The sequence below is a fragment of the Xenopus tropicalis genome, chromosome 2 (genome assembly GCF_000004195.4).
Source record: "Xenopus tropicalis strain Nigerian chromosome 2, UCB_Xtro_10.0, whole genome shotgun sequence".
NCBI classification, from domain to species: domain Eukaryota; kingdom Metazoa; phylum Chordata; class Amphibia; order Anura; family Pipidae; genus Xenopus; species Xenopus tropicalis.
In genome coordinates this window covers 47,434,680-47,723,037 of record NC_030678.2, presented here as the reverse complement: position 1 = coordinate 47,723,037, position 288,358 = coordinate 47,434,680, and the positions used below count along the sequence as shown (strand labels likewise).

Below are 288,358 nucleotides of genomic sequence, written 5' to 3'. Positions count from 1 at the left end.
GCCAAACCATTTAGTGATGGGCTGTGTGCTCCCTCAGAGATCACCTGACAGGAAGTGATGCAGCTGTAACTGATGTGGCCTAGCATGTATGTGTGCCTTGGCTTGTTTGTGTGCACTGTGAATCCTATGATCCCAAGGGGCGGCCCTTAATTCTCAAAAAGGAGTACCCAATGACACATACTAGTAAAAACGTATATTTTATTTAAATGGTTTATTTAGATGAAGCAGGGTTTTACATATGAGCTGGTTTATGTTTATAGAGACCGACATTCGTTCCCCTTTAACTTTTAGTATGTTGTAAAGAGAGCTATTTTTAAACAACCTGCAATTGGTCTTCATTTTTTATTTAGCAGCTATATGAATAAAAAGAATGAATAGGAAAGGGGTAATAAAAAATAATAAAATTGCAGCCTCAAAGAGCAATCATTTTTGGCTGCCGGGGTCAGTAACTACCATTTCATTTGAAAACTGGTAACAGTCAGAAGAGGAAGGCAAATAATTGAAAAGTTGCTAATTGGTCATTCTTGAACATACTAAAAGTTAATTAAAGGTGAACCACCCCTTTAAAGGACATGTAAACCCCACACTCAAAAATGTAATCAGTGAACAGCCTCTTTGAAATCTTTGAATACCTGCCACTCTGGTTGTGCAGAGGTTAATAATAAGGCTGCAGCATCCCCTTAATCACTTAGATTTCCATCTCCTCCTGTAACCCACTCGGGCCCCTCCCTCAGGAATTTGCTTTGATTTCTGGCTTGTGGGCATGCTCAGTTGTTTTAAGCTCAGATTACTAGACACACCCCCCAGTCTAGCAGCCAGTAAAGAGATGGCATTGCTGGTTCCCATAGAAACTCAGCTCTAGCTGTCTGCTTCAGCTTTTCCTCCTAACCTCCTCTCCTGAGCTCAGCTCAAACAAAGCAGCACTCAAATCAGAGACAGTTGTGCCTGTGTGAGCCTGTATTCTTTATGAAATGTATGCTAAATAAGCAGAGGCAGATTTCCAAATAGCCGCCCCAAGGTCGCCCCATCCAACCCCCTTCTCCCAGGGAGTGTGTATGTGCGAACAGCCGCACTTGCATATGGAGCAGTGGGGAGAAGTCCCAATTGCTCCGTATGGGAACAAAATTTTAGGATTTTTGTGCCGTCCTAGGCCCAGGCCTTTGTGGCCTCTCCACAAATCCGGGCCTGTGAATAAGAGTCTGTGTGTGTATGCTGTTTGCAGATTTAAATGTATCTGATTATGTATCAGAGGGAAAATGGCCACCGGGTGAAAGCTGCTATTTGCTTAAGGAAAATGTGATGGTGCTGGCAAACGGAGGGGATATATGCAGTATAAATAATGCCATTTGGGTGGGGGAGACGTGCCCAACTGATATACATTGTAGGCAAATGTAGGCTTTACATGTCCTTTAATAAAAGAACATTGGATCCAAGTAGAGATACTGTGGGTGACTAGGCTCCTTTAAAAGGCCAAAGTCTCTCCAGCAGTGGCGCTGCTCAAAGCCCAGGGAACAGACAACTGGAAGGGTTTCACTTTCAGTTTACTGGAAACAAGGGAACTCCCTCAAGGAAATGCTTGTGTTTGTGTAGCTACGTGACTACCCAGCACCCAAAAGATGTATAAGGCCCCGACAACACAGTTAAAGGGGTTGTACACCTTCAATGTCCAAATCTTATTAAACCACCAATAATGCTCTCAGCGTGTTAGAAATTCTATTTTCCATAAAAAAAAAACCAGAAAGGGCACTGTAAAAGCTACTTTTTATACCTGTTATCCCAGTCCTTCTCCTGTCTCTCTAATCAGTTTTCTGAAGGGATGGGAGTGGCCTGTTTTCAACCCGACACACTGAGAACATCTTTTATGCTTACATCATCGGGCCCAGGCTTTGGCCTTACTGTCAGTACTATCCGTGACATCATATAAGGAAGTAAAAAACAACTGTAGTGTTGAAAGGGTCACTGACCCCAACCCCCCCCCCCCCCAGCACAGAAGTGAAGGATCAGCAGAAGGTTGATTCTTAGGTGAATATCTCTTTAGCTGCACATTTTTTGTTAACTGTCTGTATGGCAAAGATTGTTCTAATAATGTGAACTGTTAGATGTGAATTTTGTACAAAGGTGAACAACCGCTTTAATATAGACACTGCTCTTCAAGACCTATTTTATTATCTTGGGTGTGTAACATGACTTAACTGACTTGCCTGTTCCACTTTACAAAATACATTAGCTGTGCATGACCTCCCCTCTCCTATAAAACCTAACCTAAAAAATCTATTTGCTCACCTCCCCAAAATATCTACGTTTTACTTTACTGTTTTTGCTTAAGCCTGCCTATCTGCTAATCCACAGGTACCCTCCTTGTAACTCTTTCCAAAAATTCAGAAAGTATTTAGTCTGAAGGAGTCTAAGAGCCATGGGATGGGGAGGTGAGAACCCAGCAAAATGAGATGTGGAACCGAACACTGATTAGCAGGTGGTAAAGGCATACAGTGTGCTGAGAAGGAATGTTAGCCTAGATAAGGGAAGGTAAGCTTCAATAAAGAAATGTGTTCTTAAGGGCTCTGGCACACGGGAAGATTAGTCGCCTGCGGCAAATCTCCCTGTTCGCGGACGACTAATCTCCCCAAAATGCCATCCCATCGGCGAAAATGTAAATCGCCGCCGCGTATGCCATCCCACTGGCGATTTACATTTTCGCCGGTGGGATGGCATTTCGGAGAGATAAGTCGCCCGCGAACAGGGAGATTTGTTGTGGGCGACTAATCTCCCCATGTGCCAGAGCCCTAAGAGTTTCGGATGGAAGCAGAGAATGGCGCAGCTCTAGTGAAATCCTCAATGCGTGAATGTGAAGATATTATGGGGTCCCTTGGACCAATTCGGCAGCTTATCGGCCCGTGTAGGGGCAGAAATGAGGGGCCTGCCCAACCGATATCTGGCCTGAAATTGGCCAGATATCAATCGGGCAGGTTAAAAGATTCAGTCGGATCGGGGACCGCATCGGCTCGTTGATGCGGTCCCCGAACCAACTGCGCCATTGCCACCTATATAATTACATCGTTTGGCCCCAGGGCCAAATGATCAAATTTAGCCTACACGTTCCCCGATATCGCCACCCGTAGGCACAACCCTATAGGGATGAATCATTACATTTGAGGGAGGACACCTTAAACATTTAAAGATTCTTTATAAAAAGCTGCTTTTTAGTGTGTGTGCTTTTTCAGCACACATTGTATTCCTGTTTGTGTGTCTGTCTTCTGGTGGGTTGTCTGTGTACAACCAACTTTGAAATAAAGCCCACCTAACCAGTTTAATGTATTTGTACATAGATGCTACACAAGCATAGATTTTGCTATTGGTTAGTTCAGTGTTCTCTGGAAACCTTTTGGAACTTCAGGAGTTAAATCTCTAACACTAGCCCAGGCTTGCAAACCAAGGATATTTAATATTAGGTTGGTCCTCCCTTTCCTTCTGTTCTAGCCTCTACTCTTTGAGGAAGTTTCCACTAGATGCTGGAATATTGTTGGTGAGATTTGTTTTCATTCAGCCACAACAGTATTAGTGAGGTTGTGCATGGTTGGGGGTTCAGGCCTGGCACTAGGCCAGGCAGGGATCAGGCAGTGACATCATAGGGGCAGGAAAAGGTGGGCCCATGGCATCACAAGACAGGGAAGAGGCGGGACAGTGATGTCACTGGGCAGGGCTATGACTCGGTGATTAGATGATCCCCACATCAATCTCAGTAAGTCCTGCCCGGTTTTCCAAATTAGCAAAACCGGGCAGAACTGTACTGAGAAAACCTTACTGAGAAGCCCGAAAACTGGGCTGTCCAGGTCAAAACCGGACAGGTGGTATTACAGTTTATCTCACTGTTGTTTAGCTGGGTTGGGGTCAGGACTCTGTGCAGGCAAGGCAGATTTTTCCATAATCATCTTCACAGAGCAGTTTTGTACAGCTCAGCCCTTTATTCCACTAATATTGTGAATCTAAGCAGATACTGTTCCCCTGGCAAACCCTCCAGAATGTAAGAATAGAAGTCCTTTATCAGTTATCAGCAGGACACTTCAGTCTCAGACTCTATGATTAAGGTCATTGTTGGTTTTTCTGAAATGTAGGTAATATTCATTTCAGTTAGGTTAAGTTGAGCCAACCTCAAACTTGGAAAAGAGTTTCTTAACCCTAGAGTTAGCTTTTCTTTCCACTCTGCAATCCTGTAATTAAAATAACAGAGCTTGATCTTTAAAAGACTATATTTTTATAGTTGCTACATCAGCACACAAGATTAAAACCTTGCACAATATTATCCATAATAATTGATTCAATGGGTAGCCTATGCAGAAAGTCTTTGCTAGTGAATTTTTGGCAAGGTTATTTGTGTAGAGGTGCCAGCGAGCTGAATATATCTACTTTGGGCAGTTTCCAGTGATGCAGCAATACATGGATGGCTAAAGGTTGACCAGGAATGCCTGTATAGATCAGAAAGCAGCACTCTGCAATGGGCATGTAACACACACCAGCATGGATACCACAATACATAACAAGCCCACTGTCAATCAACTAGATGTTTGCTTTCATTGTTCAGCCTGCAACTGTCTGCAAAAAGCCACTGGTTGCTACAGGTTACTGCACATGTCAAATTTTCCCAGCTTAGAGCTTTGATCACTAGAATAACAGTGAGTAGCAGGATGCAAGTGTTTTCAGTGACGTATCTTCTAAAGGTGGAACGATAATTTTTCACTTGCACACCCGGACCTCTAAGGTACTAATAAAGCCTAGTGCACAGACCCTGGGGAGATGGCAACCCCCCACTAAGGAGAACTAAATAGGTACCGGCACTCAAGGCAATGCAAATGGGGGACTAGCCCCTCATGCTTAATGAGTCAAAGTAAGACAATGTTTCAGAGGTGTGCCCCTTCTCCCCCGAAATATTGACAGGATTTTTAAACCTGCCCAATTGACATCTGGCCAATTTTCAGCTAGATATCTGTCAGGCAGGCTTCTCACAGGCCAATAAGCTGCTGACTGTTGGAAAAGTCTTGCATTTGTTGATGGATATTGGCTAAGTGTGCCTGCACCCGGGTGGATTCAATGCTTTCAGGTGCTGGCACAACTAAAAGTTTTTTAAGGGTAGGGATGGATTGTCAGCCTGTGTTTATCCACCGGCTGACAATACACCCCATGTGCCCTTGCCCTTAGAGAACAATGATTCCTTTGTTATGTATTGTGGTATCCATGCTGGTGTGTGTTAAATGCCAGTTGCAGAGTGATGCTTTTTGGTCTATACAGGCATTCCTGTCCAGTATTTAGCCATCCACGTGTTTCTGCATCACTGCAAAACTGCCCAAAGTAGATATATCCAGCTCACTTGCACCTCTACAAAAATGTCCTGCTAGCAATTCAGTAGCAAAAGACTTTCTGCATAGGCTTGCCCATTGGCTGAATCATTATGGATAGTATTGTACATGGTTTTCATCCTGTGTGCTGATGTAGCACCTATCAAAACATAGTCATTTAAATTACCAGATGAGCTGCTGCTGCATTTTAGATTGTCAGCTCTTTTGGACTAGGCCCTCTTTACCTTTTGTATCAGTTATTAGTTGCTTTGTATATATATCTGTAAGTTTAGTTTAATGTATACACCCATTTATCATACAGCGCTGCAGAATATGTTGGCACTTTATAAATGTATTAATAATAATAATTTGAACCATTTGGTGCTTAGTGCTTCCCTTATATCACTTTATTGCTGGCGGTAAGGCATTTCAGGGAGTTTAGTAACCCGCAGTAGCTGAGATTAACCACGGGCTCCTAAATCTGTGCTGTTGAAATAAAATATTCCTTGGCTGAGTGCACAAATGTGTAGACAAGACATAATAAAGGAAGGGATTTTGGCTGAACAATATAGACAGTGCACTGTTCCTGCCTTTTAGGTTTGCATCAGCCTCACCCAATTGCCATAAATAAAAAAAATCATAATATTTAGAGATAACCAGATAACTGCAGATAGTAACCACTACCCACAAGCAGCACTGGATAGGACTGAATAAAAGCAGCAGTACCCAAACTTAATCAACTCTGGGTCTATTTTCATTTGAGAATGACACTGCTGTGTAAAATATTACTTCTTTGCCATATAGTGAAATAAAGCACATATTTAAGTGCAATGGCCCACGGGGAGATTAAAAGGCAGTGGTTAATCTTAGCTACTGGGGGGGGTTAATCTTGCTTTTCCACCATCAGCCAGTGGTTCACTTTGTTGCTAGTGGAAAGGCTTTTGCTATATATGGTGTGAGATATTGAGAAAATACAAACTCCATGCAGATAGTTCCCTGGCTGGGATTGAACTCAGGGCAAGGCAGAAGTGCTACATTGAACCACACATTGAACCACCATGACATGGGCATCCCTTTTGACACCCCATAGTGTCTGAGCTTCCTTTAGATCAGGGATCCCAACCTTTTTAACTTGTGAGCCACATTTAGATGTAAAAAGTGTTGGTGAGCTACACAAGCATGGAAAAAAGTTCTTTCCGAATGCCAAATAATGACTGTGATTGGCTATTTGGTAGCCCCATATGGACTGCTTCCCGGCAGAAGGCTCTGCTTGGAGTCTCTGAGCTTCCAAAATTTGCCTCCAAGCAAACATGTTGCCCCCGAGCCACTGGTTGGGTATCACTACTTTAGATTGTAAACTCTTTTGAGTAGGTTCTTCTGATTCTATTCTTAAAATAATGTAAAGCACTGCATAATCTGCTGGCTCTATATTAATAAATTATGAAGATGATCATCATTCGCAAGGTCATTAACCCTTTAAGTAATTCCTGGAATTTCATCTGGCATGAACCTCAGGAACAAGTGACGTTTTTCTGTGATTTGCTCAATGATAAGCAGTCAGGATTCTCACAGCCATTAGTGACAAGCATTTGGAGGCAGTTCCATAGAAATGATCATTCTAGCACACATTGTAAGTGAAAAGTAGGAAACTACTACGCCAGGGATCAGTGTGTTAAACAATATATTTGCAAAATGTTAATGCGAGTTACATTATACTTCACCAACTTTAAAGGGTGAAGGGTCTTATTCAAACCACTGCCTGGTTGCTAGGGTTAATGAGAGACCGGAATATGAATAGGTGGGGTACTGAATAGAAAGTTACGTAACAAAAAGTAAGAATAACAATCAAATTTCAGAATTACAGAGCAATAGCTTTTTGGCTGTTGGGGTCAGTGACCCCTATTTGAAAGCTAAAAAAGGGTCAGCAGAAGACAATTCAAAAACTACAAAAAAAAAAGAAATAATTAAGACTAATTGCAAAGTTGATAGGAATAGGAGTTGTCTAGGAAAAGGAGTTGTCACCTGTTGGTTACAGGAGAGATGAAAAACATGTCTCCCATCCCAAACTTTGGGCTGTCACTGAAAACTATGGGCTCCTCTAAAGGTGGACATACATGTTCAGATTTTAGTCATCTTCCAACGAACGCTCGGATATCGATTGTACATTTAGATGCAATCATCTAAAATTAACATTCAGATTAAAACTGTTGGATAAAGTCCTAAAAATAACCAATCAGAGGATGTTCTGAACATGAAATAATTGTTAGACAACAATCGTATGAAAGTGACATCCCGGAAATGCATAGTAGGTCCCCCAAGGACATTGTCAGATACACACACAGAACTGCTCTTATGCTGGCCAGATCCCTTAAATGACTGCAGGACCTGACCTTGTGCTGGGGGAAGCCTTACTTGCAACAGTGGAAAATGCAGTGGAGAGGGAATTAATCCATCCAAGGAATCCCCAAGGATACGCCCATGTGTTTTTTTTTTTAATAAAAACCTATTTTGTATATTCAGATCCAGTGATATGCCCCTATTTTGTCTTGACATTTGTGTTGGAGACTCCTGGAATCACTTACATAACAATGTTTTCAAGTGTCATTTATTTTTCAGATACAAAATTATCTGCAGTGACTGTGTCTCCTTGGTTACCCTGTGGCATTTATACAAATGTAGTAGGTTTGTTATTAAATGCATGATATTCATACAGCAACAAACCACGCCTCTATGACACCATGGAACAGCAAAAGAGGTGTTTGTAAGGCCAGTGTTATACAATAGTGTGTTGTATTTTGTGTGAGGCTTTCTATACTGTGTAGTTAAGGAAAAGTTTACTATGCCAAATGTTTTGCTAATTGTGTAATGCTACTGACTTGCCCACTCAAGGACACTTTTTTTGAATTTTTGTAAATAATTAGAACAAATAAATGTTTGCATGTTTTACTGTTAAATTTGTTTATTTTATGTATTTATATTCAGGACTTTAGCAGTGAGATATAGATGCTAGATGGTCTCTCTCTTTATTATTTATTGTTGTGGCTTAAGGATCAGTAACAGCAAACTGGACTGAACTCTGGACTGAGTTTTCCTTTCAAAAAAACTTGGAAAGTCCAGTTTGTATTGTCATGACCTGGATAAATGAGAATGTTCATAGACATATTTCTTGGCAACAAATATCCTATTTTATATAAGAAAGGTTTTCATTCTACAGCCCTGTGGAGAGCCATGCATGGTGTTTAAACTCTGTTTATTGGGTGGGCAATATCAGCAAATTAAAACGGCGGGCATAGGCGATGTCGGTTTTGGAACTGCATAAACCAGCCAATGTGGTCGCCGATCCGACGGAAAAATCAACCCTGCCCGATTGAGATATGGATGATTTCAGGCTAGATGTTGGTCGGGGAGGCCTGTCATTGGTGCCCATACATGGATAGATAAGCTGCCGAATCGATCTAAAGAATAGATATCGGCAGCAGAAATCGGCCCCGTTTGGCCACCTTTAGTTGTCCAGCAGCATGTACAATTGAGGCCAAGACTAGATTTGCCTCAACTGTGACTACTCCTGTTTGGCAGCAGCTTGGACTTAGACTTAAGGTGGGCATACACGAGCAGATCCGCTCGCTTGGCGATGTCGCCAAGCGAGCGGATCTGCCCCCGATATCCCCACCTACGGGTGGGCGATATCGGGGAGCATTTAGGTAAAAAAAAAAATAATCCGATCGTTTGGCCCCAGGGCGGCAATGGGGCAGTCGGATCGGGGAACCGCATCAACGAGCCGATGCGGTCCCCAATCCGACCAGATTTTCTAACCTGGCCGATCGAGATCTGGCCAATTTCAGGCCAGATATCGGTCGGCCAGGCCGCTCTGCTCTCCCCATACACGGGCCGATTAGCTGCCGAATCGGTCCAAGGGACCGATATTGGCAGCTATAGTCGGCCCGTGTATGGGGACCTTTAGACTGCTTGGGAGATGAAGTCAAGCAAGCTAAGATGGTGCCCAACACTCTTTACCATAGGTAACAGATTGCGAAACCACTGTGCTATTCTGCTGGTAGTTTAAAAGGTTTTTTGTCAGAGATTGTCCACCTTACCAGAACATACCAATATCATAGTTTTTGTATCATTGTAATGTTCAGCAAAAGGGGAAAGGTTGTGTCCTGTCTCTAATTTTACATTACCAGATCCCTTAAAAATGGTCCTTACTTCAACTGCCCATGCTGATCAGCAATCCCTTGGAAAAGAACATGAAGCCGCACCAGTTGGAGCCCACCAAATCCCACTTTTCTGAAGCATCACTACGCACGCACACAAGCGCTTCTAAAGCCACTGAATGTTCCTGCGCACATTGAATACAGACACAGAAATTGGAAAATCCAGGGGAATTAAATTTACAGTAACTGGGAGAGGGAGACCAATTCTGGGTAATTCCAGTGAAATTGGAGTGACAAGTAGCTATGTATGTATCAAGCAAATATACATGAGTTAAAGAAAGCCTTGCTCTTTAGAAATGATCATATGAGTTTGGGGGCCTTGCTAGGCTGCATATGTTGCTTTTGCACAGCAAAACTCCTTTTTGAAATGTATAGTTTCTTTAATTGATCGGTATAGTGCCCCATTAATGTAGTGCAGTCCTGAAAACATTGCCCGAACTGTAAAATCCAAGCAACCCCCGATGGCAGAGAAAGAGTTAAACGGGTCAGGGCGGCTGACGTGTTGCTCCTTTAAGGAGGCGGAGGCGGCGGCAGTCATTAGGCGGGATCTCCCTCCGCACATCACGCGTTTGTGTAATCCCCTCGCTCCTCCCCCCTCCACGTTGTTTTTTTCAGCCCTCCCCGCGGATTATTGTGAAACGTGGCCTCACCCACACACACCCCTAGCCAACAGCGTGTGGGGAAACACTCCGAGCCAGCAGCCAGGGGCGCACCCTGCGCCTGGAACCCTCTCCCTGCTGGAATGTGGCGTTGCTAAGGGCCATACGGCCCAAGGAAAGCGGGATTTTTCTTCCTGTAGATCTGTTACTCGAATCTTTAGCTACACTAGCGCTGTCTGCTGCCAGCGTCTCAGCTACAGGCTCTACATGTGCCGCATACAGTTCCTATGCAGAGTTGAGAACCCCTTACATTCGTTCCCTTATGCTTCACAATCTTAAACGTTTTAGTGTAGCCTGCCTTCTGTATATAGTCTTTCTAAAGGGCTTCCTCCTTTTGCTTACGTCATTATGTGTGTGACGTAGCATGGGGACGTGCAGCCCTGCTCTATGTATCTTATGTGAGTGAGTTGAGGATTTACTTGAAAAAAACAGGGTTTTCCTTATCTGGAATGTGGGCCTTTTTAGCCTGCTCCTTTGGTGAGGGAACACTATTTCTATGAAAGGGTCTTTTAATAATGTCAGATTTAGAAATATACAATTTTGCCAATTTAAATATAAAAAAAACCCACATTGGTATAGGGCTCTGCTTTTGTGTCGGAAAGGGTCGCCGCTTGTCCGGTTTTCAAATTGTTTAAAAGGACTGTCCTGGTCAAAACCTTGTGCCTGGTTTTCAGAGAACTGGGCAGAAACCCTGTGAATTCTGTCCAGCGGATGTAGTAACGCAGCCCCCTAAAGACAGCGCACCCACAGAAACATTATTAGGTGATGAAGTAGCATAATGACATCAGCGCCACCCACATTAACAAATGTGCTCCCTTTGTTTGGGTTTATGACCTGACAAATGTGACAACCCTCATGTTAAAGTGGGGCCTGGGGGGCCATATCACTAGTGCAAAGTGCACTATTGCGCTCTCTGCATTAGAAGAGCTGACTTTCCATTTAAAAAAATGAAAATTCAGCTCTTAAATCTACCAGAGGTGGCTTTTTGCCGCCCCTGGTAACTGGCTGCCTAATGCCGCCTGAGGTAAGGGTTCACCTTGCCTGTGGCAGGAGTGGCCCTGATAAACAAATGCCATACTTCAATTTATCCACATATTCAGCTGCACTTTTTTATGTTAGATTACACATCATTCACATGCATTTCCTGCCTCTGGGGTGGGTGGAACCCCTCACAGACGCAAAGAATGGAACCTAGGACCCCAGCTCTGTAGGGGCTCATACTCATGAGCATTCCTTCCTGTGTTCCACCTGCGTTGGGAGCTTACATGCACCTGTGTCAGTTCAGGCAATAATGAAGAATGGAATGCGCTCCTTCCTTTGCTCCCCTGTGGTGGAACATGGGAGAACGCACCACAGGGGAAAGCAGGAAGGAACACTCATGAGTATGAGCCCTAAGGCAGCAGTGCTAATAGCCCTTTAATACAGGCCACATACTGAATCCACATCCTCCATCGCTAGTTAGCAAATAATTCAGATGCATGCTGCAGCCTAAACTGATTTATGTTAAGCCATGCATCTAAATGAATTGCTAAATAGCCATGCAGGATGTGGATTCAATATGTGGCTGGTATTATAGCCATGGTGTTGCAAACCTAATTGCACCATAAATTGTCTTAGAGCCAATTTTCTGAATTCCCTCCAAAGTGGAAAAAAGACATATACAATTGATTACAGTTGTTACTCTTTGTTAATAAGTACTGTGGCACAGTATTGTTCAACATAGTAGTATAATTTGGTGATTGTAATTATCTACAACTGGATGCTGCATACCCTGTAACATGCCTCTTTAAAAGGTGATCTAAAAAAGAAACAAACTGTTTTACAGTTTGTGCTGTACTTTGTAAATATGCAGTATATACTGGACATGTTTTTTTTATCTGAGATGCATGGGCGCACAAAGTCAGAGCGGCCTGCAACATTATTCATGTAATTTTAGTTAGCCATGGAAGAGGTGGGCTTTTAATGCATTCATTTATAAAGATTCCCAGGACAATATTTTCTACATAGTAGCCTGGGGGGGGGGGGGGGAGGAGGAGGGGGAGATACTTAATATATTGTATTGGCATTCCCCAGTGAAATAACCTTTGGGCATTCTACATGGAAATGTATTAATTAACTGATCTGCTCTATTGGAACTATACTGATGGAAAACATTGAATAGAAAATACCTGCTAAAACTTGGCTTCTGGTCATTTGAATTAAGCGATACGCGAAGGAAGTAGCAGCATCCACTATGCGATGATCGATTGATCGACTCCTTACAGAAGGAAGGGTAGGCTCAATCAATTGATCATCGCATAATGGATTGTGCCCTGCATCGCCTTATTTCAAATGACCGGAAGCCAAGTTTTAGCAGGTATTTTCTAATAAAGCGGTTTGCAGGATAGGGCAATTATTGGAGCAGGGTAGAATAGATTTTTTACTTCTGCCCATTTATAGAATGATATGTGATTAAATTCATTTATACTGATTTATGGGTTGTGCATATCAACTTTTTCAAATTTATTTTCTGATCAACGTGATGAGTGTATGTATGTACTGTATATGTATGTATTCATTTTTCTGAATGAGCTAACTATTTCTTTACCTTCTAATTAAATTATTATTATTATGGATTTAATAGGAATGGAAAAAAATCTTCATATGAACTAATTCAGGCAGATGTAAAAATGGTGAGATTTAATGTACTAGAGACAGTTGGGGCATCAGATTTTGAATATTTTAATGATACTTTGCTGTCTAAGATAAAGAAACTAGAGAAAGAAATCATGGATAGAAAATGGCAACATTTACACGTGATAAAATGTATTATGAGACTAATAAAGTATATAGTACTTCTAGATTTTTGAGGCCACGTCATTCTTGTGGTGGTTTCCAAAAGTCTACTAGTACACCTAATCAATCAATCTTGAAAAAAGGTATACAGAAACATGTTAGCTTTTAAAGTGGCGACTTTGACTCTACTGAGGACTTGTGTGGACTGAATTATTGTCCAGATCATTTCTGTACCATGGAAATTGGTTGTTTAGTCAGTCGGGCAGGTAAGAAAATTTTGATAACGATAAAATCTGTGCATGTATTGTCTATCTAACTATAGACAATGCATTTCCAGGAAGTCACTTTCTTACAACTGGTGTCTGCCAACTATTTTTATGTTCAGAACATCCTCCCATTTGTTATTTTTTGGATGTTTGTTGGAAGAAGACTAATTTCTGAATGTGTATGGCTACCTTAAAGGAGAAGGAAAGGCTAATAAAGAGTTAATCTCAAGCTGCAGGCATACCTTCAGTTCTCTTAATAATGCCCTTAAGTCTCAGAAGCCAAACAGGAAGAAAAAACGCTGAGCTGTGTAAAGAAAGTTCTCATAATTCCTCACTCCTGCACAGACACCAAGACCAAGTGTACATGCTCAGTTAGTAAGACTGTGAGTCAGCTTCCTGCTGATTGGCTCAGATGCCCATTCCTAAGGGGCGGGAGCAGGAGAGGGGTACTGCGTGTCTCTGGTACAGGAATTACAGACACAACAAATCTTTTTTCAGATAAGTCAGTGCAGCATTTCTGTAAGTGCTTATGGCTGTATTTACATAGACCTTTCTGATAAAGCTTACTTTTACCTTTCCTTCTCCTTTAAGGCAGAATAAAGATTTTATCTAGAGAACGCTGGGGTCAGTTAACTACTGTGTTCCTTTGCAATGTAACACGCAAAAAGCAACTTCATGGGAACATGCTCTGCAGGCATTTCTACACTGAGGAAGGATACAAACTGGACTGGCATTTTCTTCCCCTATGCAGATCAGGGTGAGCAGATCACTTGAAAATTCAGGGACTTCAGGGGCTAAAAATTCCACTAGGAGGGCTACACTTATTGCAATTAAATGTAAATGCAGTGCAGCCCTGGAACATGCATTTGTCCCTGAATTGTAAAGTGATCTGGTCACCCTAAATAGATATGCTGGCAGAGAAAACGCTGTGTGTGACTTAGCCCTAACAGTGCCTGTTGCAACAGGAGAGATGTGTTTAATGTATGTTTAGCACTTTGCAACATGCAGCATCTCATGCATTCCTTTTTGCACATGCACCTCCTGCCTAATCACGCTTCACTTCCTTTGCCCCAGACATTAGGCGGGAAGTGTTTTTATTTTTTCCGGCCACCAGCTGGAGCCTTACGAAGACAATCAATGGCATTGCACCCGCGCACCATGATTTGTGCACCATGGATGGGTGTCATAGTCCTCTGGGCTTGACCCCAGGTAAAGACCTGGTGGGTCTCACTCTAGCTTCGGCGAAGGTGGATCTACCCGCACATGCTGTTCATTGCCAAAGCCTTGGACCCATGAACATCAGAGCTTATGCCTTTGGGTAGGACTCGCACACAATAATTCAGTATCATCTGCATTCAGCACTTCATTGTGCCTTCAGGAAAACATGGGCTCTGTTATCTCGTCCTTTTCACCACAATAAATAGATAAAATGTGTGCTCTCTCTCCTTAATACAATCAGTTTGTGAATACATTCAAGTGCACCCACATGTTAGGCTGTAGTGCGAGGTTTTTTCATCCTTCACTTATCAAGTGCACCCACATGTTAGGCTGTAGTGCGAGGTTTTTTCATCCTTCACTTATCAAGTGCACCCACATGTTAGGCTGTAGTGCGAGGTTTTTTCATCCTTCACTTATCAAATCATGTCACTTTCACCTAAGAAATATTTCCAAAATACGATCATTTATCACCCAAGATGCTGCCAAAATTCTTATTCACTCTCTTATAATATCTCGCCTGGACTACTGTAACTCCCTGTTAATTGGCCTTTCCCCTCCAAAGACTGTCCCCACTCCAGTCCATAATGAATACTGCTGCCAGGCTCATACACCTCTCCAACCGCTCCTCCTCTGCCATGCCACTCTGCCAATCCCTGCACTGGCTTCCCCTACCATCCAGGATAAAATTCAAACTAATGACTCTCACATTCAAAGCAGTTCATAACTCTGCCCCACCCTACATCTCTGAACTCATCTCTAGGTACCATCCAACCCGCTTGTTACGCTCCTCTACTGACCTGCTCCTCAACTCCTCTCTCATTTCCTCCTCACACACTCGCATTCAAGACTTTGCAAGGGCTGCCCCCCTTCTCTGGAATTCGCTCCCACAATTTATCAGACTTTCTCCCAATCTTTCTGCCTTCAAGAGATCTCTAAAAACACATTTATTTAGAGAAGCTTACCCTAATCTAGTTTAGCAATACCCTGTGCCACACCTCTCACAACTCTGGTCATGCCCATTCCCACACCTTGTGTCTCAACCCTTTCTCCTTGTAGATTGTAAGCTCTTTTGGGCAGGGCCCTCTTCACCTCTTGTATTGGTTATTGATTGCTTTATATGTTACTCTGTATGTCCAATGTATAAAACCCACTTATTGTACAGCGCTGCGGAATATGTTGGCGCTTTATAAATAAATGTTAATAATAATAATAATATATCCAGTACAGCCTAGCAACTTACATTTATTAGACATGCCCCTGATTTTTTCATCTTTGCTAGATTTGCATATGCACACATGCAAACATTTGTCTTCAAATGTGAAAAAACAATGGCCATACATGTTAAAGGGATTCTGTCATGATTTTTATGGTGTACTTCTTATTTCTAAATTACACTCTTAACATAGCAAATAATTCACTCTACCATTTAAAATGTTATTCTATATTCTGTTACTATATGATAAAATGGGGTCCAGGCCCAGACTGGCAATCTGTGGATTGTGACAAATGCCAAAGAGGCTGCCATCAATATTTATTGGGCCAGTGGGAGGCTGTTTGGGCCTCAGTGTACATGAAATGACAGGGCCTATTTGAATCCCATTTCAGACCTCATAGGATCTGCTGACTCAAGTGTATCTGTGTCGTGATACCACACACATGGTATTACATGAACATAAGCCCGTAAGAACACATAGGGTCCAATTCACTAAGGTACGAATCCGAATTACGAAATCCGATCATTTCTGATACTCAAAAATGTCAGGAAAATTCTTTTCGCTTGAATGTGAAAATTTCGTACTCACGATCTGAAAGTTCAGAAATGTTCATATTGAAACGATTGTCTGCGTATGGCGATTCGATAGAAATTTTCATATCCCAATGATCGTAAATGGCGCAAAACCCTTTCTGGCTTTGACACTTCAATGCATGATGTGGGAAGCTTTCAAAAGGACTCAATGGCACTCGGCAACTCCAACCTGCCCAAAAGAAAGTCACGATACTGAAACTTGAATGAATTTTAAAACTTTCGTACTCGTTGCGACAAATATGATTTTGTTGCACAAATTGCCGCAAAGTATGAAAACGTCATGGAAATTAACAAAAAAGTTGCGGAAAATACGCACAGTTCTAAAAGTTACAAAAATACGATTTTTTTCTATTCGTAACCAATCGTACATTGATAAATGGGCCCCTTAGAGTGTATAATTGTATAAAAAAAATTTAGGTACCAGATCTGGCCTGGGAGTCAAAATAGGCCCTGGCATTCAAACTACCTATCCAATCCCCATGTTCCTTCTATGAGGGAGCTGCCATATTTGTGCATATTTGAGTCTGTTAGCATTAGAAACTATAACAGAAAGGCTGAGAAGGGACAGTAAGGTTGGTGAAACAGTCAGGTAACATTTAATCTACATTTATATTTTGAAGAGTAGTTTTTTTTTTTTTTACAGAAACCTTTTATCCCAGGTAGTAAAATGATTAATCTGTTTGAGCCCATAGAATACTGTGACAGTTCCGCTGGCGCTGCTGACCGTTAGCTGAAATTAGATGTGACTTGAGAAAGTAAGATCTCACATTCTGCAGGTCCTCCCGAGAAACAGGTATCCATTACCGTGCTGCTCGTGTGCATAGCAACGTCATGCAGCAGTGATTGATGATCCTGTCCCCAAGCCCTTGTGTATTGGCTGTGCATTTAATTGCTGCCGTCATGCTATGCTAATAGGTAGTTTAGCCCCAAATCCACAATATTCAATCAGGAAATGTGAATAACAGTGAGGCTGTGTTTAGAAATCCATGGAAAGGGCATTTCTCCACTTAAAATATTAGTGTCACACAGGAACACTGTCTTCACCGTGAACATGGTTGTGTGTGTAAGCATTTCATTCAGGTTCTACTTCAACATGTGTCTGCAAAGCAAAATATAGGTACATTGTTTCTAAATGCATCAGATACAAGCTTGGTGAAAAATTTGGGAAATCTGTAGAAATTTCAGCTAGAAAGGCTGAAAAGTAAAATCACTGGACACCCCTCAGTAATTATAATTGCTTACTGATAAACTGGGCCGGTGTTCCGGGTCACTGAAAATTGCACCAGTCACACCCTTGCTTTTCATTATAACAATGTTTGTATCATAGTAGCTATGCTTGAAAAAGACAAATCTATCGAGGTCAGGGTTTTTTTCATTCAAAACCTACCTACCAGTTGATCGTTTGTGTAGCGTAAATAAGGGGCCTGGCCAAATATTGTGGTACTATGCCCTTGTGTTCCTTGGGCCCCAAAGTTTCTGATGGTGGCCCTGGAATACATAAAAAAGTAAACTGCCCCTTACTAAATGGAAATTTGATTTAAGGTGGCCATACACGTTACAATAATGATCTTTCCTGCTACCATTGGAATTCTACCCCTATCTGATGATTGAGTGCTAATCACTTGCCATTGCTTGAGTGCCTTCAATGGTGCCTGATCAATATCATATGAAACCTTATTTCTAAGCAAATCGTGAATACCATTAAATGCGGGTAGTTGTTCTACTGTGTGCATAGATACGCACTCACAATGCATCAAACTGTGCTTATAGTTAATAATATAGGCCCCCTTGTCTGTGGTTTGTGGTACAAAGAATATATTTAGAGCATAAATTCAGTCTGTATCATAGCGTTACATTGCTATATATAGAAAACAGCTATGGGATTTATTATCCAGAAAGCTTGGAGTCTGTGGGTTTCTGGACAAAGGATCACCATTTATTAAATAGGATTGTTTTGACCCCTATAAAGGTTTGTGCAGCTTAGGTACATGGAATACAAGCTGCTGTTTTATATTTTATTCTGTTTCCCATTTTTCTTAGTAATAATAAGTGGCATTTAGGTGTTACTATCATGCCAGGCCACAATCTGCTTTATCTTAATAAGGTAAGCATGTACCTGTTGGCACAATTACATACAGAAACACCCAGTAACTAATGCAGCCATTACAGAAGCTCACTGGGCCCTGTACCCCTGCTTCTGCCACAGATAGCCGGATTGGTGACCATCCCTGACAAGTAACTCAGTGTTACCCTGCTTCAGCCAAGCAAGCATTATGCAACGTGAGGCTTGGCTTAATTACCGCTTGCTAACACGTGTCCTCCGTAATCAGCCATCTACTATAAAGGCAAAGAGCAGAGAGAGTGACTAAAATCAGTGTGTGCTCATTCACTGCTCGTATCTCTTTAAATGGCCGGCTGTCGGTGTCAGGTAGCGCAGGGTGCACATGTGGAGCAGCTCCATGCCTTGTTGTGCCAGCCTCTCATTGGATGAACTAGGAATGACATATTTTAATGAGATGCAAACGCACTGCAGGAGGGGCGGAGCAACTGCAACACACGGACTGGATTTGTGGGACTAGTCACGTATGCCGAGAAAAGCAGCATGTTGCGTAGGGCTGGGTAGGGAGACGTACAAGCCTCTGCCTGTCTCTCCTCTCGCCGCCCCCAAATCCTTGTAGTGTTTGTTCTTTTTCAGCGGCACGCCAGTAGTGCGACAAGCTGTAGACAGGGCTTGCACAGGCATTAGCGCCATGCTTAATGTAGTCTTCTGCCTGGTGTGGAGTAAACGGGACAGTGAGGTGCCGGCTTCTTTGGGAATTAAAGTGTTAATGCGGTGGAATCGGCAGTGTCACGAAAGCATAGATTCTGTATCAGATTTGTGTCCCGCCCCTGTTCCCTCCCCTATATGTCTGCCCTATCTGGCTCAGGATCTCCTACCTGCCGCCCCAAAGCGTCTATTAAAGCGCAAATCCCTGAATTCTGAACTGCTGCAGTGCTATTTGAACATTTCTTGTGCTGCATTCAGCGTTTTTAAATTGCGGCTATGTAGGAAGGGACGTGGTCCAGATGCCTAAAACAGCAGCTACATGCAGTCTAGGCCATGAAACCAATTGACCCAGGGGACAAACTCATGGGTAGCGTGCTGTGATCCTAACAAGGTATGGCCTCAATTCTAGTTTAAATATATGGGCAGACAGGAGATCGAATGACTGGAACAGCAGGAAGTTACAGAGGAACTGCAGCTCCACTTCCTCATCTGCCAATGGAACATACACTGACAGATATATATTTCTCCTGTATGTTCCATCCACAAACCAACCACAGTTCACGGATCAGAGGGCTGCCATACGTATAATAATAAACCAAAGGAAATCTTGTTTTGTACAATTCTACTGTTCACCTTTAAGCTGGCCATACACGTGGCGATCTGACAATGTTTCGTGCGACCGTCGGTCGCACGAAACATCGTCAGATCCGCCACACACCGTCTGCCGATTCAGCCCTGACGGCAGATTTTGGTCAGGCGCCTTCTATGGCGCCCGATCAAAATTTTCTAACCTGGCCGATCGGCGAGTCGTCCGATATCAGCAGCTTCCTGCGATATTGGTCAACTCGCCGACATGCCATACACGCACCGAATATCATACGAAACGAGGTTTCGTACGATAGTATTGGTGCGTATATGGCCAGCTTTAGACTGCTTCCCGAACTGAAGTCCAGGGGTGTAAAGGTGGCCACACACGTGGCGATCTGCGATCTTTTGTGTGACCATCAGTCGCATGAAAGATCGTCAGACCCGCCACTAACCTTCAGGGCTGAAACGGCAGATAAGGAGGTAGAAACAATAGGATTTCTACCTCCTTCTGCCAATTCAGCCCTGACAGCAGATTTTGCTCAGGCGCCTTCTATGGCGCCCGAGCAAAATCTTTTAACCTGCCCGATCGGCGAGTTGACCGATATCAGCAGCCTCCTGCGATACCGGTCGATTCGCCGACTTGCCATACACGCACTGAATATCGTACGAAACAAGGTTTCGTACAATATTATCGGTGCATGTATGGCCAGCTTAACTATAGAGGTTGCAGGCCCTTTAGAGCTCAAGTGGGCCTAAGGGTTTGCCAATAGGCCAGGTGGTCTGCACCTCAGCCTTACCTGCCCCATCCTAACTGTTGCTGACAGTCAAAAGTCTTAGCTAGCTGTTATTTATAACCTGCCCTGCCCTATTCCATGATGTCAGCTAAGTGCAAGCCAGGTGAGGATATATAAATAATGGGGATGCAGCAGACAGGGTTGGGTGACTGCTGGAGGGTCCAGGCGGCAGAGTAGGCTCAGTAGGGCACTGACTAATAAGCAATTTTAAATTATGTTTTATGAAAACACAGGACACCAGAAGAAAATGGTGGCATTGTGGAATGCCAGCTCAGGTTAGGAAGTGACTAGAATTAGTAGGCGAAGGCAGATTTACAATTGGTGCCCAAAGGTCACACACATCCCCCTGCCCAGGATCGCATGCATGCACATCCATTTAGCCCACACACGGGCACTGGGGACAGGACGCCCTTAAGTTTTCTGCATGTCCTGTTCCCAGTGCTCTGTATGTGAGCTAAGTTTAGGTGCGGCTGGGCAGCATGCAGCCCCTAAAATTGTGCTGCCCTAGGCCCGGGCCTTTGTGGCCTAGCCAGAAATCCAGGCCTGTTAGTAGGGGGATCTAACAACTTGGCAAACGGAAGAGTATTGGTCAGTGTAAAGCCAATATGTCTAGGAAGTGGCTATATAAATGCTATGGCTACCTCCATTTTGTTCAGCATTAAGCTGTGTTTCTTCTTCATCTACTGATGTACCACACACTTGCCAACATGGTGCATCAACACTCTTTTAATAAATACACATTTCTGAGCTGCACCAATTGCACTTGACCTGGTGACCTCACTCTAGCAGGGATCTGAAAAATCTAAAACCCACCATTTCTATGTCCAAATTATCAGGGCAGGATTTATAGTTAAGGCTCCCCCTAGGCAACTTGTACACACCTTCCCGCTCCTGCTACTGCAGGTTTACCAATCACCAGACAGGACAGATGGGAGAATCAAACAATTGTTAAAATCTCCCACCCAGTCCCCAGTTCAGATGTGGCCTGCAGGTGGCCCCAAGATCTTTCCCGCCCTAGGGCCTTTGTTGCCTGCCCACAAATCCAGGTCTGCAAATCATACCCCCTAACCCTACTGAAAAAAAAATAGATTTGGCCTCTCATGTAAAGGGCAGAGAATGAAGGAGTAGAACTCAGAAGGGTAAATGCTGGGGTGCTGCACACAAATTTGGTCAGGCCCCCTTGAGAGATCCACAGTGTCCAATGTGTGTGCTGAAATGGGGACGTTGTTGCCCAATTTTCTGTTTCACTTGATCAGCTTTAGTGGTGTTGCATAGGTAGACTTTGCATTCGCATGCGTTTTTATGCGTATATCGGCTACATGTGCCTGCACCCGAGCGTATTCCATTCATTCGGGTGCAGGCACAAGTAGCAGGCGTAGGGCTGAATTTTAGCCAAGCATTTTTCCGCTTGCCGAAAATATCAGCCCTACGCCTCGTGTGGCATCAGCCTAAGAGATCACACACAGACAGCTGTTAAAACTCTGTAGTCTGAAGCCTAATTGTATGAAACATCTAAGTGTGAGGGCAGCATGATTTCTTGCCTTAATAAAAATGCTTAGTTACCAGGGAAAAGCAATGTATAGCCCACTAGTTTCCATGGGATGCTTTTAATACCTGGAGAGTCATGTTGTTCTCCCCAAGAGCGTAATATTTTTATGATTATTATCCTTTATATGGTGCTGCCATATTTTGTAGTGCTTCACAGAGATTATACATCATCAGTTTCGGACTGGCCACAGGATACCAGGAAAACTCCCAGTGGGCCCAGGTGTCAGTCGGCCCTCCTACTCCTGACCATTCGGCTTGCTGCATGGTCATTCCCTATTTCTGAATGGGAACAAAGAGGAGAAATAGATGGAAGAATAGATGTTAGCATGTAAATAAAAGAGACTAGGAGAATAAAGAGGTTGGGTGAGGAAAGGAGGAAAAATAGTTTGGAGAGTGGGCCCCTGGGGGTCCGACACTGTACATCATTCCCTTCTGGGGTTGCCACCTGGCAGGGAAAAATGATGCTTGATCCCAATGTTATTCATAGGGCAGAAAGAAAAAACTATAGAAAGGCCAGTATTTTTTATTTTTTACAAAAGGATGCAGCCTTATTGCCATCAGTCCCTGTTCAAGTGGAGCTTACATTCTAGGTCCCTATAACAGGCTTACTATGGTTGAGTTTATCTGAAGCCAATTAACTTGCCTGCATTTGGAGACTGGAATACCCACAAATTCCTTGCAGACAGTCTCCTACCTGGAATTGAATCCAACTGTTTTTTTTCTGCCATAAATATGTAGGATTTAGTGGGAAATCTAGATTGAGGTGACTGTTCCCTATTTAATAAGGTGGCCATACATGTTAAGATCTTATCCCGATATGCCCACCCAAGGTGGGTGATATTGGGCGGATTACAATGACGCACATAGGCACCATCAGAGCGAAAACCACAATAGTGAGCAGATGCGGTACCCAATCCAACAGGAAAATCAAACCTGCCTGATCGGCACCTGGCCACTTTTCAGCCAGATATTGGGGGGGGGGACCCCATACATGGGTAGATAAGCTGTCAAATTAGTCTAAAGGACTTAAATCTGCAGCTTAAATCTGCCAGTGTATGGCCACCTTTAAGGTGTCTCCATGTCACAACGCAAAATCACAAGTTCCACAGAAATCAATAGCTGTTCTTATGGCACTGGCAGCCTTTTGGCTGCTTAGTCAGTCCGTCCCCTTCAGGTTCCTGCGCAGCAGAGCAGGGTGTGATTCCTGCTAGTGAGCAGAAAGCAAAAGCCCCACATCCTCCTCCTCCTCCTCCTCCCTGTGAGTCACACGCCAGGGCCAGTGCGTCCGCACTCCGGCTTTTCCCTCTGCCCGAGAGTAGCTGAGGGCTCTGTGAGTCCCTTTTTTCTTGTTGTGTTTCTGTTACTCATCGCCATCTTGTTGCAACCCTTTTCTTGTCTGGAGGATCCGTGGGGGGGAACCTGGGTTGGATTTTTTTTCCATTGCATTTCATTTATTCAGTCATATTTCCCCCGACACAGGGAGGGTGAGGAGATCCGCGCAGCCATCCTCCGCTTCTGGATCTTTTTATTTTGACGGACTGGGGGGAGATACAATTAAAGCGGAAGATTTTAGGGGATCACTGTGGAAGCTGCTGAGAAATGAGCCTGGAGACACTGTTGCAAGCAGCCCTGTTCCTGGAATGGCAATCCCAGCAGCAACAGCAGAGAACACGTGGTAAGGAAGCTTTTTGGGGGCCCTGGGGCAAAATGATGGGCTGTAGCCGGGCTGGCAGGGGAGATCGGTACAAGGTGGGAGCATTTTATGATCATGGAAGTGTTCTTTAAGAAGCATCATTATGGTTTATCCGTCACACTCCAGCTGCTGCTAAACTACACCTCCCATCATCCTCCAGTAGACTCCTACTGCTAGAAGATGCTTAGGGGTTGTATTCGGCAGTATCTGGGGTGTCACTGTGCATTTTGAGATACTATTGGTGCTGAGTGTGTAAGCTGTTCAGTTTGAGGGACTAAAACATGACTGCGCGTTATTGCCCAGGATTATGCAGCGTTAACGCTCGGTATGTGAGCTGTTTCACAAAATCTCTGTGGCTGACCGGCTTGGGGAATAAATTTCCCCCTTTGGGTCTGAGTCTTAGCTTGTCCAGTATCAGGGCGGTGGCAATCCTCCAGCAGCAGCCTTTGCTAATACCCTGACATGGCCTGTCATATGACTTCCCGCAGCGCCGCCCCTTAACCTCTTCAGCGCCAGCAGCGCTCACACTTCAGGAGCTTCTCGCGTATTCTTGCGTCCAGATTACATGTTACCGCTATTATTCTTTTTGTGTGGGCTATACTAATACGAATTGGTGATTTCCCTGCTGGTTCTATTGCCTGGGAGTGGGGCTTCGGTTTTAGAAGGCTGGCAGCCCTCGGGTTACTGTGTGAAGGTGACGTGTCAGGCGCCGCCCCTCCCCCCACGTGCAGTGAGGACACTCCCGCATAGAGAGAGGGGGGGGGCTGAGCGGGACAGAGAGGCAGACAGGGCGGCGGGGGGAGTGGCGAGGAGGGACTGCACGCACATAGCATGACCCATGGCGTTCACACCCTGCTGGGAAGAGGAAAAAACAATCTCATAGGCGGGGGAGCCGCAGGTTACAGATGTACGTACCTCTCGGCGCACCTCCTGCCCCCGCCATAGCGCTGCAAATACTCCCACCCCGGGGAGGCTGCGCTTCTAAGCACTAACCCTTCACTTTGCCTTTAATGTCACGTTAATAATGGCCTGGTTATTCTCTGTGGCCTTTAGTAATATGCAGTTATTCTCTGAGTAAGGAGGTGGGCATTTTGGCAGAGCCGCCCATTTTAGGACAGAGTCTAGTGGTTTGTGTGTGAGGTGCCTATGGCATCTGTAGTTTGCCCATGCCCAAATAACACCATTACATTGCAGGCTAGAGCATTGGCTAATGGCTAGGCACTAGGGAGGAAAGGCTTGATATAATGTGTAACATATCCTTTCCATGGGGTTTCTGATTCCCAGCATAGAGTCTGTACTGACACCTGGAGAGAGCAGCTGCACCTGTAGAGGGAGGCCATGGGGCGGCTAGCGCAGCTACACACCAAGCTTTGTATTTCCCACATGGGGGCTGGTTTGTTTTCTACCTACATTCTTTATAGTGCATTCATTTGCCTGTGATGTGCAGCGTTACGTTCATTTACACCCTGCAGTGCTGACTGGAGCACAAGCTGCTAATTCTCTGTCTGGCCTTTGTGCCTTTTCAGCTATGCCTGGGAGAATATGGCTATTTGTTATTCCAGGGGCAGCAGCAATGAGTATTTTACTTTAATGACACCATCCTCCTTTATTCAGTGCTACACAGAATATTGTAGGTTACATATATTTGAAAGATAAACAAATACACAACACTAAAACTGTGGCATACTGCATACATGTGATTATTGTCTCACATTGTACTACTGGTTATCACACTAAAGCTGGCTGGGGAAAATACCAGGAAGTTTCAACTTGCTAATGTCACTTTTGGCTCCGCCCCTTTGTCATCTGTAATATATTAATATACATGGCATGATCCCTATGCCCCTGTAAAAGTGTCTATTGATTACCATTGATCGAAAAGGCAGTAATGGACAAATTAAAAATGAAAGTGCAAGGAGTTGTAGCAGTGCAAGCAATCAGGATACCCATGATAATAATTAGAATCACCAGGAGGTGCCAAACATATTGACTCTCCCACTGTCATTTTACCTTAACATTTTACTCCTTGTTGGGGTCAGTATGTACCAGATTTTCCCCATTGTTCTGCTCTGATTTTGGCTCATATATGTTCACTCTGGGTTGGGCAGGTTACTTGTATAATGCCTCAATTTTGAAATAGTGCCTTTCTATAAAATAGGTTTTCTGTTTATAATTAATCTAATTGGTCTAATAATGTATTTTAGCAAGGGTTTACTTAAGGTAACTTCAAGGGCAACAATTCCTAAAATGGTTTCCTTTATTGCAGCTGAGGGCTGCACTCCAGATGGGGAAAACTGTACTATAAGTTCAAAGGTGCACCTCCCCACCAAGTATTTTGGTGGCCCACATGGGGTGCCTACTCAAAGGGCAGATGGCCAACCTGGGGCACACAGGACAAGTGTACCAGGGCACTTGGTTAATTTACACATACGCATGAGATGGAATCCGAATGATGCTTAATATGCAACTCTGTGTCACCTATATTTCATGTAATGCCCATATTGAGCTATGTATGGCTGCCCACACTGGGGGTAGGTACCCACTTGGTGGTGAGATTTAAACATATATTATAGTACAATCACTGTTGGTGTTGTTGAGAAGGGAAAATAATCTTTTAGCAATAGGTGCCCCCTAATACAATAGATAAGGTGAGGTGTGATTTTGCAGTGATATAAGTGCAGTACACATTTATTAGCGCAGCCTGTCTATGCTTTAGTAACAGTCACATATTTGCTGGGCACATGCCAGGGGATCTTTCATGTGTTCCACTTAGGCACACAGAAACCTGCCTGATCATTATCTCACGCTCATCCTCTGTGTGTCATCAGGACAGGCAGCGTGAACTTGTGTTGACAGCGTAACACAACACATTCTGAGCATGTGCTTGCTAATCCCGTGTGCGAGGTCCCCCGCAGGAGAGCGCTGCCTGTATTACATTTTATTCTATGCCGGCATAATACTTTTATCATGCAGACGCATTGCTGCATGCAGGGGAGGGGGTTTTGTTCTGGTGTATATTTTCACCTTCCAGACAATGCTTAATCATGCTGTCCGTGCTGCCCCCCCCCCTTTTTTTTTCTTGCACAGATGTGCTGGGGGGTGGAGTGTAAAAGTGGGAGGAGATTTTTATTTCCCCTTCTGTCCTTTATGGATGCTGTGTCTGGGTCTTGGGAGAGCCCTCCTGAGTACATAGGGATGGGGGAAGGGCAGACAGTATAGGGCAATCCTACCAGCTTCCTGCTCATATTGAGTGAAGAAATCTGAGTGATCACCTCTTTCTGCTGCTTAGTGCTGCACACCCTGTAATCTCTTAGTATGAATTGCTGCATTGATTGGAAAGAATAGGATTCAAGTACAGATTTTCCTTATTATATGCTTATTTTTTGCTGTGATCATGGCAGCTTCTGATGGCAGTTTGTCTGATGGTACAGTAACTGATAAAATACTCTTTAGTTTTCGTGACTCCGGTCATGTCATTCTACTGCTACACTAAGCAGATAAGATTCTTAGCAGTTCTTTGTCACATAGGACAATTTCATGGACTCATTGCTCAAATTCAGCTTTTTGTTTCAGTGATTGGAAGATGAGTGCTGCACCTCATAAAAGTAATATTTGCTTCAGATCTACTCATCTATAGTAACAAACAAGTGTTTCATATAGCTTTCTAGACCTTGAGCAAATTACATTACCCTTCTTGTCGTGTCGAGACACACAGTCCCAGGTAACTGAACGTTGTACAGGTATCGGACCCCTTATCCGGAAACACATTATCCAGAAAGTTTTGAATTATGAAAAGATCATCTCCCATAGACTCCATTTTAATCAAATAATTCACATTTTTAAAAATTGTTTTCCTTTTTTTCTGTAATAATAAAACACTACCATGTACTTGATCCCAACTATGATTTAATTGATCTTTATTGGAGACAAAACAATCCTATTGGGTTTAATTACTGTTTAAATACTTTTTAGCAGACTTAAGGTAGGAGATCTGAATTACAGAAAAAACCCTTGTCCGGAAAATCCCAGGTCCCGAGGATTCTGGATAAAGGGTCCCATACCTGTACATGCAGTATGTCCGATTCAGCCTCCTGCCACTTAATATGTGTGCACTTGCAGGACTGTAATCTACCTGTCTGTGTACAAGGGGCAGATTTTTGGTCAGAAAACTTGGATATGCATTTACTGGCTGAACTCTATTCCATGTGCACACAGATTACAGTCTTGTCATTGCACACAAGAAGTGAGGCTAAAAAGGAGATTTCTCCATCAGCGAGAAAATATATAAAGGCTGTATTTTCATTGGGATTATAATATCACTAAAGCTACATGGGACGTTTCTTTTTGGAGATCTATATTTTCATAGTAAATCTTAAATGTTTATTTTACAGGTAGACAAATGAGCATATTTATATTCAATATGTGACATTTCCTTTTTTGCGGAATTGGGTGAGAAAAAGAGGTGGCATTCATTACCTCCACTGAAATTATTTTGGGATCCATTTTCTGCTCATAGGGTTGAGGAAAGGAGGCAGTTATTGCAAAGGTGCTAATGCTGGTATATGCCTAGGGCTAAGGTCAGCTGGGAGACTTGACACCACAATGTGACCTCTAACATAGTAAACGCTCTGGCTGAAACTGACAGATGTCAAAGTAGGTTAGGCTGGTATCCCAGCTGATTGCTTTCTATGGGTTTACTACCAAACTGCCTTCAAAGATGAAGGCTCATAAGAAACAGTGACATTTAACTTATTTTGGGTAACAGACAAATGATCACCTTGGGAAAAGGGGGAAGTGCTTGAAAAAGGAGACAGTTCATTAAACACTTTGCTGACAATGAGGAAAAGGGAATGTATTCTTGACCCTCATTCAGGTAAGTGCTAATAAATGTGATAAAATGTAAATAGAGGAAATGCCAGAGATCGCCAATTTAATCATGTAAAAAGACACCTTTATGATTAGCAGCTAAGAGGAGGGCTCTTAAATTGTCCCTGTGTTTATCTAGCCCAAACCTCTCTTTAGACCTGTATACAGCAAAGAGGACTCCTTACAATATATAGAAGAGGCCAGAGAATAATGGAAAATTATTTTGCTTAGGTGGTCTGCCTTTGACTACCGTGTCTGCCTTAATAAGTCTATTTCCTATATATCTCTATAGAAATTAGCGAGAAGCAAATAGTGACTGCCACTGTTTTTTACAGCAGCAATTAAAACAACCCATGTCTCAGGCCTTATCAAGGCATAATTCACATTTTGACACATGCAGGTTATAAAAAATATACAGTGAAACATCAGTTTAACATCCCCTGGTTTTAAGTTTTCCTGCATGTTGCTCTATTTTTTTATGGTCCCCTGAAAAACTTTAAATTGGAGTTCTAGTGTATTCACCTATATCTAGTAACCCATACCAACAAATTAGATGTTTGTTTTCAAACAGCTGACCAGTTGATGCTGCCTGCGGATTCTGGGTTACTAGACAAGTAACAAACAAATGCCATTTAATACATTTCCCCCGTGTGTATTTGCCATTGGAGTGGGTCATTATAAAATTGTGAAATTGAAACTAATCTCTCCATCTTTACCAGTGTGGGAATTGAGTGCAAAAAAAACCTGGCATACAAGCCCAGGTGGTCAGGAAGTATAGTTAAAAAAACAAACTGTATTGATTGTCAAAGAAATCTGGGCATGTATGGCCTCTTGTATCTTCCAGTCTCCCTTCTCTGAGATTTGTGAATGCTGCTGTTGTAATAGTGTACTGAATCATTCCTGATAGATGGGTGCAAGGTAAATTTTATGTTTAGTTACAGCAAAGACCTTGTCAAGCGAGTTTTTCAGGACAAATGCGTCTTCTTCCCCTGGAGGTAAAGCCTTGGCACTTGTGCTAGGAAGGTCAAACAGGGCAAGTCCTATGGCATCAGCAGCAACACATTGATTTCTGGTGGCATCATATGTGTTTGTAATGTCTGTTAATCATCAGTTTACCCTTGTGTTGGGCTTTGGTTACTGGTTAATTTTTTTTTTTTTTTTAAATCCTGTGTTGCTTCGTTATGTCACACCCATTCTTTTGAGTAATGTGGCGTGAATATCAGCACTCTTTAGGTTATATGTGATTAGGCTAGAATTGGCTTTATATGTCCTGAACTGGTACAGCCAATGGCAGGCAGGACAGATGGTGACAGATCTTTTCCTACCAGTGGCAGTTCCCCATAATTTGGATCTTACATTGTAAGGTCACCAAGCAACCAGATATTCTCCCTATATGCCAACCTACGGGTGGGCCATATCAAATTAAAATGGCAGGCATAGTCACTATCGGTTAGGGAACCACATCAACGAGCCGATGCGGTTCCTGATCCGATGTAAAAATCAAACCTGCCTGATCAAAATCTGCCAGATGTTGGTCGGGAAAGCCCATCATTGGTGCCCATAACCGGGCAGATAAGCTGGCAAACTGGTCTAAAGGACCCATATCGGCAGCTGAAATCAGCCTGTGTATTGCCACTCAGAGCGGTCCTTTTCAGTGCTTTTGCAATTTACATGAATTTTCTTTAAAATGTAGTTTACGAGATTAGCAGTTTCAGATTGCAATAGCAGGCTTGGCTTAACGGCTCTTTTTGTGTGATTATCTGTATGTGTATTATGGTTTGCTGATGCTGACCAAAGTTTACGTACTATGGATATCAGTCAGTTGAGGATCAGCAGAAATGAACATTTCAGCTGCCATTTATATTAGCCAGTTCATAGTGTGTCGGCAGATGAGGAAGTGAAAAGAAGCCCCAGCTGCAGTTCCAATCCTCCTGCTTAAGCTGACCATACACGCACCGATACTATCGTACAAAACCTCGTTTCGTACGATATTCGGTGCGTGTATGGCATGTTGGCGAGTCGGCCGATATCGCAGGAAGCTGCTGATATTGGTCGACTCGCCAATCGGACCGGTTAAAAAATTTTGATCATAGAAGGCGCCTGACCAAAATCTGCCGTCAGGGCTGAATCGGCAGAAGGAGGTAGAAATCCTATTGTTTTTACCTCCTTATCTGCTGTTTCAGCCCTGACGGTGTGTGGCGGATCTGACGATGTTTCGTGGAAACATTGTCAGATCGCCACGTGTGTGGCCACCTTAATTAAACAATCCAGACAATACAAAGGTGGCCATAACTTGGCTTGCCACCTTTTCTAAAGAAAAATACCAGTCTTCCTATATTTATATTTCTTCCCTGTTAATTACATTGGCATGAAACATCATCTTTACCAGCCAGGAGGCAACCCTAGCCATAACTTCTGTGGCTCCTCGTATGTGCTCAGCCCATTTGGCCCTGTAGGGCTGCCTTAACTGTCTATGCACCTACTGTATTCAGCTAACCCTTGGGTTTCTTACTCTTTGTTGAGCCAAAAGAATGCTATTAGCAGTCTAAAAATGCAAATATTAAAAAAAGCTAAAAAAAGTAAATGAATGTAAATTGCTAAAGTGTCCAGAGAAGCATGATGAGTAAGTTTTCATGACATAATTTTTGGGGTTTATATGCCCTTTTACACAAGGACACAGATATATACTGCAAGACATGGCAATGTGTAGATAAAAAACTGCATTGTGCACAGAATGTGACTTTCCACACTGGCGCAGAGTGTTTGCTTAGCTTAATAGGCAGAATTATATAGTTCTTTAAATGTTTCAGTTCTAAGTGTTTGGGTATCCACGTGCCTGTTTGAGAACAGCTAATCCCCCCTCCCCCAGGCCTCTCTTCATTTCCCTGTGCCCTAGTTAAGCGTGAAAAGGGGAGGCGTGGCCTGATAAAAACGGGACAGAGGGGAGGGCTCCTGGGAGATGCTCAGCAGGTACTCTTGCATCCTTAACCAATTCGGATTTATCCATCTGGGTCAGAGCAATTATGAGTGACGTATCCCCATACAACCTGTACTTCTGCTGCACTGAGTTGGGTTTCATGCCACACGCCGGCTTTTACCTTTCTAGGTCACCACGTGCCCTTAACTCTTGCACTGCCTCAAATTGTGACATCCAGATTATACATCCTAGCCCATGTGTTTTATCTAGTGTGGTAGGAACTATTGATGCAATGTTAGAGGTGTGTTTTAATATCCTAGACGTCCGCTGCCAAGTGACTAGCAATCCATCTGCATGTCCTTAGGGTAAAAAAAAATAACAAATCCACTGCAGATAGTTTGTTCTGAGTCATATATTTATTTCAAAGTGCAGAATAATTATTTTTAAGTTAAAATAAGAATTCTGAAATAAACTGTTTGCATAAATATTCACTGTAACTGGTGGTGCTACCAGGGCTGCTTTCTATCAGCTAGTGCTGGGCAGCTTGTTACAATATTAGGAAGAATGAAAGACACAAATACAATCCTGCTATGGATGCTTGGGACTTTCAGCAGGATACTGATTGCAGAAACAAGACAAACATTTTGCATTTTTAGAAGAAAAACTCAGTTGCCCTGGGCTCAGCTTTTGAGTCCTGGCACTGTTTGGAAATTAAGGAGCATAAGCATTATCTGAATTAACTAAACAACCTGGAGAAAATCGGGCTGCAAGAATAGACCAAAATTGGTCCTGAACACTGTGCAAAGCTGGAACAGGTAAGGGATCCCTTATCCGGAAACCCGATATCCAAAAAACTCCGAATTACGGAAAGCCTGTCTCCGATAGACTCCAATTGAATCAAATAAATTAGATTTTTAAAATTGATTTCCTTTTTCTCTGTAAAAAAAAAACAGTGCTTTGTATTGGATCCCAACTAAGATATAATTAATCCTTACTGGATGCAAAATAATCCTATTGGGTTTAATGTTTTATTGATTTTTTTTTTAGTAGATTTAAGGTATGAAGATCCAAATTACGGAAGGATCCCTTATCCGGAATACCCTTGGTCCCGAGCATTCTGGATAACGGGTCCTATACCTGTATATACTCGCCCCACACGTACAAAGCTGTTACTGCTGCAATACAAGGCTATACAAAATAGTCCTGTTTAACCAATTTTACACAGAGCCATTTTTTTTTTCACAGAGATATTTCCTTAGATGGAGAAACCCCCCAAAGGGTTCATGACACCTCCCATTGACATTAACAATGGTTACAATCATTTCTCAACCCTAAAATGCTTAAATGTATGTTTTCAGGTAAAATAAATAACAATAAAAACTACCTGTACCAGTGGTGAGAGCCAGTTTTCAGTAGCATCAAAAGGAGGTGTCACAGGTGGCTTTAGCAAGCTAGCCTTGTGTGACAAGCTAAAAGGGACAGTATACTCCCTTGTTAAACATGAGTGCAAGGCTTGTGCTTATTGTTTTATTAATGAAAAATCTAGGGTTTTGTTTTTGTTTTTTTTTTAGCAAAACAGCAAACAGGGATATTAAAGTTACTCCTTGTTTTACCTCGCTAGGTAGATTATTAGATTAACATTCCCATCCCTTCATCCTTTGTTGTTTGTTTTATTAGCAGGAGTGCATTATGTAGGGGGATTATCTGTGCGCTGTCAATCTGACGATCCAGTTTACAAGAACCAAACATGGAGTAGCTGCTATCCTCCTATTTGCCTCAAGAAATAACAAAAACCATAGATTTTGTTTGCAATTAAAACAATAGCCAAAAACCATGGTCACCACAAGCCCTGTTTGTTGCACTCATGTTGAACAAGGGTGTATATTGCCTCTTTAAAGCGACGGGGTTGGAAGCACATTACAGTTTTTTTCCCCCTTAGATTGTAAAATTAAATATGTTACAGAATAGAACTGCCACGCAGAATTTGTTATTGAGTAAAAGAAGAGCTGTGGTCAAAGATCTGAATACATTTGTAAGGCACTGTTTCAGTGCATCATTGATCATCAATAGCTACTGCTGGATTGTCCCAAGCAAATTGACCACTAATAATGTAATTAACATTGTATGCTGCAACTACTCCATCCCCACTTACAAAATGTTTGCCACAAGTTGTGCGCTCTTTACAAAATGCACACACTTGTTAGTGCATGTGTCTCTGCTGCAATGCGTATAAGAGGCAACTGATGCAGCTTAGCAAACGCCTGCTTTTACACTGGTATTCTGGGTGAAAATGTTTAATTGTGGGTAAAAAAAAACGTAATTTGCTGCCAGTAATTACGTTTTGCACTGTGTTGCTGCCCTTGATAAATACAAATGTATTCACTACATATTTTAACTTAGCTCAGTCATTCTTCATAGTCTTCCCTAACTGGCCTGCCCAGCTATTGCTCTAACTCCCTGTAGGACCAACCTACAGTTTGAGAAACACCGCTTTAATAGAGTCACTTCCCCTTAAAAACTCAGAAAGAATGTGTGTCTTGTTCTTCACTGAAACTGTTAATGTGACTGTGAATCACTAGACTGGCACATGAGAGTTATCCGGTTTTGTGTGACTGGCAGGGAGCTGCATGCCAGGGCTGCAGGAGAGTAGAGGCACAGTTTCTGTTTACTATAACAGAACCATAACAGCGCAATAAGGAAGAAGGAGCTGTATAAAAATAATATAGTTTACTTTGATTAAAACAAAAACAGTGCATTGTCATTACCCTTTTAGCAACTCTGATCTGTAATGAAACAGTTGGATTATGAAGGTGTGACAACCAGTGTTGTAAGTGTGCACTAACCTATAGTGAGCGTGAGCTTCACATGTGTACTTCCCTCCTAACTAGCCTTTCCCATTGGTCATTTTTCTAGGATCAAAACTGTACCTTGGGGCATTATCTCTTGTTGAACTATAATTAGCCAGTTTTTCTTCTCTGTAAGTCATATTCACACCTATTTATCCCAGCCAAGGGTGTTCCAAGTGTTTGCAGAGCAGAGACATGAATATGGTGGGTGGACAGCAGTATTGTGCTGGTGCAGACCCATAAATTAAAACTGGTTATTGTTCTTGCCTTTGTAACCCTGTATACCTGTATCATAAGCAACAGGAAAGGCTGATTGTATATCAGTTACAGGTATCGGACCTATTATCCAGAATGCTTTGGACCCGGGGTCTTTCTATAATTTGGATTACCATACCCTAGGGGTACGCAGAAGAGGCACCTTCCTAGGGCGCAACAGTGCTAGGCAGGTACCTCTGTTGCCAACACCTTGCGCTTTATGCGCTGTGCTCACCCCCCACCAAGTGCGTGTTGGGGGAAAAGTGCCAGCCGGGTTGCTCAGGGGCGCCTGGCCGGCTTGGCCCACCTCTAGGTTCTGTTTTATTATTACAAAGAAAAAGTAAATCATTTTAAAAACTAAAATTATTTGCTTAAAATGGACTCCATGGAAGATGAATTTACCTTAATTCAGAGCTTTCTGGATGAGGGGTTTTCAAAAAAGGGCTGCCACACTTGTAAATTGTGTTTACTCAATGTAGTTTTGTCTGTAAATATATACATCTGTGCTATTAATTGCAATATACACATTTAGCCATCAAAAAGCTGGGCTTGCTATAGCATACAATGGAATGTCATGATTTTTTTTTTGAGCAACTGTTATACATGTTAAGATTGATTAGACTATTAGAGTAGTAAAGCGTGCAAAAACGAAAGCCATGTAAAAGTTTCCATATTTCTCGATCATCGCATATTGAAAGCAGCAACGTGTTTTAGAGGTAGATCCCTGTGCAAAGTTTTATTTTCATACATATTTGTACTTGCTTTTGTGTTTTGGAGATCTCAATTTTCAATGCATGAAAATGCTGATGAACTGGCTTTTGAACTCGAGCAGTTTCATTTTTAGTGACAGGCTATTTATATAGTGCAGCAGGGCTGGCGTATCTGAAGCCCCTGGTCTGTGTGTGCTCACAGAATGGAAAACCTTGCATTGAATCTTGCTTGCTTGGAGGTTGATTCTTGGCCTGTGGAATCAGCCCCTACACTGCCATCAGCCTTTCCTTGGCCTGCGCCTGGAGCTTTCCATTGGTGGGGTGCAAACAGAGAAAAATAATTCGCTCTGGCTTGCCTCGCCCCCTTTCTATCGCTCTTCTGTTAGACAAGGTAGGAAACCAAATGAGTCTGGTGCATGCCAATCCAGCACTGCGATGTAAGGAAAAAGGCCACACTCCTCCAGTACTGAAAGCAGCCTTTTATTTATTTGTTAAAGGAGAAGGAAAGTCTAAATCACTGTGGGGTGCCACATGTTACCCGATACCTTGGCCAGTGCTTCTGTTGGAGAAAACTGCACCAGCCTGGGGTATATGCAAGCGTATTGCCTATTGTACCAAGTTACATAAAGAGCTTGGCATTTAACATTTGTTCTACAGATTTGAGACCCTTAGGGCCACCGCCCATGAGGAGATAGTTGCCTGCGGTTAATCTCGGCTACTGCGGGCGACTAAGCCTTCCCACTGGCAATAAAGTGAATCACTGGTGGGAAGGCATACGCGTCACTTTTTATTCCAAAGTCGTGTAAGGAAAAAGGAGGAAGTAAATCTTCAGATAACTTGGTGATATTTGTCTTGTGCTTTAATAGCAAAAACAAGCAAAAAATATTTATGGTTTAAAGCTCTGAAACGCCACCAGGTAATATTTCCTAAATTTGAAAGATGTTATAAGTGCAAGCCTATATTAAATATAAACAATAAATAGAAAAGAATAAATATAAATGTAATATTATCTGTAGTCAGCATAAGCAATATATAGGCCTTGTGTGGAATTACTGAATTCAAGGTTTTCCCTGCAGGTTTGCACTGCCTGCACAATACAAAAGGAGCTTATTACTGAGTGGAATAGTCGGTGTGTTAATACGTTAAAAGAATAGCAAATGGTATGCAGAACACTGCCTATTATTTCATGCTATTTTTTGGTTTATTGCAGAGGAAAATGATAAGATTTTGGTGGAACAAGAGGAAGAAGAGGAGGAGGAAGAAGATGAAGAGGAAGACAATAAAAGTGTATCAAGAAATGAAGAGCATATAAACCAGCTCCCGCCTGATCCTGTATCCCCCCCAGCACCTGCACCACCACCTCCACCACCACTTCCCCCATCTGCCCCTGTAACTGTCATCCCCCTACCTGTAGTAACCAGCACTCCTCAGCCAGTAGTCCAAACATCAGTGTCACCTCCTGTTGTACAGCGTCATGCGCCTGTTGTTAGCCCTCCTGTCCTCAACAAGGAAGTGTCCCTACCACCTGTAATTCAGCGGCCACCGGGCACAGTGCTCCCTGAAATCAAAACCACCCCTCTGAGCATGGGAAGCCCCAAGCCATTACACCATTACCAAGCTCCTGTACTGGCCATTGCACATCATCCCCTTATGCAACAGCAACAACAGCAGCCTATACAGCCTCAGCCTACAGCTCTACAGACTCCACAACCGCCTCATCCTCAACCCCTGGGTGCCCTCAGACTTCCAATAACAGATGATGGAAGGCCCAATGAGCAGCGGCGGAGGCCTGGAGGGTAAGGACTTCTTTGTGAGATACCGCAACACAATATCTGATCTCTTCAACCTACATAATATTTGACCTGATTATAGGAGCTCAGGGAGAAAAGAAAGCAGAGAGGGTATTTCTAGGGCCCCCAAACCTCATACTTCACGTTAGAGTTACCTAGCAGCAAGGGGACTTTATTTCCAGCACTGGTAGCAAGATATCGATAGTACATTGTGTAAGGTCGTTTGACAGGGACAAATTAACACTTGTGGCAGTGGGTAAGTGCAGCTATATTGCATTATATGTCATCAGAGAAATAGCATTTGTTAGCGCTGAATACATTTTTTCAGGGAACCAAATCTAAGTTCTGTGTAACTATAAAAAATATTAAGTAAATTCCAGAGAGTCCAGAGGTGTTCTGACTGTTCTGTCATAGAAATAAAACCATAAGTTGCTCATAAGTATATTTATATGTATCTCATGTTTTAACCAAAGAATATATACTTGACTCCATGTCCATCCATGTCGGTGAGCATTGTTTCCTCCAGTTTTTAAAGGGAGAAAATGCGAAATGTCTAGAACTTTCCTGGCTGCTAAATCCTATAATAATAAAGCCAAGCACTTCACTTCTAACTAGTGCCACACAGGGCGGATTCTCGGCCTGTCGATAAATGCAGGCCAAGAATCCACCCCTATGCTTAAAAAATCTGATAGTTGTGGCTGCATCTGGAGCCATTGTATTGGCCTGGGCGCAGCGACACTAAGCAAAGTTTGTTTCGAAACTTCACGAGCAAGCAGTTAAGTGCCAAATTCTGTTTAGCCAATACAATACAATGCCTCCAGGTGCAGCCACAACTATCAAGCATAGGGGTGGATTCTTGGCCTGCATTTAATCACAGGCCGAGAATCAACCCTGTGCGGCACTAGCCTTAGAAGTGAATCTCTGAGACTAAGATGCCCCAGTAACTCCCAGTCGTCTTTTCTGCTAAATCACTGCACATGCTCTTTGCTTCTTTCAGTTATCTTAGCTAGGGACCTTCTCACAATATATTTACTTTCTAAAATTCACATTCATCAGAATTGATTACTAATGAGCCCTTTAGCAACATTTCAACCTCATTTTGTACTAATGATATGATGATTTCCAGTGAAATTTTGCATTAGACAACTCTAAACAGGCCATTACTGTTATGGGGCTGCTGAACTTCTGAGCTACTGCAATAAGTTCAGTGCATAAAATATAGCATTTCTAACTATATTGTCAGTGTTTTTCGGCAGCAAATTTTTCCACCCAGATTAGGTGAAAGAGTAGCTGGTTGGGGGGAAAAAATATACCATACACTTTGAAGCCTTGCCCCAGCCTTGTCCTTGGTAATAGACATTTCCCAGAAGTGCACAATCCTATCTGCACCTGTGAAAGATTTCTGTTCCTTTGGGCAAGACTGGGTCTTGAGGGTGCATCAGAGCTCCCAGTTAAATTAGACTCGTAAGAACAAGGTTTTTAAGGCTTTAGCTCTACTTTAAGTTATCCAATAACAAAATATTACTTGTGTCCTATTTGTGTAGCCCTCAGGTTAAATGCCTTGGCAGGGTTGTTATCATTTATTTTCTTGTACTGACAACGCAAACTACCTTGGGGCAGTAAAAAGTGGAACTGAACATGATGTTATTTTAAATCAGTCTTTTCGGAAAACTCAGTGATGTAAACCTGGTTGATGTTGCAGTAGTTGTTCCTTGTATTTAGCCTATGACAGAAAAAAAGCCAAGTTTTGGTATTTTCGCTACAGCTTAATTGCAAACATGCCTTCAGTGTCGGACTGGGTCAGCAGGGCACCGGGAAAAAACCCGGTGGCCCCTTTGCTTCCAAATTAGCACTGCCTACAAAGGGAAAGGGTCTGGATGTATTGAGAATGGATAGGAAACCACCAGATTTGCTGAGGGTGCAACCCATTGCATGCACTGAAGACTTTTTGGGTGGGGGCCCTGTTAGCTTTTTTACAGAAAGGTAAACAAAATAGACAGTTTGCCAACTATACCGTGTTGATACAGGTATGGGATCTGTTATCTGGAAACCTATTATCCAGAAAGTCCAGAATTATGGGAAAACTGTCTCCTATAGACTCCGTTTTAAGCAAATAATTATGATTTTTAAAAATGATTTCCTTTTCCTTTGTGATAATTAAACCATGCCTTGTACTTGATGGTAGCTAAGCTGCATGAATCCATACCATCCTCTACTGTGAGAGACCAGCCAGCTGGACAGATCATAGATTTCTAATATTTTTCTTTGAAATTTTAATATTTATGAATGTCACATAAAACAAAGTAATATAGTTGCAACATATTTTATCTATATTTTCTTTTAACTCATATTTGTTGGTAAGGAAAAGGTTCCTTTTTTTATCAGGTGAAGTAGTTTAGATTATATAGAGAAGACTGCTTCTGGTCCTTATGGACATATATACAGCTCTGTTAGCATTATATAAATCATCAAATTCAGATTTCATAAAGTCCTAAATTTTTTTTGTTTTTTTTTTTGTTTTTTGTTTTTTTTCTTTTTGCGTGCAGGGCAGGCACCCGGGAAGTCCATAATAAACTGGAGAAGAACAGGTGTGTATTTAAGCCAGGCCCTGTTTTATTCAGCCTCTGGTTTAAGCTTCCTATTCGATTTCAGCATATCTTTCTGCCTACTTTTAAGTGACCTCTATCCACCAATTGCATGCAGAAATGCATGTAACATTGACCTAAGCTCTTCTTTTGCTGGAGTTTAAATCCATTAAATGCTGCAGGGCGCTTATAATTAATTGCTGTGCAGTGTTGCTGAACTCCATGTCTACTAATGGACTGGCCTCTTGTTTATTACAAAAACCCTGCTCTGCCAGTAGAACCTGGGATGCGTTTTCTACATTGAATAGGCTTGCCTATGACTCTCTTATGGCCACTCTGTAGCCATATAGCATTTATACAACATCTCCCAGAATGCCATGGGTGGCCGAAGGCTTCAATATGGTGCTGGGAGTTGTTCCTGCTGGTGGGTTGCAGGTTTGACTTTAGTAATATCCCAGTGGAATATCAATGTTTTTCTTCATTAGTGAGAAAAGCATTGGTATCTCACCACATCAGAGGTAGGTTACAAATGCTGTTGGGCTTTACTAGTAACATGGTATGAATTTGCGCAGTCAACTCATTCACTTCATAGCAACCAAAACATTATTTGTAGTAAATATTCTAAGGAGGTGGACCAGCTAAAAAATAAAGGATTAGTGCAAGGCTACAGCAAAGTGAAAGTCTATCCTCCCACACTGTTAGACATGTTGCTTGTGACCAGTGCCGTACATTAAATAGATATCAGCAGTGGGCATCTCCTTGGAACATCACATGGTCCCTGCTAGAAATGCATTTGGATTAAAAGGGTTGTTCACAACGTGAAGGTAAACAACCCCTTTAAAACTAATTGCTGCTTGGTTGCTGGACTGTAGCAAATTTGTACTATGTTGTTTTATAGGCCCATTAATGTTACACCATGTAACCAAAGCACTTGGTCCTTAAAGGGGTAGTTCACCTTTAAACTAAACTTAATATATGTATTCTGAGACAGTTTGCAATTGGTCTTCATTTTTCATTTTTTTATGGGTTTTCAGTTATTTAGCTTTTTGTTTAGCAGCTCTCCATTTGGTATTTTAGCAGCTATCTGGTTGCTAGGGTCATATTTACCCTAGCAACCAAGCAGTGGTTTAAACAAGAGAGAGGGATAGGATTAGCAGAGGGCCTGCATAGAAAGATATAGAAAAAGTAACCATAATAATAAAATTGTAGCCTTACAGAGCAATATTTTTTTTTTAGTTGGAAGAAAGAAGAAAAGAGAGGCAAAAACTATAAAAAAAATCAATAATGAACACCAATTGCAAAGTTGCTAGGAATAGGGCATTCTGTAGCATACTAAAAGTTGAACCACCCCTTTAAAGTGCATTTTGTTCTCCTCATCTAAGTGTGGATGCTTCAAGCAGTGTTTCCTTTTTTTTTTTTTTTTTTCTTTATTTAAATTGCATTGCTTTGCACAGTGTAGCTAATACCTACACTTGGCTCTGTCAACCTGTCTGTGATTAGTATACGTATGCCTGTTATGCATGTCACAATCACTAACAATTGTCTGTATGTGTAACTTCTGCAAATTATGTTTCTGGGGAAACTAGCTAAGCAATTTATAACAGAAACTAAATAATGAAGCACCGGTCTACAATTTTCTCACTGTGAGAAGGTAAATGTACCCTTTCCCTGTTTCCACAGACGAGCACACCTAAAAGAATGCTTTGAGACACTAAAGAGAAACATCCCTAATGTAGATGACAAAAAGACCTCCAACCTCAGTGTATTAAGGAGTGCCCTGCGATATATTCAGGTATGATCACAAATGGACAAGTATATTGTAATGTTACCTAGATCATAATGGGCAATTTATGTACTGTATGTTTCTAAAAGTGTTATGTTAATGCTTATCATGGTTTTGGACTTACAAATATGTGCCTTTCTCACAAACAGCATGCCCTTCTCCAGTGCCATAGCTCCTAAAACACCATGGCCAAAGTGGTATTCTCAGGAAACTTGTGTACCTTCCATTGGCAGCTCAGTCTTTGTGAAATAGGTTAGAAAGAACTGCATAATTCCTGAAGGCTTAGGAGGCAAGGCTGGGGAAGTGTTTAGTAAAATAAACTATAAATATAAATTATTATAATCTTGTTTCCTTCAGCCTTGGAATTCACAGTCACAGCAAGCAGGCAGGTACCATTTTGTGGACACTGTTAAGACAAGCTTTGCATCCTGCCCAAAATCTTGTTTATGTGCCAATAAGGGGAGGGGGGCTGATACCCATGCACTGGCTACAAAATTAGGTGGGTGAAGAGTGCAGTGACAACTAAAGTTCCGAGTGGAAAGTTAAAGTAACAGTCTGCCCCAACTCTATGCCTATAGCATAGAGGCGAAACAGGGTATAGATGTGCACCTCTTACCAGCCAGGGTGCTATTACTGATGCTCACTGCTGGTCCAGAGATCCTCTTTGGGTGTCCTAGACACACACATGCACTGTAAAGATCAGGATTGTAACTTTTAAAGTTGCAAATTTTACTTTTTTTTTTACTGGGGGATGCCTAGCACATTTGCACCTCCCAGTGAATTTCCCTTTGTCTTGCTGGCAGGTTTCCTCTTTCCAACAACCTCACCAAACAAGTGGACCTTTACATGTATGGCCACCTTTACATTGGTCAGGTTCAGATTTCTGCTTTAAAATGGGCAACTTATACATTATTCCTGCTGACTGGTTGCTTTAGGTAATTAGACTAGTTGCAAACTTTGTACCTTTTATTAAATACACAACTGCAAGTTGCTTATTAAAATGTACCATTGTAGGCTATACCCTGTGTTTTGCTTGAGAGTGTGTTAGCAATGTTCAGATTAGCATGGCGTTCTGGCCTATCCAGGCATCGAAAATAGAAAAATAACCTTGCCTATAAAAAGAACATTTTATCCTTTATTCAGCTGAAAACATTTAAGAAGCCACATGAGTTAAAGGAAAATTACAATCACAAGGGGGTTCCAAAATGTTAGGCACCCCCCCCCAGTGATTTGTAATCACCCCAGGCTGGCAGAAATCTGCCCCAGCTCAAGGTACCTGCAAATGTATGATTCTCTTCCTGCTTCTATCTTTGCACCGCTTGCACATGTGCAGTATAGTGAAAAGCCAAATAACAAAAAAATGGCCCTTTCACTCTACTGTGCATGTGTCGGCCCTGGGATTGCAAAAAAGGAAGACTGGAGGAAGAGGATCACTCGCTCGCAGGTACCCAGGGCTGGTGCAGTTTTCTGCTAACTGGAGCACTGGACCGGGGTATCGGGTAAATAATTACATTAATTAATCTGGAATCACTAGGGGGCTGGCTAACATTGGCTCTTCTCAGTGATTGTACCTTTCCCTCCCCATTTAAACAGAATCAATTTCTTATAGCTACATCCACTAGGGGTTTTCTAAACTGCAGCCACCAGCATGGGGGTTTAGCAGCCCTAAAGCAGCTCCCCATCTTCATAGTTACATACATAGTTCTATAGTTAAGTTGGGTTGAAAAAATACTAAAGTCCATCAAGTTCAACCTCTTCAAACAAACCCCAGTGCACATACTGTATATACAAACACTCATACCGACCCATCTGGACACTCACATGTATAAACTATGTGAACTATCTGATCTCGTTAAGCCATCTTTTGAGTGTTAGCGACACTGCCCATACTCAGTGTGCTGCTGCAGAGAAACTTAGGGGTTGCCAAAAATATTAAAGCCAGGTTAGATTTTTTTTAGAGGAGCTGATAATTATTAATCTATTCTGATTCACACTGCACTGGCTTCTAGGCACAGATGTAATGCCCCTGGACCATAAAACACTCTGAAACACTTATTGATATTTGGTATTTCAAGTTAGACAGCTTTGACTTAATTAAAGTAAACTTAAGTTTGTTTAGCTTGTTTAAAATGTTGTTGTGAAGGAGTTAACTGCTCATCAACTCTATCCACTCAATAGCAAGTTGGCTTTATGTTCATGGTTCCTAAGATGTGCGCTGCAAGTTATAAAAGTAGGTTTTACGCTGACTCCCTTGTATCTTTCTTTATTACTTTAATTTGAAATGTTTAGCAGACAGTGGAAAACAATTACAAAACTCAGCAGGCCACTTAGACATTGATTTCTCTCCTGTGGCCATCAGTAGGGAAAGAAAGTGAAATCTGCCTCCCCAGTTTTATTTTTATATATTTGTGTTATTACATAAATACAGCAACATAGCACTTGCCAAGGCAGACTTGAAATAATCACCAATTATATTCATTTTAGACAAATGACACTGAATGATGAACAGGACTTGAAAACTGATATTCATATATATTTATATTTACATAGTCCTTGTCAAAGTTTACTTCCTCTTTGTTCTGGCCTATGTTTCTGCTAAATAAAATATAAAGTGTACTTGACTAAGCACTGCTTAAAGGTAACATATTAAAAACTCTGTTCCTTTCTGCTAGAGCAAAACATTATAAAATATTATCTAAATATCAGTTGCAGTTTGGCTAAGATTGGCTATTAGGTAGCCTCTATGCACACTATCATCTTACAGGAGGCTTTATTTGGTAGTAAATCTTGTTTTTATTCAACCAAAACTTGCCACCAAGTCAGGAACTCAAAAAGTTGGTCTCAGGCAGTTGGTTTGCTGTTAAAAGTAGTGTCAATCAACACTCCATGGATTTCTCTAGGTCATTTCCCAGTTACATACAAAATGCATCCTATGGTTCCGCTCATGAAGTGATTATGAAGCATCGCTAATGGAAGCTCTAATGTCTGTGGATCACTTCCTGTAGCAGCAACCAGACATTCATGATGGCTGGAAAGCTGAGAAATAGCTATGGAGTTCTGAACACTGATACTACTAGTGTGCCATGGCCCTTATAGCTACCACTTGCAATCATGCCTGATTCGTCACCGTAAAATTAACTTCCACTATGTTACAGATGTACCCGTTCTAAGCAGCTTTTCATTTGGTCTTCATTATTTCTTTTTTAATAATTTGCATTCCTATTTCTAGCCTGCTGCATCAATCAGTTTTCAGGGGTCACTGACCCTGGAGGATGGTGTAAGTTGTAGTTTTGCGTTAGAACTCTACTGTTCTTCCTCCTGAAATGCTTTACAGTATTTGTTGGAAGTGAATAGACATGTATATGGTTACATAATAAATAAATCTGGCTGTGTTGGACTGCCCATCCTACTGAGGGTGATATTTTATGCCTTGATTGGATTATGCACATGGCATATCCATCTGCATGACTTCTAGGTGGCGCTGTTGTAGTGTATGAAGAGCATTCTGGCCCTATTGAGTGAGTAGGTTTTTTATAAATAATCAAACTGAAAGGATGGGTTGCATATGAACTACATATTTAATATTTAATATTATTTAACATTTACCTACACAAAGAAAGGGTGGAATTGGAATTTGTTCTGTGAGTGATGTACAGCTAATTGTTACCCAGTTTCTTGAGCACCGCAATGAGAAGCCAGCCAATGAGACTGCTGCTAGTCAGGGTTCAAAGTTACTGTAGGCATACAATGGTTCTCGAACATTTGTGAAATCTTTAAAATGTTCTATATTTTTATATGAGGGTGATCTAAAAATAGTCTGATTTTCACACAAGTACTAAAAGAAGATGAAGAAAACCTAGTTATACAAATGAAACCAAATATATTAAATATAATAAATCATATTTGGTCATGTATTTATTGCAAAAAAAAAAATACCCAATAAATTTTAAGTACGATGTTTTCAGTCAGTGGGATGACAATCAGGTGTGAATGAGAGACCCTGTTTTATTTAAAGAACGGAGATCAAAGGTATCTCCAGCTGCAAGGTGTCTAAATGTCAGAGAGGTTACAAAGGAACCCAGGGTAACTTCTAAGCAACTGAAGGCCTGTCTCACATTGGCGAATGTTGATGTTCATGAGTCCACCATCAGGACAACACTGAACACCAATGGCATGTATGGCAGGGCAGCAAGAAAAAAGCCACTGCTCTTCCCCAAAAATATTGCTGACTGTCTACAGTTTTCTAAAGATCATGTTGACAAACCAGAAGGATACTGGAAGAATGTTTTGTGAATGGATGAAACTTTTTGTCTTAAATGAGGAGCATTACATTTGCATTCTAGCAAGAATCTTATCCCATTTGTAAAACATGGTGAAGGGAGTTCTTGTTTGGGCCTGTTTTGCTGGGCCTGGATGGCTTGCCATCATTGATATAACAAGCTGAAGCTGTTCTGTATGCAGGAATGGGCTAAAATTCCTCAATGTCGATGTGCAGGATTAATCAACAGTTACCACAAACCTTTAGTTGCAGTTATTGCAGCACAAGGGGGTCACACCGAATACTGAGAGCACTTACTTTTGCCATGCACAGATATGTTATGTTATTGTATTCTTTTTTTAAAATAAATGTCCAAAAATAATAATTTGGTTTATTTGTTTAGTCTACTTTTAGGGCATTTGAACATCAAATGATGTTTTAGGTCACATTCATATAAAAATGTAGACATTTTTAAAGGGTTCACAAACTTTCAAGCACCACTGTATAATGAACTGTGGCTGTGTGCGTGTGGTCCTGTTATCTGGCCTGTGTCTGTCTTTTAGGCAACCAAATTCCAGGGTATTAATGCATCTGTGTTGTGATTGTATAAAAGGCAGAAATGCTTATTCTAAATGTGGGTGGCTGTCTCTTTGCAGTAATATCCAAGATATTTGTGGGATGAGATTCTAATCCTAATTTGTTTATTAAAAGAGAAAAACACATGGTGAAAGTTGCAAGGTGAACATTTATTTAATAATATATATATATATATATATATATATATATATATATATATATAATGTATGTATATATAATAACTGCTATATGTAATATAAATTAATGCAGTATGTAGTAAATTTGTTTTGCCTAGGCCCTCTTCTGAGGCTTGGGGCCTCAAGCAAATGCCCTTTAGCTGACTTTACCATAGAATGATCCTATGTACAGGACAAACCAAGTTAATGATCAGTTTCCATTCTGGCTGGTAAGCTTTGATATAAGTACAGGGGTGTTCCGGTTTGGTCAGAAATTGCCTGAAATGTGTAAAAAAAATCTGTGTGGATTAGCTTTACTCTAATGGCATGCATATTTAGTGAGCAAAGTGTGATTTCAAGTGCAGTTGACATGTTTTTCCCCCCACAATGTGTAACACTGTGCTTGAAAGTCTGTTTGGTATCTTTTCTGTCTTTGGCGTAATGCGTGTGCCTGGTTCTTTTGCTGCATAAGCTACCCTATTGGCTAATGGTAGCTCTAGGGTTCCCCTGTGTCAATAGGCACAGTAGCGCTTAATTTGAAACAGAAGAAGGCAGTGGTGTTGAGCTGAACCATAAGGAATTGCACCAAATGCATGTTGGCACAAGGGAGTTTTGTGGCCCCACAATTGTGCTTGTAAATGACCCTGCTGGTGTTTTCTTTTGTTGGTTATGTTGATTTTGTCACATAAAAATGTTTTAAGTTATGCTAATGTGCCAGACACGTGGCTATTGCCATTGCATATAAAATTTGGGCAGTGGCATGGAAAAGTCCAATCTGCTCCTGTCTGCCCCATCTTGTGTGTGCATGGACAGTCACGGTATCAGCCTGTCAAACCACATAGGGCATATTTTGGCACAGAAATACGAAATGCTGAAATCACACTGACAGGCCGATGCCATGCATCTCTAGCAGGCCCAAATGGGACTAAAAGTTGTAGTATATTCAGTTATTTATCTGATTCTTACTGTGTAATTTTCTCGTCTTGTGGTTTTAACAAAGAATAATTGTGCTCTTGGAATCATTGGGTAGGAGAAATATTTCTTTCTTTGTGCTGTGCTTTTCCTCTCAAGTCACCTTCCTCAAAATGGGCACCGACTTCCTGTTAACCTTTCAGTGACCCATGGGGGTCATGTGGGATGTGAGTGGAAACAAACATTAACCCACGTGGCAGGAGATTTTATGAATGACAAAGTGTTTAATTATCTCTCACAATATGCTATAGCCATGTGCAAACACAAGAGCAATTTCTGTGGTTTGTGTTCCTCTCTTCATTCCATAATTCAGCGCAAGTCTTACTGAGGCAGAAGCCAAATATTTCACTTTCCCTTAACAGTTCATGGTTTAGGAAAAGGCTTACACCAGTAGGAGCATCTACATGGGCTAAACATTGTAGTGAGTATTTCGTCAACAAGATTACACTGCAAAAAAGGGTGTAGGAGGTTAACTATATCTTCCAACCTCCCAGCTTTTCATAGCGCAACCCACTGACCTTGTTTGTAGTTTAAATGTCCCGCGTTGCCCCCGCAAATCTGCTTTTTCTCCTCAAAAAAAAAAGTGTTATGGTAAAATGGTGTGGTATTTAGCGGCTCAGCCACAAAGTGAGCATGATTTTTACCATGTTGCAAGTAGCATGTCTTTTTGTCCCTCTTTCTATTTTTGCAAATGTTTGGAGATAATATAAACTAGCACATAATTCTGCCGGTGCAAGGATCACCTGTGGGTGCCAAGTGGTGATATGTGGGACAGGACAACTTAACTTGCAAATCTTTAACCTGCATCAGACCCTAACTCACAAAATGTTGCCATTCTAGGTCCATCACCCAAGCCATACCCACATATTAATTCCCTGTATGCTACTTCTGTGCACGTTTCTAATTCCAAGACAGAATTTTCGAGAGCAGAGAGAGTGTACTTATACATTATTTGTATGAACTAAGCTGGGGTGGACTCTTCCATTACATTAATTATGGTAAACAATTGATTAAGCTTATTAACGGAGCCTTACCCTCTATCAAACTGTCATACCTAGCTAGAGGATGTCCAACAAAGTTTGACAAAATATGGCAACCATGGCTAGACATTGAGGGGGACCCCCTGCCTAGAATAGGAGACACTCCTGACCCACCATGCTAATTCCAATGCGAGCATAATATGTAAACCCTTCTACCACTTCTTTCACCCTTTCTCCCTCTCTCTCTCTCCTTTCCCTCCCTCTTCTTTTATACCTTGTTTTGTTTTGAAAAAAGGAAAATAAAAGCAATTGCTAATAAATAAATAATTATGGTACATATATGGGATCCCTTATTCAGGAATGCTTTATCCAGACAGCTCCAAATTATGGGTAGGTCAGAACGTGGTATGGTGGTCCAAATTACGGATAAATCCCTTAAAAGATAAACCTAGGTCCCAAGCATTCTGGATAATAGATCACACACCTGGGGTGATGTGGAAGAAGGGTTACATATGACTTACTGAGAAAGATCAAAGGAAGCCCAAATCGGGGCATTTTTATTTATTTTCTGTCTTTTTTTTCTTTCACCATCTGTAAGGAGCAACTCAGCCGAAGCAGTTACCACGGTGACATCTAGTTCAGTCTCCGTGGAAACAAGCTGGGATTTCTCTGATGGAATATGAAACGCAAAGCATGTCCTGAGTGCATGCATTTTAATGATTTGCATTTCTACACTTATGGTATTTAGATCTCATAGCTGTTGTAAATGAATGGCATTACAGTTTGACTTTATGCTGTTAAAATGCCAAAATATAGCACTAATCTGCACACCAAAACATTTTTTGGATGATTGGTCATTTTAGGTTTTTAGCAGTGTTTCAGTGCCACTTGGAAACAGATCTTCCAGATTAATAAATAACTGTTTAATGTATATTTCCCAGCACTGTATACAGTGTTAGAGAAGAGCTATGGTTCCATGGACCCTAAAATTTGTCAGGTTCCATTACTCTTTACTCGGACAGATGTATATCAGCCGGCCCATCGTAGGACCCCATACATGTGCAGATAAGCTGCCGACTGAAGTGGCCGAAATAGCTGCCAGTGTGGCTGCCTTAATGTAGATGCTGGAAGGCCCAGTTGCTGCTGACATTTTGGTAAAGACAGATGCTTCCCTTAAAACAAAAACCAGGCTGTTTTTTGGCAGGCACACATCAGTTGTATATTGGTTTTAATTAACTAAACTAAATAATGATAATAAACCACAAAAAATGTAAAATGAAGACCATTTGCAAATAGTCTGGCAATAGCACTGTCTACATCCTGCAGAGCATTTATTTCAAATGTACAGGTGCTGCTTTCCAGTGAACAAAGACTGATCTAGTTTATATGAAATATCACAGAAATCTAAACTTTTAAATTTACTGAAGTATTCCCAAAATGCATATTTTTCTCTTGCTGCTTTCCAGTAATATTGAAACCTCAGACCTTTGTCACCACAAGTTCTAATGTGGTTAATAGCTGATTTGTTGAAACTGCAACCTTTGCTTTGTGTGATATGGGCTGGTTCTGTGGACGTATGTGCTAGGCTTTGGATTCAAAACATTCCAATAAACATATAGTTAGATGGAAAAAAAAACAGTCCTAATATCTAGCAGAGGAGCTATAGGATCCTCACTTTACTGTACTAACACAAATACTAAGTGATTTATTTATCCATTTTGCATAGACATTACCTGTTAAGCCTGCTGTCAACTGTTGTACTTTAGCTCCTAGTTCTTGATGACTATGTCAGTGAATGATTCCTGACAAAGAATGCACGATCCTTATTGCCTTGTGATGTCGTGTGCCATAGGTTTTGGTCTGCTCTCAGTAGCCATTCCTCTATGACAGGTCTGTGAACCTTTGTGACCCTTCAAAAGACTTTAATGGTCCCAGACTGCTGTATTACTCCATTAACCTCACTGGATGACATCATAATTTTGTTGTAATCTTACCCCTAAATATGTATGGATAGTAAATATATGGCCAACTATATGAAAACAACTGGACAGCACTGCTGTGACACCGTGAGCTTTGCAGTGCTAAATTTGATTTATAACTATTTTTATGTTCACTGTATTTCACAGTAAAGGATCATGTTGACCCACCCTGAACAGCATGAGGAGCCATCTTTGCATCCATAGGTTAAGATTCCTTGTTTTTTGACGGGTCCTCTTTGAACCTGTGAAATACACTCCTTAGTGGAAATCATAAATCAGTTATATGTGAAAATACATCTCATGCTGCCAATCAGGCTGGCACCATCATCCTAAATGTGTCATTGGGTTACAGGTATAGGAAGTGGTAGGATGTACCAGGATTTAGTAGCATTGTGATTAAAAAACTATTTTTTACTGAGTGTACCCTTCAGTTCATGATAAGCATTAGCAGCAAGACTGTTTTAAAGGACAAGGAAACCTAAAACATCCTTCCTTCAATATCCCCATCATAATAAAGTATGTAACTCTGCAGTCAAACTGCTATACTTTCTTGTGTTCATTTGTTTAAGGAAAATTTAGTGTAACAACTGTACTAGGAAATAGTTTGTAGTGTCCTATGAAATAGAGCCCTATCCGGAATTGACTTTTTTAGCCTGTTAATTCAGATACATTTTAAATGATTCATTCTCTTTCCAGGCATTTTAATTAATTTGTTTATGGACTTGGAATTTTCTGTATAAATTGTGGAAACTTGGCAAAATTTTATTCAGTGCTTGAGCTCTTTGAAATGAAAAAAGTAACATTCTTTCTTTCCTGTTTCGCTTCAAACCTCCAGGAATCCGATTTCTAGGAAACTTTTTTTTACTATTTTTTTTCTATCCCTCGGGTACAAATCACCATGACAAATATTGATGTTCTATGTGACATTTAAGTTCATCAACTCTAAGTGCAAATAATTTCTCTGCCAACAAACTTATATGTGAAGCCTCTGGGATTCCTGCATGTTCTGTGAATTTCAGGAGCAAGCTCTTAAAGCCAGGGGGATTCTAGAAATGCTCATTAGTTTCCAGGCCAGTTAGATACAGAAATAAATCCACCTCAAAAACATAAATGGTATAGAAAAGATTAGCAGGGGAACCCAAGTTTAGAAGACAAAACACTTGCTATGCAGGCCCAGGCCCAGGCCCTCGAGTGCCTATACATAAATACGGCCCTGTTACCAGGAGACACAGCTTTCTTGGCCATGATGTGTAAAGTGCAACCCTCCAGGTGCTGTTGGACTACAGTAACCAGCTACTTCTGACAGCATTTGATATATATATAATGGACATCTGGTTTGTATTCTTAGATTACAAACTTTACCCTATTTATGTTCTGAAATTATGTGTGGTAGAGACTTTGGGCAGTGGTTACCTAAATGCTTAACTAATACTGCCCTGCACAGACCTGCCAGTGGTGCCACAGCCTAACAATATATGCAGCTGTTGACTGTACCTTCCCCTTTTTGCTGGTATTATTTTCCACAGTAACAAAAGAGAAACAAAATTAAAACTGAACTGAAGGTATACACTAGGGTTCCTATTTATTATGCTGTGTAAAAATATGGCGACAAAACTTGGCACACATTGTCAGGCTTTGACACATAAAAACCGGCATAATTTTTCTGTGTGTTTTTCTTCTTCTAAAATAAATGTCCAATCTGGTGTTCGGATGGTGAAATTTACCATTTATTTTACACAGCTTTTTTCACTGTTTTTTTTCAACAAATTTCATTTTGTGCAGCATAATAAATAGGCCCCCTAAGCCAGAAATCAATCCAAGTTCTGTTGCATCTATGTTTATTGGGCAGGGTCGAAAATACACTTGGGGCGAGGACCACATCAGCTCGTTGATGCAGTCCTCATCCCGATAACCTGTGTTTCCATCGTTGTAATAATATCAGGGGAGGATCTGATCATTTGGGGACCTCACCAAGGGAATGAATCTTTCAGTGTATGGCCACCTTTAGAAGCAGGCCAATGACTGAGAAACACAATTAAGGTACCCATACACGGGCCGATTCTAGCTGCCGATATTGGTCCCTTTGACCGATTCGGCAGCTAATTGAGCCATGTAGGGGCACTAACAACGGGCCTGTCCGACCTACATCTGGCCTGTCGCTTGGCGACATCGAGCGGATCTGAAGGTGTATGGGCACCTTTAGAATATACCAAAGGTTCTGTAGCATTAAAGGAGAAGGAAAGGTATTATTTCAATCTTACCTGAGACCCTGGACCAGTGTTTCAGTTCACTGAAAATTGCACTGGCCAGGGGTTTCCATTGCAGTCATTTTAGGCAAGCATGATTATGTCACTCCTAACAGAAATCTATTTGGCCTTGTGTGGAAATGCTTGTTGTGACCATGTTGATAGATACAGTGCTTTTTGGGCAAGGATCAGTTCCATGAGAAGAGCTTTTGGGTCTTATCTTGTAAAAGCTTAACCGAAGTGTGTGGGGAAATCTTTTGAAAAATCCTGGTAAATTGAATGTGTGCAACTGGATTTTATAAGAATGTGCCTTCGAGGTTGAACAAGTTTGCTAGTTCCAAGACATAGGGGCTTAGTTACATACTATACTGCATGTGTGCAGTTGTCGGTGATAACAATTGGCTTTTATAGGTTACTTTTTTAGTTAGAATATGAAAGCAAAATTTTGATTGGTTGCTATTGGTAACTGAACTGGTGCATTTTAGCACATAAGTTCATAAATCAGCCCCCATAGTGTGATAATTTGGCATATACATATACTAGATAAAGAAGAATGCCAGCAATAATAATCTCACTGTATACGCTGCTTTTATATTCCACAAATAAATTGCCTGTGTTTAGATTTAATTTAAATCATATAATAACTTTGTTGCAAAGTTGTTAAATATGATATTTATATCTCTCACAAAATGTTACATTTCTTGTTTCACTGGGGAGACACTGAGGTTTGGTTGATAACGCACTGATTGCCGTATGCTGCACGCACAACAAGTTTGGCAAATCCCCTTAATACAGACCAGATTATCCTATTTATGCCAAAAGAATGCAGGTTAGAGAGCACTGCAACGAGTTCCCCCCACACGTGTCTAAAAGCCCTTACAGTGCACTGTCCTTATCTGACCCAGACCAATGGCCTGCCCACAGCCCTAGCTTATTAGTTTGGCTGTTACGGCTTCAGTCCAGGTGAAAAGGAGACATTATATCCAATCTTATCTTGCTGTAATTAGTTTGACAGTTCAACAGTCTTTCACAGCCAAATGTTATTTACATTACAATGGAATATTTGGAGTATTGATTCCAGGAAATTTCTGTCCCTGCTAAACTGACAAATTGTGTAAATTCATGCATGGTTTTACACTGTTTAGTGTGAAATGTGTGATTATTCTAATACTATAGAACTATTGTTTAATAAGTAATTAATTACATTAATCAAAATGTAAATATATAGGTTTCTTGGTTACAGCACACCTGGTATTGTAGAAAATATCAAAACAGAACAATTTGTGTAATGAAGATATGAAAGCAAAGAATTAATTTTAAAAGGCATCCTATTAAAAGAGTGATATTAAAGGGCAAGAAAACTATGCCAACCATTTGTATTTCACTCAGAAACCTATAGACCTCTGTTTTTATTCCACCCCTTTATGGAACACATGTAGGGTTGCAGACACAAAGACTGGGCAAGTGAAGACTATGCACATGACGTAAGGTGGCCTTGTTTGGTGAAGTCACCCAATATTCCCACCTTGAGTTGGGCAATATTGTGTTGATTTGATCAAGTGGCCCTCAGGCCAAACGAATTACCGCTTTGCAGGCCATCGGATTGAGGAACTCATCAATGCACAGATCCAAAAAAATCAAACCTATCTGATCGTCATCTGGCAGATTTCAAGCCAGATATTGGTCGGAATTAAAAAGTTGCTTTCTGGTCCAGACTGGCAATCTGTGGATTCTGGCAAATGCCAGAGGGGCTGCTGTAAATGCCATAGATAGCAAGTCTGGACTGGGATTAAAAATAGACCCTGGCATTTCAGGTACAGACTCTGCCAGCTCAAAAAACAGTGAATGACTGTGGCATCTTATAGCAGCCCCTCTGGCATTTGCCAGCATCCACAGATTGCCAGTCCAGGCCTGATAGTCACTATTTATTGGGTTTGTTGGGGACTGTTTGGGCCACAGTGTACTTGAAATGTCAAGACCTATTTTGAATCTTAGTTCAGGCCTGTTTGCTGGGCACCCACATGTACAAGTATTGGTTGGGGAATTTAGTTATCTTTACTTTTTTTTAAAAATAAATTGTATGTATTCAGTAGATGTAGCTTTTTGATTTTTTTTTTAGTTGTAATTATTATATTTCAGATTCCAAAGTAGTTATTTTTTGCATTATTAGTAACACTTTGTGAAGCATTTTCAAGGAAGTTCTCTTTGGCATTACAGGGTGTTTGTGAACCAACATTCTTGGAATAGCCTCTGTTTGTGGAAGGGAGGGATAATGTAATAAGAAAGTACACCAAGGATTTCATCAAGCATTATTCAGAGAATGAGGAAACTGAGGAATAATGGATTTTGACAAGCAACGAAGGCTAAAAAAAAACCAAAAAGAATTGAAAACCCAAACCCATAGCATGAATAAATCTGGGCTAGGGAGAAGGTGGACTGTTTCATATGTACTTGCTGACAGATTCAATGTAACTTTTTTTTTTAATATATTGCACTGGCATTGGTTGCATGCTTAAAGCTGAAGGCCTGCGTCCAGAAGTAGGGGAGAGTGACACACGAAAGCAGGCAATGGAAAGGAAGAAGTTGAGGGCATGGTTCCCAGAATTCAGAAGTAGCTGTTGTTTGCTACTCTATTGCAGGTAGAATTGGGAAAGAAAACATTCTTGTGGGCTACTAGTCCTGAAGCAAATGTTACTATTGTTATTACGCTACCCCTGCTATGTATTTATACAACTGGTTTGACTGGGTGGATCATAAACCACTCACGCTCATCCATGCATCCTATTTTATTATTAGTTTCAACACATACAGACACATTTAGGCTTATTGGAAGGCTGCGTACACCGTGTAATAAACTGTATTCATGACAGGTGGGCAGGGAGGAAACGTAAGTTTTCCCCCTCCAGCCAGCTAACTTGCGAGTTAGATATATATATATATATATATATTTTATGGTAATCAACCATGTGACCCACCCCATTGTTTCTTCAATGCCATATGCAAAAAAATGGATATTCACTGGCATGCAGAATGTTAATGTTGAATAATAATGGAATAATGGCACAGGCTTTCTAGTGGAGCAGGGAAGGGGAGTAATGAAGAAAAGGAGCAGGACATGCTATTGAATACTGAGTTTGAATGTACAAAATAAACAAAAGCTTCTTGCCATTGTTACTACTCTTTTGTGCAGTAGCTGAGTAGTGGGACTGTGACCTAGTTCCTCTAATGCAGCCAATAGGCCTGAGAGCTTCCATGTTACTTGTATTTGCCCTCTAGTCTCACCCTCAACTGCCTCTGCCCAGAACAACTGCCTCAGCACTGCCGCTTCATTCCCAGCCGCCCGAATAGCATTGGGCTTCACAGGTACAGAATGTACCTTCACCTTTAAACTTCACTTGCCCTTTCATGGAAAAGTGTTGTAAGAGCAGAAAAGGCACCAAGCATATTCTTCTAGAGAAAGCAGTGGTTGCTGGGGGAGGGCAAAGCAGGGTTTGTAGGTGCATTTATATATGTGTCTGTATGCGGTGTATCCTTAGCAGTAGGCACGGTGAGACGCTATGGAGAAGATACTACAGGTACATAGTGTGTCAGGGCTGCAGCCCGTAGTAGTGTGCGGAATGCTTACAGCAGGGTTCAGTCTCCAGCTCTAAACTGCACCTCCCACCCTGCTGCCGCAGCATATGACTATTAGGTAAACGAAAGCTTGGGATCTCCTTCCCTTACGTGCCAAACACGCACATGTGAGTCTGTGAGGATTATAGGGGGAGGCGTTATTTTGTACGGACTGTTAGCCCCGCAGCACAAACCCAGCGATTCCCTCTTCCTGCGATCAACTCGGTCCCTTCCCAGTAACAGAAGGGTTAACTCATCTTGTGACCTTCTTTATTCTATTGATTCCAGGCAGAGAGCGTTTGTAGAGGGAAGCCTGCCAGTGTTTCCCTTTCCCTCGGCGCTTCCCCAGGCACTTTTAGTAAGCCGCGGCCCCCCTCCCTCTCCCGGCGCAGGCCTGCGTTACGAGCACATGGGTGACGGGTTGTGGCAGGCTGTGTGTGCGAGCCATAAATGGAATGCACGCTGGCAGCAGTAGGGGCGGCTGTAGAGCTGGCCGCCTTCCAGTTCATTTCCCGGCAAAAAGAGAGTAAGGGGCGGGGGGCTGGGAGAGCCTGACGTGTCTGCTGACACGTGTGTGACTTCTGTGGAAAGCAAAGTGGGCGGGTCAGTGGGAGGGGGCGGCTCTTAAAGCGGCATTCCGCCGGAATAGGCGCTGTTTGTGAGTTGGAGAGGTTTCTCATGGACAGTTGCGTAACAATTGAATGACAACAAATATTTGTGAGTAATACATTTTGTTTGACGAAAATAAACTATATATCAAGATATAAAAAACAATAAACAACTGGAATGTAAGATTTAACCCCAGTAAGGCAGTATATCAAGATATAAAAAACAATAAACAACTGGAATGTAAGATTTAACCCCAGTAAGGCAGTATATCACGATCTAAAAAGCAATAAATAACTGGAATGTATAATTTAACCCCAGTAAGGCAGTATATCACGATATAAAAAGCAATAAATAACTGGAATGTATGATTTAACCCCAGTAAGGCAGTATATCACGATCTAAAAAGCAATAAATAACTGGAATGTAAGATTTAACCCCAGTAAGGCAGTATATCACGATCTAAAAAGCAATAAACAACTGGAATGTAAGATTTAACCCCAGTAAGGCAGTATATCACGATCTAAAAAGCAATAAACAACTGGAATGTATGATTTAACCCCAGTAAGGCAGTATATCACGATATAAAAAGCAATAAATAACTGGAATGTATGATTTAACCCCAGTAAGGCAGTATATCACGATCTAAAAAGCAATAAATAACTGGAATGTAAGATTTAACCCCAGTAAGGCAGTATATCACGATCTAAAAAGCAATAAATAACTGGAATGTAAGATTTAACCCCAGTAAGGCAGTATATCACGATCTAAAAAGCAATAAACAACTGCAATGTAAGATTTAACCCCAGTAAAGGTGGCCATACACGCACCGATAATATCGTACGAAACCTCGTTTCATACGATATTCGGTGCATGTATGGTATGTCGGCGAGTCGACCGATATCGCAGGAAGCTGCTGATATCGGCCGACTCACCGATCGGACCAGTTTGAAAATTTTTATCGGGCACCATAGAAGGCGCCTGACCAAAATCTCCCTTCAGCGCTGAATCGGCAGAAGGAGGTAGAAATCCTATTGTTTCTACCTCCTTACCTGCCGATTCAGCCCTGAATGGTGTGTGGCGGATCTGATGTGTCGCACGAAACATTGTCAGATCGCCACGTGTATGGCCAGCTTAAGGCAGTATATCACGATATAAAAAGCAATAAACAACTGGAATGTAAGATTTAACCCCAGTAAGTTAGTATGTTCTCACCAAGCTTGTGTGGGTTTCCTCGCAGTATGCTAATTTCATCCCTTCCACACTCCAAAAACAGACAAGATGATTGGATCCTAGTAAAGGGGACTTGTGTGTATACACATCAGAACCAGAGGGGTAAAGGCGGCTGTGCCCCCCCCCCCCACCCCCCAGAATCCAACACCTGTTCCAGGAGTCGGGGAAGCGAGAAAAGTGCAGCCTGTGTGATAGGGACCTTAGATTGTAATCTCCACTAGGGCAGGGACTGATGTGAATAATGTATTATCTCTGTTGCAGAATATATGCCAGCTATTTTATAATAATTTGAACTACTTCACGCATACATTGATCAACATTAGTCACTAATGTAGAGCAAAGTTTCACCCAGGGCTGCTCCTGCTATAAGCAAGCTTGCCCCAGGCAGCAACTAGCGGCCAGTTACCAGGGGTGGCAAAAAGCCTCCTCCAGTAATGTTACAAGCCAATTGTCTGTTTTTCGGAATCGAATTCAGCTCACTCCCTGCTTTAGCACTGCAGCCCCCCCCCCATGACCCATTCCAACACCAAAGAGGGTAAGTTTGGAGTGGGTGAGGGTGGCAGCCCCAGGAACACTGCTGGTTTCAACTATTAGTAAGTGAGCCCTACTTTTTTTCAGGTATGTCTTAATATGTCCTCATGCAAATGCACACACCCAAAAACTAAATGTGCCAATTGCGTTTTTTACTTCATTACCTTCTGCCGTCTTGGGATAAAAGGGCTACATAGGACTATACATATGTAATGCTTCAGCAAATTGGGGCAAAGGGATTTCCTGATCTGGACATAGTTGATGTTTATTGTGCAAATGGTATGCCAGCAAAGGGAAGTTTGCTTTTCTAATTTCTTAAGCAAAACTTAAAATGAAACCAGGGGGCTTTTTGGGGGACAGAAATTTCCAGGGGTGGAAAGTTGAAACCATGGATCTATGGGAATTAGGGGCAGAAGGTCCATGTCCGCTTGCAAGGTGTCCAGATCATGCCACTGTCGCTTATGAAGTCCTAGCCGAATTATATTTGAAATTGTGGAGTCGCTGGAGTCAAAGTGCCTGTTGTACTTTATTTTGGGCTAGGGAAGTCTGTGTTTAGCTGAATCTTGTTGGAATATGTGACCATGTTGTAAAATTTACTTCTACATGACAGGAAGTTCTGTCAATAAACTCTGTTTTCTATTTTGATCTCATTCTTTTTAGAGTTTGAAGAGGAAAGAGAAAGAATATGAGCATGAAATGGAGCGCTTAGCAAGGGAGAAGATTGCTACACAACAACGGCTGGCAGATCTGAAGAATGAGCTCAGCCAGTGGATGGACATCATGGAGATTGATCGAATTGTTCGTCAGACAGTTCAGCCAGAGGACGATCAGGCCTCTACTTCGACAGCCTCAGGTATATCATATATAACACAGGCAGTTCCTGTCTTGTCTTCTCATATTTCCTTGGTTAGCATATGTGATAGTAGTGCTAAAATATTAATTGAATATCACAGGACAGAGCGGCTTTTTTATTTTAGTGTATGGTGCTTATACACAACTCCTTCCACTTTGCTAGCATATAAATATACCATTCACATTTTGTATGTACAAAATTATCATAGTTTTTTTTTACAATATTATTTTAAAGGAACAGTAACACTAAAAAATGAAAGAGCTTTAAAGTAATAAATATATAATGCACTGTTGCCCTGCACTGGTAAAACTGGGGTGTTTGCTACAGTAACACTACTATAATTTATATAATAAGCTGCTGTGTAGCCACGGGGGCAGCCATTAAAGCTGGAAAAAAGGAGAAAAGGCACAGGTTACATAGCAGATAACAGAAGTTTTGTAGAATACAATAGTGTTTTATCTGTTATCTGCTATGTGCCTGTGCCTTTTCTCTTTTGAATGGCTGCCCCCATGGCTACATAGCAGTTTATTTATATAAATTATAGTAGACTTTCTGAAGTAAACACACAACTTTTACCAGTGCAGGGCAGCAGCACATTATATTTTAGTTACTTTTATACACTTTCATTTTTTGGTGTTACTGTTCCTTTAAAAGCATTTATATTCTGATAGGCATTTCTTTGTGTCAGAGCATGTTCCCATGTCTAGTAGGCTGAAGAAATCCGTTTAATTTCCTCATATCATTCTCTCCTGTTTCTTTTTTTGCTCAGCTTTCATTCTAAAGGTAGCCATACACGTAGCAATAATGATCTTTCCTGCAACTATTGGTCACAGGAACAATCGTCAGATATGGAGGTAGAAACAATAAATATTCTACGTTCACCTGCTGATTCAGCCGTAAACGTAGATTTTTAAAAAAATCTTTTAACCTGTGCGATCAATGAGATGACCGATATGCTCAGCCTATCGGTTGTCTCGTCGAGCTGCCATGCACGCAACAGATATCGTAATAATATCGATGAGGTTAAGAAAACAAAATCCTTTTCAGGCCTGATTAGCATAGATATGAGTTTTTGGATATATATTAGCCACAATATATAACGGCTTACTGATCATTGAAATCATGGCCAGCAATTGGCATGTTCAGACTGTGCAGTCACACAGGTTGCCGTAGGTAGGGTGAGGGGCAAACTGGCCATTACACTGGATATAGTTTTATTGTTCCCCTCAAATTATTCACTGAAAGGTAAGGTATAAGGTATTATTTTTTTATCTTTACATACTATAATCTATTCATCTTTATAATTAATCGATTTGTTCACATAGAGAAATAGAAATGACCATAAATTAGGCCAAATGGTTAGAAGCAGGCCGACTGACACCTGGGCCCAGCGGGAGTTTTCCTGGTATCCCTGTGGGTCAGTCTGACCAAATGGTGGCATTTACTGGTCACCAGTCTGAAAACATACATCTGGTTGCTATGAGTTACTGCACTTGTGCAAAGTTTGTACCTTTTATTACATAGATTGTAAGCTTTTTTGAGCAGGACCCTCTTTGCCTCTTGCATTAGTTATCCTTTGTTTTTTGTATTTAAACTGTAAGCTCAGTTTAAAGACCCATTTATCTTATAGTGCTGCAGGATAAATTGGTGCTTTGTCAATATGTATTTGTGATAATCCATTTTACTTTGCAGAAGGTGAAGATAACATTGATGAAGATATGGATGACGACAGACCAGTAAATGCACTGTCAAAACGTCAGCAACCTAGTCTTCTGAAGATGGTACCGTCAAGTGCAGCAGCCCACAGTCATCATTCCACTGTTCTGCCTCAACATGTGTCCATTCAGCAGAAACAAGCCCCTTCACCCCACCCACAGCCTCAGATCTCCAACCAAGCACTGGTTCCAACACAGGCCATGGTTCCAGCACAGACTCATATTGTGGCTGCTTCTACGGTGCAGTCAACAGTGATAGCTCACACGGCCACTACTCATGCGTCCGTCATTCAGACTCTCAATCATGTCATACCAGGGCCACAGACCAAGCACATTGCTCATATTGCACCTTCCACGTCAAGCCCTGTACAGCTAACCACTGCTGCTCAGCCAATCGGCCACATCACTGTGCACCCAGCAACCATTAATCACATGACCCATCTGGGCCAGCAATTACCCATTTATCCCCAACCAGTTGCAGTAAGTCAACCCATGATGAGCCACATTGCTCACACCATCTCTCACCCACAAGTTAATGGAACCACAAACCTGGGTCAGCCTGCTGTCATGACAAAGCCAACAGTGGGGGCCCAAGTGGTCCACCACCCCCAGTTAGTTGGGCAAACAGTTCTAAACCCTGTGACTATGGTAACCATGCCATCATTCCCTGTCAGCACTTTGAAGCTAGCCTAGATACTCAAATAAATAAAGTAAGAATTAAGTAAATTATCTGGCGGGCAACTTCTCCTGAAACTCCATACATTCCTACCAAGTCATGTTCCAAGGAAGAGAAGCGCAGACATTCTGTAAACAGGGTTTTATCCCACACTTACTGGCTTTTGGAAAAAGGCTTATTCCCAAAGCCCTGCCCTTTAACAAACATTAAAGGGCCAAGTACGCTGGAATTTTTATGGTTCTTCATTGTCTCAGTGGCAGCCATTCATGGTGACTTCATATTTTTCTCCTTTTTACTCATAATCAGTAAATATGAAATGGGACAGTTATTTCTTTTACCCAACTTAAACTTTTAATTTTTTGTTATTTTTTTTTTTAACATGTTGCTTTGTAGAATACAAATTGATGACCTCTTAAAAGAAATAAGGCATGAAGTGGGTAATGTATGCATAGTGTTGTTGAACATCTTCATAACCGTAACAGCTGCAGGGAACATTTACCAATAAAAAGAAACATTACCACCATCCTTGTTGTGGTAGCATAAGCAAACAGTGGATGTAAGCATGATAACACAGAAACATTATTTATTTGCTGCCACAAAAGCTGCAAAGAATGTACAGGCTTTTGTGGTAGTAAGTGAAATGTTGCAGAAAAAAAGTGGTCTGTGATATGGTTTGGTGGACCAGTGCATTATTCGTTTTAAGAGAATGTTTTATGGAAAGGATGAACATATTGGCTCTTATAAAAATAAAACTTCTTTCAATTGGGGATAGTCAAACTGTGGCCTTCCAGCTGTTGTTTAAATAAAACTCCGACATTCTTTTGTGGGGGTGCTGGGAGTTCCAGCTCAGTAAGAGCTGGAGGGCTGAAGGTTGACCATCTTTATTTTACTCTGTGAGTATTAATTGCTGGAGCATTTTTAAGAGGGTTTACATGAAATCCTTTTGCTCTAGTGGGTTTGGGCACAACTACTACATGCATGTTTTTGCCTAGTCTACATTATATATACAACCATGAATCCCCTCCTACAGTTCTGAAAGATATTAGAAGTTTCCTTCAAGCCTGGTTTCCTTACTTTGTCATGGAACATTATTGTTATATTAAAATCTTCATATGACTTCTTTAGAAAGAACAGTCCCAAACATGTTTTGACTTTATAATACATAAGTTGGCAGTATTGCTTACTATCCTTAATTAATTTAGGCCATCCTAAAATATCATGATTCTTCCCCACCAGTGCCAGGGGTATTTATAGGCTTGGTTTAGGTGCAAAGTCTCATGTACTGTGCTGCATGTTTCCTTTATCCCTCTTTCACCATTAAAATAAAAAAATGATATATATTTTTTTAAATAATGCCTAGTCCTATTCACACTGAATATGTTGTCAGTATGGAGAATCTAGAAAGATCAGTTGTCAGCTATAACAGGGTACCAGGGCAGGTCTGGGTTTTACATAGGTCTGAGTGATGGGTCTTGTACAGTGACATTCATGGAAACCCATCAATGCTTCTGGCTAGTGCTCCTCGCTTGCAACTGCCCTACTGTCGTAATGTCATTTAAAAGCAAGTGCCTGCTATCAATCCACTTATTCCTTGAGCTGTAAGACACAGTTTAATATGTTAGGGTGCTGTGTATTAAATGGCACAACAGCTGTGAAAGGTTGTGTCATGGGATGGCATCAGCTAGTGTCTATATGTTGGGAGGCCTGTGGTTACAAAGAGGATTTGGAGCCCTTTATACAAGGTCTTCACATTAGGATGAGTATTACAATAGAATTTACAAAGATATGGGTATGTTGTGGCTTAAGTGTTATGTCTATTTATAGTAAAGCGAGGAGTGTTTAATGTTAATAATTTGTGGGGAAATGTATAAAAAGGTGCAAAGTTTGCTACAGGTCTAGTCACTTATAGCAACCAGCCAGCAAGTTGCATTTACTAGGCACCTGTTGAAAAGCAAGGATCTTATTGGTTGCTATGGGTTACTCCACCTGGGCAAACATATGCCTTTTATTTCATATTGGGGTTATCACTTATCTCATGTTCATTAAAAACCATCTTAATGGGAATTTGGATCTAGCACCCATGCCCATAGAAAAAGGGATTTTTATACATTTTGTGACACTAACTACAAGATTCCATCTTGCTTCATCATATGTTACCATTTGCCCATGTGGGAACATATTTTTGTTATAGTGGTAGAGTACACTGTTGTGATTGGTTCAGCATGGCTGAAAGGCACTGTACTGAGATAAACAGACATCTATTCTCTTTGGAATCACCAGACTAAAGTCTGTGAAGCCAGCATAAAATATTGACTACAAGCACTGAAAATTCCTCTTTTAAAGTGGAAGAATTGTATCCTATTTTGACATTTTTTGAAAATCATTATTTATTGTTTATTTTATCTGATAACAAAAAAAGTTGATCTTTTTTTCCTTTCAATGCCTGATTATTTTTATTCTTTAGATTTTTTTAAAAATGCATTTTTTTTATTATTTCCAGCTCCTTATATAATGGTCCCCTGTCCAAAACATATACATTTTTCCACATCTCCCCCAGGTAAGGAGTTAACTAAAACAAATACCAATTTAAGCCAAAAGCATACCAGTACCTTCATTATGAGATGCTATTTTCTCTAATCAAGAAGAGTCATGGTATCATTTAGTTTTAGTTTATTTCTGGTTTCTCACAACATATAGTAACTCAAGTTTGAAAATTTTGTGTGCTCTAGAGCCAGCTGAAATAGATAGTCATGTCCCTCTATGAAGTAAAAATGCCACCAGTGGTTTTCATTTACATGTCATATTGATATGGTTAGGAATACACCATAATTGGGTGGAATACTACAAAAGATATCACCATTTATGCACCAAATTTGCTAACTAAAATCTGAGCACAACCAATTATACTGCATGATCTGTGAATGCAAAACTTTCCCTTTTAAGTTGTCCAGGAGTAATTGTATTTTAATATGAAAAATTGATGGGGCTTGACATCTCTTCATTTCATATTGTCAGGTCAGGAACCACTTGACAAAAATATCCGTCAGTGTCACATAGTGGTCGGGCAGTGTGCTCAGATTGTTGAAGATAAAACTTAGTAAAGGGGATTAGTGAATAAGACAGAGCCATCTGTTCATTCATCTACTAAAAAAATACTAAGGGCAGTTTTCTAATTTATGAATATTAGGCTCCTGCTTAATAGCCTTATTGTATGTTGTTTTGTATTTGGTTAGTTTTGTTCCTAATTACGATCAGGTTGAGTTGTAGATGCATTATATCTACCAAAAAAGAAGTAGGAAAATGACAAAAGAGCATAACTATCACTGCGTGACCCAACTATTCCCTGATATCTAACAAATAATATAGTTAAGTCAGTAAGGGAAAACAAACAGTTCCATAATTATGAAAAATTATGAAAGTCATCTCAATTTGCAACCTAGGACTCTCCATTATAATCCCCTGTGTTAGCGCTGGGCCATAGTAATTCAGTACACAAGCTGCTGTGTATGCATGTTAAAGTGGGGGGATGGCATTGGGCATGGCAGCCAGGTTAGTACCCAAATAATGTTGCATTATCCCCCCCCAGGTGCGTCTTAGCTGGAAATGTCATTGCTTAGAATATCTAATTTTTTTCTTTGCTTTTGGAGTGTCCACCATTCATATAGCTAATAATCAGAGCTTTGCATCCATCTGGAATGAATCTGTGGGTTAATGTGTACATCCTTTCTGTGTCATTTAACATCCACTTGACCGGTGTTCAAACTAGTATGCAATAATGCAATTCACATTTCAGTTCCACTTGTGTGTTAATCATCAAGTCACTTCTTAGCTTCAGATTAGAAATTTTACATTTAACGCCAAAAAAAAAAAAAATTAGTTTATTTTTTCATTGAAAAAACATAACTAGATATTATCCATTTACATATATGTGTATATACATATGTATGTAAAATATAGGCTATTTATTTATAGGTATAAATATATTTTGTTAAACATTCCTGTGCATCATTGTTACAGAATACAATCACTGTGATTTTGTTCTAATGATATTCAAGAAACATTACTGTCAATAAAATTGGTGGGCGCCAGGGTAATCACTGCTATGAATTTTACCAACGATTCAGTTTCCACTGTCTGTACAAAAAGATTATTGTGCTTACTTTAAAAAGAAAAAAAAAGAAAAAATAATGAACACTTTATTTATTTAACAAGCTTTCCATTTATTTTGACTTTTTTTTATTTTTGTTTGCTTTCCGCCATTTCTTATTGTCACATTTTATCATCTGTTTCTGTCTAAAGTCCATTATTAACAGCTGGTTAGAAATGAATTATTAAAGTGAGATTCTAAGTGGGCCTGTCACTGACACTTTGAATTCAGTTTGCGCATTTCATGCAAAGCCTCTTGTGTCAATGGCTATCAGGTGTTTGATTTTATCAGATGTGATCTCGCCCTCCTTGAATTGAAATGTGACTTCCTATGCCAGCTTATTACTCTATGTAGATGAAACCTTTAGAAGGCAACAGGAACATTGTCTAGATGAGAAAAGCCCACTCCGATTGGGAGTCTGGTAAACACTGTTTATCATTTGGCAGTAATTTCAGGCACGCTTACCAGACTCACAATAGTGCAGGCACACAATGTTGCTAATTCTCAGCAGAAAATGACTTGTTTTATGCCAAATTCACAGTCAGAAAGGGACACTCTTTCACACGCTTTTGGTGCTTCTTGAAACATGAGAAATCATTCAGCAATAGTTTTTCCACCTGCTATGACTTCTCTCAACCTGGCATGCTGCATACTTTTTTTATAAAAGTGACAAAGTGGGGACATGGTGGATGAACCCTGGAGGTTTTGACTTACAAGTTTGGAAATGTAAAGATTAAACACACGGAAATAGAAATAAATGTACAGTTTTATGCACACAAATTCCTTTTATCTTCCCATTTTGCTTATAGAGTTCACATGTTCAGTGGCAGCAGCTCACAATACAAAGCCAACCTTTTTTTGAGCTATCCAATCAAAAACCTGTTAAAGGGGTTGATCACCTTTAAATTGACTTTTAGCATGACATAGACATTGATATTCTAAAACATTTTGCAATAGCTTTTAATTTTTTATTGTTTGGGTTTTTTTCAGTCGTTTAGTTTTTTGTTCAGCAGTTCTCCAGTTTAGAATTTCAGTTGCTGTATGGTTGCTAGGACCTTGTTTAGCTTAGCAACCAGGCAGTGATTTGAATGAGAAACTGGAGTATGAATAGGAGAGGGGCTGAATAGAATGATGCGGAATACAAAGTAACAATAACAAATAAATTGTAACCTCACAGAGCAATAGTTTTTGGCTGAAAGGGTCAGTGACCCACATTTGAAAGCTGGAAAGATGTAAAAAAAAAGAAAGGCAATTAAACTATTTAAAAAAATAAATGAAGACCAATTGCAAAACTGCTAGGAAAAGAACATTCTATAACATACTGAAGGTTAACTTAAAGGTGAACCACCCCTTTAACAGATGTAAGGTCACATATGTCTTTGCATAATATATCACCACCTAAATATAGTATACCTGGCAAATTAATGTGGCAAAATCATTGTGCAGGTATGGGACCTGTTATCCAGAATGCTTGGGACCTGGGGTTTTCTGGATAAGGGATCTTTCCAGAAAACTCATTTAAATATTGAAAAAAATTGAAATAGAATTGTTCTGCCCCCAATAAGGATTAATTATATCTTAGTTGGGATCAAGTACAAGGTTCTGTGTTGTTATTACAGAGAAAAAGGAAATCATTTGAAAAAAATTAGAATTATTTGCTTATAATGGAGTCTATGGGAAATGGCCTTTCTATAATTCAGAACTTTCTGGATAACGGGTTTCCAGATAAGGGATCCTATACCTGTACGACTAAATGCTTAAGCCAGTTGCAAAATCATTAAATGACCAGTAACAGCAAAAAGTGAAAGTGTTCTATAAATGCAGATAAATGTACTGTTGTCCTGCATTGGTAATAACTGAATGTTTGAATCAGAAGCTCTAATATAGTGTATATAAGCTGTTGTGTAGCCATTTAACTGAGTTTAGAGAGTGGATAACAATTACGCCCTGTAGAATACAATGGTTTTAGTTCTTACACAGGAAGAAAAATGGGTCAAATGCCATTCATGGCTCTCTACAGATCTATAGACATAAAATTGTTCCTGTTAAAAGTAGTTTATTTAGAGGGGCTGCATACACAGATATTACATTAAAGAAAAAAAATAATTTTAAATGTACTGACCCTTTAAAGGTTGGGATAAACTGTGTTCATTATTATTTATAAGGTAAAGTTCAATTTCTTTTGTATGTACCGTATATACTCGAGTATAAGCCGATCCGAATATAAGCCGAGGTACCTAATTTTACCTAAGAAAGCTGGAAAAACTTATTGACTCGAGTATAAGCCTAGGGTGGGAAAAAATAAATACCAATAGAATTACATTAAATGAGGCATCAGTGGGGTATATGTTTTTAAATATTTCAAATAAAAACTGTAAACTAGCTCTGTAAGTGGAGGGTCAACAAAAACAAATGTTTTATCAACAATGATACCTTAAGAGTCTAAAACACAAAGAGTTAAAATCCTTTAAAACTATATATAGTTTATATAGAATATAAAGTGCAATGTCTAGTGCAGAATGGGACAGGTGAGGATGGTAGATGAAGATGAATTTGGGGGCGGGCCAGGGCACTGGAGGGTCTGGTTGCGGGGGGGCCTAATTTGCACACAAAGGACAGAGGGTGCTAGTCTGGAGGGACCCATGGCACCCGACTCGAGTATAAGCCAAGGGTGACTTTTTCAGCACATTTTGGAGGCTGAAAAACTAGGCTTATACTCGAATATATACAGTAAGTGCATTCGTCTGGTGCATGTTTCAAGGAAAAATAATTGTGTTGACACAAGTTTAGGGTAGACGAAGCAAGCCTTAATTAGCCTAAAAATTCTGCAGTTTTTGTCTGCAATTTTATGGCTCAAAATGAAGATGTGATTTAGCATTTTAATATGCATCGGATCCAGAGGGAGCGCTGTGTTAATGAATATTACCTAAGTTATGTAATAAATCATAGACACTGATTTAATCGAGGGAGAATTTACATACAATGAGGAGGATTAACATTTCCTTACTGACGCCTTTTCTCTTATTTTAAAGTGAATCATTGAGATATTTTTAAGTGTGGCCGCTACTAGTACAGAGCAACCATACAAAATAGCCTGCAAGGGAACTGCAGGTTGGTACAGCTGGTAGTACAGCAAGTGTAATAGCCAATACAAATATTCACACACATACACACACTGAAGACAATTCTATTACCTGACATGGGATATTGTAACATACTTCCTTCCTTTGTACTTGAATATATACACACAGATTTGTTTTTCCTAATATATCAGTCACATTTATATAGAAGGGCATATTTATCAAGCATTGAAGTTGAACATCCTGATCGTAATATAAATTGACAGCTACCCCAATGTTCCAACAAATCTTATTACACTCTAAATTCACATATTTTAAAAACTTGAAGTCAGCACAGGGAAATAAATTTGTCAGCTTAGCTCCCATCAGAGTTTATGGGAGTCAGAATCTGCGCTCTTGATATAAACATCACAAGTGATGGCTCTAGAGCAGGAATAGGCATCCTGTGGCATTTTTGTTGCTGCGTAACCGACAGCGTTGCACCGGCAGCTCAAGTGTTTGACTTAAAACCATTCACTTACCATGATTAATTCTGTAAATAATTAAGCATATATAATGCTATGGCTAAGAATGCAGGTATGAAGGTTTATAACTCTGTCATAGGTATACTCATACCTAGAACAGAGTTATTAACGGAAACACCACCTAGGTTTGTGGTACCTCTTTGCAAAATGCTTCAGCCATGTATAATTCTATTTTCTCTGATTAACTGCACCAGTGATATCACACCAGACTCATTACACACATTTCTGTCTCCATGGAAGGGAGAGTTTCTTAGGCTATGCATTAGGACCAAAAATTGGTCTCCTTTACACCACTTAATGGTTATATTTCCTCCTAGAATAGAGAATAGCAATTACAGTTTGAGACATAGTTCTAATCCAAATCTTGGGCCATATAGCTAACTTCCATACTTTGTCCCACCTGAAAGGTTATGAAACACAGAGGAAAAAAAAAAGATTGGGGTTATGCACTTTGTTTCATTTTAGAATTTGTTCAAATTTTGATGATGAGCTATTCCTATAGCCAGAGGGTTGCCATGCAGCCATTAAAATCTTGACCAGCTGGAGTTTAGTTCTAACCCCATGCACTTTAAAGTTGGTTGCCAGCAGAACAAGAACATTTCATTAGTTGCCCATATCTAACTACAACTGTAAAGACTGCCACTGTCTGTGAAGTACTGACTTCCGCTATGGTCATCAGAAATACTGACAGAAGGAAAGGTAAGCCTTATGACCACATATTAGGTATCTATCATCACTAATTTGTGGTAAAAGTGAAACTCTGTAAATGGTATGTCATGGCCATTCATATATAATATAAGCAGTTTGTGTGTGTCTTGTCTTCTCTAAGGACTTTTATACATGAGCATTTGGTCATACATATATAACATTTTCAAGAGAGGACAGCACTATGAAGGTATGTGGGTTATAACAAATGATGTACCTTAAAGAAGAAATTAGGGGCCTGGACAGATTTGCCTTAAAAGAATAAGCCTTTTAAACAGAAGAAAGTCAAGGAAATGCTTTTCTGTTATTTTAAATCCCCTGTTTTGGCTCCAGGACGGGCCCTTCTGTTACATTTCCAGTTTAAGGTTTAGCTGGAATTAGCAGAGCCCCAGAGTGTGAGAGGGATCAGTAAGGGCTCAGTGTCTGGCTTAGGTCTATCTGGAATTACTGGAAAGTGTATGAGGAGTTTGTGGTGGACTAGGACCTAAGATCCTAGAGGATCTTAGAGCTGTCTAGATGATGTAGAACTAAAACTCCAACATAGATGCATGTAGAGTTTCTATCCTGAACCTATACAAAACCCTACCCAGTTTAGCTATAGCATTCAGTATAGCTATACAGAAAGCCCTGCACCGTTACAATAAATATGTTACGCTTTCACACAGTACTGTACATATAGCAGCAGCCTGAGCTAAGCTCGATACTGTGAATTAGCGCAGAAAAAAAGATGTGAAGCTGCTAAGGGCATCTAGGCACAATTGTTCTTTGCTAAAGGGCTGTGGTTGCCTTGGGCTGGTTCAGAAGCCCAAAATAATAATGTGTAGCATTTCTACTTTTTTAGCTTTACTTCTCTGATCCATAAAATGGACAAGTAGATTTGGACTTTTAAAATGTCTCTTTATTATGCAACCTACTATATAAAAGCACCAGTAACATGACTACACTAGGCACATTGGAATCCTAGGCAGAATACATAATAAACTAGCAGGGCTTGTTTTGCCGGTAATATTTTCTATATCAGAACTGAGGGAGGGTACCGACTCTCCATGCTGAGCCCTGAGCGTATTTTACAGAAGGTTGGCAGAGAAAACACGGTTTGTGCCATTCCCCTTACTGTTGTGTGGTGGGGATTAAGAATGATCACTTATATAGTCATCCATGCCTTGGCGATGGACATGATCTGTAGACAGCAGTTAGCAAAATAAGGCCCAAAACAAAAAAAGAATCCCATAGCATAGCACTTCTATGAGAATGGTTTGCATTGGTAATAATGCTACCATTTAAAATTTTATTCTTGAACCAATAAATGTGTTTTTTAACTAATATTTTGCATTGCAGCAGTTAACACGTTTATCATTATAAGTCACGTGGCTGAGGGTACCTGGGAAACTAGGAAAATGGCTAGCCCCATGTTAAATTTTTAAATTAAATATAAAAAAAAGTTTGCTCTTTTGTACCAATGGAACCTATAACCCAGGGTGTTGGTATACTCTGTAGTTTTCTCTCCAGCTATATATCCAAGAGCAGTTTTTACATGACCCTGCCTACCTACGAGAATATTATCTGACATTCACATAGAACGAAAAATTTCAACTTTATTCACATTCTATAACAAACTAAAACTTTACTTAAAGGTGAACAGAAGTGATCCTCTTACACAACGTGGAATGAAGTTAGAACTTGCTCAGAGTAATCTCACCACAATATGATTGTGTGCCCATTTTTACAGAACAGATTGCTGCACGGATTAAACTAGTTACTGAGTGTATATAGGATTTCTGCATCATTTCTGTTAAAAGCTTAATTAATAATCAGTTTAATTGGACAAACTACTCTGGTTGCTAGTGGGCATGAAAAATGCATCTAATGCTGCAAATTATAAATTATTATACACTACAGCTTCTAGCAAATGGCATCACTAAAACACTAATACATGACACCCTTTCTTCAAGAATGGTTTCCAATTTTTGTAATTTTAATTGGAAATATTATAATACAATAAGCCTTTACATTAAACTAAGATGAAGACAAGGGCATGCTTATTAATCCATATATGCCACGTTTCTTCTTGGTTTCAGCAATATCAGGAAATGAGCATCTTTCTGTAATAACATATTGGAGTTATGTAACCAAACCTGGGATGGGGTTGGGGAGGCAGATGAGGGGGCATGGAAGACTAATGGGTGTTTGAAGCTTCAGTGCCTGTGTTTGGATGTATTATGACACTGAGGTTAAATTCCTGGGTGTCCGATAGTGATAGACAGCTTTTCAATAAGACTGGGTGAGGCTAAGCCTACCCAAACCTGCTTGGGCACCTTAAAAAATATATATATATATATTTAAAACGCACTGCTCTGGAACCTTTAACATAGGGAAATCTTCTTGCATTCCTGAAAGCTCCATTTCTATTGTAATGAGCTGTGTTATGATTGGATCTTTCTTCTTGTGGCTTCTCCAATCAGAGCACAGTCTATTGATAGACCATAAAATTGACCAATCAATGCACAGGTGTGGGCAGGGCTTGGGAGATACTACAAACTGAAGGCACTGCAGAAATGAAGACTGATACAAGGGATCTACTGGCTGTAAACTTTAACGCAGGATTTTTTTCCCCCTGAAAAAAAGCTAATTGTGTTTTTATAAATTTTTTGTTGTTGTTTTTTGCACTTATTTTTTCTCTTACTTTTGTCAGTGTTTTGTTTATTTCTAGTTAGTTACAGTGGAGCCCTCATGAGACTGCACAGCTGGGAAACAAACCAATGTTGTGTATCAATGCCAGTGTTATAGTGCCAGGGCCTGAATATCTGCCATCAGTACCCACTGCTTCTCACTGCATGGAATGTGCGGGTTTTGTAAATACAGACTGCATTACACTGTATATAATGTGCCTGGGATGTCAGTACCCACTGCCTTTCTCGCTATAAAACAACCTAAAACACATTTAAGCTAACTGATCACAAAAACAATGGATGGAGAACCCCTCACGGAAGTGCATGTATGAATACTATTACATCCTAAACATTTTAGGGTGAAAAAACACTCCCATCCGCACTTTAGCACAGTATCCCTGGAAGTCAGTGGGAACCGCAAGTTGGGAGGTTCATTTTTACGATAGCAGCGAATCCACTAAGTCACCCTAGTTTAAGGTCAGTATATGTATTTCCCATCTTTAGCCTCCCCAAACAAAAAAGTCACCCTCCGCCAATGCTGATAGTCCTCTCTGTGTGGATACATAGTGGTCCCATCTGGATCTTTCTACCTGACCTGAGATATAGCTTAGTATCCTAGCTCTCATTTGTTCCATAATTGACATCTCTTTCATTCAAGTTATGAATATTGTGGGAATTTTTAGTTTTCTCCAGTTAAAAGTGAAGGCTGTAGAGATGGTTTAGGTATTTAAGAGTTTTTCCCACTCTGGAGGTTGCAAAGAGTTTCTGCTGAGAAGATGTGGTGAACTCTACTACTTGACTCACCAGAACTTTCTGGAAACAATCATGTTTTCTGTATTTGCTACATTGCCACATTATGGGATTTTACACTTAACCAGAAATCAACAGAATTCAGCTGCAGAAAAAAACTAAATGAACTGACTTATTGGAAATTTGTTCATTTACAATTAAGAAGTAATCATTATTTTGATAATATGATCCATCGTTACACAGTTATACATCACAGGCTATAATGTTACAGCCTCTTATTGTAAAAACCAGTAGTTCTTATTTTAAAAGTAAATATTAGTAAAATCCCATATGACCTCAAACACCCTTCACTTTCTAAATTATGGACTGCTAGATATGATTTGATTTTACCCATAAAAAGACTGAAATACCAATTCCACCCAACTTCCCTTTCACAGTATTCTACATACTAATAACACTGTAACTACAGAAGCTATTTACAAACACTCTCTACCTTCATTAATGACTACTTATCATCAAACATAAAATGCCAAATCTTTTAAACAAATAAACAGCCACTGACACAAGAACACTCCAACATACTTTCAAATCCTTACAAATACAGAAACACAAATAACCCTACAGCCAGTGCAATAAAAATACAAACAGTAATGCAAAATACACTGTGACTAATCAAACAAACACATAACAAATGACTTAGACTGCCAAACACTATGGGCCAAAGCACACTGTGTGGTTTCAATCTAAACATGACATTGAAGAAAAAAGCTTTCACAACACTTCTTCATGCAGCTGGATTAACCCTGTGTGTTTAATTGAAAAATGTGACAAAACCATGATTCTGGAAATGTTGCTATTATTGTAGACAAACAGATTTGTCACCAACAACAAGACAAATTTCATATACCAAGGCCACAATTGTTAAAATCTTCAGTTTTTTCAACATTTACATGTAATAATGGCAAAAATGCTACAAAACAGGATTATTGTTACATTTCTAAGCAACTAAACATGGGCATACACTCTAAGATCTGCTTGTTTGATTAGACCTATTTGGCCCCTGGGACAAAAAATCATATCATAATGGAGGGCCTGGGAAGTCCATCAAGAAAGAATGAGGTCCTTGCCCAGTAGGATATGCAGGCTTGCCTAATATCTAGCCAATTTCTAGCCAGACATTAGTTGTGCAGTCCAACAGAGGGGCAGCACCATACAGGGACCTATAAACTACCATCACTGGCACTGTCTGGCCACCTAAAATAGGCAGTGAAAATAATAAAAAAGGAAAGTTATGCTCACCACTAAACAATTTAAAACCATCAAGCAATTAGGTAGTGTCTACAAAATTCATACAGACAAATACAAGAGGTCCTCTGCACTCACCTATATTAAGGACATTAAGGGGTATATTTATCATGCAGTCTAAAAACTGGAGTAAAACATTACTGGTGATGCTGCTGATATCAATCAGATGCCAATCAGATGCTTTGCTTTGGTTTTCTAACTGTTGAAGTCTAATTGCTGATTGGTTGCCCTGGGCAACATCACTGGTAATACTTCTCTCCACTTTTTACATAGCATGATAAATTTACCCCTTAGTCATTCTGTGCATTAAGTCACTATAAAATGCTCTCTCCTGTAAACAAACCAGGAATTGTTTATCCATATATTCAAATATATTCAAACTGGCCAACTAAAGTCAAAGTCATCACCGATGTGGCCAGTCTTGTACTAACTTTAATCTGATTCATTAAGAATTCTACTGCTATATTATACAGTTCTCACAGGAACTAAGCTTTACCTGCAACTTGCTTGCTTTCAAGGTTAGAACTCCTAAATGGTTGTTCTTTTATGTTCTTTATATTGACCACCACTGGGATCACCTGACTGAAGTTGGGTGTGATGGGAGCTGGCCGCTGCTCCTGTGTAAACTATATCAACAAACTATAAGCTGTGTAAAAATTGATAATTTTTCATGTATTTTACTAAAAAGTATGAGGCCATACCATATTTAGTGTGAAGTATGTGGCCTGTAGGACCCTAAAATGAAAATAGTGCAAATGAATTTTTTCTACTGGCTATTTGACTTGGATATTGCTGACATTTATCTAATATTTAGGAAAAGTTTTTTCCAGAAGGGGCCATAACTATGCTTGAAATCCCAAAGCCACTGTATGCACTCAAATTGAACTATTTGGGTTTTTTTCTGCACAAAAGAAATACGTTTGTGTTATGTTTTCCCTGCAGTCTGAAAATACCAATGGTTACATTTTACACCTGTATATCATTCCTACGCATATGTGTTAAATGGTACACAGAGAACAGAAATGTTCCCACGTACCTGATACTGGTATTGAACCACGAGCCCCATAAATAACTGGACTGGGGCATAAGGATGGAGCCTGTCTTCCCAGGCACAAATGTAAATATACAGCAAAGGCACTGCAAAATCAGTACAAATGCAAGATTCCCAACTACAGACCGGTTTCACCCTTCTTGGGGCTCATCAGTGTAGTGCAGGGTTTTCTGATCAGCTTAGGTAGAGCCAGGAGTGGGGATTCACAAACTAGCCAAAAGGGTTGAGGAGACCGCCTCATACATATGCAAATAGACCAAAGGGAGTCTGGGAACAAATTCTTTAAGGCTCCTAAAAAAAATCCCATTTACATGGATTTATCCTATAGGCTAAAGCTCACCCACTGGGTTTTTGAAGCAAAAGCCAGAATAATAGCTGATCAGATTCCCAACTACAGACCGGTTTCTTCTTCTTGGGGCTCATCAGTGTTTTAGGAGAGGTGTAACAGCTTCTCTCCCATCAGTCCGTTCACCAGCCTTAATATTTCTGCCTCCTCCCCCTCCCATCACTTTATCTAACTTTGTCTATCTTCCTCTAAGCTGTTGGTTGAGAGATTCTTTTCCTTTTCATCTTTGTTATAGGATTCAGTTTTTTGTTCAGGTTCCACATTTGCTGCCTTTTTGGTGCTTTCCTCTTTTAAGCAGAGGGTGGAGAACTCACTTACCTGTTCCCCATTTGTGCAGGCACTGAAGTCTTTGCTTCTTTCTGGCTCTGCTTTGTAGGGAACAGAGACCTCATTTCTCTTTTCCTCTGGTATTGAGGTACTTAAAGCCTTGTTTAGCTCTTCTTTAATAATGCAGGTTTGTGTTTTTTCCTCTGGTTCTAATTGGTTTGTATTTCTGTTTAGTTTCTTGAAAAATTGAAGATTTGAAAAAAATCTACTTGTTTTGTTGTCATTAGATGAATTTTGACTTCTATGTCGGGTAAGATGTTTAAAAAGCCGTCTAAAACAGAAACAGTTCGTAGCAGAGGCCATGGTGTAACCAAAGTCTAAAGGGGAAAAGATAAATTATAAAAAAATGATTGCATCAAAAAAGTTCTTACAAAATCTACTAATTTTCATGATTGCTAGTATAATGCAATAATAACTTATATGCACTCTAACAATACACAGCCGATGCACAACCAATCACATATAAAAATCCCAATATCTTCGGTTCCCAAACCTCTGCTCCTGTTTGACAATTATCAAATCCAAATACAGGTATAGGACCCGTTATCCAGAATGCTCGGGACCAAGGGTATTCTGGATAAGGGGTCTTTCCATACCTTAAGTCTATTAAAAAAAATCAATAAAATATTAATTAAACCCAATAGGAATATTTTGCATCCAATAAGGATTAATTATATCTTAGTTGGGATCAAGTACAAGGTACTGTTTTATTATTACAGAGAAAAAGGAAATCAGTTTTAAAATTCTGAATTGTTTGATTCAAATGGAGTCTATGGGAGATGGGCTTTCCGTAATTCCCAATAAATACATTGCCATATCAAACTAAACTTCATGATGTCATCACATGGACTTATACCGCTTATACATTTGTATACAGAGCTCCAATGCAAAGAATTATATGTGTATGAGAAACAAATATATAAAAGTTCTGAAGCATAACTTTTCTAAAACATTTCTATTGGTTCACTGTTTATATAAAACAAACTTTTTAATGAATTAAAAATAGAAATGGACCCCAATTTTACTTACCTCTGCCAGTCACTGTCTGAATGTAGACTGATCAGAATGTGGCTATGAACTGTTACTCCCCTCATGAGTATTATGACATCATCATGTCATGATGATGTCATATTACAAAGCATTTAGGCAATGGAGTTAAGGATCATAAAAGTAATAAAATCTTATTTAAAATCTTAGTTTAGCTTTTCAAGCTGATTTTAGTCATTGTAATATTTATAAGTCTCTTTATGATCTTTAATGCCATTATGTACAAATACATTTAGAATTTTTTGCATCTGTTTAAGTATAGATACTCACAGATTTATAAAAATCTCTAGTGTAATTGTGACTGAAGAATTAAGTGAAATGTGCTAAACAACTGCTATGAATACAGATATAAACTGTAAAAGACCGTAACACTACTTATTTGTGTTGAATTCTATATTTAAGCATATTAAAACTAGACTCCTTAACAAAAATGTGGCCTTTGGGGATCACTGTGTATTTGCTGTAGTGTCTAATTCTGATATGCTTTAATACAGCTTTTAATGCAAATTGTAACCCATTGTGTCATACATTTATTCACATATTTTTTTTTAGAAAATATAATATTGGATAGTACACTCAGTTTTGCATCATTTATGTATGAATAACATACTTGCTAATGAGCAATAAACAGAGCAATCAGTTCTGAAACAAAAAATGTTATTCATCTCTGCTAGTGGATACAGGTCTGCTAAATGTTCCTATAAAACCTTCTAATCAATTACAAAATAAACACCTTTGGCCACAACTTGTACTCACCTCTGCCAGTCACTGAATCCATTTCATTATTAGGGACACATAAAATTAAGTTTTATCTTGTAGGAACTTATCAAGTTCTAAAATATTGTGTATATATATATAGGAGGTGGAAATGATGAAATTCTCCTTAATAGGAGCATGGATAGATATTCACCTTCAATGTGCTTACCCCACTTTAATTGAGAGCATTTCTTTGAGCTAATTTTTTTAATGTCTCATACAGTATAATATATCTTCATTTGCTTTTCTCTTATTTCTCTTTTATTATTTTTGTGTATTTACATTTGATTTTTGCCCCTTTTTCGCTCAGTCAGGATATGTCTCATTCATTTACACAGTGCACTGGCCCCTTTGTTTGATAATCAGACTATCAGTAGGTTTTTTTAGTAACAATTGTGCAGGCCCAGATTTGGATTTAAAATAGACCCTGACATTTCAAGTACACAGAGGGCGAAACATTCTCCAAATAGCCCCCTTAATATTGACTGCCTATGGCCTCTTCAGTGTTCAGATACAGATAGGATTGGAGGGTGGGGTGAAATATTCTCCTACACAGTTTCAAGTTAGTTGGCCGGTATCTGTGCTTCTCTGTCATTAGAGGAGAGTGTTGTACTGCTCTTTGCTCAGATGTTTGATGGTGGAGCCATGTGACTACTGGGCATGTTGTTGAATGCCTTATGTCTGTTGCCACAGTATTTCTTATATTGTTCTGAATACTGCACAACCTAAGTTGTATTTGTCATTAATTTTGCCTAAACTGCTATTGTCTCTCTGTTACCAGATTCCTATTGTGAAATGTATAAAAAGTGATTTTTTTGCTTGGGGCGAGGTTACAGGCTGGGTTTCCTAAGGCGCCTGGCTGTTTTGGCCTGCCCCTAGTTCTATAATCCCCTTGCAACAGCCCTAGCAACCCAGGATGTATGAATTCCTGTAGCTGGAGACATAACCATATTGGGATGATGGGTACGGAAAGTGGGAAAATAGGTCATGGATCAAAAGCCGCAGAGGTAAAAGAAAGGGGAAAGGATATAGAAATGAAACCTTTAACATCTAAAATGAAAACACCCACTGAGCAGTATAAATACACCTTTGTAGTCTTTTATCTCCTTGATTTCTTAGCGCTGACCCATTTTCTGCTTTCTGTCCCTGCTCCTCCAGGCAGAACAAGTTGATATGGCAGGAGATGGTGTGGTCCCTTTATGCTTCATATTTTAATTATTCCATAGCAGAGACAATTCCCTGAGTTTTCATATAGCCTGTTCCAATAGATCCCATAAAACAATGGCAGAACATATAATACATAGTACTTTGCACAATTCTGCAGCAATGTGCACTTTATAGTGTGCCCCTTAAAGGGAATCTGTTGCTATTATTAGAAATCCATTAGTGGATGTTTAATTCATCTGTCTCACAAATAATCTTTGTTATTTTGTTTTCTTACTGTTGTTTATATATTTAATGATTTATCTGTGAATTCATCAGTCTAAAGGTGGCCATATACTGTATGTGCTCGCAAAATGAGCAGATCTTCTCCTGACCATTTAGGCTAATTGGATCATTTGGCAGATAAGCTGGCGAATCAGTCTGAAAGACCCAAAAAGACAGCTGAAATCTGTATATGTCTGTATATGGCCACCTTAACACTTTGGGCAGATTTACTAAAAATCTAACATTTCTCATTTCAAAATTAGAATAAACTCATTTCCAGTAATATATAGCATTTACTAAAAAATCTGAAATAAAAAACGTATGTGTGGTAGAAGACACAGAAATGTCGCAAAAAATTCCAAATTTGTCAACTTACTGCCTGAAAAATGTGACACTTTCATTTTTTGCAAATTTTTTGAAGCAAAAGAATTCTCCAGGGAAGGGACAACTGTCTTTGACTTCTACATGATCTTGGCAAGTTTTAGCTGGCTAATATTAGATTTGGATTTTTAGACGTTTTGACGCTTAGCAAATCTCAAAGTTTTTCTGGGACTTTTAGTGCTAAAATATCCAAATCAGGAAAAAAATAATCTGACGCTTAGTAAATGGCCCCCCTTTTTGTGTAGCTGCAACCAACATATTCATGCTGCGAGTTGCTAACAGATTTCAAGATAATCATATAAAGCAGCATGAGTGGGTCAGGGGTGGTTAGTATGTTATTGATCAGCCAATTCTAAGCAGCTTTCAGTTGGTCTGCATTATTTATTTTTTATAGTTTTTGAGTTATTTGCCTTCTTCTTCTGGAATACTGGAAGTGTTTTTTTGCTGTTATTTTTAAAGTTAAACGTTTAGATACTACCTATTTTTGTTTTGTCTTCTTTCCTGATAAGTTTTATTTTTCTAAGTCTAATCCTTATCTCTCCTTTGGCTGTCTCTTGTGTCATGTGCTTTGCACATTCAAGGAACTGGCTATTAAAGAATTCTTGGAAAAATAATTCAGTAATTTAGAAGAAATACAGGAGCTTTAGCTATTGCAAGTTTTCACTTCCCTATAGTGAACTAACAAAAGATCTTCTGTAATATTAGTGCTTAATAATTCTCTAGTCTGTATTGTACTGAATGCCCCATTTGTATTAAATGGGTCAGTAGTTAAAGTGAAATCATGAAAAATAATACCTTCTCCAAACCATGGATATATTTTCACTCCTAGATAGGACCAGTCTTAGTTAAATATTGGCAGATTATTGTGTTTTGTGCTCTTATGGTTTTATATTACCATCTTGTAACACTCAATCCCTTTTATATTGTAATTATCAGTCATTATATCTGTAGAAATACAGAGAACCGAGGGCTCTGTTCTTTGTTTTTTCACCTAGACCTGAGAGTGCAGAATCCTCTGTTCTCTCTCTCTCTCTCTCTCAATATATATATATGTATGTATATAAAGCTGATGTGCACCAGGCGTATAGACTCCTGGTGCGCAAAACTCAAGACTCAAGATATTTTTATTGAATCAAAGTTTCAGCCCTCTCCTGGGAAAGGTTGGTTCAATAAAAATTTGTTTAAAGTCCTGGTGTGCACCAGCCTTTTTTATATATTTGTATATACCATCTGCTTGCACACAGTCATATTGCTGAATACGTGTGTGCTTAAGCCAATAATTGAATATATATATATATATTGTGCTGCAATAGTTATTTTTTGTATCACAGTTTATTGTTGCAGTAAAATGACACTTTTTATAACACTGCATTATACTCTGGACCAGGCTCACATAATTTTTGTGTCATATAATGCACTGGATTTATATTATAATTTCAAGGTTTTTCAATTCAGTACTTTTTCAGGGACATTACTTCCTGTAGCCATACTTTAAGTCTACAAAAAATCATTTAAACTTTCAATCAACCCAATAGGTTTATTTAATAAGAAAACCAATAAAGATTTATTATATGTTACAAGGTACTGTTTTATCATTACAAAAAAGGAACACATGTTTCAAAATGTTTAATTATTTGCTTAAAATGGAGTCTATGGGAGATGGACTTCACTTAAAGAAGGAAAGGCTAATAAAGAGTTAATCTCAAGCTGCAGGCATACCTTCAGTTCTCTCAATAGTGCCCTTAAGTCTCCCCATATTTCTCCTGTTCAGATGATCAAAAGGCTCATAGAAGAAAAAAAACACTGAGCTCTGTAAAGAAAGTTCCCATAATGCCTTGGGTTTTTGGATAACAGATCCCATACTTGTATTAGGCTGGTTTAGGGCTCATGTAGGTCCCTGCACTTTCCCTGCAGTGTGTTGCACATAAAACCACTTTCATTAAAGGTATTTGCATCACAACCCACTCCTTGCACTTCTATATAGTTGTGCTTGGCACCACTCAGTCCTCCCTGCTTTCCAGTCTGAATTGAGTGCTGCCATGCCTATTAACAAAGAAGAACCATGAAGCTAGTGCCACCTCCAGACCAAGCTCTAACTCCAGGGTTCCCTCAGTGCCTGGCGTCAAATACCACAGTTCAGGTGTGCCGAAAGGATAAGGTGCGCAAGCCAAACACCAGTAATAACCCCAGGGAGAGTTTGAAAACATTTGCTGCAACTGTGCACAATTTGTGGCCAGGCACAGCTGGCAAATCAGACTAAGTTACAATAGGTGCAGCACAATTGAATCAAGAGCCCCCATGCTAAAAACATGGATTATTACAGTGATCCCCAACCAGTGGCTCAGGGGCAACATGTTGCTCCCCAACCCCTTGGATGTTGCTCTCAGTGTCCCCAAACCAGGTAGTTATTTTTGAATTCCTGACTTGGTGGCAAGTTTTGGTTGAATAAAAACAAGATTTACTACCAAATAAAGCCCCTTGTAAGCTGATAGTGTGCATAGAGGCTACCTAATAGCCAATCTTAGCCCTAATTTGGCACCTCCGTGAACTTTTATGGTGCTTGTGTTGCTCTCCATGTCTTTTTACATTTGAATGTGGCTCATGAGTAAGAAAGGTTGGGGATCCCTGGATTATTATATAAATATTTAGAAATGACATATACAAAAGGGCAGTTACAACAGTGGAATATGGTATTGAATAGCTTTTTAGGAGTCACACGGTGAATGCAGACTGAAGTTTTATTTGCGTGAGTATTCAGTGTGACTTAACTGAGTAAGCAATTTCCTGAATGTGGTTCTTTAATTCTTTTATCTGTTGGTACTGCTTGTCTGGGCACAAGAAATGCTTCCAACTGCAACAAGTGCATGGGATGTGTGTACTACCAGGGGAAGAGAGTCACAATGCTATCAATATATTACTGCTTGTTTAGTTATATTGTAAACATCTATACAGGGCATTATAGCAGCCCTACATACATTTAGGGGCAGATTTACTAAAACTCTTTTAAAAAATTAGAATAAACCCATTGCCTTGAATGTCTGAAATTGTCACACAAAAAAAAACAGCATCAAAAAGCTAAAACCTCAAAAGTCCCAACTCTGAAAGCAGAGAAAGATCTTCCAGGGAAGGGGCCTCTGCCATTGACTTCGATATGAGCTTCAAGTTTTAGCTGGTAAATTGTTGTATTTGGATTTTTAGCAGTTTTGTCGCATAATAAATCTCAAAAAAGCTTCAACTTTGTTTTGGTGAATTTTAGCGCTAAAAAAATTGGAATCAGAAAAGAAAAATGCAACTGTTAGTAAATGGCCCCCTTAATGTTTATAAATACACATATTTTTAAAAAAGGTGCATATTGAATGTTTGGCTGTTTCAGTCTGTCTCCCCATTCTCAGTATGTTGCCTGTTTCTTCTTATTCTGATTACTGTAATGGGAACAACCATCCTTCCCAGTGCTGCCCGTTGCAATTATTGGAACCTATTTAGTGGTGTAACTATGTATACAGCAGACCACACAGTTGCCGGGTGAGGGCCCAGGCAACAGGGGGGCCGGAACCACGGGGTCTGCTGTACAATAATCCCCCCTCCCCGACCCCTCTTCTGCCTTTAAATATATGGTCACAGTCAGGGCTTGGAGGTGTGGCACAAGGGCTCCAGGGGGTAGGTGGGGACTAGGAGGGACAGGTTGTGCCAGGCCCCCTCAAAAGATTTTTCTGTGCATTGCTACACCTTATCTTGCAAAAAGCTAAAATTATTTAGATCCATCAGGGCAAGAGGCAACAAAGGTCAGTGCCCTCCAAGCTCAGATACTGTCAAATTATTGGTCTCTGCCTATTCCCCAACCTATTCCCTAGGGTTACTTATATTTCAAAGCAAGTGATGACAAATTTGCTTAAAGCTGGCCCTGATTTTTCCATTCTTAATATAATTCACTTATGTCATGCCACCCATTGCCATGCCCCTGCAGCCAACATACTGTAAAACTAAAGCATATGTGTCTGTCCTTTTTCTGTTCAAGCAGGGAGGATATCACTCCAACTTGCAGCTCAGCAGTAAAGTATTCCTTTAAGGCTACAATGTTAATCTATTTCTGCACATTGCTGTTCAAGGTTTTTTCTACATTTGGAATCCTTTCTGTAGTAGCATCTACTTTAGGGACATTTATTCAGCTTCTTTGGCTACTAGTGCAGCTCAAGGGCTTGCCTCATAGCAGAAATCAATGGCTAAACCAATTTCTAAACATATTGAGAATACTCCTGAGAGTGCTTGAGAGTTTTCCTGATAGATGAAAACTCCTTTCTATATCTATCTCTCTGTCAGAGCTTAAAGGGAAAACTAGACTAATGTTACTATACGTTAATCTGCTAGGCAAGCCCAACCTGAAGCTGTAAATTTTCAGGTTGCAAAGCCTTTAGGAAACCCCAAGTACCTTCTACTCATCATCCATCTTGGATATGTGCATTGTGGTTTCTGACCTTGCCCTTACATTTTTTCCTTTATAATTCTTACTGTGCATACACTGGTAAAGGCTTGTTCTGCATACAAAGGAATACAAAGTGATGCTGGCCTTCAACACAGGAGCATTTGCAGAGGTAATGTAGGCAGTGACTGAATACAGGGGCAAGAGTTGTGCAATCTTTATTCTGCTGCACTGGAGAATAGGATATGGGGGCTTTAGAAATCTGTCTCCTTTCTAATATGCTAAGAACTTGTCAGAGCCCAACTGAATTGGGGCCCACTGGGTTTTTTCCTGATTAATGCCTTTATTTAGCTCATGGCATAAGGCATGATTTTACCAAACACAAAAAACATTCAGGAACTATGAGCAAAAGTTGGCAGTGATACATTGCTTGGAGGTGGCATTTACACAACCTAGAACTCTGCTTCTCATGTGCATGGATATAATGTAGTTTCTGTGAGAAAAATGCAGACATTAGAAGTCTTTAAATGGACAGCACGATCAATATGACTAATGAGTGCCTTGTGATCAAAGCATCTTGCAGTCTGAAAGGAAAATGGCTAAACTGGAAAGCTTTAAGGCACAAAGTAGACTGGGACTGCAGTTACACAATTTATGAACACATCTGAGCCTACACATAGAATGCACTCACATGTTTTTGTTGTGTTCATTAGGGCTCGTACCCACAAGCATTTTTTCCTGTGCCACCTTAAGGTGGAACTCTGGAGAACGCCACTGCAGGGGAGCACAGGCTCTTAGAACACCACAGGACTTTGGCTTGGAAGTTGACAAAATGAACACTCCATTACTGCAGATAGAACCTGGTACCACTAAATGTACATGGTATTAAATGAGAAGTTCATAGAAAAATATTTGTAAACTGTAGAGTAGAAAAATCTAAGACAATTTGAAACTTATCTCAATGTTTTTTGTAGGGGCTGTTTAAATGAATGGTCTCTTATTTTGCCTCTTTTCTTTGTGGAATTCAAACAGGGTCGGACTGGGGGGTGCAGGGCCCACCAGGACTCCTGCCCCAGGGGCCCTGCAGGTGCCCCCGCCAGCTGCGTCCCCCCCCCCCGCAGGGTTCACCCGACGTCCTCCCCTGAGCATGCATAAATTTAACGCGTCAGGGGAGGAATGGTCAGGCAGGGGGAGCGCCGGCAAGGGTCCAGTCTGGGCCGCTGGGGATTTTTCCTGGTGTCCGACCCTGAATTCAAATCACCTTCTGGTTGCTTCCTTCAATGATCTGAATGTTACATTAGATCCCTAATGTTTTAAATCTGAGTGTTACATTAGATCCCTAATGTTATACATACAGTAGATTTCTAATTAGTTTCTTTGTTTAAACCACTTCCTGTTTGCCAGGGTCAGTGACTAACAGCTTACATAACTGGTGAAGTGAATATCTGAGCACTTAACACTAAAAATCAAGACAAGTGGCACATGATCTGACTGCAAAATAGTCTGTTGAAACCAACCCCCGAAGCTGTACATTTGTAGGGGATGTGAAAGAGTATATCCTTACTGCTTAAAGTGTAACATATACCCTTTGGGAGGGATGTATTTAAACTGGCCCAAGTATATTATGCCTAATCATTGCTATAAAAAAAGGATCAGCCATGTTCTTTCCCTTTGGACAACACTCTATGGCAGGGCTGGAACTAGAGGTAGGCAGAAGAGGCACGTGCCTAGGGCGCAATGCTGGGGGTGGCACTAGGCATGTACCTCTTCTACTGCCCTACTCAGTGCCCTCATCCCCCTACTGGTGGCCCATTCCTTTTCCTGTTGCGTAGGTGCATCACGCTCCCCCCCTCACAGTCAGTGGGCAAGGTGGCCGGCTAGGTGGCCTAGGGTGCCTATTATTGTTTTTAGTTTTATGAAAATGTGAGCGAGTAACAACAGTTTTTATGTACTTCACTGAGGAGATTGTAGTTTGGGGTAGTTCCTTGGGCTGTAGGGAAACAAGTATTTAGGACCCAGAGTCGTGTGAAAACCCTCACTAGCACTGAGAACTTATTGTACGCTGGGGTGACATACTGGTGGTTTGTGTATTACCTCGGTGAAACTACCATGATGTGATTTTAAGATCTGCCATAAACATTCAGTGCATCAAGTGAAGTACCCTTTCCCTTTATTTTCTTAATAAAATCCACTTCTTATGAGAGTTATACTGTATGTGAGACCTCTTTCCTTCACCATCCTGCAAAGGCCCAGCTGAAAGACACAGTCACATGTAATATTTTTCTGCTACATATGAGCTGAAATACAGTCTTTTTCATATCTATATCTGTAAACACGGCCAACTAACCTAAATCATAAGGGCAATAATATGTTACTGGCATGAGTTATTCATAGAAAGCAAGATTTTTCTTATAGTGACATATAAATAAGTATGTCTCTGGTTCATCAAGACTTTCATACCCATGTATAAGGTCTAGTTACTATTAGCACAGCAACCATCGTTTCCAAACTGCACAAAACCCAGCAAGAATTTCAGAAAGACAATAAAAATAATTTTTTATTCTCTGTAACAATCCCTCCAAAAAGTCTTTCTGCATATACAAAAAACTAGGCAAGGCTAAGTGAGTTACACAGGAGCAGCATTGGTTGCCCCTGACAACGGTCATTTCAGGTAACTGCAGTGCAGTCCCAGTGCTCAGCAGTCTGGCTGTTAAATGAAATCCAGCCTTTCTGGTACAAGCGTCTGGCAGAGTCGCAGCCTTCGCAAGTTTTTAATGGAAATGGATACACTTTGCATCCCAAGAGGCTCATTTTTGAAAATGTGTGAAGAGGGCTTAAGCCTGATACAAGATCTCACAAGAGTCTAATAGGTTTTCTGTAAGGTGAATGCAGAACAAATGAGCACTTGTCCTACATGAGCAAAATGCAGAAATATTCTCTTATGGTCAGATTTGATGACATCTTAAAAATAAACAGTTATTCAGTTAGTATCATAACTATGTGACTGGCAACCCCTCCCATGCTAGCTATGTAACTATGTGTGAATTCATAGACAAGGTGCTTATCAGTTCAGCCAGGAGACTATTCAGATTCTAGCTGGCTAATCTATTTTACCAACATAAGTAGGCTAATTTACAGATTTACATAGATATATAGATTATATTATGTATATTTTAATAATACATTAGAAGTAAAAGATAATAAATAAATTCATATTTGTGAGGAGTAATTAAAATTAACTTTTCACAGGACTGTTCCCAAGTATTCTACCAATGGCCAAAGCAATGCTTTTCAGTGGAGATTTGGGGACACCCAGGTTTTCCACCTTTTCTGTACCTTTCATTTCCAGGTCTGTGAATCTCCTTTATTCATTCATAAGTTGTTCCTCGTCCCCTTTACTTGTGTGCAAAGTGCTCCCCCTTGTGTTTGTCTCATGTATCTTTGGTATTTCCACTTCTCTATTTATACCATCTCTGGGCTCTGCATGGAACAGATCCATGTATTCCACAGGAGTGTTAAAACGGCAACAGAAGAATCATGATCATTTGTTTATTGTTTTTAACAGACGCTGGTTACAGAATACAAAGGCAGTTTTGTAACTAGATGTTTTTGGGCCCAAAGCAAATTCGGTTTAGGGCCCCAAAACAATGGCAAATTTACCTATATACAAAAATTGCCCTTTAAATAGGGCCATAGTGGGCCCACTATTTTCCTGGGCCCCACTGCAACTGCAGGGTCTGCTTTCTCTGTAGTTACACCCCTGTAAATAGGTAAAATACCAGCCAGGGCTAGTTCTTTTGCCCCTAATCCGGCCTGCCCCCACCCCCCTCCATCCTACCCAATACCTCTTTCACATTGCCTTCTAGCTACTTCACCCTCATTGGCCTGCCCCTTTTGGTCCCACCCCCCACTAGTCCCTCATGGACCAGTAAGACTAACTCTTTGGGGCTTTTACCATGCATGAAGTAGCATGAAGCATGCAGGCAGTATGGTGATTTTTTATTATTATTATTAACATTTATTTATAAAGTGCCAACAATAAGTTTTCAGCAGACATTCAGATTTTTAAAGGGTTTTTCATTGTTTATTGTGCCCTTGCACGCCTCACAATTTGTGTTCCATGGGAATGATATATGTGTAACCTTGAGAACTTCTCTCATCTCACTCTGGGGGAACCTTACATCTCAGTGCTTGGCGTGTGCTGTTCATGTTTTTTTCTTTGTTCTCTCGCTTTCTGTTGCTGTTTGGGCAATTCCTCTATTTAACATCTTTAGCTTTTTTTCTATGTCTCATTCTGTGAATATCTCGTTTGTTTCATTCTGTGAGCATTCCTTGGTTGTCCAGCTGTTTCTCTCTGCAGGTGGCTCTGACAGGCCTGATTATGCAGAATTTCTTTTGCATGCCCTTATGTATGTATATCTCTCATTTGCTATTAACTGAAATCATGGTAAGATTATATTTAATGTGTCTATCGATTCTCCATTGCATTTAGCAAAGTCCTTTATAAATAAGTCAGAGGCCCCAAGCTCTCTGTTTTATTACCATGCTATCCTAATCTGTAGACACCTCAATATTCCAGTCAAAAAGAGGATGATATGATTCTGCTCACTTACAGCATGTTTTTTCAGTTTGCTTTGAGTTGCGCGTATCGCTCTTGTGCCCATTAGCCTGGAGCTCTAATTACACTTCTTGGTGGTTCCATCATAATTGGAGCTGACTGAGCTTCAACATACGAAATTGAGGGTATTGATCAATTCACATTCCCTGGTCCCATCTCACTAGTAATTTAATATCTAAGCAAGTGCATATATACAAAAACAGGAGTTTTTAGTAAGGTGATAGACCGAACTATCTTTTCCTGGGATTTCCAATCACTTTAATTGCAGACTGAGTGCAAAGTTTATTCTTGCAGGACCAAAATAGAACTATGAGTTAAACTGCTGGCCACAAGAGAACAGATAACGTATATTCAACATCAGCAGGAACCTTCATGTAACACCAGTGTCAAGGCAAATTCCTCATGGCACTAAGGGGGACGGGGGGCGTGAGTTGGGATGATTAGGAATTCTGCAAGAAAAGGGAATTAGGAGAAGAAAGTGTTGCAGTTTGGATTGATTCTTTCCTTTAGCTCTAGATGACTTCTTGTCTATTTGGAGTGTGTAATTGTAAGTATGGTGCAAGTTTTGCTTTATTATAAAGCACCATGAGATATAACTGCTCCTTGTACATTGAAATCACAATTTTATTGTGAATGGTTTTTTTTGCCAATATCGCCCTCTACTGGTAAAAAATGTAAATGCTGTAGCCAATGTTATATATAGGCACACGTTTTTAGCTTTAAGGCACAATAATTACAAGTGACAATTTAATGTGTTTATCAGATTGGTGCAGTGATCACTGTGATCATGCAGCACACGGGGAGGCCGACTTATCATTTCTCAAGTTAGAGGAAAAAATCTGCAACATTTCTCCGCAATTGTTTACCTCTTATTGATTGTGTCGTCATGAAAAATCACATTGTTCCATTTTTGAAAAAATAAGGCTCTAAAATGTCATCTTTTTAACTTCCAAGATTTTTCTTTAATAAATAGTGACTTTAATAAATCATGAGTTTTAAAAATGATTTGTGATTGTGCTTTTTTTCCTGTGCTCTTAAATCTTGAATTGCAGAAAGGCGCAATTATGAATGAAAATACATTTACACCATATTGTTTCCTCCTGAGGGGGTTTTATATTAATTTATTTGAATATGTTTTTAATCTTATGTCGGCACATTGAATCTGCATTACCAACTTTAACACCAGCTCATTGAAAGGGCACTAGACACTATAACAATTTGTGGCACGTAAATGGTAAATACCACCATTTCTCCCAATTTAACTCTATTATAGGAAAGGTCTTGTGTCACCTGAAGCCAAGGGCTTTAGAGTAAGGTCTAAACTTCATGGATCTTGTGAGTGAGATTTAATCTGATCTTCTCATGCAACAGCACACAACTACACAAGATTTTGTAAGATCCTACAAAATCTGGTCTCCATAAGCTATAATGCTAAATATACAAGATACAACACTGGGCCAGATTCAATTCAGTGAGAAAAAGTTCTCATGGTTTATCACAAACTCACGGACGAGTTTTAATTCGAGGAGAAAAAGCTTTGCTCCTAATTCAGTTCCAGTTTTTTCCCCATAGACTTCAATGAGATTTATCAGAGGATTTTCTGAACTGAATTTCTCGCTGAATTGATTCTGACAGTTATTGGGTAGAGTTTATGTGCAAATGATAATGATGCCTTACTAAAAAAGTCAGAGGATCCCTTGAGCTGGGAGGAGCCATAACAATGACTTGGTACATCTCATCCAACCTGTGTCCTCAGTTGGGCAGCACGAACCTAGATAAATGTCAGTGTGGGGGAATCAGTCCTTGGTAAGGTGACATTTTGCTTTTCTAGTTCCCCCTTAACTCTGACCCTGTGTGCTGCTTGCTGCCCTGAAGACCACTCACCCTCTTGTTGACCAACTGGTATGTAGCACCCCATAGCCCTTTTAGGTCCAAGAGTAGTACCCTGTGACCGTTTGTGTTGTTTTGTTTGTTCTCTCGTGTTTTTCTCGTAATTTTTTCTCGTGATTCATTCCCATGATGCAAGGTGTCAGAAGTTGCAGGGAAAAAACTAGTAAAGCTATAAAACCAGTAAGCTTAAAGGAAAACTATAACCCCCAACAATGTAGCTTTCTATAAATACATATTACATAATCCAACTCATCTATAAATAAACCTTTTTCATAAATATATACTTTTTTAGTAGTATGTGCCAATGGGTAATCCTAAATAGAAAACTGCCATTTTAAATACTAAGGGCCGCCCCCTGGGATCATACGATTCACAGAGCACACAAACAAACCAAGGGTCACATCAGCCTATTTACTCCCACACTACTTCCTGTTACAGTTAGCGCTGCATTATTTCTGGTCATGTGATCTCTGGGGGAGCACACAGCCCATCACTAAATGGTGGATCAAGGGAAAGGATGTAAAAGGGCAATATTTACTGATAAATATAGTTCAGTTTGGCGAGATTCTTTAATAGGTCACTTAACATAATATAAACTGTTGGTTAAGTATTCATTCTGGAGACAAGCTTTCCTTTAAAAACCATGCATTATTCACAAAAACATATGAACAAAAATGAATTATTCACAAAAAAACATATTTTATTTATAATTTGTAGACTGAAAGATAAATATACTGTATCTGGTTGGTACATGGCAATGGCTGAGAATGAATAACGTCTCCAAACAGAAAAAAGAAAAGACATCGGCAAACACAATCTTGGGACAATTCCGTAGGGCAATGTGCCCAGATTTATGCAGAGTCCATCTGTAAGTGAGCACCCCCCATCCCATTGGTTCACTCCAAGGCAACAACTGTCCGTTGTCCAAAAGAAACTCTCTTTTCTACATATCTGGGTTGGAAGATAATACTAATTCTTTGTGTGCGCTTTTGAGTTAGTGATAACAGAGACAGTTTAACATCGGCTTCATTGTGTTTCTTGTACAAAGGGGTGAAATACTGCAAATAGTCCAGTCTTCTAATCAATCTTGATGCCTAAAATACCAAGATCTGTACGGCACTTTCATAAAAATCTTATTTTAATAAATATATTTGTAATTTAAAAAATTAAAAAGGGTGTATTTTTAAGAAGCTATTAATTTCGCTGCCTGAGGGTGCACCCCCACCCTTTCACAAAGCAGCACAGACAGGCGGTGGTGACTGAAATCAATACTGAGACAACATTATCAAAAACAGACACTGTTGTGTGATCAACCCCAATGTCTCCCTTGTTACATACTTACACTGTTAATAGGATATTGGCATGAGGAATGTAAAATTACAACAAAGTCAGCCAATATAAGTTACAGATTGTGGCCAGGTTGCAAGCTGCCCAGTGTCAAATTTGTAGAGCTAAAAATCAATATATGAGGAGAGTCAGGGCTGTGTTTATATAGGCAGCCAGGAGCCTGTGCCAGGGGCAGCAGCTTTGGGGGCACCATTGATTGCCTGTATAATCCATTAAATTACTTAAAATAAAGAAATGAAACACCCTTCAGCTGCCAGATAATACCTAGGCAAATCTGGTGGCAGAGTTGGGGGGAGTGGGGTGAGGGTGCAGAGTACCATCTCTAGTGGAAGTGACATCATGGGATGTCCAATCTGTAATGGGGGGGGGGGGGGCACATCAGACCTAAATGTATCCCTGACAAGAGTCAATGGTATTTTAAGACACTCACCAATCATTTATTAAATATTTAACAAAAACAAACCAAAATGCATGTTGGTGATTGGAGGAATGAGTAGTTTAGTGGTGGGTACATGCCAAAATGATCTAACAAGGAACCAATAAGGGGTGCCGTATACAGAGCAGGAAGTAAAGCCATGAATAGCTGTGTGTGTGTGTGTGGGGAGGTGATAAGCCTGACTCTACATCTGAGCCACTTATACACAAGATGGCAGTTTGATTGCTTTAGAAACTACAATTGCTATTAAGATGAACTCTGTGATAGAGAGGTGCTAATCAGGGCAAGTATGACTATGGAGTCAAGTAGATAAACAGTAGGGGGTTTAAAGTGAAAAAAATAGGCACAACTGGATAACTGGCACGCTGCTTTCCACTCTATTTGACTTGCCGCAGTTGACTCGCAGCTGCCCCCATGAATACAGCACCACCTGCACTTGGCGGCTCTGAATTCATGAGGGGTAGGTGGCGGTGGCACATACCCTCCCAACAAAACATGCCACCTCCCATCCTTTAAGCAGAACAAGGCTAGCCTGTGGATTTTTTATCCGGCACAAGGTATACACTGAATCTGGTCGAATTATTGATGGACTGATATTGCCTAATGCCTGGGATTCTAGAGGTAGGTATAAACAATGGAGAAAATATTGGCCAGTTGGTTTCAGTGGCCTTGACTCCTCTCATTTGTTGATTTTTAAATATTGTACTAAGTTGTGTAACTTGGTCACGCCGGGCCCCCCACAAAAAATTCTTCTGAGAGGCACCGGTTGCCACCTGGTTGGTATTTTACTGGCCTGGCCAGTAAAAATGATGCTTTATACCAATGTTATTAATAGGAAAGAAAGATAAAAATATAAAAAGGCCTGTATTTTTTACCAGAAAAGATGGCAACCCTACTTGCCACTGACCTTTATTTGGAATATTTTCCAAGAGAATGGGTACATTGAATATCTCCCATCTGGCACTTCCACTGTTATGTGTTTGCTGGTGACACTGAAACGGAATCAGACTGGGTTTATTGTATTACTGATTGATTCTGTCCTCCCTGGCTCATCCTCATTCCTTACAAACAAGGCACTATCTTGTTTTTTCACTTATGCAAAATCAATAGTAAAACACAAGGTATAAAAATAACGACCAATTGCAATATGATTCAGATTGATACTTTTCTAGGCTACTAAAACTACATTTCCCTTTACTGGACCAGTAATGTCACAAAAGAAAATGTTTTATTTACAGGTTATTAATGAGACAGAAAGTTGAATGTGTTTGATCCTTTATCACCGCTTAACTAAAAAAATGAAAGAGCATTAAAGTAATAAAAATATCATGTACTGCTGCCCTGCACTGGTAAATGTTGTGTCTTTGCTACAGAAACACTTCTATAGTTTATATGAATACCCTGCTGTGTAGCCATGGGGGCAGCCATTCAAGCTGGAAAAAGGAGAAAAGGCACAGGTTACATAGCAGATAACAGATAAACTCTGTAAAATATCATGGGAATTTATGTAATGTATCCGTTATCTGCTATGTAACCTTTGGCTTTTCTCCTTTGAATGGCTGCCCCCAGGGCTACACAGCAGCTTTATTAATATGAACTATAGAAGTGTTTCTGAGGCAAACACACCAGTTGTACCAGTGCAGGGCAACAGTACATTATATTGTAATTACTTTTTTTGTTTTTTTTTGTTACTGTTCATTTAAGCTTTTGTTATTCTAAACTATGTATCTGTTATAAAATGTTGACTTTTTTTAGGTGTTACTGGATCTTTAAAGGCAGGATGTGACCAACCAAAATAACACAAGTAAAAAAAATAAGATGATTTCAGTAAAAATCATAATCCTTGGGTTCTGGGAATTAGTGCAACTCTGGCTATAAAATGAAGAACAAAGAGGCACTATCAGATTTCTGTTTCACTTTAGACCAAGACTAAAACAGCCCCTGGAAGAAGCTGGGAGGTACAGCCTGAAGAGCCTGGGCAGAGCACTAAGATCCATGCTCCATTCAAAAAACTGGGGGAATCTAATACTTTTGCACAAGACCAAGCAGATCAATGCAAAATATAGCCTTCCCCAGGCTACTGGAGGGAGAGCCATTAGGCTAATGGAGTAAGGGACATTCTGGCAGGGTCCCTTTAGTGCTGGAGTCCCCAACCTTTTTTGCCCATGACCAACATTTAAATATAAAAAAAAAAGTTGGGTGTAACACAAGCATGAAAAAAGTTCCTAGGGGGTGACCATTAAGGGCTGTGATTAGTTATCTGGTAGCCCAGTGAGGACAGGCAGACAACAGGAGGCTTGGTTTGGCAGTACACATGGTCTTTATGCATCTAAAACTTTCAAAAAAATAATTAAAAATAAGCAGGTGCTTTGAGGCCACTGGGAGCAATGTCCAAGGGTTTGGGGAGCAACATGTTGCTCACGAGCCACTGGTTGGGGATCACTGCTGTAGAGGGTAAAATGTCGATAAAAGGATTTATTAGTGAATATTTTTATTATGTACTTTAGCGATATCCAACTGCAGCTCTCCAGCTGTTGCAATGATACTTCAATGTTAGATGTGGTTTTATTCCTCAGTGTATGACCCCTGCCTTCCAGCAATTCCTGATGACCCCATATTACTAGCTCCGGCCATGACTTGTGCCTAGATTAGGAAGCTCTTATATTTATGTGAATATCACAGGATTTTATTTTAGACATGAGACTGAGTTTTAATCTCATGACGGCTCATTTACCAATGCTGCGTGCTATGTGCACAACTGCCTAAATAAGCACACAATACACACAGTGCTTGCACATGTTGCTGGGGCAATGCAGCTGCCCTCTGCCCTCTCAGGCTGGTCGTCTATAATGGGCACCCAGTTGATGGCGCAGAGAGCATGCCCACAAGTGAAAGGGTGCCCTAAACTGCCTGCTGTGAGCAAGTGCAACTCCCAGGTAAAGTGCACTGCTTTAGACCTGATTTTAGCACTTTATACCTTGTAATAAATGAGCCCTATGGTTCTGTTATGGCCTTCTACTTTTCATTTATTACACTTCCAGCACATTTCAGAGAGGACTTCATAGACCAATGACACATTAACTGGCAAATAATGATAGCAAATTGAAGAAACACACTACTTAAAGATATTTACAATAATAATACTCGAAGAAGGTACATGCATTCCCCTGTCAGAATGATATGTTGGTGATTTTTTTGGCACCAAAATAACATGGCAGTTTTTTCCAACAGGGTGTGTAAACTCTCGGATAGCAGCATGATATGTGAGCTGAGCAGCAACACAGACCTCACTGGTATGAGAATGTCTAATCAATGCAGATTCCTGAGACCCTGACCTCCTCATATTGACACCATAGCACCCAGTCTGGCCCCTGCAAACTATATCCAGCATCATCTATAGCCAGCTGACAAACCATGGAGACACTGCAGTTCAGTAGCACCCAGGGGCACCCCAGCAATGAGACACATTGAAAAAAAGTCGTTTCTGCTAAGCTCAAATTCTGTTCTTTAAATATATATATATTCATTCCAACATACTACCTTTCCCTTGACACCTCAAGAGCAAGTTTATGAATACAGAATTCCATTTTTAATATATGAGTCAGGTTTTGGCCAAATTTAATCTTAAAACATTATTTTATGGTTTATTATGTGAAAACTTATGGTCGGGATTCAATTTAAAGCAAAAAAACATTTCTCCTAATGTTTTTTTGTCTTCCTTCTGTTTGCTTTCCTGGAAGGGGCCTTGGGTTTGGGATTTATACCCAAGGAAATGCATACTATCATCTTTCGGGATCCACTGGGTGATACCTCTGCTCACAGACACCTATATTCCTTTAATATTGGTAGGAGGGAATACAGAATATCAGGACTTTGAGACTGGTTTCAGCCTGTTGCCCATAGGCCAAAGATCTGGCCTTTTTGTGTTGTGTTCAGGGATCAGGTGGAATATGAGAAGAGATTTATTAACAGACAAGTCCACACATGGGCCTTCCCTTCGAGGTGGAAAACCCTATCTACACACCAGTAAGTTTGTGTTCTGCCACTCAGCCCTTCATTTATCATCACAGTGGAGTTTCCAGACACATATCTGCATGCTGAACAAAAACACAGTCATTCAATTGTAATATGGTCTGCAAAGGGCAACACATAACATGGATCCTCAGCCAAACTCAACAGACACGAGGATATTTCAAAATTCCTTGGCCAACAGTGGAAGGTATCTACAGAATTCCTCTTACGCCTTCCTACAGGAGTTTCCATATATTCCATGGCCTCTCCATTAGTGAAGGGTTCATCAGAATCCATCTATTTACATTAACTTCATTGCAAATGAGAGGAGTGTCTCCTAAACACACTTTAGTGGACCCTGATTTGTGCTGTTTGTTTTGGGGGGATTTATTTAACTTATTTTACAAATTTAAAATATTTAGCCCATTGGGTGTAAAATATCCTAAAAGTCTTTATGGATTTACAGCGCAAGAGATCATGTGTCCCGGTGCTGCCTGACTCATCTTGCAGTTCTCCATAATTAATGAGGATGACCTTCATTTATTTTCAATTAGTGTTTGAACCTTGTGTACCAGGTCCCGGGCTATCCTCAGAATTAGTTGTGCATCGTGATGTTCCGCCATTTCTAGAACAGGAAAAAATAAGAGTGACAAGATTATTACAAATATTTTATACTGTGTAATTTCACATGTTGTGCCCCTTGGTATAGCGGATCGGTGTGTTCAGTCACCACTGAATGTAGTAAGAAATGCACTTATTGAGTACAGAGGCACTTTTTGCCTGTGGTACATTAAGATACCGCTGTGCAGTTGTGCTCAATAGGCTTTGTCAGATCTGGGTGTTCACAGGAACTAAGGATGTGTGGCCTAGCAATGGTGCACATAAGGGCAAGGTACAGAGACTTGGTGTGCAGGGATGCGCACATCCACCACTGCCTGATATAATTCCTGTGTCACTCTATGCAAAAATTTTTGGACACTCCCGGTAACTTAGGATACATTGCCTTGCAACGATGCACATAATGGCAAGGTACAGAGACTTGGCGTGCAGAGACGCACACATCCACCACTGCCTGATATAAGTCTGATGGCACCACTTGGGAACAAAATTGCTTTCTTAAAGGGTATGGCACATAAGGGTATCTCTGCCTTTGCATTCTGTTTGATGCAGCTTTCTGATTTGCGGCACTGATCTGTATATTGATCTGTCTTGAAACTGGGGACTGCACCGATTTACTCGAATCCACGTTCCTGCCTGATCTGAATCCTTAAAACCATGTGACTTGTGACCATGTGTCACATAAACACAGAAGTTGAAAATTTTTCACCGCAGGTGCAGCACATGGTTCCCTTTAACCCTTTCTTATCCTAATTTTCATATGCTAATTTGGATTCGGTTCGGTATTCAGCTGAATCTTTCACAAAGGATTTGGGGTTCGGCAGAATCCTAAAATAATGCATTCGGTGCATCCCTACTTGAAACCTGGTCCAGTCCAACCAAGGAAACAGCATTGGTTCCTGCTGGTAATTCTACCAAAATCATGGTTTAAGCAGAAAAGGAAGCATCTTTTTTCTAGATGAATGTTTGCTTATACTTATACACTTATTTAACAGATGCTTTCCTAGACCTGCGCATATATTCCATTTACTATATGCTTTTAGTCAAAACAGAAACGTCTTGCTGATCGAGGAGATCTGAATCTCACAAGCAGCTGCCAGCTGTCATTTGTGATGAGCAAACATATTTACAGCATGAAACACTCAAAATCTTACCATTAAAAAACTTGATGATATCTGTGAAGTCCATATTATTGTCACGTACAATCTCCCGATAGACCTCCACCAGAGCCAGAGCAATGAAGAGCACAAAATGCTCTGAGGATATGAGTCTAGCAGCCCAAATGACCTCCCATACTGCAAATACATCTTCATAGAGCAATTCTAGAGGGATACAATAGGAAAGAGCTGGCATCACTTAAAATGTAGATGTCACAGGCAGAGTCAGCAGCAAATGGAAGCAATTTGTCTTTCTCTAAGGTTCCTTTCAACTACACAGTGAAAGCAGTCCCAGATGGGCCATGAGTCACAAAGCTACTCACATACCTAGTTATGGAGTGTCTAAGGCTTTACCTCGTTTAAAATCGAGCAAGAACCAGCGGTAACAGAAATAGAAATGTGTATAGTCTCCATTCTGGTGCATGAGTTCAAACAGCTCAGAGTCCAAAATCTGCAAAAGAGAAAATGATAATTCCAACTATCCTTCCTGCGACCAATGGTCATTCGTAGACTACACTACACTGAATAGTCAGACATGATAGAAACAAAATAATTCTACCCCTATCTAATGATTTACTACTAAACATTTGCCGGTGCTCGGGTGCCTTAAAAGGCAGCCAACCAGAATTTTCCAAACGACCCGATCAAAAAGAAGACTGATTATCATTTCGTACGTTAATATTGGTGCGTGTATGGCCATCTTAAGCACCCAGTGCACTCATAGGGGCCAATTCATTAAAACACGAATTCGAATGCCGAATGGGACAAATTCAGATTGGATACGATAATTTCTGAAGATCGCAAATATCACGAAAATACTTACGAAAAAATCATATTAGTCACGATAATATCATATTGGCGATCCGAAAGTCACTGAATTTTTGTATCCGAACGATCGTAAAATGCAGGAAAACCTTTCCGACTTTGATCCGTCTGTGCATGATTTTGGAAGCCTCCCTTAGGGCTCAATGGCACTCTGCAGCTCCAACCTGGCCCAAGGAAAGTCTCCCATAGGGCTCAATGGCACTCTGCAGCTCCAACCTGGCCCAAGGAAAGTCTCCCATAGGGCTCAATGGCACTCTGCAGCTCCAACCTGGCCCAAGGAAAGTCTCCCATAGGACTCAATGGCACCCTGCAGCTCCAACCTGGCCCAAGGAAAGTCTCCCATAGGACTCAATGGCACTCTGCAGCTCCAACCTGGCCCAAGGAAAGTCACGATAACGAAGCTTGAAGGAATCCAAAACTTTTGTACTCGGCGCGACAATACGATTTTGTTGTGAAAATTTTGTTGCAAAGTATGAAAAAGTTGTGAAAGCTACGAAAAAGTCGCACTAGGTACGAAATTGTCGCAAAAAACGCATTCGGGCGCATTTGGAGCGTTCCTGCGTTAATAAATCTCCCCCATAGTGTCACTTGCCTTATATGGTTTAGATGAATTCTTGTGGTATGTAAAGAAACTAATGCTCCTCTTAAAAACATTTAAATATGTTTATAAAATACACATTAAAAACAAGGACATGGTGGCAAAAGTAGCCCTTGGCTTACAAACTTGGCAAAATGGCAAAAAGCCGCACCTAGTAACTTTAAGAGCCCAATTTCCATTTTTTAAAACGGAAGGGAACTGCTGGCGTGCAATATTTGTAGGGTTGGAGTTAGAGACTGCAGCACAGACATGTGTCACCCCCAAAGCTGTGCTCTAGCTGCCTACCCCTATTTCTAGCCCTGGAAGGAGGGGCAATAAGGCTGGTAACACTGGTTTACAATAATCCATCTTGGAACTCCAATGAGAGTCAGAGCACTAGTTTGCTATTATTAGATTTTGATAATGAAATAACAAATGCTATGAGAGAAAAACTGAAAAACAATGATGTACACTATGTGGCCAATGAGGGTTTCACGTCTCATTTGTGCTACTGACGTACAGAAGAGGGAATTGTACGTGCCACGTGGGAAAACATACCTGGATTAAGGATCTCATATTTGCAAAGTGTGTATCCATTGCGCCCCCATTTGGAAAGTTCTGGCTCATTCGTTTCATCAGTTGAGTGAAGCAGCTGTACGCCAGCAAATCTATGGAATACATAAATGATAGGGTACTTGCATCTGTCCCACCTACATCTATTAATCAAATGGGCCGGCATGTGTCAAGTGAAAATTGGAGTTATTCTGGGTCCATGAGCTTGTTCCTTATTTATTAATGAAGAATGTTCTGTTAATTATTTATTAACCTGGCAAAAACATGGCAGTTTTACTTTACACTTTGCACCTTGCACTTTGCTGTAGAGAGCTCTCATCTCACACTTTGCTAAATCTGCTCCTAAATGTAACTTCCCTTACCATTATCCAAGACAACCATCAGGGGAGCCAACAGGTCGCACATTCCTTGGACATAGCCTATATCCAGGTGTTCCCACACATAACTGTAAGGAATAGAAAATGTGAATTAGATAATAAAGAATACACTTTACTCGTGATGTATTTCCGAAAAAAAAAATTCATCATTCATAATTAGATCCACCCATTTGGGCCCAATGACCCCTTAGTCAAAATGCACTCATTGGCTAAAGACATAAATGATACTGTATTTCATTTCCAGAGACACATTTATATGGAGGACTTTAAAAGCATCACACTATTTAAGGCATAATAATTCCTGCCCTTAACTCCACATAAACTAAGAGGATGAGTTGAGTGTTTTCCATGGAAGCCTCTAACAAATGGATTGTTCCTACTACATTATGCTCATTTCAGGAACATTTGTACAAATCTGTCTCTTTTTTCCCCTTCATAGTCAGTGTGAGACATGCTTGTTTCCTAGGGAAACAAACCAAGTTACCATCTATTGGAAAGCTTTCTTTTCACTATACATTAACCATTGAATGGATGAGTTAACCCAAAGCCTTGGAATTCAGTAATTCACCTGCACATGATATTCCGGAGCTTTTCTAAGTTTTCATCTGTGAAATACCAGTAATTGCGATCACACCGCTGAACATCTTTATCAATTCGATGCAAATTTAAGGCGATAGTATCCAGTAGTTCTATCTGGTAAATATATGAGAATATGTCAAGCAGAAAAAATAGTAGTTAGCAATCCAATAGGATATTGCAATGTTTGTATAACAGAAAGTTCATGAGGTAACCAGAGAGTGCAGGTACTATAGGAGGGTCACACAGGTGGCATCTGTCAGCGAGGGCAATGGTACACTGGTGATCCTCAGCATTCTGTAGCTCCATGAGTGGGGGACAAAAAGTCTGGGGATTTGAGGTTTTAGTCCTCAACCCATAGAGGTGCAAAATGCTGGGATCACTTTGTGTGCCATGTCCTCTAGACCAGAACTATCCCTGATGGCATTACCAACCTTTCCTCCACCACCGTATTCAGCTGGTGAAAAAGTGCCTGGATCTACCTTAGATCTTGCTTTGCCAGTACTGATACTTTTCGACACAAAAACATTTACAAAGAGCGAAATATAAGTAGTGCCAGTACTGTTCTGCTGGCAATTCCTGTTTAAATGAATGGGGGGGGATGGGCCAAAGCCTTTAAAGGGGAAGGAGAGTCCCTTTTTGTTATTAAGATGGATGAAGGTAATGTATACTCACATATCAATGAGTAACAGGTGGATATGATAATATTTATGCAAAATCTACACAGTATTAATTCCCCAATAAGGAACCTTTGAATGTTATTGGAGAGACATTAATTTGCGTTATCAATAACTTATTTGTGCCTAACAGTTACTGCACTAGTCACATTACATATACTGACTTACATTAGGCTGGAACTTTGACATTGAAATTGAAATGGTTACATGTGAGAATGATCCATGTAGTAAATATTTATGGAGGGGCCCCTCCCCTTTATAGGTGTCACCTTTAATTTTCCTTTTCTTCTTTTTTTTTTTTTGACATATTGGTAAATAAACATTTTTTTAATGATTTATTTGTATAATAGATTTGGGTTTGATCTGGGGAAAGTCCTCTTGAGGGTTAGTGTTTATGCAGCATATAAAGTAGAGGACACCCCCGACCCAAATAATACAAGAGGTTTGTTGTGCACCCAGTAGTACATACGATGTGTGATATTAGCTATTGGAGGGTGCCAAATATTATTAAGTGATTATAATCACTTACCTGATGCCCTGGGCCAGTGCTCCTGTTAGCAGAACACTGAACTGGACTGGGGTGTTTCTGTACATAGTCACTCCAGGCCCGGGGCAATGAAAGAAAGAAGCTAAAGAAGAAGATCACTCTGTGGTGCAAAGTACCTCAGGTCGGTGCATTCTAATAGGAGCTTGGGCCCAGACTATCATGTAAGCGATTAAAACAACAGAGGCTATTATAATCACTAACGTTTGGCATCCCCCAGTGATTACAGCTTTCCTTTTCCTTTAAGCTGGACCAGGTTTATATTGTAAAAAAACACTTTTTTTGTTGGATAAAAGAATATATTTCATTCTATTTCTTCCAGAAGAAGGGCAGGACCAGTGGCCACCAAATTACTAATAACTGATTTGCAGCCCTGCCGAAAACAGTAAAGGGGTGGATGCAGTTATCATATGCAACCGTATTATTTCCCTATTCCATTGGCTCCTATGTTGGATTCCAGGCAGGGGAGTTTGTATGTTCTACATGATTAAGGGGCTGATTTACTAAAAATTTTTTTTTTCTGGCCTTGAAAGTCGTATAAACTTGTTTAAATTTGAATTAAACTTGATCATTGCTGAATTTATTAAATGTCACAATAATTCTTTAATCGTTCGTAAGAAAACGATTATTCTTATGAATGAAATTTCAAGTTTTTTCGAGCTTAAAGTATTAAAAACCTCGAAAAAATTTGGTAATTCAGGAAACTTAAATGGATGTTCGTTTCCATGAATACTCTTTATTTTTCCAAACAGGAATTGCTCCAGCAGCCATTTTAGGAGAATGGTCACTCATTCTTGGAAAACAATCATGTGTTTAAGTTTCACTTGAAACTGGGTGAAATAGAAAACAATAATAGGATTAACTTCCCCTTGAAAGTGTGTGAAATAGAAAACAATGACGGTTTTAACTTCCCCTTGAAACTGGATGAAATAGAAAATTATGGTATTAATTTTCCCTTAAAAGTCTGTAGCAAAAGAACCGACTGACAATGAATATTCACATTTTTACCCATTTTTGAGTTAAACTCGAGTTACTTCTAGTATATGAAGCCTGCTATAAGACTCAATGGTACTTGACAGATCAAACCTGCTAACTTTTTTTCCCAGGAAAAAGTAACCTAACATTTCCAAATAACTCAAATTTTTCGAGAAACAATATCTAGAAAAATATCTAGTAAAAAAAAAAAAATTGCCATTTTCTCAAAATTGCTTAGTAAATGTGCCCCTAACTGGTTTAACTGGTTTCTGGTTGACCCTACTGTGTGTAAATGTGACTTTAGAATAAGCTCTCCTTGGGCAGGAACTGATGTAAGTGGCGTATACGCTCTATAAAGTGATGCGGAATATGGCAGTTCTATAGAAAACGTAGGATAATATTTTGCTATGTGTGTTTTGTAGCCTAGTGATGCAGTGTGTGATGCCCAAGTGTGACTCTGGGCTGGTTGTCCCAAAGTGATTTCCGTGTTTCCCGGGGGGACACGGACTTACTGTATAAGATGTGGGACACATGGAAGAGATGTCTTCTGCGGTGTTTAAATAATCTAGCTGTGAGCTCAGTTGTTCTTCACTTATTGATTCCTGCATTTTGAGGATCCCTTTGGATTTGCGTGTAGGGCACACAGTCATTTCTGTCCTATCAGATTCTGTGTTTGACTCCTCTTCCTCAAAGCAGATACTCTGTCCATCATCAATGCTGGAAAGGATGCCTGAGGTTACAGAATAATTCCGAGAAGAAGGAAGACCAGAATCTGGAGAGTCAAATTCCACCGACTGCTGGGGATCCACTGCCAATGCAACGGGAGTACTCGCAAGATTTGATGCTTTACCATTGTGTCCTTTCAGGTCTCTGTCTGTAATATCTATTTCTTCTGTAGACATAAACACCTGCAACACAAATACACATCATATAAGTGTACATGACTGGTGAAAATAACATGGGACTATCATATTCCATCAATAGGCAAAGAGTACAGTGTGACCATACCTACAGCATGCTTTTCTACTTGTATTACATTAGTCTGCAGTTGTTAAACAGACTCCTTAAAGGAGAATGGAAGGCTTGATCTCAAGGGGGGGGGGGGGGGTGCTACCCTCAGACCCTCCTCTTCAGTAAAAAATGCAACAGCCCACGGTACTATTGTAAGAAGTGCCATGCCACCATCTTGTTTCTGGTCTGCTCCTGTGGGTTGTTGTGCAGATGCTAAATAAAGCCTAGGGCAGCAAAGAGGATCACAAGGATCATCAGCAAGATGATGGCAAAAGAGTAGCAAAGGTCCAGGGTCTAAAGTCAGTAATAACGTTTACTGGGGGGATGCAAGGCCAGAATTAGGGGAAGGCAGAAGAGGCACGTACCTTGGGTGCAATGGTGGGAAGTGCTAGGGTGTGCCACTTCTGCTGCCTACCCCATGTCCAGGCCATTCTCCCTTCACTGCCCGCTCATAGTTCCCTCGTACCTCCCAGTAGTAGTCAAGAAAACACATCTGCAAGCACACCTTGTTTGTGCATACACAAGTGCGGGCAGTTTGGTGTTGTTGGATGGGTTGCCTAGGGTGACCTGCTGGTTTGGCCAGGTTGGCATCCCACCGATGATTACGGCTTTCATTGTCCTTCACTGGCAGCTGGTCAGTATCTGAGGTGGACTCTTTTGCAGGAGAACTTCCCCTTTAACAGGGCCACTCCTACCATGAGGCGAAGTGAGAACCACCTCTGGTAACTTTAAGAGCTGAATGTTCGTTTTTAAAATGAAAATACAGCTTTCTGCATTAGGAATGTGGTCCCCTCTGGACTCTCTCCGACACTAAACTTGTAAGTGATGGCATCAGGGCTGTTGCTGTGGATCACTGCTGCCCTTTAAGATATTTTTAAGGCTATTTTATTCTAGCAGCAGCAGCAGCAGCAGAGAAATGCCACCATGGGCTCTAAATCAGCCAGCTGGGAATACTCTGCCTTTAACAGTGAATCAAAGTGACTATCAAACATTGCAAGTGAAAAAGCGGATGCAGAAAATAAATGATTCTGCAGATGGAATGGCCTTTTGCTAAACTCTGCACTAATTAAGATATAAATGCCAAGCAACAGCACATATTTGATATAATCACGCTCTATGTTATAAAACAGATGGTAAGAAAAAGAAATAAGGAAAAACAAGCCATCGCCATGCAAATTCTGCAGTTTGCAAAGGAGTTATCAGACTGTTCCATAGAAAGAGAGGGAAGGAGCAAAGCAGACAAAAATATTGATTAAATAAAGTTCCCTGCCCTTTTGATACTAGTTGTATTTCTGCGATATAGTAACTGTGGTGGGGATATAAGAGAAGGGTGGTGTGCCAGCTCTACACACTGCACCCCATAGGGCCAGCTCTACACACTGCACCCCATAGGGCCAGCTCTACACACTGCACCCCATAGGGCCAGCTCTACACACTGCACCCCATAGGGCCAGCTCTACACACTGCACCCCATAGGGCCAGCTCTACACACTGCACCCCATAGGGCCAGCTCTACACACTGCACCCCATAGGGCCAGCTCTACACACTGCACCCCATAGGGCCAGCTCTACACACTGCACCCCATAGGGCCAGCTCTAGACACTGCACCCCATAGGGCCAGCTCTAGACACTGCACCCCATAGGGCCAGCTCTAGACACTGCACCCCATAGGGCCAGCTCTAGACACTGCACCCCATAGGGCCAGCTCTAGACACTGCACCCCATAGGGCCAGCTCTACACACTGCACCCCATAGGGCCAGCTCTACACACTGCACCCCATAGGGCCAGCTCTAGACACTGCACCCCATAGGGCCAGCTCTACACACTGCACCCCATAGGGCCAGCTCTACACACTGCACCCCATAGGGCCAGCTCTACACACTGCACCCCATAGGGCCAGCTCTACACACTGCACCCCATAGGGCCAGCTCTACACACTGCACCCCATAGGGCCAGCTCTACACACTGCACCCCATAGGGCCAGCTCTACACACTGCACCCCATAGGGCCAGCTCTACACACTGCACCCCATAGGGCCAGCTCTACTCACTGCACCCCATAGAGCCAGCTCTACAAACTGCACCCCATAGGGTCAGCTCTACACACTGCACCCCATAGGGCCAGCTTTACACACTGCACCCCATAGTCCTAGATACCAACCCATGGATAAAACTGAAGTTTCTTTGTACCAGTTATAGCTATTAACTCGAAATTTACCCCATTTTTATACAGAAGCAAATCACCCACCTCTTCATAAATTATTGATCCCATCTAATAAACATATCAGTCATCGCTCACCAGTCGAATCTGGATCTGAAGGAGCTAAAATGTGTATTTTTTTAGTAGTGGAATTTCTAACTCAGCAAACAGTTTGGCGTTCTCATTCTGTTGGACAAATGGTGTGATCATTATTGTGCTGAGCTGAAACTAAAAGTCACTCACGTCGTTACTGATGGTAGAGTCCCGATGAATCAGGCGCTGCACGTGGCTGTCAATGCTGCTGCCTGAAGAAAGCTTGGCATAAATGGCCGAATGGGACTCTTTCTCTCTCTGCTTCACAATCACCTCACAGGCTTTCCATTCTGCCATGACTTTCTGGTAACGGGCTGCAATGGCTTCATCAACCTTGAAAGAAAAACATTTTATTAACATACAACTGAAAATCCAATACAGGTATGGGATCCCTTATCCAGAAACCCGTTATCCAAAAAGTTCCGAATTACAGAAAGGCCATCTCCCATAGACTCCATTATAAGCAAATAATTGTAATTATTTAAAATAATTTGCTTTTTCTCTGTAATAATAAAACAGTACCTTGTACTTGATCCCAACTAAGATATAATTAATCCTTATTGGGGGCAAAACAAGCCTATTGGGTATATTCAATATTTAAATGATTTTTAGCAGACTTAAGTTATGGAGATCCAAATTACAGAAAGATCCCTTATACAGAAAACCCCAGGTCCCGAGCATTCTGGATAACAGGTCCCATACCTATATATAAAAGTGAACTGTAGTACCACCCTGCTGCATGTCATACTATCAGTCTTACTGGGATGCACACTCTCCTCCTATTGCATCTGCAGCAACTTCCATTCTTTACCCTTCAAGCCATCTTAAACTCATTAGCGCTTGTTTATTATTGCCCTTCATTTAATCGCTAAAGCACTATGGGGCACAACACTGCGCCAGCCACCCTGTGCCCCTCTCTTTCCAAATGTGCTGGATTCAGAGGAAGGCACAGCTTGTTGTGCTTCATTCTACAACTGCAAAATGCTGGCCCATAGGGCACAACCCACACGTCAGTGGAAGTAAATATTAAATGGTCTATTATCTCACTCTCTTGTTATCCATCGTCTTACAATCAACTCATTTTACATTGCTGCACCCACTTACATCTCAGCCATTGCTTCTCTATATATCCCTTAAAGGAAAGTAACACCAATAAACACAAGTGTATACAATTAATTACAATATAATGTACTGTTGTGCAACACTGATAAAAGTCCTGTGTCTGCCTCAGAAAGACTACTATAGTTAATATAAATACCCTGCTGAGTAGCCATGGGGGCAGCCATTCAAAGGATAAAAGGCATAAGTTACATAGCAGATAACAGATAAGTTGCATATATTCCCATTGTATTCTACGGAGCTTATCTGTTATCTGCTATGTTACCTGTGACTTTTCTCCAGGGGCATGGCTGCCCCTGTGTACTGATCCTTTAACTCCACTCAAAATTATTTCCTTTTGAATCCACCCCTTTTCACATCTTAAAGGGGCAACTCTGTTATATGCACTGATTATTTTGTTTTACTTGATTTGCACCATAAACCACCATTTATCTCTTGCACTGCTAGTACTGATGTTTGAAACAATGCAGCAGAAGCCAACTCTCCTCCAGCTAAAGGTGGCCATACACGGGCCGACTATAGCTGCCGATATCGGTCCCTTGGACCGATTCGGCAGCTAATCGGCCCGTGTATGGGGAGAGCAGAGCGGCCTGGCCGAAGATCTGGTCGGATCGGGGACCGCATCGGCTCGTTGATGCGGTCCCCGATCCGACTGCCCCATTGCCGCCCACATAATTGGCCCCAGGGCCAAACGATCGGATTATTATTTTTTTTACCTAAATGGTCGGGGGAAGATCCGCTCGCTTGGCGACATCGCCAAGCGAGCGGATCTGCTCGTGTATGGACACCTTAAGACTTTTTCCAATGCTTTGCATGCTTCGCCACTTGTTTGTTGTCTGGCTGGGTTCTGTTGCATTTAAGAATAAGAACCAGCAATTCAGATAACTCGAACAGTGTCACACGCGGTGTTTCTGTGCCGACATAAAACACCAATCAGCTGCCAAATGTTATATTTTTGTCACAGCCTGCTGGGGGCAGAAGGGGATGATGTGCCCCACCTCCTGCTCCTTATGAATACAGCACTGACAAACTACAATAGCGGAAGGCAAAATAAAAAAATATATTGCATTAAGGCCCTCCTAAAATCTGTCTCCGTGTTCCTTCAAATCCCTCCTTCCCATGTTCTCTCGTTGCTAAGTACGTAGTTTGTAAGCTCTTTTATACCCTCTTTTTTCATTATCATCGGTGCCTGTCAATATAATTGACTGTTTAATGGCAAACGCTTTGGTAAACAGATGGTACAACTGATATTAGTTTCTAAACCACAGGCTTTTTTTAGGACTACAACACGCCAGGCATATTGATTGCTGCTCTCAGGGAACTTTAATAATGGCCAAAGGGCAGGAAAACAGCTAAGAAGCACTGCTACAGAAAACATCATCATTAAATTCTTGTTCCTTATTAATTTGTACCAGTTACAGGGCTGACCTTAAGAGCTGAGCTTCAGTTTTTTAAAACAAAAATTTGGCTCTGAATTGCAGCCCCCTCTGGACCCACTCCAATTCTGAAGAGGTAAGCATGGAGCGAGCGAGAGGGGGAGGCATCGGGGCAGCTGCCTCTGGCGCCAGTAGCCCTAGAAACACTGTTGATGGGCCCCCCAAGATCCCTGGGTCTGCTGCCTCCAGTTAGACCATTATCAAAACATAATGGTGCTTTCACTTACTCGATCCATTTCTTTTTTTGTCATTCCAAACTTGTAATGTCCCAGGAGGAACGGCCACACCTCTTTGCGGATTTCATGCTCCACTCCTCCATAGTACACTAGCCTGAGCAGCTCCAGCTCCTTGTAGTTCTGTCAGAAAGGAATTGAGAGCCCAGAATTCTTAGAATATATAAATACAAATATAAAACAGTATATGCAAATTACATGTTACAGTGTAAATAACTGATGTATTATTAATGGGACAATGTGCTCTACGGTTTGCACTCCATGCTGGAATTCCAATATCCATTTCATCTGTTCACTGTAGGTGTGCCCATTACAGGGATACTATTGACAAATGATCACATCTTTTAATAATACTGTTTTACTTTTTACACAAGCTGTATAGTGCTGTGTTGCTTGTTTTCTTCATTCTGCCAGAGCTATGTTCTCTGCCACATACCTAAATTAGACAAAGATCTTCCCTGGCACCAATGTACTACATGTAATGGAGCTTTTCATGGACACTGGGGTTATTGATATTATTGTGTAACATGAATCCTGGAAATATAGTTATATTACCAGAAAGGAAACTGAGAGTATAAGCAGTACATCCCTATGCATGCAGGCAGTACTACAACTCTCTTGGCAGTAGTTCCAGAACCACAGTACCTTACAGGATATTATTGATGCCAGTTTTTCCATGACATATATATATTTACAGTACTGTATTCTTAAAAAAAGGTGAATACTGTAGATCAAGGTCATTCAATCACAGCCCACTAGCTAGTACTATGGCGCAACCCTCACATTACTTTCCTTGTTCAGCAGCTCTCTAGTTTTAAATTTCAGCAGTTATCTGGTTGCTAGGGTCCAAATTACCTTAGCAACCAGGCAGTGGTTTCAATGAGAGACTGGTATATGAATAGGAGAGGACCTGATTAGAACAATAAGTTTTAAAAAGCCTAACAGAGCAATAGTTTTTTGAAAGCTGCAAAGAAGAAGGCAAACAATTAAACAACTATAAAAGAATAAATGAAGACCAATTGAAAATATGCTTAGAATTATATAACATACTAAAAGTTAACTTGAAAGTGAACCATGCCTTTAAGATACTGCACATGTAATCCTGATACTCCTGAAGTTAGCAATACTGTGACATATGTTATATTTCCATATATAAAAATTCTGCATCTCAGTACCTGCAACACAAGCCTGTATTCTCACCTTCATGTCCTTTTCATACTTGCTCCACACCTCCTTGGTTAGCCCGCCCGAGGCATCTGTAGGTTTGTCAGGTGGAATAATGGAGTGATTGACCAAGGCAGAAAGATGGGTCCGAACAGTGGACAAATGGCGGCAGTAGGCAAGCCCTGTGTAGATAATGACAAAGACCCCAACATTACATTCATTCTGTAACTGCTATTTGCTTCCCAGTATGGATGCAATGGCTGGAGATGACACATGGCTCCTTGATCAATCATAGGCTAAAGAGAAGTGAGAGATTCATTTTTCCACAATTAGGGAATTAAATAAAATTGGATCAGGAAATACATCTTTCAGCATTAAATCAAAATTATTTCTATAAATCGATTTCTCAATTAAAGGAAAACCCTCAGAATGAATACTTTACCAACAGATGATTTATATTATGTTAAGTGACCCATTAAAGAATCTCACCAAACTGGAATATATATATCAGTAAATATTGTCCTTTAACATCCCTTCCCTTGAGCCACCATTTAGTGATGGGCTGTGTGCTCCCTCAGAGATCAGCTGACAGGAAATAATGCAGCTTTAACTGTAACAGGAAGTAGTGTGGGAGCAAAAGGCAGAACTCTGTCCATTCATTGGCTGATGTGGCCTAGCATGTATGTGTGCCTTGGCTTGTTTGTGTGCACTGTGAATCCTATGATCCCAGGAGGCGGCCCTTAATTCTTAAAATGGCAATTTTCTATTTAGCAGTACCCAATGGCACATACTACTGAAAAAGTATATTTTTAAGAAAATGGTTTATTTAGATGGAGCAGGGTTTTACATATGAGCTTGTTTATGCAATATATTTTTATAGAGACCTACATTGTTTGGGGTATAGTTTCTCTTTAATATTTGGTCCATTTCCCATTATCTTTTTACATTAACATAATCTAATTTAGATCCTTTCCTAGAAGCAGGAGAGACATGGACATCCTTTTTGGGAACAGACATTACCCCTAAAATACTTTAATCTGCCATTCATTATGTATAGTACTCTCCAAAATAAGGTGCAAAATTAAAGAATCATAAGGAGACATATAGGATAAACTAAAAAACCCTAAACTTGCTGGCAGGTGGGCGTGTCCTAACGGTGTTGGGGGCTCCTGCGCAGGGGATGGGTGTGAAGGCGGTGGGGCCATTGGGGTTGCAGGGGCCCCTGAGGCAGAACCCCTGGTGGGCTCTGCACCCCCTAGTCTGACCCTGTGCCTACCACTACTTCTGGCTCTGTTTGGTATACAAAATTGATACTATTCACATTTCATTTTATTTCAAATATCTTTTGCATATTTTTATTAATACTTCTAGAATAGAGAGGTTTGGATTTACTCTGTTTATGTGAAACTGTAACATTTCCATGCCCATGTGGCTATTTCTTGTATAGAATCATCTTCATATCTGCGGTAATTTCCTGCTATATTCATTGCTTCTTTGTCTGAAAACATAACTTTTTATGCAATCTAAGATTGAAGGCAACACGGGTGCTTTTAAGGCAGCTGAAATAAGTCCAAAAATAACCTTGTTCCACCTGCCATGACAAATGAATAAGACAGGCCTCACAGCACCAGTACTGCGCTGATCATCTCTACACTATTGGCATTTTCAAATCCCAGGCATTTCCCCTCAGAATTAGTGGAAGACGTCAGGGTGCGACTTCAGTCTAACAAGTATAACAAATACACTTCACAACATTTAAATGATCCTGTTTAACTTTCACTAATTCTCAGCTAATTCTACAGTAATGCAATGTACAGAGTATAAATAGCTAATACTAAGGTGATAACTATATCTGTTTTTTAAGACACATCGGCACAAGCCTGTTCTGCATTAATTATACTTACTAGCAAGAACGTTACAGATGTCTGAAACCAACTAAGAAATAATTAATTATCTGTATAATTAGAAATGTGGAAAGGATAAGGAAGAGCTGTCTGTGTGGCTTTTTGGCTGTGTGGCAGCACAACCTGCAGGTTTGTGGCATGGGGAAGAGAACCCAATATAGTGAATGGGTTAGTAGAGCAATGGGTTCAGCAAATGCAGGGTAACCTGAAAATAAATATTATATTATTATACAATGATTCAGATTGACTTACATCCGTAGAAGGCTCGGGAGACAATCTGTTTCTTCATATTCTCACAAAGCAATTTGAGCGGAGCCCTGCAGGTTGGTAAAGGCTGGTTGTTAAACAGACACCAAGTCTTCATTTGTTAACCATAGCTCTGCTAAACAGGCTTATCATAAACATAGTCCTACTGCACCAAGGGAACTGATCTATGGTGCCTCCCACTGCACCAGTCAATGCCCCATTCACTCCCCATCAACAGAGTATATTATCATATTAGAGATGAAAGGATGATCAATCGAAACTGACCAATGAAGGTGCCATACATGTTCTGGTTGGTCAGAAGGTCAAAACCCTCAATATGCCCCAATAAATTTGGCCAAAATAGATAACTTAAAGGGGTAGTAAACTCCGTTGTTTATCATGAGTAAATATATTTTTATGCTTCCTGTTTAGCTAAACAGGGCAAACAGGGAAACTGAAGGTACGCCATGTTTTTTATTGCAGGCAGATAATTAGATTAGCAGTGCACAGATACTTCCCTTGTGTAATGGACTCCTGCTAACCAAACAATTACAAACAAAAGGAAGGGGATTTTTTTTGTAATAGGGTTTTTATTCAGTTTTGCCAACATAAAAAACAATGTCTATGGACAGAGCAGGGAAGGGGATTTTATACACACAAACCTTTTATAGCCTAAATTATGTCACGTAACTGTTCCCTGGATATATGTGATTGTCAGGCAATTCCTTAGAGCATACATCATGGGGCACATTTACTTAAATTTGTTTTTTTCTGGCCTTGAAAGTCATATAAAGCCAACATGGTATAAATTCAAATTAAACTCGATCATTGCTGTATTTATAAAATACAGGTATAGGACCCATTATCCAGAATGCTCGGGACCAAGGGTATTCCAGATAAGGGGTCTTTCTGTAATTTGGATCTCCATACCTTAAGTCTACTAAAAAATCAATAAAACATGAATTAAACCCAATAGGATTGTTTTGCATAAAATAAGGATCATGTATAACTTAGTTTGGATCAATTAGAAGGTACTGTTTTATTATTACAGAGAAAAAGGAAATCGGTTTTAAAATTTAAAATTGTTTGATTAAAATGGAGTCTATGGGAGACGGGCTTTCTGTAATTCGGAGCTTTCTGGATAACGGGTTTCCGGATAAGGGATCCCATACCTGTATTTGAGTTTAAACGGCCGTTCTTTACCACACATCCTCTTTATTTTTTCCAAACAGGAATTGCTCCAGCAGCCATTTTAGGACCATTGAAAAACAATAATGTGTTTAAGTTTTACTTGAAACTGGGTGAAATAGAAAACAATGATGGGATTAATTTGCCCTTAAAAACATGTGAAATAGAAAAATAATAAGTGGATAAACTTCCCCTTGAACCTGGGTAAAACTGAAAACAATGAGGTATTAAAATTCTCATTGAAAGTTCAAGACTGTTACTGTTTATTGTTCAAGAACAGACTTAACTTCATGTTTTTTTTTTAGCAAAGTACAGAGACCCACTTTACTGAAAAATATCCTTATTGGGAAAATCCCAGGTCCCACACATTCCTGTTAAAAAATCCCATACCTGAACAACATTAATCCACTGTCTAGGGTCCTGAATTCTGACCTGCGTAAGCTACATGGGCCAGGGCACTAAACTGACTCTGGATACTTTCATTTTCTCCAACAGGCAAAGTGCACGTAATTCGAGATTTGTGAATTGGTTTTTCGAAAGTAACTCCCATAATTTGTGATTTATTAATGTTTAGTTAACTTTTTTTGTTGAAATCCCCTCATTGTTTTCAGTTTTACCCAGCTTCAAGGGGAAGTTAATTCCCTCATTGTTTTCAGTTTCACCCAGCTTCAAGGGGAAGTTAATCCCCTCATTGTTTTCAGTTTCACCCAGCTTCAAGGGGAAGTTAATCCCCTCCTTGTTTTCAGTTTCACCCAGCTTCAAGGGGAAGTTAATCCCCTCATTGTTTTCAGTTTCACCCAGCTTCAAGGGAAAGTTAACCACTCCATTGGTTGCTATTTCACACGTTTTCACGGGGAAGTTAATGGAAAGTTAATACCAACAGTGTTTTCTATTTCGCCCAGTTTCAAGTGAAACTTAAACATATTATTATTTTCCAAGAATGTATGTATGTATGTATGTATGTATTTCTTTATTTATAAAGAATAACTGGAAATGCTCCTAAAATGGCTGCTGGAGAAATTCCTGTTTGGGAAAAATAAAGAGGATTCATGGATATGAATGTCTGTTTAAACTCGAATTTTTCGAGTTTTAACAATACTTTCAACTCAAAAAATTTGGGAAATTTTCATACAAGAAAAAAATCGAAATTTTCATACAAGCAATTCAAGCATTAGCGTGACATTTTATAAATACAGCAATGATTGAGTTTAATTTAAATTTATACCATATCGATTTTATACGACTTTCAAGGCCAGAAAAAAACGAGTCTCAGTAAATGTGCCCCTAAGTTTGCCCAGGAGCAGTAACCCATAGCAACCAATAGGATATTTGCTTTTAAACAGGTGACCAGTAAATTATACTGCTGATTGGTTGCTATGGGTTACTGCTCTATCCCGGGCAAACTTACTGCCTTTTATTATATAACCCCCCAGGAGTCTTGGGGTTGACTCCCGTCTTACTTGTCTTTTTTATATTCATTATTATTATGTATTTCATATCCGTAATCTGTGCAGGATGGTACCAGGGAAGGGGGAATGGACACATGAATAATTTCCTTATAACACCGGTGCAATAAGGAGGACGCTCACCTGTCGTGCACACAGCTGCAGCAGCTGGGGATGTCGTATGGAGAGCTGCCTGTGGAGCAGGATAGGCAGGAAGAGCCCTGGCTGCAGAATTCATTCAACTGCCACGGTAAAAGATTAGCACCGAAACCTTGCATCTCTATCACATCTCCGGACTCTGAGGAGACACAGCATCCACTGAATGAAGACACAAGTGTATATACATGTATACATGCACAAGTATTCGTGTCGCTGTTATTCAAACATGTTCTCACATTATGTGCTAGTCAAAGCACATAAAACTAAAAGCAATACTAAAATAAAGCAATACTACTTGCCGTTTATCTCTGCCTGTAGCAAACAAACAGGACACGTCAAGCCTTTATTCCCACCCTAAAGTTACCAACATCTGCAAAAGGTTTCAAATTTTTAGATAAACCCACTTTGTTCCTAATTATGCCAATTCACTGTGTTCTCATGAAACTAATGCAAAGGTAGCAAACTTCTATGTAGCCCCCGGATTCTGACAGGAGACCTCCCAGAATCCCCTGGCTGGTGGCTAAAGGCTGATGCTGGCCCACAGCAATTCAGAAGAGCAGGGGGGTATCATTTGTTCTGCTAATGACTTACTCTGACTCTAGTTTAACCAGAAATTATGTTATATTATCATTCCCATGTATACAAGCCATATATATAATCACTGGAACTGTGTTTCACCAAAGGGAAACTCTATTATTACACTGATAGCTTAAATGTACCTTAAAAAGGCACTGGGGCAAATTTGCTAACACAATTGAATAGGACGTTGAGGTTGAGTTTCAATAGGTGGGAGGGGGCATGATGTATAGATCAGGGAAAAGGCAGCCATTGGTCAAAGTGGGCAGGTGATCACTGTGAAAAGGGAATAGTAAAATTTATTTGGGGCAGCCAATGGCATCTAGAGCAGGCCCACTGATCAGGCCCTATCTTGTGATGGAAGGTATTTGATGTTGTAGGGTCCGAAAAGGAAATGACCCCGGAAGGGGTATAAAGGTGGATTTTGTATCAGAGTTGGGGTTGGGCAAACATTAATAGGGGTAAATTAAAGCAGTCAAGGAATAACCTTAGAGAGGGAATAAGTAGGAAAGTTATGGTGCAGGCTATAAATTATTTTGATTTATTCAAAGCCCAATGGACAGTGTGGATTGCAGCACAGTCTCTGACATGAGCTCCTATAAATAAAGCCAGTGCATTGGTGGCTATGGGTCATAAAAGGAATGTGGGGTTAAATGGTAAGGAAGGAAGGCTCAATACACTGAAACTGTAATAGTAGTTATATTGGGAATATTTTTGTTCAGATTGCAACAGCCTAATATCCTAGTCTACATACGGTTATTGATGTCAGTCTAAAGATCAGAGGCAGAATATTACGGTTTCCTGTCAATCTGAGGAATTTTGTATGTACCAATATTTATTTATATGTGACAGGTTTAGTGTTTCTATAATAAGCCCATCTAAATTAGGTTAAATCAAAAAGGGAGCATTTTTTCCTTTTACAGCAGGTGTCTAAATGGGTTTTGTAATAACAGACAGTAAATTTGCCCAGACGCAGTAACCCATAGCAAGCAAACAGCAGATCATTTTCTGCTCACCTGTTGGTTTCTATGGCTAACTGCTACTGGGCAAACTGAATGCATTTAAATACATATGGGGGTTAAGTTCCTTAAACAGAAATATAATTAGCTGAAAATACAGGTGGTGATAGTCACAGAAACTACTTTGCTGTAATGCACATTTTTCCGATAAAAGCCTTTAAGGGACACTATTGGCGGATGTATTTGTTTTTTCCTGACAACAACATCCATAGTTCAGCAAACAAAAGCATCCTCAGAAATAATTCTGACTTACAATAGTTTAACATTAGCTTACTCTCTCACCTGCAAAAGAGTCAGCGGCCTGAAATCCCTGTGTTCGCCTAAATCGAGCCACTAAATCCGAATAATCAGTTCACACAAGTATTTTTTTCCCCGTGGGGTAGTTTGCAAAAGCCATTAGCAGAAGGTATATCAGCAGAAAGAAAGATTCTTAGATGCATTTAGTAAATATTCCAAAGTATTTCTAGTTCTCTAACCAAACACTGAAATCTAAAATATGTTTGGCCTTCCAGCTCTCTCCATGACATGAATTAGTTTGTGTGGGGGGTGATTATCCATGGGGACCCTTAAGTATCTGTTTTAGTCTCCAGATACTTTTTATTGATGTGCAAGGTCAAAGTGAAATGACCCAACATGTGAAAATTAGCACAAGTGCATAAAAAATAAAAGAAAAAAATAAAATATACAGGAAAAAAACACAAGGAAATTCCAAGTGATTCATGCACAATCATATCCAGTACCAGATACAGTACAACAAGTATTTTTGGCAAGCAGGCATCAAATATTATAGCTTAAGCAGACAGAAGCCAAAGTTACCCCCTTCCCTTTAGGGCTGTATTTACATTTAGGAATGTCTGTGTTCGTTGCTCAGAGATATGAGTACTTTAGTGAGGTACAATAAGGTCCTCACGTCCCCTGCTGTAGGGTCTTAGCAGGGAGATAAAAACCAGATTGGTTGATTTTGGTGTTGGGGGAGTGGGGTAAAATAGGCAGGCAAAAAATTAAAATAAGATAACAGCAATAAAGTAACATGCGAACAAATCTGCTTTGATATAAGGAGAAAAAAAAAAAGCAAAAGAAAGCTAAACATTAATGAAAAAATGCTCTTCACCTTAATTCTTCATGGAGGGAGCTGGATGGCCAGAAAATTGTAGCAATATTGCTGCAGAATATTTGGTTATTCTATATAGATATAGCTTAGTATGTGTGTTTAGAGAAGAAAACTCTTTCACTCTGCGCCACAATTCTTTGGACTGTTTTTACCTTAAATATTTTTTACGGGCCCCAGAATTCAAACGTTATATCAAAAAAAACAAAAAAAAAAAACACATAAAATCATTAAAAAAAAAGTTTAAAAAAATGGAAATCAGAACCCCACAGAACCTAAGGATCCAGATGAAAGGTACCGGAGTCGTTGAAGAATTATAAGTGAACAGCATCTTCATTATTTTGTTCCATTCATCAATTGTTTGGATAGCTGCAAGATTAGCCACATGCAAAGGTCGAGCATGTTGCAGACAACAGCAGACAAGGGCAAGCAAACCCTGCAAGCAACGGGGATGTCATTATCGGGAGATCGGGCACAATGTATGTACAAGGCAATTCTTTTAGTAATAATTTTCTTTTGCCCAAAGCAGCGTGTTTATTTGCAGAATACAAATTTAAAGGGAAAATGTTCTCTTTTATATAAGAAAAGTGTAGGTGCTGGTACAGTAGTTGCTGTATTGCTTGGCAATCAATGAGTTCTGTCCCACTCAGGTCTATGTGGAATAACTGTGGAAAGCAATATATTGCAGCCCAACTACACGCCAGCAGACAACTGAAATAAAATACCAACTATATATTAAGATTTTCCCTTTAATTAGTACAGTACATAAGCGATACGGGTGATATTCTGCTTGCTGCAGTAACCAGGCTATGCACAAGGTAGATTCAATTTTACAAATAAGAAGCCATGAGAGCATGATGGTTTAGTCTGACTGCTGATTCATTTAATATCAGATTAATCTCGGGTGCTGACACTAACAAAACATTTTCTTATCCATCACAACTTAAGGGAAACTAACATCTAGAGAAGAAAATAAGGTCAGCTTTTAATTAACCTAGCTGTACTGCAACTCTACCAGGGTGCTGAATTACATTTCCTTCTATACTTGATCGTGAAAATCCCTGTTGGTACAACTCAATCTTGTAATGAGTGATACCAATTAAATAAAAGTATTGACTGATATTTGTACCTATCAGCATCTACTGAGAAAAGACCCTACTGTAACTCTCCGCCACCAATGAACTGTCTCTTTAGAGACACCAAGTACAGACTTGACAATCACATGACATGCATGCAGCAGTGCCCAAGCTCTCTTCCATAAAGGAAAGAGGAGAATCAATATGGCGTTAGGAGCGTATTATGAACTGTGTGCTGCCTTCAGGGAACTGAATAACACTACAAACCATTATTGCTTAAAGGAACAGTAACACTAAAAAATGAAAGCTTTAAAGTAATAAAAATATAATGCACTGTTGCCCTGCACTGGTAAAACTGGTGTGTTTGCTACAGTAACACTACTATAATTTATATAATAAGCTTCTGTGTAGCCACGGGGGCAGCCATTCAAGCTGGAAAAAAGGAGAAAAGGCACAGGTTACATAGCAGATAACAGATAAGCTCTGTGGAATACAATAGTGTTTTATCTGTTATCTGCTATGTGCCTGTGCCTTTTCTCCTTTGAATGGCTGCCGCCATGGCTACATAGCAGCTTATTTATATAAATCATAGTAGACTTTCTGAAGTAAACACACAACTTTTACCAGTGCAGGGCAGCAGCACATTATATTTTAGTTACTTTTATACACTTTCATTTTTTGGTGTTACTGTTCCTTTAAGCAGAGCTATATTAACAATGAATTTCCCTGGGAAATATATATATAATATTGGTTAATCATAAAAGCAGAGTTTCTAATTGTTTTATGTCACTAATGGAAGCTGAGGCAATGTGCAGAAAAGAAATGATCTATGAACACCATCATTTATGCCTTTATGTTATACTTTATGTTTGACATAATAAGACTATTAATTCTACTTATGAACAGCAATAATATTTTTTGCCCTTAGCATGGATTTATGGTAGCTTAGTTACCATCAGATATAGGGTTGGACTGGGCCGGCAGGAGGCTGGCAGTTAGTTTTGTGACTGGGGTGGGGGGCCCTGAGGTGACAGTCCCAGTGGGCCCCGGACAGCAAAGTTCATCAATGATCTTGTACAAGATCCTGTCTTATTGTTAAAGGAACAGTAACACCAAGAATGAAAGAGTATCCAAGTAATAAAATCATAATATTATGCACTGGTAAAAGTTTGCTTCAGATACACTACTATAGTGTTTTTATAGTGTTTTTAATGGGTGTCCCGATGGCTACACAGCAGCTTTTATATATATAAACACAACATTTTATTTTAATTACTTTAAAACTCCCTTTAATTTTGTAGGTGTTACTGTTACTTTAAAATTAGGTCACTGTGGGAAATGGCTTGCACATAACTGATCCCATACCTTTAATACCCTGCGCAGATCAGTCCAGGAGACATCTGATTAAACAGAGGCACAGTATGCACATAAAAACCATGGAGTCTGTAAGACTTTCTGTAATCTGTCTCTCTTATATCTTACAGCATAATTGCAGTTCCTGGTTCTGGTGTCAAGGCAAGTCCATTCTGGTAAAGGGACAGACATCTGTATCATGTCACAAGGTGCAGCTGAACAGGTAAAGGCAACTCTCTGGGGCCCATACACAGGGTTTTACATGTGTATATCATTAAATTCATCAAAACCCTAATTTAGTATTTTGGATATTGGGTGGGGAGTTACCTGCACACACAAGTGCCCTACGTTATTTTCTCACTGCACCCTGTGTGCGTTACTGGCTATGGATGGCGCCATAAGGCCACATAAGGGAGGCATATACTCCCCCTGCTCCTATCCAGCAGCCAAATACTGATCTAAATGCTCTAGATTGGCCAGCATTGAGCATTTTAATCCTCCCTTTTTCATATCCTAAAAAACATCTATGTGTTTTATTCCTTAAGTTTTTTTTCAGCACAAAATCACCCCTAGGTTGACCATTACTATGCAATAGATTAAAATCAGTGATCTGTGATCAGGGAACCCTAGCTGTGCTACAAAGAACAGGAATGTGCCCTTAGCCAGGCTGAACTTTCCATTAAAGACAGAAGGGCTTTTTTTATAAAAGAGACTACATGTTGCATCAAGAAAACTGAAAGTGGTGAGTGGTTGATGTTGGGGGTTTCTATAGGAATCAATGGAAGTTGGCCTAGGCAAAGTTTTTTGAGTTTGTAACCTGTTTATTCGAACAAGTTTCCCTTATTAATAAATAAGCCAGCATTCGATATGCGTGTTTATTCAATTAAAAAAAAAAACTCAAATTCACAAGTTTGAAAACTGATAAATAAGCCCATAAATGTCCATTTCTCCAGAGATATAAATCTGGTTTATACAAGATCAGCATTTACCTTAGCTTTAGTTTTCCTTTAAGGGAATTACTCTATTGGGATCCAGAGCCTGCATCACTAGTGGAAAAGTTTTAAGCCATCTCCAGACTATTTACTGATACTAAATAATCAGACAAAATCTGTTATGAAAAGATGGGCATCTCCCATCATCCCCTCCAATTCAGCACAGAATACTGGGAGTAGCAGTCGCCCTGTACTTTAAATGCCACATATTGACTTTTTTCTTCCCTTGGGCCCCCTAATGTGGTAACAAACACTGACTCTCCTCATTTTGATGGCTTAGAGTTATATCATATTGCACTTACAGTAAAACCTTCCATTATCACTCTAGTATAGTTCAAGATGATGTATTAAGTAACCTACTGTCAGCAGTGCAGAGTAAACCAACAAAGAGACAGAATGAATGCAATGATACAGTTCCTCAGTACAGTTAGGTCCGATAATGGCACCACAGTTGCTGTGATCTGTTGAGTGGGGGCATTGCCTTATCACAGCATGACGCAGGGAGGTTTAAAATGGAAACTGGATAAAAACCTTTCATCGATTTAGGAGCTGTGAGGTTCCGAGAGGAGATCATGGATAGCATGGCGTGAAGCCTATCTTCTTCTTCCTCATCATCATCAACAGAGACCGAACGACTGGCAGCTAAGTGGTGGTAGTTAATAGTAACTGCTTTACCAAAATAGTAAAGGGAAGAAAGGAGTGCAAAACAAACAAAATGAAAGAGACAGCTGTAAAGGTTGATCTGACCATTAAATCCAGTTTATTCAATGTAGCACGTTCAGCCCACAGCCTACATTTCATTCTTTTTGGTAGAAAAAAAAACACACATGGATCACAAATCTTATGCTGCCTCTCATGCTTTCTTTTATATCAGAAATATATGTTTTTCTCATTCTAAAATTGAATGTACCACTTTTCAATACCCTACTGTTGTTAAATAACATTCACATTTTGTACTGGTGCCAAAAATAAAACCCAAACTCTTTGAACATATTTGAAGTGTATGCTTGCCTAGGATTTAGTGGCCCCTTGTTTCCAATAGAGAGATGACTTTCTTTAGCAAAAGCCATTGCACCCTGCACACAACTGAGTCACTGTAATCAGGACCAGCAAACAGGACTCCATTTTACATTTTTTTTATGATAAATTACCTTATTCTTTGTGTGTGTTTTTATTAACTTATTATTTTAATGTTATATTAATTATTGTAATGTATCTTCATGTTCTCTCTTTCTTTTCCATTTGAATATGTTCTGCTCTTTAATTTTCTGTTTTCTTTTCCTTTCTCATTTGCTAACACCTTGTATCCTGTTTCCTGAAGTCTCTTTAATAAGGTTTAGATTAAATATTCTAAATGTTCTCTGGTGATGAAATAGAAGCAGGGGAATCCTAGTTCTGTTTGAAGGATACACTGTGTTCAGTGGCTTTGGACTCCTACAATAAGGTACTGGGTCTTATTATTAGGAGACTGCTGAGAAAACTGGTCACAAACTCAAGCGATCGTGCTTACTGCCCTGTAGTTCTGTAATTTTTCTGCCTGATACATTTCGGTGCACATAATAGCAGATTTAGTGAGTGGCAAGATAAGTGTCTGGTCTTTTATGCTTTTATACTATTATTCTTGGCATCATAACATTATGCTGTCATTTAGTAATATCACATTATTTTTATTTTGCTTTAATAGGGGCATGGTCTAACAACAGGGTTTAGTGGGCAGTGGCAAGGAATTATAAAGAATAGCTCCAGCAGCAGTGATTATCCCACTAAATACAGCGATACCATAAAACTGTGTCACACTGTACTTGTACAAAGTACCATTCAGGATATGTTAGTGTGTAAAGTACAACCAATAATTCATAGGCTGTTCCTTGGATGATTAATAGAAAGTTTTTTAACCACAATCCCTTTGGGCATGGCATTATTACATACGGTCCAAGGTACTAACTAGATGGACACAAAATTTTGGACCCAGATGCCTTACCTGTCTGGCTGTCCAAGCAAGGGTAAAACATTACCTCCTACATTGCACTGCCATGTGAATTGTTTTGGCTGTGGTGCTCTATCACCATTCATGTTCTGATGTCCTGATATTATTAAATCCATGAAAGAAAGAAAGCATATGGAATTTTCCATGAAGGAAGTACCAGCAGCACAAAGAAAATCTGAAATAGTTCAAATGTATTTAGCCCCAAAACAAACAAAAAGACCCACAATGTTTCAGGACACCCAGACCCTTTATCAAGCCTATTTATACATTTTCATTCTGCTGTTGGTGCTTCCTTTTTGCATATTTTTGACCCTTGTGGCAGGTGTGGGTTTCCCAGCATAGCATCAGGTACCACAAAAAGTATCTATTTCAGGGTTTGAGCTCTCCACTCCTGGACTTTTACATTTGGAATTTTCTAGTGGCTGTTGTTCTACATCATTTATTATAATGCAGATAATGCCCTTCCTCAGGTACAAAGTCATCTGATGACTTTGACATTGGATGATGAACATGGTGTGAGTTTTAGACTGTTTATCCCCATAGTTTGTATATATCAGTAATATGCGAATGATTAAGATGCTACATGACTAAAGCAATTAAAATAACCATATGGCTAATGCCAACAAGGACATTTGCCACTTGGGTTTGTATCCAAGTCTACTACTATTAATACGTGTAATAGGTCCCACTGCACTTTAGCGGTTGTTAAGCTACAACTCCCAGAATCCTTCATCTGTTGGGAAAGTAGTGGTTGCAGCTGTAGGAGGGCCCAGACTGATCATTCTAGTTATAAAGCTGAACAGTCCCTCAGAAAAAGGGGAGCTGTGCCAGTGGAATCTGGATGGGAAGTAGAAAAATGAATGCAAATAACATGGAAACAGCAACACCAGATCTATGCCCTAATACAAACCCTTATGCCTTATCTTTAATCTGGGCTCTAGTTTCCATTAAATCTTTTCTTGCACGTGAGAAGGAATTCAGCTTCCCCAGCAGAAGGAAGAGGTTTGCCTTGCTGTGAAGCAGAGCATTGAGGTCCAATAAAATTAACATTCTTCCCTTTAGGAAAAACTAAGAATGCTGTGCCATACATAACACAAACATGGCATTCCTTGTATCACTGTATAGGGTGAATACGAAGAACCATGAAATAAGTAATTTTAATGGAAAATGTTGTGTTACTGTAGGGCACAAACCAGCAGGGTATCATTTATATAGCGAAACTCTTCTTCTCTGTTATACCGAATATCCTATTGATTTTAGTATACATTGCAGTTTCATTGCAGCTTTTTTCTAAGAATTGTGTTACTGTAATAAATCAAATTGGTCATGAGGGAAAACATTGTCAGTTGGGGTCCAATAAACCCCTACTATGTGCATATTAACATATATTTCTGTAGAAAACCTTTATATATATTCTGCTAATATTACATTTAGTTTTAAATGACAGGCAGTTGTACTGTATACACAAACACTGCCTAACTATATATTTACTTTAAAAAAAAAAAAAATAGATTTTGTTTGAGCGACTTCAATGGCGCCCCATCAGAATCTTTTGACCCACCCGATTCACAAGATGACCGTTATCTGAAGCTTTTGCATTATTGGGCGTCTTGTTGATCCGCCCTACACGCACCAATTATTGTACGAAACTAAGTTTTATACACTACTATCGGTGTGTGTATGGCCAGCTTTAGAAGGAAGAAGTTGGTCTTACTATGAAGCATCTCTGGCTTCTTCCTAGATAATTATAACATAACAGGAGGGATATGACAGATGATAATGAAGGCTGTGACCAGCCAGTCTGCAAAACAATGACAGTTTAGGCAAGACTAGTGCTACTGGTACACAGGTAATTGTGATTGCAGCAGTATTCTAGAAGACACCTGCCTGACAGTGATAGGAGTTCACAGGCAATGTATTGCTTGGTCAAGCATTGGTTTCAGCAGAAATTGTGTTTTTGTTTGCTGCTTCTCCCCCCAAAACACCAAGCTATCAGGCCTTATACTGCAAACCTATTCAGTGACAGCTTCATGGAAGCTATGGGTTGAAAACAAAATGATTATATATTCACATGTGCATGTTCTTTTTAAATCTTTACCAAAGTAAACAATCCAGTTGGTCCTAATACATTAATTCCTTAATAGTAATACTGACAGTAAAAAGCTACTTTTCAAAAGATTAATATACATAAAAAGTTACCTATAGGTCATGCTGATCATTTTTTACAGATAGAGCTGCTTCTGTAAGTAATTATTACTTGAAGTTCCTAAACCTGACTATTTTACCAACCTGACTGTCCCTTCTCAACCTGTCAGTTATAGCTTCTAATGCTAACGGCTTCCTGCTGTATAAATATGGCTGCCCCCTCACAGAGGAACATGGGGGATCAGATAGGGAACATAAAAGCATCAAGAAAATACTTTTAAGGCAAAACTATATATCCCATGGAAATACAATTTTAAGATAGATGTAAAAAAGGTTTAATTTTTGGTGTCAGTATCTTTTTAACTAAAATAATATTGTGTATTTAGAAGGGATTTTTGATATAACAGTAGGTCCAATAAGGCTAAAATGTAGGTTTGTGCCACCCCAAAAGACAAAGAAAAACCCATTATGCCGTCGCTTACTGTTATCGTGCTTGTGACCCGCATAGATGATTCTGAAGACATAATCTGTAGTTATTTCTTCAACCACATTGTCATCAAAGTCAACTGATTTGTTGGAGCTGTTCCTCTTCCGCAGTTTGGGAAATACCTTCCCCTGTAATCAAAAGCATTTTAGAGCAGTATTCTATGAACCACATAAAGCCACAATGAACCTATGAACCATAGATAGCCACTGAATGAATTGAAAATCTACTACACAATATTTATTTAAGGATTATGGTGCTACAGTGAATTCTGTACTCACAGTACAGCACGGTACACAATCAGGAACAATTTAAATGCAGTTTGCTGGGCTACACAGATTGCACATGGATTTCACTCAAATTTAATTCAGCAGTGCAGCCTGTCTAGTTGGATTTTCTAAAGGTGCCCTTGATTTTTCATGTGATATGGTAACCCTAACACCAACAATGGCCTACCAATTATAAAAGCACATACGCATGGGTTTCGAGTGTGTATAAGTGATCTTAAGGGTGAAGACACACAGAGCTATTTAGTAGCAGCTACTTGTCATAGCTACTAAACACCAGAAATTACCCTGCCATACACAGAGAGAATTGCCTCTGCTAAAACAACATAGGGACAATTATCAGTAAATAAGTCTATTTTAGCAGCCACGACAAGTAGCTGCTACTTGATGCCCTGTGTGTCTTCACCCTAAATCCTCCCATCAGGATTTTAAATGATACAAAAAAATTAACTGTTTTGCAGCTGGATTTCAGCATATGAAATGGTATTTATACATTGTGAAGGGTCAGATTACAGTGATAGGTATATTAGAGGTTGTTTTTCATTAAAGGTTGTTCCCATTATAAAATTTCCCTATGTTGTTTGGCTGCAACCAAACCATATCTTGTAACTCAAAACCAGTGGCTTGTGTTGTATTAAATGTCAGCCTATAGTGAAGCAGAATGGGAGTTTCACTTGAGTACCAGCCTTGGTTGTAAGGGGATTAATGAATACTGAACATTTCTAAATAATAAATCCATCAATCATGCTGTGTACATACTTTTCCCCGCTGAGACCATAAGGGCGGCTCCAACTGCCCTCTAGGTAAAAGTCCATTTTCTAGGCATGAGAGAAATGCAAGAAGATGTCCACCTGGAGGAAAGTGGAGTGGGGGTCTCTGGATACCATCCTGACTCACAAGAACCAGGGTACCCCTGCTGTCTGCTGTGAACAAAAGCAAAGCAAAGGTAAGCACAGTACATTCACCCTGCACCAGTAAGTTACTGAATTGTCTCATTCTGAATGAGCAAAGAACAAAACTGAGGCCTAAAACTGACACATATGCAATTTGTATCAAAAGATGTGAATATCAAATATTGAGTGTAAAAGTATTTGGTTACTTTAGAATTTTTAATTCAAGCTGATACTGTGTTAAAACAATAACTTCAGATGTGGGCTATCCAACCTCCTGCTCCTCTTAACATAAATAACAGTTAATCCTGCTTGTGCATAAGCAGAAATATCATGGAGATGAGTTACTTTTACAAGTACTTGGATGAGCATCCATATATTTAATTATATTTCATTACCAAGAATTACAGCCAAATGGCGTTTCATTTCCCAGTTCTTGGAGTCAATATATTGACTCATGTGTATGAGGTGTTTCAGTCCATTAATTCCAAAAGCATCTCATACAGAGCCTGTTACTACATGAAAAGATTTACAGAGAAAGCACAGGATATTTGCTATATTTCTATGTACATCCAATGCTCCCATCCGAATCTGTCATGCTCCCCTGCTATTGAGCTATAGCATCTATTATACACTTCCACAGGCAGAAAGGGGACCTGAAGAATTATGTACAGGTTGCATATTCCCTTTATAGTGTACTTCTAATTTTATGCAGTAAAAAGCAATGTATTTACACATACAGAAATACATTTACATATAAACATTGTTTTTATAAACCAAACACTGTTTGCAGGAAAAATACTTCTACATAAATAAAGTGGCACATTGTGCATGTAAGTGTGCTCTCTTGTGGGTGTATGTACAATAGGTTTGTGTGCATCTGTATGCGCATATGTGTGTGTGTGTGTATGTATTTGCATGCATGTATATAATAATAATGCTAATATACTGTGTGTATGTGTGTATATGTCATATATGTAATGTAATATACTGTTTGTAAGTGTGTACATGTGTGTGTTTGGCAAAATATTACAATGTATAATAGGGGTCTCAGTGCAGCAAAATATTTGCAATATGTCCAAGGGAACTAAATGCGGATAAATCCCAATGACCTTGCACCTACTTTAGTCTGTGTTTGTGTATATGCAACACATATATATATATATATATATATACAGTATATATAAACAACCGCAAAAAATCCTCTGCACTCACCCATTATCAATATGTAGAAATAGGACATTAGGACATTTCTGTGCATTCAGCTACTAAGAAATGCCTTCCCCCCCACCCTAAAAAGAGGGATTGTTTGTGGTCACAGCCTCATTGCACCCCCGCCTAATGGTTTACAATTTAGTGGTTGAGCACTATTGTTTGTACAGGAGCAGTGGCCAGCTCCATGTTGTAGCCCCCACTATTCCCAGCTACAATCAGGTGATCCCAATGGAGCCAATAAAAGGGCAACCATATGGGAGTTTTAACCTTATAAGCAAGTATGTTGCAGGTAAAACTTAGTCCCTTTGCTCAGTACTAATCTTAAATTACTTATATAGGTCAGTCAGTGTAGGACTGGCCAGAAGGGATGACTTTGGCGTAGTTGGCCAGCTTGAAGTATATTGCAATGTACGGACAAACAATCCCTCTTTTTGGGGTGGGGGCGGAAGGCATTTCTTAGTAGCTGAATGCACAGAAATGTCCTAGTGTCCTATTTCTACATATTGATAATGGGTGAGTGCAGAGGATTTTTTGCGGTTGTTTATATGTATTTTGTGGTCACAGCCTCATTGCACCCCTGCCTAATGGTTTACAATTTAGTGGTTGAGCACAACTTTCCCTTTTTCTTGTGTTATTATATATATATATATATATATATATATTTCTATATATACACACACACATACATTCCAGGTTTAGAAGAATATAAAAGTGCAAAGGCTCTCATCACGAGTTAGAAGTATAAACATATCTCTGACACAGACAATATCTTTGTTTAAATGTAATTTGTGCTTTTATAAAGTAAAGTGAATGTCCCAAGAAACCCCTAATTCTGAGGGGCAAAAACCCTACCCAAAGAAATGGCATCAGCCTTAATATCGAGGTCAGTGCTGTCCAACTGGCGGCCCGCGACCCCCCTCTGTGTGGCCCCCCACCTGTCTGGCTGCTTTGATGGCTTACCTTTGAGTAAGCATTAAATGGTATCAGTACTGAGATTAACTGGCCCCCTGCATGGTTCTCACCTCAGATTCAGGCTGTAATCCCCCTGTATTGTTTAAAAATGTAATCCCCTGTGTTTTTCACACCTTTTAATACCTGCATTGTTCACCCCCTGCAGTTTTCACACCTCAGGCTCAGACTGTAATCACTCCCATTGTTCACTTCTTCACACCTCAGACATAGGTACTGTAGGCAGAGTATGGCACATACAGCCAGCATAGGGCAGGTAGAGTATGGCACACACAGGCAGCATAGGTCAGGGAGGGTATGGCACACATAGGAAGGGTAGGACAGGCAGAGTGCTGCCTGTGTGTGCCATACTCTGCCTGCCTTATGCTGCCTGTGGGAGGTGAACCTGGAAGGGGTTTGTTGTGGGAGTTTGTTAGCAGTTGGAAATAGCCATTAAATGGTCCCTAAGGTGTGTAGTTATGTACTGGGGGTTGCTCTGCTATCCACAGGGGAGGAGGAGTCATATGGAATTTAAGGGTATATCTTAATATGACATAATTCTTTCACATATGAATGATGGTTGATATCCCCACAGTAAGGACCAAGCATTTGGGATTTTGCTGTGCTACCACCATTGTGATAAAATAGGTGTGGTTTGAAGTGGGTGTGGTTTCAAAAAGGGGAGTGGTCAAAACTGGCTTCCATTAGCGGCCCTCCACCATGTATGCTAGAGAAATTCCGGCCCTCGGCACCGCAGAAGTTGGACAGCACTGATCTAGGTAAAAGCAAGCTATGCAGCTCACTGGCAAGCTAATACATGCTGTAATATCCATACTTACGCTGCTGGTGGCAGTGAATACAGACTATCTGGCTGATTGGCACAATCAATGCATAATCCCAAAACACACTGGAAAAATAAAGGAGAATAAAAGAATTGTGTCATGGCAAACAGAGAAAAGATACAGGGTAAAAGACGTTGATAAAATGATACAGAAACAGCCCCTCTGCTCATATCTGCTGACTTCTGTTTGCACATGGAGCCACTCAATCAGCTTGGTTACACACGCAAAGTGAGTGATTTATCAACGTTCAAATAAATATTTTTTCCACGATTCAAGTTTTTCTGTGCTAAAACCCCACAAATTTGAATTATGGTTCAAAAACTTGAATGTCCAATATTTATTAAGTGCAAAAAAACCTGAAAACTTGAATGTAAAACTTTGGCAATCTAAAAGCTAGCAAAGTCACTGGGAGTTGTGTGGCAAAGTCAAGCCATATTTTTAAGATTTGTAATGTTTGTAAACTCATAAATTCGAGGTATACGAGTTTTTTTATTCAAACGAGTTTTCCATATTAATAAATAAGCAAACATTTGAGGTTTTTTTTTTTAATGCAAGTTGATTTGAATTAGGTCACTATTTCTTGGGCTGGTGGGGGCTGTCTGGGCCTCTGTGTACTTTAAATGGCAGGGCCTATTTTGTATCCCAGTCCAGGCCTGACACATCCTTTTTTTGATTCCCCAGTTTGATCTTGGATTATTCATCCCCAGCAGTTTGGTTGAGAAAAAAAAAAAAAATATATTTTTATATAAATAAGCTGCTCTGTAGCCATTGGGCAGCCACTTAAATAGGGAAAAGGGCACATGTTTACATAGTTGACAACAGATCTGTAGAATTCAATGGTTTTTTAAATTAGGATAAAAATAGCAGTCAAATGTCATTTATGGATTTCTATCCATTGATGAATGTCCAACTACAGTATCTGGACGTTTCTAAAAAATGGTTTATAAGTTGCTTCTGGATGAAAAGATACACACTTAAAATATAAAAAAATTATGGCAATTTATGGCATTACAGATCCTTTAAAATAGAATTTAGCTGTCTGGCAAGGGAAATTGTACTGCTCCATTCATTGACTGAGATGCTGGTTACAGTGGGCGCTTAAAAGGAACATGTGCAGAAGATTTGTTCTCATTTGTATGTACAACATTGTAACCAAAGTGTGAGTACCATTACAGTGGTGAGCGTACAGCACATGCGGCATTGTTTGGAAATGGTGAGAGAAGATTAAAGGAAAGGTGAAAACAAGTAAGCTTTATCAGAAAGGTTTATGTAAATACAGCCATAAGCACTTCCTCAAAAGAAACAGGATTTGTTGTCTCTTTGTTTTCCTGTGCCAGAGACACACAGCTCTCTCCTCTCTCCTGCTCCCCCCTCCCTCAAGAATGCTAAGAACTCCCTCCCCCCCCCTTGGGAATGTGGATCTGAGCCAATCAGCAGGAAGCTGACTCATAGTCATAGAAACTGAGCATGTTCACCGGTCTTGGTCTTGGTGCAGGAGTGTGGAATTATGGGAACTTTCTTTACAGAGCTTTTTTTTCCTATGAGACTTCTGATCATCTGAACAGGAGAAATATAGGGAGACTTAAGGGCACTATTGAGACAACTGAAGGTATGCCTGCAGCTTGAGATTAACTCTTTGCTAGCCTTTCCTTTTCCTTTAAAGTTAACAAGGCATTTCAATTGATTGCACACACCCACACCCCACAAAAAAAACCTTCTCTCTGGAGCCAAAGATTTCCAGGATGCAGAAAAGGGATATGACCTTTTCCCATAAACTAGAGATTTAAATGGCACATGGCTAATCTAAAGAGATTCTTGAGAGGCAGATCTATTTGGTTACTCAGCTTCTTTATAAGAAGAAATGAGTCCAAAATGGGGCAGCACAATAGTACACGTTCTCTTCCTACACAGAGCTTAAGACTAGACATTGTGTGACTAAATTATAAATACTGTAGTAATAATATACATGTCAGTTTCACTAGAGCCTGATATTTCAGTGAATTCTTAAACCAATTAACTTAATTACAAGCTGCAATGATGTGTATGAAGTATGAGATGCATAGGAAATGTGCCCCCTGAATATCTCAACCTTGTTGTTGTTCTGTTAGTGTTAGGCTAATGCCACACTGGGCTTATTCTGGGCCTGTGGATAAACACAGATTAATACTGTCAAAATGGCCCCTTTATTGGAGCTCCCTATAGATCCTCTCAGGTCCCTGTCTGTGTTTCAGTGAGGGTGGGCGTGTCCTAAGGTCCCTGTTAGAAGCACAATAGAAGGGGGAGAGCTAATCACAGCCCTGCAGTCACACAAGCAAAGACAGACTTCAGTTCCCTATCAGGTCAGTCTAGCTGCTGATTGGTTCCTATCCTACAGTGCTGTTTGCTGGGTGCAGCCAGCTCCCCTGGGAGTAGTACTGTTTTTGCAGAAACTTTGCATAAATCAGCCCAAAATGCTACTTTTTAAAGCACATTCCTTCTCTATTTAGATGGATACAATTCATTGGCACAATATTGTTTTTCACACATCTCCTTCAATAGTTTTCCGTTTATAAAAGGGCACATTCCAATCCTGATGTGTGATAGCAAATACATTATGTAACCCTGTAGGGAAAACACAGTAAATAAGGTCTGCTTAAAACATGGACTGGATTATTAAATCTGTTCCATTTACACTAAAGACCTCATGATTTACTATAGCCATGCTTTCTGTGAGACGGATTACTATAACTGAATTAAAGTAGAGAAGCGGCACTTTTATTTATTGTTTATGTGTACACAAGAGAGACTGTAGCGTAATGGAGGGAACATGATGCGAGATTGAGGACAAAGAGAAATCTAGCCTGGCATCTCAGCGCTGGGATATTGTATTTTGGTGACTAGTAGATGTTTTCTTTTTGAATTATAAGTAGATAGAAATTACTGCTCTTATTTATATGGCAAATACATCAAGTAAATAAGAAATCAGAGTTATAAACAACAATCATGAAAGGTAATTACGAACTGAATCGAGAGATATAAAGCCTATTGTTAGATATTAAAGTACTCAAAGTATAATTACAAGGAGCAGTTTAAAGATAATGGGATTTATTCTCCAAGCAACACACCGAGCAGTAATGAATGCTATAGAAAATGTGTTCTTTGATGAAAATACAACTGGAGAAAAATCCTGTATTACAAATATTTAAAGGGGAAAGTTATTAGCACTCTTACACTTTAGATACAACCTCAGGATCGGAGCCATTGTTCCACAGGACAAAGCAAGACTAATTATAATATAGGGGCATTCAAGTCCCACTTGGAGGTCTAAAGCTGGCCATACACTGAAAGACCCAGGTTTCTGGCAAGGTCACCAAACAATCTGATCTCTCCCCAATATGCCCTCGGGCTGAACAATCAGTTCATTTTTATGGAATGCAGGCCATTAGAGCAAGGACTGTATCAACCAGCCAATGTGCTCTTTGTCCCAACTGTATTCTTAAACCTGGCCAGATGACATCTGCCTGATTTGTGCCCAGATATAGGTTAGGTAGGCCTGTCTGAGGACCCCATAAGCTGCCAACTCAGACTGTCAGCAGCTTTTATTGCCCCATGTATGGCCGCCTTAACCTTTGGTCAGAGACCCCCTTAACTAATAAGAAGGTTACACATATAAGAAAACATTGGTGTATTACTTGCTGAGCCATGGTTTTAAGAATATCTTGGACATAATATAAGTATTCAACCCAAATCTCACCCTATCTGCCTTCAAGCTGGACATTTAAATGTATCTAGGACAGCAAATAGGCATTATCTAATAAAGAAGCCCAACCTGCCACCACATATGTGCCACACATTCTGACCATAGTAAAGCTGAAATGACATAGTTGGATAAGGAGCTGTGATTGATTGGGCATTACCTCTTTTCAAGCTCTGAGTCCCCCAGAGTTCCATTTAGCAGCTGGTTTGGAGTCCATTTTAATGTCAGGTTCTCCCCACTCTGGTGCAATGACAGATATCCAGGAATAGCTTCTTTGTCTTCTTTCTACATGCAGGAAAAAAGGTACAAAAAGATTGCTGCTTGCACTTTTCAGAAAACACACTGACAAATAATAGCCAGTATAGGTGGTTAAGTGGACTTTGCCAGCAATCTATAAGGAGATGGAGCTATGGGACACTTGGGGGCACATTTACTAATCCACGAAAGTCCGAAAAGCGCCCGAATGTGTTTTTTTCGTAATGATCTGTATTTTGCGACTTTTTCGCGAATTGTCGCAAATTTTTCGAGCGCTCAATACGAAAGTCGTAATGGCTATGAAAAAGTCACGACAATTCACAAAAGTCATAATGGCTATGAAAAAGTTGCGACAATTCACAAAAGTTATAATGGCTATGAAAAAGTCGCGACAATTCACGAAAGTCATAATGGCTATGAAAAAGTCGCAACAATTCACGAAATTTGTAATGGCTATGGAAAAGTCACGACAATTCGCGCAAGTCGTAACGGTTACAAAAAAGTTGCGACAATTTACGAAAAAGTCGTAACGGCGATGATAAAATCGCAAAAAATACTAAAAAGTCACAAAATGTTCGTTTTCCAATCCAAATTTTTCTCATTCGGATTCGTGGATTAGTAAATCAGCCCCTTGGTGTGGGGGTTGGAAAAGAACAAGAGTCAGCAATGTGAGGGACACTGAGCAGCTTCTGTTTCTATGACTTTGCTGCTGCCAACCAAATTTGCCTTCAAGGGTTCTTCTGCCACTTTTATTCCCTGCTTTAATCTTTCTACTTTTTTTTTACTGCTTTCATTTTCTAACATAAGAGACAGCAGTCAGGGGCCCCATGGCACCAAAATATAAAAAAAATGAATCATTTGCCACAAAAGGGGCAGGGTTTGTTGGGGAGTTTGGTGGATTGTGGGCCGAATATTGGATAATTGGGGAGTGGCCAGGGCATATTAGGGTCGTGGCTGTGCATGCAAGGGGCTTTTTTTCATTAGGGCCCCATTTTACTTCTTGGCAGGGCCCACCACCCAGGAGTCCCAAATTACCAGTGCAGTAAGAAAGTACTTGCAGTTGTTGCCATACCCTCACAGTACTAAATGCAGACAAATTCCTTTCATTTATAAAATATAATTGTTTTTTTGCAAAAAGCAACTTACTGGCTGGACCAGAACATTATTTTTCCCATACAGAAGGTGAGTTCTAGAATTCTGGTGAAGAGATTCAACATATTCCCTAGCTGAAGCAGCAAACTTATCCTCTGACATGCTACCACTGGAATGGCGTTTCTTGATCTATGAAAAAATAAGAAATAAAACTAGTTAATCGCAAGTACCTTAGCTCTGTGTAACTTACATATACCTATATATTGGTATAATTCAGGTTCTATGCATAATGCATATTAAAGTTTACTTTTTTTTTTTGTTTTAACTTTTTTATAGAGAATGACATAACAATGTGATCAATGGTATGTAAAGTTGTATATAATTACATCAATAAACCGTACAGTTATTAACTAAATATAATTCTTGTGTATCATTCTTTGGGGAGGGGAAGAATAGGTAAGGGAGGGTAGGGGGAATGTGCAAGTTGGGGTCTTGCTTTCTCAGAGTCCAGACTTAGCAGGAAATTAAAAGTAAAAAAGAAAAAGGAGAAATAATGGTATTGTAACTAATCAAACCAAAACCCGGGATCCGGGTCCTACCTACTTTTTTCTGTCTTAGTTGTGCCGTTGTACAAGTGTCCCTTGGGACTTTTGGTAAAATGTTCCCCTCGGTATCCCTCCCCCCCTTTTTTTCCATTTTCCTCTTTCTCCCCCCATTGGAGTTTCATTTTGTCTTATATATTATATAAGGGGAAGGCATGGTTCAAGTCGAGGGGGTGGAATATTGTACCCAGGGGGCCCAAACTTTTTGGAACCAATCTTGCCTGTCATTAAGAATACTAATTAGTTTTTCATTAACGAAGATCCGATTGATCTTGTTTTTTAAGTGCAGTATGGGCAGGAATGGGGATGATCTGGCAATTGTTATTTTAGTTGCGGTAAAAATTTGGTTCATTAAAATCCTTGCATATTTGTTTACATTGGGGATTTTTTAAAAAGTTTACAATTTAAAAGAAAAGCAATATACATTGTCCTTTTAGCTGCAAATAATATATATATATATATATATATATATATATCTATGCATTTTCTATGCAAGGGAAATGAAACTATAAAGACTCCCTCCTTATTGCCTACTATACCTACCATGTTGTGTCATAGGATTTGAATACAAGGAATGTATATAGCAGTAAAGAAAATCAATAGTAATAATAAAAGAACAGCATTGTTCCTAAATGTTTGGTGCTAAACGGAAGGGAATAAACAGCAGCAAAAATCTAAAAAAAACCAACTCTTTAGTGCATCCATTTCCTCCCAGTCCAGGGTCTACGCGGCTGCCTAGTTTCATGGTTTCAGACACAAGCTGGTGTGTGCCCTTATAGGATTTACCACTTTACCATATTGTATTGTTTGAAATGACAGGTTTTACTGTCCCTTTGATTTGTACTTCAGTTAGCGATTCATGTTTTTCATTGACAGTTCTAAACTGCATGCAGTTAAAAGTATAGGAAGAAATTAGTTTCTAAATCATCAATTATATATTGTATGGCTCCATATTTCTATTGATCTTTTGGGCAGAGATGAATAAAGTCTGTCAGCCTTCGTGTGCTACAAAGGATTGCCCTAATCTAATTTTATGGCAAGATCAGCAAAATATTCTCCCAGCACTGCATTTTTCCAAACAGAAACCCACTACATATTTGGCTTTACAATGCAGGCCATTATATATGTGATCCTATCTCCATTTATTTCATCTAACCACTTGCAGTCAATCTATTCCACAGTAAGTCTGCCAGGAACCATTACTATTTCTCAATACTTGAAGGAGAAATAAACCCAAATAAAAGTGCAACTTTCCAAAATACAGTTGCTGCAGATTTGCAATGGATGTTATTTAACAGTATTAACATGTAACTGGTATTGAAAGCTGTCTGTCCTCTCTCTACTTCTGGTTATGACTACATGCACCAATGGAACAAGGGAGCGACAGTCAGCTCCCCTCCAGTCAAGACTCCACTTCCCACAATGCCTTGCATGTTTTGTAAAAGGCCCATAAAGGACAATGACAGAAGTGTGCAAGGTAGTGTGAAAACTGGAGGGAGATGACTACTTTGCTTTTAATGGGAATCACAATTACAAATAACATCACAATCATTGCAAATATGTAACACCATATGTTGCAAAGTTGCTTAGAATTATATTTACGTTCGGTATTAAAAATGTTATCTGTGGCTTAACAACCCTTTGTAAGTTTTGAGCACATTAGGTAATAATAGAATTTGACAGCTTAAAACCATATTTATCCCAGATGATTTGTTTCTGCGCTAGATTCAGTTCAGATCCTCCCTGACATTATATGCTGCCCTCAATTCCTCCATAAATAAATATCAGTGACTCATGCTCTTTCCTTAGTTACAATATATTTCATATTTGCTTTTAAAAATCAAAGGCAAATTTCAGCATAAATGACTTTTTAGGTCAGAAAACATTAAATGTGAAATTCCCTTCTGAATAATAATAATAATGATAAAAGCTAATTGATGTACTTCTGCCATAATATACTAAAAGGGTTATCCTTCCTGTGCCTGCCATTATATGAAAGGGTCCATTCCTGTGAGGTTTGTGTTGTGGCTTAATATCTTACTACAGGTATGGGACCTGGTATCCAGAATGCTCAGGACCTAGGGTATTCCGGTTAAGAGATATTTACGTAATTTGGATCACCAGACCTTAGGTCAACTAAAACATAATTTACACATTAAATAAACCCAAAGAGATTGTTTAATCTTCACTAAAGATTAATTATATCTTGGTTGGGTACATGGCATTGTTTTATTATTACAGAGAAAAAGTATATACAGGTATGGGACCCGTTATCCAGAATGCTCGGGACCTGGGGTTTTCCAGATAAGCGGTCTTTCTGTAATTCGGATCTCCTACCTTAAGTCTGCTAAAAAAAATATTTAAACAATAATTAAACCAACTAGGATTGTTTTGGCTCCAATAAGGATTAATTACCAGTATATTTTAGTTGGGATCAAGTACAAGGTACTGTTTTATTATTACAGAGCAAAAGAAAACCATTTTTAAAAATTTTAATTATTTGATTAAAATGGAGTCTATGGGAGATGGCCTTTCTGTAATTCAGAACTTTTTGGATAGTGGGTTTCCAGATAAGGGGTCCGATACCTGTACTTGTTAAAATTCTGAATTGTCTAAAATGGAGTCCATGGCTGATGTCCATACTGTTATTCAGAGCTTTCTGGATAACCGGTTTCTGAATAAGGGATTCCATACCTGTACATTGGTACATATCATAAAGGTTAGAGCACTGTCAGACTAATGTTAGCCAGTGCAAGTTATTAACTGGAATATATACCCCTGCCAGCTTCTGGTGTTTGTCAGGCTGCTAATGTATCTGACCAATATTTTGTGGCAAATGAAAAGCATTTGTTGCACTTCAGATTCACCAGAAAATACACAAAATCCCTGCATGCTCCTCTTATTTATTACAAACAGTGCACCTGCCTATTGACCAAAGCAAAGCAGCACCAAACTGGTGCAGGGGGGCAAATGAGTGACTGCAACACAGATCCAATGGTTTCCCCTCCACCCATTACCACTACAATGGGTTAGTATAGTGTGGGTTCCCCAGAGGAGTTGCTTCAATGTTTGTTTGCTGCTGTTTATTTAGTGCAAGTCATTCCATTTTATAAGGTTATAACTCATTACTAATAATTTTTTAGAACACAGGAATCACTTGCTTGTTTGAGGCTATATAATGTCGATTTGACACTGGACTTGCTTCACAAGTAATTTTCCTTCAGTAAGTAACAAAAGCAGTGAACATAATACATAGCATGATAAACACTGCTTTGTTTCAGGACCTTGGAGAGCACAAAAGTGTTCGGTACTTGTGTCAGTACCCACAGTGCATGATGCTCAGAAGCTGTAGGGCTCATTTACCTGCAACACAAGTGTTTTTCCGAGAACTGTGGTCATTGCAGAATTGCACCTGACAAAATTCCATGGAAGTCTTTCATCTTTTGCACGCGAGTGTCATCTGCACACGATTCGTTAGGTCAGCGGTCCCCAACCAGTGGCTCGTGAGCAACATGTTGCTCCCCAAACCCTTGGATGTTGCTCCCAGTGGCCTCAAAGCAGGTGCTTATTTTTGAATTCCTGGCTTGGAGGCAAGTTTTGGTTGCATAAAAACCAGGTATATGGACAAACAGAGCCTTCTGTAGGCTGCCAGTCCAAATAGGGCTACCAAATAGCCAGTCAATGATTTTACTCACAATTCAACATTTTCCCACAATTCCAGGGTAATTGTTGGTTGTGCACACTGCTGCTTCTACTTGAAACATCAATATGGTTGCAAATTAGTAACTATTTTGGTAAATCATGTGCAAGTTGCTGCAGTCAGGTTTCACCATGCATTATTTTTGAATGGTGTAGCTTCTAGCATTACAAGAATGAAGCCCTTTTGGCGTCACATCTCACCAATCAGGATACAGGCTACTTACACTTAGAGCAGGACGTTTGCAGGGTGAATCTTGCCGACTGTGAGCCCCATGGATACGGTGCCGTTGCACCAGTTCATCAGCAGAGGGATCTGTCCAGTAATGATCGGCTGTTTTAAGCTTTGTGTATTCCAATGCACAGGGCCCCACTGCAAGCAGAAAGTGTAAAACAGGAATGATATGAGGCTGGGCACTAAAACATATTAGGAGAAAATACACACAATATATCAATATAGTTTATCTATAATAGGGGGCATACCAAATTTATGAAGTACATATATGGGATCTATTATACAGAAACCTGTTATCCAGAAAGCTCCAAATCATGGTGAGGCCATTTCCCATAAGCTCTATTTTAATAAAATAATTTGCATTTTTGGAAATGATTCCCTGTAATAATAAAACAGAACCTTATAATTGATCCTAAGGTATAAATAATACCTATTGCAGGCAAAACAATCCTGTTGAGTTTTTTAGTGATTCAATTATTTTTTAGCAGACTTAAGGTATGGATCCAAATTACAGAGTTACAGGCCCTTATCTGGGAAACTCCAGGTCCTGAGCATTCTGAATAATAGGTCCCATACCTGTATTTGTCCTTAATATGCCAAGACCACAGTCTGAATCTCCATCCTACCTTCATGGCAGGGCTCATATTTTTAATCAGACACAATACTAAATAACAATAAAAAGAAGAAAGAGGATTCTTTCCAAATAAAAATATGGCAGATTGTCATTTTAATCTACTGGATCCACAATATTTTAAATCCCCTAAAAATCCCCTAAGAAGAGGGACAGGGATGGGTGCTCCACTCCACAAAATATGAAATGCTATAATGGGGGTCAAGTAGGCATTAGAAAAATATGTGAACCCCACTTTATCTTCTGTCTGTATTAGCATATAATGTGTATTTGCATTTATGGTGGTTACCCATTTCTGCTAACCACCTCCTCTCCTGCTCTCCTATTTCATATGCTGACCCCTCAGCATGCACTACTGGGCCCTTTTCTCAGCCTGGTACTTTATGTAATGTGACAATGCCAGTCCATTCCCAAAGACCTTCTGTTAGAGTGGTATGAATATGTTAACCCCATAGTGCCCTAAAAATATTCTGCTCATTTGCTTTTAACGTGATAAAATACATTTATGTGATTTTGTAACATAAATAGATTGTCTGCGTTTGCTAAGAGTGCTTTGCATTTCTACCCATGAATGAAGCTGCCTGCAAAGGCTTCTCTAAAAATGTCATATTGCATCATGGAAGAAGGATGCAGAATATGCGACATAAGAATACCTTTCTCCATGATCTAATCAGTGAGTGTTGGGTTTTGTGATTTTATAGGTTATATAAGCTCTATATGAAATACCTTGTTGATATATGAACAGTATTTGTATGTCCCATTTTCAATATTTTGAATGGACTAGGTGAGTAAATATATCCTTCATCTAAAATGTCACTTTATGGACTTTTATAAATTGTTTTAGCATATTTGTTGTGTTTTCATGCTTGAATTAGATGCATGTGGTGTAAGTTACTGTAGATGTCATCATTAGGAATATATTCCTATTTATCTCTGTGGCATTTATCACAGAAGCCCCACATTTTTAATGCACATGTGAGTGTCCTTATGCACCTTTAATACATTTTATACATTTAATCTCAAATATTAAATGGAGGCCAGGGATTGCACCTTAAATAACCCCACTAATAACTATTACTGGGCTCTAACACATCTACAACTAAATTCGAATTGCTGAACTCTCCTGCATGTAACAGATATGGATGTGATCTTACCCAACAGGGCAGCCAAAATGGGCCCACAAACAGGATCAGACATTAAAGATTCCTTTTCGTAGTATTTACTGAGGATAAAAAGACACAACAAAATTACTTTCAAGTCTTTGATCTCTCACAAACTGCTATAGTAACAATTATGACATAAGTTATGGGCAATATTTTCTTGACTCCTTGGTGGAAGGAAGTCCGGAAGTGCCTTCACTTAGGTTAATGGGTTAATGAGGTGACATCATGTGACGCCCCCCCCCCCAAGAAAAAACTATGTTTAACATAGTTGAGATAAATGTTAAACATTACTGGCCCAGACCAACTTAGTAAATTATCCCCAGGTACATTTGGTTAGTCAAATAATAATTAAACAACAAAGGGATTATTTACTACCATGTTCTTTGCCAACACTGACCCAACTGGCTGAAATTTGGCCCCACTGCTCACAGGCACTTGTGGAATAGGACAAAGCCCAGAACTCAGGCAGAAATTCCTGTTTCTTCAAGTCCTTAGAGTATGGGCTCTAATTATGTGCTCCTTATACTAAAGAACTGTTCCTACAATCATTGTAAACAGACTTTATACCCCTAGTTTAATCGTGCTTGTGCTGAGCATAATTTTTCCTTTTGATTTAATCATAAAAGTGATCATAATCATAATAAATGTTTTCTATTATTTCTTGAGCTATACAGCAAAGTAGAAACGACTGCATGTTTGGTCCTTGCAAGGTAGATGTAAAGGGTCATTTACAAGTACAAAAGCATAAACCTTAGTGTTCATTGAACAGCACTTGCTCCCCCCAGGGTTGTTCCACTCTGCACTGAGCACACATCTGGCACTCCCTGCAGAGAGTAGAACCTGGAGAGGCAGCCCACATGCTGTCCTTACCGCCTTCCTTTGCGCAGGCAGAAAGTAAAGGGCCCTGATGCAGGCTGTGACATACAAGTTAGAGGTGGGTAGAGGGTGGGAGGGGAGTATGCCTATGTGCCACCCCCTGCCTGCCCCTTCAGAACCAAGCATTGCCTAACACAGGCTGAACATGATTCTAGGTGCAGTCTGCAGGTCTCTGGGCCTTTTTTGAACTTTGCACACTGCCTGGGGCATTGTGTAGTAAATAACGTACCCCCTATTGCGAATATATATATAATAATACACAAGTTTCAGTGAGTTAGTGGAAGAAATTACATCAACAAACACTGATTATTACTGATGACATCACCAAGTACCATTTATGAGGATATAAACTACAGGATGGTCTTGGCTCGCATTCATTATTAGATTTACTCCCTAACCCCATCACTCCCCCCTTTGTTGTGATTGTTTTGTTAGCAGGAGTTCATTTTTCAGGGGGATTATTTGTGCACCTTGCAAGCACCGAACATGGAGTAGCTTGTATTTCTCTGTTTGCCTTGTTTAGCTCAAAAAAAAAATTGTGATTAAAGCAATAGTCAAGGAAGTATACTTCTCCTTTAAGCATGCAACAATATTATAGTTTTACAAAGAGAAAATATGACGATCAGTGCTTACCTGCAGTTATCCACAATGTATTGCACAATTTTATCCAGCACTTTTTCTATGAGGGCCGTCCGCACCCAAATGTGTTTAAGAGCTTGTGGGGTGAGGGTCACTGTTCTTCCTGTAGTCGAGCTCTGCCTTTTTAAAGATTCTTGACCACTGGAGATGTTCTTCCTAGGAAATAAGATTTCAAAAAGAGGTCTAGAAAAATCTAGAAAAATAAATAGACGGCGCATAATATAAAGCTTGAATTTTTTCAGCTTTGGACTAAAACCGAAAGTGCCTTTATTAGATTCACTGTGTATCACAACACACATGAACAAGGTCGCTGGCTGGAAACTGCAACATATTCCTATAATACTGACAAATTTGGCACAGTATGGAAAAAACAACATATTCTGAATGGGACATTTAAAACAATCCATTGGGAATTGAAAACAAAAATAATATGCCATTTTCATTTTGAGATTACATATTATAACACTTTATGGACATTTAAAAGGTGTTTGAAATAATAAATAGGCCAGATCCTGATTTCCATAAGGATCAACAGATTTAAAGCTCACCATATCTGTCACTGTATTATTCAGCTTTATTTTTTAGAAGCCTGCTGTTATATAATGCCCCCATATCCCTCAAAAGCCTGCCACTATATAATCATGCTATATTTCCCACAAACCTGCTACTATGTAATACCTCTATATGCTGCATAACAATGTCACAATAAAATCCTGCTATATCTCCCAAAAGCCTACTGTTATATAATACCACTATACCTATCAGATCAATGTCAAATATAATTCTGCTATATCTCCCAAAAGCCTGATACTATATAATGTCACTATATCAATTAAAAGCCTGCCACTATATTCCTCATAACAATGTCAGTATATAATTCAGCTATATTTCTCAGAACCCTGCTGTTATATAATGCCATGATATCACTCAAAAGCCTGTAACTATAAATTAGCTGTGCCACTCACAAATCTGCCACTTGAATGCTGTTTTAGAAGCCAGCCACTATATTATGCCCCTGTATAATTCAGCTTTGTACTGTATATATGAGGAACAAGCCACTATACAATGCATGTTCTCACAAGCCCATCACTATATAATCCAGCTGTATTCCTCAAATCCCTTCCACTATGACATTTTGATATGTTTCTCACAAGATGCCACAATATCCCTCTTGAAGCTCCATTTCCACTATGGAGTGTATTTATGAACACTGGAGACAAACTTCACCGGTCATGTTGCCCACAGCAACCAATCAACTATTAGATTTGAACAGTTACCTACAAGTTAGAAAACAAAAGATAATATCTGATTGGTTGTTATGGGCAACATCACCAGTGACGTTTGTCTCCAGTGTTTATAAATACACCCCATATCTCTTAGAAGATATGCATGCTGTCTGAAATGTTCCCCTATATCCCCTAGCGTTGCAATACATCCATAGGAGCATATACCCCAAGAGCATTTATATCTGTGGAACATTCCAAAATGTATTTTTGAAACAGTGTTCTATACAGCTCTGGGGAACTCTGTCTCTCTGAACATAACTATAAGGACCATTTCCCTATAACCTTCTGGTGCATTTAGCTAAATCTCCCCTTTCACTATATGATCTGTCAGGAATGACTGTTCCGTCTTTGCTCTGCCAACGGAAAATGTGATCAACTTGTATTCATTATATGTTAACACCTCATTAATACAGTACTGCTATAAGGGAAAAGAAAAGATATAGAGTATTTCACAATAATTCATACATGAACTATAAAAAAAATTAGTATGTTTATTGTATTTGTTGTCAAGTTGTCAGGCTCCATTTATATTTCACTTTTATGAACTGTGTAATTGGTCTTTAAAAATGAATTATCTGATCAGAGTTCTATATCTGTATCTAGATTTATTCACTGATGGCACTCACTTGGAATACTTAAATAACAAATATTCAATATACTGATATTTTATTGCATTCGTTTTGCCTTACTTTCATTTTGCATGCACAGTAAAGATGCAGTATGTGTTTTTGCACTATAATACACACAATCACACCCTGTACTCTTCCCTAGGGAAAGCTAGATCTGTGGTGCATGGAAATGTGTGATTGGGGAATGTAGCAATGTGAGCACAGTGTATGTCATTGCCAAGCAGGCAACCTACAGTCACATACAAGACTACTAACTGCTATCACAATACAGTGTGATGAATGCAATACAATTATTTGTATCTTCTGTCCTGCCTAATGTTTTACAAAGGAATGTAATTACAAAACGTGCACCTTACTATGTGAACCCAAGGACTATAGAACTCAGTGTGCGCAATCAGTTTTCATCGTCACTACATCAGTCACTGCAAGTAACCTGTGGCCAGGGATGGTTGCCCAAAAAATTATGGGGTTTCTCACAGCATTTTGCCATCAATAACAAGTGACCCACTGCAGTTCTTTGTGTACCTGTTACTCATTAGCAGCAATAACATATTCCATGTACAGACGTGCTACAAAGATCACTTGAGTAAAATTGTCAGCTGGTACAACTGTAACCATCTGTGTGTTTGTACAGGTATGGGATCTGTTATCCAGAAACCTGCTATCCAGAAAGCTCCAAATTACCGGAAGGCCATCTTCCATAGACTCCATTATAAACAAATAATTCACATTTTAAAATGATTTTCTTCTTTTCTGTAATAATAAAACAGTACCTTGTACTTGAGCCTAATTAAGAATTAATTAATCCTTATAGGAGGTAAAATAACCAGTCTGGGTTTATTTAATGTTTAAATGAGTTTTTAGTAGACTTAAAGTATGGAGATCCAAATGACAGAAACCCCATGTCCCGAGCATTCCCAAACAGGTACCAATAATCTGTAAGAGCAGACTATATGTCATTAGCAGAATGATTAAGGAAAAGAAAACCTCCAGCTCCACCAACGCGCGGTTCAGTTTGCAGCACTGTAGCTAAATGAGAGCATTGCTCCTTCTGGGAAGGGAATTGCTGCCGGGAACGTGACTGATGGAAGCGCAGGCGAGTGCACGCTCGTATTTTCCACGCTTTCTCATTTGCATAATGTGTTTACACTGCAGGCTGTTATCTGACAATGGAGCTATTTATTAAACTGCAGTTCTTGCTGTACCAAACAAATAACAATATAGCACATCTATTTTGTACCATTTAGCAGGTTTTATGTATGTTGTCTCAACGTCGGGGGTTTAGCTTTGCATTTCAGCAGATCACAATAACAGACAGTTGCAGAGTTTAGCGCTAGGAATTGCAGCAGCATAAGAGCAGTAAGCTGAATATACAGGGAGGAATTTAATGGTGGAGTATTGTGTTTCCCCACCAACTGCACAATCAGTACATGGAAGGAGTGTACATAACACAATCACACATTATTAAAAGTGAAAAGTGAAAAGAAAGCACCAATTTACAGTGCAGCATGCACACTTATACATAGTAACATAGTAAGTTAGGTTGAAAAAAGAAATACGTCCATGTTGTTCAACCTTTTATTTCTACAAATACCCTGCCTAACTGCTTGATCCAGTTGATCCAGAGGAAGGCAAAAAACCCCATCTGAAGCCTCTCTAATTTGCCGCAGAGGGGGAAAATTTCCTTCCTGACTCCAAGATGGCAATCGGACCAGTCCCTGGATCAACTTGTACTAAGAGCTATCTCCAATACCCTGTATTCCCTCACTTGTACTGAGAGCTATCTCCCATAACCCTGTATTCCCTCACTTGTACTGAGAGCTATCTCCCATAACCCTGTATTCCCTCACTTGTACTGAGAGCTATCTCCCATAACCCTGTATTCCCTCACTTGTACTGAGAGCTATCTCCCATAACCCTGTATTCCCTCACTTGTACTGAGAGCTATCTCCCATAACCCTGTATTCCCTCACTTGTACTGAGAGCTATCTCCCATAACCCTGTATTCCCTCACTTGCTAAAAAAGCCATCCATCCCTTTGAAGCCATCTAATGTATCAGCCAGTATGACTGATTCACAACTTTACAGCTCTCGAAGTAAAAAACCCTTTCCAAATATTTAGACGGATTATTATATGATCCTCTTATATATTTATACACAGTTATCATCATATCCCCCTTAAGCGCCTCTTCTCCAGCATTAAAACCCCAACTTGGCCAGTCTTTCCTCATATCTTTGACTTTCAATACCCTTTACCAGCTTAGTTGCCCTGCTCTGTACCCTCTCTTATTCCATAATATCCCGTTTGAGCACTGATGACCAAAACTGCACGGCATATTCTAGATGGGGCCTTACCAGCGCTCTGTAAAGTGGAAGAATACAGCAACAGGGAATCTCCTACTAAGCAGTTATAATGCAACTGCATCAAAAAAGGGAAATCAACCTTCCAAAATAAACCAGAATCTTTATGATCACTTGGGAATGAATTATCGTAAATTCATATGAAGAAACTAGGATAGGATGACATGTCCAGCTGTTAGATGAGTCCAAAGCTAATATGTGTTGTAACCCAATAGCACCCAATGGTTATTCCCAGCATTTTGCTACCAGTGCGACTTCCAGCTCAGTGGGCGGGAAAATGTTGGGAACTGCCCCTCCGTTTACTTGTATTACAGTCCCTACTTGTGCATTTGCGGCAACAATTGTCTCTGATTTCCCCACAGCAATGGCAATGTTTGGCTGATTACCAGTTAATGGAGGGGTAATTCCAAGTCTTGCTGCCTGCTGAGCTGGAAACCACATGACAATAGTATTGCCTAAATATTAAATCTATATTAAATCTTAATAACTTTACTGTTAAATAGTTTTTATGGCACAGGAAGCAAAACAATATAGAACACAGCAAGTAACATATGGTAAAGCAGTAAAATAAAATCACAAGCTTAAATAACAGATGACAAACCAAACAGAACTGACACTATTTGCATTACTGTGAATTCAGTAGTAATTAAACAGGTCCCGGAGAATCAAACATATCTGATGTTTGATATAAGAAACAGGAGGCTTGGGAATATAACTGACAATTAATATTCTTTCCTTTCATATCATTCTATATTCCTCACTGGTTTTCTGAAGAGTTCAGGGATATGACTGCCGGTTATGATCGGATTCATCGGATTTCTTTCTGTCAGCTTTTTTACTTTCTTCTTTATTTCTTACAACTGTCAGTGAAACGTAACTGCTTTATTTTAATATCTCTTCATTGTGTACGAGACGTTCATTGGTTGAATGAATTTGCACAAAATGTACTTAAAATCATGTAACTTTGCTTCTTTCCAAAGCATCTAAAGCAGGCAGCAGCTACATTTCCTCATACTGTATTTAGCCTATGGCACACAAGGGTGACCCTCACATGAGAATGTATTTCTGTATAACTCACTCTATGCTCTCTTCCATGTGCCACATGTAGCATTCTAGCCATACTGTACAAAGGCATGTATATGTACACACTTTCTGTTGATTTGATCATAATGTTCACCCATAATGGTCAGGGATCCCCGACCTTTTCTACGCTTTTTGTCACACTCAGATGAAAAAAGTGTTGGGGAGTCACATAAGCATGAAGAAAGTTCTTTGGGGATGCCAAATAAGGACTGTGATTGGCTATTTGGTAGCCCCATGTCTCTGCGCTTCCAAAACTTGCCTACAGAATTGGGTGTTTTACTATTGAGTATTATTCTCACATCTACCACTAGGTGGGGCATGGGAGTATTTTTAGTAATGCAGACGCAGGAGGAAACTTCACTTGACTTTGGAAACCAAAGCAACGCAAAGGGCTTTCCACCGGCGACTTCAACTGAAAACCTTTGCAGAGCAGGTACTTGCCCACGATAGTCGATCTAGACGCTTTGTGGGTGCTTGCCTTAAGGGAGCTGTTATATTGTTATCTGCCCAATGTTCACGGATCAGCTGCTAGGGGGGAAAGGGGGTGAAATCACCCCAACTTGCAGCGCAGCAGTAAAGAGAGACTGAAGTTTATCAAAGCACAAGTCACATGGCTGAGGGCACCTGGGAAACTGAGAACATATCTAGCCCCACATCACATTTCAAAATGAAATTTGAAAAAATATGTTTGCTCTTTTGAAACACAAATATCAGTGCAGGATTGTGCTGGAGCAATGCTACTAACTGATGCCTTTTGTAAAGCACATGTAACAGAATCCCTTTAAGTCACTACTGAATTCTACTTACTCTTCTACTACTTTAGGAAACCAAAGGTACTGTTGTTATGGTCCTACATACTGTAACATTGAGGCACAGAGGATTGCTCAGAATGACTAGTGGTGCGATTTATTTAATGAATATAATAGATATAAGTGCTTTCAAACAAAGCAAAGAGGCAAACTTAGCAAAGCAAATGATCAGAGGGTCCTTCAGATTAAGAGCTTGCAAAGTACTGTACATATTAGGAGCAAGTAACAGAAGCTGTTTAATTAGTCTGCCACTTTCATAGATATTAACACTGTGATCACAAGGGCAAGCTGCCAAGGACGTAACACTATGCTGCAAGTAGATATCTCACTTCAATGGAATCTGAAAACGAGGGCATCACAGTCCCAACATCTGTAGCAGCAGGGCAGGTCCTGTTGTTAAGAACAGAGGCCATATTAGGGGAACCATGGGAACTAGGGGAGACAGAGGAGACCTGTTGTTGTTATGGGACAGAGAAAGTGTGGCTGCAGCATCAATTCCATACCTCCCAACATTTGGAAAATGGAAAGGGGAATGGGTGATTTTTTTGACCACTCCCATTTTTGCGACCACACCCCCTAAATACCACTCCCATTCGCCAAAATTTGGCAGGTTATTTAAAGTTTGAACACATTTCTGGGGATTTTCAGGTCTTGTTTTATGTGTTATTGCAGTTTTGCTAAAGCTAAAATTGCCCTTTAAGTTGCGAGTCTCAGTTCCCCTAAGAGACCCGTTTAGCTCATTAGTTCCACACTTGCACTGAGATCCAATTGTAACTAATGAGCTAAAAAGGTCTTGTTAACTTTCTGGGCTCTCTGCCACAAGCCCACTTATTTGATTAAGTCTGAGAAACAATAGGGTTGATTCACTAAAGGTCGATAAAATGTGCGCTATTTATAGCGTGCGTTAAAAATTTTATCGTGTCTAATTTTTCATGAATTAACGCGCGATTCACTAAAAGCATACTTGCGTTAATTTAGATGCGATGCTGCTTGCATTATTTTAGTCGTGCGGTATTTGAAGGAATGCCCGCTAATCAACGCACTGCGTACAAATAGCCGCCGCGTGCAAAAAAACGCACGCCATGTTAGCCATACATGCCAATACTTTCGGAAAATTTCTGTACTGAAAATGACCATGTCCCTGCAAACTGGAGGCTACATCACTCTGGGGCCAACACAGACTTGAATAAATCCCACTGCAAAGTCCATATTGTGTTGCCAAAAGCTCATGAACTGTACTTTTCTATAATTACCGCCTGCCTCAAGTAGACAAAATGCACAGACAAATGCGATATTTAGCTCATCCAAGTGTTTGTGAATCATGCGTTAGTGTTATTTCAGCGCGCAAATTAACGCAAATTTTCACGTCAATTTTAACGCAAAAAAAGTGCGATAAGACTTATCAACCTTTAGTGAATCAACCCTAATGTATCTAAGTGCAGGTGTAGCTTGCTAACTTTCTGAGCTCTCTGCCAAAAGCCTAATTATTTAATTAAGTCTGAGAAATATTGTATTTAAGTGCAGGTATAGCTTGTTAAGCTTTCTGGGCTCTCTGCCAAAAGCTACTTTTTAATTAAGTTTGTATCTTTTTTTAGCATTCAGTGCAGGATATTAAAGGGAAATGAGGGATTTTTCAATAAGAATCCTGGACTGCGGCTGAGCTGTTAAAAAAGGGACTGTCCCACGAAAATTGGGACAGTTGGGAGGTATTTGTATGTAATTCTTATGCTGAACAAGAACCGGCCCTTTGTGAGGTGTAGAAGTTAAGGTGGTTGGCTCAGAATAAGTACTAAATTATGTGTTATTACTTGTATGCAATAAAAATGACAGACCCACCTGTGTCCCTGCAAATGCCACCAGCACAATCACTAATGTACATGGGTGGTGGGAATGGAGGATTGCAGGAGACTGGGGTGCATGGTGGAAGGAAGGAGTTTACAGTTTGTTACTGGGCTCTCTCTTTCCCTGTTGGTTCTGCTCCCCCTATGGTTCTGCCACTGAGCTAGTGTAACATATATATTTAATGCCATAAAGGGAAGACTTATTGGTGCAAGGTTTGCAGATCATCTGAAAAATCATCGACACGTCTAAGGCTGTATTTTTGTCCGTTGCTTGCTCAGCCTCCCCCCTTCCCTTCACAATCAGTGCATCAATTCCACCACTGATTTAGCTTAAAGTCTGGGGCTGGGAGGCACCCGTGGGCTTCCCCTAAAGCTGCTGCTCTAGGTACGGGCCCTGGGGTGGCTATAGTAACTATGCCCAGACTTCTAGCAAAACCAGCTAGTAGGGCCGCTCCAGTTGTGTTTCTGTTAAATGCAATATGTTTCCCAGCAGCCTTGATTCTTTAGATGAGATGCTAGCCATGCAATGGTGGGAGTGTCGCTCTGTACCTGAAATGTCGGGTAACACCATGCCACTAAGGAACAACTCTTCCAGGCATTTTTGAGAGCTTATTTCAAGTTACCATTTAGTGTATAGAAAACAAAAATCCAGATGATATATCTGCATGTACAGCACATGATTATATATTCATTTCTAGGAAAATTATATATTTATACATTTTGTGGCCTAACAGTGAGTGCAATGGTATTATTAGATTCTATGTATAGTTAATCAGGAAAAGGTCTCTTTAATATAAGGCTTTAAGGGATTTAATTGGCAAGGCATTTAGTCTGACCTCAGCTAAGGGCAGGTGGATCAGTCCAAATGATTAAACCACTAATGACCTTTTCATGCAGTAAAACCATGTATATATAAAATGTGGGGTAAGACCCTTAAGACTCAGAGTAATATCAGTGATTTAATACAGGTATATTCTATAAAGGAATTACTTTAGACCATTTTGCTTAAAGCACAGTGTTATTTTAAAATTAAATTGTAAAATTTATAATGATGCCCATGACAAAAGGAAATTAAATTAATATTCCCAGTCAATTTTGGTTTGTGAAGCATTTGCCTTTTTTATTCTGCCTCCCTGAAATACTATGTGGCTGCCATGATCTGTTGAGGCCTTCTTCTATCCAACTGCCAGTCTGTCATTGATACAACTGCCTGGCTAGTTTTTATTTAGCAGGAGTGCATTATGCAGGGGTATTATATGTGCACTGGAAATCTACTTACCTACCTCGCAAGGACCAAACTGGAGTAGCTTCAATCTCTCTGATTAGCTCAAGAAATAAAAACTATAGATTTTCTCATGATTAAAACAGGGAATGCACTGGTTAAAAATCCCAGTCAGAATGAGATCAGCTGGGGTTAATATAAATATTCTCTTTCATGGAAGGCTGAATTCTATACCTATGCAAAATAACCATTTGTTAGTTACCGTAATACCTTATGTATAAGAGGAGTGTAGCTTCTCTTTAAGGTTAGTGGGTTATTTTTTAAAATCTGGAATGCAAATATTACAGTGCTGGAAAAAGCGGGACAGGTTCTTAATAAGCAATACAAAAGGCGAGACAAAGAATGATGCAAAAATAGACATTTATGGGGGGAGGGATGGTTATATAACCCTGACCTTTGGTTTGGATGCACTAAATATTAATAAAGTTATTGTTTTTGCATTTAACAAGTTGTGTGTCTTACTGTGCTTTATCTATATATGGTTCTTTTTGAGCACCAAAGCATAATTTACATAATTAACTGAAGTGAATTACAATGCAAACAGTAAAAATTTGCAATTGCGTAAAAAAAAAAAGCGTGGTTGAGTAAAAAAAATGTGCAGTCGCATAAAAAAAGGACATGGTCACGTAAAAAAAGGTGTGCGGCAAAAAAGTTGCATAGTGCCCGCATTTTCTGCAGTTTTCCGAATTCTACGGCAAAGCAAAATGGGACAGATTCGCTCACCACTATCTATCTATCTACTCTATCTATCTATCTATCTATCTATCTATCATCTATCTATCTATCTATCTATCATCTGTCTATCTATCTAATGAAGTCTATAGGGCCATCTACATTTCATCCAGGCAATGGGTGCTGCACAAGTTAAAAGGATACTCAGTTATAGATTCTAGAGCACTGGCATGTTTGTATTTTATATTGATTCCACAGATTCTAGGTTTGCTGGCACTTAAAAGATGCTTTTTATTCTGTAGATGTTTTTTATATCATGTATGATTTACAGCAGCCTGCTCCTCTATCCTTTCTTGGATATACTGTATTTCAATACATACCCTGTTTCCCCGAAAATAGGACATCCTCCGAAAGTAAGGCACCCCCCCTGATTTTTCACCCCCCTTGGAAAATAAGGCACCCCCCGAAAATAAGACACCCACCTAGGGCTGGGTGATAAATCTGTACTGTATTGGAGCTTAAAAAAATAGACAGTGTCTTATTTTCGGGGAAACAGGGTACCTTATTTATTCTAAGACACTCATACACCCAGAATAGAAAAATGATCTGTATGCACGGCTGCTCCAGTCGCTACGCACCCAAGGTTAAAGAAACTGTTAAAAGCAACTATAATTAGAGTTTGAAAGGTGTTAAAAAGTGAACATTTTATCATTATGGGAGAAGCAGTAAGGGCATCAGCGCTATTAGCTTTGACAATGACGAGAATTTGGTAGTTTGTCTTACTTTTGATTGGGAGCCAGGAGAACATTTTAGTGGGGGAACTTAGAGCAACAGATGGAAAACAAAATTCTTTATAATAATGTATATTTCAGAAGCCGCACAGTTTGAAGACAACTGAATTTTTGCAGCTCATGGGACAATATTCACTAAACTAGTATTATGCTAAAGCAGAATACTAGTTGAAGCAGTGCCAGTATGAAGCAGTGCCAGTATGAAGCAGTGCCAGGACTTACTGCTGCGTTACGACTGTCAGCCCCCCTGGCCTGTGACTGGCATCACTCTCACTGGCAATGGGCTTAACATACTGACAGTAATTCGCTATGCTTACATTACACAGGTATAGGATCTCTTATCCAGAATGCTTGGGACCAAGGGTATTTTGGATAAGGGGTCTTTCCGTAATTTGGATCGCCATACTATAAGTCTACAAAAAATCAATAAAACATTAATTAAACCCAAATAAGATTGTTTTGCATCCAATAAGGATTATTTATATTTTAGTTTGGATCAATTACAAGGTCCTGTTTTATAATTATAGAGAAAAAGGAAATCAGTTTTAAAATTCTGAATTATTTAATTAAAATGGAGTCTATGGGAGAAGGGCCTTCCGTAATTCTGAGCTTTCTGGATAATGGGTTTCCGGATAAGGGATTCCATACCTGTACTGCATATTTGTACAGAGTTCTGGATCCAATTTTTTATTAGAAAGTGTTGCAACCTGTTAAGGCTGACAGTCTATGTTTTTGCCACCTGAGGTGCAAGAAAATTAAGTAACTGTGCCAAAGCCACACAGAATCAACCCAAGAGTGATTTTCAGGAAAAGACCTCTCTTAGACCAATATGTCATTTATTGAAACTGAGCAAATTTGCACTATTGGGCAGCACCCAATAGCAACCAATCAGTGTTTGTATTGCTGGTAGGCCAGCAGGACTTAAGAGTTTTGAATAATATCGTTATTAATTATTATGTAATAATATGGTTTGGAACAGTTGCCTAAGCCCCTCCCCCTGTTCCCCATCTGATCTGGCTGACTATTTTAGACTCCAAAAAAATGTAACAGTAGCCGATTGTCCTCAGCCTGCCTTTAGTCTGCATCCCCAAATCCCACAATTCCCTGCACATGTGATGTCAATAAAAAAGGAACATCCCAGTGCAATGTATTGTGGGTCATGTAGTTTCTGTATTCTGTCTGTAAGCTGTGGAGAAGTTGTTACAATTTGTAACATCAATGTTTTAGTCCCTCCTCTACTGCCAAGATTTCAAATGATGCAGAAAGAGAAGAACTGTTTTGTTGGATTTCAGCATATAAAAATTGTATTTTTTCATACTTTTTAAAGGAACAGATTGCAGTGATAGGTATATTAGGGGTTTCTGTGTATCTAATTCCTTGCAATTATATTACAATTCTATGCTTACATTGTACAGGTATAGGATCTCTTATCCAGAATGCTTGGGACCAAGGGTATTTTGGATAAGGGGTCTTTCCGTAATTTGGATCTCCATACTATAAGTCTACAAAAAATCAATAAAACATTAATTAAACCCAAATAGGATTGTTTTGCATCCAATAAGGATTAATTATATCTTAGTTGGGATCAAGTACAAGGTACTGTTTTATTATTACAGAGAAAAAGGAAATCAGTTTTAAAATTCTGAATTATTTGATTAAAATGGAGTCTATGGGAGATGGGCTTTCCGTAATTCTGAGCTTTCTGGAAAATGGGTTTCCGGATAAGGGATCCCATACCTGTACTGCATATTTGTACAGAGTTCTGGATCCAATTTTTTATTAGAAAGTGTTGCAACCTATTAAGGCTGACAGTCTATCTTTTTGCCACCTGAGGTGAAAGAAAATTAAGTAACTGTGCCAAAGCCACACAGAATCAACACAGGAGTGATTTTCAGGAAACGACCTCTCTTAGACCAACATATCATTTATTGAAACTGAGTAAATTTGCACCTATTGGGCAGCACCCAATAGCAACCAATCAGTGTTTGTATTGCTGGTAGGCCAGCGGGACTTAAGAGTTTTGAATAATATGGTTATTAATTATTATGTAATAATATGGTTTGGAACTGTTGCCTAAGCCCCTCCCCCTGTTCCCCTGCTGATCTGGCTGACTACTTTTTGACTCAAAAAAAATGTAACAGTAGCCGATTGTCCTCAGCCTGCCTTTAGTCTGCATCCCCAAATCCCACAATTCCCTGCACATGTGATGTCAATAAAAAAGGAACATCCCAGTGCAATGTATTGTGGGTCATGTAGTTTCTGTATTCTGTCTGTAAGCTGTGGAGAAGTTGTTACAATTTGTAACATCAATGTTTTAGTCCCTCCTCTACTGCCAAGATTTCAAATGATGCAGAAACAGAAGAACTGTTTTGTTGGATTTCGGCATATACAAATGTTATTTATTCATACTTTTTAAAGGAACAGATTGCAGTGATAGGTATATTAGGGGTTTCTGTGTATCTAATTCCTTGCAATCATATTACAATTCCATGTGAAGTAGCACTTTAAATATACTCACCTGCCTTCCACTTGTTGCTGCAGGTCTTGCACTTTCTTGCATATATCTGCAGCCGTTGCACAGGTTTTGGCCACTTTCATGAACAACGCTGCCACTTTATCACTTCTTAGGAAGCCGGCCGCCCTCCTCTTCAGAAGGTGCAGAAGACATGCCTCTACCACACCTGTGGGAGAAGGATGAAATTATTATATTTATATTGAGATACTATCATTTAGATACTAAACTATAACCAGGGATCATGAATAAAGTTGGTTAGAATAGTTAGTGGTTACGGACCCTTTCCCCCTCCCAAACTGTAGAAAATTGGCTTATTATTCTGAATTTCATCATTATCAATAAAAGAAGAACAATGTACACAATAACAATCTGAATGAGCAAATCTTACTAGAGGTATGGGATCTGCTGTCTTGAGTACTTGGGACCTGGGGTTTTGTGGGTAATTTGGAGCGCCATGCCCAATGCTAAAACAACAATAGGACTGGTACTTTTATATTATTGCAGTTTGCTTACATAGGATTCTCTGGAAAATGACATTCCTGTATATTGTAACTTTTTGGATATTGGGCTTCCAACTACATATCCATTTACAGCCTTTCAAGGCTAGAAATTACACTTTCTAAACAGCTGAGGGCTAGGGTATATACTCTGTATAACATAGGATGATTTATGTATTAGCATAGATGGCCCAGGTATGACTGAGATGCTCATTAATGTATCTGTGCGCTAGTATGCAACATCTAGACCGCATTGGTCATGACCAAGTTTTCTTTACTCCCCTTATCTCAAAGAAGGGGAAACAGAATTTCCAATCTAGTTATAAATCTCTGAAAAAAGAATACAGTTCATTAAATGTATCTTTTTTTAATTTAATACAATGTAATATTTAATATTATGCAGGTATGGGACCCGTTATCCGGAAACTCGTTATCCAGAAAACTCCGAATTACAAGAAGGCCATCACCCATAGATTCCATTATAATTAAAAAAAATTCTAAATGTTAAATGATATCCATTTTTCAGAAATAATAAAACAGTAGCTTGTACTTGAACTAAGATATAATTAAACAAATCCTATTGGGTTTAATTAATATTTAAATTATTTTTTAGTGGACTTAAGCCATGGAGATCCAAATTACAAAATCCAAAGACTCCTTATCCAGAATCCCCAAGTCCCCATCATTCTGGATCACAGGTACCATACAATGATTTTTGATGATGTGATAAAAATAAGAATAGAAAAGCATGAGATGGTATTTTTAATGATCATATTTAAACATGGTATAAGGAAAAGCAGGGAGTACTTGAGTGCAGCTGAGATATAAAACCAGGATAAAAAGCTGAGAATAATGTTTGTGTTTTATAAGAAGGTTTTACAGCAATTTTGTGTATTTGCAGCACAAGGAAGGGAAGATGAAAGGTATCACTGAGCAAACATTCTTATCAGAGCACATATTTACAAAAAGCAGAATGAGCTAATAGTGGATTTATCCTTCGGGAACTGCTGAGATACATTTCACCCACACTGAAAAATGGCTTCCATTCCAGTGAAACTACTGCTTGGTTAAGGCTAACGTACATTTCAAGTTTAGTCAGTGTTTTGCAACTGCAAAGTAGCAGATTACAAACCCTGACAAATCTCCTAGTGTGAAATGGTTTTGTTTACTGGGGCAAGAACAGTTTCCTGAGCATTCGTACTGCCAAGATGCTGCATTGCTAAAACCATTAACAGCTGCAGGCGAATAAACATAAAAGAGCCTGTTTAAAAAAGTGTTAAAGTGGGGGGGGGGGGGAATGGTTGAAGTTATACAAGGCTTCCAACATTTCCAGGTTTACTTATATATAAAAATGTAACTTCATCATAAATGTTCCACTCCCATGAGTGTGACATCTAACTATAGTTTTCCCTGTTTTCAAGAACTTCTTTCTGATGTTACTTTGCCAGCTCAGGCCTGCAGCACCCCCTGATTTTTTAAGGAGGATGAAGAACTTCTGTTTAGCAGAATGAGCTGTAAGAATATTCTTACTATCTGGCTATAATATTGTTCATATTTATGAAAAACAGTTGAAACAACGGTCTTTAGATTTTCCATATTATTTTAGAGACCTTATAATAAGTGGTTCAAAAAAGCACAGACTGAAACTATAGTTCTTCTCCTGTAGCCAGCAGGATTTTGGAGGAAAATGTAGTGGGACTTTAATGTTCTGAAGACCATGATAAAACTCAGGGATTTAGCATAAAGCATGCAAATGCTGTATTTCAGCTTGTATTTTCATAAGGTTCCTGTAACGTGACTTTGATGAATCAGCCATTGCTATAATTGCCCTGAAGCCATAATTCTGTCTGCCGGATGGGGACGGGGTGGAGAATTTATGACGGATACTGCATCTTGTAAATTTTCACAGGCATATGGGCTTAATGAGTCACATAAGCAAACCTGTTGGCAAATTGGATATGAAAATTTGCAAATTTCACACATTCCTTGATAAAAATGCCAATAATAGAAGAATTGAATGCCATTAAACAGTTCTCTAGTGTTTGTCACATAAAATGGGCATAAAATGTACCTATCTTTTCAAAATGATAAACTCCCATATAACACTGAGAAGATTAGAGTCATCCTATACAAGGAGATATTCATGCACTTCCAGGCAAGGCACAAATATAGGGGACAAATCCCCTAAGGCTGGAGGCCCATGGAGCGAGTTAGTCGCCTGTGATCAATCTCTTCGGCTTTCTGAAGTCATGCGAAGTTGCCTGTAGGAGGGCTTGGGTCTTGCCCAACAGAATGATAATGCTGAATACAACACAAATGCTATTTTGCCATACACAGCCTTAAATTAAATATAAATAAATATTTCTTTTGTCAGGTTTCAGGGTCATTTCAACTATCTCGCCAACACATGAACTCATCACCAGGCTATTAAAGGGGATAATTTGTTTCAAACATAAGTCCAGAAGTGAACACCCCATGAAATTAAAAAAAAGATTTTTAATTGCGGTTTTTAAAATGAGGGTTTTCCAAGATATTTAGCTCTGCAGACCCTTTTTGTTGGTCTTGAATGAACCTCCGATCCCCCTGCAGCTTGGTTTCCTGTTTCTGCTCCCAGAGAGTGCCAAAAAACCCGCAGAACTATTGAACATGAGCCTTCCTTCCAGTTCATTTGTATATCAGTGATCCAACTGGCTCAATCAATGACTTCAATGATCGCTGACATGCAAATTAAAGGGGCATGCGCAGTACTTGTCAGTCTGTTGCAAGCAGGGGGTCAGGGGCCCCCAGCTGGGGGGAATTCGGTGGTTATATGGGGGAAACTTGGAAGAAACTTGGTTTCTTTAATTTTTAATTCTACCCCATGAAAACACATTTGATTGCTCAGCATAGAAATCTCCAGCTGGAGGCGCACTGTCTGTAAGTGACCCTAAAAGAGATTTTCAGAGTGCTTGGCCTTCTCAAAATATATGTGATTTTGTTTTTCAAAGGACACTGTGAAACCACTTGTCTAATCTGTCTTTCAGTTCCTAATGATGACTATATAGATGTCTCTCTGTTCCATATGGGACTCAATATCATTCCTGACTGGGACAGCTTGCACAGCTCTCATAAAGTCCTCTTTGGAATCAGTCTAAACATATTCACTCTGCCATGTACGTACTATAATTTAAAGGGAACCTGTCTCCCACACATAAAAAAGCTGTATAATTTTTTTTATAAAACATTCATACCTGTTATAAATGTATTTAAAAATCTAAGTTGGCAATCATATATTGCCTGCCCCGCCTGTATGTCTCAGGCATAGAGGTGGGAAGATAATTATTTTTACTTTCCATTCAGCACTTCCTAGATGTTGGCACTCCTCAAATTGCTCCTCCTGGCATCAGGTCCCCCATTCTGGAACATACACAAGCTATTACGGTGATACAAAACTTCCCTTAATTAACAATGTCCACAAAATGGCTCCTGCCTGCTTGTTGTCACTGTGAATTCCAAGACTAAAGGAAACACAACTGTAATCTTTTCCATAGTGTAAGTAAAGTTTATTTTGCTCAACTAACCCAATAGAAAATGATTTCATATAGTTTCTTAGGGTGACAGGTCCCCTTTAGGGAAGAAGCAAGAATACTAACACGTTCATATCAGGGCTTATATATAGGCCTGTCCCATGCTATTATGGCCTGGCTAGGACAGTTCCGTAGTGCAACTGCAAGAATATTACATAGAACGTAACTGTGTGGAAGGAGCATTAATAAAGAATAGATCTTATACGAGAAACAATGGGAATCATTTATGAACATAACTGTGAACTAATTGCTGTTTGCTCAATGTGGGTAAATGCACTGATACAACTGAGCGTCCATGTTAGTAAATAAACCCAATAACAATTAGACGTGTAGGTAATGGAACCAAGGGTTTGATTTATTAAATCCCAATAATTGATGAAATATAATAAGGCAATTTCTATAAAATGAATATTAGTACCAAGGCCAACACAGGGCAAACAATTCAGGTGGTACATAATCTTGCAGAATGTTTTCAGTTTTATGAAGCCTGATTATGGTTATATTTCACTTTCTCTGGTACGAGCAACATTAATTTGTCTCTATATTGATTGCAATTTCCCTGCAGTTGATTTAATATCTAGTGTAATCATTGCTGTGCTAATATTTTAATAATGGTCACAAATGACATTGTATCAGTTCTAATTACGCATATATTTGCTTAGTATTATTGCTCAGTTTATGAAGCCAAGATCAGTGCCTTTTTGCTAGTCAGCATGTGAGTATCATTACCCCCCGCCTCTTCCTTTATTGAACCAAAAGTGACAGGAATTAAATTATAGAGGCAGCAAATCTTAAAAACAAATTAAACTTATTTAAAAGTGCACTACATTGCATTTAATAGAACATGTCAAAGGATGCATTGCTAGGGAAAACCGATAATATATGATACTGCTTTTTTGCATAATTTTAGACCGACTGCAGAAGTTGTACTTAGCCAAACCCCATACGCAATAAACAGTGGAGCAGAGTAGGGGCACAACGTGCATTGCCTCATTTATTTCATCCTTTACTGAAGTTAAATTAATTGTATTTCCTTTTACAGTTCTGGTTTTGGCAGGCCATGTGAGAAATAATATACAGTAAAGGCCATTGTTGGACTGACCTGCCTGAGTGGGCCCTTTGCCCTTTCCAAACCAAAATTTGTTGTAGAGCCACACACAACACAGAAATCCCTATTATACATATCACTGTAATCTGTTCTTTCAAAAAGTATGAATAAATACCATTTTATATGCTAAAATCCAGCTGCAAAACAGTTCTTCTCTGTATCATTTACAATCCTAGCAGGGGAGGAGGGACTTAAATATTGGTTTGACAATTTGTAACAACTACTTACTACTTACAGACAGCATGCAGGAATTACATAACCCACAATGCATTGCACAGTGATGTTCCTTTCCTTACTGACATCACATGTGCAGGGAATTGTGGGATTTGGAGGATGCAGGCTGAAGGCAGGCTAAGGACAGTCGACTACATCTTTTTTGAGTGTCAAAGTAGTCAGCCAAATCAACAAGAGACCTGATGGCTAGACTTAGGTAGCTGTTCCAAACCATATAATTACATTAAAAATCATGAAAAGGCTGCATATTTTTTAGTTGATGTATATTGCAGACTTGCTAGAAATTATGTTTACTTTTTGAAAAGCTTAAATTATGTTTAGAAATAATTATGAACCTTATTTGAATTACGATTGCCTATTACTATTACCCAGTTTGGTTTCAAAATCAATCATAAGTTAAGTATCCCTGACCTAAAGTCCAATGTCTTCAAATAAAATGCAATCATGGACAGCCCTGGGATCACCATCATATCTTGTAGATTGTAAGCTCTTTTGGGCAGGGCCCTCTTCACCTCTTGTATCGGTTACTATGTTACTCTGTAGGTCCAATGTATGTAACCCACTTATTGTACAGCGCTGCGGAATATGTTGGCACTTTATAAATAAATGTTAATGTAATACCCTCAGCTTTATCTAGATGTGCTACCCTGAACGGAACACGTAGAACACTCATTTGGCAGCTTCCCCTTCCAGCCGGGAAACAGAAATAATCTTAGCAAACCACATGCAAGGTCTGTGACATTCCTGGAACAGCAATATAAGCTGTCACTTACCACTTTAGAAATATAATTGCTTGTAGCCCGGGTGATGTAACCTGAGTGCTCTAAACCCCACCAGCCCTGTATTTGTCTTTCAGTATTATATCCTATAAGCAAGGCACTGGAATATATGATCTGGGGTAAAGCCAATTAAGCTATATTACATACCTTTACTCACTTTCACAGATGTTAACTAAACATTTATGGGGATCATATCACAATGCACCAGAATGCCTTCTTTTGCTGGCACTTAAAAGCACACTATCCCCAATTAACCTTTATCTCTGTGAAACTAATAGCTGTATGATGACAGTTGCACTTTCTAGGAGAGGACATTTAGTAACACGTGTACTAAGGTTGTACTATGGATGGTCCTTTGTGCTAAGCCTTGGATAATGACTACCCCTCTGTAACCCCTCACCTCATCTGTCCAACAAACTTCTTTTTAGAATTACCTTGCTTAAGAGAAGTTGTGCTTATAATAAATGTCTGCAGATATTATTTTCGAGAAAAGTCAAAGTTAATTTGCCTAATTTAGAGCTTATTTACGTAAGCTTTATATTTTCAGCTCTTAGCTTTCCTCTTGAATGTTTCTCCAGCGACTGAGACACGAACATCATTGATTCGGTAACCAAAGAACCTGCTTAGAGTAACACATCAGGTCCCTGTTAATAAGGATGGCTCCTAAGAGGAAACCATTCATCATCATAAAACAAGTCACTCAGCTTGGTGCACGCTCTCCATAAACCTTTGGTATTAGCTTGTCTGCATCTAAAAATCAATAGAAACTGATGGTTATTTCAGCTGTCAAACCACCTCGAACACCAGGATTTCTTTGTGTCAAGTGGCATTAAAAAATGTTTCACATCTGAGCTATAGCTGCTTACCTAGGCATGACAGCCTGAGTGAAGCAATAAGTGACCTGTTTGTGTAGCAGGCTCCTTCTCTGGGAGTGAGAAACCCCCAGTACAATCTAATATCAACTCTTTTCTGCTAAAATATTTACCCTTTATGGTTCTTGTTAATGCATATTTTAAGGAATAATGGTCCAGATTCAATGTTATTAGTTAAACTGCAACTTCAGATTAAGGGGCCCATTCATGAAACCACAAATTTTTTTTTGAGCAAAAAATTGTATTTTTTCTAATTTATATAACTTGTCGAAATGTCCACAATATTATTGTTACAATTCCACAACTTTTTCATGGTTTTCGTTAACTTACACGAAAAAGTCGTATTTTTCACAATGACTACGAACATTTCGGAATTGTTCAAGCTTTGGTATTGTGACTATCTTTTGGCCAGGTTGGATCCTGGTATTGTAGCCAGTATGTGGCTAGCTACAATAGCAGGATCCAACCGTGCCAAAAGATAGTCACACACTAATGCCATTGAGTCCTATGGAAGGCTTCCAAAATCATGCATTGAAGGTTTGAAAGCCAGAAAGGTTTTTGAGTTTCTCTAGATCTTACTCTATGCTACTCTGTAGCAGCTCCCTATGGTCATGTGACCTGTCATCAGGGGATGCTACTCTCTGAAATTACTCCACAGGTTTTCCTAAGGAGCAGGAACCACCTTCCTTCACTGTTTGCTGAGGATATGAAAGGAAACTGAAATTCCTTTAGCCAAAAAGACCAGGAGGACTGTAAAAGTTCAAAAATACTGTTGCTCAGTGGAGGAAAAGGGCTCACATAGTGGCTACAATAGCAGGGCTCAAGATGAACATTGATAAGTATGTTAATTAATGTCCACATGCTGTGTAACCTGATTGAACAGACTGTTACCTGCACACTGGGAAAAGGCTATTTGTCTGATATGTTTTTATAGAATTACGCTGGAGAACAGTGTTGTATTGAATAAAAGATTTTTTAAATGTTTTTATAAACCATATTATAGGCGCTTGACACTTGTTTTCTTTTTTTACTGTTTGAGTATCTGGGGGCCTTGTGCCTTTACAAAGACTGAGCTGTCTGAGATAGAAACTTTTTTTTTTTTTTTTTTTTTAAATAACGTATCAAGGGTGGAATCTGAATATAGAGACAGCGCTGGACACAATACAGACTTGCATGCTTTTTAATTAAGTTTGTATCTTATTTAGCCTTCAGTGCAGGAGATCAAAGGGCAATGAGGGACTTTTCAGTAAGAATCCGGGATTGCGGGTTCAGCTGTTAAAAGAGGGAATGTCCTACGAAAATCTGGGAGGCATGGGTAGAGAGCGAAACTACTACCCACCTGGCCAAAAGTCCTGCAATAATAAAGTGTCTTCAAGCACACCTTTGTTCAAAGACCATGGTGGACCCCTTTATAACATCTCCCCTGCTTGGAAGGGGGTCGTCAGCCTCCCTTTGCCCAAGGCAAGGAGGGTCCATTTATCCACCTCTGTCCATTCAGAAAACCTACAATGAGGACAGTGGGCCTCTTAAACGAGGTCCCAAAAACGTTTGTGTCATTGATGGGGGGAGAAGGAACCTGATGGCCACACATCTCCCCTCTAGATCCATGCAAAGACTCAAAAGAGTCATATTGCCCCAGATCCTGTGAAAAAATACATACTGTAGATAAAAAGTGCCAGGTGACAAAATCAGTGGAGATAAAATATCCTTAAAGGAGAATGCAAGTCAAAATTTAAAAAGCATACTGCCCAATAGTCCTCCTATTGTTTAGTAAAAACGCCACACTTTTGGCTCACCTAATCAAATATTTACTCAGTCACACTTACTTCACATTTTCTAGAACAGGCAGCCATCTCTAAAAGGTATTCTCCCTTCCTTTCTCTCCTTGCTTCATACTGCACATGTGTTTCATTCCCTCCCCCCCTCCCCTCTGCCAGATCCGCTTCTGATTGGCTGGTGGGCATGTGTAGCTCAGAACAGGAGACAGGATCAAGTTACACACATGCTCAGAGAATAGGAAGGCTGCCGCTGGCACCTACAGGAAGGGGAGAGAGATTTCAGTGATGTCACTGTAGGCTTCACACTGCTGTAGGCTGCCAGCACCATATCTCAGAGAAGCAAGCAGGGATCTGGGAATTTAGATATGCAGTAAGTACTTAAAAAGAATGCCTTTAGCCTTACTTTTAATTTATATTAACCTTTAATTGTCCTTTAAAAGGGTTCTGGATTTAAAAAATTCTCTGTAACCTGGCCAGAACGCTGAGCCTTATTAAGTGTGAAAAGTTTGATGTGTAATTTGTGCAGAATTCGCCAAAACAATTGCTAATTTGTATCTGTATTTGTTAATACCATGCAAGTTGTTATGGATTCTACTTAGCAAGGCAACTGCTATTACAGTGGAATTCTGGGGAGGGGAGCTGCATTGTGTACAGAAAAAAAAATCACAAAGTTTGTAAATGAGTCCTATACAAAAACCTTTGTGTCATTCCATGCTCAATTTAGCATTCATTTTAGTGTTCCTGCACTTGTAAATTAGTCCCATGGTTTTTTAATGATCAATATACTGATCTCTAACATAACTAGATGATTTAATACCACTGTAATTTTACTAGGATGTTAAATGTGGTTTAACGCAGCGATTTTACAAGAGACTGAAGCACCCTCACTCAATTAACCCAGAGAGACACTCTTGTGTGGAGCTGTTTTTGAGATAATCTATGATTATACTGCTATGTAATTTGCATCCTAAATGTCACATATGCCTATTATGGCATTAGAAAGCTGCTATGAAATAACAGGCCTACTAAGGCATTTAAATCAGGGAGAGTTATAGTTATAAAGCTCTAATCACAGCTGTGAGCTGATCTAAATGTAGTGGTGTTCCTGTGCGCTGGCACCCACGGCCTTGCTCGTGCTTCATCTTCAAGGAAAAGAAGACTTGCACATAATTCATCGATCGCCCATAATAAGCATGTTATACAGGGACCGTAGGTTATCCCTTTTTTTCTGCTGGAGTAAAGACCACCTTCTGTTCCATATCACATAATAGAGCAGTGAATACAGCTTGGGTATTGTGTGTGTCCATTCAACTTTATCCAATAGACCTTAAAGGGATAGTTCAGTGTAAAAATGAAACTGGGTAAAATAGATAGCCTGTGTAATATAAAAAATATTTGTAATATAGTTACTTGGGCAAAAATGTCATCTATAAAGGCCAGAGTGAGCAGATAACATAATGGCCAGAGCACTACTTCCTGCTTTACAGTTCTCTAAGCTGTTATAAGATTATTATAAGATTTGCTCTTTTGGCGAGATTATCAAACAAGCAGATTTTTCCTGATATGCAAATTGATCGAATTACAACGATGGACATAGAAGTGGTTGGAGCGAGGACTGCATCAATGAGCTGATGTTGTTCCCAATCCAATTAAAAAGCCTGCCCAATCAAGACCTGGACGATCAGAAAGGTCATATGTAAATACAGCCATAAGCACTTACAGAAATGCTGCACTGAGTCCTCTATCAAAAGAAACACAGGCTTTTTTGTCTCTTTTTTTGTAAACATGACGTTCCAATGTCTGACTTCCTCTCTCAGAAACATCCTTAATTCCCAGGGCCAGAGTCTGCTCAGTTCTCTCCTCTCCTGCTCCCCCTCACACTAGAATGCTAAGAACTCCCTACCCCCTCCCTTAGGAATGTGTCATCTGAGCTATAAGGGCTAGAGTTGCAGGCAGGAAGGTACTTAAAATGGCAGCTGCTAGCTTAAGCAAAGGTATAAAGCTTCTAAAGCTGTTTACTCAGGTAAGTTAATGGTTTCTGCAGAATAAATATATTTTTCTAGGTGGCACTAATGTGGCAAATCTATTGGCAGTAAAATGCCAACAAGACTTTCGTTCTCCTTTAAAGTAGAACTATACCCTCGAGCGCAAGAAGCACCCTTAACTATCACTGCCTAGACTCCCCTCTCCTTTACCTTATCACATTGTTTTTAAGTGTAATCTCTGTTCCTATTTCTAACCGCCAGCTAAAAATGCAGAGGAGCGCAGCCCCCTACCTGCCCAACATCTCTTCAGGTCTCAAGTGTTAAAATGGGCTCAATATTGCTCTTTTTACTTATGAGCCACAGCTAGATGTAAAAAGTGTTGGGGAGCCACACAAGCATGAAGAAAGTTCTTTGGGGATGCCAAATAAGGGCTGTTATTGGTTATCTGGTAGCCCCATGTGGACTGCTGGCCTGCATGAGGCTCTGCTTGGAGTAAAACTGTGTCTCTGACCTTCTATAATTTGCCTTCCAGCCAGAAATGTAAAAATGGGCAACTACTTTGTGGCAATTGGGAGCAATATGTACTCATGAGCCTCTGGTTGGGGGAATCCCTGATCTAACCTAAACCCTGAAAAGCACTAAGGGTAACATATAGCAGGATACACAATGCAAATTCCTAGAACTCTTTGGTTGATCTGGTATTGTTTTTCCCAAAGGAAGGCAAGCTAAGATTGGTCATGATTATCATTCCCAAATACTATCCAGAGCAATCTGTGAGGAGAAAGCACTCAAGCACTATTCTACAATAGAATGAACACTCTGCTAAGATTATATTTACTTTCAAGACTTGGCACTCACAGCCAAAAGTGCTCAGGAGAAAAAGAAGACGTCTAGAAATAATCACCCTGCATTCAATTACACAAATCGTATTTGCATTATTCATAGTGCAGCCAACAAATGAGAGTAATGTGGGGAAATTACACAGCTCTAATAGTGCAAGGAATACTAAATCCTGTGCTACATGGTTCCCTCTAAAGGGATTCTGGAGCTAATTTCTTTCTACTGCAGATAACAGTTTCAAGGACTTTTTTTTAATAAATATTTCTGTACATTACTCGCTGGGACCAGGCAATTTCTAGATATTATTTTCTTATAAATGCAGAAAGACCTTAAATCTAAACAATTTAAATAAAATATTCAAGAGTAATAATATTGCATAAAACATGACTAACACATAGCAATGTCTTCAGGTACCTGGTAGAGTCCTTGGAGAGAATTATGCCTAATGTATTACATTATGAGAGATTAAGATGCTTATTAAGCTAGGGAACCTTTTTGGCTGAGAGAGCCATAAACACCACATATTTTAAAATGTAATTCCGTGAGAGCTATACAATATGTTTGGCCCCAGCCAATCAGAACCTTTCCCTGTCCTTTGAGCTGTGTCACAGATTGTTACATGTTAGTAAGCGGTGAGCTGGAGGAAACCATAACTAGAAAACACAAGCAACACTAGGATCTATATAGGCATAGTGACACAATCCTGCTAAAATTAAAACATAAAGTCAGTGTAGTGCAGTGTGCAAACTGCAATTTTTAAATGAAAATTAACCTAATAACACAACTGATACTTTCAAACTCTAAAATATATGAAACCTGTACCTCTGTGGCAGGAAATATCCCTATATTAATAAGTCAGGGGAAAAAAATAGCAAAAATAAAGTCATTGCCATGCAAAATGTTTTTATGACACTTGCATGACTTACCAGTCCTTGCATTATCCTGACTTATTACCGAGTGTTCCTAAGGCCCAGTCATCAGTTAATAATGCCCAGGGGAGAGAAAACCAGGTGGGCACCTGTATCCCCCACACTCTTCTTTCCTTCTGTCTATTCCCGTGCCCCTAAAATGCATTCATGCATGCAGCCTGGGGGAGTAATGTAGGTAACACAATGTGGAGGGGGGCCTGGTCACCTTACACCATTGACTATGAGCATCCAAATCACCATTTCTCCTCTTTGTAGTTTTCAGGCCCTTGTAACAACAACCTGATTGCCCAAGTTACTTGATAAGCTATTAAATCAAATTGCAAATATCATAGCTTCATCATGGTTCTATATCAGAAGGAGCAAGTTTGTGTGTAATATGAAAATAAGGAATGGTACTACTTTATATATCCAACTGAATGCTCGGCCCCTTGAAGATGGCAGATGAAATAAATGTTACGTAGAGGCACTTTTACAAAGGCACATAAGGATGATGGAATCTGAGTATCACTGACCAGATTTTCTTATGATTCAGAGGCTAAGCCAATTTATACATTGAGGTAATTGGTGTAATCATTATGGCATCAGTGTTTAAATGATGTTTTAGTAGACTTAAGGTATAGAGATTCAAATTATGTAAAGACCCCTTATCTGGAAAACTCCAGGTCCTGTACCACCACACAGGATTAGAGGCAAAACTGGGCATTTATTGGAATTTTTTTATAGTGAGCATATCATAACTTTGCCCACTACTGTGCTATTCAATGCAGAATAGTCAGCTCACACAATACAGCAGCCTATGTCATTTGAAGTCCATGGCAGCACCATCATAATAAATGACCTCAAATGTAGAAGAAAAGTGTTGCACATGAAGGCTTATAAAAATATTTTTCTTGTCAGAGTGAAGAAATTGATCATGACCTACTGTTTCATCTCTATGATTTTCCAGATCCGTTCAGAAAATTGACTGTATTACATATACCATTGGGAATGATATTAATAACTGCAGTTTGGGAATGAGATGTTGGGAGGCAGGTGCCCACACACTTTAGGCCATATGGAGTACATACAAAACTATTTAAAGCAAAACCAGATTGTTCTTGTCACATAAATTTACATTTGTAAAAGAAAATGTGCTATTTACCTGAATGGCAGGTAGAACTGGATAGAGGGTATTGACTATTTGTAAGCAGAGTTATGTAGTTAAAAAAACAATAATTGCCTCTGGTTATTGCAATATTCATGAAACAATATCAAGAAGCAACAGAGCAGATTGAGCCTTAATTATTTACATCTGTTGCAGAAAGCCATCAAGGCTATTTGTTTTATCTTAAGACCTTTCCAAAGCGGCGCTCACGCGTTCTCCCGCAGCACTTAGCTATTCCTGTGGCAGATGAAATCATTGCTACGCCTTGTGTAATATAAGGTCTGCATCGTGGGTGGCTTCGTGTTCTGAAATCTCTCGCTGTAATGCAATAGCAGGATTCCAAATTACCCAACAAGGACACTAGCCGTTCGCTCAGACTGGATTTCAGGCATGTAATGTACAGCTTTGTTCAGTGTATACTGTATATCATTTCTTATTAACAGTTAATGGAACCTATATGGCAGTGAAACTCATACTTATTGTTCAATTATATAGCACCAGTGCATTCTGCAGTGCTTCACATTGATTATACAGGTATGGGACCTGTTAGCCTGAATGCTCGGGACCTGGGGATTTCAGCATAAGGCATTATCTCAGTAAATAAGTCTACTGAAAAATAATTTAAACATTAACTAAACCTAATTGGATTGTTTTGTTTATTTTGACTCCAATAAGGATTAATTATATCTTAGTTGGGATCAAGTACAAAGTACTGTTTTATTATTACAGAGAAGAAGGAATTATTTGATTAAAATGGACACTGATTTTATAGGTTATTTTTTTTTTTTCATTTGTAAGTGCATGAAAATTCTATTGGAATAGAAACATTTGAGGGTTTTGTGTCTTTTTGTTTTTATTCAGCATTTTAATTTGTACATGCTTTTTATAATTGAATCTTTAAATAAATGACTAGACATTCGTGATTTTAGTGGAAAATAGTTTTTTTCATGGCTTCAAAAAACTCTAAAACCACTAAAATGTCCTTCCTCTAATTTGAAGCTTTCTGGATAATGGCTTTCCGGATAACAGATCCAATACCTGCACACTATTCACATCTGCCCCTGTCCCAGTGCAGCTTGCAATCTAAGGTCCCTATTGTATTCATACACACAGTGCTACCATTGCACCCCGTGCCACCCAGATACTTGGTTTTCTCAAATTAAAAAAATGAATAATTTATGATGTATTAAGGAAGCCCCAACACAACATGTGGTATTGCACAAAGCAATAAAAACAGAAGCAAAATGCAACAGATACAGACTTGTACTCTTCATGACAGATTACAACTAATTGTTATAAACTGCTACTGTTAGCTTTGGGGTCATCTCATATAATGGCAGAATAGGTCTTCACTTTTCTATTACTAATGGTGCAGGGTTGGGGGTAAGAATTCCCAGCTACACTGTAAACCACAACCTCAGAATCTTATAACGCAACTTTATCAAATCATTATTAGAGCAAAAAAATCTTCTGCTCACCTGTGCCTGTGCCTGATTAAACATACTAACATTCTGATATATTTCTGCAAGTGTATTTGACAACTTAATGAAAATGTTGAGTTTGGGACCCAATATTTTCACATTTTTCACATGCACTTTTGCATTCCCTGGCACGTTTTTATCACCTAAAAGTCTTATTTGTGATATAATATATTTTGACATAGGTGTCCATATATAATTAGTAAGATATACGTCAATCAGCTTTAACCTTTTCCAACCCCCCTACAAATGAATGCAGAAGAAGGCAAACAATAGGCAAGCAATAACTCCTGGAGGGTGAGCGTCAAATGTATTCTCATGGGAGAAAATGAATTCTTGAACCAAAAATGGCCTGGATAAGTGACTATGTTTAATGTGTGTAATAATGATAACTACATATATCTCTTATTGCTAAAAAGGCATCCAACCTATTTCTTTTAACTTGCCAGTGACTTAATGCCACTTGGCCTGGAAGAGAAAATGGATTTTGGAAGAGAAAATGGATTTTTTTTAGACTTGCTCAGTGTCCTCTAGTCTATGGCTGCCTGGCTTCAACATATTCCACAGGGCTGCACAGAGTGTATATAAAATAAATGATTGATACAGAAGGTTAAAAGCCCTGCTCAACAGAGCTTACACTCTTCATGTGGGAATCTGTAAAATATAACAAGCAGGACACAGTATCCATCCCACGTGTTAATATGATTTTATATAATGGGAAGCTCACATTGTATTCCTATCCTCTTTTTTATGATATACAGCTCTCTAGCTACACTCACTAGTATCCTACATGCAGTCCTAATTTAGTCATTGTGAATAAGCGGGAGTTAGAGATATGTTTTAAAGCTAACCACTATATCCCATATGCCATTCTACACTTTCTACTAATGAAAGGATTATTTAAACAATTGACTGTTATCTTGTCAGATCACACTATCAATTTAAATACTGCAATGCACCTTCCACCAACAGCACAGGTATCCACACAGCAAGTATAATAAGTATAATATTATGTGCCAATAGGAATGCAATTAAAGGGGCCCGGAGGCTAAGCCGACTTACTAACTCTTATTTATATGCTGTCAACGAAATTGCTGGATTTGGCAGAATTATCGTTCATTACAGATCATTTAGCTTTACTGCAAAAGTATCAGCATTCTCCAGGGAGAGGGGTATATTAATGTTTTCTAAAGGTGCAATCAAACATTTTGACATGAGCACATAAGGAATCAAAAGGCATGTTAGTTACAAGAAAAAAAAACTGTTACCATAAAAAAGTCTTTATTTTCATGTTTCCAGGAGAAAAACAAATTACTATTTAAAACTAAATTTGACACATAAATGTAATTATGATTAGCAATGACACAAGTATAGGGAGACACTAAGGGAAATTGAGACAGGGCAGGGTGGTGCTACCACTGGATCTAGAAAGCAGATCTAGCGATGTACAGTCGACTTATGCAACACAGAACAATGATTATGTTGGGCTGAAACCCCCGACAGACTGTTCTTCCACTTTGGCTTCTTCTTCCGCTTCTTCTTCTTCTTCTTAGCACCCCCCATTTTCTAAACGCTTCTCCTCCTACAGTTTTAGGGGTACAACACCCAAACTCTCCACACTTCTTCGCCCTATAGCTGAGCAGGTTGCTTGTGCTTTTCTAAGCAACCCCGCCCCCCGTCTTTTTGTGGCGCCGCTCCGAACCCCCCAATTTTCCCATTGACTTTGACAGGGAAGATTTTCAAACTGCTGCCACTCTTACAGCTTTGAAGCTACACCCCCCAAACTTGGATAACATAATCATGTGGTCACCCTGAATGAAACAGCGACATTTGTTGGATGACCCTAAAGCGGGAGAGGCCAACAACAGCAATATATTGATTGCTGGATGCCCAAAAGTGGGCGGAGCTGTGAACAGCCAATCAGATTTTACCTGGACTTGGCGGAAATCCAACCCGCTGCCATTCTCACAGTAATAACACCGGGGTCCCCAAACTTTGCAGAGTTAGGCACCAGGTTACTGCTGCCATTCTCACAGTAATAACACCGGGGTCCCCAAACTTTGCAGAGTTGGGCACCAGGTAACTGTGGTTCAAGGTAAGAAAAAGTGGGCGGAGCCACCAACAGCCAATCAGAGCTTACCTATTAACTTTCAATGGGGAAATTCAATCTGCTTCCATTCTCACAATATTAACCCCAGGGTCCCCAAACTTTTCACAGTTGGTCACTAGAGGACTGCAGTTTTAGTTTTAAAAAGTGGGTGGAGCCAACAACAACCAATCAGATTTCACCTATTGATTTTTATTGGTTTGTTGCCAGGGTTCCCAAACTTTGCATAGTCAGTCACTGGGTGACTTCGCATTTAAGTTTTTTTGTATTTTTGTAAGTGGGTGGAGCCACCAACAGCCACTCAGATTTTACCTATTGACTCTAAATGGGGAAATTCAATCTGCTGCCATTCTCACAGATATTAACCCCAGGGTCCCCAAACTTTTCACAGTTGGTCACTAGGGGACTGGAGTTTTAGTTTTGGAAAAGTGGGCGGGGCCACCAACAGCCAATCAGGTTTTACCTATTGAATTTTATTGGTTTGATGCCAGGGTTCGACCTCAAGGTTAGAAAAAGTGGACGGGCCGCCAAAAGCCAATCACATTTCTTTTATTGTTTTCAGTGAGGAAATTTTAACTGCTGCCATTCTCACATGTTTAATGTCAGGGTCAGTTTGTCACTGGGTGACTATGTTCCAAGTTTAGAAAAGTGGGCGGGGCCAACAACAGCCAATCAGATTTCACCTATAGACTTCATATGTTTAAATTTAAACTGCAACCATTCTTTAAATATTAATACTTTGCAGGGCTAGTCACCTGGTAACTGCAGTTCAGAGTTAGAAAAAGTGGGTGGAGCCACCAACAGCCAATCAGATTTTAATTATTGATTTTCAATGGGGAAATTCAACCTGCTGCCATTCTCACAGTATTAACACCAGGGCCATTAGACTGCATTTTTAGGTTTTAAAAAGTGGGTGGAGCCACCAACAGCCAATCAGACTTCCCCTATTGATTTTTTTTGGTTTAAATTTAAAATGCTGCTTTTCTCACACTTTTTATGTCAGGGTTTCCAGACTTTGTCAGTCACTGGATAACTACATTTTCAGGGTTAGAACAAGTGGGAGGAGCCACCAACAGCAAATCCATTTGCACCCATTAGATGTCATTGGTTTATATTTAACTGATGCCATTATTTAAATATTAATTCCTGGGTTGTTAAAGTTTCCAGAGTTAGTCACTGGGTATTTTACTGTGTAAAATGCTGTCAGTCTCACAATTTTTATGCCTGAGTCCCCAAACTTTGCAAAGTTGGTCACTGGGGGACTGCAGTTCAAAAATAGGAAATGTGGGTTGGGCCACTAACAGCCAATCAGATTCCATCCATTGAATTTTATTGGTTTAAATTTAAAATGCTGCCATTCTCACACTATTTATGCCAGGGTGCCCACTGTTTGTCACTGGGTGACTTCCACTCAAGGTTAGAAAAAGTGGGCACACCCACCAACCACCAATCACAATTTACCTATTGACTTTTATTGGTTTAAATTTTAACTACAGCCGTTCTTTAACTATTAATCCTAGGGTCCCTAAACTCTGCAGAGTTAGTCACTGGGTAACTGCAGTTGCAGGTTAGAAAAAGTAACTCGTTGACTTTCAGTGGGGAAATTTAAGTTGCTGCCATTCAGACACTATTAAAACCAGGGTCCCCAAACTTTGCACAGTGGTTTTTACTATATAACTACGGTCCAAGGTTAGAGAAAGTGGGCGGAGCCCATTCAGTGACTTCATGTTTTTCAACCCAACATGAAGTTTGTTCTCAAACTTCCCTTTCTATTATTATTATGTTGGGTTGAAAACCCCAACAGACTGTTCTTCAACTTTGGCTTATTCTTCCGCTTCAGCAGTTTGAAAATCTTCCCTGTCAAAATCAATAGAAAAATTGGGGTGTTCAGAGCGGCGCCACAAATAGACAGGGGGAGGGATCCCTTAGAAAAGCACAAGAAACCTGCTCCACTATAGGGTGAAGAAGTGTGGAGAGTTTGGGTGTTGTACCCCTAAAACTGTAGGAGGAGTAGCGTTTAGAAAATGGGGGGCGCTAAGTATAAGAAGAATAAAAAGCGGAAGAATAAGCTGACGTTGAAGAATAGTCTGTGGGTTTTTCAATCCAACATAATGATATGGCTTCATGACAGCCCCTGTAACTAAAGATCGGACCGTACTAATTTATTGGAGGGGGGGGTCAGGCCGTATCATTTTCTTGTAAGGGGGGTTGGACCATAGCATTTTGTTGGAGGGGGGTGTCGGACTGTACCATTTGATTGGAGAGGGGTCGGACCATTTTATTGCGGGGGTTGGGTCATACCATTTTATTGGGGGGGGGGGCGTCGGAACCATACCATTTTGTTGGGGGGAAGTTGGGCCACACCATTTTATTGGAGGGGGGGTCGGACCATTTTGTTAGAGGGGGGGTTGGGTCGTAGCATTTTATTGGGGGGGGGTCGGACCGTACCGTTTTGTTAGAGGGGGGTGTTAGGCTGTACCATCTTATTGAAGGGGGGTGTTGGGCCGTCCCATTTTGTTGGAGGGGGAGTCTGGCCGTACCATTTTATTGGAGGGGGGTTGGACCATACCATTTTATTGGAGGGGGCATTGGGCTGTACCATTTTATTGGAGGGGGGGTTGGTCCGTACCATTTTATTGGAGGGGGAGTTAGACCATACCATTTTGTTGGAGGGGGATGTCGGACCGTACCATTTTGTTGGAGGGGGGTTCAGACCATACCATTTTATTGGAGGGGGGGTTGGACCATACCATTTTGTTGGAATGGGGGTTGAACTGTACCATATTGTTGGAGGGGGGGTTGGACGTACCATTTTATTGGAGGGGGGGTCAGGCCGTACCATTTTGTTGGAGGGGGGGTCGGACCATACCATTTTGTTGAAGGGGGGGTCCGACCATACCATTTTATTGGAGGGGGGTTAGACCATACCATTTTGTTGTAATAGGGGTTGGACCGTACCATATTGTTGGAGGGGGGGTTGGACGTACCATTTTATTGAAGGGGGGGTCAGGCCGTACAATTTTGTTGGAAGGGGGGTTGGACCGTACCATTTTGTTGGAGGGGGGGTGGACCATACCATTTTTTGGAGGGGTTCGGACTGTACCATTTTGTTGGAAGGGGGGTTGGATCGTACCATTTTGTTGGGGGGGTTGTTTTTGGAGGGGGGGGTCAGGCCATTTTGTTCAATTTCATTGGTTTATTTTTAAACTGATGCCATTATTTAAATATTAAGTCCAGGGTTGTGTATACTTTCCAGAGTTAGTCACTGGGTATTTGCTGTTCAAAGTTAGAAAAAAAAAGTGGGCGGAGCCACCAATAGTCAATTTTTTTGCAAAGTTGGTCACTTGGGGACTCCAGTTCAAAAAATAGGAAAAGTTGGTTGGGCCACTAAAAGCTAATCAGATTTCATTGGTTTAAATTTAAAATGCTGCCATTCTCATACTATTTATGCCAGGGTACCCAATGTTTGTCACTGGGTGACTTTGACTGAAGGTTAGAAAAAGTGAGCATGTCCACCAATCACAATTTACTTATTGACTTTTATTGGTTTAAGTTTAAACTGCTGCCGTTCTGTAATTATTAATCCTATGGTCCCTAAACTTTGCAGAGTTAGTCACTGGGTAACTGCAGTTCCAGATTAGAAAAAGTGGGCAGAGCCACCAACCGCCAATCAGATGTCACTTGTTGACTTTCAGTGGGGAAATCTAAATTGCTGCCATTCAGACACTATTAAAACCAGGGTCCCCAAACGTTGCACAGTGGGTTTTACTATATAACTGTGGTCCAAGTTTAGAAAAAGTGGCAGAGCCATCAACAGATAAGATTTCATTCAGTGACTTGACTTGATGTTTTTCAACCCAACATGAAGTTTGTTCTCAAACTTCCCTTTCCAGTTTGACCATGATATTGCTGCCATTGTGCTGAGTCTGCTGAACCTTTAGAAGCCTTTGACTAATCGCCATTGGCAAGAAGAATGTCAGCTATTCATTTTCCTCCAGGAGACTTGAAAGTTTGGTTAATAGTCCACAACAGACAAGGCTAAAGACCATAGGGGCCATTAAGATAAAGACCAAAGTGTGCAAAAAGTGAAAAAAGGCCACAATTGGCCATTTTATTTTTTGCACTTTGCACACTGGGTTCTGGGAGACTTGAAAGTTTGGTTAATAGTCCACAACAGACAAGGCTAAAGACCATAGGGGCCATTAAGATAAAGACCAAAGTGTGCAAAAAGTGAAAAAAGGCCACAATTGGCCATTTTATTTTTTGCACTTTGCACACTGGGTTCTGGGTTCTTCAAATTCCAGCATAAAAGAGAGTGCAGAGATCCCCCACCTCAATACAACGTTGACTTAGTGGCAGGCAATAAGGACAGGGCCAGTCTTGCAACCTGTGATGCTATCCTCTGCGCCGAGCAACAGATTTTTTTGGGCATTTCCCTGGGCACAGATGCTTGTTAATGGTGAATGAAGAAGCACATTCTGGTCCCCTTAGAACTCTAGCACCTGTAAATGGCCACTCTCATTCCTGTGATTGATGTATAGAAGTTAGAAAACTACTGCCCAAGAAAGTACTAGCCCTGGCCAGTAAATGTTGTCTGTTTTGTGGTTGCAATGGGCAACCAGACCTGTAGCAAATGCTGCCCCTATTATTTCACAGCCCGAATAATATTTAAAGTGTTTACTTCAGAGAAAACACAAACAGATATATGGAGAAAGAATGTCTTAATCTCTTAGTATGGGGAAATCTGTTTAATTTTGGTGACAATTTCATGCAGCCTTGGGCAAATAAATCCCCCTGTGCCTTGTGGACCAATAAGGATTCACTGCACAAGTATAGTTAGCTGTAGTACAGTATATGAAGAAGACACCAGTCATAACATACAGCACTTTGATCTCCTCACTGACCTATTGTAAGGCAGCTGCAGGTAAAATCAATTGTATGATTATGTTTAATGTAAAAGCTTGCATCTCTTTAGCTGGTGCTATTATATGATTCCCATCTGCCTTGTTTGAATAATATTCTTATTGCAGACAGTCATTTCTCACTAATTTTACTAATTCTCACTAATTGTATGTGGATTAAATGTATCCACTGGGAACATTTGGAAGTGAAACTGGATGGGGGGCATTCTGAAATGCCTATAGATGCTGTTCAACACTGTTATGCAGACTACATATATAATTATAAAGCATGATTAAAAATGTCTCTCCTGCTCACTCTGAGACCCTTACTGAGATGAGATTTTTCACTTTAGACATGACACTGAGAACTATGTGTATACGGCAGTAACATATCACTTTAAATGTCACCACGGGGACATTTTTTAATCAATATTTTATTATGGTGCCTGAATATTTGCAGTCTGTTATAGCTCCCAATTATATTGCATAATTTCCTCTAATCAACAAATAAAATATTAATTTATCACTGTATAAGGTGCAAGACAGTTAATAAAACTGTACATTGTCAACAAGACTTGGTATCGTTTGTTAACCCTTTCTGAATTAGCTTTAGAGATAGCAATCATTTAGCAAATGGGAGGACCAGAGAGAGGTTAGGGCAAGGTGGCTAAAATAAGCCAAAAACTTGCCCCTGTACATTAAATGCAGTGAGACCTTTTTCAAAGAGAACGTATTTACAAGCCTGCTTATATCTTTATGTCCCTGTGGCCAACTATGTATCCAGAACAACTTATTAATAGCTCTGAGCCTTTCAATCTATGGTTGCCATCTAGGGCTATCTGGGGCATACTGTCTGGCCTGATTTCCAAACTGGGAAATTGCCCAAACATTAACTTTACAGTTCTCTCTGGTCATAGCCCTATCCCCTAATGAAAAGTTCATCTGACTTGGGCCTGACATCATGTGACCCACCTCCTGCCTGGAATTTACCAAAAAAAGGTGGCAACCCTATTACTATTTCAAGCCATAAATTCAGTCTTCCAACTTTCAGTTGTTGTAGATCTCACCAATACAAGTATAGGAATAGGGCTCCAGTGGCATAGAACTTGAAGAGTAACCAGTATTGAACCCTGGGTTTCTTTAGTGAAAAAACTTTTCAAGATAAGAGATATTTACATGTCTCATGCTATAAATATATAGTGGTTCAGGGATGCCTACTTGGCCACAGGAACATAAAAGAATAGTTTGCTTTGCCCATAAATCCTATGAGGCATAGTCTCATTTTGGTTTCAGGTAATGCTATATATTATGTAGTACTTTGGCTACTTTTAGTTCAGCTTACTCTACCCTTTCTAGATCATCTAGTTGCTCTCTAAGTCATTTTTAAGCTATGTTCCAGTATCTTAATAAGCAATACACCCAGCTGGGCGTATGGATTTATGGCTTTGTATTGGTGCTATGCGTCTGATGGTTCTGGAAACATAATTGGCCACTTGGTTTTGCATACTTCATTACACATAGCACATTTATATTTTGGTTTTACAGAAATGCTAATGTACAGCTTAAGGCATTATCTGTTTTAAGAAAGCTTTTAATTACCAAATGTAGAAGTGTTTATAGTGGTTTTAGATACAGTGGGGTGCAAATGCTGCTGAAAGTAAAATTAAAATATACATTCATGTCATTTTCCATAGTTGCATTGTGAAAAATTGTCAGCAGTCAGTTATGTGTAAAAACCCCATTCATTAAAGATACCTGTGTCATAATGTGCTCTTTGCACTTCTGTATAGTTGTACATGGCACTGCTCAGCCTTCCATGTTAATTGCTCCAGAGGAAACCTGGAGCTAATGCCACCTCCGGACCAGACGGCAGCTCAAGGGTTCAATAGGTACAGAGCATTACATCTAAAGAATCAGGTGCACCTGCTACTATTGCTGTTTTTTTTTTTTTTTTTTAAAATCATCTCTCTCCAACATTTATCCAACCCCAGCCACAATCTACCTAGTTTATGTACCCATTCAGAATGCTGTGCCTTGGGAATAAGCAGCTTTATTAAAGGTATAATAATAGAAGCACTCACTTTGTACTGCCTCAGTCTTTGTTTGTGAATTAGTGTCCCTTTAAAGCAAAATAACAAATTGAAATTGTCCTTTTTATTCCAGCTCACCGGTGATATGTTGTTCTGCCTTTATACTTTCAGCGTGGCTCAGATACATTCCTGCACAAGATCCCCACCTGCCCTCTCAAAAAAGAATTCTTAATTAATCTTAACACCTAATTGTCACAGCTTGGCTTTCATGTATAAAAGGCTCTTTCACTAATAATAGTAAGAATGAAAAGGAATTTTCACAGCATACTACTAAAGCCTTTAACTGCAGAAAGCTGGTAAAAGTCTAGCAGTAAATACAAAATAAAACAGAATCCATGCTGGAGGGCTAAGAGCAAAAGGCCTTGATTATATATACTGTATATACAGCCCCTTAACAAGTAGCGTAGTTGGCACCAGAATTTAATGAGCACAAATGCAATTTTGTCAATAGAAAAACACCTGTCGGATCAGAGCTGTTACTGTTCATATCATTAAGAAGAAAGCAACTTCAAAGACTGGGAAATATGTATTTATTTGCATCTGAAAACAGAAGTCAAACATCTGCCTGCTGGCAAAGAGCTTTTACTGCTCTAGCAAAAAGCAACTTTCAAAGGAAGTATCAGGATATTTGTTAAAGGAGAACCAAACCCTAAAAATGAATGTTGCTAAAACTGAACTTACTACACCAGTCTAAAGTTTCAGCATCTCAATAGCAGCAATGATCCAGGTCTTTACAGTTGTCACAGGGGCTCCCCATCTTGGAAAGTGTCAGTGACACACACATGCTCTGGGCAGCTGTTAAGAAGCTAAGCTCAGGGGTCATTATCAAGCAGAAAATGAGGTTGGCCTGTAATATAAACTAATTCTACAGGGCTAATTATTAATTTCTGATGTTACTTGCACTGGTTTCAGAGCTGCAATGTAGTAATTACTAATCAACCTTATAGTGTGACATATTTTATATACAGTATATTGTATTGAGTCAGTACCTAAGCTCAGTAACTGACAGCAGCACAGAGAATGTGCAGGAAATCAGCAGAAAAGAAGATGGGGGGCTACTGGGGCATCTTTGGAGGCAGAGATCTTCCCTGCTAAAGGGCTGTGGTTGCCTTGGGCTGGTACAGAAGCCCAAACCATAATGTACAACATTTCTAGCCTATTTCTTTAGTTAAGTTCTAATTCTCATTTAAAGGGATAGTATGTCCCCCTGAATAGGGCTTGTGCTGAACATATTTTTGTTATTTCTTGAGCTAAACAGGGAAATAGAAGCTAGGCCATGTTTGGTTCTTGCAAGGCAGATAATTAGATTACCAGTGCGCTGATTAGCAGAATTCTATAATGCAGAGCGATTATCTATGTACTGTTAATCAAATGATTAGTGTTCAGCACAAACATTATTCATTGAACTCTAGTTGAAATTGCACCTTAGAAAAAGAGAGTTGTGTCTGAGGTCAGTTTTTGTTGTGTTGTTTAAGACAATATTATTCAATACACTGTTTTTAGTGCACTTGAATAAAACTTAACATCTAAAAAGGTTTCTTTAAACTAAAATAATAGCCATAAGGCTTACACCAACAAAAACAATTAAAACCAAAGGGGCAATAGTGTTCCAAATAAACCAGGGTGTAGAGAATTTGTGTCCTGGGTACTTATTCCTTGTCCCCTCCATACAACAATTTATTTCAAGTTGCATAAACACTATCTCAACTTGCAGAAATAAATATAAGGGGCTGATTTACTTACCCACGAACGGGTCGAATGGAGTCCGATTGCGTTTTTTTCGTAATGATCGGTACTTTGCGACTTTTTCGTATGTTTTGCGATTTTTTTGGATTCTGTACGAATTTTTCGGATCCAATACGATTTTTGCGTAAAAACGCGAGTTTTCCTATCCATTACGAAAGTTGCGTAAAAAGTTGCGCATTTTGCGTAGCGTTAAAACTTACGCGAAAAATGCGCAACTTTTCGCGTAAGTTTTAACGCTACGAAAAATGCGCAACTTTTTACGCAACTTTCGTAATGGATACGAAAAACTCGCGTTTTTACGCAAAAATCGTATTGGTAACGAAAAATTCGTACAGAATCCGAAAAAATCGCAAAACATACGAAAAAGTCGCAAAATGTTCGTTTTCAAGTCGGAACTTTTCCAATTCGGGTCGGATTCGTGGGTTAGTAAATCAGCCCCTAAGTGTACTTATTTTACACAGATATACCTAATGCTACAGCTTGAAAGGCAACCATTATGTTCTGTCTCTGTACTTTGCCTGGCAATGCAACCCCCCCTAAACTTGTTCTATTGCAAAGCGATGGGTTGGTTCTGGGATTTGAAGACCCTTTGCTTTCAGTAGTAGAGAGCAGACCTAGACTGTCAATCTGTAAGGCTCTGCTGGGGTTTGATCCCAGGACCTACTGGTTCTTGGCTGCTCTCCCTGACTGTTGAGCCAGGAGAGCAGCTGATGAGAGGGGATTGCTTTGTAATCCCTTTCACCAGTGTCCTGGGCTTCATTACATTACCCCAGCAGCCTTATTGGCTAGGTGGGGTCAGCCAATCAGGGCTGACTCTGCCCTATATAAGCCCAGCCCTCCTCACAATCAGTGCCTGAACATTATCACATTTAGCACTGTGGCCTGCCCCTAGCTGGTGTTCCTGTTCTGGCTCCTTTGTCTTACTTCTTCTTTTCTTTGTTCTTCTTAGCCTTGTTCTCTTGCTTCCTTGCCCCTTGCCTTGCTCTTGTTTCACTCCTCTCCTCAGTCCTCACTCTTGTTGTTGCCTTTGTCTGCTCCGTCCTGTTCTGCCTGATCTTGCCTTGTTCCACTCTGTCCCTTCCTATCCCATCTGATCTATGCCCGCTCCGTCCCTTGCTGTTCCCATCTGATCTACGCCCGCTCTGTCCCTTGCTGTTCCCATCTGATCTACGCCCACTCCATCCCTTGCTGTCTCATCTGGTTGACGCCCACTATGTCCTGTCCACGCCTCCTCCATCTTATAACAGCCCCTGCCTGAAGGACTCACCTTACCTTTCCTCACTCACCACAGTATACTCCTGACACAATCTGTCTTGTTGACTCCTAAGTCTCACAAAGAGTTATGAGTGCAATCACAGTGAAGCTATGCACATCCAGTCAACCTCCCCAAACTTCCTCTGAAGGCAAGCAGTGCTAATTGACAACATTATAGGGGAGCCATTATTGCACTTGTTTCTCCACTTCCCATAAGTGCTGCTTGCTAACAGGCAAAGCGTTTACTGTCCACAGTGACTACTACTGACATTACAAATCACTCAACACTGTGTTTGACCAGAGAATTATAAAAATGGCTCATTCAATTTTATTTTTTAGACTGTCAGAATAATAAATGAACATGACCGTAGCATCTGATTAACTATTTACTAAGCAGAAACAGACTGCACCACACTGGCAGACAACAATCTGAAATCATGCTGATCTCAAGTACAGCAGTATGTCAGAGAACATAGAAATGCAATTAACAAGCCTATAGTATATTGTTACATTTGATAAGGAATAGTGTTATTAAAGGAGAAAGAAAGATAAAAACTAAGTAAGCTTTATCAGAAAGGTCTATGTAAATACAGCCATAAGCACTCACAGAAACGCTGCACTGTCCTCTTTCAAAAGATACAGGATTTGTTGTCTCTTTGTTTTCCTATGCCAGAGACACACAGCTCTCTCCTCTCTCCCCTCTCCTGCTCAGCCTCCCTTAAGAATGCTAAGAATTCACTCCCGCTCAATAGGAATGTGGATCTGAGCCAATCAGCAGGAAGCTTTCTCATAGTCTAATTAACTGAGCATGTACACCGGTCTTGGTCTTGGTGCAGGAGTGTGGAATTATGGGAGCTTTCTTTACAGAGCTCAGTGTTTTTTTTCCTATGAGGCAGCAGCTTGAGATAAACTCTTTCTTAGCCTTTCCTTCTCCTTTAATGAGCCCTGCTTCTCCCAGAAAGGCTACATGTGCTTTACAGGGGATGTTCCACTTGATATTAATTTAGTGTTGTATATAAGTGGGTTTTTTTTAATTTGCACTCAGGCAGGTTGCTTACTTAGTTCTTTTTAAATATAACTCGGTTTTAAGGGCAGAAGATGATTAAGAGTAGGACTGATTGGCAGCTGGTTGTTCCCTAGAGTCTCTAGAAAGCAGAGGAACTTCAAGTTGCTTTAGACAGCTACACCTTTGCACCTTTCCATATGTCAGGGGCAGGGCCGGATTAACCATTAGGCATACCTAGGCTATCGCCTAGGGGCCCATGCAGCTTTTTTTAAATTATTATTGTTTTATTTATTATTATTTGTGTTGATGTGTGTGTCCGTGCCAGTTTCAGCCAAGCTCTCAGCTCTCTATGAACCCGACAAGGCATGGAGTGCTGAGAGCTTGCATAGTCGCACCACCCCAGGAGGGTAAGGGTGGCTGGCCGGTAATCCGTACATGATGGCAGCTGTCTGCTAGAGAAATAAAGCACTGTTCCAATGTAGCAATTAAGGCACCCCTTCATACACTGGTGTCCTCTCATTCCCACCCACCCCTGTTCAAGCAGAGTTAAAGGAGACATATTGGATAAATGGGAAAAACCCTAATTTTGTAGGCAATTATGAATAATATACGGTGCTGGTTTCACTTTGTGCTAAACATTAATCCTATCTGTAAAAATGGCCCCTTTATTGGAGCTCCCTATAGATCCTATCCCTTCTCTGTCAGTGTTTGAAATGAAGAGTGGGCGTGTCCTAACGGTCCCTGCCAGAAGCACAGTAGGAGGGGGAGAGCCAATCACAACCCTGCAGTCACACAAGCCAAGACAGGCTTCCGTTCCATATCAGGTCAACCTAGGTGCTGATTGGTTCCTATCTTATAGTGCAGTCTACGGAGGGCCACCAGCTCCCCAGCTCATCCAGAGAATTCAGCCAGCAGGAAGTGGAACAGATGGGTGGGACTAGTGGGGTTTTGGTAGAATTTCTCAATAAATCAGTCTGAAATACAACTTTTTTTTAGCACAATCCTATATCTAGAGGAGTATAATTCACTGGTACATTCATAATTTTAATAGGATGTAATAAAAACAAGTGGGGGGGAGAAAGGAGATACACATATTCCTGCAGTGCCATTGCTTTTTCAAGGGAGGCCTGTACAAAGTGTAGCCCAGGGGCCCCACAAACTATTAATCCAACACCGGTCAGGGGGCTGGCCACCTGCAGATTTATGGAATGATAAACCCCAAATGAAAGCTGTTCTGAATTCTGCAATGTTAAACGTGTTCCTCACCAGAGCTATCTACACCATACAGGTGTCACGGTCGGTATCCCAAAACTCAGAACAGTTCCCAAGGGCCTGGTCTCGGCTCACTCTTCTGCCTATAACCGCCGCCTTTCACGTCGGGAGGAGCCCTTCGCTACTCGGATGCCGCCAGGTCTTACAGTGAGGAAGCCAAGGAAAGAGTTCTGAGCAGGCAAGGGGACCAGAACCGTGCTACAGGGAGAAGGGGCACAAGAGGACACAGTCGGAGGTCAGGCCGGGGTCAGCAACGTTCCGAGAGTACAGTACCAAATCAGAGTCCAAAAGAGTAGTCAGAGGTCAAGCCGGGGTCAATAACAATCAGGCAGCGCAGTACCAAACAGAATCCGGAAGAGAAGTCAAAATTCAGGCAAAGGTCGGTTCAGGCAGCAGTACAGGAAGGTCAAGGACAGGCAGGGGTCAAAACAGATCAGCAGAACAGGAATAACACACCCAGGAACTCACAGGAGAAAGACCTACGTTGGGCAATGATTATGCTCTAAGATCAGCTTTAAATATTCAAATTTCCCGCCATAATGACGTCATACGCAGCGCAACGCGGAAGAAGGAAAGTGCGCATGCGCGCGCAGCACAGGAGAGAAGGCGCATGCGCAGCTGCGAGCGCACGTCAAAAAGGTGATGGACGTGCGCGCACGTAAGAGAACCGGAGGGCGGGTGTCCCCGCTGGGCCCCTAGACCACCAGGTACCCTTACAACAGGGTTCTAATGTGTAGCACTGGCTCCTTCTGAAAGCTCAGGCAGATGGCGCCTACACACCAATATTACAACTACAAAAATACATTTGTTGGTTCAAGAACAAAATTTTAAATGGTAGAGTGAATTATTTGCTATGTAAAAAGTGTAATTTAGAAATAAAAAGTATACCATAAACATCATGACAGAATTCCTTTAACTATGTCCTGATTAAGTAGATAAATCATATTACAATACATCCATTGAGTTTAGGGGCTGAACGAGAATCTCAATAAAGAGCCGTGCAACATGTTGTAGCTATATAAACAAAGGATAATAATAATATTATGTATAAATTCATATGGAGCTTGTGGTGATTTATGACAATTGTACAGAGAGATCACAGGCTCCCTTGTAGCTCTGGAAACTAATTCTCATTAATGAAACATCAAAGTAAGCAGGAAGAATTCATGATTATATTGAATTTCCAGCTTTATATTTACCTTTCTTCTACTGTGGCTTTCAAATGAAATGAATCCATTGCAGAGCAGCCTGCGTTCCCAACTGCTTCAGCCTATACCCACAGCCCGTTTATTTGGCAACTCAGTAATGAAAATACATGCAAAAATTTGGTTAAATGACCAGGCAAACAGCAGCAATACTGTAATAAGTTATGGAACACAGAACCACAATATAAGCCCTTCCTAATCTATCTAAGAATATTCTTGTCAGTTTGTCTTGTTGACTCCTAAGGGGCACATTCATGAAAGCATGAGTTTGAATCCCGAATGGGATAAATTCGGATTGGATACGATAATTTCTTAAGATCGCAAATATCACGAATATGCTTACGAAAAAATCGTATTAGTCACGATAATATCATATTGGCCGAAAGTCACAAAATTTTAATACCGAACGATCGTAAACTGCAGGAAAACCTTTCTGACTTTGATCCTTCTGTGCATGATTTTGGAAGCCTCCCATAGGACTCAATGGCACTCTGCAGCTCCAACCTGGCCCAAGGAAAGTCTCCCATAGGGCTCAATGGCACTCTGCAGCTCCAACCTGGCCCAAGGAAAGTCTCCCATAGGGCTCAATGGCACTCTGCAGCTCCAACCCGGCCCAAGGAAAGTCTCCCATAGGGCTCAATGGCACTCTGCAGCTCCAACCCTGGCCCAAGGAAAGTCTCCCATAGGGCTCAATGGCACTCTGCAGCTCCAACCTGGCCCAAGGAAAGTCACGATACCGAAGCTTGAATGAATCCGAAACTTTCGTACTCGGCATGACAATAGGTTTTGCTGCACAAATTTTGTCGCAAAGTACGAAAAGGTTGCGCAAAATATGAAAAAGTCGCACAAAATACCAAAAAGTCATGCAAAATACGAAAAAGTCGCTGAAAATACGCTGGGAGTGTTCGTGGATTAGTAAATCTCCCCCTAAGTCTTACAAAGAGTAATAAGCGCAATCACTGTGAAGCTATGCACAGCCAGATCAGGGAGTTATAAAAAATGTCCAGAAGGGCTCCATGTGCATTATAGGGTACATTCCCCTTCCGGATAAGGGATCTTTCCATAATTTGGATCTCCATAACTTAAGCCTGCTAAAAATTAGTTAAATATTGAATAAACCCAATAGGATTGTTTGGCCTCCAATAAGGATTATTTATATCTTAGTTGGGATCAAATACAAGGTACTGTTTTAAAAATACAGAGAAAAAGGAAAACATTTTTAAAAATTAGAATTATTTGCTTATAATGGAGTCTATGGGAGATGGCCATTCCATAATTCGGAACTTTCTGGATAATGGGTTTCCAGATAAGGGATCCCATACCTGTATATATATTTATGTATATATATATATATATATAAATCTCAATTAATCAGTCTGGGTTGTTTACATAATAATACAAGTCTAGTTCCATGGGTTGCTACCTTTTTTTATGATCTGTATTGGCAGGGTGGGGGGGAACAGGCTGTGACGCTATTGGGCAGGGTTATGATGTCAAAGAGGATTTGGTAAGAATAAAAAGCAGAAACGGGACAGGCTGGGGGCGGATCAGAGGCAAGTACATTGCCAATAAATTTGCAAGACAAGCCCCGGCCCTGCCTGGTTATTTTACTGGCTAGGCTGGTGAAGTACCGGCAAGGTGGTAACCCTAGTCCCACAATTACCTTGGATGGTAATCACTAGTAATAACCTAAAAGCAATTTAAAAAGTTATAGGAACAGTTAAGTAAATTAATTTAAAAAATAGCGCAAAATATAAAGATGAAGACAGCAAATTGGAAAGGGTTAAATAAAATATTCCATTAGTATGCTATAACCAAAAATAATTTTAAAATGTGTTGTTTAAATACAAAGAATAGGGAGAACACATTTTCAAATCAAGCTTTACTCATTTGCATTATGCTGGATGCAGGTGTATATTGCCCCTACCCAAAAGCTAAATGTTAGTCTGTAGTGTAAAACCTCAATATACCAGTACATTCTGAGATCAACTGCCACACAACAATACAATAGCAATAATTAGATCTCATTTAGCTTAAATTAATTGATTGGTATAAATAGAGGAACTCCAATTAAAGCTAGCCGAAAATAGAACAGCCATTTGGGTCATTAATAAAAGCCAGCATTGAAACTGTGTTTTGTTTTTAATGATGTGTCAGAAGAGTGTCAGATAGGCCAGTGGCAATTAATTTACAGTAAGTCAATGAAGAGACGTCCGTACGTCATGTGTATGCGAATGCTTGAACACAAGTATCTTTACTTAAGATAAAGAACAGATGAACTTGCACACATACACCAGGGGTTAATGTAAAAATGATGTCTTAATAATGAAGGAATACTTTATATTTTGCTGTTTTAATCCGCAATAGCAGTTCTGCTTGCTTGATTTAATTTTACTATGCTGTCTCTAACACCATGGCTTAGTACATGTAGCTTTTCATTCTGCAAGCCATCCGAAATTGGTTCAAATTCTTAAGACTTAACCAAGACCCCAAACTCAAAATTCCAGCACACATAATATCCAATATCCAGCAATATTGTTTTAATGTTTTATTTATGCAGCAAAAAGATGTATAAGTAATAATGCCAACATGATTGGGACATATTGCCCATATTGCAGCGGAAATATTGACCTACAGATATACTGTGTTGGAAATCTTGGCACTGGTTTGTGGATATAAGCTTAATTAACTTAACTAACGACCAGCTTTGAACTATGCCAGTGAATTATTTTGCCAGTGAATTCTTTCACCTGGAGGAAGCTTCATATAGTGAAGAAACCCCTTCTATGAGATGGTTAAATCTCCTTTTCTATGGTCTCAATGGACATGAACCTAATTAAGCCATAGGAGGCAGAATTTCTCTAATTTTATCGTTTTTCCTAAGGTGTCTATCCAGTCCGGCGATGTCCCACTACATGTACCAATGGGGCATACAGGATTTTTAGAGAAGACTGCCTTGCTGTAACGCGGCTGCACTTTTTCATTGACACAATATTTGACTAATCTGTTCTAAGACGCTTTAGGAAGATGTATACATCATACTGCAGCAGATGAAGGCAAACCAAATCTGCATAAAACTAATGAACCTTGGCATTCCAGTCAATTTTTAAACCATCTTTCTTTATAGTAATCTTACTATATTTCTGACACCTATTTATACTCTCCACTGATGTCTTTGTACACCATGAATAATTTATAAAATTAAGATTAATTCATTTCCTTGCAGAAATATACGTCCTTTAAGCATGGCGCAGAGCACACTTATGGGCTTATTTATCAATCAGTTGCATATCAAATGCTCCCTTTTTTTTTTATTAATAATGAAACTTGTTTGAATAAAAAACCTTGAATACCTTGAATTTTCAAATTCAAAAAACAAGTAGAACATTTGTCTTGATGTTGCCTATGACAACTCCCATTGACTTCTATAGAAACTCTCAAGCTTTTAGATGGTGAAATTTAACATTTGAGTTTTTGGGTTATTTGCAATATCAGACACTTGGGTTTTTGAGCCATGATTCAAATTTGAAGTTTTTTTTAGAAATCACAAGTTTTTTTGAATTGTAAAAAAAATTCAGATTCGAACCTCCCCCATAAGGGTTTTGAAAGGTCACCTAAAAGTTAGAAAACAACGGCAAAAATCTGATTGGTTGCTATGGGCAACATCACCGGTGATGTTTGTCTCCAATGTTAATAAATACACCCTTTAGTAACACATTTACCTTGCTATTCTATCAAAGGGGTTTCTTCTTATTATTATTATTATTTGGCCCTGCAAAGCATTCTTGGCTTGACAACAAAATGACAGGAATATGAAGTGTGTGATACCAACAGAACTTAATCTGAGGTGTTTATTTTTTGGACGGCAATATCCATTCCTTCCTAAAGTTGATATGAAGCAATCAAATGGCAATTTCCCATGTAATTAAAAGTGGACATAGTGAGGGAGAAGATTTTGCAGACACAACCTACAGTAGATAAGCAATACTTATACTGAACAAACTGGGATTTACAGCTATGAACATAAATGTTGTTACACGCCAAAGAAGTACAAAGAAAAGACCTAATAAGGAGATTGAGCCTAATGGAAATAAACGAGGAACGCTATACTCCTAATGGAAATAAAAATGGCATTTCTGGATAATAGCACATTATGGTAATGGAAAAACAATTAGTCTAAAACTGATTAATGGTATAAAAAAAAACTTCAGCATGAACAGAAACTGATTAAAGGAGATCCTTCAAGAAGTGAAATTTGGGAAATAAAGCTAATTCTTAGCAGAAATGCAACTTGAAATGACTTCTGGAAAATGAAGTCGTCCCAAAACCCATTATGGTCTCAGTATTGTTTTGCTGTGTTTTCTAATGCAGTCTCTGCTGAGAAGAAACAAAGGGAGCAAATGGACTACAAGCAAGAACGGTATTGGGTGAGTAGGGCTATTAGCGCACACGCTTTCAAAACAACTCTCAGACAAATAAATCAAAGGCTCTAAAATGTGTGCAGCCTCTATTGCCATCGCCCTATTGTCCCTGACATTGCCCATGTGCATGTATTGTTTGTTCTTGCCAATCAGGAATAGGAATAAGGTATGGGATAGCCGGGCCAAGGTCATGGCAGCGGTACAAGTACAATGATGCAGCTACCAGAAATCAGATCAGATAGACCACATGATTTTTTCACTTCCATGTTCACATGGACATTTAACCCTTCCAAATCCTAATTAGCATATACTTATTTATGCTAATTAGGATTCAGATTCTGTTCGGCCAGGAACGTGGATTCGCCCAAATCCGAACCCAGCCGAAAAAGGCTGAATCCTGGCCAAATAATCGAATCCTGGATTTGGTGCATCCCTAATAGGAACATGATTCTTTATAAGTCTGTCTATACTTAAACTCAACCTGTACAGAGCCAGGGAAGTCCTAGGGGCACATTTACTAACCCACGAACGGGCCGAATGTGTCCGATTGCATTTTTTTCGTAATGATCGGTAATTTTGCGATTTTTTTCGGCGTCTTTACGACTTTTTCGTATTTTTTGCGATTTTTTCGGCGTCTTTACGTTTTTTGCGTAAAAACGCGATTTTTTCGGCATCTTTACGATTTTTGCGTAAAAACGCAAGTTTTTCGTAGCCATTACGAAAGTTGCGCAAAGTCGCGATTTTTTCGTAGCGTTAAAACTTGCGCGAAACGTCGCGCCTTTTAAGTTTTAACGCTACGAAAAAGGCGCGACTTTGTGCGCAAGTGTTAACGCTATGAAAAAATCGCGACTTTGCGCAACTTTCGTAATGGCTACGGAAAACTCGCGTTTTTACGCAAAAATCGTAAAGACGCCGAAAAAATCGCAAAAAATACGAAAAAATCGCAAAATGTTCGTTTCCAATCGGAATTTTTCCAATTCGGATTCGAAATCGTGTCTTAGTAAATCAGCCCCCTAGTGTTGTCTGGCAAGTGCATTGTCTTTCCATACATGCAGAGCATTTTTTTAGGGGTGGCCTTAAAGTTAGCTTAAAGCATTCTGTTCTTATTTGTGCACTCCCTTTAAATCAAATATAATAATTTTATTTTTCATAATTTCAGAAAACAGCAAGATCGTCTCAAATACACAAAAAGACAGAGAGGCATATTTATTATAGTGTATAAGCCAACATCACCTGTAATGTTGCCCATAGCAACCAATCAGCAATTAGATTTGAACAGTCACCTACAAGTTAGAAAACAAAAGCAAAGATCTGATTGGTTTCTATGGGCAACATCACCTTGGCTTACACATTATAATACATATGCCCCGGAGTGTCCAAGACCTAGGGGCTGATTTACTAAGACACGAATTCGAATCCGAATTGGAAAAATTCCGATTGGAAAACGAACATTTTGCGACTTTTTCGTATTTTTGCGATTTTTTCGGCGCCTTTACGACTTTTTGGAAATTATCGCGACTTTTTCGTTACCAATACGATTTGCGCGAAAAAACGCAAGTTTTTCGTAGCCCTTACGACTTGCGCGAAAAAACGCGAGTTTTTCGTAGCCATTCCGAAAGTTGCGCAAAAAACTTTCGGAATGGCTACGAAAAACTCGCGTTTTTTCGCGCAAATCGTATTGGTAACGAAAAAGTCGCGATAATTTCCGAAAAAATCGCAAAATACCGATCATTACGAAAAAAACGCAATCGGACGCATTCGGCCCGTTCGTGGGTTAGTAAATGTGCCCCCTAGAGTGCAGTTATTCTCTATACATTAAATAAATAAGCAGAACTGTACAACCATACAGGGCACTCCTTGCTCCACTTGACGTTATCCTTCCAAGACACTTATTATTCCTGTGGCACAAAGTTTATGGATAATTATTGCATAAAAAAAGAATTTTAGAACTTAGCAATTATACTACATTTTGTCTACCTAAGTAATAATTGCATTGCTCAGTTAGATTATTAATCATGCTCCCTTGATGAGCTCATTTAGTAGAAAGAGAATTTTATTTAGTTATTTTTGTTCTTTTACATACATGACCACAAAGAATACTAATCCCTATACATGAAATTAATAAAAGTGAATCAGTGTATATCCCCACAGCTTTTCATTATACAATACCTGTACTTATAGATGAAAAACCTCATGTACCACAAATAGGCTATTACATTCCTACATCTAACTACTGTACCAGGGATATACAGACATGCAAAATAGATACCTATGGGAGCACTTAAAGGCAAAATACACCTATTCCAAGCTTTAACATACGAGCACAGTTTTAGCTTAGGGTTCCTTTACGTCAAAATAAGGTATATAGCTATATGACATATAACATAGTCATATCTATCATACTGCTATAGTTCCAGCAAATAACAGTTCACCCTTAAATTAACTTGTATTTAGGCACGGCTTCAATGAACATCTAGAAGATGAACAAGGAATTTTATAATAACTGGCTATTTAATGGCCTGGGTAGGCCAGTCAAACAGCTGGGCATCCTTTGCCTGACAAGTAAAACCCACTGGAATAAATTCACTTCAACCTGTAAAAAAACGTATCTAGAGACAAAAGAGTTCATTTTCACTGCCCAAAGCAGTGTGCCAAGTGCAAAAAAAAGTCACAAAACAAAAAGCTGCATATAGACCTACAGACCGTACTTTGAACTGAGTGCGGCCTGTGTTAGACCGTGGGTGGCACATAAACGCTCTCCCCTTCCCACCCTTACTTTGGTGTTATTATTAGGCAGGGGGTAACAGCGGCAGGACCCATAGCCCTCACTGGAGCCTTGTCCTTACCGCCTGTCTTAGGGCATCCTGACACTGCATTTGTCACTGAGTTCCACGGACACCACATTTTTGCATCAGGGCAACAATTCTACACAAAACACCATTGCCATAAACAAATTAAGGTACAGTTTTCCACTTCTCATATTTAGATACATATCAAGGGGAAGTAAAAAAAAAAAACAATACTTTCCATTCTCATTAGTGTCAATCAAAAATATTCCAGCAAACAAAATCAAACAACCTAACTGTTATCTGAGACAAAATTCTATAAAATTGTATTAAATAAACATTTTATAAATTCTTCAGTTTGGAGAAACCTTTCTTTTATTCCACCCCATGCAGACCTCTTTATAAGATATATTACTGAAAGCAACAGAGTGTGGAAGCTGTCATTTTGCACTTCTGGAATCCCATGTGGCACATTATCCTTTCTCTCTTAGAGGGCTGTATCGATCAACATGGTATGTGCAGACAAATATAATGAACCTATGCCATTTTTCAAGCAATGTGACTAAAATCTGTAAATCATAGAAGTTATGAGCTACTGCACATCCAGCAGCATGTTAAGCATTTCAAGAAGGGTGCCATTTTCTTCACAGGATCACGTAGGCCCGAAAGACAAGCTATTTTAGGTCAGCCAAGGAATTATTAAAGTCAGTGCTTTCTCTGTGTTGGTAAATGATATTTCCTCTGTCATTTCACAGTGCTAGGGAGAGGGCTGATTGGGGATCAATGCCGTTATCTTTTAAAAAAGATTTGCTGAACTGATAACAAGCCCAAGAATCGTCTTTAAACTGTGTCATATCAGCGAATGGCAAAGGATGCTGCAAATAATGATAGAACCCTCAAAGCTAGAAACCTATTTCAGCCAGTGATAACCATTATGTCATGGGTATTTTCAGCAGTAAAGGGAAACTGGTGCAAATATAGCATGAAAATGACAAAACTATCACAGCCCTTAATAAACACATACACATTAATAAAACAAGTAATTATATAATGAGCTCCCTAATACCAAATATAAACACAGCCTCACGCTAATTGCTAGAATGATTGAAGAAACACATCCTGACAAACAATACTGATATAAATCAATAAAAGCCTACAAACCCTTTGCCTCCTCCAGCACATATTGGTAATGATTCGGATATCATTCAATACATTGTGCTCCATGCGTCAAATTTTGGAGCATTCTGGTATTAAATAACAAGCAATTGCTTTTGGCTGGGGGATGGGCTAGTGAAAGTCTGTGTGATTTCTTAAGGAATTATTACATACTGTATATGTATGCTTACAAAACATGTATTTATTTATTATACATGGAGCTATAAATGATGTATAGAACTTACCCTATATATTAATGACTAACCCAGTAGGTGCTTTAACTACCCATTTAAATACACATTGGGTATTTTTTGGGGTTTTTAATAAATTGATTTACATTTAGATTTACCATATTGCATTTAATGTTGATTACTCAGGTAAGGTAAAGCTTTCTGGAGAATAAATATAGTGTTCTAGGTGGCACTAATGTGGCAAATCTATTGGCAGTAAAACTTTCCTTCTCTTAACCCGATCCCAGTAAAACTCAAAACAAACGTGAGCATAAAAACTTTGTATGAAGAATAAAGTAATTTGGGTAATATTGAGCAACTCCATGGGGGGTTCTATGCTACCATTAAAAACATTCAGAGGGTACATCTTGCCACTGTAATGCAGAAAGGCAGGATTTTGTTACACTGATTATTCCTTAGTGACACATTGAATTTGTTTCCATCCTTTAAAAAAACCACAAAAGTGTAATTCCCAGTATGGAGAGAAGCAACGGAGAAATTTTAGTCATTTTGCAATTATTATCTCCTTTTGCATCTTTAATGATTTCCTATAGCTGACGGTTAATTTCCTTGATATTTGCTGTTGAGCGTGATAATTAGTGAAGAACTTGTCTATATCCCTAAAATTCACACTGTTGCATTGCATGAATTATTATTTAATGGTGAGATTTCCACATTTTTGCTGGTCTGAGGCAAATACCCAGGGTGCATTTACTTATCTATACGCAGTACAAAGTACAATTTTGAGGGCAATCGGCATGGATTTTCCCAGTATTCTGGCATTGTGGGGGACACAAACAGACCATTCTCTTGATGCAATTGTGTTGTGCCTGCCGCAGTTGCGTTGAGTTCACTAAAATAGAAACTACTGTATGTGCACTTTACTACAAATTGGGCGCAGTTGCAGCAAATATTTTTTAAGACTGCCTCATCATTTCTAAAATGTGGCATGCGAGTGATGGGCCCTATTCTTTCACAAAAATGTGCTATTGACAAAGCACGCTGAGGAGCTACAGCCTGGTCAGAAAGTGGCAATAGCTCCAGGGTTCCCCTCCATTTGAAACGGAAGGCAGGAAGGGCTGAGTCGCGCCAAGCACAACTATACAGAAGTACAGATTGCATTTTAATGCAAGTACCTTTAGGCGCAAATGACTGCAGGGAAAATAGTGAGTTGACCGGTACGCTTGCTGACATAAATGAGCCCTATTATCTGGTGGCTCCAGGCAAAAAGAAACAGTTGTGCCCTATAAATACTCATAATGGGTGGCCTTGGGAAAACACTGTCTCCTACAACAGCAAATGTCTAAAACGAAAGATACAAAACCACTAGAGATAAATTAAGCAAGAGATGTGAACTCCCTATAAAAAGTTATGCTTTGTAGAAACTCTTTGTCAGTCATATACATATTATCATAAATACTGGCTATATAAATAACTATTGTGTAGTTGTTCAGTATATACATCAGGGATACCCAACCCATCACCATCCAGCTGCTTTTAAACTACAAATGCCAAAGCCTGAATTCTAGATCCAACTACAAGGCAATAGGCATTTATTTGCTTGATTAAGTTTTACCTCTTTTCTAACAGTGGCCTCAATTTCATGGGCAACGATAATGTGCTAGCACCACTGAAATGTAACCCTTTAGTGAGTTTATAAGAAATAAGGAGCTGTCACCACAGAACTGAGGGTCTTTGTTGCCGATATAATTTTACTGACTTCCCTTAGTGCAGGTTACCTTATGATCTGTTGTTATAATGGGTTAAAGATACATTCACTTGTTCTTTTCAAATGAATAAACATCTTGGACTTGGTTTGCTTCACCTTTACACAGATACATTTGCTCATATCAACATATTTCATGTCAGTGTGCTTTTGTTCCTCCACTTTTTATAGTATACAAAGGTCCACAAGTGAAATACAGTCAAGTCTACAGAGACTCTGAATGCCAGACCAGATGCATGTCAATTATTCATGCCAGACTTATTGCAGGCCCGCAAACAATGTACCTTAGTGGCTGCTAGATAGGGCACAGAGGCTGCTGGAGTATTTCTGTTGTAAACAAGTTATGTTAGGGGTGAAACATTGCTTGTGCTTGTCTTGATTAAGTCTGTTATCAATGTACAGTTTCAATTTTTCCAGCATTTTGTTCTCCTGCATACCTCTGTAGTGTATAATTATTGTTATAAATATGTATTATGAAAATATAAAATCAGTGCAATAGTTAATTGCTCAAGAATATCTCTTCAACCCAAGGCCAGTGTTAACATAACTGTGTTACCATAATAACTGCACTGTCCAATTCCTAAAATACTAGCACTTCTGTCCACTGTGTTCTGGCCCCTATTACAAACGGAACCTTTTTTTATGTGCAGGTACTGGTTGAGGTCAGTGGTTGCTGGTATATAGAATGCAGTTTGCCTGATTTATAAAAGAAAGCAGCTGGCACTTGCTAGGGTTGACATCTGGCTGCTATTTCTTTATAATCATTAGATACTCTGTAGCCCTGTCCTCCTCACCAAATCCTCCCCTTGATCTGAACATTTACATTATGGCGCTGCCCCTCACGTTACCACTCTGCTACTTTTCTGACCAGGCCGGCATGTTTGAGGTTCAGCCTTATGACGTATGATGAGGTTCAGCCTGATGACATGCCCGACAAAAAAAAGCACACAGTGCCATGCACATCTGAGTAACTACTGGATTCTGGCTACTCCGTGTAGCAGCTCCTGACTGGTTTTGTGCCAAACTCATATGAGTTCCATCCATAATACATATAAAATGAGAAAACAGTGCTATTTCAAAATGGCACTAGGATACAACACCTATCACCAACTTAAGGCCATGCTGTTTAAAATCACGCACTGTGTAATTAATCTTCCATATATGTAGAGAGGGGTGCAAAACCGTGGAATTAAATTAGGTGTTATCTTAAAAAAACAAATCTTCTCTCATTGAATGTATTCCACAGATTTCAATGAGTTATAAGTGAGGTGGAGTAGAATAATGGTGTCATTTTCGCATTAGTTGAGCGTTATAAAAAAGAAAGAACACACCTTTCGAATACAATGATTAGCTCTTTGTAATGAATGATTTCTGTGATTACACTGCATGGCATTAATTCACGCTAAAAACTACAACTGGAATTTACAAATCTACTGTTTATTTGCAATTTTTTTGCCTAAAATATTTTAACACACCTTTATAAATAAGTAATAAATAATTATTATAATAAATAAATATTTCCACACAGTGAGGGTTCATTTATAAACTCTGGGCAAATTCGCATATGGGCAGTAACCCAAAGCAACCAGTCAGCAACTGGCTTTCTCAACCAGCTGTAAGTTGAACAATAAAAGCAAATATGTGAATGGTTGTCATGGGTAACTGCTCAGGTGCAAACTTGCCCAGTGTTTATAAATGAGCCTCACTGACACAGAGCATCACTACTCTGTATCCGCCAGCACATGTTTTGGGTTAGATGTCTGACTAATATTCTATAATATAGTATGCCTTTTAGGGACTGGGGATGATTTATCAGAAGGGAGTGGAAAATCCAATGCACAACTGAACCCCCTGTAAATGTTCTGGGCTTCATTAAACCTTCACCTGACTGCGCCCAGCTCACATTGTGTAGGTGTATTGCCTTAACACTCAGATGTGGCATAAAATAATAAGCCCCATCCCACAAATACTGTTTATGGTAACTGTTTTGCACACATAATTAAGGACCTGAACAGTTGTCTTTATATTTCATGGACCCCTGGAAGCTGCTTGTACTGTTGTCCCCACTGGTACCCCCCTATAATATGGTTCATGCATTGAACATAAATTTGCATTAAAGTGGCTGATTTTTGGTCTGGGAAAGAGATCACTACAGGCATTGCCAATCAAATTCACCGCTACTTATGGCAAGGTTAATATGTGATTTTACCTTCATTGAACAACAGACTGGATAAAGGATGGCAGCAGCACTAAAACCAATAAACGTTTGACTGGAGACACAAATCAGCTTGGGCTCCAGGCGGAAGAGGTAATTAAATCCCAAATCACATTACATTTTAAGCTTTAGATCAGGAGATCAGCTTTAATGACTATAGAATCCAACACCCACTGGAACAAATCCTTTATTGGTAATTTGCAATTATTTGGAGAGATATAAAGATAAACATGACTACCCTTTTGGCACATTAACATATGCCATCCCCAACTACCATCTGATATCCCTTTATTAACTCCTTCAATGCCAGAGAGATCTTTTATGGGCTGCAAAACTGCGCAGTAAAATTGACATAAAGGTTAATATAGGGTTGTAATGTCAGTGTATAGGGTAAAACACTTAAGTAGCTTTATATTTTCCTGGTTTGGCTGAGAAATCAGCTATGACTCTGAAAGCTGATGTGTCTAGACTATATTTAAATGCCAGTGCATTACCTTTCATGGACAGCTAAGGGCTTGATTAAGAAATATATGCACGCCAATTAAAGACCATGGTGGGAATTTATTGCGAGAGGCTATGCCAGCTTTCGATTGCGTCAACTTACTTAAATAAGCTTAAGAAGAACGACATTATTATTGTACAAATAAATCATTCTGCCACAACGCATTAACTGTTTCCTGCTGGAAGGTATGGCAGCAAAACAGAAAAACAGGGATGAGCATGTTTCCCATGAGACCTTATTTAATGCATGGAAAACTACATAGTATCCCTGTGTAGCAGTATGACATTTGTACAGGCAATGGCCAAATCAGGAGGGTCATTTATTGCTTCTATTATGATTATAAACAGCATTGAATGTGTGTGGTGTTCTGTTCATAACCCCCTTGCATATTCTAATGAATATTTAGGGGGAAAAGGGACTACAATCTTTCTCTAAAAATAGAGTATTTACACCTCTTATTGCATTAAAGGACATGTAAAGCCTACATTTGCCTACAATGTATATCAGATGGGCACGTCTCCCCCACCCCAATGGCATCATTTGTACTGTATATATCCCCTCCGCTTGCCAGCACCATCACATTTTCCTAAAGCAAATAGCAGCTTTCACCCGGTGGCCATTTTTCCTCTGATACATCATCAGCTACATTTAAATCTGCAAACAGCATACACACACAGACCCTTATTCAGCATACATTTCATCAAGGATACAGGCTCACACAGGCACAACTGTCTCTGATAAAAGCTCTGCTTTATTTGAGCTGAGCTCAGGAGAGAAAGTTAGGAAAAAACTGAAGCAGCCAGCTAGAGCTGAGTTTCTATGGGAACCAGCAATGCCATCTCTTCACTGGCTGCTAGACTGGAGGGCGTGTTTAGTAATCTGAGCTTAGAACAACTGAGCATGTCTGGCAAGCCAACAGCCAAAGCAAATTCCTGAGGGAGGGGCCGGGTGGGTTTCAGCAGGAGACTGAAATTGATTGATTGAGGAGATGCCGCAGCCTTACTATTAACCTCTGGACAACCAGAGTGACAGGTATTGAAAGATTTCAAAGAGGCTGTTCACTGACTTTTGTGTGTGGGGTTTACATGTCCTTTAAAAGGGTTTCTCACCTAGAGAGTGCTATTCTGTAACAGTTTGCAAATGGGCTTAATTTCTTATTTCTTTTTTTTAAATCATTTATATTTAACAACTCTCCAGTTTGGAATTTTAGCAGCTATCTGGTTGCCTGGGTCCAAACTGCCCTAGCAACCAGGTAGCAGTTCGAATCCAGAGGTGGATTTGCTGGTGTGTTTTGGGTCATTGTCCTGCTGCAGCACCCAAGATCGCTTCAGCTTGAGTTGACGAACAGATGGCCGGACATTCTCCTTCAGGAGTTTTTGGTAGACAATAGAATTCATGGTTCCATCTATCACAGCAAGCCATCCAGGTCCTGAAGCAGCAAAACAACCCCAGACCATCACACTACCACCACCATATTTTACTGTTGGTATGATGTTCTTTTTCTGAAATGCTGTGTTACTTTTACGCCAGATGTAACAGGACACGCACCTTCCAAAAAGTTCAACTTTTGTCTCGTCGGTCCACAAGGTATTTTCCCAAAAGTCTTGGCAATCATTGAGATGTTTTTTAGCAAAATTGAGACGAGCCATAATGTTCTTTTTGCTTAAAAGTGGTTTGCGCCTTGGAAATCTGCCATGCAGGCCGTTTTTGCCCAGTCTCTTTCTTATGGTGGAGTCGTGAACACTGACCTTAATTGAGGCAAGTGAGGCCTGCAGTTCTTTAGATGTTGTCCTGGGGTCTTTTGTGGCCTCTCGGATGAGTTGTCTCTGCGCTCTTGGGGTAATTTTGGTCGGCCGGCCACTCCTGGGAAGGTTCACCACTGTTCCATGTTTTTGCCATTTGTGGATAATGGCTCTCACTGTGGTTCGCTGGAGTCCCAAAGCTTTAGAAATGGCTTTATAACCTTTACCAGACTGATAGATCTCAATTACTTTTGTTCTCATTTGTTCCTGAATTTCTTTGGATCTTGGCATGATGTCTAGCTTTTGAAGTGCTTTTGGTCTACTTCTCTGTGTCAGGTAGCTCCTATTTAAGTGATTTCTTGATTGAAACAGGTATGGCAGTAATCAGGCCTGGGGGTGACTACAGAAATTGAACTCAGGTGTGATAAACCACAGTTAAGGGCCATGTAGATTTGGAGTTTTTTTCTCCCTTAATAACGTAAACCTTCATTTAAAAACTGCATTTTGTGTTCAATTGTGTTATCTTTGACTAATAGTTAATGGTTTTTGATGAGCAGAAACATTTAAGTGTGACAAACATGCAAAAGAATAAGAAATCAGGAAGGGGGCAAATAGTTTTTCACACCACTGGTATAGTCCCTTTAATAAACAAAAAATCTTATTTGTCACATGTAAGTAATCAAAAATCTTAAGTTCTATAAGAGTGACAAGGCTTTTCTTTGCCACAAGACAGTACCAAGTTCTTATGAATATGGCACAGCCATAGATCAGCCAGGAGAGAAAGCTGCAGCTGGAAGCGCTCCTGCCTACAGACAAAACAAGTATAGCGCTCAGACTGCAGCCAGACTTTGTAATATAGGAGACAGATTCTGCTCTTTCACTTGCAGTCTCATATATTCTGCTTTGTATTTTGTTGTTAGTATAATATATTCTATTCTGAAAAACTCAGAGACACACCCTCTTCCAGCAGACAGGTTGAGGCCAAGCTAGCAAATGCTTCTGCTGCTCTTTGTAGCACTGTGGATTTTAAGATGTTTTCCATTTTACTGATGAAGACTAAAAATCGAGTCCTGTATTTTATCGAAAATACACTGGAGCCTGTATTCTGGGTGTAAAACTGTGGTATTCCTGCTTGCCTCACAACTGGACTGTGAGTAAATGGTTGGTTCAGCTGAAAAGGTTGCTGAGATGCTGTGTGTCTCATTGGGATCAACTGAATGTCCCAGAATCTTTAATTGTCACTTTAAGTTCACTTGGCTTGTATATAAGGGGTAAAGTTTGCTATATAAGCATTAACGGTGCACTTGGGAGACATGGCTTGGTACTTCTGCAAGCCATGAGAGCAGCCTATTAATGTATATTTTGCAGCGCAGATGCTCACACCCCATTGATTTCAACTACTAATCTAATAGGACTGTGAAGTTGGAGGCAGTAACCAGCACTCAAATTTGTAACTTTGGCAATATGTAAATAGATGAGCCCACAATTAAGAGAGGGGATGCCCTTTAACTATACTTTGAACAATTAAGTAAGGGGTGGTTTAAGAAAATAAAATAAGTTAATATGTATAAAGTAACAGGGTGGGTGCTCTAAGCTGCGGCACTATATACTGAATGCTTTCCTGAATAAATATAATATTTATGAAGTGTGAAGCGCTGCCCTGGCAAATCTTCCATTTTGTAGATAATTTAGCAACAGATTAGAGAACAGGAGCTCACTCCATTATATAGGGCAGCATTGTACTGAGGTGGTGCCAACCTTTAACTACTTTTTTAGATGCTGTGAATGAACTAATATGCATGCTTACATTAATGAGTGGCTGCTCTGTGATGGCAATGACAGGTCAAACAGAATCTCGCTAATGATTAGACAGAAAGCACACAGCATAATGTCTCTAATACCAGGGCAATTTCTGCTTCTTTTCCTTAAACAACTCAAAATATACTGTAACACACCAATAGGAGTATTATAACATTAGCCAGGGGCTAATCCCTGCACATGTATGACCACAAATCATTTATGCCAAACCCATAGGGCTGTAAATGTTGTTACTGCTCAGATAAGAATCCCTTCTCCCTCTGCTGCAGGCGCAAGTTACCATAACGACACGGCATGTTTGTATTGGGAGGCCTCTGGCATTAAGATAACAAACCCACTTACCCTAAAAGCAATTCTTGCGTTCATTTGGTGGGGAATGGAATTGTCCTGCTTTCTAGTGGCATTATTTTGCAAATGCTTATTTAGTTACTGATATAATATAATAAAAGTGAATATAAGAAGTGGAAGAATATCAGAATACTATCTGTTCTGCCCATAACCTTTCGGCATCTTAGGCACACAGGAACGATGAAAGCTGACGAATAGAACTGACTCAGGACTAAATGAGGATGAAATATAATCCTACCTCAATCAGCTTTAGACTTTTCCTCAAATTATTTCTACTTATAGGATCTTCAGGTTTATTCAGAGGAAGATATAAAAAAAAGATAACATTTTCTTATTGTTACCTTAAGGGGGAAAATTGACTGATCAAAATGACTTGATCAGTCTCTGGAAAAAGTGTTTTAAGGGGAATATTTATTAACATTGGAGACAATCACCACCAGCAATGTTGCCCATAGCAACCAACAGATCTTTGCTTTTGTTTTCTAATTTGTAGGTGACTGTTCAAATTGATTGGTTGCTATGGGCAACATCACTGATTATTTTTGTTTCCAATGTTAATAAATACATCCCTAAGGGGCATATTTATTACAGTGTGTAAGCCCATAGCAACCAATCAGCAATTAGAATTTAAAGCTCACCTACAAAGTTAGAAAACAAAAGCAAAGCTCTGATTGGTTGCTATAGGCAACATCACAGGTGATGTTAGCTTACACACTATAATAAATAAATACTATAATAAATATTAATTCTAGTAACTTTATATTTTCTCACTGGCTAAACAGGCATCCAGCATTGTAAAAGTACAATGCTTGAGAAAAAGATTCCAAAACATCCTTATTTGGCTGCAAAAACACTTGAGCCTTAAAGTGACCCTAACATATTTAACACCATGGATGTAACTACAACTACCACAACTACCAGAACAGTGCAGTGGAATTGCAGAATTTACTGAACAAAAATGTAATGTTATCAGATCTTTTTTTTACCTTGGAATAAAGTGGCTTAATTGCGCTCCAATAAATATAACATTTCAAATAATTTTCCTTCAAACTAATGGGAATAATTTACCTTAAATAAAAAAGAGAGTTTAATGCTGTTCCCTCATAACAAGCCCTAATTCCCTTGAACTGGAGGATACATCTGCGGATAAGAAAAAATACATAGATAATTCATAGTGAGCACACTATGTTCCCACATAACATTGGCCCAATCAAAGAATCTAACAAGCACATTAAGTAACAGATAGACAAGGGTCTGAATGTGCCAATTAATCTGCACACGCTAATGGCTTCTTGCAAACAGGCTTTTAGCCCATTGTGTAGAAATGGTATAATATGGCCATATTAATCACATATTGGTTATTCTCATGTTTTTTGGGGGGTTTAGGCTTACCAAATGTTATATGCTATTTTCAAATCATTTATGTTACACCAATATGTGGGCCCAAAACAAATGGCATTTAAAGAAAATTTTAAGTTGTCTGATAAAATCCCAAGCAGTTAAAATGCTGCAATTCAGTTGTTGTTGTGTCGACTACAAATTTCAGATCAATCCTCCATTCAGTCTAGTGCGCGGTGTTCCGCAAAGGTGAATAAATTAAATCGATAATCTGAACAATGCAGCACAGGTCCACAGGGAGATTATACCCAGAAGGCATCTGTATTTAAGGCTAAACACCTCATTTATAGTAATATATTTGAACAGCGCTGCCATTAGGAATCGTGGGGCTCAACTGGCGAAGTCCCAGTCCACTCATGCCAACCTGCCCAATCTCCTCTCCTTTTGTAGGAAGCCCCACCTGTTGACAGGACTGTCTGCTACCCCCTTTCTCTCGGCAAACCCTGTCTGTAAAAACCATATATATATAAGGACTACCCTGAGTTCATGGATTCCTTTTTATGAGTTTCCTTTTAATAAGTTATGCATTTATTTAGCTTCATAATAAATCAGTATGAACTGGAGCTTTTTTGGAGTTTGCACGCATTACGTATTTACCCTGCAAGCCCTGTTCCCATGAGAAATGTTGCTAACTGTTTTATTGTCTTTTTCTGAAAGAGAAACTAAAGGTTACCAAGAACATCATGATGCAGTTTTGGCATTCTGAAGCCTGAAAATAACCACTAAGAACTATAGAGCTCACTCTATTTTCAATCTTAAATAAATTATATAAATTTGCCCCTAAAATTCCTGTACATTTAAATACAAGGCTGGATAGTTCCCCTCTGGTGAACTGTATTTTGCCCTTCTGGCATCCAGTGCCCCTTTGCAGCCTGCACCTCCTGATGCACCCCCCCCCGATGCCTCTGAAGGGCATGCAAGTTAGAAGATTTGTAAGAGGCAGGAGGGTGGATGTCTACAGGCCGTCCCCCACCCTTTACTCTTTAACAGAGTGCTGCCTAACATAGACAGCGCTCTATTGAAAGGGCAAGCAGCAGACTTCTGCAGTCTAAATCAGGATAAGGTCCTTTGGAAATAGAATGTACAAAAAGCAGTGTGCAAGGTACAAAAAGGTGCCCTTTTGGTACTTTGCACAGTGTCCTTCGTTTGAAATGACCCCTTGTATGTGAACATCCAAACTGGCCTAAATACCTCTAACAGGGCTGCTATGAGTGGCATTACGGTGCCCAGATACAAATGCATTTTAAAGTTTTCTGATTTCTGAAGTTCTCCTGCTCCTCACTGGTGTAAGCAGCATTATAAAACAAGGCACTTTCATCCATCTTTACGTACATAATACGCAACAATAATGTTTCCAATCTTAGCCTATTAGCCTTTTTATTTCTAGACTTAGGGCCATTTGTTGCACATTCTCTGCTGGTTAGACTTTGTTCTGAATACAAGGCATGAGTGCACAGTGTTCTCTGCTGCTAAAAGCAAGCTTGAGTCATGTTAATTAGAAATGAGAAAAGAGGGATTAGCAAGCGGAAATGATCAAAGAATAACGAAAAACCACCATGGGCTACGAGCACTCTGAATGAGGAATTCTGCTTAGCCCCTGATTTTCTGTTTACATGTGGAGAGAGTCACAGCTCTGTAATAGGCAGCCGTTTATCAGGCAAAAAGGACAGCAAAGGCAATATTAAAGGGAAACTAGCAGCTGCTAATAATATGAGTATATGGACACTAAACTAGCAACATTTTTAAATATTTTACCCCTTTACTGTTTGTGTGCTATTTCTTTCACTTAATAATTTACACCTTTCCAAATGTTACATGTTAAATATTTATATATACTATGGTGTAAACAGGAGAAGTCTAAGACAATTTGCAATAGGCCTTGCAATAGGCAGGCACAGGTAGCAAATTTACACCTGTTCAAAGGAATGCTGTGGATTTTAGGAAATCCTCAAGCAAAAACAGAAAGAAAAGTACCACAACATCTACAGCCACATCTTACTATTAACAGCTCTATAATAATTGACCTTCCATCTTTGTTTAACCCTATGTGTTCTTCAACATGTGGCTCTTCAGCAGTCTCTGCCAAAAACTTCATGTCAGCAACAGTCAGATGCCTTGATTTGTACTTCAGTAACTGCCGCAGTGATCATATGCATTTATCCAGTTTTGTGGATTAGTAATGGTGGACCACATTTTTGCAGTTCAAACAGTCCTAAAGTCACAGTTGTATGATTGATAGAGCCTGCTGTTATCAACTGATTTCTCCTGCTTCTTAAAAAATGGAAATAAAAAGTGTTTCTATTCCGCAATGTCCCTTTAGATGGTAAATTGGATGAAAATTGTTTTTTTAAATTAAAATAATAATTTTCAAAACAAGTCCTTTTTATTAAGTTCATGCTGAGCAAAAGTGCATTATTATTATTTTGCTTTATTTCCGCAATACTTTAGAGATTATACATCAATCCCTGTACCAGTGGGTCTGACAGTACTATGGCCCTGGGTTTGATTCCACCCTGTGCACTGAAACTCATCTGCAAGGAGTTTGTATGTTCTCCCCAGGTCTGTGTGCATTTTCAAGCATATTCTAGAATGAAACAAGCAAGTTACCTGCTTCCTATAGGGACCTTAGACTGCACTGGGGCAGGGGCTGATGTGAATGATGTACAATCTATGTAAAGTGCTGTGGAATATGTTGGTGCTATATAAACGAAGGATAATAATACAGCTATGGGATATATTATTCGGAAACCCGTTATCCAGATATCTTAGAATTACGGAAGGGTGTTCTCCCATAGGCTCTATTTAAATCGAATAATTCACATTTTTAAAAATTATTTCCTGTTTCTCTGTAATAATAAAACAGTACATTGTACTAGATCCCAACTAAGATATAAGGAATCCTTATTGGAGGCAAAACAACCCTATTGGGTTTATTTAATGTTTCAATGATTATTCAGTAGACTTAAAATAAGGAGATCCAAATTACAGAAAGACTCCTTATCCGGTAACAGGTGCCATACCTGTATTGTAACACTGATTAAATAAAACTCAAGCTTAGAACAGCTTGATCTGTCCATGGTGCTGAAATCCAATGATGATAGACTTTAAATAAAGAAGCCACTTCTAAAAGTAATATAAACTGTAACTTTCTATTATGAATGAACTTTTCCACTGCTTTTAAAATGACATGAATAAGTCTGTCTCTGCACTACTGTTTCTAATGTAGTAGAAGCCAGCTGATTAAAAGACCAGAGGGACATTTGACTTCTGTTACATTGCTTTAAGAGAAAACAGAAAATAGTTGGAGATTCCCTTTAATGAATTTGTAAAGAGAAATTATGTAATAAAGGGCTGGGAAACTGCTAGGATTTGCTTTGAGATTAGGCTGCGACCATGGAAGAAGTATGGTGCAGAGTGCGGTTTGTACCACAGTTTGGACACAAAATGTCTATAGGTAATCCTCCAGTAATTGCATCCACTGCTTTGTGAGACCTAATAGTTTAGACATAGCTTAAAATGAATTGTCTTTAGAAATGTCCATTGTTAAGAACAGTATAGATACTGCCTAAATAAAATCAGCTATATTGCTTCTCTCAACTGAGTTATCACTACAGGGACTATAGAGATTAAATGGAGCTGCTTCTTGTTAATTGTCAGCCCAATTAGGGGCACCAAGATTTCAGTGGTGTAAAGCACATTAAAAACAGAAAACTGCTGTTCAAGAGTTACAAGCAAGTACCAAAAGCTTTTAGATGAAGCAGAAACAAGAGTCCATGTCTAGGTAGAACCCAATAGGACCCTTATGAGCTGAACTTTACAATGGATGTGCACAGAATACAGTAGCTCTGTAGCAGAACTTAGTGCTAAGTGTAATGCACACTAACTGGCGCACCTTTGCTCCCATTATTATCAGCCTGGGATTTAGGTCTGGACTGGGATTCAAAATAAGCCCAGGCATTTTAAGTACACAGAAGCCAAACAGCCCCCACCACATTACTGTGAAGAATCCCCAGATTGCCAGTCCGTTTCTGCTTGTTTTTTTGTCCCATATTAATAAACAATCGCTCAGGTAAAAAGTAAAATAATTTTCCGTCATCAATACACCAAGCAGTTGTACAGTTTCTGAACAACACTTAAGCCCACTCACCACAGAGAGCAATTATATGGCTGCTGTCTTCATGAACAAACTTCCTGGTCACCGCTTCCTCCATTATCTGTTTCACCTGAAAGAAACAAGCCAGTTTAGCCGGACATACAAAAGCAAACTTTATTCATCAGCAATCAAAAACTATAAAGCACATTCAAAACTACAGTGGGGGTGTCTACGTCCATAAGAATAGCCCTGGTTATTAAAAACAAGGTATTGCAAATCGATGTTTATAAATGTATTGTACAATGTGTATTGTATTGATTATTGGACACAGGGTAAGCACCAAATACCACGGAAGTACTCAATGCAAATGGAAATGTCATGTTGTTATAAAACAAATATTCATCTTTTTAGTTTTATTCTCCTCAAAATTTGGGTAGGAAAGAGGGGATATACCTTGCTAACCATTTAACTGGAATATACCAAGTGCCTTTATAGGAAATGATAGATTGATTTATTTGCTTAACTACATCCTTTGTCAGGCATGTAACTGCTCTCATTAACCAATTACGTATCTTAGCAACCACAGAATTAATCAATTTACAAACCAGCAGTATTTATAAGCAGGACAAAAACTCCAAATGGCAGATAGCAGATTCCTCTAACAGACAATTAATAGCAACATTACATGTATCCAGCTTTGCTACTCTTGCTCCCTAATAAATAAGCACGATTCACTAGTTAATTGTTCTTCTGTCCATCTACTACATGTACTGAAAGGAAAACAAAATAAATTATTTTTATGGTTTATTTTGCAATTGCAAATCTTGTGTTCTGCATACGTACTGCTCTGGCAAGGCAATGAGTGATAATCCGATTGCAAGCTTATGGGGCACTCCAGGGACAAATACAGTCTATTTGTTCCTGAAAGCTTTCAATGTAATTTAGACATTAAAAGACCTGTTTAGATACACAGACTACATTAATTTTCCTTGCTACAAGATTGGCCTACATCTTTTAGCAAGTCAACCATGGTACTGTATAAATGTGCTCTTGTAGTTTTGTATCTGTGTATTAAGACTTTTCTGGGTGTTGGACTGTTTTGGGGTGTAATTGCACTCGTTTTTAACCTGTGCATAAGGTGAGTAAGTTCCGTACTTATGCATTTTTTTTCCTACTAAAAAATCATTCTTGTATCTTGTATCTATTACTGTTTTTCATGGTAGCATTAGCATTTTTCAGGAAATAGCACCTCTGGGATAATCTCAATATAACAAGTTAATTAAAGCATTTGTATAACAGGATATTATAAAGATTATCATTTCCAGATATGCATATAAATCTAACACACATGTGACATTAGGTGGGATCTATACACAGGCACCAAAGGCTTTCTCCTTCAGAGAAAGGGCTGTGTCTCCCTGTGAGAAGGGTCACTTCTCTTGTGAAAGGATCCTTTCTCTTAAAACCACCCAAACCCAAAAGGTAGGTGGCAATAATATTTGGTTAGGAGAAGAAAGCAGACACAGCACCCTAGTGAAACCTCATTAGATGCAAGTTAGTGGTCAACTTGAAGTCTATAAAACTGCGCTAGAGATGAGCTGTAATAAAAACAATCCTTTTACACATCCAAGGCTTCTGAGGAAGTAGAGAGGCCACGAAACGCGTCAAGGGTAAGATCCACTGGTGTACATGCATTTTTCAATTTTTAAAATGACAGAATAAAAGGATCCTGTTTTTACAGCTCCTCTCTAGTGCTCCGCATTTTTTATAGACTTTAAGCTGATGGTATGGCCGTCTGGGATTCAGCCAGAGTTCCCATGATTTAATATCTGTTTAGCAGTGTTATAGGGGCCCAGTAACATCTAGTTACACCACTGAACATTTCTTTCTTTGGTAACCTGTAACAACACTGCACTAGCACCCCCTGCTCCCACGCCTGTTGGTACCTAATACTAGATGTTGTTTTGTTTTTGCTGAATAAATCTTCTCCTCTTTCTGCTGCTGTTACACAGTGTATATTTCCACATACTCAGATACATGTTTTGTGTATAATTCTCTCCCACCTTTAGCATGCCTACAGCAGAATAAACAGTGACAGAATCTGGAGTTTGTCTCCTCTACACAGATCCTGGCCATCAGTTCGGGGAGATTTTCTCTGCCCCTATGACAGATTTTCTCTTTACAAACATGTCTCTGGTAAATGTCAGAGCAGCTGCTTCTTGGAAAACAAGGAAGACTGTGATGTCAGTGCATTCAGGGACTTGCTTTGCTATTGATCCATTAGCGGCCAGGGCCAAAGCATCCCAGATGCTCCTCATGTTACAGCTATGTCCTTGTGACCAAAGAAATGCAGCAATTCATAAGGGAAATCCCGCACCTGCACATTTTGCACTGTTACAGTGGCTACTACTGCCTGGATTTGGGTCAGAACCAATGCTTTTCAGACAAGAAGTTTTATGGTTGCATCCAAATTCTTTCCCAAATCTAGTGAGAAGACACCTTATAAATGTGGTAAAAAAAGGCAGGTTTTTCAGCAGATGAGCTATGTTTTCTGCACAGCCATTAAAAATTCAGTCTGCCCCATCACTTAAAATAAACCTTCTCCCACTTACATAGGAAAAGAGAAGATAAAGTCAACTTGAATGTGTACGTGCAACAAACAAACAGAGCCCTAGATGTTACATCTACTCAAGGCAAAGGGCAACTCCATGGCTTCCTTGCATACACATGCCCTGTACTTGCAGAAGGGACTCACCTTCTTGGGCAAGGAGCAAGCACAGGGGAATGTAAATGGAGGCAAGTACCTTTGTGAATCATTATCATGTACTCAGTTTAGGCACATGTTTGTAGTTTAGCTGGCATTCATACATGAGCCCCAGGCTGTCCTTTCCAGTCAGTTTATTAGCACTATCAACTAACAACTCCTATTAACCAATGTGGTCATCCACCTGCAGTAAGGATAACAGAGGTAAAACTTTGATTTGGTTGCCATGGGTTACTGCACTAGGACATTCTCCCCTACTTTTGTTCTATAAAATGGCAACCATGGATACAAATGGAAAGAAACCTTCCCCCAAATCAAGATCAATATAGTAGGTACTATCCCTTAGTTGCCCGTACCCGACACTTGCCAACCTGACCCAGCAAGGCACCTTTATTTATAAACCCATGCCTTAACTACTCCATCTCTGATGTCACAAAGGGGGCGGGTGGGGAAGGTGTGCACCTATAAATAGAAGCTGCCAGAGGCGGAGGTGGGACAGACTAAGGTCATGGAGGTTGCCCACTTGCAACCTGCAAATCCTGTGAGAATGTCAGCCCAAATCTGCCCGACCAATTGGTCCTGTGGGTTTCGGGCCGGTGCAGTTACTACCAAATAAAGCCCCCTGTAAGCTGACAGTGTGCATAGAGGCTGCCTAATAGCCAATCTTAGCCCTTATTTGGCACCTCCATGAACTTTTATGATGCTTGTGTTGCTCTCCAAGCCTTTTTACATTTGACTGTGGCTCACGAGTAGGAAAGGTTGGGGATCCCTGCCCTAAATTATGAAAACTACCTAAAGTCAGAAAGAGAAGAAGAAGCCAAGAAGCTAAATGTTTCTCCAGGCAGATAACGTGAATTGTTCATTGCCTCCTCTCGGATGCTCACTCGGAAGCTTGTTATCATTCATAGTTCCCTCCTTCAGAGCCAAAGGACTTCTTCTTTTATTAAATATACCTGCTGAACCTCTAGCTGTTCTGTTTATAAAGACAAGATTATTCTCACCAATCTTTTCCTTACAACCACGGTGGGTAGCTTCCCTCTCCTGGGGCCAGTACTATCTTACACACATGGAAGATTAATGTTGCAATAATGGGTTATTGTGCTTTTGTGGCTTCAGGTTTCTCACAGATCCCATTAATCACACCACTGGGCAGTGCATGTTGGTTAGTACCAATGTTTGCGTAGCTTTTTAATATGTTTAAAGTACTCAAGAATAATGCTAGGCTTCTAACAGGCAGTGACTGGAAAACTACACTGATAAAACAGCAGTAATTATTATCTCCTTTGCTTTTTGATATGATTAGTAAACAGTTTGTGTTGATAGCATACTATTTACTGTCAGTCTGTAAAATAAGGTATTTCCTCACACTGCAATTCACCTGATTTCCTATAATTAGTGCCATCAATGGAAAGATGTAATGCAATTACAGCGAAATGATGTGTGTTTACGTCACCAATCCAAACCTCATGCTGTTCTATAATTACTGATACAGGTCAATTTTTCCTGCTTGTCTGCTGGTGGAGGCTCAGTGGTTCATTTCATGGTTTTATGTGGGTGGAAGGATATTCTTCTAATTAGATTAAGGAATATGCAACTGTGACTATTTTATTCTGCAATGGCTTTGCAAAGCCTCCCAGCAGGGGTCGTTTGCATTGCAGAATGCAGAGCATGAAATGCAAGCAATCGATCATATTGTTTGCACTTTGCACACTTTGTTCTGTTAATACAGAATGGCTTCAGGCCTCTGCCTGACTGAGAGTTAGGTAGGGTTGCCAACCAGCCAGTATTTGACCTACCTAGCCGACAACCCCACCTATAATCCCTCCTCAACAGCAGATTACCCCCTTTTATATAAATGTCAGCTTCTGCCCCGCCCAACCCTAGAGTTGGGGAGTAGCAGGAGGTTTAGGTGGCAATGGGGCTCTGTAAGGACAGAGCTTGCCTGCTCCCCCTGACTCTGCTCAGATATCCCTGGGCCGCTAGTGCTTGTTCGATGATCATGAAGTGGTATGCTCTTGCCACACCTTATCACTGTAGCACTTGTGCACAAGGGAAATGTAAGTGACCTCTAATGTGTAATATCCTGGGAAAAGACCAAAGTGATTACATTGCTTGTAAACTTGTCTTGCACCTCCTTGGCCAATCACCCCCTGTAATATAGGGGTGTTTAAAAAAAAGTTCTGAATGTTCAGATTTTGTAAGTCTATTTCGGAAAGACTCTCTGATTGTGTGTCTTCTAATTTAAATTGGGCCTGTGCCAAAGTTTAGGAGTGTAGCCATCAGATCATTTCAGGATGGCTTCAGTAACATCTATTATTTGGTCTTTAGGGTTCCTGACCCTTTAAATCAGCACCATTTTGTAGAGGGGTATGGGTGTTATTTTATATAATGGTGATGCCAAAAGTGCCAAATGTGAGGAACATAATGTACACAATACCACAATCAATGTTATCAACTATGCAAGTGTCTACAGCTGGAATTGTCAATATATGATGCTACAACTTTTGGTTTTCTTTGCAAGCTGGCTTTTGAAGGACCTGCTTGAAGCTCAATTGATGGAGAGGCAAAAAATTACTACAATATACTGTATACTGACTTACATCATACAGAATGCAGCATGTACACTATGTCAACAGGAAAACAAACCATGTCCAGCCAAGCTACCAAGATACCAAGCGAGTGAAAAAGATGAGTAAAAAAATTAGTAGTAGTAGCTGGTAAAGAGTAAGTTGGGAATACATGATAAGGCGGTGGGTGAAATAAGGATGATCTGATCTGGTACCCAGGCCAAAGATTGGATAATAATGGGGACCTATGACAATGCAGTGGAAGAGTACCACATCAACATGCCAATGCAGTCCCCAGGCAGGACCAGGGGCCCCTATGCAATAGCCAATAAGCAATCCATCTGGAGGGAACAAGCCGGCAGGTTTTATTGGCCTGTGCATGGCTTCTTTGCTTGGCAGTCCCATCAATCATCTTTTACAGTTTCATATACCTACATGAATATTACTAATGTGTTGAGTTTGGTATTTTGGTCGTTTATACCAGCGTTTTTCAGCCACTGTTCCGCGGCACACTAGTGTGCCGCAAGATGTTGCCTGGTGTGCCGTAGGCAGGGCCGCAATTTTTACTTTCAAAAAAAAAATCCGGGCCCTGTCATTGGTTGCGCCCCGTGTGTACGGGTGACGTCAGTACGCACGGGGCGCAACGTTATAAAAGGGCCTGTGTGCGGTCGCGTGTAGGCAGAAGTGCAGAGGCGGCGAGCGTGAGGGGAAGATGCTGCTGAAGCCACCAAAGAGCAGAAGTAAAATGCTGCTGGGCACCAATGTATTAGGGGGGGCCATGGGGCACACTGACTTATGGGGGCACTGCTGCTGGGCACCAATGTACTAGGGGGGCTGGCTCTTGGCACCAATGTACTGGGGGGCACTGCTGCTGGGCACCAATGTACTAGGGGGGCACTGCTCTTGGCACCAATGTACTAGGGGGGCACTGCTGCTGGGCACCAATGTACTAGGGGGGCACTGCTCTTGGCACCAATGTACTAGGGGGGCACTGCTGCTGGGCACCAATGTACTAGGGGGGCACTGTTCTTGGCACCAATGTACTAGGGGGGCACTGCTGCTGGGCACCAGTGTACTAGGGGGGCACTGCTGCTGGGCACAGAGTTAAATTTTTTAACATTTTCTAATGGTGGTGTGCCTCGTGAAGTGTGCCTTTGCCCAAAAAAGGTTGAAAAACACTGGTTTATACATAAAGCATGTGAGATAAGGGATGTCTAATAGTATATTTGTTTGGCTCATGTTAACAAAAGGTGTAAAGGTACTCCCACTTAAAAGGTCAGTATGTGGCTAGTGGTGCCAGAAAGATTGACAGCCTTTGGCTGGATATCAAAAATTGACGTAAAAATAAGACATATTGCATGAATAAAAATAATAAAACTTATTACTGACATCCCTATCCTGCTAACACTTAAATGTGTAGCTAATAACCAATTTTAGAGTTACTATCTCAGATGCTGTTATTTCTTAGAATTAGTCATTAATTTTACCCAATAATACCTTGGCTGTATAATCCTCTTGCTGTTAAAGAACATATTAGCATAAGTCTTCCCAGGTGAACGTCAGCTCTGTGGCTATAAACTGCACACGGCCACATTAACCTCCTCACGGAGTCCTGAGAAAATGCATTTGGACAGGGCCAAGAGGAGTCAACTAATAACCCTCACGAGGAAAAAATAGGCAGCTTGACAACAGGCCTAAGGACAGACGTCAGGAGGGCCAGTAATGAAATTAACATATATAGGTATTCGTGATGAAGCTTCAGCTCAACAGAATGAATCACAGATCAGAAATGACTTTTCGTGACTCACAGATAACAAAGAACTAATCTGTTTTTTATGTAAAAAGAAAACAAATATTTCCACTCTGGGAAATCTTTTTATTCCTTAAATGATGTAGCCAAATAGAAACAACATTACGGCAACAGGCAACTATTAGAAAGAACATGTGTGTGTCTCATTATGTCTACTCAGTAGGAAGATAGAGAAGGCCAAGTCATTCTACCAGAGCTTTCAAACCCCCCTACACCCATTTTATCGGGAGTTAACTGATTATGGTGGTTCTCCCCCGGTCTCCCGTCCCCCAGTAGCATTCTCCCAATTTTAAGAAATTCCCCCAAAGTCCCGCAGGTAGTGCTTTCCATAGAAATTACATTTACATATAGTTCTAAAGCCATGAAACTTCTATATTGTGAGTTGATAAGAATTATGTTTTCTCTCATTATGCAGTACATTATGCAGACTCTCCATTTAATCGTGCAGGCAAACTGGCTCCTTATGGAACGACGAGAATCCCATTTCCAGTTATATCTGGTGTGACAGCAAAGTGGAAAACATATGAGCCTTTATGATCTCTATGACAGCTCCATTATCATATCAGTTTAGTGATTATCCTAAGTGACCCTGTATGAGGAATGGATCATACATCTTTCTATATGAATTTGCTGGACAGATGAAGAAATTTCCCATGAACCCTAATTGGGACATGTCAGGGTTCCAGCTGGGAGATTTTTGGCTCTAACTAATTAATCCACAAATGTGACTGCAGAGATGCGCCAGGGGTGACAGTTGTACGGTCTTTCACTAGATCCTGAAATGAAAGTCTGGATTATAACAATAAATTATTATTACTGTTATTTGGAAAGTACTAACATATTCCACAACATGAACAACAAAGAGCTGTATACACTAAACAAACATATTACATACAAAAAAAACCTGATATGGCCCTACATAAAAAAGCTTATGATACTTCTCTCCCACTGCTACCCCTCCACTTACTAGAAGCAGGAGTACTCTGAAGAGGACCCCCTAACCCAGGGATCCCCAACCTTTCTTACTCGTGAGCCACAGTAAAATGTAAAAAGAGGATTTCATAAATAACTACCTGGTTTGGGGGCACTGAGAGCAACATCCAAGGGGTTGGTGAGCAACATGTTGCCCCTGAGCCACTGGTTGGGGATCACTGATTTAGGGGCTTCTCTAACAAGCCATAGTAAATAGCTTTTCCTGTCTGGTGATACCCCTAAGAAAATCAGACTTTGATGAAATGTCTTGGGCTGGGATCCCCAACCTTTCCTACTCGTGAGCCACAGTCAAATGTAAAAAGGCTGCCAAATAAGGGCTAAGATTGGCTATTAGGCAGCCTCTATGCACACTATCAGCTTACAGGAGGCTTTATTTGGTAGGAAATCTTGTTTTTATTCAACCAAAACATGCCACCAGATCAGGAATTCAAAAATAACTACCTGGTTTGGGGGCACTGAGAGCAACATCCAAGGGGTTGGTGAGCAACATGTTGACCTAATCCAAAACTTGAGAGATTTTGCATTTACTATTACAGAAATCACCTTCAAGGCAGAGTAAACTCCCCTTTTAAGAACACTGTCAACCCAACTGTAATTTGCAAAAGATGATTCATTATAATTTGGGCAAAGCATTTGTGGTGTCTTTGGTATTTGTTTGAACCTAAAAAATGAAGTCATAATGAAATAATAATTCTTCACTCAGCTTGCTACAAAATAAAATTATTGCTATTAGTACTAATGAGCCTTTGGCAGGAAATCATACTCCATTGCTTTCAAAGATTAAGCCACAACAGAGGTGCTGCGTGGCACAGAGAAGGCATCAGTATGGGCACCACTGATCTTAAGGCTGTGTCCCCCATGCAGCTGGATATACACTGCCAAATGGCTCACTGACTCAAAGCTGTTACATTGGCTTCAAATGAGCAACCAGCATTAACATGTATGATATAACTGTTTCATGGTCTGGGATCCTGGCACAAATCTTAAATTGGCACGTTGCATAAGTAAATATTTAAACTGATTTAACCCTTTTACTGCCAGCCATTTTGGTCAAAGCGGAACTTGTATTGCCAGACAGTTTTTGAACATTTTGCACTGTTTCACTTTAGGGGCCTTTCCTCGGGGGGACTTTTAGTTTACCAAGGAAAACAATATATCGTTTTTTTCAGAACAACCTAAGCTTTCAAAATATGGTAGAATTTTTGTGTAATTCCAATTCTGTAACAAGATATAGGCTTCTAAATGTCTAAAAATGCAAAAAAAATCAAATTTTCCATAATATAATCACACATACTAGAAACAAAAATTATTTTATGCACGAATATACAACTGATTTGGAAAGTCCCATGTCTCCTGAACGTGCCAATACCAAATATATATAGTTTTATGGAGATTTCTCACTTGTATAGGTCAAAAACTCCCAGCAGTACATTACCAAATTCCCAAAGCACTGCTCCAAAAAAACTGCATACTTTGGATTTCAAGGCCAAAATTCCACTAACAGAAGGTTTATCCCAGAAAATTGTACATTTTTGGAAAGAACAGATTCTGGGGAATACAGAATAGGCACAACTGTCTGTCTACTCCAAACTATCAAGTCGCAATGCTTTCCTAAAGTTATTGGTTTTTATCAAAATTTGTGATTTTTTTTAAAAATCGCTTCAAAGCTTCTAGTCTATAGTATCTTATCTCCTACAGGTCATAAAGTAACCAAATAAAACACCCTAAATATGAATGCCTGGGGTCCACTGAACAGTTTGATGCCCAATATGTATAGGTTTACCTAAGTATGTGGCATGTAGGGGCCCCAATGTGAACATACCCCATATGAACTGTCATTTCTGTCATTTCAGCTTCTGCAAAATCAACACATTTACATCATTATATGTGGGATGAAGCTAGTAAAAAGTACGCTCACCCCAGAAAGTCATATATTTTTGGAAAGTACACATTCCCCCGAATCTAAAATGGGTACCCATGTCTTTCTACTCCAAAGTACCAAGCCGCACAGCTTTTCTAAAGTTAGCAATTTTGATGACATTTCCAAAAATCCCCTCAAAGCTTCCACTTTGAAGCATCTTATCTCCCACATAGCATTAGGTACCAAGATAAAACACCCTGAATTTGAACGCCAGGGGTCCACTGAACAGTTTGATGCCCAATATGTATAGGTTTACCTAAGTATGTGGCATGTAGGGGCCCCAATGTGAACATACCCCCATATGAACTGTCATTTCTGTCATTTCAGCTCCTGCAAAATCAACACATTTACATTATTATATGTGGGATAAAGCTACAAAAAAGTACGCTCACCCCAGAAAGTCATATATTTTTGGAAAGTACACATTCCCCTGAATCTAAAATGGGTACCCATGTCTTTCTACTCCCAAAGTACCAAGCCGCACAGCTTTTCTAAAGTTAGCAATTTGATGACATTTCCAAAAATCCCCTCAAAGCTTCCATTTTGAAGCATCTTATCTCCCACATAGCATTAGGTACCAAGATAAAACACCCTGAATTTGAACACCAGGGGTCCACTGAACAGTTTGATGCCCAATATGTATAGGTTTACCCAAGTATGTGGCATGTAGGGGCCCGAATGTGAACATACCCCCATATATACTGTCATTTCTGTCATTTCAGCTTCTGCAAAATCAACACATTTACATCATTATATGTGGGATAAAGCTAGTAAAAAGTATGCTCACCCCAGAAAGTCATATATTTTTGGAAAGTACACATTCCCCCGAATCTAAAATGGGTACCTATGTCTTTCTACTCCAAAGTACCAAGCCGCACAGCTTTTCTAAAGTTAGCAATTTTGATGACATTTCCAAAAATCCCCTCAAAGCTTCCAATTTGAAGCATCTTATCTCCCACATAGCATTAGGTACCAAGATAAAACACCCTGAATTTGAACGCCAGGGGTCCACTGAACAGTTTGATGCCCAATATGTATAGGTTTACCTAAGTATGTGGCATGTAGGGGCCCCAATGTGAACATACCCCCATATGAACTGTCATTTCTGTCATTTCAGCTCCTGCAAAATCAACACATTTACATTATTATATGTGGGATAAAGCTACAAAAAGTACGCTCACCCCAGAAAGTCATATATTTTTGGAAAGTACACATTCCCCCGAATCTAAAATGGGTACCCATGTCTTTCTACTCCAAAGTACCAAGCCGCACAGCTTTTCTAAAGTTAGCAATTTTGATGACATTTCCAAAAATCCCCTCAAAGCTTCCATTTTGAAGCATCTTATCTCCCACATAGCATTAGGTACCAAGATAAAACACCCTGAATTTGAACGCCAGGGGTCCACTGAACAGTTTGATGCCCAATATGTATAGGTTTACCTAAGTATGTGGCATGTAGGGGCCCCAATGTGAACATACCCCCATATATACTGTCATTTCTGTCATTTCAGCTCCTGCAAAATCAACACATTTACATCATTATATGTGGGATAAAGCTACAAAAAAGTACGCTCACCCCAGAAAGTCATATATTTTTGGAAAGTACACATTCCCCCGAATCTAAAATGGGTACCCATGTCTTTCTACTCCAAAGTACCAAGCCGCACAGCTTTTCTAAAGTTAGCAATTTTGATGACATTTCCAAAAATCCCCTCAAAGCTTCCACTTTGCAGCATCTTATCTCCCACATAGTGTTAGGTACCAAGATAAAACACCCTAAATTTGAACGCCAGGGGTCCACTGAACAGTTTGATGCCCAATATGTATAGGTTTACCTAAGTATGTGGCATGTAGGGGCCCCAATGGGAACATACCCCCATATGATCTATCATTTCAGCTCCTGCAAAATCAACACATTTACATCCTTTATGTGGGATAATGCTACAAAAAAAGTACATTCACCCCAGAAAGCCATATATTTTTGGAAAATACACATCCCCCCGAATCTATAATGGGTAAATATTTCTTATTGCTACAAAGTACCAAGCTGTAAAGCTTTCCTAAGTTTGCAGATTTATATGACATTTTCGAAAATCGCATAAAAATGTTGCAATTTGCCGCATTTATCTCTCACAATTTCTTGATAAAGATCAGATAAAGACAAATCACCCCAAAAAGGAACACCAGAGGTCTACTGAACAGTTTGATGCCCAATATGCATAGATATACCAAAGTCTGCGGTATGTACTGAACCCAAAATGAAAATAGCGCATAAGGATTTCTCGCCTGCCAGCTCAGCTTTTGCACACAGAGCCCCCTGTCAGTGTATTATGTGCCAAAACTTCCCCTAACTATACAGATCCCCCACAAAACCATATATTTTTGGAAAGTACACATTCTGACAAATCCAACAAGGGTAAAGAGTCCTTTCTACACCAAAGTACCAATCTGCAGAGCTTTCCTAAATTTATTGGTTTTTATGACATTTCAGAAAATCGCCTAAAAATGTTGCAATTTGTCGCATTTATCTCACACAATTTCTTGCGTACAAAGGCAAGTCACCCCAAATAGGAACACCAGAGGCCTATTGAACAGTTTGATGCCCAATATGCATAGATATACCAAAGTCTGCAGTATGTACTGAACCCTAAATGAAAATAGCGCATAAGGATTTCTCGCCTGCCAGCTCAGCTTTTGCACACAGAGCCCCCTGTCAGTGTATTATGTGCCAAAACTTCCCCTAACTATACAGAGACCCCCACAAAACCATATATTTTTGGAAAGTACACATTCTGACAAATCCAACAAAGGTAAAGAGTCCTTTCTACACCAAAGTACCAAGCCGCAAAGCTTTCCTAAAGTTATCGGTTTTTATGACATTTCAGAAAATCGCCTAAAAATGTTGCAATTTGCCGCATTTATCTCACACAATTTCTTGCGTACAAAGGCAAGTCACCCCAAATAGGAACACCAGAGGCCTACTGAACAGTTTGATGCCCAATATGCATAGATATACCAAAGTCTGCGGTATGTACTGAACCCTAAATGAAAATAGCGCATAAGGATTTCTCGCCTGCCAGCTCAGCTTTTGCACACAGAGCCCCCTGTCAGTGTATTATGTGCCAAAACTTCCCCTAACTATACAGATCCCCCACAAAACCATATATTTTTGGAAAGTACACATTCTGACAAATCCAACAAGGGTAAAGAGTCCTTTCTACACCAAAGTACCAATCTGCAGAGCTTTCCTAAAGTTATTGGTTTTTATGACATTTCAGAAAATTGCCTAAAAATGTTGCAATTTGTCACATTTATCTCACACAATTTCTTGCGTACAAAGGCAAGTCACCCCAAATAGGAACACCAGAGGTCTACTGAACAGATTGATGCCCAATATGCATAGATATACCAAAGTTTGCGGTATGTACTGAACCCAAAATGAAAATAGCGCATAAGGATTTCTCGCCTGCCAGATCAGCTTTTGCACACAGAGCCCCCTGTCAGTGTATTATGTGCAGTAACCCCCCCTAACTATACAGTGACCCCCAGAAAACCATATATTTTTGGAAAGTACACATTCTGATGAATTCAAAATAGGTAAAGTTATTTTTGTACACCAAAGTTACACCTGGCAAAGCTACGCTAAAAACAGATCAGGAACACTTATATAGGGATAAAATGTGATAAAACCACAAAAATTGTGCAAATCAGTGAAACAACAAAATAAGTTACATGACAGTGTAATTAGTGGCCAGAATATCTGATCCAATAGTTACGCTGTCAAAATAAACAGTTTTTAGGTAAAGAAAATAAAAACAAAGTGGTAAAATGAAAAAAAAAAAAAAAAAAAGCAAAACAAAAAAAACCAAAGTGTTTGTGTATACATGTGTGTACATGTGTAAAAGTTGTGTGATAGTGTGTAAGTGTGTATATGAGTGTAAATAAGTGTATAAAAGTGTGAAAAATGAAAAAAAATAAAAAAAATAAAAAAATGCTAAAATGTGTGCTGTAAGTGTGTGTAAATGTATGTAAGTGTGTATAAATGTATGTAAATGTGTGTATAAGTGTGTAAAAGTGTTTAAATGCAATAAAAAAAAAGTCCTTACCTGTTCCTGAAGACCCGATCGCCTCCTTCCTCATTTGGGCCGGCGCTGGGGGAGAGGGAGGAAGCAGGAAGCAGCAGATGCGATGCGATCGCGTCTGCTGCTTCCTGGAGGGTCCTGCGAGCGATTGGCTCGCAGGACCCTGATGACAGCCCCCCTGGCACATTGCCCAGGGGGGCTGTCATTGTTAGAAGCCCTCTGCAGCGGCGGCACATGCCGCCGCTGCAGAGGGCAGCGCTTAAACGCCAACGACGTATGAGACACGTCGTTGGCGTTTCAGCCCTTTTACTGCCAGCACGTATGCCATACGTGCTTGGCAGTAAAAGAGTTAATGTTTGCTGAGACAATGGGACATTTTCATCAAACAGCAAAAACAGCATTCACCATAGTTTACTTCCTACATCTCTATTCCAAGTAGGATCCATTTTTCCTATTTAGTTCCATGTTTGGATCTAGGACTATAGGATTCCTGTGGTTCTTGCACCATCTTGCTAAAAAGAAGCAGAGCCACAGCAAAGTCATGTATGTGAAATGGAGTGCCCACAAGGTGCCCTTTACATGGCAGACCCAAACGCCCACCATTCACTTCCAGACACAAATATTTGCAACTCCAGAATAGGGAGCAAAATCTGACTGCTGCGGCACAGTTTGCTTGCACCATATGAAGCACAAAGTGAAAAGTGATTTGTGCCACTATTATTGTGTTTTGTATTTTTGCCAGTAATTGTAAATGAGCCCTCTGGCAGTGTCTTACTGTATGGTTAACTGAACTCTATTTACCAAACATATTAGGCCCATCCTAATAATTACATAAGCTTTATCTCTTTTATAAATGTCAGGTCTCTTATTACTGAACTGCTAATAATATTTGAGGTGTTTGTTTACATTTTATAGATGAGAGGTTTGTAGAAGGCAGATTTAGAACACAACAGAAGAGCAGTGATACAATTGCAGCATTTAATGGGGTCAATCATCTCTCCACTAATCCTCTTTTTCAATTATTTTTTTTTGTTCGTGATGAAAGGAAATATTAAGAGAAGCATTTCATATAATTATACTCACGGTACCACTCTATCTTGCATACCTTGTGTTTTAAAAGGTTTCCTTACATTTCTTTTAGATACTCCTGTAAGGCACCAGTCACAGCCCATCCAGCAGAGGCACCCACATTATCACATTAGGGCATATTTATCAAAAGGTTAATTTAGGACTTGTCACTGTTCCTGACTTCTCCAAACCACTTACCACACTGCCAATGCAAGCACTACAATTCATGGGTATCCTCCAGCATTACTTGGACATTGTGCACTCTATGTAATGTGTAACTATTGTACAATAAAAATAAGGTGAATACTCCTACATGATGATTGGAGTTCTTGTCTCTATTGACTGTGGAGACTAAAAGAACCTACAATGTGGACACATTGCCCTTTTGGCTCAGCACTGTACAAGGGGGCCTGGCTGGGGAAAGGCAGGAGTGGCCAAGATGCCCTTGAATCATAAGGGATCCAGGTTGGCATCTCTGACACTAAGAAGGGCATCTGCAGATGGTTTTTAGTTTGAGCAGACTGACTGTGATCTCATGACTGTAGGATGCTCTGTTGAAACTGCCCCCAAGGGGCCATATTTGCACAGGTAAGCCCAACCCAATCTGGATATGGAGGCTGTGTTTAATCTGGCTCTGGCATTACCAACTAAATGCTGGAAGAATACACTCACACACTCAATACCATGGTTCTTTTTAACTACACAATGAGAACAAATCATGTTACATGCACCATTGTAAGACAATCAGGCTAGTTGAACAGTTGATGGAAATGAATTCCACATTAATGTCAAATCAAGTAATATTGCAAATTTCTGACTATTAAAATACATCTAAATATTCCATATGTCTCAAGGTTTCACATTTATGAACCTGCATAAGCAAAGCAAACAGAGGCTGCAGTTCATAATATTGTCTTTTCAGAAGGTTTAACTCTTCCACACAATTACAGTATGGCTGGCATATCACCTTTGTGGTTTCCATAGAACCCTGTGGAACTCATGTACCCTGAACTATATTGTTAGCTAGAGAAAAGAATTTCATATTACATTTGGAGGCCAAGACCATGAATGCACAGATTGGGACTTCATCTCATCAGAACATTATGTGACCTTCATCTATACTTAGAAATGTGCGAAAAAGGGATGCTCTTTAAATTATCCTCCAAACCAAGGACATAAGGGAATTACAGAACTAGTTTTAAAAATCATCTTATATCTCCAATCTGTTTAAAAACCTGAAAAAAATTGTTTCACAGCACAGAAATAATATTTGTTTTTCAGAAGATATAGACTCATTTATACCAATAGATCCTAAAACAGGGGTTCTTAACATTTTACTCAAAGACCCAAATTAAGTTTGGGAGTCAGATTTGTGACTCGTAATTCGTTTGAAATTAATTAGGAACCTTATTTATTATTGATTATTGGACCAGGACATTTAATTTTATTAAAATGTGAGGGGGGTCATGGAAACTGAATAGCGCTTACCCCTGTGCAGCCTATCGTTCCCATTCAACTGAATGGGAGCCACCAGAGGCAATCATGGGTGCTTTTCAGCCAGCTAAAATACTAAAATTATTATAACATTCAAATAAACAACTGAGTGCCTGGAGTTATGCTTGTGCAAATTTACGACATTTGGACCTATGACATGTTTGGCATACTACTAGATACACTCAAAATATTTGCTTATTTATTATAAACTTGGAATCTAAAAACCTTGGAATGCTGAATAACACCATAAAAAACTTGAATGCATCAAGTTTGTATTCTACTCAACCTTTTCAATGGGTCTACACACAATTTAAAAAATTAGAAAAGCTCAAACAAAAAAAGTTTGAATTGCAGCAAAAATTCAAACTCAAACATTGATAAATCAGCGCTGTAGTCTATTCCTAGGACCCAGACTCTCTTTTGTCCAGCTGTCAATTTCCTTACTGGGATATTTGCCCAAATGACTGCGGGGAAAACCAGTTGTCCATGAGTTTGATATCATCATGTTGGTCTGAATTATGTTAATTATATTTTTTTGCAAAGTTTTTTAATAAAAACTTGAAAACATCCAAATGTTTGACCTGATATTGTTTGTACATTCCTACTGGGCATAAGTAACACACGGGCACTAAAGGTAATTTATATACCTCCAGCTGTTGGCGATGTGGGAACTGCATTGTAACAGCTGGACCTCCTGGCAAATGATCTTTCTGCTTGTAGAGGACCTGGGCAAATAGTCATCTGCATTTAACCTGAGTCTGGCAAGCAAAAAGCACAACACAAGCCGGGTACACATAGACCTGACCAAAACAGATGTGTGTACATGCCACTTGCAAGAACAGAGAAGGACAGCAAGAAACGGACGCCACCTGAATAAATACTTGATAAATTCATTGTCCAGAAAGCTCCAAATTACGGAAAGCCCGTCTCCCATAGACTCAATTTTAATCAAATAATTCAGAATTTTAAAAATAATTTCCTTTTTTTTCTGTAATAATGAAACAGTACCTTGTAAATGATTCTAACTAAGATATAATGAATCCTTATTGGATACAAAACAATTGATTTTTTTTAGTACCTTAACTTAAGGTATGGAGATCCAAATTACAGAAAGACCCCTTAACCAGAATACCCTTGGATAATGGGTCCTATACCTGTACCTTGTTACTGAAATTAGAGGAGAGATGCAATATAAATACAGCAATCACCATCAAAACAGCACTCGGGAGCTCATGAAATAAACTCTTCTGTCCCAGAAAACAAAAAGTATGGAAATTATACGGAAAACCCAAACAATAGCAAACAGTTGTGGCCTCAGCATAAAAATAAAGTTATTGAGCTCATGTGGCTGCTCTGGGAAAACTTCAGCAGGGCTCAGTAAGCTGAGAAACACGCTTTCCAGCTAACATATTCTATCGCCCACACACACACACAAGAGCAAACTGAAAATGAGCCACATTTATAATAACTACAAAACAGAATAAATGAAACTGAAAACTGAGAAGGAAAATTTAAAGCAATGTGTCACTAAGACTGGTGTGAGCAGTCACTACAAAGCTCCATCCCTTCCTGCATTCAGTATAACCAAACATAAATATGTAGGCACAGAGTTTGACTGTGTCCGGCTTCCAGTGCCCCAAAACTGTTTAGCCTTCTGCACTCTGTCACCCACTCTGTCACCTAAATATATCATTGAATTTTCAGCTACTCTACCTACCATAGTTTTACGCTTACACCATTTCTGTCCAATCGAAGGGCCAAAAGCAACATGAAACCCTTCAGCATTTTGTTATGGCACCTGAAGCTATCTGCGTATTTTAAAAGATTTCTTTTGAAATATATAATTATTTAACTAGCACCTGACCTACTAACACCCTTCTCTATTCTATAGAAGTGGGGCAGCACTTGACAAAACTGTCAACTACTGTCAGTCATGAAGCACTGAAGTCATTCTATAAAAAGGGTGTGCGTTCTGTATCATAAGTAGCAGACTGGGAGACGTACATCCTTTAGATAGGCTCCTCCCCTTTACCCAAACATCCACAGACTAAGGCAGCAGGTGCTACTTATATAACTAATCTCATGGAAGCCTAAAAGCCATTGGGAAGCCCTCAAAAGTATTGCTATTGTCTGCAACCTGCTTGAAAATTTTATGGCATCATCAGTAAATATTTGTTTAGGACACATCTGTCACAGGTGGAATTAGTAGATCAATACATAAAAGCCTCATGGGTTTCCTCTTCATTTCATGCTTTTCTGATTGTGCAGGTTATCAGCCTGAAGCAGAACCAAAGACAGCAGCCCCTTGCATGGTTGTCACCCATCAACCTTAGAACTCCTTTACTCTTTAATGATCCCTAGAGTTATTCATTCTCCCTTCAGGTTTTCCCACTCTCCCATTTGGGTTTCTTCACTATCCCATAGTTCTTAGGGTTCCATTGAATGTAAATTCAACCTTTAAGGCTGTTCATACCATTGACTGACAGATAAAAGTGCAACCCAATGGAAACTTGCTACATAATGACCAGCACTGGAAGAACTAGAGGTCCTCTAGTCCACGTAGAGTAAAACAAAGGGAATATCAACAACAAGAAACTAGTGACACATGAACAGTCACAGCAATAACTGCATCCTTGTGTGCATATGGTACCACTGGGAATAGTACTGACATTCCATTAAAAATAAAATATCCTTGTACTGTAATGCCTTTCATGCTTTTAATGGAAGCTTCTAAAGCAGTTTGAAACCCATAGCATTAATTAAGGAGGCTTACTCATTCCCTGTGCTTTGGCTTAAAATGATCGTAAGACCACTTCACCTAATGTGAGAGTAGCACTAGATGGTGTTCTACAGCCCTAAACAGCTGAGTTACTAACAATGATTTAAGTAAAAATTGCACTTTTTTTGCGTGTTAAAATATTTTTTCATTTCTTACTTTTTTTTTAATATTTTAATTTTTTCAAATTTTCAGTGCATATAGAAGCCTTGTTTGTTACAAATATAGTTGCATCAATAATTATATAATGAAAAATCGCAATATCTATCATGTATTTCCCATTTTTATACAAACTTATAGTTTCTGACGGGGCATCGCCCCTTTAACTTATTTTCCACAGTTCCCACGCTATTATCACTTTTCATTTCTTACTTTTAAGACAAAATCATTTCTATGCATCTTGCTAAAGAATTTGTTACATTTCCTTCGAGATCTTCACCTAAAAGTGTTTGACTGGTCTAAAGCGGCAAAGAGAAATTATAACCTATGGCAAAATTATATCAAGAATTCCAGTCGCCAAAAACTTGCTAAACCAGAATACATACATTTCCTTCCACCAGCCATATAGGGGAAAGAAAAATATCTGAATGCATAGTTTCATGAGTAAAGAGTTGCAAAAAAGGGTGAACTGTTTTTTTTATTCAAAAAACAAAAATGGCATTGTGCTCTATCAAAGCAACAAATCTGTAAATATTCCAAGGAAAAAAACAATTTGGAGTGGCACTAATGTTCTAGCAACTGCAGAAGGTTCAGCAGAAGATGAGCAACTTAACATGAGCACATTCTGAATGCCAGAACTTTTTTTTTGTTTGCTTCTCTTCTGGCTCTGAGTAGAAATTTCTGATTCAGTGATTCAGTACTACTTTAATAAGTAATGTGACAACTGTGCCAAAATTCAGTTTGCTACATCTAAGCCACTTTGGAATGTTATTACACTGCTAATGATTGCATGGAAATAGTTCTAAAGGAAGCGCATGGCCTTTCCCTCAGCAGCCCTCATATAAAATGAGCAGGAGCAGCTATGAATAACTATTCTACTCTGTTGGGCTCTCATAGACCTAAAGTGGCTCAGCCTTGAGTTGGTTGTACTCTGGCAAGAATAAAAATATTCCTATACCAACATGCAATGTTCTACTACGACATAAAGTAAGATGCTGCACTTACTGTTGGGTTACCTGAGAACAAATACTTCATGAAGAAGTTAACAGTAATACTAAATGTGCTGACAGTAAGTGCCCACAGGGGCTGCTCTTTATGTCTAGGCATTCTTTCCCCATTGGCTATATACTGTATCACTACGTCACTTGTCATGTTCATATATTAGTATGCTTGAGAGAATTCTAATAATGTCACATTTCTCTGTATGCTTTTGACACTTCTATCCACACAACAAATATGTGATAAAATGTTTTCTTGACTTTACAAGTCTCCTATCTATTAATAAATAAGATGGAAAGGGCTATATTTATACTTACAGTACAGTTTGATGGTTGAACAACCCCCCCCCCCCCCCCAAATGCAGGTTTTTGCCTGTCTGCTTAGTTATGTTAATGTTTTACAATGGAAGACAAAACATTATTACAGTTTAGCAAAATCTGAAACATACAAACTAATTACTGATTAAACCAATGAATTATATGAAGATGTCGGGCAAATGAAAAAAACGGGCACTTGAACGGAAAACATAAAAGCAAAGAAGGTAGCAAAGATTAGGGCACTGTTGGATTGTTGGGAAGCGTAGATGTGTAGATTGGGGGAGAGGTTAAGAAGTAATAATTTTGGTTCAGGTAATGGTTGATTGCTTTGGATACCTCATTCTTGAGCTGTCTGAGCCACCACTAAGACCATATATACATATATATTATATGCAGGAAGGGAAAAGTACTTAAGTTTAATGGAAAATTGGTTTATATTCTATGTACAGGCAGCAGGCAGAGTATGGCACACACAGGCAGCATAGGGCAGGTAGAGTATGGCACATGCAGGCAGCATAGGGCAGGCAGAGTATGGCACACACAGGTAGCTTAGGGCAGGTAGAGTATGGCACACACAGGCAGGGTAGGGCAGGCAGAGTATGGCACACACAGGCAGCATAGGGCAGGTAGAGTATGGCACATACAGGCAGCATAGGGAAGGCAGAGTATGGCAAACACAGGCAGAGTAGGGCAGGCAGAGTATGGCACACACAGGCAGCATAGGGCAGGTAGAGTATGGCACATACAGGCAGAATAGGGCAGGCAGAGTATGGCACACACAGGTAGCATAGGGCAGGTAGAGTATGGCACACACAGGCAGGGTAGGGCAGGCAGAGTATGGCACACACAGGCATAGTAGGGAAGGAAGAGTATGGCACACACAGGCAGCATAGGGCAGGCAGAGTATGGCACACACAGGCAGCATAGGACAGGTAGAGTATGGCACACACAGGCAGCATAGGGCAGGCAGAGTATGGCACACACAGGCAGCATAGGGCAGGCAGAGTATGGCATACACAGGCAGCATAGGAAAGGCAGAGTAGGACAGGTAGAGTATGGCAGCATAGGACAGGTAGAGTATGGCACACACAGGCAGAATAGGGCAGGTAGAGTATGGCACACACAGGCAGCATAGGGCAGGCAGAGTATGGCACACACAGGCAGCATAGGAAAGGCAGAGTATGGCACACACTGGCAGAGTATGGCACACACACAGGCAGCATAGCTGTGTGTGCCATACTCTGCCTGCCCTATGCTGCCTGTGTGTGCCATACTCTGCCTGCCCTATGCTGCCTGTGTGTGTCATACTCTGCCTGCCCTATGCTGCCTGTGTGTGCCATACTCTGCCTGCCCTACCCTGCCTGTGTGTGCCATACTTTGCCTTCCCTATGCTGCCTGTGTGCCATACTCTGCCTGCCCTGCCTGTGTGTGCCATACTCTGCCTGCCCTACCCTGCCTGTGTGTGTCATACTCTGCCTGCCCTATGCTGCCTATGTGTGCCATATTCTGCCTTCCCTACCCTGCCTGTGTGTGCCATACTCTGCCTGTCCTACCCTGCCTGTGTGTGCCATACTCTGCCTGCCCTACCCTGCCTGTGTGTGCCATACTCTGCCTTCCCTACCCTGCCTGTATGTGCCATGCTCATAGCTTTCAGCTGTTCAAAATGACTGGTTTGTCATATCAAATTCCATAGTAGGCTATGGGCAATGAGCCCACCTGGTGCTGCTGGCTTACTTAAAGCTATCTGGATCAGATGCTAATTTGCAAATATTTTTATATGCAAAGGGTTGCATTTGCTTTCTTCATTTAAGAGGTTAAGCATTTAAATATTTTGCATTCACTAGAATTCAATAAACATAGATGACCTGCCAACACTGCCAGACTGGGTTATCTGGGGACCACCAGCAGGGCCGGAACTAGGGGTAGGCAGAAGAGGCAGCAGTCTAGGGCGCACCGATTAGAGGGAGCCAGACAGGAACCACTTCTGCCTACCCCTAGCTCCGCGCTTGTCATTACACGGTGGGGGCAATGACCCATAGATTCGCACACACCAGCCCCCCTGGAAATTGTGGAGCTGCACATGCGCACCAAAGCACACGTGAGAGGGGGAAGGTGCAGTGGCTTGTCCTGCCCCTGACCACCAGAGAACCTGAACTCAAGGGTCCCCCTAAATACACATGTGATTTGTCCTACAATTTGAGCCCTACAATTTTTCCTCTTAACCACTGACCTAAAATGTATATGTCACTATGACCAACCTGAAATTGAATATGTTTTTTAGTGCTTTATATTTATATATAATTTTGTATGGTTTTTTGTTTTTTAATTTTACTTTACTCCATTTATTTTTAATAATGTATTAATTTCTGAGTTGCATATCACTCAGAGTATTAGTTAATGTATGTAATCAATCTATTCTATATTAATTTATTCATAATATACACCAACCCCAAGAAACAGTTATGTTTGCTCCAAAATAACAGTCTAACAAAGTACATAACATTACTGTGAATGCAAATATTCCTATTTTTTTCCGTGGATGACTTTTATTACATTTCCCCATTGAGTGATGTTGTTGCTGCTCCCAAGGACTGCATTAATGGGAGTAGTTAGCTTTTGGTAAGGCAGAAAATGTTCAGTTTTACTAACATTTCAATTGGTGTTTAATTTTTGTTTATTGTTATGTTTTAATAACTGATCTTTCTATTGAGACCCTTTCCTGTTCACATTCCAGTCTTTCATTCAAACAACTGCCTGGTTGCTAGGGTAAATTGGACCTAAGCAATTAGGTAGTTGCTTAAATTCCAGACTGGAAAGTTGCTGAACAACAAGCTAGATAATTCAAACACCATAAAAATAAAAAACAAAGACCAGTGCCAAACTGCCTCATAATTTTAATGTCTATATCTACTACCCCTTTAAAGCCCCAATGGAAAACTGCAAACAGGTGGTCACATTCCTAGATATATAAATATAATTACCAATGATGTGTAAATACATTTAATACTAGGATGAACAAAGCACACATGTCTTTATTATACTGACTAGTTAGTCGAGTCACTCGGATTCTCTGCCCTATCTTCTACCTTGTGGAGGCATTCATTAGCAAATACAACTGCAGGGGTCTGTTTTAAAGATCAGCTGTATAAAAGAACTTGCTCTTATTCCAAAAGCAGCCCTAAACTGATGACAAATTCGCCATTCATGATTCTCTGGGATAAAATATTCGCTTTATATTTCAGATAATAAAAGCTAGCAAGAGGATGATGTCCCTTTAATGGGGACAATGTATTGCTCCAACAAATAACAGTGTTGAGGAGGGCTTACATTGCTACCATAAACATTTTAGCAGTAAATAAAATTGGAAAATACTTAAAAATGAAAACATAGCAAACTGTGTATTTCTCTGATGTACGACGTACAGAGCCACTACTATCAAATTTAATTCAAATAGATTTTGGGTGTCCACATTCATGAATTATGCAACACAGCTCTTGAGTCAGCTTAATTCGTTTTATGAGAGGCTCTAATGCTGTTGTGGTAAAAAAGAAAATGCACTTTGCACACAATGAAATCTTGCAACATTTCCACAGAGTTAAGGAGCAAAAAAGTTTTACTGCTGCTTTGAAGCAAATGGCAGAAGAGACGCAAACAACATCCCACTCCTCTAACAGCTTCAGTATAGAAAATAATCATTTGTGGGCCAAAACCACCAGGCAACTTATGTCGTAAAGCTGATGGAGATTGCTGGTTTTGGAAAAGTTTGGAGAAGTGTGTGCAAAAAGTGTATGGCCAGAAAAGAAACTACAGATATATCAGGGAAAAACACTGGCACATTGCTCTACAGTAGGGGATCCCCAAAGGGTCTCAGGCCCTGAGGCCAATGAGGTTAAGATTTGGGGAGAATGCTTATTTACTCTGAAATACACATAAAAGCCCAGACTGAAGCTAAAATAGGGTGAGATTTGCTGTTCTCCAAATCAACACACAGTCTTTCATTGTGAATTACAAGGTATATACATTTTCCCCCACTGTTTCTTCCTATACGTCTAAAAAAAAACCTAAGTGACAACTAAGCAGGGGCCAGACCAGAGATTGAACCTCTAAGCATGGCTTGAACTAACTGGAAAAGCTTGAAAGCATGTTCTCCACAAGCTCAACATAAGGCAGAATTTGTCTATTTGATAAATTAAGCCCCCCCCCCCAAAAAAAATGAATACCAGAGGCAAATAAAACATTGATAAGAAAGAGTGGTGCAGAAAAAGTTAGAAGGAGAAATGTGTTATGTCTTTTGGGGGTAAGTTGTGCTTTTACGTGGAACATGTGGCAGTTAAGGTATAAATAATCATTGGTTTGTATAAAAGATATTTCATACTGTGTGAGTTACAGCAGACCCCTCTGCTCATTAACACACTGGCCATTATAATCCGACAACATCACGACTTATCCCATGAGATGACCTCAAAGCTTGATAAGCCAGAAAGCCAACAAAATCCCTGAGAGGCTATAGAGGGCAGCCAATGTGCTCTGTCTTTCAACAACACTTAATAACAGCTACAGCAATAAAAACACATACAAGAGTGGCTGATGATAAAATCTCCTGTTAAACGTTCTGTGGCAAAGTGCCATGGTTGCTGTGCATGGCATCAGCCTTGTAGCACAAATATCTTGTATTGCATTAAAGGCTTAGGACATGATACAGTATTTAAAATACAGATCTTTAGTTTGTGGCCTAGAGCTACCCACTGTTGTTTTACTACAACTCCCATCAACCCCTGTAAATTGTTACAATCCTAGGTCTCCTGTTTTATATTAAACATTTAACCAACCATAGTTATACAAAACTTGCTCACCCCTTAGCAACAACTAGAGGTTTATTTGCAGAAATCTATTTAGCAAAGCCAGAGCACAAACAAAAGGAATTCTGGGAATGAATTCCAGACTCTTAAAAAAGTTGGGAATCTGATCAGCTATTATCCTGGCTTTTGCTTCAAAAACCCAGTGGGTGAGCTGTAGCCTATAGGATAAAGCCATGTAAATGGGATTTTTTCAAGAGTCCGGAATTAATTCCCAGAATTCCTTTTGTTTGCTTTTGTCTGTATGAGGCAGTCTTCTCAACCCTATTTATTTTTTTGTAGAACCACATGGTGACTCTACCTAAGCTGATCAGAAAACCCTGCACTACACTGATGAGCCCCAAGAAGGGCGAAACCGGTCTGTAGTTGGGAATCTGATCAGCTATTGTCCTGGCTTCAGCTTCAAACCCAGTGGGTGAGCTGTAGCCTATAGGATTAACCCATGTAAATGGAATTTTTTTAAGAGTCTGGAATTCATTCCCAGAATTCCTTTTGTTTGCTTTTGTCTGTATGAGGCAGTCTCTCGAAAAAACGGCGAAAATGTCACGCAGCATTTTTTTGACACGTGCAAAACAATCTGCCAATGGTGAAATGCAGAAATTCACCGCAAATCCATGCCTGGCATATTATTCCGCCCATCACTACTTCTCACTGTCTCTCTCAACAGCAGTAGTGGATTCCAATAAGGCCTATCCCAAGGCCCCTAATTCTCAGTGTCATTGGTTGGATGTGGGACATTGGCAGAGCTAGGGCAGGACGTCAGTGGAGCGGGCGATGTAAGGTAAGGGTGGAGCAGAACCAGGGTTGGGGTGGCATGTGGCACAGCCCAGAGGCCAAAAGTAGAATTAATCTGACCCTGCATTGCAATTAAGTTAATATAACAAGTCAATTTTTTGGGTTTCCCAAGAAACGGGTAATTGTCATGATTTATTTCTAACTGTTGACAAAATGATTGTTGTTGGTTTGGCAGTCTTAATACTGCTGATTTTCAGTGATATAAATGTACCATAGTTGATCAGAAGAAATTCTCTGGTTGCTATCATGCCAGGCAATTACGTGACGTGGCACCACCCTTAGGGTAATAAAATGCAGAGCCTGAGATATGTTGCCTGACCAGTTACCAAGCCACGGTGATTTCAGCTCAAGGAAAAGAGAGGTCTTTTTCTTAAAGGAGAATGATTATGTGTTAAGAAGTTTTATGACTAGATCCCCACCAGGGGACATCATTTCTGTAATCATTCAGGGCTTTTCTTAACATTTTGAGTCTTCTTTTTAATAATACAGTAGCCCTTCTGTCATAAAAAGAACAGAATAGATCTAGAAGCCTACCATTTTATTATGTAGATGAAGCCTAACTTACAAATAAATGGAATAGGACTTTGGTAAGTATCCAGAGTTTTGTAAATTAGATCTTTCATTTTATAATTCCATTTGCATTCTGAACTCAAGGTACAGTGTAATCTATTATTTATAAAGACAAACCCTGTGACTTCTATTAAATGGGATGACCAAACAAGGTAAGAAAAACAAAAATACTAAATGCCCAAACAAAATTACTTATAGCAGATTTATAATTCAGAGGAATAGTGAGCCGAAAGAACCATCTTTTTTATTCCATCGGAGGCCTTGCTCACTTTTGCCTCAGGGGTTACTGCAGTTTCATAATGCTTTGAGATGAGCAATTGTCTGTGTCATCTGCATTTAATACCAGACTGTGTCCCCACACTTTAGTCTCTGGAAAATCAATCACTACAAAACTCTTATTATTTGTTCAGTTGACATAAATCTATCTTACATGAGTATTAAATTATGCTAAATGTTATTAAAGTGGAACAAGGGTGAACTGTACAAACCCGTGAGATGAACAGGTGAATTAAAAATACGTCCTATTATAATTTCACCCTATAATTTGTTTCATTTTGCATTATTTTTTCTTTAAATGGTAAATGTTATTGCAGTTAAAAGGCTTGGTTGGGGTGGGACCGATAGGAGATCAAAAAGCTTTATAGTATCAGTGGGCGCAGGGCAAAGATCGCTCTGGTGGGCCCAGGATTGGTCTGTGATGCCAGGTGCACCTGTCTAGACTATTAGTCATAGGAGCAGAGAAACCTATTCACAAAATTGGGGAAAAATGAAGAAATCTCCACTCCACTAAATAATCCAGTTTTTTTTTTTAGATCCCTAGGGAACAAAGATCTTATTGCAAATGCAACCAATTGACATTACCAACCCATACATTTTTATAAAACTTATGGCTACCAGTGGGAAGGGCCAGTTTGCCTGTCCAGCTTGCTCGGTTCGGGCAGGACCATGGATTCAGCTGAATCTGAATCCTGACGGAAAAGGCTGAATCTTGAATTGAATCCTGGGTTCAGTTCATCCCTAGCCCTTTTAATTTTGACAGGCCAGAAGTGATTCCATTCCACACAATTTCTCCAAATGGACACTACTTTGCGTCTTTTTGTTGCATTGTGTGTGGGTTATGGTGGAATTAACATTGCAAAAGCCTCAGTTATACTGTAATTCTGGGGGGAATTGTAGGTAAAAGAATTGTTGATTTGCATCTGATAATTGTACTTTGCACATTGCAGTGCAATTATAATTAAAACAAAAAGCAATTAAAATGGAAAACGATTATGTTGTAGACGTCTACCAGATGAGTCTGTTATGTCTGGGCGATGCAAGAAGTACCAACAAAGACTGTTTGGTCACTACAAACCGAAAATATAGGCATGCCTTGATTTGCAGCAATGTTCTCATATATTTGTGGATGCTACAAAGAGTTATTACAGCATGTTAAATCAGTTAGGAGAAACTTCATATTGCTACTTCTGATTGCCCTCTTTTTGGTGAGTGGGTGAAGTGAAGTGAGATGCTGTGGGAAAGCAGCTACAAATCCCAGTGGGTGCTGTGTAGGAGGACCAGGTTTTGATATCATTTCTGGTTGAATTCCCAAACCTCGGCAGGGAACTTGGGCCCGTTTCCATGCATAACTGAGCTGCAGCTTCCTTCAGATGATGCTAATGAGGTATTTTTCTCTATCAGTGTGCCCAGAGGGGGCAGAACAGACATACATAGATATGAAGCCGGAACAGACAGGAATCAGATAGAACTCATTACCTAGGTAAAGTTGTCATTAGAGTCATTAAAAAGATTTGGAGGCTTGTGCGTAAGTCACTCTCTTGAGACCTCACACTAAATACTTTTATCAGACCGATGACACTTTCTCCCTGATATTATCTGACTATAAATATTTATTTAAGGAACATATGTGTCAGTAACTGGAAACAGAAGGTCAGCTATTGATGAGTAGCAACAGCTTGTTTGTACATGAGATGTTAATAATAGGGAGCAAATAAGGAATGTGATGCACTGATAGGCACGTACAGGCAATAATGCAGAACTGTTTTACTGGGACTGGTTATTAAAGGACAACAAACCCCCTTTATATAAGTACAATTCCCTGCAGGGTCATCCCTTGCCCTCTCCTGAAACACACCACCAACCATGCCAGTACAGCTTGCTCCCCTGTACCTCATCATAAAAGCAAACGCAGTGCAGAAGGGTTGGTGGCTGCTTGAGTTCCTCCCCTGGCTATCTGGAGCATCAAATTTGAAGCCAAGTCAGTCCTGGCTTCAATTACCCATGCTCCTAGTCTGAGAATGCCACTAAAGAGCCAGGGAGGAAGAGATAACTGCTGTGAGTATTGCAGTGAGAGAAGAATTGAATACTGGAATGAAGTGAGAGTATTGGACTAATCTGAATTGGATTTTACAAGGTTGGGAATTTAATGTGCTGTTTGGTTGGCTATACTGTGGGTTTTTAGGAAGGAAAATTCATGCACTCCAGCAGTGATACCAACAGGGATACAAAGGGATCTGGTATATTAGTATTGGTAGCTCTCTTTGAGCGGTGGACCTGTTACTATGGGACACTAGGGGGAGAGGGGCATAATCAGGCCCCCAACAAATAAGGAGGAGTTACCATGTCTGTTCTTGCAGGCCAAGTTACTGGTGCCTCCAAAGAGCATACGAACATTAACAGTCAGATTTCTTATTCTTTACCAGGAATATTGTTTCTTTCTGGGAAAAAGAAATGCATGGATGCACATTATGCACTATTGAACTAAACATAGCCTGTACTAGGCTCTGAAATATATGAATAAGGCATAAGGGACAAATTCAGGGGTGATCGAGCTCTAATATTCAGGCAGCAAAATTGCCCAGATTGTCTTTAACGCTGAGTCCTTTGTCAAAAGAAACAGGATTTGTTGTCTCCTTGTTTTCCTGTGCCAGAGACACGCAGCTCTCTCGTATCTCCCCTTTCCTGCTCCCCCCTCCCTCAAGAATGCTAAGAACTCCCTCCCCCCCTTAGGAATGTGTGATCTGAGCCAATCAGCAGGAAGCTTCCTCATAGTCTTACAAACTGAGCATGTACACTGGTCTTGGTGCAGGAGTGTGGAATTAAGGGAACTTTCATTACAGAGCTCAGCGGTTTTTTTTTCCTATGAGGCTTCTGATCATCTGAACGGGAGACTTAAGGGCACTATTGAGAGAACTGAAGGTATGCCTGCAGCTTGAGATTAACTCTTTATTAGCCTTTCCTTCTCCTTTAAAGCTGATGAATGATACTCTTCCCAGTCATAAACTGTTTGGGAATATATGAGGCAGATAGCTTGCAGACTTATAACTGGCACACCCCTCTCTATAAACTCCCGAACAGCCCAATCCTATCTAGATGTTTCTCTTTGTTCTAAAGTGCCCCAAGTGCAACTGTATGACTCTGATTGATCCTCTTAAGTTCTCTGAAGGAATTGCCCATCCCTCTATTCTCCATACCCCATTCACTTCCCTTCTCTCTACCTACCTTTAGGCTTTGAGCACACAAAGCACTAATTCCTCAGAAGAAGGGTATCTGCTACCTTACACAGCTCGGTTTACCTGCACTGAACAGTATGGCTTCCACTTGCACACACAGAACGATCTCCCAAATCTGGTATCATTGGTATAACACTAATTCACATAACAAAATTCACTCTTGTCTTGTGCATGTACCTGGAGAATATACGTAGGTTTCCTGGTGAGAAATACCATACAGCTTTCTGTCAGCTAGTACCACAAATGTCTGGCCTGCCTCTGCTACACTACTGTGACACACAAAGCACTCGGTGTCAACATCCAATGAAAATATTTAAAAGATAAAATAACAACAAAGCCAGGAATTAACTATTTGACAGCTAATGATGAGGGGTTATAAGTGATGTTTGTCCCTGTGCATTGTATAGGTTAAACTAGAAGGCCCCCCAGCGAAGAAGACTGTATTGCCCTTTAATATCAAAAACTGTGACATGTTTCAGCAGTGTCACTAGCAAATCATTGTGTGTATGCAGAGAACTTTATGTAGATGATTACCTTTAAGAAAATGGATTGTATTACTTAGGGGCATATCTATATAGGTGAGAAAAACCAGTGATGCATGGTCACAGGACCTTCCCACCCACTTTCTTGATCACTTCTTTTACATACTATCACCTCTTCTTTCCTCTATTTCTTCTGATATAGTAATGAGTAATGGCCATAATATAGGTATTCAAGGCAAATGGTTTGGTGAGCATGAGGGCCTACTGACACCTGAATGTGTTTAATGTGTTGGATGGGTTGAACTTGATGGACACTGGTCTTTTTTCAACCCTATGTAACTATGTAACCAAGTTCTGGCATAAATAGCAGTGCTTACATAAGCTGTGCAAAAAACAAAACACTTTTTATTATACCACTATTTATGCCAGGAATATTCTCCACCTTAAACTTAAATGGGTTATACTTGGTCTCAGACTGAAGCAAAATAATGGTGTCCTTTCCGGCATTAGAAAGAAACACACATCTTTATAGATACTATTATAAATACTACTAGTACTACTATTAGTAATACTAATTAAGGCTAGGTATGCTTTCTTCATTCTACAAACAAACATGGCTCTCTGGCAGCCACAAGCTGTGATAAAGCCAATCTAGTTCTGGCTTTAATGGCACCTGCTTCTGCTGTGAGAGAGCCAGTGAGAGGATGGGAAGTGGTCGAAGATGGACTTTGACATCTATTCCCAGAAAGCAAATATTTTTAATAATCCCACCAAATATTTCATTCAACAGTGGGTAGCAGAGGTAGCAGAGACAGCAGGGATCTGGGACTGGGCAGGCTTTTTGTCCCCAGAATAAATAAAGGAAGAACAGCATACGTTGTGTATCCCTGCTGCATGGAGCGCCTATTACTGTTACCATGGAGACAGACTCTTACAACTCATCAATCGTGTGGTCAGGGCCAAATCTCAGGTGATGCCTATTTGCCCTGGGGCCCCAGTATCAGAGGGGCCCCTATGGGGATGAAAAAAAGCGACACAGAAGAAAAAAGGCATACTGTATTGCGTTAATATTGTTAGACATTTTTAATACATACATTTCATTAATATTAAACCTTCAGGCACCCAGCGGTAGCTCTGAGGGTGGCACACTTATCTCTTCAGCTGGAATAAGTGATACAGCTTAACTTCTTAATGCAAAATATTTGTAAAAAGTCAAAGTGAAACTTAAATAGAGGTGTATAAAATGTGTGTATAGAGGTGTAAAATAAAAGTTGTAGTCAGCCGAATAAGCACTATCCATGGTACTTACTGAAATCATCTCTGCCAAAGCCCAAATCATGGTAAGATGTGTATATTCTGTAACCCCTGGCTAGTGTTAAAAATGATGCCATTATTTTACTCCAGTCTCAGACCAGATGTAACCCACTGAAGGCAATGCTTTCCTCTGTGCTGGGGCCTTTATAGTTTAGCCTGCATAGGAGCATAACAATCCTGCACAACCATCCCTCGTAACCCCTCATCATTAGCAGTCAAATAGTTAATCGAGTGCTTTGCATGCGACAGCAGTATAGCGGAGGCGAGCCAGACATTCGTACACACTCGTATACAGTATTTGTCAGCAGACTGCCTGCTTATATTTACAGTATATATCCAGGTACATGCACAATACTGTATTAAATGGGGTCCTGTGAGTTCATGTGAATAGCTTTTTATTTGTTTTTACTATTTAGTTATATACATGATCAGTGCAATTAGAATAAGAGAATATGCCATGGTTGCACCTCGAGGTGTTAAGCCTATTAGCAATGAACACATTTGGGAGAGCGCTCCCCCACCTATATACAGTATAAAGGCACAGCTGGGGGAGGGTGAGCCTTTCTTACCAACACAGTAGTCAAGGAGACTCTTTTCAAGGAAAAATACATCCAAGTAAGGAGTCACCTAAGACTGGAATAAGACACAATTCCACAATTCCTTGGTGTACTATTCCTTCTCTATGAGCATAAAGAATAGGTAAACCTTTTCCTTTTTTTAAATCTCTAAAATATGTTTGTACAGCCCTCATTCCTTTCTTCCTGCATCAAGATTTATTTCATTTCTCTTACAGCCAGTTCAACTACATCTCCTTTTTTTACTTCCTTTATGAAGCTCCACCCCCTTTTGCTTCCTGAGCACTCCTTCCCTCTCCAACTATGATGACCTCAATACCTTTCTCCCTGCAGTATATCTGCATGCAGGGAGAAAGGTATGTTATTCTGGGGGCTGTTTAGAGTAATTTTAGTGGATTTTAAAATAAAAGGCTTACTTATCCTTTAAATATTTGCTATTAACAGAGATGGTTTGTTGTACCTAATAACCCATCACTAATCCACACATGGCTCAGTGCCTATATAGCCAATCGACTGTCCCACAGGACCCTTAAGGTGGCCATACAGGCGCGCCTATATGCGTCCTTTTAATTGATCATTTCAAGCAACTGAATTAGGCCGAAATCGCCCACCCGTAGGTGGATGGAGGTCGGCCTGAAAAACATCTGCTTTTGTGTATTTCAGGTCGAGCTCCGCTCAACTCAGGCAGTTACTGTAGTTCTTTAAAGCGGGCACACGGTGCAGCATAGCCACCATACCACTTTGTATCGCTTGCCCATTTTTATTTTTTAGTTCTAGGCATCTTCAATAATTTGGGATTTTGATAGCATAGGCAAGTGGATCTGCTTGCAGATAAACGTGGGCCAAGGATTAGCCCCAACGATGCATCAGCCTTTCCCCGTGCCTGTACCCGTAGCCACTGTGTCGGCTTGGGCGCAGGCACACAGAGTGGATTTTGACATCAAAACATGAGTCACTTTGTTTTCTGAGGAAAACTCAGGCGACTTCAGAAAGCTGAAGCAACATGTATGTTTTCCCACCAGTGATTTACATTATTGCCAGTGGGAATGCATTTTCAGGAGATTTTCCTGTGTGCCATCACCCTGACGCCTAAACTAAATCTTGGGTCAGAGCGGTAATTCCCAGATTTAACACAGAGAGCTACACTAACGCTGTTTTGAAATATTGTGACTACTCCCACAACTGCAGTAATACGGACAGAAATTGCCCTTTAGTAAGTAACCCACAGAAAAAAAACAGCAAATAACATGGTTAATAATGCTGTGAGTACAAAAAAGCAAACATCTCGTCGGTTGCTATTGGTTACTGGTCAGAGGCAATCCTTGACCATGTTACTCCATAACCCCCAGGCAGTCTCAGAATATTATCTTATCTTGCTAGCATTCTCAGTAACAGAATCTTTAAATCCCTGACAAGCCCTCTTTCTAAGATCTTTCTTAATGACAGGGTTATTAAATGAATCATCCTTATGCTGTCAGGATATCACATTCAAAAATAATAGATGGTGAGTCATGGAATTTGATCATGATGTCCCAGGTATCACCCAAAAAAATCTCTTACTTGTACCACAAAGTTATGATATGAGAATAAAGATCCAGGTGCCCAGGGTGTAGAGCAACACCCGAGTGTGAGAAACAGCCTTGTGTTGTGAACATCACACAAACAAATGCCAGGAGAGACATGCCTTAAAGGGGTTGTTCACTTAAAAATGAAGTTTTAATATGATGTAGACATTGATATTCTGATTTTTTTATTATTTGTATTATTTGTTTTTCAGTTATTTATCTTATTGCTTAGCAGTTCTGTAGCCACACAGAGCAATAGTTTTTCGGTTGACAGGGTCAGTGACCCCTGTGTGAAAGGTGGAAATATGTGGAAGATGAAGGCACGTAAGTAAAATAACTATAAGGAATAAATAATGAAGACCAATTGCAAAGTAGCAATAGTAGTAACAGAACCTCTGCCTAAATCTTTGTGGAGACAATTACCTGCAAACCCAAAAGTTTCAACCAACATTATCTGAATGTAAATCAAAGAGCAGGAATTGTGTGAAGCAGATGTGGATCAAACTCCTTGTCAGGCTGCCAGGACATTACTGCCGTTCTACAACTGCTCGCTACTGTTCCCACAGACACAGTGCTTGGCTAGGCAAGAATGTACTTGTTACAGTACAAGGGAGATAAAGTACCTTTATTTTGCACTCCTTATCCTGGATAATAATTTTTTCCTTGCAATTTTAAAAACCCCCAGATCTCCCAGACACAGTATTGAAATCCCCTCTGTAACAGAAACAAACTCGAATGATGTTCCCCAATTCCCATCATTCAGGTTTGCATCACAGTTAATTACTTTTGATCAATAAATCCTTTTGACCAACAAGAAGCTTGGTAGGGGCAATGTGCATCCCACATCACGATAGTCGGTCGTGCCAATGCTGCTGCCCTCACCCACTGTGCTCACCTTTTCTGCTTTCTGAGACAATGAGAGGGCCGCAACGCTAGTGCAGATCGCGCAATCACTTTTTGCTACCCCTAGTAACCTGCCGCACACTTACACCTGAGTCAAGATTCTAAACTTCATCACAGAAGTGTCTCTGTGTGTAGGTATGGTATGTATGATACAAGATCACTGGGACTGGGGTTTTAAGGATATGGGACCCTTCTTTTATGCAAAATACTATAACTTAAAGGAGAATGCAAGTCAAAATTTAAAAAGCATACTGCCCAATAGTCCTCCTATTGTTTAGTAAGAACGCCACACTTTTGGCTCACCTAATCAAATATTTACTCAGTCACACTTACTTCACATTTTCTAGAACAGGCAGCCATCTCTAAAAAGGTATTCTCCCTTCCTTTCCCTCCTTGCTTCATACTGCACATGTGTTTCATTCCCCCCCCCTCCCCTCTGGCAGATCCGCTTCTGATTGGCTGGTGGGCATGTGTAGCTCAGAACAGGAGACAGGATCAAGTTACACACATGCTCAGAGAATAGGAAGGCTGCCGCTGGCACCTACAGGAAGGGAAGAGAGATTTCAGTGATGTCACTGTAGTCTTCACACTGCTGTAGGCTGCCAGCACCATATCTCAGAGAAGCAAGCAGGGATCTGGGAATTTAGATATGCAGTAAGTACTTAAAAAGAATGCCTTTAGACTTACTTTTAATTTATATTAACCTTTCCTTGTCCTTTAAGGCTTTGCCATCAGCAAGAATTGAGACCTTTTTTTTAAGGTACACTATATTTTTTTAGTTATTTTTTTGTTTTGTTTTTAAACAAAAACAAACAAAAATTGAGACATCAAACAGAGAGAAATAAATGATTGTGAGTCACATATAGAGCTGATCAGTTTGCATGGCCCTGTCTTAAATACTTCAGTTTATACAATAATAGACATTATATGAACTAACCTCCTTCCTTTAAATGGAATTGGCAACAGGCTGCTCTCCAGTGTAATTAGGAGTGATTTAAAGTATGAAAGCAAAGGTATACTTAAGAAAAGTTACTACTGTACTACTACTGTAGTTGACTGAATCGTCTAGGTCACACCAGGGCACCCAAACCTTATCAAATTTGGTATTGATCCTCTATTTTGATATGTTAATTTATACAGGGGGATCACTTTATTGACTAATTGTTTCCAGGCCTTCACTGTGGTATTGGACCCATCCAATGTATAGCAAGTGTTTTTTTAGCATTAAAGAGTAGTAGTAGTTTAAAAAGTCTGGGGTAAATCTGTGGGATGATGCCATCCAATATGCCCAAAAGGCAAGTTGCTGGGGTGACCACTTTGGGGAAGGCCAAGTTCTCTGCTAAAAAGTCTATTACTGCTGAGCAGAAGCAGAAAGATTGGGGACAGAACCAAATCATGTGGAAGAAGTCAGTGGTGGCTGTGCCACTCTAGCGCAGGAGACCGTGGGTACACGACCATTTGGCATAACTTCACAGGTGTTACATACAGGTATCAAGTGCAGGGTATTATTATTATTATTGTCTTATTGTTACAGAAGAAAAGCAAATTAGGCAAAAGTGTTATTGAGATCTTTAAACAGGACAAAATTGGGAATGGCATAGCAATATTTTGGATAATAGGTTTTCAGAAAAGAGATCGTATATCTGTGTTGACTATGCACCTAGATTTAGCACATTTTGTAGTACTGAACTATATTTATATGTTGATATTTATCTTTGAAATGCATGTGGAGATTTATTGCGATGTATTCTATTTTGACTGAAACTAAAGTGGTGGGTTAAAATAAAGATAAATAATACTAAATAACATTTTCCACTATTTATTGATACTGTGATTCAATTTTTAGTTTAGCGGTGGAAAGATTAAAGGACCTTGAGCCTTAAGGAGGGAAGAAGCATGCCAACAATTACTGTCAAATGCCTTTAACTCATTTATTGCAACACAAAATTTAAGGGAACAACCCCTTCCGTGGGTGCAATACTGGTATCAACTGGATTGTTTGGCTTGGAAGTGGCCTAGGATATGAATGCACCCTATGTGTAAGTGGTATGTCAAAGAACAATCACTTTTGGGCAATTCAAGGACCATTAGCTTATTCTGGCAAGATACTGGTAGAACACACAATTATTCAAGCACAAAAAAAAATAAAAAATGCTCCATAAATGAATTTCATTCCATTTCTGTGGTTCATGATGGTGAAGTGACAGAGGCTTGGTGTGAATCTTAGGAGTCCTTGGGCTTTCCAAAACTCTTGGAGACAGAATGTCAGAGCCAGGAGAAGAGTATATGAGAACCACTAGAGACATAAAGCGTGCAAGAGATCATTGCATTAAAATGCAGACATCCAAACCAAAGGCTATAAACCTGCTGTGCGTGCCGAAAGGGAAAAGGCCATTGCCTTGACAGCAGAGGTATAGTTAGCAGGGGTACTAGGAGTGTAACATGGGAATTATTTTCCAGAAGTAGATAACAGCTGTACATGTTATGCAAATCATGTAAATGTGGCACAAGGGAAACCATTTTGTATAGATTGATTACCAGCACAACACAATGCCAGTGCCTGTATTTGCATAAACTTTCCCAAGGCTGCCATTAATAATCAGTTTAATTGCCAGACCTCCACCTCAAGTTAAGGCCTTCCACTACAGCAATTACACACAGGTTTTTGCATTTGCTTCTGACGCCACAAAATGTTGCCCACTATGACACTATCTGAAGCAGCTTGCATCAAGAAGTTAAATGTTACTTAGTAGCGATGATTGTAATCAGGGATGAGTTATAAACTCAATGCACACTGTTAGGGTTTAAATAAGAATTCACACTTCTAATGAGGAACCCTCAACATAAACCCCTATGTTATATATATCCGCTATGACCAGATCATTAGCAGCTCCATAATGCTGAACTAACCTAGGTATGCTCCAAACAATTCCTTGAACGTCTGTATTTAAATAAACGGCCACAGACTATACAGAAACTGTTATTTTCCTAAACATTTTTATAAATAAATGAATTACTTTGAAAATGTACATTTGCTCAGTATATCCCTTACGTCAGATTTGATCTTTCATGCATTCATATTTTCTTAAAGGAGAAGCAAAAGTCTAATTACTGGGGGGTGCCAAAATGTTAGCCCCCCCCAGTGATCTTACTTACCTGATACCCAGGGCCGGTGCTCCTGTTACCAGAAAACTGCACCAGTCTGGGGCACCTGCAACCAAGCGATCCTCTCCCTTCTTGTGCATTTGCGCATACGCGATAGAGTGAAAAAAGCTGCACTAAAACAAGAAAGACCGATTTCTTACTCTACTGCGCATGTGCCGGCCCCAGGATTCCAAAATAAGACGAGTGAAGAAAGAGGATCGCTCGGTTCCATGTACCCCGGGCTGGTGCAACTTTCTCTAATGGGAGCACTGGCCCAGGGTATCAGCTAAGTGATTACAATCAGTGGAGGTGTCTAATATTTACCCCCCCCCACCCCAGTGGTTGTAACTTTTCTTCTTCTTTAGGCTGATGTCCCATAGAGAGATTTACTCACCCACAGGAAACTACCGTATATACTCGAGTATAAGCCGATCCGAATATAAGCCGAGGTACCTAATTTTATCTAAGAAAGCTGGAAAAACTTATTGACTCGAGTATAAGCCTAGGCATCTATTTCTTTTAACACACCTGCACACTAGCTTGTGTCCGAGTAGTAAGGGCAGAGTAGTAAGGGCAGCGCCGGATTACTTGTCCAACCGGCCATCCATCGAAATGTTATCATTTTAATTTTGCAATACCTGATGGGGCTGAACCCTTATTATTCAGTTAAAAGAAAATGCCGGATTACTTATCCAATCGTTTTAACTTTTACAGTCTTCTTTAATTATTAACATGTTATAGTCTGACAAGTTATTCTACACAAAAACTCACACTAATTAAGTGGTTTAGTTTACTGCAAAAATCAGGCAACATGTAACAAAATAATAAATATTTGCAAAGAGGACACTGAAAACAATAATGTACAGAATGTAATGTAATGATCTGTAGGCAGATGTGGCTCTACAGAATTCTTTGTATTTATTGGATAATTAGCCCCACTATAAAGAAAACAAGAACAGCTCTGATGTACAAGCTTATAGAATTATTATACAGTATGCAAAAAAATGTGAGGTTTTTAGGACAGAAAATGTGCACTGCTTGTAGGAGTTAATTTAGAACTTTTAGTAAATAATTTGTGCATTACTGTTTTACAAAAACCATGTAAAATTCAGAAATGTTTGATGTTTCATAATGTTTTAGCCATAGGTTATAAAATGAAATACCCTACCTCCCTTGCTGGTATGTTTTGTTTATGTTGTAATTCATTCTCTCCAGCCATCGGGTGCGCACGCACGCACGTCACGCACACCCCCCCCCATGCGTGACGCACGTTGCTACTTGCCTCGAGTATAAGCCGAGGGTACCTTTTTTAGCACATTTTGAGTGCTGGAAAACTCGGCTTATACTCGAGTATATACGGTAATCTCTCCAAAATGCCATTTCACTGGCAACAACACGAATTGCTGGTGGAGGCCTACGTATCACTTTGGTTTGCTGAAGTCGCACAAAGTTTCCGCTGAGAGGCAACTTCACACAACTTCGGCAACATGAAGCGATGCATAGACAATTTCACCGGCAATTCATATTGTTTCCCATGAAAAGGCAATGTTTAGCAGAGATCTATTGTGGGCGACTAAATCTCTCCATGGGACATCAGCCTACAGGATAAAAATGAATAACTGAAGGTTATCAATGGATTTCTTAACTTACCATGTAAATCTATAAGGCAGTTGTTGTAGAGCAACTTGATTGCTGGATGCGCTGAAGGACATAGGTACAATGAACAGGAAGTGCTTATTCCTTTCATGCATTTAACAGTACAGTATTATTTGCTGCTCTTTCCACTTACTAAGGGCAATTACATATCTCAGAGGTTACCAAACCTTTGTGAACAATGGATTAATATAAAGGAAATATGTGAATAAAGGCAACTATTGTAAGGCAGCTAAAATGGGGGGAAGAACATAGTTTTATTTATAACCAGATACAAAAATAATTTTTAAGGCGCTAAATAATTTCTCAGCATACATTTATCTCATTTCCAGGAATTAGCAACATATTCATAGACTATCACTTTTTTATAAATTATATTTCCTGTTGCATACCAAGTGACTTTATCTAATGAGTATACAAAGATTACAATGTCTGAAACCAATAGCTCTATCTATCTATTTGCAAGCAATATTTTATGCTAGAAATGCAAAAAAGTTTATTTTACCTTGATGTTTTGGTACTAAATAAAATGGTACCTATTGTGTGTGTGTAGGTACCTTCAGTTGCATTAATGTTGTGAAGTAAAAAAAAATAGAAAATGTGGCTTTTAATCACTCAACCCATTAAGAATTATCAGTGGATAACCAAGGGACACATGTACACTATACCTTACTATGAACTACTGATTGAGCCTTATGGGTTATATTGTCACTTTATGCTGAGAGGATAGATAGCACTGCCAGATATCCGGCCACTACCAGTTCTAGAAAACAAATGAGGCCCATTAGATTGTTGCCTACTGCAAAAGGAGGAGTGTCAGCAATTCAATCTAAGCCAGACAATTTACAAGCAATTAATGTCAATTGCAACGGATGCATCACCTGGGTATTCTGATTCAAATGAGATCATCAATTTTGAAGTTCGACTATCCAATAAATCTGGATGAATGGCTGGTTCAGTGATGACAATTTGAAGCCTAGGACATGGGTGGGGGGGGATTTAATAAACATTTTAAATGAACAAAATATGCAAAAGAGTATTCCTCTGTGGGAACTAGTTTTCCTTTCTTTGAATGTTATTTTTTTGGAACCTAATGAAAATATTTATTGATCCCATCCACCAGTGGACATAAAGCTGCAAATATTTGGTTTTCAATGTAGGTTAGAACGTTTCTTTCTGAAAACTTTAACTCAAGAGGGGTCCCGGTGCAGATGGCCATGTTGGGGCATACAGATCCCATAATGAGCATGTGACGCAGCACAACCAGTAAGCAGATCCATGTGATGCAGAACCATCACATCTACCCTTCCACACAGGAATATATTGGATATGAACGCTGCCATTGTGGACACATTCTAAAGTATCCTAAATACCTTTCCACCAGCATCAAAAGGAATCACAGGTGGAAAGGCCTAAACATCGCTTCGGTTTTCCAAAGTCACACAAAGGTTCCTCTTACAGGCAACTTCGGAAAACCAAATTGATGGGTAGGCCTTTCCACCTATGATTTCCTTTGTTGCCGGAGGAAAGGTATTTAGGAGAGATTAGTCGCCCACAGTAGCAGAGATCTATTACCGGCGACCTATCTCTGCGTGGGACATCGGCCTTAAGAATTTATTCTGTGCAATCAGCTTCAGATCCCTGCTAATCCATTAGTTCTATCTCTATACCATAATTATATATCTGGGCTACCACTTTAGCACTGGCTAATTAGCTGATATTGTATGCAAGATGCAATACAAAGACAAAGACATAAAAGAAAATCATCCTTGCTTGTAAATATACAGATTTTTTGAAGGCTGTTTTTTTTTTTTTTTACAAACTGATGCAACATAAAGATGTGACCATAATTTCAGGTAAAGCTAATTAGCCAGCAAATAATATACCCGGAATCGCAATCGCAAAGCACCCACTGTATTACACACAAATATAAATAAAGTTCAGTACTGCACTCAGAGCTGTATGTTAGTGGTTCATATATAAAATCTGAAATATAGCAAGGAGAAATAAACAGACTGCAAAACACTTACTAAAGGTGACCTATACCCAACGTATAACTTATTGTAAAATTGCTCAGGGAGCTCTTCTGATCACTTTTGCAATATAAATAATTTTCTTTTTAACTCACTGATTAGTTGTGCGGTGCACAGTAGCCCCAAACAAAGCCACCAGTGCTTCTCAGTCTACAAGTATCCAGCACCAAGCCATTTACAGACCTTGGAGCTACATACTCATTCTCATTTATACATCTCATCTGGGGTGCTTCTGTGCCTTGAGTAAGCTATTACCTCTTATTGCACTTCAATAACTGGCAGCTAAATGTATAAACTGAGTATTGATTCAAAGAATAATTTAGGATGTTTTGCTCCTCTGTTTTGTACTGTGAATACGTCTGAGAGTGTATAAAAAATAATCAATATATTCTGTGTATGATTCAAGTGGTCTTCTACCCTGAAACAGTTATTTTGCCCAATAAAAGAAAATTCTAAGCTACATTTGAATACTTGTTAATTGCAAATTTGTTGGTTGTTTTAGTTATTTGTAAGCGTAAGTGCTATTGCTATTGACAGTAGTATTTATTTTTATTTATGTGTTACCTGCCTGTTTCAGGAATCAGGGCCATCAGAGAACAGACACACTGTATTGAATAGCTATTACAATGTACAATGGTACAATCCGTTTTTATCAAAAATCATACATTTTAGGGAAAGCTAATGTTATCCTCAAGTTTTCCTACCACAGAGGAAAGGATTACCTATAGAACTGTGGGTTCATTTCTATTTAAATATCTTACAAGTCACCAAGGACACTTCTAAAAGGTAGAAGATACTCGAGTAGGCACCACTTTAGAATAACATCAATTCAGAGTACAGGTATAGGACCCATTATCCAGAATGCTCGGGACCAAGGGTATTCCGGATAAGGGGTTTTTCTGTAATTTGGAACTCCATACCTTAAGTCTACTAAAAAATCAATAAAACATTAATTAAACCCAATAGGATTGTTTTGCATCCAATAAGGATTATTTATATCTTAGTTGGGATCAAGTACAAAGTACTGTTTTATTTCTACAGAGAAAAGGGAAATCAGTTTTAAAATTCTGAATGATTTGATTAAAATGGAGTCATGGGAGACGGGCGTTCCGTAATTCGGAGCTTTCTGGATAACGGGTTTCCGGATAAGGGATCCTATACCTGTATTTTCTCAGGGAATTTATATAATGCCCATTTCCTTAGATATTTTTGAGACTATGGGGCTGATTTACTAATCCACGAATCCGAATGAGAAAAATTCGGATTGGAAAACGAACATTTTGCGACTTTTGTCGTAAATTGTCGCGACTTTTTCGTAACCGTTACGACTTTGCGAATTGTCGCGACTTTTTCATAGCCATTATGACTTTCGTGAATTGTCGCGACTTTTTCATAGCCATTATGACTTTCGTGAATTGTCGCGACTTTTTCATAGCCATTATGACTTTCGTGAATTGTCGTGACTTTTTCCTAGCCATTATGACTTTCGTGAATTGTCGCGACTTTTTCATAGCCATTACGACTTTCGCGAATTGTCGCGACTTTTTCGTATTGAGCGCTTGAAAAATTCGCGCCAATTTGCGAAAAAGTTGCAAAATACCAATCATTACGAAAAAAAACGCATTCGGACGCTTTTCGGACGTTCGTGGATTAGTAAATGTGCCCCTAAATGTTCAAAAAAGAGCTTTTTATTATGACTGCCAATTGTCTTCTAAAACACTAAGCACATTTAAGTGTTGAATAACATCGGTACCACACCAGAATTAAGTCTGAAAACACTGCACCCCTCCCAAATCCCTGCAGGGTAGATGCCAAATTCCCAAAAACATGTTCAACATTAAGTAATACTGAAGAGCATGAAACTGTAAAAATCCTCAAAGTTCTCCCCCAACCACTCGTGATCTTGACCCAGACCCTACAGTTCCATGACTAGTAAACATGTGCCACATTCCCCCAGCAGTCCATAAAATTGCCCATTGCTTTCTGGTAACATGCATATTTCCAGAAAAACTTAAGGAAACAATTATCAAACCTGAGAAATTCTACTATGAAAAAACTATTTCCAGACCCAGAGAACCTGGCCAACTATGGACCAGTCTCCAACCTTCCCTCTTCTAGGAAAAGTTATACAAAAGGCAGTCGCCACCAGGTTGGAAGTTAAGTTAAGTCTCTTAAACAACAAGATCTATGACAAGCTCCAGTCTGGCTTTAGAAGGAAACACAATCACTTTCTAGAGACAATACTCCATCCTAATCCTTCTTGATCTCTATGCTGTGTTTGGCACTGCAGACCATAACATCTTAATAGAACTGTTAAAAACATTATGTGGTGCAGAGGGTACAGTGCCCAACTGGTTCCAATATTTATTTGTCAGGCAATTCACAAAAGTTAACAGATGGACTACACTCATTAAACTCCCATTAGCTTACGAGTTATACAGGGCTCAATCATATCACCAAGACTATTTGCCATATATATGCAGCCACTCGGAAATACCATAAAGCAAAATGGACTTAATTACCATTGCTAGGCAGATGATACCCAACTGTACTTGTCCTTTAAACTGGACAATAGGGATCCAGTATCCACAATCAATCAGTGCTTAGCTGATCTGAAAGTGTGGATGAACCTGAACTGGCTTAAACTAAACCCGGACAAGACAGTACTTGTAATTGCAGGGCAGAGTAAGATAACAAGATGGCAGGGAGAGCAGCCAGTGGATTTAAACTTAGGGGAGTTAATCTAAACTAGAGCAGGTACGCACACAGGGTGTGATTCTAAATCTCTCTGTGATCTCTCCCTAAAACGTCAGGTTTCAGCTACCATCAGATCAGCATTCTTCCATCTCAGGAACATTGCAAGAATTAAACATCTAATTCCAGTGGAGGACATGCCAAAATGAATCCATGCTTTTGTAACCTCAAGACCAAATTACTGCAATGCCCTATATTATGGTCCTCCAGAAAAAAGATCTTAACCTATTACAGTTGGTACAAAATGCAGCAGCCAGGCTGCTCATGCACCCTCCCATCCCCTTTGTACTTCAGACTCAGAAATACTCAAAGTGCCCAAATAGCAGGAAAGAAGCGCTATAAAAATATTATTATTATTACTTATTCTGCTTTACAATGTAATGGAGACTCTGCTTCCAGTGTGTCACTAATCCCTTGCTCTCTCAGTATTCAAAAGGGGCATCCATATATCTGCTTTGGTTGCTGCAAAGTCACTAGACAGCCACAGACTTCACACTCCTACGTCACGCTCCTTAAAACTATGTTCTTTTGGAATTAGTTCATTTGGCGCTGTTGCACAGTGAATCCTTGAAGTCAGCACTCCATTTGAAAAATGTAATAAATTGTGGACAATCTGGAGGCCACCCATCACAAAGTCAACTCTACAAATGTGGACAGCATGCTAAAAAGATTATTATAAAAACAGCCTTTATGTAACTATGCATTGGCTAAGACTGTGGTTGTTTTAGAGCAGTGCTGTCCAACTGGCGGCCCGCGGGCCGCATGCGGCCCGCGACCCCCCTCTGTGTGGCCCCCCACCTGTCTGGCTGCTTTGATGGCTTACCTTTGAGTAAGCATTAAATGGTATCAGTACTGAGATTAACTGGCCCCCTGCATGGTTCTCACCTCAGATTCAGGCTGTAATCCCTCTGTATTGTTTAAAAATGTAATCCCCTGTGTTTTTCACACCTTTTAATACCTGCATTGTTCACCCCCTGCAGTGTTCACACCTCAGGCTCAGACTGTAATCACTCCCATTGTTCACTTCTTCACACCTCAGACATAGGTACTGTAGGCAGAGTATGGCACACACAGGCAGCATAGGTCAGGGAGGGTATGGCACACACAGGAAGGGTAGGGCAGGCAGAGTATGGCACACACAGTCAGGGTAGGGCAGGCAGAGTATGGCACAAAGAAGCAGTGTAGGACAGGCAGAGTATGGCACACACAGACAGCATAGGACAGGCAGAGTGCTGCCTGTGTGTGCCATACTCTGCTTGCCCTATGCTGCTTGTGGGAGGTGAACCTGGCAGGGGTTTGTTGTGGGAGTTTGTTAGCAGTTGGCCATTAAATGGTCCCAAAGGTGTGTAATTATGTACTGGGGGTTGCTCTGCTATCCACGGGGGAGGAGGAGGCATATGGAATTTAAGGGTATATCTTAATATGACATAATTCTTTCACATATGAATGATGGTTGATATCCCCACAGTAAGGACCAAGCATTTGGGATTTTGCTGTGCTACCACCATTGTGATAAAATAGGTGTGTTTTGAAGTGGGTGTGGTTTCAAAAAGGGGAGTGGTCAAAACTGGCTTCCATTAGTGGCCCTCCACCATGTATGCTAGAGAAATTCCGGCCCTCGGCACCGTAGAAGTTGGACAGCACTGTTTTAGAGGAATAAAGGCAATGGAGGTCATTTATAGGTGCAATCTGTCATGTTGCTTTAACTTTGCAGCCTGCCCTACATTGCAGAGAGCTGGAGCCCCTTGGTGCACTAGCATGTAACTGTTAATGACCCCTAGAGTATTTTCCTGCAAGCTCCAAAAATTCCAACCTACTTGTTTTTTGTGTGAAACTGGCTGTTTTTTTAACCATCACTGTATAAATACCTTGTTTTATAAAAGTATTTTTTTATATTTGGTTTTCCAGCTGAAGATATAAAACCCACAATTTATATTTTACTCGTGAGAAAGTGATTTTAAGCCCAAAAATGCCACTTAGAATATGTCAGATAAATATGAAATAGTTTTACTGTCTTCCCGGAGAATTATAAATCATAAGCTCGACAGAGAGGAGAGCATAAAAGTGAAAAACAGAAAGGTGCATACAGTGGCTGATGTTCTTATTAGGACTGCAGGCAAAGGAATGATGCTTCCCTATTGCATCTATATATCTTCACATCTTTGTCCTTCTTTCTGCTACATAGAGTACATTAACTTTGCCCAAATCTGCAGGTTTTATGGGTACACTAACAGGAACAATCTTCCATTATAACAAGAAACTCTCAGATGCTTTTAGTGCTTAATCCTTGGTAATGACTTGACATTATAACAGTAATGGGTTGTAATTGTACTATAATGAATATTTTGCCAGTCCAGCACTACACAAATAATACACAACTACACAAATGGTTATAATTCTTAAGCAATGAAGTAGACTGTTAGTTAGGGCAGTAGACTCATGTGTATATCTGTGTAACATCTGATCTCTCCTATATTGTATATCTGTGCATAATGTAGCACCATACAGTTGTGCTATCACTGTTACGTAACTATATTTGCATTATGAAACCAACAATACTTGACCTTTCTATTTCTTTGTTTGCTTCCCATCAAAAGAATAGCTGTTGAGCTTTGAGATGGAGTTTACATTTCTACCTCCTGTCTTTACCAATACCTTCCACCTCCAGTCCAGCACAGCAGGGAACATTTCTTTCTTTGTCCTACAATATTAAAATCCTATGTTGCTAGAGGCAGTGTCGGTAGTTGTATTATCCAGGCTTGTCAGTTTTACAAAATGACAGATTCAATAAAAGCCAGTGGTTTACAGAAGGAATTAAATGTACAACCCATGATTTCCTCTTTTCTCTTTCGTTGGGTTAATGTTATGTTCACTGGTGATTTGTTTCCATGTCAAGCAGCCATGCAAATAGCAGAGATACTGGTGGAAACAAGTATACTGACTGGACCAGCAGAAAAGCATTAAACCAACACTGCTAATAGTCACAGTCGCTTGAGTAAAGGGTAACAAGGAAGGATGAGAGAAAGAATCACTATTTCCATGAAAAACAGTATCTGCTGTGCCTACAGGGGCTTTTCTCTGAGTTACGCTTGAGGTTCCTTGAGCAGCTATCCAGATGTGACATAATGAGTTTTGGGTGCATTATTTGATTGTGTCCTTATTGCTTTTCTGTCTTTCCCTTATTCTCATCATTTACCAGAGAATCTCTGTTGCTGGAAAGCACTGGTTACATTCTTAGACCTGTGAGCGATTCTTTCACTTTACTGAATAGAATGTGATATCTACATTTTAAAGACCTAAAATTAGTTTGTCAAATTTTATATAGGGTATTCCATGTAAATGGAAAAAAGGAGGAATACTGGGTTTCCTTCCCAGCCCTCCTATGAGAAAAGCATTTTGCTTGAGCAGACTCAATCCTCAGTATTATGCAAAGTGGAAGGAATGCTGCAAAAGGAAAATTTCCAAACATTTTCATTTATTTGAAATATGCTATAGCTAAGGTTCACCCACTGAGTCTTAAGTACAGCCAGAGTATTTACTAATCAGATTCCACAACGAAAGAATGGTTTATTCTTATAGGGGCGTATCAGTGTAGTGCACCAAAATGCTTTTGTCTTGTATCCAGGTCACTGGCTCTATATGTGCTGATCAGAAAGCCCTGCACTATCCTTATGAGCCCCAAAATAGCGAAACTGGTCTACAGATAACAGATCAGCAGGCTACCCGGGCTGTTTCTAGTTCCTGATGTCAGAGTTATCACTGAAAGGGACAGACAAATACTGCTTTGTATTGCAATTAAAGGAGAATGAACAGTACAAGATTAGTTTAATGCACATAGATTGGCCAACTTGTGGGCTCCTAAAACACTATATTTTTATTTTCCAAATCTAAAAAATAACTAACTGAGTACTGAGTTGTCCCTTATGTCTCATGGCTTGACTTCTTCCAGAAGGTTCTTGCAGCAAACTCAAACTGAACTAGTTTATCGTCCACAGGGTTATGCAGTAATACTGGCAGCCCGCAACCCCCCTATGTGTGGCCCCCCACCTGTTTGGCTGCTTTGATGACTTATTTTTGTGTAACCTTTAAATGGTATCAGTACTGAGATTAACTTGTCCCCTGCATTGTTCACACCTCAGATTCAGGCTGTAACTCCCCTGTATTGTTTCTACATGTAATCCCGTGTGTTGCTCACACCTTTTAATCCCTGCATTGTTCACCCCCTGCATCATTCACACATCAGGCTCAGGGAGAAGACTAAGCCTTATACCCTTGTCACTAGTATGGTCCCTTCACTAAGGCAGTAGAGCCTGTTAGGAGAATACGCCCTGCTGTCTCTCCTAGTTTGAGTCTGAAAGCTGCTCTTGCTAACTGAAGCTGACTATCTCACTTTCCTAGAAAGTGCCCTTACAAATATCTTTCCTGCACTTACTAATCCTCAATCACAGGGTCCCTGCTCCCCAATTTCTCCAGAAATAAAGATCTCTTTGGAGTAAGATGGCTTTACTGGGGCCTTGTTGATCCCAAGCTCAGTGGAACATCCACCTGATTTAACAGATACAGCCAAAGAGAAAGATTCACCCCTTTGCTAACGCTGTGTTAGAGTGGGAAAGGGAATGGTCAAGCTATGGGCCAATAATGCGGAACATAAAAACAGGTAAATCTGTTATATGGGGCTCCGCCCAGAAACAGTTAGATAAGTAAGTGTAGGGTTTAAAGCTATAGGGATTGTTAACCAAATAGGTCCCTACACCCCCTTATGTAGAATAATTGCATATTAACCAACTGGTGCTCACAGGGTGGCTTAGGAACCTCGCATCACCATGAAGTGAAGCTAATATGGGTGGGTTCTGGAAAATCAGCAATGAAACCTGGGCATACTATGTGATCAGGGCTGTATTTAGGCTTAGTGCTACCCTAGGCACCGGGCCTAACTGCACGCCTAGTGAGTGAAAGTGACGTCACACACACACGGCAAGTCTCCAGCGGTGGCTGGGTGCCTATGTATAAAAGCCTGCGCTGTATGTGACCTGTGCAGCATCACTGAGGGGATCAAGCAATAACGGCTATTCACTTGTGCTTACACTATTATGCATATGCAATGCTGCATGAATGGGAAGGTTGTTTACTAAGGGAGTAAAGCAGAGCACTGAAGTAAATTCTGCCGATCAGAATTACATGGTCCTTTCAGATGCAGCAGTGTCACATTATACCTTTCTGTGTCCTTAAAAATTTTTAACTCCTATAACACCACTGCCATCCCCTTTAAGAAACAATGCCACATAAAGAAACAATGTTGACAGTAATGTTCTCCCTTGTACCCCCAGCACTCTGTTGGGAATCTAGAGGCAGAATTTCCAGTGCTATAAGCAGACTGTAGCCAGGAGATAGTGGTGCTTCTTAAAGGTTTAGCTTACCTTTAAGTTAACCTTTAATATGTCATAGAATGACCATTTCTAAGCATGTTTTCGATTGCTCTTCATTATTTTTTATAGTTTTTGAATTATTTGCCTTCCTTTCCTGACTCTTTCCAGCTTTCAACTGGGGCTCACAGCAGCCAAAACAGTATTGCTCTGTGAGGCTGCAATTCTTTCTATTCAGCCCCTCTACTATTCATATACCAGATCAGACCCTGGTTACTAAGGTAAACTGGACCCTAGCAACCAGAAATTGCTGAAACTGGAGAGCTGTGGAACAAAAAGTAAAATAATTAAATAACTACAAATAATAACAAATGAAGACCAATTGCAAATTGTTTCAGAATAGCACTTTCTACATCATACTAAAAGTTAACTTAAAGGTGAACAACCCCTTTTGAGCATGTGCATACGGCATCAAAGTAAATGATCCCTTTGATATCCCATGGCTAAATGTGTGGATTTGGGGTCTATTAATATAGAGGTTTTCACAGTAAAATATATAATAAATGTTAGAAACATTTAAAGGAGAAGAAGAGCTGGGTGATGCTAATTAAGACAGCCTAGTAAGGAAAATTGCTACGTTTTACCATGACCATGTCGCCTTGTCTCCAGAGTACTGCACCGCTATTGAACCCCCCCACTCCCACGCACCCCAAGCACTAATCAAGATTGGTGTGTGAGCATTACAGTAAGATCCAAGGAAACCGCTGAACTGCAGATGTTCCCACCCAAAGCAAGAAAGGTACCCCAGGCCAGGCAGTCCAGGGTATAAGAGTTGAAATTTTAGCCACTTGGGGTGTCTGGCAAATTGCTTTGTTGCAACTTTAATAAATTAAATATAAAGTGAATATACGCCATTTTTTTAAGTAAAACATACAATTGTTTAATAAAGCATTGAGGCTATGAGTTTATTAGTAGTGCTGCAACATGTGTATTTTATAGGTGTCACCTTTAAGGGATAACAACACAAATTGATGGCAGGCTTCTTGGCTATTATTTCCTATAACTGAAAGAAAGGAAGAGAAGAAAGCACATAAGTCTGTTATCTGAAGATGGAGGAGATCTCCTGGTGCCATTGTCGAGTCGGCTCAGTCAGCAGCCATTGTTCTTGTTCCATTTTTGCCCTTTGGAGGCTGTCATGGAGACTAAGTACTCTAGAAATCTTACAATTGCTCTGTAATCCTGTTTGCCTGACAGATGTCATATAAATGCAAATGGTCATGGGGCAGATTTCCTGTAGCATAAAAGAATGATCCAGTAATGTTTTTTTCCTACACATTAAAGGAGATTTGAGCTTAAAGCAATATTGCCATAAAAATATCTCAGAAGGGGAATGGCTCCCTGTGTGCAGGGCTGCTAGGGTGTGTGCCATCTGATTACTATAATATACCATAATACAAATAGAATACAGCAAGATATCCATTAAATCAGTCCTCCTAAGGGTGAAGACACACAGAGCTACTAGTAGCAGCTACAAAAATGCTGATCATTTACTGATAATTGTCTCTATGTGTGTTTTAGCAGAGACAATTCTCAGTATTGTCTATGGCAGGGTATTTTCTATCATTTAGTAGCCATGACAAGTAGCTGCTACTAAGAAGTTGCTCTGTGTGTCTTCAACCTAAAGCATAAAACATTTTTTCAAAGCAGTGTATTTTTGACTAATTGGTCACCATCTGTTTTTTTTCCCTTTACTGTACAGTGTCTTCTTCTTGTTTTGTTTTCACTACATGCCATGGAGGAGTTACTGACTCTGCCTGAAATTTAAGCCTTACTTAGACTCCGTTTTTGCCTTACTCTTTTGCCACAATCTTTATTATATGCTCCCATAACCCTCCAGTAGTGTTATAAACTTTCAAGGGGAGTGGCTTAACAGCAATGAGGCCTAACAGCAGCTGGTGATGAAAATGCCTTATGTAGTCACTGGCTTTATCTGACCTGGAACAGCTGGAGAGCCTTGGGCTACAGATGAAGAAACAATCTCTGACTCATTTGCCAAGGGCTTTTAAGGGCAAGTGTTAGCCACATGTGTGTTAAGGAAGCATGTTAGACCTTTAACTGCACTGGGATGTCCTTCAATGTTTTAGGAAGCTTGAATAAATATTGCCGTATAATATCTGCTGCAGGAGAATCAGTAAAGGTTAGCCGGAAACTCATATATACGTAGCAGAGACAAAATGTAAGTAACATTAAGCTTGACATTCTAAGGCCAACCCAACCATTTTCTGACTTGGTAAATCTACTGTGCACATTGCTGTGCATGCAGGCTACTTTTTTCCACAACATTAGAGGGGATTATATACAGATAGGGGGGTGCTCTTTTTTCCCATAAAAACGCTACCCCTTTAGATTAGAGGAATGTAGCTTTCATTTGAAGCAGTGTAAGTGGTTCTTCAGGGTGAGGGCAGGGAGGTTGGGGAATGCCCTTCCTAGTGATGTGGTAATGGCAGATTCTGTTAATGCCTATAAGAGGGGCCTGGGTGAGTTCTTGAACAATCAGAATATCCAAGGCTATTGTGATACTAATATCTACAGTTAGTACTGATGTTGGTATATACAGTCTATGTATGTAAGTGTAGATAGGTAAGTATAGGTTGTGTGTGCTGGGTTTACTTGGAAGGGTTGAACTTGATGGACTTTTTTTTAACCCTATGTAACTATGTAACAGAAAATGTATTTGTGTATCACAAGTATTTTCCATTTATTTACAACAGGTTATTGTGGTAACAGCATGAACTTTGGATTTATCTAAACTAAGGCTGCAACTAGGGTTGCCACCTTTCTTCGTTAATACCAGCCTTCAGGATGGGGGATGGGCAGTGACGGGTTAATGGCAGAGGTGGACATCAAAAATAAATCGGTGTGATCGCCATGGAGAGGGTCAGGAAAGTGACGAATCTATAGGAAGGGTTTCTGCCCTTACAAATTGACCAGCCCTAGCTGGCAATTTGCCGGTAAAATACCATCTTAGTGGCAACCCTAGTTACAGTGGGCATATTCACGCCTGTAGGCCTCAACACATTAATACTTTTAGTCCAATAAGAATCTTGCCCAATGGATGCTGCAAGTGTGCACGACTAAGGGGCACATTTACTAATCCACGAACGCTCCGAATACGTCCGAACACGTTTTTTTCATAATGAGCGTATTTTCCGCGACTTTTCCTTGCGCACCTTTTTCGACACTTGCACGACTTTTTCGTATTTTTAGCGCGAAAAAATCGGATCAGTTTTGACACTGTTTACAATCATTCGCTATGAAAATTTCGTGACTTTCGGATCGCCAATACGATATTATCGTGACTAATACATTTTTTTCGGAAGCATTTTTGTGATATTTGTGATCTTCAAAAATTTTCGTTTCCAATCCGAATTTTTCCCATTCGGGATTCAAACTCGTGTTTTGATAAATCTGCCACTAAGTGTAGTCTGTTTATAAAACTAATAGATTAAAAAATGACTTTCTGATTTTTTTCCACCCCAAAAATAAGCTCAGACACACAATGTAGAACCCTATGTAAATATCAGGTTTAACTGATATCAAACACCTGTATCCCAGTCCCACCAAGAAATGTTCTTAGCAGAATGTTTATATACTGTACATGGACACACAGGAAAGTGTGCTAATATCAAAAGAATATAGTTATGTGGGGAAGCAGAACAGATCCCATCAGATTCAAAAATCCAGCAACTGTACAATCGCATAGATACTGCAGCCATTTGCCACACTTCTGAAGCTGAAGCTGACCACATACAAGCCACATACAGGCAGAGGACCTTACAAGGGTCATTGGTCAGACATAAGTGCAGATGGAGCAGACTAACAAAAATCATCTGCCACATACTGCAGTGTTTAACCCCTTCAAAAAGCGGTGCATTGAGGACCACCAGACATGCATAAAGATGGCTCCATCTGTACTGTATGTGCATCAGCTCACAATCTGCTTTTCTTTGAGAAAACATATCAAACAGTAGGGTGAATAATGTCAGGAGCCAAGACTGTGATAAAAATGCCAATGAAAATTGGATTGCTGAATGCTTTTGAGAACCCTTCTGAATTCTATTGACCTATATTAATGAAGCAGAACATTTTCTAAGAAGAAAAATCTCACTAGCATATGGTCTAGAGCTAGCAATACAGTACACATGAATGTGGGTCCCATGGTATCTGTAATTTCAGGCCTATTTGCCATGTTCCCTTTGGAACTCTGCTCAGTAAACCAAAATACAGTTCAGCGAGAGAGGTTTGGAAGCAACTAAATGTAAAAGCCTAATATGCAGATTACATACAGATAGTGTCCAATACAAGAGGTAAAGGGGACCCTGCTATTAGCAATTACATACAACCCATACAGTCACTTGAGGGATACACATCATGTTTAATTATGCCCTTTTTTCAGATTCAAAATTTGTAAGCCAGGAGTGAAGCACAGAAACTCTCACACACTGGGGTAGAACTGGCCCATAGGAGTCAATGGAAGAATCTTGGCATTACAATGAATGAAGTTTAAAACCATATCCCACCATATGGATGACTGTAGGAACTGCAGTGAGTACAGGCACTCAATGCATATTATAACATTTGAGATTGTAGCATCTCCCCAAGCACTGCCTGACTCTCTTCTCTATACCTTTGATATGCCTGAATTCTTCCATTAGAAACTCTCCCCCGTCCCCTCCAAAGCTAAACTGAGAACCTATCCTTTGAAGCCCCAGCGCAGTGCCCAGTACAATCTTTGGTACATAAGTTGCAGCAAAGGCTATTTCCCCGTATTTTGTGATGGAACGGTGTCACTTTGGGTGCACAATATTAATAACTACCTTATCATCTGATTCACTTGGTCAGATGTGACTATTGAGGCAGATTGGTAAAGAAACCTTGAAGTTATCACCATGTCCAGGTTGATGGTAATTCCAGGGTGCTCTTACATCAGTGCATGCACTTGCACATAAATCAACAGAACAGGCTGAAGGGGAGCATTTAACACCGTTGCTGTGAGTTTCAATGTAAAATTGGAAAAAATTTGGAAAATAAATAGGCACAAACCCTACTTGCCCACAATATCTTCTCATCAGCTACTGCCTACACTGCTGCACTACCTATAAGGCATTTATGGCCAACAACCAATCTCTTTCTCATACTGTTCTTCATGCACCTATGCCTGCTTCTCTCAAGCCATTTTCCCCTACTTGTCCACCCCATAAAGGATACATCTGGCACGTTTCAATGTAAGCCTCTTTTGCTGGAAAGTAAGGAACACAGTTCCCACTATGATTAAAGGGGAACTCCATCCAAACATTGCTTATGCTTTTTGAAAAGTAACTCAAGCAACTTTGGATTATTTATCAATTACAATTTATACAGCTTTTCATGACATTTAATGTGATAACATGGTTTATAACAGTTACCTAAGCCCCGCCCCCTGTTCTCCTGCAGATCTGGCTGGCTACTTTAATACTCAAAAAAAGTAGTCGACTATCCTTAGCCTGCCTTCAGCCTGCATCCTCCAAATCCCACAATTCCCTGCACATGTGATGTCATTAATGAAAGGCACATCACAGTGCAATGCATTGTTGGTTATGTAGTCCCTCCATGCTGTCTGTAAGCTGTGAGGCAGTTATTACAATTTGGAACATTAAAGGGGTTGTTCACCTCAGTTTTTTAATTATTTCAATTTTTGTTTAGCAGCTCTCCAGTTTGGAGTTTCAGCAGCTATCTGGTTGCTAGGGTTCAAATTAACTTAGCAACCAGGCAGTGGTTTGAATGAGGGACTAGTACCGTATATGAAAAGAAGAGGTCCTGAATAGAAAGATAAGTAATAAAAAGTAACAATAAGAATGAAACTGTAGCTTCACAGAACAATATTTTTTGCCTGACCCCTATTTCAAAGTTCCAAAGAGTTATAGGAAGGCAAATCATTCAAAAACTAAAAAAAAAACAAAATAAAAAAAAAACAATAACCAAAAGTTAATTTAAAGATGACCCTCCCATTTAATGTTTTAGCCTCCTTCCCACCAGGATTTCAAATGATGCAGAAAGAGAACTGTTTTGTAGCAAAATTTAGCATTAAATAACTGTATTTATTCATACTTTTTGAAGAAACAGATTAAAGTTATAGGTATATTAGTATATTAGGGGTTTCTCTGTTGTGTGGGGCTCTTTAACAAATTTTTGTTCTGAAGCCGGAGTTTCCCTTTAACCATGAAGAAGTGGGGTAAGCCAGTCAGACGGAAATCAGTGGTGTCATGATCCGTACATCTGTTACTGTAACATACAGATGGCTGTGCTGGATCCAAATGTTACTGAAATGTCACCAGCAACAAACACTAAGCGTGAACACGAATCGGCTCTTCAAAGCCACACACGGCTCATTCACTTTTAACCCCGCAGATACAAGCTGATGATGGTCACGGAGCCATTTATTTTGTGAGCATCCTATGTATGGAAGTGTCAGTTCCCAGAAACCAGTGGAATACTCCATTCTCTAGCAGATTGGCTCATCTACCCAGTACAGTGTGGTGTGGGCACACAAACCCTGAGGATTTGTATAAATACATATTTACAAATTATTGTTGCAAAATTACAATGTGCACTGCCCTCAGTCATCATGCAATCAATAAGGATGAATATTTTTCAGTAGACCAGCCATGCTAAAGCATAGGCTCCACAGCTGTGGCAGAATTATAACTCTCTGAACCACTGGTAGACTTTTGCTTTCAGGAAATGCTATGAGTTCTAGTTTAACACCAGCTATAGGCAAGCAGTACTACCCCTTAAATGTATTAAACACAGATATAAGCACACAGTTAGGGATAGCAGCTCATCTGATGTCTGGAAGGCACTAACAAAAAATTAATTTATAGCATGTGTGATAGAGTGTGTATATGTATGTATATATATGTCTGTGTATGTATATGTGTATTTATATGAGTGGGTATGTGTACATGTGTATATGTGTGTCTAGACAGATACATATAGATAGATGATAGATAGATAGATAGATAGATAGATAGATAGATAGATAGATAAAAGATGGATGGATAGATAGATATAGATGATAGATAGATGATAGATAGATAGATAGATAGATATAGATAGATAGATAGATAGATAGATAGATAGATAGATAGATAAATGATGGATGGATAGATAGATATAGATGATAGATAGATGATAGATAGATAGATAGATATAGATAGATGGATAGATAGATAGATAGATAGATAGATAGATAGATAGATAGATAGATAGAGATAGATAGATAGATAGATAGATAGATAGATAGATAGATAGATAGATATACATACATACATAGATGATAGATACATATATGATAGATAGATAGATAGATAGATAGATAGATATAGATACATACATACATAGATGATAGATACATATATGATAGATAGATAGATAGACAGATAGATATAGATAGATGGATAGATAGATAGATAGATAGATAGATAGATATAGATAGATGATAGATAGATGATAGATAGATAGATAGATAGATAGATAGATATAGATACATACATACATAGATGATAGATACATATATGATTGATAGATAGATAGATAGATAGATAGATAGATAGACAGACAGATAGATATAGATAGATGGATAGATAGATAGATAGATAGATAGATAGATAGATAGATAGATATAGATAGATGATAGATAGATGATAGATAGATAGATAGATATAGATACATACATACATAGATGATAGATACATATATGATAGATAGATAGATAGATGATAGATAGATAGATAGATAGATAGATAGATAGATGATTTATGTGTGACTGCTTGAACATATGTGTGTATATATATATAAATATATGTGCTTGACATGTACCTCCTTCTTTACGTTCCACAGCAGCTTCTCCTTGGCGCTATCATCTGAGCAGTTCATGGTGCTGGGAGCCGAGGGGTGGGTCGGTGCTGGAGAGAGGGGAAGCTGTCGGTTGCCAGCCCGGTGTATGGAGGAGCACGCTGCCCCAGGTGCCCGGCTGCTGGTGATGCTCCGCTTTTGCCGCCGCTGCTTCTCCTGACGATGCTGCTGCTGTCATTCCGCCTAGAACTCGCCGTGACGTCAGACCCCCGGGCTCCCCCAGGCCCCCCCTCCTCCGTTATCTTCTCCAGGACCTCCCCCTGAGCTCCGCCCCTCAGTGGGTTACGGTCATTCTTGAGAAGCCGGGCTGACCGCGTCCCAGCAGTTTCCATGGTAACTGCTCTACATGGGTGGGTGGTGCCGCCCACTTCTCCCATTGTGAAGGAAAAGTCGTGTTGGCTTCAGCAGTTGTGTTAGGGGTAGGGAGAAGGGGAAAGCCTCTGTGCGGCCAGTATCAGTGTGTGCGAGCCTTGCTCTCCATTGCAGCAGGGTAAGAGCCAAACCGCTCCGGGATAGCCCCTTCACTGGGTTTATTTAGCGATTCTGTGCGCTTGTTGCTTGTTTCCATCAACCGGGACAGGCATCTGGGCATCTTGTTAAACTGCAGGATGAATGGCTCTGGCTGCAAAGCCCACAGAAACATTCCAATTTCCCTGCTAAATACCTGAATGTTGGGAGAAAGTTCATGTGTTGGCAGGAAACTTACCCGAACACAAGGCAAAGTAGCCCTAGAGCTGGGCAAAGTAGCCCTAGAGCTGGGCAAAGTAGCCCTAGAGCTGGGTAAAAACCTTCTGCCCAGTTTTCAACATTCTGAAACAGGGCAGAAAACCTCCCAATTGCAGATGCAATAACGCCTTGTCCCTGCCATGATGTGTCCAGAAAATGTCATCATGCGATGACGCCAGAGACAAACAGCGCCAATGTCATCATGCGATGACGCCAGGGACACACAGCGCCAATGTCATCATGCAATGACGCCAGAGACACACAGCGCCAATGTCATCATGCGATGACGCCAGGGACACACAGCGCCAATGTCATCATGCGATGACGCCAGAGACACCCAGCGCCAATGTCATCATGCGATGACGCCAGAGACACACAGGGCCAATGTCATCATGCCTGTCCCTTTGTCTGTGTTTAAAACCGGCACAGGTGGCAAACCTGAGAGACCACTCCCAAAGCAAAATTTGTGTCAAGGTAATTTCAAATCAGGTTATGTTATGTCAGTATGGGTAAAGGATCCCTTATACGGAAACCATTAACCAGAAACCCTGTCCCACCCTCCATTGACGTTCAGGGCTTAATCGTCAGATATTGAGGTAGAAACAATAGGGATTCTACCTCCACCTGCCAATTCAGCCTTAAACGAGATGACTGATAATATACAGCCTTCAAGCCGCCATACAGGCACCGAATATCATACAAAACGAGGTTTCATACGATAATATCAGTGCATGTATGGCCAGCTTAAGCTGCATGAATCCATATAGGTGGCAAAACATTTAATGTTCAAATGATTTTTAGTAGACTAAAGGAATGGTGATCCAAATAACAGAAAGATCCATTATCCAGAAAACCCCATGTCCCAAGCATTTCAGATAATAGAGGTGCACAAAGGTATATACAATACCCAAATCCTCAGCGCTCAAAATAAAGTTCCAGTGAAGTGCTGTAATGGCTGTGATGCTGCTGCTCCTCTTACAAAAATAACCCCTTTGACTGGGTCTCCAACGTGTCTAGAAAAGTGTGAAGGGAGCGCATATATAAAATGAAACAAAACAACTAATAGTGTAATAACATTTTAAACCTTTGTTCAACTAACAAAGCCAATCACCTTATTGTGAATAATAAATATTAATATATCCACCAGTGTGCAATAACTCTAAAGGCTCACCGGAAGCCGATGAAATCAAGATCTACAGCGGGAGATCAAGGTTAGATGTAGGCGAATCCACAGTTCAAACAGAAAGAGGAAAAAACGCCAAATAGTGTAACATCGTTTAATATAAAATTTCTGCTAAAAATAAAACTACTTACAAAATGTAGTAAGTAGTTTTATTTGTAGCAGAAATTTTATATTAAACGATGTTACACTATTTGGCGTTTTTTCCTCTTTCTGTTTGAACTGTGGATTCGCCTACATCTAACCTTGATCTCCCGCTGTAGAGCTTGATTTCATCGGCTTCCGGTGAGCCTTTAGAGTTATTGCACACTGGTGGATATATTAATATTTATTATTCACAATAAGGTGATTGGCTTTGTTAGTTGAACAAAGGTTTAAAACGTTATTACACTATTAGTTGTTTTGTTTCATTTTATATATGCGCTCCCTTCACACTTTTCTGGACATATTTCAGATAATAGATCCTATACCAGTATAGATATTTTCTTGTAAAGATGGCAGGTTTCCCTGGTGCTGACTGTCTGTACCCGGAAATGGTCTGGTTATTACTACACGCATGTGTGTGCATGTATGTCTATGTATGTGATATAGTGTCATGTGTGAGACTAATGTTCCATGTAATACCTTCCTGGGAGTACATTAGGCACGGGACTTAGGTGCCAGCCCGTCTTTGTGGAAATCCTTCCTCTGCATGATCTGTGCCAGGTGCAATTGCTTTCCAGTCGTGCCCCTAAATCCTTAGTTAACGTTAAATACACAGATTAAAAAAAGTTGCTCCTAAAACAGAATAATTGCACCTCATTCACTTTTGACTTGTGATTGCGGCAGCTCTTGAGCTGAAATGCGTGTGGGCACCAGGTAGCCTTATCCTTACACATGGAATATTTCTTTAATACAATCTCTATTTTGGAATAGGCTACATTTTCCCTGTATTGAAAACATTTTCTGGGAACCCTCTAACATGTAAATTAAGAATTTTTCAATGGTGCTATTTCAAATCAGCAAATATTTTCCACGTCCCTTAAAGCAATGGCTTAGGACTGCATTGTGAGATGCCAAACACAGCTGCCATAGGAAACACACAGTAGGGCTCATTTCAGTGGAGCAACTATAAGTTACTGTGCCCCACAGCAAATTCACATGGAACCCAAAACATTTGTAAGTTGACCAATTCTACCGACATACATTAAATTTCTTATTAGTTTGGGCCTTGATGGGCCCTTTACACTCCTGGGCCCCCTTGCAATGTACTTACACCCCTGGCTCATTTACAACCTTTTCACTCTATGCAAAGTACAATATTTTACACTGAAGTACAAATGGTATCAGTGGTGTTTAGGGTGCATGATTACAGTTGTACAGAGTTATTGAACCACCTACCCAATACCCCACATGTCAGTGTGCTTAAATTCACCAAATTCAATTCTTTTAATTGATCCTGTAGCTTTACTTGATTTTTTAAACATTTATGTGCAATATGTGATGTCTGTAGGGAATGCTGTGGCTTCTCCAGTGAAATTATTAAAATAATAAATGGGCCTGGGTGTAAAGTGCAAGCTGCCTTGTTTTCTGCACCTAAAAAAATAGTTGAAACCCAACCAATAAACAGACCCCAGAGCTTGTGCTGTGTACGTGTGCTGTGTAAGTGTGCTGTGTACCTGTGCTGTGTAAGTGTGCTGTGTACGTGTGCTGTGTAAGTGTGCTGTGTACGTGTGCTGTGTAAGTGTGCTGTGTACGTGTGCTGTGTAAGTGTGCTGTGTACGTGTGCTGTGTAAGTGTGCTGTGTAAGTGTGCTGTGTACGTGTGCTGTGTAAGTGTGCTGTGTACGTGTGCTGTGTACGTGTGCTGTGTAAGTGTGCTGTGTAAGTGTGCTGTGTAAGTGTTCTGTGTAAGTGTGCTGTGTACGTGTGCTGTGTAAGTGTGCTGTGTACGTGTGCTGTGTAAGTGTGCTGTGTACGTGTGCTGTGTAAGTGTGCTGTGTACGTGTGCTGTGTAAGTGTGCTGTGTACGTGTGCTGTGTAAGTGTGCTGTGTACGTGTGCTGTGTAAGTGTGCTGTGTACCTGTGCTGTGTACGTGTGCTGTGTAAGTGTGCTGTGTAAGTGTGCTGTGTAAGTGTTCTGTGTAAGTGTGCTGTGTACGTGTGCTGTGTAAGTGTGCTGTGTACGTGTGCTGTGTACGTGTGCTGTGTACGTGTGCTGTGTAAGTGTGCTGTGTACGTGTGCTGTGTAAGTGTGCTGTGTACGTGTGCTGTGTAAGTGTGCTGTGTACGTGTGCTGTGTAAGTGTGCTGTGTAAGTGTGCTGTGTACGTGTGCTGTGTAAGTGTGCTGTGTACGTGTGCTGTGTACGTGTGCCGTGTACGTGTGCCGTGTAAGTGTGCCGTGTAAGTGTGCCGTGTACGTGTGCCGTGTACGTGTGCCGTGTACGTGTGCCGTGTACGTGTGCCGTGTACGTGTGCCGTGTACGTGTGCCGTGTAAGTGTGCCGTGTACGTGTGCCGTGTACGTGTGCCGTGTAAGTGTGCCGTGTAAGTGTGCCGTGTACGTGTGCCGTGTACGTGTGCCGTGTACGTGTGCCGTGTACGTGTGCCGTGTACGTGTGCCGTGTAAGTGTGCCGTGTAAGTGTGCCGTGTACGTGTGCCGTGTAAGTGTGCCGTGTAAGTGTGCCGTGTAAGTGTGCCGTGTAAGTGTGCCGTGTAAGTGTGCCGTGTAAGTGTGCCGTGTAAGTGTGCCGTGTAAGTGTGCCGTGTACGTGTGCCGTGTAAGTGTGCCGTGTACGTGTGCCGTGTACGTGTGCTGTGTACGTGTGCTGTGTACGTGTGCTGTGTAAGTGTGCTGTGTAAGTGTGCTGTGTAAGTGTGCTATCAGACTGGGCACATTATTTCTATACTAGCCATTGGCCAGTAACGATACCCATGCCACCATCTTAATAATAAACACACAGATCAGACTCTTTCTGAAAGCTAAAATTATTTTTATTGTATATTTGGGTTTTAAACATGAACTACATTACAAGTAAAGTATGAACAAATGAGGGTTTATTCATTAAAGGTTGATAAGCGTTATCGCATGTTTTTTTGCGTTAAAATTGACGCAAAAAAACCCGCGCAATTTGCTAAAGTATTATCGCATGCATTAAGTCGCATATCGTGTGTGTTAAATAGCATGCAACCGATTGCGTTCATTTAAACACATTGCGTTAATTCTCGCGCATAAATGATACTAACGCATGATTCACAAACACTTAGACGCGCTCGCTAAATATCGCATTAGTCTGTGCGAAAATGAACACCTACTTGGGGCAAGCGGTAATTATAGAAAAGTACAGTTCATGAGCTTTTGGCAATAAAATATGGACTTTGCAGTGGGATTTATTCAAGTCTGTGTTGGCCCTAGAGTGATGCAGCCTCCAGTTTGCAGGGAAATGGGCATTTTCAGAACAGTAGTTTTCCGAAAGTAATGGCATGTATGGCTAATATGGCGTGCGGTTTTTCGCAGGCCACGACAGTTTGTGCGTGCTGCATTAATTAGCTCGCGTTGTGTCAAATACCGGACAAAAATAGTCTTCGCGACTTAAATAACGCAAACAGCATCGCGTCTAAATTAACGCAAGTATGCTTTTAGTGAATCATGCGTTAAGACGCGAAAAATAAGATGTGATAAAATTTTTACCGCATGCTATAAATAGCGCTCGTTTTAACGCACCTTAGTGAATCAACCCTATGGTGTCTCGTTTGGTTCGTAGCTGAGAAACCCGGTGCTGCATGCTGTGAATGGTAGTAGGTTTTGTTTCTTGATGTGGTCCTTTAACTATCTAGCTATCTCCACTGATTTCTATGTGGTTTTTAGTGAGGAGGATGCTCCTTGTGTACACAGTAAGCTCTATAAAGGGTAACAATATTTATATGTAAAGCTATATGTTATATGGGAAAGTGGCCCGGAAACATGCACAGAATAAATTACATTTACATTAAAGAAATTTGTCATTATATTGTGAGTGCCCAGTGTCTCTCTGGTGCAAATGCACATTCTTTAATAGTGGAAATTCATTTTAATTGAGTCTGGGGCACCCCTTAGTATTTAGGGTGAGGTTGGTCACTTACAATTACATAAATTTAATGTTATGGTCCTCTTAGGACTCTGGCACATGGGGAGATTAGTCGCCCTCGACAAATCTCCCTGTTCGCAGGTGACTAATCTCCCTGAAATGCCATCCCACCGGCGAAAATGGAAATCGCCGGTGGGGTGGCATACACAGCGGTGCGATTTCAGTGAAATCGCAGAAGTTTCCTCTTGAGTTTCTTCACTGAAATCGCGCCGCCGCGTATGCCATCCCACCGGCGATTTACATTTTCGCCGGTGGGATGGCATTTCGGGAGATTAGTCGCCCGCGAACAGGGAGATTTGTTGTGGGCGACTAGTCTCCCTGTGTGCCAGAGCCCTAAAGGAGAAAGACAGGGAAAAACTAAGTAAGCTTTCTCAGAAAGGTCTGTGTAAATACAGCCATAAGCACTCACAGTACTGCTTCCGATCTAATCTAGCAGAAAAGAAACAAAAGAAATGTAAGGTAGCTCCGAATTGGGAATCGTTGAAACAAAACTGTTGGTTTCTTACCGTGGTACAAAATCTTTCTTGACTATTTTAGAGATGATGAAGTTTATAGGAATAATCAGCAAAATGTTTGCTGTGAGAAGACTATTCCTACATTAGCCTTTCTGTCAGAACTTGTTGAGATGGGGCATCCAATATTCACTTGATATGTCTGGGATTCATCTAATCTTCAGTCCATTCTACAATCCGCTCTGATGGGATTTTTTTAGCTGGGGGTGTCAGTACTGGAGTTTGGCATCCAGGGTGCTTGTACCGCACCAGATGACCTTGGTTGCTCAACACAAATGGGGCTTTACTCTTTTAATGAAGAATAAGTCTTAGTTTATACACTGAAAGTGATATTATACAATAAGTATTTGTTCCAAAAAATTCTAGAATTACTGGAACAAGTAATTATAATTCATCGCAATAAGTAAAGAGCAACATTAAGAATGTCTCCATGTACTTTTAGCCCATTCCTGCTCTAATACAAAATGAGTATAATACCAATTTACACTGAAGAAGACGTGCTGTTTAACACTTTCAGAGCCAATGTTGTCTGATCCAAGGAGATATTCAGGATTTGTCACCAAAAGCTTAAGAGAATGACAACGATGATTGTTATCTACTGAAAGAACTTCATCTCCATTTTATAATATACTTATGTCCTTCCTTGTCCAACATCAGATTTTTAAGTTTTAGATCTCTGTATTAAAACAACATAAATTTTTAAATATAGCATTCAGTAGAGAAAATATTACAGAAAAGATAGCTAAGTTAGACATTAAATATATAAAATAAATCTAACCCTTATTTAGCGTGGGTGCAGGGGGAGCACTGTGAAGGATGGAAGCTTAATGGGAAGCTCATAGCAATATCTGAACAGCTTCTGGCACAGGGAAAAATGGCAGTATAGCCAAAACACAAGGGAATATAACTACTACTTCCCCTTCTATTTGTCTTCTATCACTGTAAATTATCCATCCTTTCATAGATCCATCTAGGTTTCCCCCTTCATATCAATTATTTCATTGTTCTTTTTTACTCCAGTCAGTTCAAAACTGCCCTATTTTAATTTCATTTGAAATCCTACCATTTGTATGGCTAACAAAATGTACCTTACTTAGTGATGTTACTAGTTACTTTTGTTAAAGATGATTTTACAGTTATTAATGCTCACCTATGAATAATACAAATCCTGTGTAATGCCTCCAGGCCAAGCACTACACATGCTTAATAAAAGCTGAATAGAAAAAAAAATAAAAAACAAGTTATTCTTTGCATATATTGATTACTGCCAATAAGGTCTGCACAGTATAATTGTCAATGCAAACACAATAAAAATTAAAAATTGCTTATTAGTAATGACTGCACTTACCCAGTAAAGATGGCTGTGTTGGGTGGGTGGCAATATACTCCAATGGTGAGTCTGCTCCATGTAGTCACATGGTCTTCTTTGAATGTTGGTTTTACTGAGTTCTGTACAGAAGATAAATATATATCTAAAGGGTTTTCTCACCCAGGGCCCAAACAAGGGGGGATTTTCTAAAACTTCTTTTTGGATTCACATTTGTTTAAATCCATGAAAAATGTATTTCCACGAATGGGAGTCATTTATCAAAATATCTGAACCGAAAAAGCAAGAACGAAAAAGGTCCTAAAAACGGCAACTTTTTTAACTTGACGCACGATAATTGCAACTTTTCATTTTTTCTCACAAAAGCAAGTGTCCCCCCAACAAAAACTCTAAAACTGCGAAGCAAAGGAAGTTCTTCCAATTGTAAAAGGGACATGTGCCATTGACTTCTACATGACAGGTTTTGAATGGTGTATTTTCAGATTTGGAATTGTTGCAGTTTTGTAACATAATAAATAAAGACTTTTTGGGGGTTTTTAGCATCACAAAGCCCAGCCCCCAAATACTGCGGTCTAGTAAATGCCCTTTTAAGTGTAGGAAGACAGAAGAGGTACGTGAGGGTTGCACCATAGGGAGCATAATTGTAAGACCAAATGTTACGTTTTTTTCATTTATTTTATTTCTTTTCAACCGGTGGACAAACAATAGCAACAAGATTGTAGCCTGATTGTAGTCAGAAAGCTAATAGTTAAAAAAATTGAAAAAAAGTTTCTAAAGATTAACTTCCTACTTAAGCTGGCCATACACGCACCGATAATATTGTATGAAACCTCGTTTCGTACGATATTCGGTGCGTGTATGGCAAGTCGGCGAGTCGACCAATATCGCAGGAGGCTGCTGATATCGGTCAACTCACCGATCGGCCAGGTTAGAAAATTTTGATCGGGCGCCATAGAAGGCACCTGAGCAAAATCTGCCGTCAGGGCTGAATCGGCAGAAGGAGGTAGAAATCCTAAACCTCCTTATCTGCCGTTTCAGCCCTGAAGGTTAGTGGCAGGTCTGACGATCGCAGATCGCCACGTGTGTGGCCACCTTTAACCTACAGGAAAATCTCATCAGGTCCACTAATAGTTTTCAAACTACTCACATAATAAGCAATGTCGTATTTGTCTTCCGGGCGCCCCGAGGCCGCCCCCATTGGACGCCCCCCGTGTGCGCATGCGTAAACATGCAAACCCCCCCCCCCCATTGCTCCGTATGGGAGCCAAATTTAAAAGTTTTGTTGTGGCCCCGTCACAAATCTGGGCCTGATAATAAGTGAGTGTAATCTATTTTTTCTCATTGCATCCTGTTTGTTCTGAGATCAATAGAGGAGCTGTAATACTCATAAGGTAATAGGGCAGTATATACAGTACATACATGACTAGAAAGTATTGTGAAATGAATAATGAGATATCTCTATAATTTCTTAACATCATAACTTTTTATTTTACATAAACAGTATTTCAATCATATTTTTTTTAAAGAGATTTTGGTACATAAGATCACTGTATAAACACATATAAAAACATAAAAGTGTCTATTACCTGGAAACCTGTTATCCAGAAAGCTCTAAACTATGGCAATGTCATTTCTCATAGAGTCTTATTTTTTAAAAAGTCATTTTTCCAGTTGAATTGATTTGCACGCCCTATGTAATAACAACACGGTTGTTTACATTTGTTTTTATTTTTTAATCTGCAAATTATAACAGAGCATAAAGAGAATAAAAAAAGAAGAAGAAGAAATGAAGTACAAAAGGCAATAAGATCAGGAAAGGAAAAACTAAATTGCATTTAGCTACATAGTCATCTGAAAACCTCTAAAAAATAAAAGATCTTCTAGGGAAGGGAGGAGACATCTGCCATTGACTTCTACATGATCTCAACAGGTTTTAGATCTTATTTCACAGTTCACAACTGGACATGTCCATCAAATTTACCATATGAATCCTGTATTTCCTTTACAGTTTCAGAAACAAAGAGGGAATACAGTGGGAAACATTGTGTATAGTGCTCGTGTATAGTAAGTTAGGTGAAATAGTTTTATAGGGTTTCTATAAGGGGGACATAATCACTTCCTGTGGATATTGTGACACAGCACTTCCACTGTTGTGCCCAGTTCCTATGTCTTTCTCCCAATCCTCCTATAACACAGCTTGGCTCCAGATGATTTTTGATTAAAATGAGAATACAGAAAAGCTATTGTACCTCTGCCTAGGGGGTATTCTTGCATATGATTTTAAATGTGATGTATATAATTTGTTTCCACCTCAGGATGCAACAAGAAAAATGCATCAATTGTATGACACAATATTGTTGCTGTTGAGGAATTTCATATTTTTGTATAAGTTGGTTGCCTGTTAATGGTTTGTTGCCATCCATGAGCTGGTAAAGGTATTTAATTTTCATAAGATAAACCATTAGTCAGTTAGTTGGCTCAGAGGGTGATGAGGCTAATAAGTATTTAGTGTGGAGAATGTGCTGGAGTAGCAAACAAATCAGTGTTTGCATTTACATAGTTTGTACTTATCTACATAGTTTCATACCAGGTGTTAATTTCTAAAATACGATTTTGAGAGAGGAGGGTTCCATTAGTACAGTTTCTTTGTGTACCCAGAGTGGTGCCATGTGTTCAGTGTGAATTTGTGGTATATGGGCACATCTAGCTGCCCTATAGTACTGAACATCCACCTTCTGCTTTGTGTAGGAACATAGTTTTCCTATTAATTTGTGGTCGCTTCTCATTTTATAGATATAGAACATTATATTGTTCTGCAATAGTTTTATGCCTTGAACTGGTACCTCGATGGGGAGGATGGCATGTAAGGTCAAAAAAAGCCTGAGAATAAGACAAAGAGGTTTTGGGAAATGTAAATTTCCCCTAAAGATACAGAGCAACAGAGGCAGGATGTAACAGATAGGGCGGTAGAATCAGAACAGAAACAGGGGTTGGTAACTGACCCTAGCGGCAGCTCCTGGAAAGCAAATTATGACCAAAAAGTCAGTTACATTTCTTGGAAATTAACTCAACTATGTTCCCATTCTCAAACCCCAGATTAGGCTCATGCCCAATATCCCTGTGCATACAGATATTATTAGTTCCATGACTAATGGGGCTACCATAAGCTTTCCCAATATTTCTAACTCAAGGAAACATCTAACCTGCAGGCAGTTATCTACTTACATATTGTGATTTGGTGGCCTAAACGATGTGGCTTTACAGCAGGGGCCCCCAACCTTTCTTACCCGAAACACAGCCAAATGTTAAAAAGACTGGAGAGCAACACACATGTAGGGACCCATAGGGTTAAGCTCCCTATGGCTTTACTTCCCTACTTTTCCTTATCTGTACTGTTATTGGGTAGACCCCCTATACTCAGGTTACAGTTTCTTAAGCTATCCCTTACAGGTTTAGCCCATTTAAACACTCCCCTTGGCAGACTATATAGTGTCTTGCACAAGGAAGTGTTTTCCTCTTTGGCTGCCGGTCTGCTACCTGAAGCAGAGCTCCATTGAGCCTGGGTACAGATCCGGCCCAGTAAGCCACATATCCATCCAAATTAAGTCGGGGACGGGCCCCGTGAATGAGGAGAAGACCTTATAGCAGCATATTTTATAGCACCCTCTAGAAGTGGTGAGTTCAGACAGAATTATACAGAAAGAGCAGCCATTTGCTCCATCCAGGATAATAGCAAAGGAGTAGTCTTCCTAACAGGCATTACTGGCCTTAGATTAGGGACACAGAAGTGCTAGGGAAATAGGTTAGCAAATATGCCTTGCCCTAACCTCCAAAAGAGCATGGGACTATGCCGGTGAGCTTTCCTACCTACCACGCTGTTGTTGTTTTACCTGCCCAATCCTCTTGATGAGAAGGGAACATCATATTTCTGCTATTAATCCATTTTACATCAATTGTATAACTGCATACTGCATAACATCTATTAAGTGAGTATACTGAAATACCCTGATTACCTTTGTCTTGGACAAATAAAGTATTATCCAGTTCATCCATAAGAATCTTCTGGCGTCCATTTCTATCTATTGCACCACACTACTTCAGCTAGTTGTAGTTCAACAACCCCTCAGCTCCATTATATACCTCCCACTTAGTGGAGGCCCACTCCTGTGCATTAAGGTCACATGTAACACATGCTCTACAGCACGCTACTAGCCTGGGTTGGCCATATTATAGCCAAATAGGTGTTACATTTGGCGCCCAACGTGCTTTTTGAATCATTATATTTGATTTATTTAATCCGGAGCCATTGCCTTGAGGGGACTGAGTAGTTGTGTGTGTCACTTTAAAATTTACTGACAGGCTCGGCCGGACACAATAGGCAAAAGGCACCTGCGGGCTTGATCGTGATTGCAGTGTACTGATTGGCCGTGGGTTCGGGCTTGTGGATTCTACCCGAGTATTCCCATTGGCCGGTGGACCTGTCCATCAAGTGCTGCTGACTTTGACGCTCTTTTCCCCGAAATCCCGCATAAAGCAGAGCTGTTTACGAGATTTCGGAGGGGGAGGGAGGGACCTTACGTCACCAGCGCCATTTTGTGGAGAGCTTTGCAAGGAGTGAGACGTGCGCGTCATTGCTCCATATACTGCTACCTCAGATAGACCCTGCGGCTGCAAACGGGTACTGCTGACACCGCTCCACATATACTGCAAGTGACTGCGCGGCTGCGAGTCACCATACCAGCTGGACCTCCACCTTACCTAGCCCTGCGGACGCGGGTAGGATCAACCGGTGAGAGGGTACTGTACGCCATACACGCTGCCAAGCCACATAGTGGGGAGGATAATAGCAAAGGCTACAGACTGTTCTAAATAGTGTCGCTCCTGCCCAAACGCAGCTGCGTGGGACAAACAGGGCGCACGTTACCAGCTGCTAATTTGCCATTCTGCTCATACTACCCAGACGCGGCTGCGCTGGGATAGGCCTGCGGGCAGAGCAAACTTTAAAGCTCCCTACCTGATCACTCCATCAAGGGTTAGGGATACTGCGGAGCAGGGGAGGCAAGAACTTGCCCCAAACATTTGGTGCCATTAGCCATTACCTACACGCGGCTGCGGTAGGGTAACGCGGCACCTCAGCACATTTCCAAGCCGCATAGTGGGGCGGAGTATTAAAGTGTGCGCATTTAGTCATCACCACCACTACCTACACCTAAGATGGCGGATGAGGGGTGGGACGGCTGGCCAGACCCTGAGGCGCCGGAGGGGGCCCAGGGCTTAGAGATTGCTGACCTTGTGCCTCATATCAGCAAGGACAGGTATATTTGGACCGGGACTTTCTCTAGAAAATCCTTATCAGCCCGCCGCCACCTAATGATCCCCTGTTGTGGTGGGTGTGGGAGAGACTCAGAATGGGTCTTCTTCTTTGTGGTTCTTCAGGGAAGCCACCATAAGGTACCCTGGATGTCTGTTCCCGTGCTGGGCGGGGCCTCTTACAGTAAAAGAGGAAGAACCTGCCATTCCTGTCCAAACTGGGGAGCCTGTGCCAGATGATCTCCCCCGGGTGTCATCACCCATACTGCTGGGCCACAATAGAACCTCTTCAGGGCTCACTTCACCTGCAGTTTCAGATTCCCCTAAAGTGGTTGGGGAGGAAGTACAGGCATTGGCCCAGCTACAAATATCTACACCCCAAAGCGAGGAGGTTAAGTCTCCACCAAAGGGGAGGGGTCGCGGACGCACCCCAAAACCAGCTACCATGGCTGGGCCTGGTCTTGCAGCATCACACAGCAGCTCATGCCAGGACAGTAAAGAATCGGATAACAACCAGCCCTCCAAACGTTTCCCAAAACCAAATTGGAACATTATGGAGTTCAGTTCTTCTGCAGATAGCCCAGACCCTGAGGATCAGGGAGAGCCATCAGCAACCACTCCACCTCCATACCATCCTCAAGAGGTAGAGGAGGAATTTTGGGTCATGCCTTACAGGTTTAGCCCATTTAACCACTCCCCTTGGCAGACTATATAGTGTCTTGCACAAGGAAGTGTTTTCCTCTTTGGCTGCCGGTCTGCTACCTGAAGCAGAGCTCCATTGAGCCTGGGTACAGATCTGGCCCTGTAAGCCACTATCCATCCAAATTAAGTCGGGGACGGGCCCCGTGAATGAGGAAAAGACAGTATAGCAGCATATTTTATAGCACCCTCTAGAAGTGGTGAGTTCAGACAGAATTATACAGAAAGAGCAGCCATTTGCTCCATCCAGGATAATAGCAAAGGAGTAGTCTTCCTAACAGGCATTACTGGCCTTAGATTAGGGACACAGAAGTGCTAGGGAAATAGGTTAGCAAATATGCCTTGCCCTAACCTCCAAAAGAGCATGGGACTATGCCGGTGAGCTTTCCTACCTATCACGCTGTTGTTGTTTTACCTGCCCAATCCTCTTGATGAGAAGGGATACACAGGGGAGCATCATATTTCTGCTATTAATCCATTTTACATCAATTGTATAACTGCATACTGCATAACATCTATTAAGTGAGTATACTGAAATACCCTGATTACCTTTGTCTTGGACAAATAAAGTATTATCCAGTTCATCCATAAGAATCCTCTGGCGTCCATTTCTATCTATTGCACCACACTACTTCAGCTAGTTGTAGTTCAACAACCCCTCAGCTCCATTATATACCTCCCACTTAGCGGAGGCCCACTCCTGTGCATTAAGGTCGCATGTAACACATGCTCTACAGCATGCTACTAGCCTGGGTTGGCCATATTATAGCCAAATAGGTGTTACACACACATCATAAAAGTTAATGGAGGTGCCAAACAAGGGCTAAGATTGGCTATTAGGTAGCCTCTATGCACACTATCAGCTTACAGGAGGCTTTATTTGATAGAAAATCTTGTGTTTATTCAACCAAAACTTGTCAGGAATTAAAAAATAACTACCTGGTTTGGGGGCACTGAGAGCAACATCCAAGGGGTTGGTGAGCAACATGTTGCCCCAGAGCCACTGGTTGGGGATCACTGCCTTACAGAATGGTTTGCTTATTGATTGGAAAACACTGAACTCCCTCGTGCTTTGTTGTTTACAATAGAGCTCTGCACTATGGGCACTATGGTTAGTAGAAAACAAACCAACAGACTCCTCTATGGTTTATTACAATTTGCAACAACTTTAAAGAATTTACTCAGATCTGTGGTTTCCATGGTCTCTTTATAATACGGCAACATAGAGAAATGAAATAGCAGCCTTTACTCAAGATACACAAATAAATCAGATATCTGCTAGCAACCTTTCATCCCAAAATATTGGCTAAAAGCAGAAATAAGTACATTTTCGGAATTACTCCGCCTCCAGGCATTTTGAACTGCTTTATTAAAGTTGCAGTTTTTATTACAGACCTGAGCTGAGAGTTTTACTTATTAGATTTAGGCAGACTAAAGAATGGAATGTTATGGCAATGAATGCAATTTAATACCATCCATTATTTTTGCTTTATCTCTTCCTTTTGGAGTCGATTCTTTTCTCCCTAAACAGAGTGAGTAATGGCATATATAGTCTACAGACCTGACATAATTAAATGTCAGCCAATAAAAATTCTCTAAAAGTCTTTAATTCCCACTGTCGCTTTCATGTCAGAACCAAATGCTAAGCACTGTTATGCACAAGTTTGTATATGTGTGACATGTGTATATATTGCGCACAGTGACTGGAAACACCATAGACAGAAGGCATGTCTCTCCCAGAATGCCCTATAAGGCCCAGTACATGTGGAAAATAACAGGGGCTGTGTTCACTTGGGTTGAAATTGCCAGTACAGGTGCTGGAATTGAGTCACCATATTGTGAGAAAGGGGGTGGGGCTGCACATGGGTTCTCTTTCCATGAAGTAGGGAATGTGCACTTGCATCAGTGATGTGTGTTACTCGACCCGCACCCAAGTTTAAAACCATTTCTTTGTTGTCCACAGCACGTTGGGTTTTCTTCTTTTTTTGAAGTGCAATTTCCAGACATATGTGGGTCCCATATTCTGCCCCCCATTACACACCAGTTTTGCTAAGAAACCAGTTTGTGCTTAACTTGCATCCACATTAATGTGGGAATCACATGGTTGGGAAATGTGCACTGTTTTAATGTTAAATTATGGATGATGCCCAATTTATGGCCCCTTAGCTGCTGCTCTATCCCAGGTATCAGCATCCAGGCTGGAACTTAGGAAACCGCTAAACCCAGAAACTGATCCTAGACACTGGCTCTTGACTTTTGCTTACATGGGGAAAGTATGAACCCAATAAATGTTGGGATTCTTTTCATAGATGATTATGACAATTTGTTATTGGATTTGGTGTGTAGGGAGTATAGAGTTAAAGGGATACTGTCATAATTTTTATGGGTTTTTTTTTTTTATTTCTAAATTACACTGTTTACATAGAGAAATAATTTACCTTTTAAAATTTTATTCTTAAACTAACATTTATTTTTTAGCTGTAATATTGGCGTGTAGGCGCCATCTCAGTGCATTGTGCCTAAGTCTGAGCTTTCAGAAGGAGCCAGCGCTACACATTAGAACTGCTTTCAGGTAACCTATTGTTTCTCCTACTCCCATGTAACTGGAGGAGTCCCAAGCCGGACTTGGATTTCTTACTATTAAGTGCTATTCTGATATCTACTGGGATCTACCTTCCCATTGTTCTGCTGAACGGCTGCTGGGAGGGGGAAGTAAGGGGGTTGATATCACTCCAACTTGCTGCTCAGCAGTAAACTGTGACTGAAGCATATGGCAAGCCCCATGTCAAATTTTAAAATAATATCTAAAAAAAATTCTGTGTTTTTGAAAAACAGATTTCAATGCAGGATTCTGCTGGAGAAGCTCTAGAGAAGCTTTCCACAACAGTATTCCTTTAAATTTAGTTGGTCTGTTAGTTGGAGACTATTGGAGACTATTTGGAGACCACTATTAAAAACTGTAACAATTTTGGATGTAATTTCTCATATATTTAACACATTGGATATTTCATCCTGGGCCTTAGTGCTACTGTACAAAAGGGAGTGTCATTGGGGTCATGGTACCGGTATGGAATTTGTTATCCAGAATGCCTGGAACCTGGAGCTTTCTGGATACGGGGTCATAATTTGGATCTCCTTACTTTAAGACCACTAAAAAATAATTTAAACATTAAAGGACAAGGAAAGGCCAAGTCACTTGGGGGTGCCAAAATGTTAGGCACCCACAAGTGACTTAAGTCACCTACCTTGTACCCCGGGCTGGTGCCCCTGTTAGGAGAAAACAGCACCAGCCTGGGGTACCTGTAGCGCAGCTCTTCCTCCTTCGCTCACGCATGCGCAGTAGAGAGAAAAAGCCGAACTTTAACAGAAAAGTCGGCTTTTCACTCTACTGCGCATGTGCCAACCGCTGGCATTTGCCGGAAAAGGAAGCGCTACAGGTACCCCGGGCTGGTGCTGTTTTCTCCTAACAGGGGCACCAGCCCGGGGTAGAAGGTAAGTGATTAAAGTCACTTGGGGGTGCCTAACATTTTGGCACCCCCAAATGACTTTGCCTTTTCTTCTCCTTTAAATAACATTACATATTACAGAGAAAAAGGAAATAGATTTTGAAATTTCAAATTATTTGATTATAACGGAGTCTATGGGGGAAGACGTTCCAGTAATGGGTTTATGGCTAATGGATCCCACACCTGTATATAAATGTACACACTGCGTAAAGAGCCAACAGAACGTTGCCATTCATGCCTTTTTGCTGTGGATCAATAAAACACAAGAAGCGCACAATGATAATCTTTATTATTAGAAAGTTAGTGTCTCATTTTTCAGTCAAATCCATAAATGTACAGCAATTACTTCAGTGTTAGAGATTAAAAGGCACAAACCCAGTTCTGTACTGAAAATGAGGAATCATTTCATCTTTATACAGAGGAATAAAAGCAAAGCCTGCAATGAAATGTTAGATGTTTAATACTGATTGATCTAATAGAAAATCTGTTGTTCTCACAATGAAAGAAATGAAAGATAAACAAAACTATACAAACTACTCTTAGGAAGCTGACAGTTTATATGCCCAGCCTGGGCTGCTTTCCCCAATAACATTGCTCTTTCTCTCTCTAACCAGTAAAAGCCACAAGGAAAAAAGCTTTAGAAAAAAACAATAAAATTGCTCAATTTCCTTATAACGTAGATATAAAATTGGTGTTGGAGTTAAAAGTAAGAGCATTTTATGAACTTCATCAGACCCAGTTTCCTTCTTTAAAGGAACAGTAACACCAAAAAATGAAAGTGTTTTAAAGTAATTAAAATATAATGTACAGTTGCCCTGCGCTGGTAAAACTGGTAAGTTTGCAACAGAAACGCTGCTATTAGTTTATATAAATGAGCTGCTATGTCAACACGGGGGCAGCCATTGAAGCTGGGAAAAAGGAGAAAAGGCACAGGCACATAGCAGATAACAGATAAGCTTTGTAGAATATAATGGGGTTTTATCTGTTATCTGCTAAGTAACCTGTGCCTTTTCTCCTGTAAATGGCTGCCCCCGTGGATACACAGAAGCTTTATTATATAAACTATACTAGTCTTTCTAAGGAAAACACACCAGTTGTACCAGTGCAGGGCAGCATTACATTATATAGTAATTACTTTTATACACTTTCATTTTTTGGTGTTACTGTCCCTTTAAATACAACTGGTTGCCCAGATATGATCCTTCTAGTAGTTATCAATTCCAGATTCATGAACTGAACACAACAACAAGATAGGAAGTCAATTGTAAAAAGACATTTTGTCGCATTAATAAAACTTACCATTAAAAAGTAAAAACCTAAATACACCAGAATTCCAATTCAAGTAATAAAATATACCCTACAGTTCCCTGTTTATAGGCAGAGATTTGCTTCTATCTGTTTCTCTACACAAAAGACAGTACATTTTACTAAATGTTTGCACAGAACATTCTGCCTTACAGTTTACACTGGCAGAATCATTCTCCAGTTTATGTAACACAACCCCCTCCCCCCATGACATTATATTTACTATCTGATGAAAGAAAAAACCAATAGAAGATAGGGCATCATTTAGAAAATGTCACATATTGGACATTTAGGTGGAAGAATAAGTGCTCAGCTTAAAAATACAAAACGAAACGGTATCAAAGTGAAGAATGTGAGAATATGTTGCTTACTCCCAGCACCAGGGAGCAGGCGCCTCACATGTACAGATAGAGATACTTAGGCATTTGTGATTGATACAACAATGGGACATACAGTATTAACAAAACATTTAGGTCAGGGCTGTCCAACCTTCGGCCTTGGCCAGACATCCCTGGCTTAGATCCACAGGTATTAAATACTTACATTAGTGCTTTAAATACAGTGCCGCCCCCCCCCCCCCCCCCCCCCTAAGCTCTACTTTCATTATATCTATTCATTGGATACATTTAATGTAATACACATCACTGAAGGTTCTAATAATAAAAACAAAGGCATTAGCACAGGAAAGGGAGTTCTCCAGTAAGATGCTAAGTAACAACTCTACAATACAGGTAGAAATTGCTTTTCAGGCCCATTACTAACTTGCA

The 288,358-nt window shown here is 39.9% G+C and overlaps 2 protein-coding genes across 5 annotated transcripts; one reads left to right on the top strand and one right to left on the bottom strand.

Annotated features, from left to right (window-relative positions):
* Nucleotides 1–23,193: 23,193 nt before the first annotated feature.
* mnt (MAX network transcriptional repressor) lies at nt 23,194–66,176 on the top strand. Of its 3 annotated transcripts, XM_012956552.3 has the most exons (7): nt 23,194–23,296; nt 23,446–23,641; nt 36,464–37,049; nt 39,590–39,631; nt 41,309–41,420; nt 59,241–59,433; nt 61,126–61,841. In XM_012956552.3, exons 2-7 carry the CDS (start codon nt 23,566–23,568, stop codon nt 61,839–61,841), a joined length of 1,725 nt encoding a protein of 574 aa, XP_012812006.1. In that variant the 5' UTR covers nt 23,194–23,296; nt 23,446–23,565. The 3 variants fall into 3 exon arrangements, with proteins under 3 accessions (XP_012812006.1, XP_031751602.1, NP_001135494.1); XM_031895742.1 differs by having other exon boundaries at nt 23,284–23,641; nt 61,126–66,176; NM_001142022.1 differs by lacking the exons at nt 23,194–23,296; nt 39,590–39,631 and having other exon boundaries at nt 23,305–23,641; nt 61,126–62,347.
* A 25,764-nt stretch (nt 66,177–91,940) lies between these two features.
* On the bottom strand, nt 91,941–269,131 carry sgsm2 (small G protein signaling modulator 2). 2 transcript variants are annotated; one of them, XM_002935293.5, is made up of 24 exons: nt 268,885–269,131; nt 210,553–210,628; nt 157,277–157,439; nt 143,999–144,160; nt 142,481–142,548; nt 140,688–140,833; nt 136,217–136,351; nt 134,976–135,100; nt 131,077–131,144; nt 127,944–128,107; nt 126,896–127,028; nt 122,813–122,947; nt 116,143–116,296; nt 113,372–113,436; nt 111,252–111,397; nt 110,046–110,174; nt 107,414–107,596; nt 104,471–104,866; nt 101,755–101,879; nt 101,172–101,254; nt 100,795–100,904; nt 99,189–99,285; nt 98,832–98,999; nt 91,941–97,684 (listed from the first exon to the last, which is right to left on the bottom strand). In XM_002935293.5, exons 1-24 carry the CDS (start codon nt 268,939–268,941, stop codon nt 97,596–97,598), a joined length of 3,177 nt encoding a protein of 1,058 aa, XP_002935339.2. In that variant the 5' UTR covers nt 268,942–269,131; the 3' UTR covers nt 91,941–97,595. The 2 variants fall into 2 exon arrangements, with proteins under 2 accessions (XP_002935339.2, XP_031752625.1); XM_031896765.1 differs by lacking the exon at nt 122,813–122,947 and having other exon boundaries at nt 268,885–269,130.
* Nucleotides 269,132–288,358: the final 19,227 nt, after the last annotated feature.

What these genes read in the sequence shown, in the direction of transcription:
- mnt (XM_031895742.1), top strand. Translation starts at nt 23,566, where the DNA reads ATGAGCCTGGAGACACTGTTGCAAGCAGCCCTGTTCCTGGAATGGCAA. An exon ending in CAGCGGCGGAGGCCTGGAGG is followed by an intron (nt 37,050 to 39,589) that starts GTAAGGACTTCT and finishes TTTTGCGTGCAG; the next exon opens with GGCAGGCACCCGGGAAGTCC. An exon ending in CTCTACTTCGACAGCCTCAG is followed by an intron (nt 59,434 to 61,125) that starts GTATATCATATA and finishes TTTACTTTGCAG; the next exon opens with AAGGTGAAGATAACATTGAT.
- sgsm2 (XM_002935293.5), bottom strand. Translation starts at nt 268,941, where the DNA reads ATGAACTGCTCAGATGATAGCGCCAAGGAGAAGCTGCTGTGGAACGTA. An exon ending in TGTGGAACGTAAAGAAGGAG is followed by an intron (nt 210,629 to 268,884) that starts GTACATGTCAAG and finishes TGTTTCTTTCAG; the next exon opens with GTGAAACAGATAATGGAGGA. An exon ending in TACATTGTGGATAACTGCAG is followed by an intron (nt 142,549 to 143,998) that starts GTAAGCACTGAT and finishes TTTTATCCTCAG; the next exon opens with TAAATACTACGAAAAGGAAT.